The sequence below is a fragment of the Cupressus sempervirens genome, chromosome 6 (genome assembly GCF_028749045.1).
Source record: "Cupressus sempervirens isolate cs-2001-9-10 chromosome 6, ASM2874904v1, whole genome shotgun sequence".
Taxonomy (NCBI): Eukaryota; Viridiplantae; Streptophyta; class Pinopsida; order Cupressales; family Cupressaceae; genus Cupressus; species Cupressus sempervirens.
Window position 1 is genome coordinate 585,442,263 of NC_143123.1, and position 288,358 is coordinate 585,730,620.

Sequence of the window (288,358 nt, forward strand, 5' to 3'; positions counted from 1 at the left end):
CCTCTTTCTTGTACCAATACCTCACATGTTGTCCTTTGTAGCCTCAATATGGTGGATAATGTGGACTTCTACCAATGTTGTGGGTTTGTTTGTAGATTTTCTAGTTTTTGGCCTTCTCTTTTGGACCTTCATTATTAGGTGTCAAACTCTAGAAGACCTTTATTTTATGGTAGCACTGAGATTTTCCCTTGAAGAAAAGGGAATTTATTTGGCTTCTTTTCTTCCTTAATTACCAAGCTATGGTGTTGAGCAAGTTGTTGGTTTAGAAGATTAACTCATTTTTGTCAAAACTATATAGTCTCCTTTAAAAAATTTATTGAATTGTATGTGTTTTTGGGATTGAGTTTGTATATTTCATATTCTCCTTCATTTTTTAACGAAATCTCATTTTTGGGCTGCAAAAAAAACTCTATTGGTCATTTCTCGAAGGTGGGTAATACCATAACTAAATGTTATACCTTTACATGATCTTCAATGTATACATTAATAGATTTTACAACTTGGACAAACTCAGCACATCAAGTAATATAATAATACTTCACTGGTAAAAAAATAAATAGGTATTAAGTGAATAATGAAGTTGCTAAATATGTTGCAAGGGGACTCAAAAATCCACAAATTATGAACACAATCCCTAGTAGAAAAATGTTTACCACCCAACTATGTGGACCTTATGGTCCACTTGCAAGCTAGATAAGATAAGATAATGATATTAATGTCCCACAAGAGACCAACTAGGGTCTATGGGACTAAAAGATACAATAGTCCAAAAAAGAATAAAATAGCAAGAGCACAACAAAGGCATCCAAGGAAAAAACAAGAAAAAGGGGAAAGCAACAAGAAGAGAGAAGGATCAACTATCCTTTCTAGGCATAAAGAAATCTTGCACAGAAGGATAAGGCCTAGGATGAGCAAGGGTCAGGGCCCAACTTTGTCATTGTCTCTATGTAGCAGTGAGGATAGGGTGTCGTCGTCTGAGGAACTCAAGGCGAGGTCTGACCGATCTGGTGTTTTCGGAGATGGGTGCATGCGGTTGTTTCATGCCTATAGAAGTGGTGGTCATGGAAGGAAAAAAGTCAATGATGACCTAATCTGAGGTTAAGCTCTAAGGAAACAAGATCTGCAAAGTATGGTCACTGCGCTAGGAGGCCTCCCTAAGGTAGAGCACTACACATCACTAGTAAGAATAACTAAAAAAACCCGAGAGAGATTTGCAATCTTTGAATAGGTAGTGGAACCTGCCTCTGATCCAATAATAGATGCGGCACATGAAGATGAAGTAAGTCTCAGTCTCTGAGTCTAATATGATGCAAAGTCGATGCACACGTTCGTCTCTGGTTAGGTGGTGGTATGTCTGGCAATGAAGTTGATGAGATCCAACTCTAAAAGACCCCAAGGAGATGTGAAGGGTGTGGCTCCAACGTCGACTCAAGTACTTAAGAGGGATGAACAATAATACCATCATGGATCAGTAGAAAGTGCTAAGAGTAGAAGGCCATTTGAGGGCGTTAACCACCAAGAGGGCTGATCCAAGTCATGGAGATGTACTGCCTATAAATGTTGAGTTTGACATGTCCATTCAACTCTTGTCGAGAAGGGAGGAGATGAGCAAAAGATGATTGATGTCAATCATGATCAAGCTCAGTAAGATAGTGGCTTGAGTATACCAGGAATAAGCCTTAGTCGTCCCCGCCGAGTTGGCAATATCCACAGATGAACAGTAAGAAACGTACAAGTATCTATGTCGGCCATCGATCGAGTCTGTGAAGCCTTTGACGCAGTGAATAAACCAAATCAAGTCGAAAACGGTGCTAAGTTGAAAAGGGTGGGCCACAAACTTGGCTAAAACAATACTCTGTGAAGTGTAATGGTGGCAACAGATAATCTTGCAGAGAAGGGTCTTCACCCGCTCGATCGATACCCAATAAGAATCAAGAAGAGACAATCCCCAAACAACTGCACCATAAAGAACTTTGCATCTAACCAAAGAGTCCAAGAGAGATAACTTGGACACATTGTCCTAGAAGTGGTGTCGGAAGCATTGTTCCTCTAAAAGGCAAAGGGAGCCCATGCCCTTGGCCACTCTAGGAAGGTGCGTCGATCTCATGCTAAATTGGGGTCCAAAGAACTTGACCCCAAGATAAGTGTATGATGAGACAATCTCAATATATTGACCATGGAAGCTGAAGTGAAAATGCAAAGTCTTTAGACAATTGAAGACCATGACCCGAATTTTGCCCATATTCCCCACCAGTTGGCGTTGGTCGAAAAACGAGGCCAGAAGGGCCACATCATTTGCAAATAGGAGAGTGGAGATCAGAACTTGGTACAAGTAACGACAATCCTCAAGGAGCAAAGCCTCACGAAGGAAGGCTTTGAGTTCATCAATATAGATACTGAATAACATAGGGGAGAGTGGGCAACCCTACTTCACCTTAATGGTACTGCAAATCGGATCTAAAAATCCCTCTGGAGTCCTCACTCTGCCAACCACTATCTCATAGAGTCTCATAATCGATGTCACTAGAATATTTGAAGTACCAATATCTCTGAGTCTTTGAAAGAGAGCCTCCTGAGGTATTGATTCAAAAACCTTGCGAAATTTTACGAAACAACAATAGACTTTCGCAGTACAATGTCGGGCCTCCTCGATGATAGCCTGCAAGGTGAAGATGTGATCCATAGTCTAATAATCTGTATGGAACCCCACCTGGCCTCTAGCACAACACTATCGCCTATCAAGCTATCTGGTAAGAATAATGTTCAAAACTGTGGCATAAAGCTTGGCAACAGTGTGCCTAATCATGATAGTCATGTAGTTATTGGAGTTTGAAGCCAGCCTAGATTTGTGAATCGGGTAAATCATGTGCTTCAACCATGGAGGGAAATCATTACACACCACCCTATTGAAGAGCATTGGGAGAATAGGGCACAAAATCAAAATATATAGCTTAAAAAGCTATGCCTAGAAGCCATCCTTGTCGGCGCCTTTGCTACATCTCATGAGTCTAACAACCCCTCCAACTAAGGATGGAATGAAAAGATGGCAGTGAGTGGGGGAGGCAAGGTGAGTGGGTCATTGGCTTGGGATGTCATAGAGAGTGGAGACAAGGGAAACTAGGGAGTGCCAATTTAGAGTGGAAGGTAGGGGAGGATGGTGGGGGAACAAAGTGCACCAGAAGGATTTAGGGTCATGGGCGAGCATGTCACAAATGGATTTGCACTGTGAAGCTACAATCAATCTCTTCTTATGTCGGATAAGATCAAGATAAGAGGAGCCCAAGTGGGTGTGTGAGGTGGGATGGGTAACAAAGGATGCACGTAAGGAGCAATAGAAAAACTTACACTCATCGTCATACCAAAGATTCATTGGACAAGATTTACGACAAGCGTGGTCGAGGGGGGAGGAGGTACGGTGGGGTATGGAGAGGAGGGTAGACTCCCAGATGCCATCAGCAACAACATCAAATAAGGATGAGCCTTGGGAGGGATTAATGAAGCAGTCATTGAAGAGCAACCATCTGAGGTGGAGGGTGAAGACGTAGTCGTCCCCTTCTTAGAAATTAAAGGTGGTTCGAGGGCATGAGGATAAGGCAAAGGATGGAGTGATCAGCCGGGGGGTGGGAGATGGTGAAGTCAATGATGGAGGGGATAAGAGAAGTAGGCACCAGAACGTAGTCAACCACACTTGCACCACCACAATATGGCCAACAAGTGAAGGATTTTGAGCTTGGAAAGCAAGAGTGTTCGTTCATGATCAACAAGTTAGAGGACTCACAGAACAGGAGGAGATGGCGACCGTAACTAGTAAGAGGCCCAAGGTTGTCCGAAGAGTGGCGTTGAAAACCCACACTGGTTGGATTTGAGACCATAGTACATAGTGAATCAGAAACACGGTCATGCTGAGGGGTTTGATGATCTTCAGTCCAACCATTGAAGTCTCCCATGATGATGATGTCACCCAAACAAGAGAACTTCGAGATGCACTCGTGTAGATCTGAGAAGGGATTACCATCTAAGAAGATGAACTTAGGCCCAAAAAAACCAAAAGCGAAACATAGGCTCCAAAGTTGCAAGTATCAAAATCCAAGAAGAAAAATCTCATAATAACAATAGGGTTCAAAGAAAATAAGCAAAGGCAAAAAAAAAAAAGAATCACGGCATGCTTGCATACTCTAGGCATGGGTGAGGCATCTTTATCTTTTATTAATGTGAAACCCCAACACAAAAAAATTTAATAATGTTTTCCCTTTATTTCAAACTCATACATTGGGTTACCAAAAACTAGCCAAAATTCTTTAACTATGTTCCTAGCAATCCCTGCAAAAATATCACAAGGCCAAGAAAGGATCCATCAAATAAGAAATGGGAAAGATGTCCTAAAATTTCCTCTTCAATATGCAATACATGTAACAATGTTTAATGCGTAGTACAATTAACAATCAAATTATACGATAAAAAACACTTACAAAAGATCTAACCCATCATATAGAGAATTTAACCCAAGAAAATAAGCTCATAAAAATACAAGATGTTCAAGAAAGTATCGAATTCCAAAGGATAACATTATCTCAAGGATACATGAGACAAAAAGGATCCATAACACAAATGAATCCCTAAAAAAAGTAATTACAAAAATTTCAAAATAGCCTATTAAAACAAGTTTCTAGTAGACAACACCGAAAAAAGCATTAACCCCAAGCAAAGATCCCAACTATCATCAATATATCATCATACATTCAATTCAAAACTAATATGTCAACAATATGATAACTCGGAGAAAAAAAAATGTTGTCATAGCACAATCTAGTGATTCAAGACTAATATGTTGGACAAAATATTCCCAATTACTTTCTTCATTGTAAAATTCATACAAAAATTTACTAAAGATACGAGTTTTTCATTATATACTTTAATAGTTAAATTGATATCACTAAACTAAATAATGAATTGATTGTGGTTCTACTAATGCTATACATAATAATAAAGTTTACTTAACAGAATTAGTATCGGCACATGCTAAAATTACTCTACAAGCTAGCTAGTCCTAGGTAATGATCAGGTTTCGCAATAATATACCACCACTACATAGATTTTTTTTCTATCAACAGAAGGAACTGAAAATTCAGAACAGTCAACATGGTGCATCTATAGAAAATAACTCCATTAATCAAGTTCCACATTTAAAATATGGATGCAATGCTATGTTTTCTCTCCTCTTTCTGACGCCTGCCTGCAAAAATTGATGGTTTGGGAACCTCCTATTTCCCTTCAAACAATGCCCTCCTATTAAATTTGCAGCTCCAATCTTATTAACGACAAACTGTACCTTCACCTGCCAAAATCTGAAACGTTTTAAAGTGCCAAAACTCCTTCCAGGTGGCGCTTCTTAACATGGTTGTTTCCATTATCATTCACCGAGCATTTGATATTATTTCCAAAACTAATTATTTTCAAATAACTACGAACTTTTAAATTCTTTTCCAAATTGTCATATTCGATGTCATTTCAGATTAATAATAATATTTTTTTGAGAGTCCACTTGTAGTTTAGTGGTGAACTGAAGTGACATCCACAAAAAGATCTTAGTTCCACTCTCGCCCACTAATATTGTGAGTTGGCCCACTTTGCCTAAATAATAATAATAATAGACTCCTTAAACAAAATTAGAGTATGATTACTTTATCCATTATTTAATACCCTATCTACCAATGAGTCATTGCACAGCTCTCAGAAAATTTTCACACTTTTTAAAACATTTTTCCCCACTAATATCTATGTCCATAAATTTATGCTTTTTCCAGTTGTTTTTTTGGTTACAATAACAACTCTAATGTCCATGTTTATCTGCATACTTCTGAAGCTTGTTTTATGTGACATGCCAATGTCTAATCTCCAATTTCGCGTAGAGAACTTAAATCTACATTCACTTACTAGTAAACTGAAAGTAGTAAACCCATTCTTTCATAAGACTGCAGTATGTGTTACTAGCAAGATAGTATATTAATTTGTTCAAGTGTATTTTTAAAATAATTTTTTAAAACTAATTTATTTGAAATTTATAAGCATATTATCTTTGATGACAACTTATTCAAAACTTTTAAGCATGTCAACGCGTCCTTGGTCCATCGGTGAAGTCGAGTCTCACTGAGTGCGTGGCCCCAACAATGAAAAGGGATGAGGCCAGGATCATGCCCCAGGCGAATTTGGCAGAAGGGAACCTTGGTTGTAAAGGTACGGCCGTAAGGCTACAAATATTTCATCAAAGACCTCCACCAAAAAGATGGAAATCATAAAGGCCATGCAATTAGGGGATGGCAGGATCGTGATGAACCCATGAAATGGAAACCACCTAGCCTGAACGACAATGCTGGTTGCCACCTACGAACTCCTTTTTTAAAAAACTCAAAATTTTGTTCTCTGTTTCTTACTGTCAACCAACATCTTGAAGGGGTCCAAATCAGATTTTTTTGTCTTCTATGGACAAACTGCCCCAAGGTTCTCTTTGGCAACAATCTGCCAACTGCCCACCACTATTTGCGAACTGCAAGCTTCTAACAACTTCAGCCAACTCTCTGCTAAATATGATTTGCTTCTTTACGCACTAGCATCCCTTCACTAAATGCAATCAGATTGTTCATTTGGCTTGCACCACAAATTGATGCAACTCACCAAATGGCTATATATTGAAGAATTAGCTTTGTTTTTGGTCTGTTGAATATTTTGTTTTGCCCATGAGCACGTTGGATGTGGGACGAAATCCCCAAGAGATCTATGTAATATGTAAGAGATCCTATGACACGTGTGTATGAATTAATTCCTGAATTTGCAACTTCTATATAAAACTTTATTTTATTGATACTCTGAATCAGTGTAAGAACTATTGATTTTGAAAATGATCTATAGGCAATTTGGAGACACTTGTAGTGAAATTTTATTCTCCTAAATCCATAGTGTGCAATCAGATTATTTTTATTTCATATATAAAAATAAAGATTTATACACTTTAAGGTCTTTAAACTCCATACATGTCAAATCCTCTTGATGCTCCTCTATGCCTAAATCTACATCCATCTACTCTTGTTGCACATCCTAAAACCATGTCTCCTCCAATGTTACCCGAGGATGTGTCTCCCTCCCTGTCTCGGAAATGTCGTGGAGACTTGAGGACACCTAGGGGACTTTGACTTTGACTTTGACTTCTAGAATAAATTAGACTTTGACTCTCCAAGAGACGAAAAATTGGCATATGAATTTTGTTGATTCTAATATTTTCAGTGTAACAAACGAATTTTCCTAACCACTTTAAAACACCTAATTAACAAATAACTGATTCCATTTTACATGATAATGACTTCTATTAACTGAATCTAACTAGAAAGAAGTAACAATTTTCTTTTCTAATTGCAATTTATATTCAACTGTTTTAACCAAATAAATAAATGAATACATTGCAACATTTAAACTATAACTAACTGATAACATGTTCAGCTGAAAGTAAAGTAACAACTATCTTCTAAATCAACTAATATTTTCATTCAATTTATGCTTTTTAGAAATCTAAACTATCTATTTATTCTTCCATGGATCTAGAGGTAAAAGTGCACAACAGACATACAAAAATAATGAAGAAATCATTTTGTCATGTTGTTCAAGCCTCGGCATTGGTGAGAGGAGAAGCATTGATATAGGGTTAACCTTTAACCTCGGACCATACTTATCCCCACACATCTTAAATTAATGGAACGGCCCTCCCTAACTCGGGATCGGGCTTGGGATGTTCCTAAGTCTAGCCATCCGAGCTACCTGGTGGTTTGAGTGTCGCATCAGCTATTCCTAAATGACTAAAGCTTATAGGCAAGCAAAAAGATCTCATGATTGGCACATATGCCTATAACTACCTTAGCCAAGGATTTCAATTTGGGTTCGTAAACCTGATCTCCACCACTCGACAACAAATATCATTATCAAGACTTGCATGAGCTATTATCTTGTTTTTCATTACATAGTTATTATATCTGATTTCGTTCTTGATTTTTGCAAGTTATCTCCACCTCTTCACCATTCATGGCTTCCTTGCCAATGAATCCTAGGTGCTTGAAGTTTATAACCATTCTATTTAGAATTGCACCTCTTCACCTTCGTGGCTTGTTGCCGGTGAATTCCTCAGTGTTTGAGCTTTCTGATTTTTGATACACCTCTTCACCATTTCATGGCTTTCCACTTGTGAATTTCTCGGTGTTTATAATCTCATGACTATTAAAACATCATGTTTATGCAATACTGTTATCAGCATTTTTACAGTGATAACTCTATCCCAAAAGTTGTGACCAGTACACAATGGTAGAACTAATGATCTCAATCACCCTAGAATTGCAATAGACTATTGGCAGAGTAATATGGGTGCTTGAGCATTTGAGTTATGATGATAATTAGTGAGATCAGATTACACAATGGTACCCTTTTTACATTATTTGTTGATGTATGAATGGCTTCTCATCTAAATAACAAGACAATATTCGATTTCTTTACACACATGGCATATCATAAGCCAATTACAGTCGGTCTAGAATTCAGAGATGAAGATGTCAATAAAATGGAATACGAAATAAAAGATGACCTACGTTCGTGGCCAACTATATAATGATAAATGGACTTCACCCGTCCTCAGCCTGAACTCCTTTCGGCAATCACCACACCCGCAGTTTGGAAACTAGATTTGCAAACAACAAAATAATGGAGAAGTAATGGAATGATCAGAGTACTTAGCTATGCAAAATAGAATGGAAGTTTTGGCAAGAACAAATTCATACGGCTTGAAGAATCGTATCAGTCATGGAGAGGAAGAAGATGTGTCTTAGTTGGTTCACAACTTGCCTTAAAGGGCTAGCCGTGACTCTTTGGCTACTTTCGGTTTTCAAGAAACTCCATCGAATTCAAAACTCTTTTCGGATTGAAAGGTGGGGAAATGAGGAGGGAAAGAAATAAGAACTTGAAAGGTTATGAAATTATTTTATTAATATAATATGCTCTTATATACGTTCATGTGTGAATAAGGATGAGGTGACATCATCAGATTATATAATTATAATTTATTGGTGTCACTTTAATTTTATATGTGTGTGTGTGTGTGTGTGTTCATATTTAAGAGTTTATTAAAATGATAAAATAAGAAAATTCGATAATAAATCTCCAATGGTATAAATTATATTTAATTTAGATTATTTTATGTTTTTATTATATTGTTTTCCTAATAGCTCATGCGGTCCCATAATGTAACCTTTATAAGAATAACCTTTATACTTCAACAAGGGCGCCCAATTTAGAAAACTCAAAAAAAGCAACAAAGGCAACAAAAGCAAATAAATATCGAAGCATGTTTTTCTCAACAAATGGGCTTGTATATATAGCCTCCAGATTCCTTTTTGTTACCAAAATGTAACTTCACTTAAAAAGCTTCACCATACAACATTAATTAGAAGCTTCCCCTAGATTCTTTCACTTGACTTGGCTAAACTAATTAATAAATGACTCTTTCGAAAGATAACTCAACCTTCAACTTAAGTGAAATTATAAAGTTAAATTGTAACTTTATAATAAGCCATTTAATTATTTAATAATAATTTGGCCACCAAAAATATAATAACTCCCAAAATACACATCATTTAAATATGTCATCTAAAATAAGAGTCATACCAATTATTTCTCCATGTGACCAAATGCACTTTCCAAAAATAGAAAGGGTCCATCTCGATCAACAGCAACTTACAACAAATAGTAAGTACACAACACTAAGCCCAAACGAAGTCCAATCTAAGCCAGAAGAAAACCAACTTGTAGCATATTGAATTGTGGCAAAGATAAGACCCTCTCAAGCCAAGCCACTACCTCAGAAGACCTCTATCCACAATAATTAGCCTACGAGGTTCACAATAATAGACTAATCCCTGAAACTTTGATATTGACAAAAATGGAAACATTACATTCTATTATGTATAAGTACACGCTCTATCCATGTTTTCATATAAACATTTTAAATTTCTCTATATATTTTAATTTTCCCTATGTTATATAGTCATCCCCATTTGTCGTCCCTCCCCATCCCAAAAATTGCCAAAAAACTTTGTCGTCCCACAAACCTGTCCCCCTGTTCCTTGTCGTCCCCATCCTAGAGACGTGGGGGAACATAGGTCTCCTCCAACTCATCATCTCTAGGCTCCTCAAAGACCTTACGCCCGTGTGTCTTTGCCCACAATTCTTATACCTATGTCCAAGTGTTCAAGGCTCACAACAATCAAAGTGAAACCTCTTCTATCTCAACTCTTCCCTCAAATCACTAGATGTCCCACCAACTAGCTTAGACACCTCTCATGTTGGTCTAGTATATACTATATTATGGTTTATTGTCCATTGGGGCAGGCTCTGTGGTGAGAATCTCTACAAAAACTTGCAAGGAAGCCGAGAATCAAGCATAGATAACTCCATATTCCTTACATGCTTAATAGCATCCTGCAATATAGCGGATCAAAAGCTTTGACTTAGCCTTTGAGAAGCTCTAACAAACCCTCCATGAACCAAAAAGTCAATCTCTTCTCAATCACATGACTGATAATCACATAGTAACGAGAATCACCCAAAAATCGCCTGAATCGGCGATTCCGCGACCAGATTCATGCTGTGCGATTTTTTTTGCATCGTGTATCGATATCGCCAATTTCTGGGCCATGAATCACCTGAATCGCCGATTCAGGCGATTCATATAAAAATTGCCAAAATCGCCTTTTAAAATCGAGTATGAATTGCCCGCGGCATGTAAAAAGGAAAGTTGAAATTTTTTTAAAAATCACTTATTTTTTTCACTTTGTTTTTGACCTATTCTCTTTGTTATAACCCTAAAGGGCCTTCTATTTGTTAAGCATGAGTAGAAGAGAAGAAAAGTGAGAGAGAAGAAGAGAAAAGAAAAGCCATAGATTTCCAACCGGCAAGAAGGAAGAGCACCAAAGAGATCAACAGGCCATTTGGGGAGCCCATCAATTGCTTTGGGAGCATTAAGGAGCCAATATCAACACTCCTCAACTCATTTGCAAGAGGTAAGTGCTTTTTTTTTTTCTTGCATGTTAGTGTATTATGCATTTTTTGTTAAATTTTTAGTGTATTATGCATTTTTTGTTAAATGTCTATAGTTTTCAAGAATTTTAGTGTAAATCTTGAATGTTTTTTATTTTTACTAAGTTGCAAGCTAGGGTTTGTTGTTTTCTAATTTTTATTAGCTTCAAACTTTGATATTTTACATAATTTTTTTTATTGCAGCAGCCTTTGCTCTCATTTTTCGCAAATTCCAATGGGTAAAAAAGATGAATGCTGGAAATATAATGAAGAGTTTCCTGAAAGAACCAAATATCAAACAAAATGCATGTTTTGTAAAGAAAAAATAACTTCCGGGGGTATTTATAGATTGAAATTCCACATTGCTGCTATACCTGGACACGATATTACAGTTTGCACTCACCAAACTCCTGAGGCAAAATGCACTTGCTTAATGGCATTAGAAAAAACTGAAAAAGACAAAGCAAATAGGAAAATGCAAGTTGAAGGGCTAAGGGGTATTGGCTCCCATGTTCCCGCATCGGTAGCTACATCCACATCTGCATCTACATCAGCTTCCGCATCCGTAGGTTGTGTTGGAGAGGGTTCTTCTAGGCCTCCTTTTTATCCTTGTTCTTCTGCTCGTGCTAGTGCTAGTGCTAGTCGGTCAAATACTAAGACAGAGTCCCACACCAACCTATTGCAGCCTAGAGTGCGGAAAAACAGAATGGATAGTTACTTTGTGCCCCGCACTACTCCTAGTTCCCAACCCACGCTTGAGGGCATGGGTTTGAACAAGAAGATTCACGATGCTGCCAAAAAGGAGATATGCAAACTTTGGTACTTTTGCAACATTCCATTTATTGCAGCCAGGTAATTGATTCTTTTTTCTTTGTTTTCTTTAAAGTTAAAATTAAAAGTAAAAGTAAAACTTTAATTATATCTACTTGTTTTATAATTTGAGTCTTTGACATCTAAACTTTTATTTGTGACAGGGCTCCTTATTGGCAGAATATGATAGATGCGGTTGCTATTTGTGGTCCGCGGTTTAAAGCCCCAACTGAGGCTGAGTTGAGCGGATACCTCCTAGATGAGATGGTAGAGGACATGAGGGTTGACCTCGAGGAGAACCGAAAGGAATGGATTGCAAAGGGTTGCACCATCATGACTGATGGTTGGACCGATAGGAGGAATAGAACACTCCTCAATTTTCTTGTATCCTATGGAGGTGATTGATCATTCTACTTTCCTACATACATAATTGTAAATTTTGATTTGTTGAATGCTAATTCGTTAATGATCCATTTAATATTATAATTCATTGTTTTGTTACTTGTAGGATATACCATGTTCATAAAATCCATTGATGCTTCCGCACATGCGAAAAATGCCACATATTTATGTGAGGCTATTGAGGAAGTTATAGCAGAGGTGGGGGAACAAAATGTGATCCAGACGGTGACGGATAATGCAGCAAATTATGTTGCAACAGGTAAACTTTCAACTTTTCAAGTTTTGAAAATAAATTTATTTGAATTTTGAAATATGAGTTTCTAATTGACTTAAAATTGTTGTAGGTAAAATTTTGATGGAGAGGCACCCCACCATATTTTGGTCCCCTTGTGCGGCACATTGCATTGACCTCATGTTGGAGGAAATTGGCAAACTTGAGTTTGTCAAATTATGTGTGGAAAGGGCAAAAAACATATGCAAATTCATTTATAATCATGCATTTGTCCTTAGCACAATGAGGAAGTACACAAAAGGCAAGGAGTTAGCTCGCTCAAGTATCACGAGGTTTGCCTCGAATTTCATCACCTTGCAGTCCTTGTTGACATCAAGGGATGGATTGAGGAGCATGTTTGTTGGGCAAGAGTGGATTTGCTCTTCCTATGCTACGACCACTATAGGGTTAGATGTGGTGAATTGCATATTTGATGAGGATGGTTTTTGGAAACCCGCTAGAGAAATCCTTAAGATAAATTTATTGCAATTTAACATTTAGTATTTTGCTTTTACTTTAAGTTATATTATTTTATATTTAAGTTTTGACTCAAATTTTTTGTTTTACTTTATATGTAGGTCACTGAGCCCCTTGTAGCTTTGCTACGAACTACTGATGGGGAGAAGCCCTCTATGGGCTACATTTATGAGGGCATGGATAGGGCCAAGGAGGCCATTAGAGCCCAATATGCAGGAGTGCAGGAGAGCTATGGCCCTATTTGAGACATCATCGATAGGAGATGGCAGAATCAACTCCATCGACCCATCCACGCAGCAACTTACTATCTGAATCCGGCATTTCGTTTCCGTCCTCAGTTCAAGGCGGATGCGGAGGTTCTCACTGGCTTATACACAGTGATTCAGAGATTGAGTAGTGATGAAAATAGCGTTGTTGCGATTGTTGAGCTAGGCCAGTTCAACAATAAGGAGAAGCCACTTTTCTCTAGCAGGATGGCCATAAAATGCTCAGACAACACTACAGCCAGGTAAAAATTAAATAATATATTCAATGTTCATGAATCTAGATTCTAAACTTAAAGTTGATTATATAATGCATTAATTTTAGAGTTGTAATTTGTAAATGAGACTAATTGTTTTTGTTTTTTCCTTATTTCAAATAGATGGTGGCAAATGTTTGGGGCTACAACCCCAAACCTTCAAAAAATTGCCATCCGCATTCTGAGTCAGCCGAGCAGCGCTTCTAGATGTGAGCGCAGTTGGTCCATGTTCGAGCACATCCACTCAAAGAGGAGGAACAGGTTAACAGTGCAGAGGTTGAATGATCTTGTCTTTGTTCATTACAACCTTCGTCTTAGGATCAGACAGATTTTGGGCGCTAACTCCTCTCCGATCATTCTGGAGGAGATTGATCCAGAATCAGAGTGGATCACAGAGACCGTGGACCCAGTCTTCACTGAGGAAGACCGCGCGTGGGTTGACCAGGTGGATGTAGAGGCTAAGGCTGTGTCCAGGGCAGAGGAGGCAGCTAGAGCACGTTCAGGCATTGGTAGACGCACACGCGCATGCACAGACGCAGGCCCTAGCGACGTTATTCGTGAGCCCATTGCCCATGCAGGGGACATGGCTCGGTGGTCCTCTAGGACCTACCTTACACACCTTTCTCATAGGCAAACTGGATACTCAGAGGCTGAGGTTGAGGTTGCAACAGAGCTAGAGGATGATGATGAGGATGATGAGGCTTGAGCTGGAGCCTTGTTTTTATATTTTGTTTACACTGTATAGATATTGATAGTGATACTGAATCACTGATAGACATATGTTTCAAACTTTCATGGATCTTCATCTTAGATTTATACATACATTTATGATTTGATGTCTTATAGATCTTCATGATTTCATCTTACTGATTCTATGATTTGAATCATTATGATCATTTGATTTTTATTTACTTCAGCTAGCATACAATTTACATTTTAGTACATAATGATAACATAGTTACGTATGTGATGGATTTTATGTTTCATGTTTATGTATGTTAGATTCTATTTGATGATGTTATAGTGTTTTTAAGTTATATTCAATAAAGGGTGCATGAAATAAGTCTTAAATTGTTAAAATCTTTACATTTAAAGTGTTTTTTCAAATTTGCCGATTCATCGCCAATTCACCGGCGATTCACCCCCAATTCACTATTCGATTCAGCCGTGCCGATTCCGATACGATTCCGATTCACGTTACTTTGGATAATCATTAAAACTTTAAATATATCAATCAAGTGTCCCAACCTTTCTGAATTGAGCCAACTCACTAGAGTGTGCCTAAAGTTATTTACAATCAAATCTCTTAATCAATGTAGTGCAAAACAGGTCATAAGAAACTATTCCTCCATGCCCTTATGTCACCAATTTGTGATACCACATCCCACACAACTCCTTCGAGGTGGACAGGTTGCGTCTAATTTAGGGAAAGATATGCATTCAATTTCTATAAAGTATAAAGAAACCCTAGTTGTACCCTTGGATGATCCATCCAAAATTAGTAAGGCTAAACTTCCGAACATCTTTTGCAACCCACAATTTTCTTTCCTTGGTTTCATTGCTTTTGTTGGGCTTTGTGCATTTGGTGACCACATAGATGGTCGATTAAAAATCTATCCAAAAAGTTTGATACTTGGATAATATCTCAGCATCCTCATTATCCTCCATAAGTACTTGTGTAGGCTCATCCTCTTGTATGAAAGTAGGCATGAAAGGTCTTGATTTTGTTAAACCTAAAGGTTTTTTGGAAGAATGTTCCTCATTCTATGCAGCTTTTCTACTTTCTTCTTTCTTTGAATGTCCCAAAGCCCTTCTATATGTTGTGTTATAAGCCAAGTGACCCGAATAAAGGTTGTTATAATTCAATAGTCTTATCATGTCTAAAAAAATTTATTTTATTTCCTCTTCACTTGATGATGGTGGCTAATCTAAACCTGCCATTGTTTCTTTGAATTTTCGAGGCCTATCACCGCCTTTTCCATGCAAGAAATCAACCCAAACAGGCTGCCAAGTATGGCAGCTTTGATACCACTGTGATATCTCCAAATGGGTGCAAAAAGGAAACAACATGATTTGCGAATGAGATAGCAAAAAACCTCTGCAACTTATACATAACTTTCGAAAGGAACTTGCATCAGATTATTCTCTTTACACCTTAGATTTCATTACATATTTAGGACCATAAACTAAAATTTCTAAGTTTTATTATGGTTAGAAACAATTACAACGTAACCTAGAATTTCAGAAAAGTAGGTCTGATTTTCCCCTTTTTTTTTGGAGTTATAGAAAGGAAAATAGACACATATTGGCACAAGAATACCTCAAGTTTAAATATGAATTTTATCAAATCCTAATTGTCCTTCAAAAAGGTCCTAGGCTCCAAAGAAGACCAGCAAACAAACTCATTTAGCTACTCCCTTGCAAGTGTCCCAAAACGTGCTCAAAACTTGACTATGTACCATTGTATGTGTTCACTGATCTGAATCTTCAATGTTGATATCTTCCTCTAGTTGGCATCGAACCTGATAAATACTTGCAGCCTTAGAATTTGCAAAAGGTTTCACAAACTGGAATTACTCCACCAAAACACTCTTTTCATTAAGGAGAACCTGTGTGTCTCATTGAAACCAAGGATACTCGATGGTTTGAATCATCAAGTGAAGTTGCAGCAGCAATAAAAATAAACTTCTTTCGCATATAGTGCTCTAAATAAGCCCTAAAGGCTTTTTATAACAGCTTGTAAAAGATGAAGCAATCTCCAACCTTGATAGTCCACCTCTTTAAAAAACGCTACATAATTAAAAACCTAAAGTATGTAGTAATGAAGCTCCTTGAAGCAGGGGTCCCACCCTGGTTTTTGTCACATGTTTTTATTCACCTAAGTACATGAAAGAGAGGGCAACTTGAGTCCCTTGGCTAGACATCACTTGAAGTTGCCCAAAAATATGTACCTGACTTAAAATAGCTTAAGTTCTCTTAAGTTGCATCAAAAGACCTACACTTAACTTAAAATTAGAATATGAAACAAGCAAAGGAATTCATTTCTCACTCAATGATGTTCTACATCCTCTTCCTCTTGGGCAATACAAGGAAAGGACAACCAACTGCTATAAATTGTCTTGCTTTGAGTAAGAGGCATTACAACTTGAGTTGGAGCAATATTGAGATGTAATTCTCATATGCTTTGAAGATGTGTACCTAACCGTAGCAAAATGACTCATAACCGTTGGAAAACTGGCCAAACTCGCCAAAGCCAAAAACTCACCAAGGTCCAAAAAATAAATTTGAGGAAAAATCGGCCAGTTTTCAGCAAAAATTCAGTAGCTTAAAATATTGTTTGAGTTTATTAGAAATGCACTTTTTTGCAAAATTCAATGAGAAGATAGATCCAATGAGTCAAAAAATTCTATTGAGCTTCCACAAATGATGACTAAGCATCTAAGGTAAGCATTTGATCCATTTCATGAGCTTTTTTAGTGGTTTTTTTAGATCTTCATGAATTTTTCAAGTTTTGGAAGAATTTTTTCAAGAGTTTTTTATTTTTTATTTTTTAAGAAATGAAGGAACAAGTGTAGCCATCCTTTTTTAGTACTTTTGTATTGTATATTTTTACTTGTATGTTTCATGTTCATAGTTTTTTAAAACATTTCTATGTTAATTTTTTCTATTTTCTTATTAGATCCATGGTTTCTATTGTGCAAGAATGGCCACTACTGGTAGTCAAAGTTCAACAATAGGGCAAGCTGAATGAAGTGATAACTTCAATATTGATGTGGCATCTCCATTATGGAGACAAATCACAAGATCCTCACAGGTTTCCGGAGGTGGATCATCCATTTAGAAATGCAATGTATGTCATAGTAAACTATTCAACAGCTCATATTTTCGGGTCAAAGCTCATTTTATGGGCCCTACTAGTAAAGGAATACATTGTGCAAGGGAAGTAAAGATGAAAAAAGGTTGAGCGATGCACAATTACCTAGATTTATAAAAGAACAAGAGGTTGTCGATCATTTAATGAGCAAATCAAAAACAACTTTATACAAACCTTCATCTACAAAGAGCAAAGTGAATGTGCCCCCCAATCATGTTGCATCCTCCAAACATCCATTCTTGGAAAAGGGAGAGGAGGATTAAGTGGAAATTATTACGCACAAAAGAGGTCCGTTGGATCAATCATTCAAAATGGAGGCAAGAGAGATTGTTGATGAAGCAATTGCATGTTCTCTTTATGCCAATGGTCTTCCTTTCAATTTGGTAAGATCGCCATATTGGAAGGAAATGGTTGCAGCCATCCTTAGAGTGCCAACTGATTACATTAGCCTTGGGGTTGAAAAGGTGTGTATTACTCTTTTGCAAAAAGAAAAGATTTCTATAGACAAAGCTCTTCAACCAATTAAGACATCTTGGAAAACTTTTGGCATAACTATTGTCTCTGATGGATGGAAAGACACAAGAAACCGACCATTGATAAATATGATTGCAATGTCCCCCAAAGAGGCAATGTTTTTGAGGGCTATTGATTATGAATGACAAGTTAAGGATTCACAATTCATTTCTAGAGTTCTCATTGAGGCATTAGAGATGGTGGGTAGTGAGAATGTGGTCCAAGTGGTGACAGATAATGCCAAGAATTGTAGGGGTACATGTGCTTTGGTTGAGTCTTGATACAACCATATTTTTTAGACACCATGCACGATACACTCTCTCAACATAGTAATGCAACAAATTGGCACCCAAATAGATTGGGTGAAGCAAATATACCAAGAGGGAGAGGAGATACAAATGCTTGTAACAAAACAACCACATGTCACAATCTATATTTAGATCATTCTCCAACCAATTGGGCTCAAAGAAAGTTGAGGACTAGGTTTATTAAATTATTTACATACAACTTGTGTCTTTTGTCATGTAAGGAGGATGGATACAAGGAAGGGTCAACCATGCTTTGGGATGTAGCCCATAAATGTTCGAACTTGGATGCAACACTTCAGGATCTTATTGTGATGACGGATGATGATGTTGATAACATCAGAGCACGAGCATCTAGCACAATTGGAACCATGCTTAGTTCAAATGAACTTGCAAGTGTTGCAGTACGAGGAGATGATGAGAATGTGGATTTTTTTTAGAATCCTTATGATTCTAATTGACTGAATGTGATTTGTGAATCCTGAAGTCTTGACTCTTGATTGATCAACATTGAACCATGAACTATGTTTTGATTTTGTCATTCGAATTGCATTGGAATCTTGAACTTTGAGTATTTTACTAATTAGACATTACTGTTATTTCAATTTGATTATGATAATGATTCAATGAATAGTTTATTTTTGTATATTTCTTGTACTTCTTTGCATACATAAATTATGTTTTAAAACTTTACATGTGTGTGTGTGTGGACGCACCCAAACGCATCCAAAATCCCCCAAAAAAACCGTGCATCCATGCATCTACACCCCGCACCCACATCAGTATCAGAACCAGCATCGATAACTTAGGTTTTGGAATGTGGATTCTGTGGATTCGTCTAGATTTGTGGTCCGTAGATCCAGACAGCTCCATGGTCCAAAACAAGGATCCCACCCGAATTCAAATATGGCCTCTTGAGCACGAATCCAATAACTAACATAAACTTTCAAGGTGATACGTATCTTATTGACCTGATTATAAAATAATTATAATTATAATTAGTTCTTTGAATAGCCAAATTAGTCTTAGGTTCCATAAGCTCAATTCATGTGAACTCATTTTTTACCCTTTTCGGTAGGGTCTTCTAAATACTCATTATTTTGAATTTAAATATAAGATCGCATTGATTTAGTGCTTAAAACATTTATTTGAATTGTCCTAATTTTTCAACAAACTCACCATTTGTGCCCTTGGTAGCTAAATTACTTTCTTCTTTGTTTGCTTCTCTATATATGTGATTACTTGTCACTACTTTAAAATATCTTAGAAATTCTAGGGATCTCCCTAGCCGTGCATTTAGCTGCAAATTAAGGGTGGATCCTATTCTAATGACATTTACTGTAATTGTTAAATTGCCTTCTATTTTCGATATTTTAATTCTAGATATTTACATAATAGATATATTTTCAATATTTTGATTTCTTAGATCTTTATATAGAGCTGTCATTTCTTCTGTATTGTTTTTATTCCTATGAGCTTGGCTAATTTGGCCATTTCTGATCCATCCCAATGATAGACGATACATCCAATACTACATAAACCCGGCTTCCCCTTAATGCTCCATCAAAAAATAACTTAAACAAATCTTGCCTAGGTGGAGTCGGAGACCATTTTCTTGCGGATATCTTTTGTTTCCAGGTTGCATCTATTTATGATCTTTTCATCCCATCTTGATAATATTAATTCCTTTTGTTGAGGGATAATAGTCTGCTATTGGCAATTTCAAAAAATTGCAGTCTCTATTTTGCTTATTAGATTTTCTCATTCTATTTTTTTTTCCCTTGAAGATCCTTTTCCTAAATCATAATAGAGGGAGCTGTTATCCATAAGATTCCATAAAGGCAGTTCTTATACAATCTAGGCCAGCTAGTAAAGCGACTTAACATGTCATTGGGTAATGCAGTATTCCACCCTAGCTTCTACATAACCATTCAAAATTTATTTGTGAGCCAACAATTTAATACTAGATGATTTACTGATCATTACTATCAGTATACTTTTCCTGAGATCATTTTAAAGATCATGATAGTAGAAAGCACCGGCGTCGGAGGAAGACGCGAACAGTATCTAACAGACATCCCAAGGTAAGTCCAGGGGAATAATTAGGGCATTTCAAATGGTAATAGGAAGTGAAATTATTTTCTCAGACGGCCGATATAAAGTGAATACAGATGTCTTTGCCGTGTTTATTGCTTCGGCATTGCATGTACAGAGTGATAAGAATGTCATTGACGTCCTCTGCAAGCTCGTCTTTGAGGAAGGGATTTTGTAAGAATTTGATACTGTCATGAATAATATTGATAAATATTACAAATCCCTAAGCCTAGGAACTATAATATTGTAATCATTAAAGAGAGGTCAGTCCCAAGAATGCCTATATTGGTTATAGAAGACTACAGCCTTTTCAATTCATTAAAACGAGTAATTTACAGGCATGTATTTCTTACTAAAATTGATGAGAAATAGGAAAACCGAAGGGGGTAACTGGATGGAAAACTACATAAGTAAGATGGGCTGGACGTGAGTGACGATGAAGAATGGACATGAACGGAAAGGTTAATTATTTATTAAAAAAAGAACTAGCAGCTATTAAGCAAAGGCTATCATGTCCCACAAAAAGAATAAATCATTTAATGCAAGTGGGATCATCATTAAAAATAGATAGTTAATGTACCTTAAGATAACAAAATCTGAGAATAAAAGATAAACAAATTGTAATTAAGGGTTGAAGTGTTGTGACTCTTTCAAACGGACAAAATCATGTATAAAAGGGATGGATTCAATGGATTCGTTTGAAATAAGAATCCAAAAAGATCAAGGAAATAAGGAGGAGCGGATAATTTAAGAAATGATATGCACAGCAGATTCAATTACATAGATTGCTCTGGAATATTTGCATAATACTAGAATCCAGATTCATATGATAGTCATGCTTAATTTCACTTATATCAGTATATGCATATACATACGTAATACATGAAAGACTAATATAATTAACAACCTAGTCCTTAAGACTTCTGTTAATACCTTTGTAAGGATTACTCTGCCTCTCCTTACATAAACCTCTTATCATTAGCAGAAGACTTCATTAATTATATTGGTCTTTCATGTCTTAGGTAGTGAAATTAAGCATGACTGGTATAAATCTGAATTGTAGTATTATGCATATATAGCAACACACACACACACACACACACATATATATTAGTATACTCATGGCCTGTCCTTAATCACTCAATATAGTCCATTTAAAGGATAGGTCGGTTTTGTCAAGGAGGCAGAAAAAATCCCTTACAAACTAGATGAACCCCAGATGGGGTAAGCACGTGTATTTCCAATACCTTGAAGGAAAAGTCCGAAGATCAAAATGAATGTGTTCCTGGAACCTTCAGGGAGCCTGCTTGTAGATTGGTTTCCAAGCACCCTAAGCACAAGTAAGTCCCCAAGGTTGATGTTTAGAACATACGTAAAAATTAGGACTTAAGTATGCTAAACTGTCAAATGTATTATAACTCGTTTATTGTTTCTTAGATCAATCTGAATTTAATGCGTAGTGATGTAAGCTAGTCATTGGGAATTGGCAGCCCCACAGTAAGGAACATTACAAAGACTAAGTAATTTATCATTCCCAAGCACAATTGAAACCCTAGTTGAGAATTTTAGAATAACTCAAGTGAAGACCTAGTTGAGGACATTACACATGGTATCAAAACTTTGAATCTACCATTTTGCAGGGTAAAGATAAAATGATAAGTCAGAATTCTATCCCCTTAACTCTGCAATCCTATGATTAACCTTTCCCTATTTCTTTAAAGGAAGATATTCTAGGGAAAAAATAAGAACTCCAACCCTAAGTTTTTAAAAAAGCTTGGGAGCACTTCTGAGTTTACTGGTTCTATGATTTGGCTACTAAATTTAAAACATATTATAAACTTGTTTAAAGAAACCCGCATTAGTTGCTCGACGTAAATTACACAAATCAAAGCCAACATTATAGTATGGATGAGAGAGCCGAAAACAGTAGCTAACACTCTAATAATCTTCCTGTCCATATTAGACACCTGAAACGTTTATGCAATCTGAAGACTATTCGGATGCAATAACAGAAACTTGGTGGCATGGATCAAACTAGCAACAGGTATTAGACCATTGGGATAACAAGGCAGTACTTTATAACTTACAGTGATGCTCATTAGAGAGCTGCGATGTGAAAACAAAAGAAATAGTGATGAGCATGAGGGAATAACAAATTCATGAGAGAACATATTTTGATACAGGCAATTCTTAAGATTGGAAAACAAATTCATTGGTCTGCAACTAATCATTTCTCCTTTAGTTCTTCACATTCTGATGATGGATCACTGAGTGTGATTCAAAACGTTGATTCAAAAATATGGCACAAAATCGAATCCAGAATATGCATCTCTACTATGACTGATTGTGGAATATTCATGTTAATCAACGACAATAATTGATATATGAACAGTGGCATCCTTAAGAATACGCAACAGCAACAAACACACATGATGATTATATTGCAAAACATGATTATCATTAAATTATTAATTTTTCAATATAAACAATAAACAGTTTAAGTAAATGAGCTTCTATATAAGAGAAATTCAATTCTTGAAGGTGGTACAACTAATTAATTATTCCTTAGGTGGTGTGAGTTGTAATTGGATAAGAAGATATGTTAATACACTCATTTTCCCATATGTAAAAGAACTGCACTTATGTTTAAAAAAATAGTAATTAAGATTCCCAGCAAATGATAGTAATAGTATCTTTTGAAGAATGGCGAGTTTTAATGATGAAGAATTGCAAGTTAGTGCACTGTTTATTTAAAAAACACAGCTATTAAAAAGTAACAAGGATGGGAATGGAACAAATACATAAAGCAGTGATAAAGGATACGATAGTAATGGAAGGAGCAAATACTTAATGAAAAAAAGTTACAATTTGTAAAGAAAGAATTATCGATATTGTAATAACTATAATTTAAAATTAATAAATTAAAGGATATCTCTCTTAAATGAAGTATCCCCTCAAAATAATAGGACTCTTAGAGATCTGAAGATATAAATAGAGACTAAAGTGAGCAATAAAAAAAGGGTGCGAGGAATAAGAGAGTATGCAATTAATGGAAGATATATTCAGATCTACTATACTGGAGAAGAAATAAAGATGATAGCACATTTGTGAAAAGTTGCCTCCCTTGTTAAAGAGGTATGTTGAAGTATTACAAAACAAGATGAAGGAGAATATTGTAAGTGGTTCAATACGATAAAATATGCAGATTTGAGTAAAGGAGTCTAGCAGGTTTGTAAGAAGAGTATATACAGAAATATATAAAGAAGATTACTTTTATGAGAGATTTGATTTGTATAAAACCATGGAAGGCTTGGGCATACCAATCTGGTTGCTTGCAGATGCAGATGATAAAAAGGCAATTATTTTTCGGATTGATATTACCATTACCTGGTTTCAAACTATGCTATCAAGGATAAGAATAATAAAAGAAACATCACTTGGAGAAAAATCTTCAATTCCTAATCACCTCACAAGGAGGATTTAGGGATTATATTTCTGTAATGTTGATTTGAGATTCTGCATTGGAAAAATGATTTAGTTTAATCTAGGTTGTACAGGTACCTCCCCCCCCCCCCCCAACACCCAAAAACGTTCGAGCCAGTTCAGAGTTCACGTCTGGTTCGAACTTGGTTTGACCACGGTGCTGTTTTGCACTGTGGGTTTGACCGGGTTCGAATTGGGATCGAACTTGGGCAAATCAACTCCAAAACTTCGAACCCTCAATATATTGGGCTTCGCAGATAGCTAGAAAAGTGTTTTTAGGGAAAAAAATTAATTGTTTTTTGCTAAGTTGCCAGTTCGGGTTTGGTTCCAAGTTTGGGAACCGGTTCACGAGTTTGATAGAATTTTGGAAAGGGGTCTAGGTTGGTTTGGGTTTGTCAGTACAAAAACATGTAAAAATTATATATATATATATATATATATATATATATATTTATTTATGAAGCATGAGTTAAAACTAGAATGTAGCATAGTAGCCTAAACACATTTAAAGTTTAAACAACAAAAACTTTAAAACACCAACCACACTAAGAACCTAAACACACCCTAGAATTCATTGTTTTTATAAAATTCTAAAGATATCCATGCTTTATTTTGCCATCGAGTTCCCTTTGCCTATCCTTCTTCTTCGTCTTCATTGATCCCTATCTTGTTGCATCCGGTCCCATATATCATACAGTTATTGGAAACAATATATGTAAAATTATACCTTTACAACAATAGCATTTACACAACTGAGCAACAAGAAAATCCAAACAGTCTTGTGAATTGGACTAATAGTATCATGTAATGTCCCCTCTTTAGTTCGACATGGCATTGATCATGGATTTGCCTATTCCAAACTCTCGTAGGCAAATGGTGTGGAAAGAGAGTCAATTCTGCGGATCAGATAGTCATATCTTGCTCTTGAAGAAGTGTTAAGAGGTTATATTTTATCATTATGTGATATTGGGGCCCACATGTTATAATTTTAATTTGAGTTGCACTTTTTATTTTATAAAATTACTTTATTATAAAAAAGTGCATTATAATGAGAAATTATAAAGGATGTTTCTAGAAGTTCTAGCAACTTCTTAGAAAAGTGAATAAATAGAGGGCTGGGCCTCTCATTTGGACATGCTTGGATTGGAGAACTCTTCTACTTCTTCATTGTGAAGACATTTGTGGACTTTGGATCTGCAAATTATTCGATCTTTGGGAACGAATCACTCCCTTGGATTGGCGACTTTGAGGGTGTGAAATATCACCTGAATTGTTGCATAATTGGAGTTGGTATTCAGCCATCTCATTGGAGCTTATTGAGAATTCGTTGTTAGGGTTTGTTTTTTGGTTGGAATAAGGATTTCAGATTTGCCCTATCATTGGAGAAGCATTTGACAAGAGTTTGAAGACAAAATAAGTGCATTTTCAGAATTGGCAAAGCAGGGTTCGGAACCACATAATTGCTCATATCTCCTCAACCCCTTGGAGTTATTTTTTATGGTTTTACAGGGTTACTACCTAACCCTAGGCGCCCATTTTCCTTGCATTTGGGGGTCCCAAAACCCTAATATTATTTTATTTCAGCAGCCGTATAGGTACGGCCTGGTACGGCCCTGCTAGTTTGGGCAGCAGCAGCAAATTAAGGACAGTTTGGGGGTGCGGTTGGAGGTCTTCATCAACGATCTGCAGCAAAACGTGGTGTTCTTCCATAGTTCTTCAAACCAGGTTCTTGCATTCTGAAATATATGTCAATTTTTGGGTAAATTTGCTGTCATACAGTCATTGTAATAATCAGTCCAGAATTGGTAATAAAATAATTTCAGAATTTATTGCATTGTAATTGAAATATAGTTCAATGGCTTTATATATATTGTAATTCTGTGATTATATTCTGAAAGTATCAAATCTGAAATTACCATATTCTGAATATTGTTACTGTTACACGCCAAGTGTTTGACAAAATTCCTAAGTTCAGTTTGAGGGTTTCTGTGGCCTTTATAGTGAGGGTCATTACAGTGGTATCAGAGCTATAAGTCCTGCCATCCTGTGGAGGTCTTATAGGGAATTTGGAACAGCTGAATAGGAGGGAAAGTGTTTGACGAAATGTCAAAACACTAAAATCAGAGCATGCGACAAAGGCCTTATAATTTTCGCAATACCAAAGCAAGACAAGATAGGATTTCTGACCTGCAGAGCGAACAGTCTAGCTCATCTATCCAGGTGGACATAGAATCCAGTCATACAGACACAGGGGAGGTATTTTTTGATCAAGACTACGACTACAATATGGATAGAGGCGAGAATGCCGGTCCAGATCCGCAAGAGGAAAGATTTTTACAGTTATTAGACACCCTGGCACAGGGACAGCGATTAGCCGAACAAAGAGCACAAGAACAGAATCAGAGAATGGAGCTTATGATGCAGATGATGGCTCGACAAATGGGGTTGAACGCTAACATAGGTGGAGGAAATAATCAGAATGGTCACAATCAGAATGGGAATAATCAGGATGAGAGACATAATGGAGGCGAACAAATTGGGAACAATTTCGGTCATGCCCCCCAGCAAGCTCGGACAGTAAGTTCGAGGCCTATGATTCCTACGTTCCTTCCTAGAACTCTAGAGCAGCCGATACCAGAACCCCAGAACACTGACATACAAGATTAGCTGAGGAGAGATTGGGAAGCAGGAGGACCAAATTTTACAGCTGCAATCACCTTTAGAGAGTATATGGATGTGCGGATGAAGCATATGCCCCGTGGACAAGACAGGACTCAGAACTATGAGCTACGAAAGAAAGTAGGAAAACTACAGTTACCATATTATGATGGCTCGGGGAAGTCTACAGCAAGAGCTTGGGTTCAAAAGCTTGACACATACTTTCAATTGAATCCTATGTCTGAGGAAGAAGCTATTAAGTATGCAGCAATTCACCTGGATGGGTTAGCACACGAATGGTGGCATCATGGTATGATCACTATGGGTCATGCACACATTACCTCATATGTGGAGTTTACGGAGAGACTGATTGAACGTTTTGATAAGAAAGATCCAGAACTCCATTTCAAGGAATTAGCCCAACTTAAACAGTGGGGCTCATTGGAAACATACATTTCAGAGTTTCAGAAACTTGCAGTGTTAGTAACAGATGTATCTGAACGAAGGCTATTGGTTTTATTTATGGATGGGTTAGTTGATCCGTTGAGAGGGTGGATTAAAGCTCTCAACCCTCCCACTTTGCAGGAAGCCATTAAGAAAGCTCGTGACATGGATTCCTCTTCAGCTTCTAAAAATAAATTTCAGGCAAAGAGTTTCCCTTCAGGAAAAGATAAGGACAGGAAACCCTTTCATAGAGAGGCACAGCTACCTAAGGAAGAAAGTAAGAGGCTGGACAAGGAGACACTTAATGACTTGCGTAGGAAGAAGCTATGCTTCTATTGCAAAGGCCCGTATGAGTACGGCCATGACTGTCCTATGAGGCCAAAAGGGAAGGCCAACCGGGCAATGTGGGCTTATTACGAAGGCTCAGATTCAGATGGTTCAGAACATCATGATGAGGATCCTGATGAAGCAGAGGGAGAGCAGGAGATAGACAGTGCAGGGCAAAGGCAGGAAACAGAGCTACATTTACAGGAAGCACGACTGTCTAGTATCCAGAGAGAGGGATCTTTCAGACTTCGGGGAGTCTTGGCTGGACAGAAGGTTATTACATTGTTGGACACAGGTGCCACACATAATTTCATTGATGCACGATTTGTAGAGAAGCGTGGACTCATTACTGAGGATTTCGAAGGACTAAGAGTCAAGGTAGCTGATGGATACACTCTTCGTTGTGACAGGATGGTACGAGACTTACCTTTGCGCTTGAACAACTATGAGTTTAAGGCGGATTATCATGTGGTCAACATGGGTGACATGGACATAGTACTTGGGATGCAGTGGCTACATTCATTGAAGGTGGTTACCCTGAGATTAGAGGATATGGAGATACAATTCGAAATGAATGGTAGGATTCATGTGCTAAAGGCTATCCATAATGGAGACATCAGGACTATCTCATTTAGGCGGCTGGAGAGATTAACTAGGCATAATGATATAGAGTGGGCAGCAGTTTGTACTTTGATACCTACACAGGAGGAGCAACATAAGGCGGAATATCATCCTGATATTCAGAAGTTGAGGATTAAGTACGAAAAGGTATTCAGTGAGATTCCACCAGGCAGGCCACCGGACAGAGGTATTGAGCATATTATTGAACTGGAGGAAGGTGCTAAACCTATCATGATCACACCATATCGACATCCAAAGCGACTCAAGGATGAGATCGAAAGGACCATTGAGGAGTTGCTAGCTATGGGGCACATCCGACCTAGTAAGTCACCTTTTGCATCTTCTGTTGTTTTGGTAAAAAAGAAGGATGGAACACTTCGGATGTGTATTGATTACAGGGCATTAAATAAGAGAACCATTAAGAACAGGTATCCTATTCCTCGCATTGATGAGTTGATAGATGAATTGCATGGGGCCTGTTATTTCACGAAAATTGATTTGAGATCAGGATATCACCAGATCAGAGTCCGTGAACAGGATATTGAGAAAACTGCTTTCAGATGTCATTGTGGGCACTTTGAGTTTGTAGTCATGCCTTTCGGTCTGACCAATGCACCTGCCACTTTCTAGTCCACTATGAATAGAGTTTTCCACCATCAGTTGAGGAAATTCGTGCTGGTGTTTTTTGATGATATTTTGATCTATAGCCGATCATGGCAGGAGCATCTAGAGCATTTGGAGACGGTGTTGAGCATTCTACAGAAGGAGTCCTTGTATGCAAAGGAGTCCAAATGTGACTTAGGGATGACCGAGCTGTTATATTTAGGACACATCATTAGTGCAGAGGGAGTGCGGATGGATCCTGAAAAAATTCGCGCTATTGTTGATTGGCCTCCACCAGTGAACCTTACACAGTTGAGGGGGTTCCTTGGTTTATGTGGTTTTTATCGCAGGTTTGTCAGTGGCTACTCACGACATGCAGCTCCCATGACAGATTTACTGAAAAAAGGGGAATTTGTGTGGACTCAGAAGGCACAGGACTGTTTTATGAGATTTAAGGAGATAATGACTACGTGCCCAGTTCTAGCATTACCTGATTTCACGAAGCCATTTGAGCTTCAATGTGATGCATCTGGAGAGGGAGTAGGTGTTGTACTTATGCAGAATAAGCACCCCATAGCTTATGAGAGCAGGAAGCTCAGAGGCCCTGAGCGTTCATTCAGTATATATGATAAGGAGATGTTGGCCATCATGCATGCTTTGGCCAAATTCAGACAATATCTTGTGGGTAGCAAGTTTTGTATTAAAACTGATCATAACAGTCTGAGGCATTTCTTGGGACAGCAGGACCTGAATGATCGCCAACAAAAGTGGGTAAGTAAGTTGCAGGCATATGATTTTGACATCTCATATGTCAAGGGAACTCAGAATGTTGTTGCAGATGCTCTATCTCGAAGGCCACACCTCATTCTTATGGTTCAGATATCAGAGGATTGGCGACACTTGATTATAGCAGAGTATGCCAGGGATACATGGGCCTCCGATATATTAGAGGGAACAGTGATTGATACCAGATACACACTTGTGGATGATTTGATCATTTACAAGAAGAGGATTTACCTGGTCCCAGGATCGAAAGTTAAGCAACTGATTATGAGAGCACTTCACGACTCACCAACAGCAGGCCATCCCGGGTACTTCAAGACTTACAAGTCAATTCGAGAGCGGTTCACTTGGAAAGGGCTGAAAGCTGATGTTTTGCAGTATGTTCGAGAGTGTCTTGTTTGCCAGCAAAACAAACAAGAACACAGCTATCCGGCAGGGCTCCTACAGCCACTTCCGATTCCCGACAGGAAGTGGGAATGCATCTCCATGGACTTTATCACAGGTTTGCCCAAGGTACAAGGACGAGATTGTATTTATGTGGTGGTAGATAGATTAACGAAATATGCTCATTTCTTTCCTATCACCACTACACATTCAGCAGCTCAGGTGGCAGAGGTTTTCTTTCAGGAGGTTTTCAGATTGCACAGCTTGCCTCAGAACATTGTGAGTGATAGGGATAGCCGTTTCATGAGTCACTTTTGGCAGGAGGTATTCCGGTTATGTGGCACGGAGCTTACACCCAGCACTAGCTATCACCCACAAACTGATGGTCAGACAGAAATTGTGAACAAATGGGTGGAAGGGTATTTAAGGAATTATGTGGCAGCTCAGCAGCGAGCTTGGGTCAGATGGATATATCTCTGCGAGTATTGTTACAATACTACATATCATATGACTATACAGATGACACCCTTCATGGCACTTTACGGTTATGAAGCACCTAGTTTCTTGGATTTGTTGTTGAGCGACAGCCGGGTACCCAGTGCAGGTGAATTATTATAGGAGAGTAAGGATATAGTTGCTACCCTCAAAGACAATATTGCAAGAGCTCAGAACCAGCAGAAGCAGTATGCAGACCAGAAGAGAACTGAGCGTAGTTTTGAGGTAGATGATATGGTTTACCTCATGTTGCAGCCATACAGGCAATCTACTCTTAAGAAGAGTGGGGCAGAGAAACTTAAGCCACGCTATTATGGACCATTCAGGATTATCAGGTGAGTTGGTGAAGTGGCTTATGAGTTGGAGCTTCCCGCAGACAGCAGAGTGCACAATGTGTTTCATGTGTCACGCCTCAAGAAGGCGTTGGGTCAGAATGTGGTGCCTTCTGCAGTATTACCTCCTTTAGACGATGAGGGAAAATTGATTTTAGTACCAGAATCCATCCTGGAGAGCAGAGAAAAGCAGCTTCGTAGAAGGGTGATCAGAGAATACTTGGTTAAGTGGAAAAATTTACCTGTTGAGGATGCTACTTGGGAGGGGGAGGCTATTTTGCAGCACCCGGCGTTGAGATTGCTTGAGGCCAAGCAATTTCAGGAGGGGCGGACTGTAATGTCCCCTCTTTAGTTCGACATGGCATTAATCATGGATTTGCCTATTCCAGACTCTCGTAGGCAAATGGTGTGGATAGAGAGTCAATTCTGCGGATCAGATAGTCATATCTTGCTCTTGAAGAAGTGTTAAGAGGTTATATTTTATCATTATGTGATATTGGGGCCCACATGTTATAATTTTAATTTGAGTTGCACTTTTTATTTTATAAAATTACTTTATTATAAAAAAGTGCATTATAATGAGAAATTATAAAGGATGTTTCTAGAAGTTCTAGCAACTTCTTAGAAAAGTGAATAAATAGAGGGCTGGGCCTCTCATTTGGACATGCTTGGATTGGAGAACTCTTCTACTTCTTCATTGTGAAGACATTTGTGGACTTTGGATCTGCAAATTATTCGATCTTTGGGAACGAATCACTCCCTTGGATTGGCGACTTTGAGAGTGTGAAATATCACCTGAATTGTTGCATAATTGGAGTTGGTATTCAGCCATCTCATTGGAGCTTATTGAGAATTCATTGTTAGGGTTTGTTTTTTGGTTGGAATAAGGATTTCAGATTTGCCCTATCATTGGAGAAGCATTTGACAAGAGTTTGAAGACAGAATAAGTGCATTTTCAGAATTGGCAAAGCAGGGTTCGGAACCACATAATTGCTCATATCTCCTCAACCCCTTGGAGTTATTTTTTATGGTTTTACAGGGTTACTACCTAACCCTAGGCGCCCATTTTCCTTGCATTTGGGGGTCCCAAAACCCTAATATTATTTTATTTCAGCAGCCGTACAGGTACGGCCTGGTACGGCCCTGCTAGTTTGGGCAGCAGCAGCAAATTAAGGACAGTTTGGGGATGCGGTTGGAGGTCTTCATCAACGATCTGCAGCAAAACGTGGTGTTCTTCCATAGTTCTTCAAACCAGGTTCTTGCATTCTGAAATATATGTCAATTTTTGGGTAAATTTGCTGTCATACAGTCATTGTAATAATCAGTCCAGAATTGGTAATAAAATAATTTCAGAATTTATTGCATTGTAATTGAAATATAGTTCAATGGCTTTATATATATTGTAATTCTGTGATTATATTCTGAAAGTATCAAATCTGAAATTACCATATTCTGAATATTGTTACTGTTACACGCCAAGTGTTTGACAAAATTCCTAAGTTAAATTTGAGGGTTTCTGTGGCCTTTATAGTGAGGGTCATTACATATCATCAAAAGAATGATATATCGTGTAAATTAAAAATTAAAATAGAAAAAACAATTCTTAAAATTCAAAGCAGCATTAGGACCAGTTAAGTATAAATTTTTCTACTACAGTGATCCTATTTCCATAAGTTATTATAAAAATCAAATCTACACTTATTGCATTGCATATAATATTGAAGCAAGTTGTGTACTATGAAGTGTAAAATAGATAGTAACATGTGAAGAGATCTAAGGGTGCTCAGCGATAATTGAGAGTCTTGATATACAAACCTCATAAGTAAACCTTCATCACAATAATAATATAATCTCATAAAAATGATTCAACTTAGTTGTTGTTTCAAACTAGGTTCGAAAATTTCAAGGTGGTTTGCCCGGGTTCAAACCCAATTCGAACTAGATCGAACCAGGAGTGCAAAAATCGCAGCTTGGTTGAACCAAGTTCAAACCAGACCTGAACTTCGAACCAATTCAAACTTTCCTAGGGGGGAGGGGGCGGAGGTACCTGTGCAACTTAGGTTTCTTGGCATCCACAACCCTAAAATTTGTTATGAATTGCTTTTTGTGGCCTCTCATTGTCATTTTATGTTTCCAAACAGGTTATTTTGTCTTAAGGAAGAGCACATAAGTTTTTGAGCAAGCATTCAGTTGTGTAAGGAGTTTGAAGATTGATTTGTTGGTGTTCTTCAAGTGTTTGTACATCATTCATACACATTTGCAAGCTTGCAATGGCTGGAAAAGATAAAATCTTATTCCATTTGCTATTGTTTTTGTTCTAGTTTTTTCATTTTTCCATTTGTCTTTCAATAATTCTTTCTTTTTCTTTTTCTTTTTTTTCAAAATTTGTCATTTTCTTGCATATAAATTATCATGTATCTAATTTCTTGCCATAGGGAAAGGAATGGCATCTACCTCTTTATCAATAGGCAATACCACAAAGAATGGAACCCAACTCTAATTCTCCTCTATGGAAGTATGCAGACATTATAAAACCCCTTCCAGGAGGTGGTGCATTTTGTTAGATGTGTCAAGGTCATTTATGGGGTTAAACTAGAAGAGGAGTCACGAAATGCACTGGCAAAAAAAGTGCCCCTATACCAAATGAAATCGCGTTAAAATATATTGAAGAGCATGAGGCAGCAAAAGAGAGAGAAGAACGCAAGGCAACTCAGTAGCAATAAAAGTAAAAGTAAAAAAGCGAAGGGAATGCAGACCCCCCCAAGATGTTATAGTACAAGACCACCCCTTCTTTAGTACCGCAGCGAACACTAACATTGAATCTATCCCCCTTGTACACAAAAGAAAGGGGCCACTAGAAATTGCTTTTCAAAATAAGAGTCAAGAAATTGCTGACATTAAGGTAGGAAGATGCCTGTATACAAATGGGTTGTCTTTTAATCTTGTCCGCTCTCCATTTGGAAGGACACATTGAGGGGCTCACAGAGGGTATTGTGGCCCCATGTATGAGAAAGTGTGCACCACCTTCTTGGATCAAGAGGTCCAATGGATTGAAGATCAATTGAAGCCCATTAGGGACTCATGGGTTGAGGCAGGGGTGACAATTGTTTTAGATGGGTGGAAGGATTCTAGGAATCGTCCCTTGATCAATGTACTTGTCGTGTCCCCTAAAGGGACAATGCTTCTAAAAGAGGTGGATTGTGAGGGCAAAGTAAAAGATGGGTCATTTATTGCTGATATCCTAATTGAGGCCATTAAGCAAGTGGGTGCCAAAAAAGTTGTCCAAGTCGTAACGGACAACGCAAAGAATTGTAGACCAGCTAGTTTGTTGGTTGAATCACGATATCAACATATCTTTTGGACACCTTGAATAATCCATTCACTCAATCTTATGCTACAAAAGATTGGGAACCAAATTGAGTGGATCAAAACAATGTATGAAGAGGTTGAGGGCATCAAAATGTTTGTCACAAACCACCACATGACTCAATCTTTTTTCAAAAACCACTCAAAACTGGAGCTATTGAAGGTAAATGAACATGAACTCAAATTAGTAATTTAATTTTAAATATTTGACAATTTCTGACTTTTCATATTTTACTTGTGCAATGTATATACTTTTCTAAAATATGTATCTAATAGTTGTTTTTGCTCTAATTTATGTCACTAGTTGCTAAGACCCATTTTGCATCACACATAATCGTCTTAAGATGACTTATTCAATTGAAAGATGCACTTCAAGGTATGGTAATCAGCCACAATTGAGGTGTATGGAAGCAAAAGAACACTAAAAGGGCAAACAAAATAAAGGATAGGCTATTGGCTGAGTCATGGTCGGAACATGTGAAATATCTCCTTAAGATCACTGAGCCCATTATGAGCATACATAGATACACTGACATGGATAGGCCTTGACTTGGAGAGATCTATGATGACATAGACTCAAAGCTTGAGAAGATCAAGCAAGTTATAAATGACAAGGAGCAACATCCGCGAGAGACCTTTTTCAAACAAGTGCAAAAAATTATTTTTGATAGATGGAACAAAATGACCACTCCATTACATTTGCTTACCTATGCATTAACCTCCAAATACTATAGCTTGCAATATTGTAGTCTACCAGAAAGGTTGCCACCATATAGAGATATGGAAATGTCTAATGGGTACTAGAGAGCATTTAGAAGAATATTTCTTGATGATGATATCAGAGATGTAATAATGGATGAGTTCATAGAGTTTGTCAAGGCTAGAGATCTAAGTAACAATGCTCTAAGTCATTGGTTCAAGAAGGATGCTCATGGTTGGTGTTACCTCCATGGCCAAAAATTCCAAACATTGCAGCCTCTTGCAATCAAAGTTAAATCACAAGTAAGTTCTATATAAAATTAGCTCACTTTATCTTCAAAAGAATCATGACTAGAAAGTGATTTTAAATTTTTTATAAGATTGAATTAATTCAATTTTAATTGCTTACCCTATGTTGTCTTCATAGGTTGCTAGTTCTTCTACATTAGTAGGAAATTGGAGCAAATATTCTTTCATCCACTCGGTGAAGTGCAATAGGTTGCAATCAGAAAAAGAAAAGAACCTGGTATTTGTGCATAACTTGCGCCTTCTTTCGCACAAGAGTCAAGAATACAAAGAAGTGGGATGTAGGTGTAGAGATTGCAGACTTGGATGCTTCCGCTGCTTGGTTTACAATTGATGATTTTGATGACTTTGATGTCAAATGACTCAATACCATTGTTGCATCTGCTGCTGATCCCATTGGACTTAGCGCAAGTAATATTGGAAAAGAAAAAGATGAAGATTGAAGAACTTAGAACTGAGAATATTAATAGATTTTCATTCCATTAATTAAACAATGATACTTGAACTTGATATTTTAAATGTTTTGAATCTTTGATGTTGAAGCTGATTGAACTATGTTACCATATGATGTATGATCACTATGACTACAAGTTTAACTGTTTATAGTGTTTTAAAGTTTTTGTTGTTTAAATGTGTTTATGCTACTATGCTACATTCAAATTTTAACTCATGCTTCATAAACATGTGTGTGTGTGTGTGTGTGTGTAATAATTTTTACATTATTTTGTACTAATGAACCCAAACCCCTTTACAAAATTTTGACGAACTTGCGAACCAGTTCTCAAACTTCGAACTTGGAACTGACCCCAAACCGGCAACTTAGAGTTTAATACATTAATATTGGCATTGTTTAAGGATAAGTAGTTTTGGGGAGGGTGGAATATCATGCTTGAATAAAAATTAAAGATCATTTAATTTAAGGGAAATTTATTAAAATAAATAAGGAAAATACTTTAAGATAACATTCTCCTCAAATAAAAGATAATTAATTTGTAGCTAACAGTCAATAGTTGTGACTCTTACAAAAAGGGTAAAGTGATGACGAGGCATGACTGCACCTTTGCATGGGAAGGTAAAAAGGGACAAGGATCTCTTAGAAATGGAAATTCAAAAAGAATCAAATAATAAAAACAGAAGGAATCAGAAGTGCAGATCTGATTTAAAATAAGTAGTGCAGGTCTGATTGTGAAAGTTTGTGTCCCTTTCAAATTGTAGATATTACAGTCAAAGGTTGTGCCTCTTGGCAAAAGGTATTTATGATGAAAAGGTGGGACTTCTACCTCATGCTGAGAAATATAAAGAGAAGAAGGTTCATTAAGTAAGAGAGCAGAGAAAATTATATAAGAAATGGAATATGCAGCAAATTCAAATGCATACACTATGCTCTTAGAATAAATGCATACTACTAGAACTCATATTCATATGACAGTTATGTCTAATTTCACTTACATGCATGTACATTCATAATATATGAAAGACCAATAATAATTAATAGCCTGGTCCTTAGTCTTCCACTAATGCCTGTGTAAGGATATGAGGTTTGTGTAGGGCGAGGTAGATTAAATCCTCACAAGGTAAGTGAAACCCAGGGATATAGACTGGGTCCTAGGACCTAAAGCTTTGAAGGAACCTACTTAAAGATTGATTTCCACGCACCCTAGCACACTAATTCCACCATCCCCCATTTACATAGGGGAAGTGGTCTCATATATTTGTTGTCTCATCTATACCTGTTAATAATAGTAAAATATTAATCAATCTATGAATATGTATATATAGAATATGTATATATATATGAGGTATTAATATGCTCATAGCCTATCCTTAATCCCTCACCATAGTTCTTTAAGAGGATAGGTTGGTTTTTTCAAGGAAAAACAGAGTAATTCTTCACACGGTAGGTGAGTCCCACGATAGGATAAGGACTTGGACAAGTAAGTCCCATTAGGTTCATAGTGTTGATGTTTAGGAAAGAAGGAAGAAATTAGGTTGAAGTATGTTAACTATCAAATGCATTATGAATCCTTAGTTGTTTCTTAGTTTAATCTGGTCTAAATGCATAGTGCACTATGTTAATCATTGGGAATTGGCACTCCAAGTAGGGAAAGTTACAGATACTAAGTAAGTTGCCATATCCAAACCTTAGTTGATAATTTTAGTGTCAATTCAGAACAGTCCTAATAGGAAATATTACAAATGGTACCAGAACTTTGATCCTACCACCCTGCAAAATAAAGATAAAATGATAAAATGATAATCATCCCCTTAACTCTGCAATTTTATGTTTGTTTGATTTGAACAAGATGCAACTGGAAAAAACAAAAAAATTGATACAGCATTAATATTTTTCTCTTACTTTAAAGAAAGATATTTAAGGGAAGAAAATAAGAACTCCAACCCTGAGCTTTGAAAATGTTTGGGAACACTTCTAGTTTCTTGGTTATATGATTTGGCTGCTACAATATAATTTCTGAGGTAACTTTCAGATTTAACAAAACTTGTATATATTAAAATATCCACCAATTATATCACACTAAATGACTCTGGCAATTGCAATCAGCTCGCTTAAAATATTTAAGGTCTGCATTGAATACCTTGCTTGAAGAGCGACTAGATATGATGCGCTTGCCTGCCTTTTGCCGAGGACTCGCTCGGTTGATCTTTTGTGGTTTTTGAGTCCTGGTTCTCAATTAGTCAATTCAAAATCAGCCCCCTGTGCGCTTGGAAGCATTAGAGATGGCATTTTGATAAATTGTCCACAATGCTTTAGATTCAGGATGCCCTTGTATAATGTTGTTAACAAAAGTTGCCTCTGGCATCTGTACTACTGTCAAAAAAGAGGGGTAGAAGTCGCTGATCGATTTGATTCTCTCCCAAACCAGGAACCTGGGCCTCAAAGTCTTTTCCAAGTTGAGTGCTAATATTTTATGGCTCTTCGTTACATAATTTGCAGGGAGCTCGACTGTATTAACTAGAAAGTTCATTTTTTCCCTAACATTTTCCAAGGAAAAATTAAAAAGTAGGGGGCGAACTCGATATAGTTGAAAGGTTTCTTCAGCTGAGAGGCCGTAGAGTTTGAAATTCTCTATCTTGGCAACTAACGATTCTGTCTTTCTCATAGCCACTATAGCTATAATATATCTGCGCAGTTTGCAGTCTTTGTCAGGGTCAATTTTGTTGATGAGATCCACTTGTGCGGGCAACAGAGACGTTCGTGTGAGAACAAGAGGATCTACCTTTAACAAGCCTACGAGATCCGTCCCAGAAAAACCCCATCCTTCCCAGAAAGAAAGCGAGGGCTTCAGGGTATTCTCCAAGCTATAGCTGAGAAGTCTTCGTCCCATAATCAGGGATTTAATGAGCACATCCTGTGACCGGAATACATTCTTCAGAAACTCCATCTTGGGAAGAATGTTGTTCTCGAAGTTAGCGCTCAAAAAGCCTGGACTATCCGTGATAAGCTTCGCCAGATCTCGACCGACAAAACCGAAACCTTTCAACGCTTTGATCTTAGTTTCCAATATTGTTTCTGCGGATTCAACAAGCTGGGGGTGTTTTCTGACTATCTTGGAAACTTGGAATTCAGTGCAACCGTGCTTCTCCAACAAATGAATAACCTTCTCTACGTTTTCCAGCGTTCGAAGGTTCTGCAAGTGAGGTCGCCACTTGAAAATCCGAGCGATGTTGGCCTCAGACAGTTTAAGTTTGTTGGAGGCAAATTGTGAAAAGAGGGTCTGCGAATGAGATACAGTTGAGAAAACATTGCAAAAATGAAATGAGAGTGTAAAAGACAGCGTGCGGCATAAATTGGAGTTTACGGAAGTTGCTGCAACAACACATAGTTTGCGGCTCCACATGGTGTTCAACATGGAAGCTGCGGCACCAGCAAAATATCAAGTAAGGGTTTCTATGGACTAAATCTGTACAGTTCTCATTGTTTGTCCACTTTTTCACTTTTTATTAATTTAAATTGTCAGGAGCATACATGTGATGTTGTTGCCGAGTTATAAAATTGAAACAGTCACGGTTAATTTTTGAAACTTGCCTGGGTTTAAGCTTTAAATTGGCCTTTTTACTTCTGAATTTTTGTGAGTTTCTAAATCGTCATGTATCCAGCTCTTTCCCAGCACAGCACTTGAAATTTTTGAAATCCAGCCTCTGAGCTCCAACTTATCGTAGGTTAATGTTGAGACCCAAAATACATGTTTTCAAGTCTATCATTAACCATTAACCTCTCAAAAGGTTAAGGTTAATGATAACTTTCAAATCGCGCATTTTGGAGTAGGTTAATTAACTTCTCTAAAAATGTGTTTTTCTTAACCTCTCAAAAGGTTAATGATAACTTTCAAAACACGCATTTTGGAGTAGATTAATTAACCTCTCTAAAAACACGTATTCATTAACCTCTTTGACATAGTTATTAACCTCTTTGTTTAGCTAATTAAGGTTAAGCATTGGAAGTAAGATCATCTAAAAAGCAAGTGCCGAGATAGGAGGCATATTGAAAGTTACAGAAGAAACATACTAATGGATTTTGGAAATTTGTTTACCAATACTTGCTCAAGCCGATCCATCCATGGTTGAAGTTCAAGTTCAAACAGAGAACCATTTGTATGAGCACACACAATCTTTTCATGGAGATTAGAGTTCATCGAAATTAAGTTTGCAAAGTGGCTGAAACACTAAACAAGGACTCCAAGGAATTGGGTATGTTGTGGAAGGAAGTGCTTCACACAGTCAAAGTAGATTCACAGATTTATGTTAAACTTTGGCAGTATTGTATTCGACTTAAGTCGTTGGCTGATGGGAAGAATGTCCACACCAAGGTGATTCATTTTGGGTTTTGATCGGATGCTTTTGTGCAAAGCATTCTTCTACATATGTATGTTAAGTGCGCAAGCGTTTTGGATGCGCGCGATGTGTTTAAAAAATTGCTTGAACGAAACATGGTCATCTGGACTACCATGATTGCAGGGTATGTTCAGAACAGGTATTAGCAAGAAGGCTCGGGGATGAGGCAAGTGTTGCTCGTGAGAAGGCGAAAAATATGAGCTAAAGAATATTGCCTTCTGAAATCTGTAAATTCGAAAGACATTGAAGAGGCTAGAGCTTTCTGTGCAACAATTTTGTGGGCGATGTTGTAGAAGTTTGTGCAGTTCAAGCCTCATAGAGATAAGTAAAATGAAGAAGAAAAGCGTCAGTAGAAATAATTTGACGATTGCCCCCTGCATTCTTTTGTCTCTCTGTGATTTTCGAACCGACATCATACACGAACCAATGGCTCACAATTGCAAGAACAGTTGCACTGCAAGGATTATATCTTATGCTATGGAGAGAGCCGGGGATGATCGACATTTTTTTAATGAGATGCTGCATAAAAAGGGGAAAAAAAAAGGGATGTGGAGGTGCTACGATACGATCGGCAATTACAGTGTCTTACACAAGCTTTTACTCATTGTAATGCGAAGGCTAATGATGAAAGAGAGAAGGTATGTGGTGATGTTGTAAAGACTGTTGAAATGTGGGCGCTGAGGTAACAGAAGCTTTGCTAGCCAGATGTCATGATAAGCAAAGTATGGATGACTACTCTTCACAGGGCTTCAGAGAAAGGAAACACACGCAATTGTCAACTGCTTCTTGATCAGCATGCTTTACTGACAACTCAAGACGAAAATAAGATGACAACCCTCCACTACGCAATTGAAGAGACAGACGATAAAGTTATAGATGTGCTAATGGGAAGTCCACTGGTAACCGGATTACTTGATTTAAAAGACGGCAAATATTGAACGGCTTTAGATATAGTTGTTACCAAAAATGATTCTCTCAATAGCCAAGTTGTTATCAAAGGCAGAAGAGTCGGAAGCTTATCTTAGTAAGGATTGATAAGGAACAGCTCCTACGTTACTCTATACTTGTTGGTTCTGTTGATATCTCAATATGTCCAACTTGGTGATGATCATGAAGAACAGTTTGTATCAAGTAACACAACAAGTCAATGATTCGACCATCTGAAGTCATGTTCCAAGCTATAAATTTCAATTAGTGATCATTATCATTTGAGGTTAATTTTCTTGAGGTTAATTAACCTCCCCAAAATCATGTATTTTCGAGGTGGTTATTAACCACAAAGAGGTAGTTATTAACCTCTATGTCTATATAAGGACTCCTGTTGGCTTTGTAAAAGGACTTTTTTGGTTTTAAAAATAAGGGAACACTATGCTGAAATTTTGATCTAGCGATAAATTTTGGAAAGTATGTATATTTTTTATCTCTGAAATCGAAAACTCCCTATTATCTTCTTGGTGCAAGGAAATGAAATGAGATGTGCTTTGGATTTCTTATTCTAAAATCAAAATTGTTATCTGTTGTAGTAAACATTCTCATGGTATTGTGTGAGTGTTTATGAATAATGAATGTGTTTGGTAATACTAGTTGCTTTCAAGCGTAGTTCTTGATCACCTTTGTTATCGTTCTTGTTTACCTAAGAAGGTTGTGAGGGCGTGTGGTGCATTAGTCTTGAACGGCTTTCTCTTGATCTTTGATGTTTTAGATTCTTTATTTGAAAACCCTTCAAAAATTATATCATATATGAGGGAGTTGCCCCTCTAAACGCAGAGGAAGGTCACATACCAAGAGCCTATCCAACTGTTGTGAACGATTTGCCACACTCTATTGGGCAAATTCTACTGTGACAAATCTGTTTACCAACAAATGTGAATTTATTTTTAATTTTAACCAATCAAATCATAGAATTTTTATAGATGTTGGTATCTTTATAATGTTTCTAATTTCTATTTATTTTAAAAAATTATTATCTGTCCTTTTTATAACAATGAACACTCATTGACTCCAACAGCTTCTAATAATTACTTTGAAATAAAAGTCAAATATTTATCCTCAACTTTTGCCTTTTCTTATTAAATTTAGGAAGATTTTCCTATTAAATTTAGGAAAAAATCAAGCAATGGAAGGTTGTTGCAATTAAATGTATAAGGTATGAAAATTGTTCTCATATATTTAGATATAAATTCAATACAAATGTTTCATAACTATTTCTATATTTTAAAAGCAAGAACTCATTAATAATATGGATTCTAACTTTGTGCTTCTTAAAATCTTTTGTGGAAATTTTAGATAGCTGTCAAAAAGTAAGACCAATGATAGTACATTAAAGACCTCATATTTCTATAGTGAATTCTTTTATGAATAGGCACTCTTAAATTCCATTCTAGTGAATTTGACATCACATGAGTAGTTGTTTTTTAGAACAAGGGACGCATCATTTAATTATGGGGAGCCATCATTACAAATTAACTTTAAAGCCACAATTATTGGTACAATGTTATTATAAAGAAGAGCTCTAGTGAGCATAAGTCCCTACCTTAAGTGATAGTGGGAGACACAAATCAATAGAAGACAACTTGAAAAGTTTGCATATGTATTACATCAAGATTTTTTTACTTTCAAAATCTGAAAAATTTACTTAAAATCGTCCTTAAGATGTTTGAAAGGACCCATAAAAGAGATTAAATTAGTACTTTATTTTAATTAATGTTTCAATGAATTAATTTATGTTAACAATATGTATTGTTTTCAAAAATTTAAAATGATTTAATTTAATAATGAATATCAATAATTTTAATTGTAAATAAATAGAGTTTCTTCAACTTATATAATATTATTATAAAATATTTCACATTCTTAAGTAAATTTTAGAAACACTTACTAATTTTTTTTAATTACAAAATAAAAATTATATAATATATTAGTAATCATATTGAACAAAAAATTTCCATCTATGTATATAACACAATTTTCATTTGAGGCCAATGGTTGAAAATATATTACAAAATTTTACAAGCTTGAGGAGATTTAGGATTATTGTGGATTTGTTTTAACAAAATGGAGATCAACCGAAATAATTTTCATTGAACTACTCATGTCTTGTGTGACTGTCTTTTAAGAAGTAGATGATAAAAAATTCTTTCATAAAAAATTATTACAAAAATAATAAAATAATAAAATATAAAAGTTAATGTTTAGAATTTTTGAAAGAAACTAGAAAAGGAAATGAAAAAGAAATTGAATTTTTTTTTGTGACTACAAAAATTTCTTATTATGAGGAGAATTTTATATTTTGACATTGAATAATATTGAAAAAAAACTTAATAGAATAATAATAATATTATTATACTTTAAAATATTTTACTCTTATTATTAGATTATATTTTTAAATTGTAATATAACAAATAAAATAATATACTTGAAATTTTAAAGAATTTTAAAAAGACTTAAATTATTCATAAAGAATCTAGTTTAATAAAATGATAATAAATGTAAAGTCGTATGGATAAACAAATTGATTTTTTCGGAACCTGCACGCAGGGCACGAGCTATGCATCTTCAGCCAGGGGAAGCTACAGTCACCATGATACAAATGCTTATATGGCAGCTGACCTGTCTCTTCCCCAGTTGTAAATTCCTCCTTACAAACGACACACGTGGAGGACATCTCGCATTTCAAATGCTGCTCTATAATCTCCACCATCAACAAAACTTCTACGGCCTCTTTGGCCGGCGATGGAGTGCCGTAACAGTTTGGGTCATTCTCCGCCAAACGTTGCAGCAATGCCTCCATACCCTGCCCTATGAAATAGTCCCCTAGTCCCTGAAATCCTTGTATTAGCCCCCTGCATTATAACCAGGGGAACCCCATGGGACCGACCACCACAACGCTGTCGCCACCACCGCCATTTTCGTCCTACTCCACCTCCTCACTGAGATGCATCTCCACCACTGTAGAGCCCAAAGCGTGAATCAGCTGCATAATCATCGGCGGCTGCTCCATCACTAGCAATCTTGTTGCCCTTTCGTCTGAGCTCCCCTGCCATAGTGGCCTTAAGCCCCCTCCGCCTAAAAGGGCCAATAATCGGGTGTCTGTGTGACCACCCGGAGACTGCTGCTCGACCTGCCTATGTACTAGAGCCTCCAATTCTTCAACAAATCTGCCATTACAACGTGAGCATCACCGAGAATTGGCACAATTGTCTGGTTGCACTCCAGTACTGCGAACTCATCTTGGAGGTGTATATAAGCACTGAGCTTGGAAAGCCCCAGAGACAGTAGAAGCCTCTAGGGACTTTGGGAGCCGCGTCAAAATTTGTAGGCCAGAGAAACAGAGAAGTTGGGTGAAGGAGGAAGAGAGTTGTGTGAGGGTGAAGAAGAAGACGGTGGTGGAGGTGGAGGGGTCTGTGATTGTGGGAGTGGGTCCTTCAGGGTTGGCAACGGTTGCATGTCTGAAGGAGGAGGGCATTGTTAGTGTGATATTGGAGAAGGCGGAGTGTGTGTCTTCGCTGTGGCAGTGCAGGTCGTATGACCATTTGAAGCTCCAACTGTTGAAGCAGTTCTGCAAGCTACCATGGAAATTTGAGAGCTTTAGGAACAACAGGGAAGATTCTAGAGCTTCCTGTTGTAAAAAAAAAATTGAAATTTTTGAATTAAAAAATAAATAACCCCCCAACAAAATTAGATTTTGCCAATTAGAAAGTAGAAATTTTTGTCTAAAAAATATTTTAAAATAAACCTTCTCAAAACTTAGACTATAAATTATGTGTCCAAGTACTAATTCTCATCCAAGTTAAAAATTTTGAATTTTAATTGGAGTTTTGTAACTTTATTGCTAATGATGTTGCATGTTTATTGGGGCATATGTAACTTGATATTTTGTATTAATTTATTGAGAAGCTTTCTATAGTGGAAGCAAATTTGATTGTAGACGTTTAATCTTTTTCTAATACAATTGATAGTTGCTTGAAAGTTTTATACAATGAATAGGCAACTAATTATGTTTAGTAGAGAAATAATAATTGCTTATTAACTAATTTTTTTAAACATAGATTTATTTTTTCCAAATGATGTATGGTTTTGTGCATAGTTGTGAGACATAATCATCTTTACAATTTGATTAGGTGACTATTAGCAACGATGAAAATATTGTCATTACATATACAAGATATAGGCATTTCACATATTTTTATTAATTTCAAGGCCCACAACTTACTTTGTACCTAGATTATGAGTACAACACACACAAAAGCATATTAATTTGTTCATATGTTTCGCATTTGTTTGGAATGACAATTGTTCTACATTTTGATTTTATTTAAATGTCTCAAATTTGTCTTCTAATCACATTAGTGTCCATACATGAAAAGTCATACAACACTACAAACAATTGAAAGAGTGATCATTTCATTGATAACGGAATACGAATAGTTTTTGATGGGGACACAACCCAAGAATAGAATGGACACAACAGAAAAGGGAAAATTATATTAACTGAGAAAATAAGCTAGTACAAATAGTACAGAGAAAATAAACTTCAAAACATGCCCTAAGGCTTACAATAGCATAAATCTGGAGATAATTTCTCCTGTCAGTACCTCCTCTCAAACTCCACTCCGAACTGCCTTTTACCATGCCAGAAATCTCCTTAAATAGACCCCGGAGGGTTAAGGACTAGGAGTACATTCTAGAAAGTACTAGTAGGCATCCACCGACCAAATAGAAGGTTCCGGAAGCTGCGTTAGAAGTCGGCGCAAATCTAGAAGAATCTAGAAACGGTAACCGAACTTTCGGGAGGCATAACTTTTGAACCGTAGTTCCAATTGACGAACCGTTTACATTTTCGGAAAGCTCTCGAAGCGCTCTATAGCCCTATGGACGAGCTTTTCTCGTCCCCCATTTTTCGGCCCTTTTCGAGGTCATTTAATGCCCCTAACCTGACTTTGAAGCATTCTTAGGAGGTCTCCAAAATCCGAAAAACTGCAATAACTTTCAAACTGTGGGGCCTTTTGACCTGATTCTTTTTCTGGAATGCTCTAAATCACAATTACATTCATCTGGCCAATTCACACCTTCTAGTTTACCAAAATGATGGCCCAATTACATGCTCCTATTTTTTCAGGATTTTCAAACACACTGATAGTGGAACTGTGAGAGTTGGAACTTTTATTTGACCCAAATGGGTATCCAAAAATGAAAACACATGAAACAGAAACTAAGTCTAAGTACATTTTTTGGGTGACACAAGATTGCCCTTATACCTTTGGATGCTCCTGCATCAGACACCCAGGGTAGATTGAAAAGTGACCCTGTCACTTTATGAATGGTAGAGGAAATCCCAAATGGGAAACCTTAGCTACTGAAATCCAAGTTGAGTCCTCGATCGATCGTCCTTTCCATTTGACCAAATACTCTTCATAAGGCCTGTTTCTGGTACTCCTACCCACACGATGACCTAAAATGTCTTCTATCTCCTCCTTCTTAGAAGCAGGAATTGAACATGGCTCTAACACCAGCTCCTCATCTGCACCATCATCATGATACTCTGTTAAATCTGCAATGTTAAAAATGGGAGAAATGTGAATACCATCTGGCAGCTCCACCTCATATGCATTTTCTGAGTCATGTTTCTTCAGAATTTTGCAGGGGCCAAATTTCTTCATTTTCAACTTGTTGTAAGTACCGGCTGGAAATCTTTCTTTTCGTAAGTGCACCATGACTAAATCTCCTACTTGGAATTCCTTATGTCTTCTCCTTTGATCAACCCTAGCTTTATACTCTTGATTCATCTTGGTAATGTGTGCCTGAACCTCCTCGTGTAGATGCTTGATATGTTTAGCAAATTCCTTAGCTTCAGCACTTGTCCTCTCCCCTTGCTCTATCTTCCTCAATTCTGGTGCAGTCCTTAGGCTATTCCCATATACAATTTGAAATGGTGATTTTCCAGTACTCCTATTTATAGAGTTATTATAAGCAAACTCTGCCTGTGGTAGAATCAAATCCCATCCCTTGGGCTTATCCCCAACTAAACATCTCAGCAAATTGCCTAGACTTCTGTTTACCACTTATGTTTGGCCGTCAGTCTGTGGGTGATGTGTGGAACTGAATTTTAGGTCTATTCTCAACTTCTTCCACAATGTCCTCCAAAAATACCCCACAAATTTAGTATCCCTATCAGAAACTATACTCCTTGGAAGACCATGTAGTCTTACCACCTCTTTAAAAAACAAGTCTGCAATATGGACAACATCATGAGTTTTGTGGCATGGAATGAAATGTGCCATTTTGGAGAACCTATCAACCACCACAAATACTGAGTAATTACCCCTTTGTGTCCTTAGCAATCCAAGAACAAAATCCATACTTATGTCCTTCCATGGCCTTGATGGAACAGGCAATGGCTGATATAGGCCAGTATTGTGACTAAACCCCTTGGCAACTTGACAAACCTGGCAACTCTGTACAAACTTCTTCACATCCTGTGAAATTTGAGGCCAAAAATAATGTTCTCTAAGAATGGCAATGGTCTTATCTCGACCAAAATGTCCTGCCATCCCTCCACTGTGTTTCTCTTTAATCAGATTTTCCCTCATGGAACTCCTTGGAATGCACAATTGACTACCCTTGAACAACATGCCATCTTGAATCAAATAGTCTAACCACTTGGTTCTATCTACAGCAACAGGTTCTTTACAAGCTTTCCATACTTCAGCAAAATCAGGATCCTCGGGGTACAAATTCTTGAGTTCATCAAACCCAACTACTTCAACCTGCATTACTGTAAGCAACAATTGTCTCCTACTTAGTGCATTTGCAACCCTGTTAGATTTTCCACTTCTATGCTTCAACACAAATGTATAACTCTGCAAGAACTCTACCCATTTCATATGCCTCTGATTCAATTTACCTTGGCTATTTAGGTACTGTAATGCCTGATGATCAGTATACAAAACAAATTCCTTTGTCAGAGAGTATGTGTTTGCATGTCCATCATGTACTGCATGTCTATCAAACTGCCATGGTCTACCCAACAATAGATGGCAAACATCCATCGAAATAACATCACAAAGAACTTCATCATGGTAACTCCCAATTTTGAATTTTACTAAACATTGTTCACTTACCAGGACCTTATGATCATCTTTTACCCAAGCAATCCGATAGGGCTGGGGATGTTTCTCCCTCTTGAGCTTCAACTTAGAGACCATCTCTTCTAATACCAAGTTATCAGTGCTACCACCATCAATGATCACCTCACAACATTTATCCTCACACTTACATCTAGTACGGAACAAACTCCTCCGTTGTCCTGGTTCAATCTCACCGCTTAGTAGGACTCTTTCATTTACCAAGGTCTCTCCTCTTTCTGCATCCTCTGAATGTGATGATTGTGCATCCTCATCCACATGAGCAACCCTAGCTTGGCCCTCAGCTCTCCTATCTGTCCTTCCTTGTCGTTGAGGGCATTCAAAGGCACGATGATCTTCTTCATTGCAATGGAAATAGGTACCACGGAAGCCTCATCTTCCTTGTCCACGTCCTCTACCTCTTCCTCTTTGATTTCCAAGGTCTTGATCATGGGAGTGGTTGAAACCCTCATTCCTCTGGTTCCTGCTAGTACCCACATCTTCATTTTTCTTTTGGGTTTCATTGCGGCCTTCAGATGATCTACCGCTTCCCCTTCCTCCTTGACCACACCCTCTTTGTCTTCCTTCAAACCTTTAATTCAACTTCTCTTCAACTCGTAGGGCAAACTGGTATGCCTCTTCAATGCTGGTCATTCTTACCAGACTTAATTCCTCCTGGATGCTAGGTCGCAACCCACTGATATAACGAGCAACCTTCTCCTTATTTGCTTCTGCATGCCCCGCTCTAATCAAGAGTCGATAAAATTCTTCTGTATATTCTTGGACTGATCTTCTTGCTTGCTTTAACCCATGCATCTTCTTAAACAAATCAAGCTCGTAGTCCACAGGAATGAACTGCTTCTTCAATTTCTCCACCATGCGATCCCACCTTGTGATCTTCTCCTTTCCTCTTCTGTTTCTTTCCAATTGAACCTCTTGCCTCCAGATTTTGGCATGGCCTTTCAGTTTGGCCTTTGCAAACTTAACCCTATCTGGGTCCCTGATATCCTCATACTCAAAGTATTCTTCCAGTTCATTGATCCAATCGATCAACTCATCTAGTTTCAGATTTCTTGAAAATACACCCACTTTAATTGTGGGTCTTTTCCCAAACTTAGTAATGGCCCTAAAAAGCCTTTCCTCTGCATAATTTAGAACTTCCCCGCCAAATTCTCCTTCTGGTCCCATAACTTCTTCTTCATTTTCATCCTCACTGTCGTCACCAGCGGCAACATTTGCTCCTCTACAGAGCTCCTCTTGCAATGCTTGTACTTGCCTTTGGAGGGCTCCAACCTCCTCAGGATTAATAGCTCTGGCCCTTCCGCCACGCTCTCTTCGTGGAGGCATCTTCTAACTCAAACCCACAACCACACAGTCCTGGTGCAAACTACCTCACAGTCGGCGCTCTGTCTACACACTCAGGAAAACCAGCTCTGATACCACTTGATGGGGACACAACCCAAGAACAGAATGAGCACAATAGAAAAGGGGAAATTATATTAATTGAGAAAATAAGCTAGTACAAATAGTACAGAGAAAATAAACTTCAAAACATGCCCTAAGGCTTACAATAGCATAAATCTGGAGATAATTTCTCCTGTCAGTACCTCCTCTCAAACTCCACTCCGAATTGCCTTTTACCATGCCAGAAAGCTCCTTAAATAGACCTCAGAGGGTTAAGGACTAGGAGTACATTCTAGAAAGTGCTAGTAGGCATCCACCGACCAAATAGAAGGTTCCAAAAGCTGCGTTAGAAGTCGGCGCAAATTTAGAAGAATCCAGAAACGATAACCGAACTTTCGGGAGGCATACCTTTTGAACCGTAGCTTCGATTGACGAACCGTTTACATTTTCGAAAAGCTCTCGAAGCGCTCTATAGCCTTATGGACGAGCTTAGCTCGTCCCCCATTTTTTGGCCTTTTTTGAGGTCATTTAATGCCCCTAACCTGACTTTGAAGCATTCTTAGGAGGTCTCCAAAACTCGAAAAACTATAATAACTTTCAAACCGTGGGGCCTTTTGACCTGATTCTTTTTCTGGAATGCTCTAAATCACAATTACATTCATCTGGCCAATTCACACCTTCTAGTTTACCAAAATGATGGCCCAATTACATGCTCCTATTTTTTCGGGATTTTCTAACACACTAATAGTGGAACTGTGAGAGTTGGAACCTTTATTTGACCCAAATGGGTATCCAAAAATGAAAACACATGAAATAGAAACTAAGTCTAAGTACATTTTTTGGTTGACACAAGATTGCCCTTATACCTCTGGATGCTCCTGCATCAGTTTTTCTTTTGCCATAGACCTCTACAAATAAAGATATTGTGTTCCACAGAACAAATCAAACACATGTTACACTCATTAAGTGGGCACCACTGAGCTAGATTTCAAATAAATATTTCTTTCAAATTCAAACTCCCTCTTTGAATAAGACTTTACGAGTATATTTAACTGTAGTTTCAAGTGATCATAAGCTCACCTTTCAAGTTATTGATCTTTTATTCACCTTGCATTTTCTATACAAAAATCAAGCATATCTAGTCAACACCAAGATTTCATCTTCATAATTCTTATATCCTTTAATTGATATTTCACCCACAAGAATCGAGCAATTGGAAAGAAATATCCTTTGTTAGTCATGTTCTTGTTAGCATGAATGCTGATAGTATTCCTTTGGAGGAGTATCTTAAGCATTGCTAGAACACTTTGGGAGATTGTTAGCATGATTGACATGTTGCATTCATGACTATGTTTGTCATTGATGTCAACATAAAGGTAATTTTGTGAACATTGCCAGAGTAATGGATAGAGATAGGGGTTGTATGGACAGTGTTTTTATTATCTAGAGATCTATGTTTAAGGACATGTCCACACTGTGTCCTAGTAGCAAGATCAAGTGCGTGTAATCTAAATCGAAGATATATGAAAGTTATATGTTATTTATAGAGAACAATGCAAAGACAGGGTGCTTAGATAGTAGTTTTTGATGATCCTATTATATCTTTTAACAGAGGTACAGTCTGGAGATGCGCAGTTTTACAGTGATAAAGGAAAACCTGATGATGACATCAGTGAGTGTGCAAGTCTTTGATGAAAGGTGCTCACATTAAAACCATAAACTCATAACAAAAACAAAGAAACCACAACCAATGTGAGAACAAAATATGGACTTCTTATTTGCACCGCAGATGCGGAATTACATAATTCTCAAGTACAATATGCTAACCCACATGGGCACCTTCATTACAATAATATGCAAGACAAGCTATGAACTATCACCCAGAGCTGCCTTAGACAATGTTTGAGCCTTTCTTAAATAGGCAATTTTATGCCGTTCGAAAAGGTTGCAGACATTGAAACTTAATACCTAGCGCCGACAAACCCTAACAATACATATAGAGTCGGTAAAATACATCTTTGACAATTATTTTAGATATTTTGGGTAGCCCAACTTTGAAAGGTCATAACTCACGAACCATTGCTCTGATTAGTTATTATAACCACTCTTCAAAAATGTCAGCTCCTGATCTCCATGCTCAGAACTGCGCTAGCGCCCTTCCATTGAGTTTTTGGACCTCATCTGGGCAGTCTAAGGCCTCCAACAATGAGCTTGAAGATTTTTCTGCAAATGTTTCCACCAAAAATCTGCAATAACTTCTCTGATACTTATGCTTGAGCAATGAGATTTTATGGTAGGCTTACAACTCTAAAATGAACCATCTTGTAGAAAATGAGAACAGTCCGAGCTCATATGACAAACTTACTAAAAATAACAAGTTCCCATAAATAGTAACCATCATGTCTACTAGTCCTTATTAAAATAGAAAAGACTAAAATATAAATATTTTTGGAGTGATGCAAAATTGCTCTTACACCCAGGATGCTCATGCATTCAATAGTTTAAACTTTGACCAATAAAAATTTCACCACACATCCATCTCATGCATTCAATGTGTAAACTGAAATAACATGTAAAGCACATACATCTAAATCATGTAAACATATAAGCATTCACACACATACGACACTAAATATGATTACCTAGAAACCCTCCAATGAGAAGGTAAAACTGGGGTGGGGATGACACCCACAAATCTTCACTAGTGCAGTAATAAAGTGTATCTAATGAAGGTTACAATGTTTTGATCACGAGATATGATCTAACTTGTGAAAGGTCTGCACCGTTTAAGGCTTACAAAGACTATTAGGTCTCACCCTATTAAAAGATTTCAACACCCTATTAGAAGTTTTCCTTGCTAAAGGACCTTAACTCACAATTAAGTAAGTACCTTGTTAGAGGATTTCAATACAGCCTGTTAGAACTACTTTGTTAAGAGATTTGACTGATTCACCTACTAGAGTGATCGAGCAATGATCTTGTGGCTAGCACTTGATTACTTGATAACAGCTAAATTGATGTCTTCTTGATCAGATGTCTCTCTTTTATATGCTCTTCCCTTCCTCTATTCTCCTTCAACTAATTTCACAATGCAATTTCAAATCATAACTCCTTAGTCACCATGAATGCTCTACTTGTGCATGCAAACTTCTCTACACTCTCCTTTCCACTCTTGAGAGTTTAGGGTTTGTCCTCCTTAAGAAGACTTGGGTGACCTAGGGTTAGGTATGGATCAATTGCTGTGATTCATCCATTTTGTCACTTAAACCTTCCCTTTTTCTGATTGGTTGCATGTAATTTGCATTGGGAATCCAACATAAGATTTGTCCTTCTCTCCAAATATTGTAATTCAATCTTTAGTTAGGTCAAAAATGGTTTACATAGTTGTTTGTGCCATTACAAACAACTATAACAAAAATGTGTCACTCAGAATCTAAAGTCTCTGTTACTCGGCATATACTGGATTCTTCACTAAGACTCGGCATCTGAAGTCTCTGATGCTCAACATGCACTGCTTGCTCAGCTCCTCAATTACTCGGCATACATTGTCTACTCCGCACATGAGTGCCTCGGCACTCACTGTGGACTCAGCCTGCTCTAATATATAGATGTTGTGCTCAGCATGTACTACTTGTTCGGCATGAACTAAGTAAATGACTTAACTGTGCAGACACTCATGTGTCAAAACAAATTTGAGATCAACAAACATCATGTAATATCCTCCCCTGATTTGAACTTTGACTTGTAGAAATTTAACTTAAGGAATATTGTCAAACACTTTGTATGCAAACTCATAAAGCTGATTTCCTCAATAAATTGCTTTCCAATGAGTAGATTTACGAACAACTATGAAGTGACATTAAAATGCATAATACACATCATAACATTTTCACAAACACTTGGCACACATTCAACAGTATAGGAAAAATCTGGAAACTCTTTCAATCTGCTGATAAAAGGGTGATTTTTAAATGTAGATGTGCACTTACAACTGCCTTAAAGGCTGCAACAACTATTCAGACTTGTATTCAACAATTATTATGCAAAGTATCAAAAATTGACAGAAGAAACCTGGAATTAGTTGCTGTAGTATTTTGCAGATGTAGTCGGTAGCCCTCCAAACTTCTAATTAGCCGAAAAAACAAGTAAACTTGATACCAACATTGTTCATGCCGTACTGTAGCAAAATACTGTTCATGCCGACTGTAGCAAAATACTGTTCATGCAGCACTATAGCAATAACTAACTTCAGATCTGCACCTCAAACCCTTGTAAATTTCTTTATGCGAACGCCCCAAATGAAACCCAGTGTGTTTCCTGAAGTGAAAACACCATTGATCCTCCTGACTGTGTCTTCCAATAGCGAAGAGAATGTTAGCAAAGAGAGATTCTGTCCTCCAAGCCCGATAATCAGATATCCAACAACATAACATTAATCTTCATCCAAGCATACAAAAAAAAAGCTCTTCCATTTCTTTTATAGTGTTCTCACAAGAGCTCAATCCTTCGTTTTCTCAATGTGGGATAAAACATAACTCCCTTTATGTACCTTATGTCTCCAATGTGTTATAAAAATAAAGGGAACTCTTTTAATTTAAATATTTCCCACAAACTATAGTCTATGCATTAATAATGTTAAATATTTAAATTTAACTTTATAAAATGGCTTTATCAATGCATAACAAATCTTATCAATGATAAATAAGTTTTCCTGTCGATTTTAAACAATTACCATCGACATACCACTGTGAATGAATGTCCGGCCATGTGAAAGATGACTTACTATAAATAGTAAGTATGCCCAAAGTTGCCCCAGAACCCCTCAGAAAGACCTACAACTGAAACTGTCTAGGCCAAATGGCCTCTAAGCCCCTTTAATGTCCTAGTTAGCCTACGGGATTGTGGGGAAATAGGCTAACGACAACATCATGCTATGAATGCTAAAAAGGGGACATTACACATCAACTCATCTATTATCAACTTTGATAGATCTTTTGCCTCTCTAATGTCAATCACAAGCATATCAAATCTTTGAAGTGAACTCCTTCCACTATCCTCTGCTCTTCAATATATTCTCCATTGGTTTTCAATTGATTTATGAAATACATTCGTTGTCCTTCATGAGAAGAGACTCAAATTCTATCTGAAGCATTTGCAACTTCATAACACATACTTTATCATTCCCTTTGGAAGTAGTTTCAAGAATATCCCAAACTTCTTTGGAATAATTAGTTGTTGTTGTCCTCGTAAATAAAGTCTCGCTCAAGGTTGCTTCAATCAAACTTAACGCCTATGAGTCTTTTCTTCTTGACTTTGTCAACTGAGTCTTCTAATTATGTGTGACAACAGTAAACCGAATAGTGTCTTAGTGTTTGTGAAATCATTTTTCACAAGATCCCACAAATAATTTGCAGTCACAATAGTCTTCATTGTTTTCGGCCAAACATCATAGTTTTCTCCATTGAAGAACGGTGGTTGTTGCCAAACTTTTCCTTCACTTTGCAAAAAAACTTCAATACCCAACAAACACAAATGCCCAAACTCACTAAGATTATGGGCCAAATAATTCTAATACCATGTGTATATTTTGGGAGCACAATTACAATTTGAAAACTCATTGTTCTCTCCTAAAGTGGTTCGAGGGATATTTTCCTCAAAATTGAAGTATCTCAAAATCTCCAATAATCAGGATCAGGTTAAAGTTCTCAAAATTCTAGACCCAATGCAATTCGAATGGGCGAAAACAGAGTCTATATGCAAAAGTAATGGCCAATCAAAATTTGGTCAAACCAAGTACAAAGGTCGTCAAAAGGTGAAAAAATAATCATCTCAAAAGTTGTCAACAATAGATTTCAAATTGAAGATCTTGTCGAGAGCTTTCCAACGGCATTCATTTCATCAAAAATGGAGCTCGTATGCGAAAGATATGCCCAGTCGAAGTTCGAGATGATGAGGTGGAAAAAAAAAAATTTAAAGAAAAAAACAATTATTGTCAGCGGTGCTAGGGGTTGAACCCATGACCACCGGCCTCTAAAGTCCGGCTGTTGGCCGTTGCACCACCGACAGTATTTGTAACTCATACAACAAATTTAACACTTAAGCTTCCACCGCCGCCTAACCTTGGCTAAAGGCCACCAATGGGTTTGGAACCCCCGATCGGTGGGCCTTTACAAAAGGCATGCCACTGTTACACCAAAGTGATGGTTTGATATTTAAGGGTGAAAGTTAGTATTTAAGTTATACCAAATAGCCAATCACCCTATTAAATAAGGTTTTGTGGTTATTTTATTAATTGCTAAGCCCAATAATTGATAAGAGCCAAAAATGTTAAATGGAAAAAGGGGATATTGCGAAGATTAAGACTCTATTATTATTTTATTTTGTTTTAGTCTATTTTAGGCTAATTTTATGTATAAAAGGGGGGTAGGAGGCCATTTTTAAGGCATGGAAATTATTCTGAATAGCCAAATGATGAGAAGGAGACTGTGATTTTGGAGACGTGGTGATTATTCCTGCACAATGGAGAATATTGTTGCCTGTGCTTGAAAAAAAATATTTTAAATCACTTGTAATTAATTTCTTGGAGTTAATCAGATCAGTCCCCCTAATTGAATTGGACCCAGAGACGTAGTTCATACCGAATGAACTCCGAAATCAAATGTGTTGTGTCTCTATCTTTCGTTTCTCCTTCTATCATTTTATTATGTGTTGTTCTTTTATTGCAATTATGTTAATTTGGTTCATTAAATGTTTTAAATTAACTTTATGTAATTGCTTAGCATTCTCTGTAATAGTCCTAGATCCTAGAAATCAGATCAAATTTGGTATCAGAGTTTTTGTTGGACTAGTATTGTAGATTTGAATGTTAACAAGATCTAGGTTGAATCAAGGCGAAGGTGATCTTGAAGAATATAATCCTGAGATCGGAAAATGAAGAGCTAATCAACCATCATAGATGGAAGATAAAGGTGGTGGACAAAGGTTCAGAAGACCAAATTATCCATAAGACTTCAAAATTTGCAGACAATGGTAGAAGTGTTATAACAGGAAAGACGAGAGAAGATGCGAAGACATGCAGCTTGTGATGGCAAAGGGATAAAGTAAGGCGTTGATTGTGATCCTGATCGTGAGCCTCCAAAGGCACCTCCATCTCCTCCCTCTTCTCCTTTTTCTCCATCTTCTCCCTCTTCTCCTTCTTCTACGCATTCTAAATCTTCTGATATTTTTAAGGGTTAACATAAGCCTCGAATTAAGTTGGATGTAAAGTTTGACTTGCCAAAATATTCTGGGGAGTTAAATGCCGAGAAATTAGATGACTAGATTCAGCAAGTAGAAGTCTATTGTAGAATTCAAAACCTTGTAGATGATGTTGATAGAATTCAGTTAGCCACTCTTCGATTAGGTGGTTTAGCTCTAACTTGGTGGGAGAGTAGGACTTGGCATGAAACTTCACAACATGGTAAATTCAATCTATCTTGGTCAAAATTTGTTAGTGCTTTAAAGAAGCAATTCTACCCCCTAGGCCATATGCAATAGTTAATGATGAACTGGCAACATTTTAGGCAAGGGAAAGGTCAAATTGTCTAGGAGTACACCCATGAGTTTCATAAAAAGGCTATTTCACTAAATGTCCCATTGTATACCCAGGATGCTTTACTCAAGTATATAGTTGGTCTTCATTCTTACCTAAGGCATTCTATTCTCGTCTTGAATCCTTGTAATTTGGATGAAGTATGTGTCCAAGCAACACATTTAGAGTCAAGAGGTAAGGGTACTTTCATTGATAAGTCTGAGAAAAAGCCATCTAAGTCTGAGGAAAAGTCAAAAGGCAAAGGGAAGGGTAAAAAGACAGCTACAGTAAAGAAAGAGGGTGAGAAACCCACATGCTCACATTGTAAGAAAGAAGGGCATGATGATTCTAAGTGTTGGAAGTTGCATCTTGAAAAGAGGTCAAAGTGATTTGGTGGATATAAAATCAAACAAAAGACTGATGTTGTAGTTCAATAGGATCTTGGATCTGACTCCGGAGATGAAACACAGATTGTTGCCACTGAGATCAAAGGTAAAGGAGAATGTATTTCTCTTTCTTCAGCTACTAGTTCTTCTAGCATAAGTGCAAGTATGAGTAAAGATTCTTCTCCTAAGAATGATAAGAAAAGGAATGAATTATTTCACATTAAAGTTGTCATCAAGCAAAACAAGGTTGATACATTATTTGATACGGGTACTCAAGTTAATTTGATATCTAAGGAAGTTGTTAAGAAGCTTAATCTGACTACAACACCTCATCTGAAGCCATATCCTCTTGGATGGGTTAGCAATGATGTGCAATTACAGGTAACCAAGCAATGTAAGTTAAGATTTGTTGTCGCTGCAAACTTTGTAGATGAGGTAGAAGTTGATGTAGTCCCTCTAGATATTTGTGGTCTTGTACTTGGGAGTCCCTATTTGTATGATCAACAGGCTATCTTCTATAGGGGGAAAAAAAAGTATCATATGTTTAAAGATAAAACTGAATACATTGTACGGGCACGTAAGGTTAAGACTAATCTGACACTAGTTAATGCTGGTTAGATGAAAAGGTTAGTCAACTCTAGTAAGAATTTTGTTTTGATGATTGTAAAAGCCAAAGAAGATGAAACATCTGAGGCATTCAAGGGATGTGATCTGAAACATAAGGCTGAAATGGTCAAACTTGTTTCCACTTACCATGACTTGTTTCAGGAACCAAAGGGATTGCCTCCTAAAAGAGAGATACAGCATGAAATTCAGTTGCAGCCAAAAGTGCCACTTCCTAATACCGGTATGTACCGTTTATCAGTCTTGCAAAATGAAGAAATCAAGAAGCAAGTTCAGGAGCTCGTCGAGAAAGGAGTTATCCGTCCTAGTACTTCTCCTTGTGGTTCTCCTATTGTGTTGGTTCCAAAGAAAGACAAGACTTGGAGAATGTGCATTGACTACAAGGCTTTGAAAAAGATAACGGTAAAGAATAGGTACCCTCTTTCTAGAATTGATGATTTACTTGATCAGTTGAAACATGCAATTTATTTCACTAAGCTAGACTTATGTAGTGGATATCATCAAATAAGAATTGCAAAAAGTGATATTTGAAAAACTGCTTTTAAGACAAAACAAGGACTTTATGAGTGGTTGGTTATGCCATTTGGGCTTTGTAATGCACCAGCTATATTCATGAGAGTCATGAATGATGTCTTTCATCCTTTTATTGATTATTTTGTCATAGTCTATTTAGATGATATTCTTGTATTTACTAAGTCTTTGGATGATCATGCAATTCATGTAAAGAAAGTACTTGATGTATTGAGAAAAGAAAAACTCTATGTAAAGATGTCAAAATGCAAATTTGCAAAGACATCCTTAGTGTACAAAGGCTATGTCATAGGAAATGGTCAATTTAAGGTAGACCCTACGAAGGTCAAATGTATTGTAAAATGGCCTAAGTTGAGTATAGTTACAGAAGTCAGGACCTTTTTAGGTGCAGTTCAATATTGGAGGAAGTTCATTGCAAACTTCTCTTACTTTGCATCACCATTGCATACATTAACCAGTACGAAGGCAACTTTTCAGTGTGGAGGTCCGTAACAAAAGGCTTTTGACACCTTGAAGGAAAAGTTGAGCATTGCACCAATTCCAGCTTTACCAGATTTACATAACTCATTTGAGATCGTGACAGATGCAAATGGGTATGCCATGGGAGTTGTACTCATGCAAGGAGGTAAACCAATCTACTACCACTCTAAAACTTTTTCAGGGGCAGTAAGTAACTATCCTACTTATGATAAGGAACTTTATGCTTTAGTTCAGAGTGTTAAAAAAATGGAAACATTACTTAATGGGAAAAGAAACTATAATCCACACTGATCACCAGCCACTTCAGTATTTACAATCACAATCTAAGTTGCAACAAAGTAGGCACTTTAGGTGGACGGGTTTTCTACAATAGTTTCATCTGGTAATTAAGTATAAGAAGGGTTCTCATAACAAAGTAGCAGATATGCTCTCTAGACCTCCTATTCAGCATGCCTTGATAATCCTTCAAAATAGTTCTATGGTTCATGAAAGTTTTCAGGAACAATATACTAATGATGGGAACTTTAAGGATATCTATGTAGCTTTAATCCGGGGTAAACATGTGGAAGAGAAAGATTACTATGTGCATGATAACTTATTATACCACTTGGGAAAACTATGTATTCCTAAAGATGAGCAGACACATGTAATCCGTGAAGCACACACCTCTTTGATTGCAGGACATTTCTGGGTAAGTAAGACACTAGCTAAATCATAGAAGTATTGTTACTAGCCTCATATGCAGGAAACTGTCACCAAGTATATAAAAGGATGTGTAATGTGTGCAACCAGAAAACCAAGTAATAGGAAATTAGGTTTGTACACAACATTACCTATACCATCTCGTCCATGGGAAAGTGTGTCTATGGACTTTGTGGGAGGTTTACCTATGTCTAAGAAGGGTCATAATTATTTGTATGTCGTAGTTGACCAATTCAGCAAAATGTGTATTTTAATGCCTTGTAAAAAGCAAATCACTGCTGAATTGATAGCTCATTTGTACATTCAATTTGTATAGGTTCATTTTGGGTTACCTACTTCTATTGTATCAGATCAAGATTCTCGATTCTTAGGGGAATCTTGGTCATCTTTGTGGGGACTCATGGACACCAAGCTGAAGAAGAGTACAACCTTCCATTCGCAAATCGATGGACAGACAGATGTAGTGAATAGGATAGTTGTGCATCTGCTTAGAGGTTACTGCAGCAAACATCGTTAGTTGTGGGATGAAAGTCTTCACTATGTGCAACACGCCTACAACCATGCGACACACTCTTCTACAAAGAGGTCTCCTTTAGAGACTTGTTTTGGTTATTTGCCTAAGACACCAATGGATTTTGCTTTTGGAAAGGACGACATTATCGATGGACGCCATGATGCAGAAAGGGCTTTGAAATTGTTCCAAAAGGTACAGGCAATCCATCAGGCAGTAGAAGCACAGTTGGAGCAGAGCCAAGCAAAATACAAGGCTCGTCATGATAAGCATTGCATCGATCATCAATTCCAAGTTGGTGTTAGAGTTCGGTTACATATCAGTAAGCAAGGAATGCAAGGTGAAGGAAGGAAGCTCAAGCCTATCAGGTATGGTCCTTTTGAAATCTTGGAAAGGATTGGTACCAATTCCTTCTGCCTTAATCTTCCTCCATACATGCAAATTTATTCAGTTGTCAATGTTGAGAATTTGAAGTTGTATGAGCCTCAAATGATCTTGGATGAAGACATCAATGTCCAAGTTCCATCAGTTGATGATCTTTCACCAGAATATATGTCAGAATTGCTAGAAGATGTTATCTTAACTAGGAATGTCAGAACTTCACGAAGAGGACCAGTTGAATACCTCCGAGTGGGATTGAAGGCGATGCATCCAAGCAAGGCAAAATGGATGGAGATTAGTAAAGCGAGGGAAAAATACCCTCACCTACTTTTTGAGTAATCCAAACTTTCGGTGGTCTGAAAGCTTCACAGTGGGGAGGCTTGATCCGGGGGATATTTTCGTGAAAATTGAAGTATCTCAAAAACTCCAATAATCAGATTCAAGTTAAAGTTCTCAAAATTTTGGACCCAACGCAATTCGAACGGGTGAAAACAGAGTCTGTATGCAAAAGTTATGGCCAATCAAAGTTTGGTCAAACCAAGAATAGAGGTTGTCAAAAGGTGAAAAAATAATCATCTCAAAAGTGGTCAACAATGGATTTCAAATTGAAGATCTCATCGAGAGCTTTCTAGTGGCATTTGTTTCATGCAAAATGGAGCTCATATGCAAAAGATATGCCCGATCGAAGTTTGAGATGATGAGGTGGAAATAAAAAATAATTAAATAAATAAATAATTATTGTCAGCGGTGCCGGGGGCTAAACCCGCGACCATCGGCCTCTAAAGTCCGGTCGGTGGTTGTTGCACCACTAGCAATATTTGTAACTCATATAACAAATTTAACACTTAAACTTCCATCGCCGCCTAACCTTGGCTAAACGCCACCGGCGGGATTGGAACCCCAGACCCGTGGGCCTTTGCAAAAGGCATGCCACTGTTACACCAAAGTGATGGTTTGATATTTAAGGGTGAAAGTTAGTATTTAAGTTATACCAAACAACCAATCACCCTATTAAATAAGGTTTTGTGGTTATTTTATTAATTGGTAAGCTCAAAAATTGATAAGAGCCAAAAATGTTAAATGGAAAAAGGGGATATTGCGAAGATTAAGACTCTATTATTATATTTTTTTTGTTTTAGCCTATTTTAGGCTAATTTTATGTATAAAAGGGGGGTAGGAGACCATTTTTAAGGCATGGAAATCATTCTGAATAGCTAGATGATGAGAAGGAGATTGTGATTTTGGAGACGTGGTGATTATTCCTGCACATTGGAGAATATTGTTGCATGTGCTTGAAGAGAATTATTTCAAATCACTTGTAATTGATTTCTTGGAGTTAATCGGATCAATCCCCCTATTGTAGCTGGACCCAGAGACGTAGTCCATATCGAACAAACTCTGAAATCAAATGTGTTGTGTCTCTATCTCTCTTTTCTCTTTCTACCATTTTATTCTGTGTTGTTCTTTTATTGCAATTATGTTAATTGATTTATTAAATGTTTTAAATTACCTTTATGTAATTGCTTAGCATTCTCTGTAATAGTCCTAGATCCTAGAAATCAGATCATAAAGACAGAAATACATAAACCCAATAAAAGGGCAAAGTATGTACACACAGAGATTACAAACATTCATGTTCAACCATGCAATGGAAATAAACTTTAATGGAGACAACAATGCAATGGAGCTAAAGAAATGCAAGTTCTGTTCCTGCTTTATATTTAAATCTAAAACTAACTTCTACAGCTAGAAATCTAAAAACTACTACAAACTAACAACTTGACTTCTGTTTACAAAACAAATTTGCAGCACTTTGGGGTTGCATACAAAGTACTTAGCCTGGACTAACCACTGATCAACAGTGATATTCAATCAATCAGTTTATTGCTTCAAACTCTATGTTAAACAAAGGTACAACAATTCCCTATTTGTCATTGCAAATATAAAATACTAAACAACACAATTGTTGTTGTCTTTCTCATTCACCATTCTTTCAAAAATTAGAAACATTTCTCTTTATTTATAATTTATTGTTGCTGCTTAGAAACTTAATTACTAAGTAAAGTGAGCAGCTAGTAATGTTGACCTGCTAACAACTACTGAAAACTGTTGAAATCTACTAGAGAGTTGTTCTTGCTGCTACCAAATAAGGACAAAAGGAACTTGAGATGTTGGAAGCTCCTGGTAATTAATGAGAAACTCTGTGGCATCACTAAAGGCTCAAACAATCAGATTTAGAACACAAATTCCAACACATTTACCTAACTAGGACTGATAATCTAAGGTACCACATTCACCTCCGAAAACCAAACGTTGAGATGCAATTAGCTGCAAATTCAAAAACGGTTCGAATTTGTTCTGAATTCATTGTTTGACTGAGACATTTGCATTAAATTCCTCTAGCAAAACCCTATACAAATTTCCAGCACACTTGATCGACTTTCCTAACACCTATGCAACCCTAAAAAGAATTTGCAGTGAATTTGATGAATTTATTTTTTCCAAAATGATAACATGTGAAGACATTATAAATACAAGGCATTGGTAAGACATGACATGACAAGACATTTTTTATCATCCAAACACAACAAGCCATTCTTCTTTGATAGACTAATCATTAGAAACATTAGGGCATTCCTCTTCGACAGACCTGTCATTAGAAGTCAAAGGTATATTTTAGCAACCTCACACATATATCAAATGAAAGATCGTCACCTTACATGACATAAATCTCAACAACATCATCATGTAGTAACTCAGTTATATCCACTGTGAACTAAGTCAGAGGATGGATCCACCATAGCTGCTCCTAAAGGGTGGAACAAGGGTTTTCACCTCAAACTTCTCTCTCATACAAGAGAGTCCATTACAACGAATTTCACTTCAAACTTCTCCCTTATAGAGAAGAGATCATTAACAAGGGATCACAACTCAAAAATCTCCCTCTAAATAACGATCCTGGGAAGTCAAGTCCTGTAGTTACTCCCTTAGAGACTCTCTTTGCCCAAGGATGCCTATTAGACTCCTTGTGAATCTAATATCAATCCTCTGACTTTTTGGTGATAAGTCAGTATTTCCTCATGATGTACATAGGGGTAGGCCCATCAAAAATCATACAGTCATACATATGTGTATTTTCAAACTCCCTCTGAATATCAATCTTTGAGTTCCTACGTTGCCTTTGAAGAAGTGTCAGACTCCCTCTTAATGTGGAAGGATATTCATAATCTTCATCATCACGAATATTTGTTTCAAGAGCTTCACTTTATCCATTCTAATCATTAGGTGACTAATGAATTCTATATCAAAGCCTCTCTTGAAGTTACTGTCATAAAATTGAATATGCGCAATATTTGGTAGCATGTGTAAGGTACCAACCTTCTTTTTCTATTAGAACGTCCATATACATTAAAGAAAGGACCAAGGAAAATAACTCTTATAGTATGTATAAAACTATAATTAAGAGAGATACTACAATGAGTAGATAAATATAAAAGATAAGAATACTTATTTACACATGAGGGTCCATAGACAAAAAAATCTCCTTTCTAAAGATGGTTCGAGTGGGAACAAAGCATTGTTTATTTATTTATTTTGACAAAACTTTATATTTATAGTAATAATAATTGGTTCAAAAATCGATCTTGGAGAAAAACACCAGAAAAGAAAAACTCTAGTCCTTGCCTAATACAAAAAGGATGCAGAAGAAGAAAGACTACATCTAGAGAGACTATCTATCAACACTAATGATTCTTGACATTGTGAATCCTAAATCTAGAACATTGTGATTACAAACTAGTATAGATATCTTAAATTTAAATCTATCTAAAGAAATGCCGATAGATATCCACTACAAAATAATAATAATTTAATTTATTACATCTATAATTATTTATATTTCCTTTATCTACATTTATTTAGTTTTTTACTAACTTAAGCTTTTTATTTTAATTTATAAAAAAATGGATGATTTATATCTCCAAATATTATAATTTAAACAAATATTTTATGTAATATTTATTAAATTATTTTTAAAAGTATATTCTGATTATAATAAGATTTAAACTTTTGACATGTAGATGATTGTCAAATTTAACTTAGAAAAATAAAAGTTAACATTAACACGCTCACACCATCCCACTCCACTTATTCTACCACTGGAGATTGCCTATCGACATTAAAGAGCCCAAAATTCATATGAAGACAATTATTAATCCAATCATTATTTGGTGTCAAAGTAAACACCAAGAGCCAAGTTAAAAACTGATATAGAAGTTTTCATCATTGATCTTCATCCAAAATTCCAATTGAGACTATGATATTAGTAAAAATCCATCTGATGCAAGTGCAAGTCAAGACCTTGAACTACATACAATATCTCAAAAGAACAAGTGAGATCCATAAAAGTAAAACATTTGACATAGAGCATTGTTTATTATTAAGCCCCCTATAATGTAAAATTCCCAATCATTCCATTTTATAATCTCAGTGTACATTTGTACAGACATGATTATTGCTATCCCTTCCAATAACATCTCCCATTATTGACAAATTCAACCAAGGATGCATTCTAAATCAGTCCTTAGCTTGTATCCAAATATTCTCTTTCCTTTGAGGCTTTCTTAGAATTTTTCAATGAACTCTTTATTTTGTTTACTGCTACAATATTCCCAATCTGCTTGGAATGTTGGACAATTACTTCAATTCCTTGTGCTTTCTTCGATTTGCACTTGCAACAGTGTAATGTCCTCGTAGGAACTACAATCTGTTTTAATTTTCAGGTACTCAAGCAGTCACTCTACAACTGATTCTGTTGATCCATGGAGTCTGACATTTCCTCTCAATAAATGTTGTATTGATCATAACTAATGTTCCTCGAGTATGTTAGTCCCTGATCTTTTTGTTGAATGACATCTATCTTTTGGGACTCTAGACCATGTCTCCAATTATCCTTTAAGGTGTGTAGTGACAGGATCATTTTGAGTTTTCTAGGCTCTACGTCCTAAAGGAAATACGTTGTGCAATATGCACCTTTAATTTGTTTTGTGATGCCAATATATGCTATTTCGTAATGTCTTATCTTTGACCTGTTATGTCTTATTAGTTCACTTTCATGAAGCCGACTATATACTTCCACAGTCCACATAGATCACTTTGAATAGTGAGTTAGGGAATTTGTTTCAAGGATATTTAACATGACAGGAGATGTAAGAATGATATGGAAGCAACAACCATCATTTAAAGGACACAATTATGATACATGGAAAAAGAAGATGAAAACCATAATGGTAGCTAATGACTTGTGGGAGTTTGTGATAAAGGGGTTTAATGATGTTGCAGTCCCAGCCATGTACATTGTCCTCTAAAATCCACAAAAGACTCAGTTGAAAGAGTTAAGGAGAAAGGATGGAAAGGCATTAAGCCTAATTGGGGTAGCAATGACAGAGATAGTCTTTCCCAAAATTGATGCAGCAAATTATGCAAAGGAAGCATGGGATATTCTTGAGACAAATTTGAAGGGGACTGATATGGTTAGAGTAGTGAATCTACAAATAATTAGGATAACTTTGAGAACTTTTAGATGAGGGACAATGGACCTGTTGCAAACAAGGGACAACACGACACAAAATATTCTCTATGCTAGAGTTTGGTGGTCAATGTGGTGGAAGAACCCTAATGACTATGTAGTATGTCCATAGTTGAAAATATATGACAACACACTCCTAAATAAACTGATAAGATGAATTTCTAATGAATCCCATGTTATCCCAATAACATTTTGAAAATGGATTATTCATGATGTGAGGAATATTCAACTTCTATTCTTTGGTATTTGTTGTTTGTACTCTTGCCAAGTACCAAAGTCAATTTTCATATCTTCATAAACCTCTTCTACATAATAATTCAAGTAGAACTGTTGCAAACCTGCAATAAATGGATTAAGAAAAATAATTGGGACCTCATCATATATCAATTCATCAATTTGATTCACTATAGAATCCTTGCATCATTTTTTAAATGTCTTTATGCAGCAATATCTCCATGGTCGGAAACAAATTGATCACTATTTGAGCCTTCTCTATTCTTTTGGCTTCATCATGAGTCCTCTTCCTTTCTGAACCTATTAGCCTTTTGAGAGGCCATACCACTTTCTTAGTTAACATCAAAAGCAATCCCATGGTTCTATCAACAACCATCATTACATCCATCTCTTTCTTATCTTTACGACCCTTTTGATCTTAAGGCTCATCAAAAACTATGTTTTAGATCTCTTTCATATCTTCAAGAACCTTTTCTTCATAAGGTTCATCAATTATTATCTATCGTAAACCTTTTATATCAGGACCAATTTGTTCAATAACTGAGTTCTCTATTCCATCTTCACTACCTTCATATCCACAATGAATGGCTGCTCCAAATCACTATTTTCATTGTCCATGTTTCACTTCAATTCCTCTTTTAGTCTAACTTTTCTTCCCCTTTTTTAAGTTCCCTCATTAGAAATCTCTCTCTCTCTCTCTCTCTCTCTCTCTCTCTCTCTCTCTCTCTCTCTCTCTCTCTCTCTCTCTCTCTCTAAATTTGAATATGAAACCAATGCATCTAATAATATCCTTTTATCACAAGATCATCTCCTCTTGTGACCATTTTCTACTATCTAGGTTCTCTCCACTCAACCGAGTCTTTTGGCCACTCTACAAGTTCTCTCTTCAACCTATCACAACCCACACATATTCACAACTCACCTTTCCCCATACCTTTTGCTGAGCTTTGATACCAAAAATGACGCAGAGATACCAAAATTTCACAACATTCTTCCAAGATTTCACAAAATAAGTTGATTAATAAGCCTAATTAGGCCACATTAATGAAGTAAGTGCAAAAAAATGGATCAATAATGACCAATAAATTATTTGAACTGTTAGAGGACAATGAGTTTACTCTAAATCTTGAAATTCAAGTCTTAACACAAACATGCATGTGAGTTATAGCACTTTTTGTGACAGTAATTCCTTCTAGAAATAAGCAAATCTAGCCACTAAGGCACTCTATCATAAATAAAATTCAACCTGAACACAAAAATAAATTTTAAAACCTTCAAATATAATTTCCTGACTTTTTAAATTCAAAAGGCCATTGTATTTGGCTTGAGGTAAGAGGAGATAAACAAGTTTCTTTAGCAAACCCTTGGTTTCCAAACAAATTCTGATTTCCTATCAAATATTCTATCATTTCTCACACATACGAGCGTCTCAAGACTTCAAACCTAGTTCATTTGAAAGCTAGCTTGACCCTCTAAACATCCATGGTGGTTTTAGACATTTACTAATTTGTATACGTCCGTACAGAGGCTGAGAAAAATAGAAAAATGTGAAAAACAACACTCAAATTTCCAACCACTGTTCAATAAAATTCACTTTCTCCCACATACGAATGTGTTATAACCTCTAACTGGATTTTTTGGAAAGCTACTTTGAATATCATTCCAACCATATATGTTTCAGACCTTATGCATCCCGTACAAACATGTGAGAACCAGACAACAACAAATTTTCAATTAAAAGTAGGATTTTTCTTTATTTTTATAAGCAAACTTATTCAAAAATATTTTCCAGCTATTTATACCTTTCAATTATGATATGATTTGATAGAAAATAGCCTATATAAACATGACTCTTGGCTTTTAGAGAGCTTGTGTTGTTAAAAAGACTCTTAGACTTCTAAAATTGCTAGAATTTCCTAGTTGTAAAAGTGCAACTTTGTAATATGCAAGCAATATTAAACTACCATGCATTTCTATTACTGTGACCCCTCTAAAACATTTAGATGATCTTAATATTGAACTAAATGAACAAATTACATGCTTATAAGCCAGTTGAAAACTTAAACATGATGGTTTATAGATGTACCTATTCATGTAAGTGCCTTACACAATAAGTCGTTATTATAACTAAATGCAATTAAAAACCTAGATGACATGAACGCAACCTATCAAATATGAATGACATAATCTATTCTAATATATGTTGGACATGTACATGTGGAAATGGAATTTATTTATTTTAAAATTAAAAAAAAACTCTTCATGTAGGTGCCCCTACACCAGGTAGGTTTTCTATTGTAAATATTTCTATTTTTTCATTTTCCATTGACTTTCAAATGGTCTAAGAAAACTTGCTTATATGTGTTAAATTTTGAATCCGATTGGCATAGAATATAGAACAAATATCTTAAAAATAAAAAGAACAAATATTTTAAAAATATAAAGAATAGATAGAAACAAGGATTTATTCTAGGAAAACCCAACCACACCCAAAACATAAAAAGATTTTTTTTATCAAATAATAATAGTCTACAAAAAAAATGTACACCCTCTTAAGTTTGCACACACTAAAAACAATAACCAATTCTCTCTTTTCAATAAATGAATATGTAACAAGAAAACGTATGCACATGAAAACTTCTACATACAATATCAATAGTAAACAACACTCCCTCTATCTCCCACATATAAAAACTAATCAAAGAATAATGAACAATACTGATCAACAACAGTGAAGTCTACAACAACACTTCGTACGAATACAATCTCATAATAATTTTCTTCACTAGAAGAATGATAATCCCTTCACACACAAAACAACACCTTGCAAATTTGAATTATTGAAATTGAAAGTTACTGAACAACTTGTTTTAGAACTTCTAGATTTTAATAAGGTGTTTCAAGTAGATTGTGATGCTAGTGGAAACGATATTGGAGTTATTCTTAGCCAAGAAGGTAGAATTATTACTTATTTCAGTGGTCTATTAAATGATGTCAAAAAAAAAAATTTGATTTATGATTAGTAGTTTTGTGCTATAGTTCAGGCATTAAAGAAGTGGAGGCATTATCCTCTTCTTAAGAATGTGTTTTAGATTAAGGTAAAAGCAGGTTTTGAAGGGGCCCCGAAACCCATTACATCAAAGAGAAAGATAAACCATTAAGCACAACCAGGTTTTAAAAGGACCTGAAACCAGCCAAACAACTAAACCAGGTTTTGCAGGGACCTGAAACCACCAAATATGACCAATAAAAATAACCAAAAACTCTAGAATCTGAAAGGACAATCAGACTGGAGCAAAGCAGCCAGGAAGGCTATCCAAACCAGATACCAGAAAACCAAAGACAAGACCATAACACCAACCTAGAAGAACCAGTCAGCATAAGGTAACAAAAGATTATCCTTTTAAAATGAGGTTACCCTTACGCGACTGAAGTGTCATATCTAAAGGGGGAGCAGAAGGCTTAGCCTTCTTCCCTTTAACCACAATCCAATCGTCCTCAAACTTCGCTGCCTCGGTCACCCAATCCTCAGAGGACAAAGACCCGTGGAACCCAGGGGACGCAAAGGCCTCAACAAACACCCTATGAGAGACAGATGACAACTAACCCCTAGGAGGGTCAACCGAAACAGGGGAAGAGACCAAATCCTTAACCACCAACTTGGAAAGAACGCTGCCCACAACCACTGAATCCACAGGATGAGACGCCAAAGCAACCTCTGCAACCACCGGCTCGAAAGGAACACTAGCCTAAACCTCTGAAACTGTAGGAGCAACTGAGGATTGTTTCACCGTATAATGCTCAGAGGAGGCCCCAGTCCACCAAGGGGGAATGCTTGGGTTTGGATTTCCTAGCTACACAACGAGCAACAATGTGACCCGTCAAGTGTCATTTCCTGCAACGAAAAGGGATTCCCTCGAAATCCAACATTTGAGTCCAAGACCCCCTCGGGGAATCCAAACAGACCGCCTCAGGAAGACCTTTAGAAACATCCAAGTCAACAAGGAAGCGAGCACAGGTCGAGTGGAAAATATCCGAAGTGTCAGCATCCACATATAAGAACTCCCCAATAGCATTCCCAATAGATTCAAAAACTGAATCCTGCCAAAGATGAATCGAAAGATTAGGGAGCCGAACCCAGATAGGGTACTTATTAAAGGATTCCGAGAGGATCAAAATCCATATGCCATGGTTTAGCCATAAGTGGAAATCTGCCCTGCCAAGAGAAATTATTGAGACATAAAATAATCTTCCTGTCATTAGAATCTTGAAACTTAGCTATAAAAAAACCTTTAGCACACAGAAATATGTGAACATTATAATCAATCAGTGGCAACCAGTTCTTGGAGATCTAGTCATGTAGATCAACAAGGTAGGGCCAATAGCCACGGAAGCAAAAAATTGCAGCAAAAGAAGAAAGGTCATCTACCGTTTGGAAAATGTCTTCAACTAATCTGGATTCAAAGGGACCCTAATAGGCTTTAAAGCACTTACAGGCGAAACCAGAGAGGGGCCAAATGAGTTAACATGGGAGAAAGCACCATGAAGCCCAGCCTCAAAGGCAGCAACGTCAGTGAAAGTTCTTCCCCCGGAACCAAAAGAGCTTGAATCAGAAGCAGGAGAATGATGCAGGAGCATACAGAGTTATAAGGGCAATCTTGTGTCACCCAAAAAAAAATGTACTTAGACTTAGTTTCTGTTTCATGTCTTTACATTTTTGGATACCCATTTGGGTCAAATAAAGGTTCCAACTCTCACAGTTCAACTATCAGTGTGCTAAAAAATCTCGAAAAAATAGGAGCATGCAATTTGGCCATCATTTTGGTGACCTAGAAGGTGTGAATTGGCCAGATGAATGTAATTGTGATTTAGAGCATTCCAAAAAAAGAATCAGGTCAAAAGGCCCCACGATTTGAAAGTTATTGCAGTTTTTTGGGTTTTGGAGACCTCTTAAGAATGCTTCAAAGTCAGGTTAGGGGCATTAAATGACCTCAAAAAGGGCCAAAAAATGGGGGACGAGCTAAGCTCGTCCATAGGGCTATAGAGCACTTCGAGAGCTTTTCGAAAATGTAAACGGCTCGTCAATCAGAGCTACGGTTCAAAAGTTATGCCAACCGAAAGTTCGGGTACTATTTCTGGATTCTTCTAGATTTGCACCGACTTCTAACGTAGCTTCTAGAACCATCTATTTGGTCGATGGATGCCTACAAGCACTTTCTAGAATGTACTCCTAGTCCTTAACCCTCCGCAGTCTATTTAAAGAGATTTCTGGCATTGTAAAAGGCAGTCCAGAGTGGAGTTTGAGAGGAGGTACTGAAAGGAGAAATTATCTCCAGATTTATGCTATTGTAAGCCCTTAGGGCAAGTTTCGAAGCTTATTTTCCTGTACTGTTTGTATTAGCTTATTTTCTCAATTAATATAATTTTCCCATTTCTGTTGTGTCCATCTTGTCTTGGGTTGTGTCCCCATCAAGTGGTATCAGAGCTAGTTTTCCTGAGTGTGTAGACAGAGCACCGACTGTGAGGCAGTTTGCACCAGGACTGTGTGGTTGTGGGTTCGAGTTAGAAGATGCCTCCACGAAGAGAGCGTGGTGGAAGGGCCAGAGCTATTAATCCTGAGGAGGTTAGAGCCCTCCAAAGGCAGGTACAAGCATTGCAAGAGGAGCTTTGTAGAGGAGCAAATGTTGCCGCTGGTGACGACAGTGAGGATGAAAATGAAGAAGAAGTTATGGGACCAGAAGGGGAATTTGAAGGGGAAGTTCTGAATCATGCAGAGGAAAGGCTTTTTAGGGCCATTACTAAGTTTGGGAAAAGACCCACAATTGAAGTGCGTGTATTTTCAGGAAATCTGAAACCAAATGAGTTGATCGATTGGATCAATGAACTGGAAGAATACTTTGAGTATGAGGATATCAGGGACCCAGATAGGGTTAAGTTTGCAAAGGCCAAGCTGAAAGGCCATGCCAAAATCTGGTGGCAAGAGGTCCAATTGGAAAGAAATAGAAGAGGAAAGGAGAAGATCACAAGATGGGATCGCATGGAGGACAAACTGAAGAAGCAGTTCATTACTGTAGACTATGAGCTTGATTTATTTAAGAAGATGCATGGGTTAAAGCAAGCAGGAAGATCAGTCCAAGAATATACAGAGGAATTTTACCGGCTCTTGATTAGAGTGGGACATGCAGAAGCAAATAAGGAGAAAGTTTCTCGTTATATCAGTGGGTTGCGACCTAGCATCCAAGAGGAATTAAGTCTGGTAAGAATGACCAGCGTTGAAGAGGCATACCAGTTTGCCCTACGAGTTGAAGAGAAGCTGAATAAAAGGTTTGAACGAAGACAAAGAGGGCGCGGTCAAGGAGGAAGGGGAAGCGGTAGGTCATCTGGAGGCCGTAATGAAACCCAAAAGAAAAATGAAGATGAGGGTACTAGCAGGAACCAGAGGAATGAGGAATTCAATCGCTCCCGTGACCAAGACTTTGGAAATCAGAGAGGAAGAGGTAGAGGACGTGGACAAGGAAGAGGAGGCTTCCGTGGTACCTGTTTCCATTGCAATGAAGAAGGTCATCGTGCCTTTGAATGCCCTCAACGACAAGGAAGGACAGATAGGAGAGCTGAGGGCCAAGCTAGGGTTGCTCATGTGGATGAGGATGCACAATCATCACATTCAGAGGATGCAGAAAGAGGAGAGACCTTGGTAAATGAAAGAGTCCTACTAAGTGGTGAGATTGAACCAGGACAACGGAGGAGTTTGTTCCTTACCAGATGCAAGTGTGAGGATAAATGTTGTGACGTGATCATTGATGGTGGTAGCACTGATAACTTGGTATCAGAAGAGACGGTCTCTAAGCTGAAGCTCAAGAGGGAGAAACATCCCCAACCCTATCAGATTGCTTGGGTAAAAGATGATCATAAGGTCCTGGTAAGTGAAGAATGTTTAGTGAAATTCAAAATTGGGAGTTACCATGATGAAGTTCTTTGTGATGTTATTTCGATGGATGTTTGCCATCTATTGTTGGGTAGACCATGGCAGTTTGATAGACATGCAATACATTATGGACATGCAAACACATACTCTCTGACAAAGGATGGAGTTTGCCACAAATTGAAGCCCATGAAAAAGGAAGGTGAAAAGGTATGTAGCAGTGCTAGGATTTGTCTTGTTGATGAAAGGAAGTTTTTAGATGGCATGAAACATCAGCATATGTGCTATGCTTTGATTCCTAGGAAAGATAAAGAAGATAGTAGTGAAATGTCACTTGAAGTTTCAAATTTATGAGGGGAGTTTGGAGATATTATCTCTGATAATGTTCCAGATGGATTGCCACCAGTAAGGCAAATCAGTCATCAGATAGATTTGATTCCAGGAGCTAGTTTTTCGAACAAGGTTGCTCACAGGATGACTCCTACTGAAACAGAGGAGCTAAATAGACAGGTTCAAGAACTGTTGAGGAAGGGCTTGATTCGAGAGAGCCTGAGTCCATGTGCAGTACCTGTAGTACTCGCACCAAAGAAGGATGGAGAGTGGAGGATGTGTACAGATTCTCGAGCTATAAATAGGATCACCATCAAGTACCGATTTCCTTTGCCAAGGATGGATGATATTATCGACTGCTTGAGTGGAGCTCAGTACTTCACAAAGATAGATCTGAAGAGTGGTTATCACCAGATACGAATTCGAGAAGGAGATGAATGGAAAACAGCCTTCAAGACCAAGGAGGGTCTTTATGAGTGGTTAGTCATGCCCTTTGAACTGACGAACGCCCCAAGCACCTTCATGCAGCTCATGAATGAGGTACTTAAGAAGTTCTTGGGAAAATTTGTTATTGTCTATTTGGATGATATTTTAATTTTCAGCAAGACTTTGGAAGAACATTTATTGCATATTCGTAGTGTCCTTGAAAGGCTAAGGGAAGAGAAACTGTTAATTAATCTGAAGAAGTGTAACTTTGCAAAAAGGGAGTTAGTCTATTTGGGGTTAGTTATATCACCTGAAGGTCTCAAAATGGATCCGGAGAAGGTAAAAGCCATCCTGGAATGGCCTACTCCAAGGTCTGCTACTGAGGTAAGATCATTTCATGGTCTAGTTAGTTTTTACAGGAAGTTTATTAAGAATTTCAGTGGCTTATGTGCACCCCTAATTGATACAATAAGAGGGGATAGAAAAGAGTTCAAATGGATTGCAATAGCTGCAAGAAGTTTTGAATTGTTGAAGAAGAAGGTGACATAACAACCTGTGTTGGCACTTCCAGATTTTAGAAAAGTGTTCCAGGTGGATTGTGATGCTAGTAGCAGTGCTATTGGGGCTGTATTAAGCCAAGAAGGTAAGCCTATTGCATATTTTAGTGAAAAATTGAATGATGCAAAGAAGAAATATTTTGTTTATGATCAACAGTTCTATGCAATAGTTCAAGCCTTAAAGAAATAGAGGCATTATTTATTGCCAAAAGAATTTGTTTTGTTTACTGATCATCAAGCATTACAGTACCTAAATAGCCAAGGTAAATTGAATCAGAGGCATATGAAATGGGTAGAGTTCTTGCAGAGCTATACATTTGTGTTGAAGCATAGAAGTGGAAAATCTAATAGGGTTGCAGATGCACTAAATAGGAGACAATAGTTACTTACAGTAATGTAGGTTGAAGTAGTTGGGTTTGATGAACTCAAGAATTTGTACCCTGAGGATCCTGATTTTGCTGAAGCATGGAAAGCTTGTAAAGAACCTATTGTTGTAGATAGAACCAAGTGGTTAGACTATTTGATTCAAGATGGCATGTTGTTCAAAGGTAGTCAATTGTGCATTCCAAGGAGTTCCATGAGGGAAAATCTTATTAAGGAGAAACACAATGGAGGGATGATAGGACATTTTGGTCAAGATAAGACCATTTCCATTCTTAGAGAACATTATTTTTGGCCTCAAATTTCACAAGATGTGAAGAAGTTTGTACAGAGTTGCCAGGTTTGTCAAGTTGCCAAGGGGTTTAGTCACAATACTGGCCTATATCAGCCATTGCCTGTTCCATCAAGGCTATGGGAGGACATAAGTATGGATTTTGTTCTTGGATTTCCAAGGACACAAAGGGGTAATGACTCAATATTCGTGGTGGTTGATAGGTTCTCCAAAATGGCACATTTCATTCCATGCCACAAAACTCATGATGTTGTCCATATTGCAGACTTGTTTTTCAAAGAGGTGGTTAGACTACATGGTCTTCCAAGGAGTATAGTTTCTGACAGAGACACTAAATATGTGGGGTATTTCTGGAGGACATTATGGAAAAAGTTGAGAACAGACTTGAAATTCAGTTCCACGCATCACCCACAAATTGACGGCCAAACAGAAGTGGTAAATAGAAGTTTGGGCAATTTGCTGAGATGTTTAGTTGGGGATAAGCCCAAGGGATGGGATTTGATTCTACCACAGGCAGAGTTTGCTTATAATAACTCTGTAAATAGGAGTATTGGAAAATCACCATTCCAAATTGTATATGGGAATAGCCCAAGGACTACACCAGAGCTGAGGAAGATAGAAAATGGGGAGAGGACGAGTGCTGAAGCTGAGGAATTTGTTGAACATATCAAGCATCTACATGAGAAGGTTCAGGCACACATAACCAAGATGAATCAAGAGTATAGAGCTAGGGCTGATCAAAGGAGAAGACATAAGGAATTCCAAGTAGGAGATTTAGTCATGGTGCACTTACGAAAAGAAAGATTTCCAACCGATACTTACAACAAGCTGAAAATGAAGAAATTTGACCCCTGCAAAATTTTGAAGAAACATGACTCAGGAAATGTATATGAGGTGGAGCTGCCAGATGGTATTCATATTTCTCCCATTTTCAACATTGCAGATTTAACAAAGTATTATGATGATGGTGCAGATGAGGAGCTGGTGTTAGAGCCATGTCCAATTCATGCTTCTAAGAAGGAGGAGATAGAAGACATTCTAGATCATCGTGTGGGTAGGAGTACCAGAAATAGGCAGTATGAAGAGTATTTGGTCACTTTTCAATCTACCCTGGATGTCTGATGTAGGAGCATCCAAAGGTATAAGGGCAATCCTGTGTCACCCAAAAAAAAAATGTACTTAGACTTAGTTTCTGTTTCATGTCTTTACATTTTTGGATACCCATTTGGGTCAAATAAAGGTTCCAACTCTCACAGTTCAACTATCAGTGTGCTAAAAAATCACGAAAAAATAGGAGCATGCAATTTGGCCATCATTTTGGTGACCTAGAAGGTGTGAATTGGCCAGATGAATGTAATTGTGATTTAGAGTATTCCAAAAAATGAATCAGGTCAAAAGGCCCCACGGTTTGAAAGTTATTGCAGTTTTTCGAGTTTTGGAGACCTCTTAAGAATGCTTCAAAGTCAGGTTAGGGGCATTAAATGACCTCAAAAAAGGCCAAAAAATGGGGGACGAGCTAAGCTCGTTCATAGAGCTAAGCTTGTCCATAGAGCTATAGAGCGCTTCGAGAGCTTTTCGAAAATGTAAACGGTTCGTCAATCGGAGCTACAGTTCAAAAGTTATGCCTCCCGGAAGTTCGGGTACCATTTCTGGATTCTTCTAGATTTGCACCGACTTCTAACGCAGCTTCTAGAACCTTCTATTTGGTCGGTGGATGCCTACTAGCACTTTCTAGAATGTACTCCTAGTCCTTAACCCTCTAGGGTCTATTTAAGGAGATTTCTGGCATTGTAAAAGGCAGTTCGGAGTGGAGTTTGAGAGGAGGTACTGAAAGGAGAAATTATCTCCAGATTTATGCTATTGTAAGCCCTTAGGGCAGGTTTCAAAGTTTATTTTCCTGTACTGTTTGTATTAGCTTATTTTCTCAGTTAATATAATTTTCCCTTTTCTGTTGTGTCCATCTTGTCTTGGGTTGTGCCCCCATCAGAGAACCAGAAGCCGACAGAGGGGCAGACGGGACCCTTTATAATATACTAATCATCAAGCTTTATAATATTTGAATACTCGTGAAAATATGAACCAAAGGAATTTGAAATGGGTTGAGTTTTTGTAGAGTTATACCTTTTTTGTAGAGTTATATATTAGGTAATATGTAGCCTACATGCATTTCTCTTTCATCTTTTTAACTATCCTATCTTATGTTTTGGTTTTGTTTGTTCATTTTCCTTTCACATTTACCTTTAAATGATCTCACCACTAAGATAATGCCTCTACAATTCTGTGATTGCAAACTTCATTGTTTTTGGATCTTCAATTGACTTACAATCAAAATAATTCCCCATCTTCAATGACAGATTCAAATTTTTATTCTACTCAGAAAGACCAAATTGTGGTTAGTTACTAGCATTTATCATTGCCTTAAAAATCTCATCTTTAATTTACTTCTACCTTAATCTATAAGGTTGACTTTGTGAGTTATGTTTCACTTCTTCGTCACAATTATCTTAGACCTCCAACATTTCTAATACTCTATTTTGTGTCATTTTAATCACATTGAACCTATGTGTAATGACTCTCAACATCTAGATACCTATTGGATTTGTACCTCTTGGTATCCAATGTTCAAACATCGTCCTGTATGTGACATTCTCATGCAAGTTCCTACAGGTACAAGACTTATACTTCTATTCTTTACCCATATTTTTCCCTTAAGAACTGTAACCATACTCTCCCAAGATTGGTGTATGTTTGAGTCCAAGATTCCTATCAAGTTGGGCCTGATACAAGAACCAAGATGGATTACCTTTATATTTTGTATATTCTACATTCACTTTACTAAGGTCTTCAATCAACTCATGTCAAAATACATCTCCCTCCTTGATATCAAATGCATAATTTATTTTATTCTTTCTATATCATGTATGTATCGAAGAATCCATTATGAGTTTCTTGTATGTTGAATTTCCAAGGCTTTCGTTATAGGTAATGAAAAGTATATTTAGGCATCATATCACACCTAATCTCATATTCATAAATTTGATTTTAAAATAAATCTCACATTCCACTTGTATTGACTAAACTTCTTGGTTGACTCTACTCATTTTTTATATTGTCTTTTAGACAACAAGTTCTTCCCATTGAGTTATCGCATATTCCTCTAAACAGTATTATTTTCCTCTGTATTCTAGTATGTTTGTGTGAGAAGTACTTCACTTCACTTTGTTACAATGATAACCTTTTTAGAGATTTTCCCATGGGAATGACAAAAGGGCTTCATCTCCTCCCAACTTTAATGGCATCATGAAGCCTCGTAGACTCTAGCCATACCCTCGATCAAAGAACCAAACTAACCATATATTTAAGGTTTTAGAAAAAAATACTTTAGCAAAGACAAAATTTAATTTGATATTGTACTATTTGATGCAAATTCTCCATTTGTCCACACGCTCTTGCATCAAATCCACCAAGCACAAAAACATTTGTGACTTAAATAACTTCCCTATACTCCCTTCTAAGCATTTAGTGGGAACAAGTATAATATTTTTTGGAATCTTCCTTTTAATCCTTCTTTGTTCGATGCAATAATCACCACCATTGTCCAAGCTCCTCTAAAAAAAATATTGTCCATTTCCAATTTATCTATGCACACATTAAAATAATAAAATTTAGGTATATTCAACATTTTGATTTTATCCATATTCAACATTTCACACTTCACAATCTTATTTTCCTTTCACTATACCAATAAAATACAAATCACCAATATCTTCATTCCAATCAATTTTTACCTCTTTCCCCTTCTCAACTTTTAAATATTCTAACACTTTTCCTCCATCATGTGTATGAAAAAGAACTTCATCAATACTATTACAAAATCGAAACAATTTAAACATGGCCAACTTCTTTGGTATTATGAAAATCTATATTTTACTCCAGTGGCATTATTTGTAAATGTAAGGATCTCTAATAGAAATAAACTATTATATCATACTGTACAAAATCAGATTAACTTACTTCTATCTCAAACTAAAGGTGTTGACCAAGTGTTGCAGATCTTCTACTTTGAACATCAATGGGGATCGATATACTTTGTCTTTATTGACCTACAAAAATAACGATCACTAGGATTGCATATGTTGTGTATTGATATTAAAACCCAATGATTGCTTGACGACATTGATATATAAGAGTGGAGTGGAGTGTCCCGGTAGAGACATGACTCTGACTTTAACACTCTGAAATAGTGGCTTGTCAAATAATTAAAATCACCATGCTATGAACACTATCCTTACGTATATTATGATCTATAATTGTCCAAAAAAATATCTAGAATAATCATAATGCATTCGTTATCAATGACTTCGGGCATATCCAAAAAAAAAATTGTCATGATAACAGGCCTATCACTTGCAAGATCATCACCTTACAAAGATTACCCTCTAAATATATATGTCCATGAAAGATCATCACCTTTCATTACATATCTGATGCAACTAAATAACCATTGAAGCATAAACACATATAAATTGATATTTAAATTCAATATTCAACATTACAATTTAATCATACCAACTTTTCTTCTGAAGTATTCCAACTTCACTTTAGCAAAAGGCTTGGTAAAAACATTTGTTGTTTGCTCATTACTACTGATGTACTCCAATTTGATAACACCTCGATCCACCATATCTGTAATTTAATGATAAGGAATTTCAATATGCTTAGACGGGTTGTGAAAAATTGGATTAGTTAAAAGCTTGGTACAACTCTGATTCTCACAATCAATCAAAGTGGGCTTCAGATGCTTTTTAAACAAATCAACTAGTAACTTTTCTAACCATATAACTTCTCTGGCTCCAAAGGAAGAGTATATATATTTTGCTTCAGTAGAGCTTAATGCAACTGAGAATTGTTTTCCATTCAACGAAGAAATCATCCTAGATTCAAGATTGAAGCAACATCCAGAAGTACTTTTACGTTCACTAGAGCTGCCTGCCAAATCAGAATCTAAATATCCATGAAGATTGATTTCTACTTGATCATATCTGATTCCCATGCCAATCATGCCTCTTAGACATCCTAAGATATATTTAGCTGCCATTAGATGTATCTTCTTTGGTGCACACATGAACTGGCTTAAGGTGATAGCAACATAACATATATTAGGATGAATATTCACCAAATACATTAAGGATCCAATAATCTTCCTATAGTGAGTAGGATCCGTAGATTCAGATTTAATCATATCATCCTTCAGCTTATGTAGGATGAATTCCATAGTAGTAGTAATTTGTTTACAATCCACCATTCCAAATTTTGTAAAAATATCAATAGTATATTTTCCCTGATTTAGAAAAATGTAGTTCCCATTTTGCCAGACTTCTAGTCCTAGGAAGTAGTGGAGAAGACCTAAATCTTTCATGTCAAACTCTATCATTAGTTTTTGTTTGCACTTATTTATAAGATGTTCTTCGCCTATTATCAACAAATCATCAACATATAATACAAGAATATTCATATCATTACCATCTATCTTGAAGTATAAATTAGGATCAGCTTCATTCTTAGAATACCCTAATTTTGTTAGATAGTTGTTTATTCTTTCATATCATGCTCTGGTAACTGTGCTTTCTTTAACTTACACATGTGAGATTTTTTGTCATGAGTGAAGAATCGTAATGGTTGCTCAATATAAACTTCTTCAATTTCACCCTTTAAGAATGTTGTTTTAATATCCATTTGATGAACTTCCCATCCTTTCAATGTTGTGATTACCTAGATAGTCCTAATAGATGTGTATCTAGCAATTGAGGCAAATGTTTCTTCATAATCGATACCTACTTTCTTTGATAAACTGCGTGCTACAAATTTGGCTTTATATTTTTCAATACTGTCGTCAAGTGCATGGTAGATTTTGAAAAGCCACTTAGAAGAAACAATTGATTTATTTTTAGGTCTGGGTACAACATCCCATACATCCTTTTTTAGTATAAAATTATATTCTTCAATCACTTCTTCTTTCCAAGGTTTGCTTGATAAGGCTTCTTCAACATTTGAAGGTTTTTATTTTGATAAGTTCAATTAATAATGCCACATAACATGATCGATTTCTTGTTCTCTTACTTTCTCTGTTTACTTCATTAGGTTCAACATGATTCTTTTCTATTATTTTCCTAGCCCAAAGTGGCCTCTTTTTGTTAACATTTTCAATATCCTTAGGATTTGAAATAGTAGTTGAAGGAAGTTCAGTATCATTCTCCCTCTCATTTTCTACTAGGTGATCTTCATCAATTTCAGTGACAGGTTTTATATATGATTCATCACTGTTCTTAAAAAAATTGAAGGCAATATCTTCTTCAAATTTAACATCTCTACATATCTCAATTGTTCTTTGACCTAGAACATAGATCTTGTAGCCTTTGGTTATTTCATTGTCTCCAATGAGTATTCCCTTCCAAATAGTTCTAGTTTTATTGTTTTCTCTTTAAAATGTAAATATAAACAAGACACCCAAAAATTCTTAGGTGACATAGGTTTGGTTTGATACCCATAAATACTTCTTAAAAAGTGATGTTTTCTAATACTGAGTGTGGACATCTATTTTGAATGTAAACTACAGTGTTAAATACTTCGGCCCAGAAAGAACTATGAAGATTTTGGTCATGCATCATCACTCTAACTGATTCAAAAATTGATTTATTTTTACGCTCTGCAACTCCATTATGTTGAGGATTATATGGTACAAAATCTCCCTCTTAATCCCAACAGTAATGCAAAAACCTTTCAAAATTTTAGAGATGTATTCACCTCCATTGTGCTTATCTTAATATTTTAATTTTCTGTCCTCACTAGTTTTCAACTAGAGCTTTGAATTCCTTGAATGTTGATAATACTTCAATTGATTCCTTTTGTTTGAGGAAGTAGATCCAAATTCTTCTAAAATACTTATTAATAAAAGTTGCATAATAGAGGCACCCATTTAGGCAAGGTACAGACATAGGACCACATACGTCAGTGTCAATAAGTTCAAATACAAATTTTGATTTGTGAATACTTTTAGGAAAGGACTACTTAGAGTTTTTGCCTAGGGCACATCCTTTGCAAATGCCTAAGTGATCAATTTTGAGAGTAGGTAATCCTTTTACAATTTTCCCTATTCATGACAATGCACGAAAATGAAGGTGGCCTAGTCTCCTATGCAAAATTTTGGTAGAATTTGAAGTTTCGTGACTTAGGGCCAAATTTTTTTGATTACAAAGTTTATATAGACTTCTCTCTCTAAATCCAATAGATATAGATTTCTTGATATTACAATTCTTTGGCTAAGATAGAACTCTGTCCTCTTGAAAGGTGACTCTTAATCCTTGATTAGCAAGACTAGAGATAGAGACCAAATTCCTTTTTATAGCAGGTACATATAAAACATTTTTAAGTTGGAGAGTAATACCTGAATTTAGGTGAATTGAGCAAGACCCAATACCTTTGATCAAATGAGTAGAATTATCCCCAATGGCTACTTCTTCTGAAGAGTATTATGAGAAGCTTTCAAATTTGTCTCTTAAACATGTTATATGCTAGGATGCTCCAATGTCTATAATCCAAGTGTTTTTGTTTGAGTTTAAATCGCTTGAAAGAGCTAGATAAAATACAAAGTTTTATTTTTCTTCTTTCTCTTCTTTGACTTCTACTAGGGCTGCTTGAATTCTTTTCCGTTTAGGGTAGAAGTTGTGAGAGTGACCACTTTTGTGACATTTGAAGCATTTTACTTTAAACCAATATCGTTTCTTATATGGTTTGTTAAATTCCTTCTTATTATGTTTGAACTTTCCTTTCTTGTTTGAATTTGCATGAAGAGCTTGAATGTCTCCCTCTTGATTTATGCTTAATCCTCTTGAAACTAATCTTGATGCTTCTTGGGTGCACACATTTTTGAGAAACTCAAATTTAGGAAACTCAGGTTGGGAGCTTAGACCTCAAATAAAGGTTTCCCAAGATAGAGGAAGTCCTCTTAAAAGCTATCATGCTAAGTCCTTTGTCATCAACTTGATTTTCAACTGTTACAAGTTGATCTTTTAATTCAAAGATTCTTAGAAAGGACATAATTGACTCCCTATTATTCATCTTTATATATAGAAGATCTTGGTTTAAAGTTAGTAGTCTACTGGTATTAGTGATTTCAAAAGTATTCTTAATAGTAGAGAACATCTCAAATGCAATTTTAAGACTGGATATAGAAGTGAGAATATAATCCTTTACTGAGTCTATAGTAATTTTCATAGCCTTGTTGTTGTGTGTTTTCCACGTCATTTTAACTGGATCATTTCCAAGAATAGATTTGTTTGATTTTATGTACTCTTCTAATTCCATTTCTCTTAGTATTGTCATGACTCAAATTTTCCATGATGAAAAGCTTGATGCTCTCTCAAGTCTATCCTCTAATATTACCAAATTAACCATTTCAAATTTGAGGATAAAATTAAATTTTATAAATCTAAGATTTTAGATTTAATTCTAAATAATAAAATTTCCTATCAGGATGGCTCTGATACCATGTAAATGTAAGGCTCTCTGATAGAAATAAACTATTATATTAGATTGTACAAAATTAGATTAACTTACATGTACCTCAAACTGAAGGTGTTGATTGAGTGTTGCAGATCTTCTACTTTGAACAACAATCCAAATCGATATACTTTCTCTTCATCTATTTGCAGAAAGAACGATCACTGGGACTACATATGTGGTGTATTGATATTATATCCAAGTGATTGCTAGATGCCATTTATATATAAGAGTGGAGAGTCATGTCCCCGTAGAGACATGATTCTAAATGGCCAAAGCCCGCGTAGGGTCATGCATCTATGTGGGCATAACTAACCACTAGTTTGTATGAAAACAGATCAGACAATTACAAGGCCCCCGATAACAATAACCTTTGAAGGGACAAGAGTCTGATAAAGATGAATTCATTTTATAGCAATTATACATACATACATAAATACATACATACACATACATACATACATACATACATACATACATACATACATACATACATACATACATACATACATACATACATACATACATACATACATATATATATATATATATATATATATATATATATATATATATATATATATATATATATATATATATATATATATATATATATATATATATATATATATATATATATATATATATATATATACACACACACATCAACATTATTGAATATATTAGCATCCCCTAAAATGCACTTTCATCTTCCTTGTCTCACTTCATTTCATCAATTGTAGCAAGCCTTGGAATAACTTAGAAACGTTCCATGTTAGTACTGAACAATTTCACAAATGTTTATCCAAAAATAAATTAAAACTACAATGTCTTTATGGTCTTCCCTTCACTTCAACAAATTGTAAGTCTACTAATTTACTTCTTTCTATATCATGTATGCATTGAATTATTGATTATGTACATCTTTTTATCAATTTTCTTAGGTTCTCACTAGTGTAGATGAAATGCATATGTCAGAATCAGATCACACCTAATCTCATATCTGTAAATACCATTTTGAAAATTCATATACCAATTTGTTTTGAATAAATTTCTTTGATGAGCATGTTCTAATATCTACTTTATATAATTTAAATAAACCACTCCTCTATGAGAGTAATCTCCTCTTCCATTAAAGAACACTGCTTTCCTGCACCTATTATAGTGTTTGTGTGAGATATGCTTACTTTGTCTTCATTACTCTAATAACCTTCACCATTGTTGGAATCTTTTTGTGCATGTAAGAATCCTTCTCTTCCTTGAGATGTTTAAATTTCATTTTATATTTTACCCTTATCAATTTCTACATTCAATAAGATGTTTAATTTTCAAAACCCGTTTGTCTATACTTGTACCCTCTTATTTCCCTACTTCGAGTTTTTCGACATTTCTAACAAATGTGTTAGGTAATCTGTAGCCTATATGCAAAATTCATTGTTTTTCGATCTTCAATTGACTTACAGTCAAAATAATCTTCCAAGTTGACATTGTGCTTCTTCGTCACAATAATCATTGACCACCACCATTTCTATTACGCTACTGTGTCATTTTAATCACATTCAACCTATGTGTGATGACTCTCAACATCTAGGTAACCAATGGGTGTGTACCTCTTGGTGGCCCAAGTTCAAATATCACCCTCTATGTGTCATTCTCATGAAAGTTTCTGTAGTTACAAGTCTTTTACTTCTCTTCTTTACCCAGTTTTTTGCCTTAAGCATTGTAATCATACTCTCCCAATATTGGTGTATCTTTAAGTCTACACTTCCTATCAATTTGGGCATGATACAACCACCAAGATGGATTACCTTCATATATTGAATTTTTTGCGTTCACTTTACTTAGGTCTTCAATCGACTCATGTCGAAATACAACTCCATCTCTGATATCGCTTGCATAAATTATTGTATTCTTTCTATATCATGTATGTATCAAAGCATCCATTATGAGCTTCTTGTATGTTGAATTTCCAAGGCTTTTCTTATAGTAAATGAAAAGTATATTTAGGAAACATATCACACCTAATCACATATTCATAAATTAAATTTTAAAATATATTTCACATTCCACTTGTACTAACTAAACTTCTTGGTTGACTCCACTCATTTTTTCCTTCTATGTCATTTAGACAACAAGGTCTTTCCATTGAATTATCACATATTCCTCTAAAGAATACTATTTTCCTATGTATTCTAATATATTTGAGTGAGAAGTGCCTCCCTTCACTTTGTTACAGTGATAACCTTCACCATTATTGGAATATTGTCTTGCAAATCAGAATCTATCACTCTTGTTGGCTGTAATTTCATCTCTCCTCGAAACTTATCTATTTCCTTCAATGCCTATAAATAATTGCATTCATGTATCTTAACACTTTCTCACTATCGCGTTTTGTATGACATGCCAAATATTTAATTTTTATACCAAATTTTCAAATTTTAAAAAATGCATTAGATAATCCGTACACATTTTCTGTTCACATTTTTTTACCATATTCTCCCATTATATTGTTTTATCCTTGTATATACCTTTCATTTTAGTTTTTAAATGTTCTTAGCATTAATATATTTCTCTATTAAATTATCAAATTGCAAACTTCATTGTTTTTGTGTCATCGATTGACTTACAATCAGAATAATTATCCTCAACATCATATTCACAGTTTCACTATACTTGTATATTGAGTTTCATTGTACTTGCCTACAGTAAATGACAAGTATATGTAGCCACCACATCACACCTAATCTCATATTTGTAAATACCATTTCGAACTCTCACATTCCACATTGTTTTGAATAAATTTCTTGGTTGACCCAATTCTAGTTTCTCGTGCATCTTTTCCAAATGATGGTCTCTTACCTTGGACTAATCTATTCTTCCACTAAGGAACACTCCTCATGCCTTTTAGTTTGTTTGTTTGACATATGGTTACTTTCTCTTCCTTAATATGATAGCCTTCACCATTGACAGACACTTTTCTTGCACATGTGGATCTAACTCTACCTTGAGGTGTACTTTGTTATCTCCTTGAAACTTTCTATTCCTCCTTCAATGCATATTGATATGCCTATTCATATATCACCACACTCTCTCCTTACTTTCTTATGCATGTCATGCCAAGTGTTTAACAATTTTCTACCTTTACATCAAGTTTTCAAACTTTTATATAAAAAATGTGTCACGTAATCTACAGGCATGCATTTTTCATTCACATTTTAAACCATCCTTACCTGTGTTTTATTGTTGTCATTGCCTTTACCTTTCACATTAGTTTTTGAATGATCCTAGAGATAAGGTCCATGTCCTTTCAATTTTTGGACTACAATCTTAATTATTTTGGGGTCTTCAATTGACTTGCAGTCAAACAAATTCTACATACTGAACACCAGATTCAAATTTCCACTCGTCTTAGGAAGTTCAATTTGCGGTTTGTTCCATTGTTTTACTATTGCCTTCAAATTCTTATATTTACCTTTTTTTTCGTTAATCTTCCAAGTTTATTTTCCTTAACCAACATAGTCTCCTATAGTTAGATGGTAATATGTCCACAATTTAATTGTATAATGTTTTATCTATCAATATATAATTAAAAGAAAATTTGGACATCAAAAATTTCCACAATTCATTTAAACTCAATTGAAAATAAATGTGTTAGAAACTAAACTGAAAAAAAGGTCTTAAAATCTCAATAGAAACACTGTTTGAAATAAAAATTTCTCAAAATCAATTGAAACAAATGGAAAACTCAAGGTGGAACCAAAATATATTAAAGTTGAAAAATTATAAAACTCAATGAAATATCAGAGTCCACCAACTACATAGAAATTCAATCCAAAATCAAAGTTCAAAAATCTCTAATTAAAATGAATGGAAGATCAAACCATGCATCAACACAAGAGAGTAAACAAAAATACAATATTGTATCAAACTTCATTTTGAGTCAAAAAATCACCAAACTAAAATAAATCACAAGGGCCACATAAAGTCATGACTATCCGAAGACTCAATCTTTGAGATGCTTTTTTAAGAGATTTTTCCACAAAAGGGTTTGCTCTACCCCTAACTTTAATAGCATCATTAAGCCTCGTGGACTCTATCCATACCCCTGAGAAAAGAAATGGACTAACCATATATTTATGGTTTTAGAAAAAAATACTTTAGCAAAGACAAAATTTGATTCAATAGTTTACTATTTGATGCATATCATCCATGGACCATATGCTCTTGCATCGAATGCACCAAGCACAAAATAAATTGTGACTGACGTCACAAAATGGATGTGATTGATTTAATCGATTTTCCAATACGAAATCAACTCCAATACTTAAATAACTTCCCTCTACTCCCTTTTGAGAATTTGGTAGGAACAAATATACTCTTTGGTGGAATCTTCCTTTTAACCCTTCTTCCTTCTAGTAAACAATCAGCACCATTGTCCAACCTCCTATGTAAAAATATATTGTCCATTTCCAATTTATCCATGCACCAATTGAATTAATTAATTCTAGGTATATTGAAATTTTTTATTTTATCCATATTCAACATTTCACACTTTATAATCTTATTTTGCTTTCACTATACCAATAAAATACAAATAAACAATATCTTCATCCGAATCAATTTTTACCTATTTCCCCTTCTCAACATTTTCTTCTTGTAACACTTTTCTTGCATCATGTGTATGAAAGAACTTCATTGATATTATTATAAAACCCAAAAAAATTAAACATGGCCACTTTCTTTGGCATTAAGAAAATCTATATTTTGTTCTAGTTGCATTGTTGAATATATTTGCATCCTCTAAAATTCTCTTAGGCATGAATGCACTTTCATCTTCCTTATCTTGCTTCATTTTATCAACTATAGCAAGCCTTGGAATAACTTCTCATTCCTTAAAACTTTCACAAATGTCTGTCCAAAAACAAATAAAAATTGCAACGTCTTTATCTTCTTTCCTTCTCTTCAGATTTTTTAAAGTTTACTAATTTACTTCTCTCTATATCATGTATGCATTGAATCATCCATTATGAACATCTTTTATATCGATTTTCTATGGTTCAAACTAGTATAGATGAAAGGCATATGTCGGAATCACATCACGCCTAATCTCATATTTCTAAATACCATTTCGAAAATTCATGTGCCAATTTGTTTTGGTTAAATTTCTTTGATGAGCATGTTCTAATATCTCCTTTATCTCTTTCAAATGAACGAATCTTCCACCACATTAATCTCCTCTTCCATCAAAGAACATTGTTTTCCTCCACCTATTATAGTGGTTGTGTGAGATATGCTTACTTTATCCTCCTTAATCTAATAACTTTCAACTTTTTTGGAGTCTCGTCTTGCATGTGAGAATCTTTCTATTCCTTGGGATGTTTAATTATCAAAACATTTTGTCCTTATTGTCTTCTGCATGCAATGCGACATGTTTAATTTTCAAAACCCCTTTGTGTAACTTGGTTCCCAAAGCAACTACAATATATTCTGATTCACTATAGCTTTGTGCAACAGAGGATTGTTTTAATGTTTTCCAAGAGATCATAGCAGATCCTAGACTTAAATAATACCCAAATGTACTCTTCTGATCTGCCACACAGCCACCTCAATCAAAATCGGTGAATTCATATAAATCAAGATAAGACTTCTTGTATTTAAGGTCGTATCCAATAGTACCCTCCAGGTGTCTCAAATTATGCTTAGCAACAACGCGATGAATTTCACGAGGTTCACCCATGGACTGATTTCAAGCATTTACTGCGCAGTATATGTCAGGCTGATGTTAACTAGACACATAAGTGATGCAATAATCTGTCTATAGTGTGTAGGATTTGCAAATTTGCATTTGATGTAGATTCTTTTAATTTATGCAAGTTTGTCTCCATGGGAGTGGACATAGGTCTACAGTTCAACATTCCAAATCTTTTAAGTGTATCAACAGCGTATTTTCCTTGAGTCGGAAAGATACCATCAAGTTTCTGCCATACTTCCAGTCCTAGAAAATAGTGAAGAATTCCCAAGTCTTTAATTTCAAATTCATAAGTTAAATCACTTTTGTATTACGTAATGAGGTGATCTTCTCCTGTCAGTAATAGGTCATCAACATAAAGAATTAAAATTATCATATCACCATTCATATATTTAAAATAGAGATTCGGATCAGCGACAATTTTAGAGAAATTTATTCTCATTAGGTATTTGTCAATTCTTTCATACTAGGCTTGAGAAGCCTATTTGAGTCCATATAGAGCCTTCTTTAGTTTACATACATGAGTTTCTGCATTATGAACTATAAATCCTTTAAGTTGCTCCAAATAGACTTCTTCTTCTATTGTTATATTTAGAAATGTGGTCTTCTTATCCATTTGGTGAACCTTCCAACCTTTGGCAACTGCAATAGCTTGCATAGCTCAAACAAAGGTATAACGGGCTACAAGTGCAAAAGTTTCCTCGTAGTCAACACCTCCTTTTTGTGAGAATCCTCTAGCTAAAAAATGTGATTTATGTTGTTCTATGCTACCATCTGCAACATGTTTAATTTTGAACAACCATTTGGAAGAAACAACTGATTTTCCCTTAGGTCTAGGAACTATATCCCAAACATCATTTTTTAACATGGAGTGTTATTCTTTTGTCATTGCATCCTTCAAGGCTGCTTGTTTGAGGGCTTCATCAACATTTGTTGGTTTAGAATTAAGAATTTCACTCATCAATGCATTAGATGTTAGTTTGTGGGGTATTTTGCTTTTTTCTGAATGTTCCATCATGTGCTGCAAAATTTTCAACTTACTTGAAAGTTTTCTTAGTCCAAAGTGTTTGTTTCCTTTTGTTGGAATTTTGACCTTCACCGAGACAGTCGTAATGATTCTTTGATTCATGTGGACTTTCATAAGAAGTGTTGTCAGGATGTTGAAACTTACTTTCAAGATTAGAACATACATCTTTGTTTATGGTAGGATTGTGATTTTCTAGCTCATCATAATTCTTTGCTATTTTAAAAGCAATATCTTCCTCAAATATAACATCTCTACTAAGCTCTATTTCGCTTTGTCTAGGAATGAATATTCTATATGCTTTTGATGTTTCACTATATCCCACAAAGATTCCTTTTCTTCCAGAGGGTTCTAGTTTACTTCTTTTCTCTTTGGGTATTTTGAATTTGAAAAGTTTCCCTAGATGCTTCTACCCAGAAAGAGGAATCTAGATTTTGATCAAACATCATGGATTTTGTTGGCTATACAATAGTTTTGGTTTTCCTTTAAGCTACCCCATTTTGTTGAGGATTGTAGGGTACAATGAACTCCCTCTTAATCCCATAACTAATACAATATTCTTTGAACAATTCTGGAGTGTACTCTGTTCCATTGTCCAGAGATGCTTCAGGATACAGAGCAATAGGTTGTTCGTATTAGAGAGCATTTTGTTACTACTCAAGATAGGCAGAAGAAGTATGTTGATGCCCATAGGTTGGATCGTCACTTTTCTGTTGGTGAAAAGGTGCTTTTGTGAGTGCGTCTGAGGAAAAGCCCCATCCGTTATGGTAAAGGCTCTAAGTTGACGCCACCTTTTGTCGGACCATTTGAGATCCTCGAGAGGATTGGTCATGTTGCTTATTGACTAGCGTTGCCACCTAGCCTATCGTGCATCCATGATGTCTTCCATATTTCTATTTTAAGACAATATATTCCCAATGTGACCCATGTTCTTGATTGGGATGCTTTACAGATGGAGGATGGGCAGCTTACTTTAGAGCCCATTTCTATCCTTCAACATCAGAGGTTAACTTTGAGAGGTCGTGAAGTCAAGCGAGTAAAGGTCCAATAGGACCCGAGCGATGAGACCTAAGGGTTGGATGTTATACCTTGATTTCAGTATCATAGATGTTTCACTACTATGTTGTTTAGTTTATCATATTTGCATGTTGATTTCATTTTTGAGATGACAATAGGTATATTATGATATCTAGTTATCTGGTATTTTGGACATATCTCTGATTTTGTTATGTGATGGATTTTATGCTATGAATAGCTACTTCATTCTTGTTTCTTTATGTTTTGTGCGAACGTGAGTAATGTAAATGGATTATATTGGTATAATTGAATAAATGGTTAAATTAGTTATTTAAATGCATTTATTGCTTCGGTTATGTTATTATATGCAATTACACTTGATCGTGTGTCTTAATGTGCAAGATTTATGTCCCTAGAAACAATACATGGAGTTACTGTTTCAGCTATTCATTTTATCAGTGTTGTCCCTGTATGGTCGACATATCTTATTTAAATGTTTAATTAAAGCTTTTATTGATTTGTTAAATCTGGACTCATTTGGATTATGTGATTAGGCAAGTGAGCATGTTTGTGCATTTAGAGTTTCACATTGTCAAGAAACTTGTCAAGGAAATATTTGTGATGTTGGATTTTTCGGCTCTAAATTTTATTGAATTTAATTTCGAGTAGTTTTGCCATAGATGAATTCCTATTGCTAGGAATAACATATTTTCGTTTGGGTTGATTCAGAGTCTAGCTAGTGAAAAAGGAATTTAATTCCTCACTTCTCACTTTTGCAATTTGGAAATTCGAGAGTTTTTTGTGAAATCCTTTTCTTAAGGATTTGTTTTTTGGTCATTGTGAGAGGTACGGGCGTGGGATTGTCGCAAGGACGTGTAGAAGTTGATGAATGCCAAATTCATAGCTCACCAAGATCACCTGCATGCAAATAACTTGCTAAAGAGAAACCAAAGAAGGAAAGGAAGAGCTTGGAGAAACTCAACAAAGTGAGAGAAATTATATTGCAACAATAAAAAATGAAATTGCTATACAATGTGCTATGATATGCAAAAACACTAAGAAAGCCTATTTATAAAGGCCTCTAGGAAGCTTGCAGAACAATCTAGAAAGTGCTAGGAGATAAGGTTGACAACTAAGTATACGTCCACAGAATGTGGATTATCCTCCACGAAGATGAGAAGATATGTATGACTAGGTCGTAACAAACTCCCGTGTTGTCAATAACTTCTAGTTATCAAACTAATAACTAAATGCATTTATCCTAAGTAAACTTAAGTAAAAGCATAAATAATTATTATTTATTCTAACACCCCCCCCTTAAGTGCATCTTAGAGGAATGCATTTAAGCTTACAAAAGCTAAGATGAAATGTAGAATGGGTCCCAACAACTAGGCCATGTTAGGTACCCATGTACAAATGCAAAGAAATGCAATGCAATCTCTGTACACCGAAGACAAAGGAGAAAACCCAGTGGGAAAAACCCCTCTCCAAAAAGAGAGTTGAAAACCTAGTGAAGGATTGAAGAAGCCTCCAAAGAGAGGAATGTCCCAGAAAAATAGAAACAAAGAGAAGATCATGAAGAGCATCACTCAAGCATGAAGAAGCCGCAAACTCTATCAAAAAGAAACTACTGATCTAAAGAACCTCCAAGGAAATAGAGGGTTGCAAACACAGTGTCTATATGGTAGATGATCCATCTCACCGAAATACATAAGTAGCCAGCCACTATAATCGTGTAGTATATAGGATCAAATACTGAATACATAGCTCACTCCATCGAACCATCGAACCAAGGAAGCATTAGAAACAACATAAGAAACCCTCCTTACTGCAGACAGGGTGAGGTGACAAGCAACTGAGAAAGTGGGCCAAAAGTCCTCTACAGAAAGAACCAAGAACATTGAGAGAGAGGAAAAGGTGCAAACGCCTATAAAGGCATGTGTCACCAACACATCAAGGGGCTAATGTCGTGGAAGGGACACTCACTTGACAAAGGAAGAAGGCACAAAATGGCATACAACTAACCCCCCCATGGTACCTTATAATATAGTGTGAGTACAACTGACACAACAACGTTCAGGATCTTGAAATAAAAGAGTGGCACTTTATCTCAATGCATTTGCATAAATATGCTTACAAATGATATCAACAATAATCAAAAAGGGAAAAAAGTTGATACAACAGATATTACAGCTCAAAAGAATGACCTCATGCCATGAAAATTATCCTCGTTCTTGGAACACCCAAGATATCCACCATAAAGCAAAAACACCAAAAACATGATAGAAAGAGCATGGGGCAGAATTTAAAAGAAATGACAGCATTTCTGAAAAGGTGACAGAACCAACTTTTAAAAAATATAACGTTTTCAAAAACCAGAGATGGAACACACAATATATGCTCGACAGAGTGAAAAACAGAACATCCAACTCTGACTGCCAAAATAGGCAATGAAACTACATCAAAACCAAAAAATACTTGCACCAATGTCTCCCTCTTGGAACTAGCTTTCCGACGCTTCTTTCAAATCAGAAAATAATGCAGGGGACTCCCCTTAATACCATAAACTCATGAAGAAACAACAACAAATGCAAGAACAAAATATGGACTTCTTATTATTGCCGCAAATGTGGAATTACAGAATTCTCAATTACAATATGCTAACCCAAATGGGCGCCTTCATTACAGTGATCTGCAAGACAGTGTTGTGAAGTGTCGCCTAGAGCTCTCTTGGACAATGTTCGGGTCTTTCTTAAATAGGCAGTTTTATGCTGCCCAGGAAGGTTCTAGATGCTCAAATTTAATACCTAGGGTCGAAAAACCCTAACTATACAAATAGAGTCGGCCAAAAGCATCTTCGACAATTTATTTTAGAAATTTCAGTAGCCCAACTTCCAAAGGTCATAATTCACGAACCGTTGCTTTGATTGGCTATTATATCCACTTTTTAAAAATGCCAACTCCTAATCTACAGGCTCGTAGCTGCACTGGCGCCCTTCCATCAAGTTTTCGAACGTCATTCGAACACTCTAAGGCCTCCAACGGTGAGCCTAAAGATTTTTTTCACAAATTCTTCCATCGATTATCTGCAATAACTTCTATGATACTTAAGCCGAAGTAATGAGATTTTTATGGTAGGCTTGTATCTCTAAAATGAACCTTCCTGTAGAAAATGAGAATATTTCAAGCTTGTATGACAAACATACTAAAAATAGCAAGTTCCCATAAATAGTAACCACCCTATCTATTAGTCCTTATTAAAATAGAAAAGACTGAAAATAAAAATATTTTTGGGTGATACAAGATTGCCCTTACACCCAAGATGCTCATGCATCAGAAAAAGACCTCTGTATGCTCAAATTATGGCCAAAAAATTGTAAGTCAAAAGAGGACCTAGAGAGCTTGTAGGAAGGCTGATGTAGTGTTGACGTCAGCATTTCCCTCGATTAAATTTGAAGGCCAAGGGGTTGTCGCGACAAAAAAAGACTGCCACATGCCATCCACGTGGCAGTATGAAGCAAGTGACATGGCGGCCACGTGACAGGTACCAACGTGGCACGTGTAGGAGATTCCATGTGTGCGTAGCTGATAGCGGAGGCAGGAGGGTCACAAGGGTGGTTGTTGGTTGGTTGCAGAGCAGCAACCATGCTGCAGTTGCGTCGTGGTTGTGTTGCTAGCAGCAGCAATGCCACCCAAGTTGTGTGATGTCCTCGCGATGGCTGTGCTACGGTGGTGCGACAGTGGCACTACGATATTTGTTTTTTTGTAATGGGCACCCCTGAATGTCCCAAAAACTAAGCCAAATTGCTGAAAGGAATTATGTCAAACAGTTTGCATTCAACCTCTTATTTATCTGTTTAATGTGTTAAACCCCTTATAACTCCAGAAATCAAATGTTTATTTGTTTATTGTGTTTTGTGCATGGAATTTGTATCATACAACATAAACAAGAAAGAAACTACTATAATATGCAAAGTGAAAATGAACTGCTGCCAACAAAATGTTATTTTCAGAAATCATAAAAACCAAATACATCGCAGATTTATCAACTCACTAATTACTTCAGCATTATTGACATAATACTCCAACCCATGCTTTCGAACTTGGTGCTATAGTACTTTGTCCTTCAATGAGTCCACTACCTTGGTAATATCCTTCCCTCAAAGCGGCATAAGCGTCGGACAAGTAATGAAGAAGATATGAGCAAAATACCAAATGTGCCTGTAGCCGGAAATGCAACTAAACTGCCTGATAATGAAGCCGATAACAAAAAATTCCAAAGGCCAAACCCCAAGGGAATGATGTCTAGAATGTTACAAGAGAGGATAAATGTCCTCAAATGCCAAGAATGGAGCTGCAACTCACACACCAATTTCTTCTCATATTCAACCTGTCTAATGAAGCCACAAATGCTTCCTTTTATTCTATTTCCAAGGGTTCGCTCAACTCATATGGGCAATGTGGGATAAAAGATGTGTAATATATAAAACATATATTAAAATACCCCTTAGGTCTCCCTTGGGTACACATCACCATAAAATAAATATTAAAGTAACACTTTAATATTTTACAATTAAATTAGACGTTACTTTAATAAAACTTCAGGCATTAAAATGTATTAGCAATTGGACTCCGAATAATGCGAGTGATAGCTCATCGGAAAGCTCTCACCGAGGAGTATCGAATGAAATCACCAAAATTGACCTGCACTGTGTCCTGCCGACTTACTAAAAATAGTAAGTATGCCTGAAACTGAGTAAATCAACTTCGTTTTGGCCCAAACTAGAAATGACTAGGCCAAAACACTCAGGATCCCATTAAACCCTTCGTTAGCCCTCGGGACCATGTAAAACAAGGCTAACGCACACACACTTGGTCAACTGCTAAAATGGGGACATTACATTTTTCAATTTATTTTTTCAAAAAACTCGTTAGTACGACCTTTCAAGAGGGAAAAATTTTTTTGCCAGAAGCTATGGTCACCAAAGATAGAAAGTTTTATATGGATCCTAACTATAACAAGCCTTCTGAGCACAATGGCAGCATCTATTTGAGCCCAAAGTGCCCTTAAAAAATGCTCTTTCTCCCAATTGAAGAAAAAATCACAAACATACTAGGGCTTGTGTCTCCAAATCGCGGCTTCAAAAATCCTTTGAAATAGGAAACAACAGGGGACTTCTGATACCATGTAGAAGTTGATGAAAACCAACTTCATAGCTCAACAAGATCACCTGCACGCAAATAACTTGCTGAAGAGAAACCAAAGAACGAAAGGAAGAGCTTGGAGAAACCCAACAAACTGAGAAATTTTATTACAACAATGAAAAATGAAATTTTTGTACAATGTGATATGATATGCAAATACAAGAGGAGAGTTTGTTTATAAAGGCCTCTACGAAGCTTGTAGAACAAGCTAGAAAGTGCTAGGAGATAATGTTGACAACTAAGCATGAGCCCACAAAAGGTGGATTATCCTCCACGTAAATAAGAAGATAAGTATGACTAGGTATGAACAAACTCTTGTGTTGTCAACAACTCCTAGATATGAAACTAATAACTAAATGCATTTGACCTAAGTAAACTTAAGTAAAAGCATAAATAATAATTATTTACTCTAACTGAACGGACTTTTTGGATCCATCTCGGGGAGACCTTGCTTTGCCATCATTTTCGGCCATATCTGTGGGTTATTTATTTTACCTGGTTGTTTTCTGTTTTAGCTCTTTTGGCTGTTAGGTAGGGCTCTCCCGTTTTCATGTTTCAACTACGTTTCCGGTTGTTGTTTGTTTGGAGGTTGAGAACTAGTGTTCCCCTCCATTTCTCTTTGTTAGTTTGATGCAGGAGCATCCAGAGGTATAAGGGCAATCCTGTGTCAACTAAAAAAATGTACTTAGACTTAGTTTCTGTTTCATGTGTTTTCATTTTTGGACACCCATTTGGGTCAAATAAAGGTTCCAACTCTCACAGTTCAACTATCAGTGTGTTAGAAAATCTCAAAAAAATAGGAGCATGCAATTTGGCCATCATTTTGGTGACCTAGAAGGTGTGAATTGGCTAGATGAATGTAATTGTGATTTAGAGCATTCCAGAAAAAGAATTAGGTCAAAAGGCCCCACGGTTTGAAAGTTATTGCAGTTTTTCGAGTTTTGGAGACCTCCTAAGAATGCTTCAAAGTCAGGTTAGGGGCATTAAATGACCTTGAAAATGGCCGAAAAATGGGGAACGAGCTATGCTCGTCCATAAGGCTATAGAGCGCTTCGAGAGCTTTCTGAAAATGTAAACGGTTCGTCAATTGGAGCTACGGTTCAAAAGTTATGCCCCTCGAAAGTTCGGTTACCGTTTCTGGATTATTCTAGACTTGCACCGACTTCTAACGCAGCTTCTGGAACCTTCTATTTGGTTGGCGGATGCCTACTAGCACTTTCTAGAATGTACTCCTAGTCCTTAACCCTCCGGGGTCTATTTAAGGAGATTTCTGGCATTATAAAAGGCAGTTCGGAGTGGAGTTTGAGAGGAGGTACTGACAGGAGAAATTATCTCTAGATTTATGCTATTGTAAGCCCTTAGGGCATGTTTTGAAGTTTATTTTCTCTGTACTATTTGTACTAGCTTATATTCTCAGTTAATATAATTTCTCCTTTTCAGTTGTGTCCATTCTGTTCTTGGGTTGTGTCCCCATCAAGTGGTATCAGAGCTGGTTTTCCTGAGTGTGTAGACAAAGCGCCGACTGTGAGGCAATTTGCACCAGGACTAAGTGGTTGTGGGTTTGAGTTAAGAAGATGCCTCCACGAAGAGAGCGTGGCGGAATGGCTAGAGCTATTAATCCTGAGGAGGTTAGAGCCCTCCAAACGAAGGTAAAAGCATTGCAGGAGGAGCTTCGTAGAGGAACAATTGTGGCCGCAGGTGATGAAAGTGAAGATGATAACGAAGAAGACGAAATTGAACCAGAAGGGGAATTTGACGGGGAAGTTCTGAATCATGCAGAGGAAAGCCTTTTTAGGGCCATTACTAGGTTTGGAAAAAGACCCACAATTGAAGTGGGTGTATTTTCAGGAAATCTGAAACCAGATGAGTTGATCGATTGGATCAATGAACTGGAAGAATACTTTGAGTATGAGGATATCAGGGACCTAAATAGGGTTAAGTTTGCAAAGGCCAAACTGAAAGGCCATGCCAAAATCTGGTGGCAAGAGGTTCAATTGGAAAGAAACAGAAGAGGAAAGGAGAAGATCACAAGATGGGATCGCATGGTGGACAAATTGAAGAAGCAGTTCATTCCTGTGGACTACGAGCTTGATTTGTTTAAGAAGATGCATGGGTTAAAGCAAGCAGGAAGGTGATTCCAAGAATATACAGAGGAATTTTACCAACTCTTGATTAGAGCGGGGCATGCAGAAGCAAATAAGGAGAAGGTTGCTCGTTATATCAGTGGGTTGCGACCTAGCATCTAGGAGGAATTAAGTCTAGTAAGAATGACCAGCGTTGAAGAGGCATACCAGTTTTCCCTACGAGTTGAAGAGAAGCTGAATAAAAGGTTTGAAGGAAGACAAAGAGGGCGCGGTCAAGGAGGAAGGGGAAGCGATAGATCATTTGGAGGCCGCAATGAAACCCAAAAGAAAAATGAAGATGTGGGTACTACCAGGAACTAGAGGAATGAGGGTTTCAACCGCTCCCATGATCAAGACTTTGGAAATCAAAGAGGAAGAGGTAGAGGACGTGGACAAGGAAGAGGAGGCTTCCGTGGTACCTGTTTCCAATGCAATGAAGAAGGTCATCGTGCCTTTGAATGCCCTCAACAACAAGGAAGGACAGATAGGAGAGCTGAGGGCCAAGCTAGGGTTGCTCATGTGGATGAGGATGCACAATCATCACATTCAGAGGATGCAGAAAGAGGAGAGACCTTGGTAAATGAAAGAGTCCTACTAAGTGGTGAGATTGAACCAGGACAATGGAGGAGTTTGTTCCGTACCAGATGCAAGTGTGAGGATAAATGTTGTGATGTGATCATTGATGGTGGTAGCACTGATAACTTGGTATCAGAAGAGATGGTCTCTAAGCTGAAGCTCAAGAGGGAGAAACATCCCCAGCCCTATCGGATTTCTTGGGTAAAAGATGATCATAAGGTCTTGGTAAGTGAACAATGTTTAGTGAAATTCAAAATTGGGAGTTACCATGATGAAGTTCTCCGTGATATTATTTCGATGGATGTTTGTCATCTATTGTTGGGTAGACCATGGCAGTTTGATAGACATGCAGTACATGATGCACATGCAAACACATACTCTCTGACAAAGGATGGAGTTCGCCACAAATTGAAGCCCATGAAAAAAGAAGCTGAAAAGGTATGTAGCAGTGCTAGGATTTGTCTTGTTGATGAAAGGAATTTTTTAGATGGCATGAAACATCAGCATATGTGCTATGCTTTGATTCCTAGGAAAGATAAAGAAGGTAGTAGTGAAATACCACTTGAAGTTTCAGATTTAGTAGGGGAGTTTGGAGATATTATCTCTGATAATGTTCCAGATGGATTGCCACCAGTAAGGCAAATCAGTCATCAGATAGATATGATTCCAGGAGCTAGTTTGCCTAACAAGGCTGCTCACGGGATGACTCCTACTGAAATAGAGGAGCTAAATAGACAGGTTCAGGAGCTGTTGAGGAAGGGCTTGATTCGAGAGAGCCTGAGTCCATGTGCAGTACCTACAGTACTTGCACCAAAGATGGATGGAGAGTGGAGGATGTGTACAGATTCTCGAGCTATAAATAGGATAACCATCAAGTACCGATTTCCTTTGCCAACGATGGATGATCTTATGGATTGCTTGAGTGGAGCTCAGTACTTCACAAAGATAGATCTGAAGAGTAGTTATCACCAGATACGGATTCGAGAAGGAGACGAGTGGAAAACAACGTTCGAGACCAAGGAGGGTCTTTATGAGTGGTTAGTCATGCCCTTTGAACTGACGAACGCCCCAAGCACGTTCATGCGGCTCATGAATGAGGTACTTAAGAAGTTCTTGGAAAATTTTGTTATTGTCTATTTGGATGATATTTTAATTTTCAGCAAGACTTTGGAAGAACATTTACTGCATATTCGTAGTCTCCTTGAAAGGCTAAGGGAAGAGAAACTGTTAATTAATATGAAAAAGTGTATCTTTGCAAAAAGGGAGTTAGTCTATTTGGGGTTTGTTATATCACCTGAAGGTCTCAAAATGGATCCAGAGAAGGTAAAAGCCATCTTGGAATGGCCTACTCCAAGGTCTGCTACTGAGGTAAGATCATTTCATGGTCTAGTTAGTTTTCACTGGAAGTTTATTAAGAATTTCAGTGGCATATGTGCACCCCTAACTGATACAATAAAAGGGGATAGAAAAGAGTTCAAATGGACTGCAGCAGCTGCAAGAAGTTTTGAATTGCTGAAAAAGAAGGTAACAGACCAGCCTGTGTCGGCACTTCCAGATTTTAGAAAGGTTTTTCAGGTAGATTGTGATGCCAGTGGCAGCACTATTGGGGCTGTCTTAAGCCAAGAAGGTAAGCCTATTGCATATTTTAGTGAAAAATTGAATGATGCAAAAAAGAAGTATTCTGTTTATGATCAAGAGTTCTATGCAATAGTTCAGGCCTTAAAGAAATGGAGGCATTATTTATTGCCAAAGGAATTTGTTTTGTATACTGATCATCAGGCATTACAGTACCTAAATAGCCAAGGTAAATTGAATTAGAGGCATATGAAGTGGGTAGAGTTCTTGCAGAGTTATCCATTTGTGTTGAAGCATAGAAGTGGAAAATCTAACAGGATTGCAGATGCACTAAGTAGGAGACAGTTGTTGCTTATAGTAATGCAGGTTGAAGTAGTTGGGTTTGATGAACTCAAGAATTTGTACCATGAGGATCCTGATTTTGCTGAAGCATGGAAAGCTTGTAAAGAACCTGTTGCTGTAGATAGAACCAAGTGGTTAGACTATTTGATTCAGGATGGCATGTTGTTCAAAGGTAGTCAATTGTGCATTCCAAGAAGTTCCATGAGGGAAAATCTGATTAAGGAGAAACATAGTGGAGGGATGGCAGGACATTTTGGTCGAGATAAGACCATTGCCATTCTTAGAGAACATTATTTTTGGCCTCAAATTTCACAGGATGTGAAGAAGTTTGTACAGAGTTGCCAGGTTTGTCAAGTTTCCAAGGGGTTTAGTCACAATACTGGCCTATATCAGCCATTGCCTGTTCCGTCAAGGCCATGGGAGGACATAAGTATGGATTTTGTTCTTGGATTGCGAAGGACACAAAGGGGTAATGACTCAGTATTTGTGGTGGTTGATAGGTTCTCCAAAATGGCACATTTCATTCCATGCCACAAAACTCATGATGTTGTCCATATTGCAGACTTGTTTTTCAAAGAGGTGGTAAGACTACATGGTCTTCCAAGGAGTATAGTTTATGACATTGTGGGGTATTTCTGGAAGACATTGTGGAAAAAGTTGAGAACGGACTTGAAATTAAGTTCCACGCATCACCCACAAACTGACCGCCAAACAGAAGTGGTAAACAGAAGTCTGGGCAATTTGCTGAGATGTTTAGTTGGGGATAAGCCCAAGGGATGGGATTTGATTCTACCACAAACATATTTTCTTACAATAACTCTATAAATAGGAGTACTGGAAAATCACCATTCCAAATTGTATATGGGAATAGCCCAAGGATTGCACCAGAATTGAGGAAGATAGAACAAGGGGAGAGGACAAGTGTTGAAGCTGAGGAATTTGCTGAACATATCAAGCATCTACATGAGGAGGTTCAAGCACACATTACCAAGATGAATCAAGAGTATAAAGCTAGGGCTGATCAAAGGAGAAGACATAAAGAATTCAAAGTAGGGGATCTAGTCATGGTGCACTTACGAAAAGAAAGATTTCCAGCCGGTACTTACAACAAGCTGAAAATGAAGAAATTTGTCCCCTGCAAAATTTTGAAGAAACATGACTCAAGAAATGCATATGAAGTGGATCTGCCAGATGGTATTCACATTTCTCCCATTTTCAACATTGCAGATTTAACAGAGTATCATGATGATGGTGCAGATGAGGAGCTGGTGTTAGAGCCATGTCCAATTCCTGCTTCTAAGAAGGAGGAGATAAAAGACATTCTAGATCATCATGTGGGTAGGAGTACCAGAAACAGGCAGTATGAAGAGTATTTGGTCAAATGGAAAGGACGAATGATCGAGGACTCAACTTGGATTTCAGCAGCTAAGGTTTCCCATTTGGGATTTCCTCTACCATTCATAAAGTGACAGGGTCACTTTTCAATCTACCCTGATTGTTTAATGCAGGAGCATCCAGAGGTATAAGGGCAATCTTGTGTCACCCAAAAAAATGTACTTAGACTTAGTTTCTATTTCATGTGTTTTCATTTTTGGACACCCATTTGGGTCAAATAAAGGTTCCAACTCTCACAGTTCAACTATCAGTGTGCTAGAAAATCCCGAAAAAATAGGAGCATGCAATTTGGCCATCATTTTGGTGACCTAGAAGGTGTGAATTGGCTAGACGAATGTAATTGTGATTTAGAGCATTCCAGAAAAAGAATCAGGTCAAAAGGCCCCACGGTTTGAAAGTTATTGCAGTTTTTCAAGTTTTGGAGACCTCCTAAGAATGCTTCAAAGTCAGGTTAGGGGCGTTAAATGACCTCGAAAAGGGCCGAAAAATGGGGGACGAGTTAAGCTCATCCATAGGGCTGTAGAGCGCTTTGAGAGCTTTTCAAAAATGTAAACGGTTCGTCAATCGGAGCTACGGTTCAAAAGTTATGCCCCCCAGAAGTTCGGTTACTGTTTCTGAATTCTTCTAGATTTGTACCGACTTCTAACACAGCTTCTGGAACCTTCTGTTTGGTTGGTGGATGCCTACTAGCACTTTCTAGAATGCACTCCTAGTCCTTAACACTCCGGGGTCTATTTAAGGAGATTTCTGGCATTATAAAAGGCAGTTCAGAGTGGAGTTTGAGAGGAGGTATTGAAAGGAGAAATTATCTCCAGATTTATGCTATTGTAAGCCCTTAGGGCATGTTTTGAAGTTTATTTTCTCTGTACTGTTTATACTAGCTTATTCTCTCAGTTAATATAATTTCCCCTTTTCGGTTGTGTCCATTCTGTTCTTGGGTTGTGTCCCCATCATAGTTCTACTTAGTTGATCGGGTATAAAAGTTTTCCCAATTTTTGGAATGAGTTTTGCATTTTGCACTATTATGCTATTTGTTTTTGCATACGGTGTCTGAAACAAAATTTTATTGGATTTTTGAGGCTTTTGTGCCCAAAGACCAAATGCGTATTAATTTCAAAGTTTTCTAGTTTTGGGGTTTTTACCTTATTTTGTGTGCCACCCAGCTCTCTAGGCATGATGTCGGTCGTGGACCTGGATCATCCGTTTGGATGTTAATCAAACCATTATTGCACTTGTATGTTCCTTTAGGATGCATGTCGCATCTGTCCTCCCAAGCTTGTTTTTAGTTGAGTGATATGTTGCTTGTGTTCTCATCCAGCCCTTGTGTTATGATCTTCATGATGGTGTTGCACCAAACACGAGCACATACACATGCATTTGGCATGGGTAGGGTAGAGTAGCATATGGAGGGGCTTCTATCTTGTAGACCAATGACTACTCGCATGGGTTGACAAAAGAAGTTTTAAGTAAGTGATAACTAAGTAAAAATATTGGGTAGTAATCAAACTAAGATAATAAAAAGATTCTGGATGTGCTTCATCCGTTAGGAAGTGTGAGTTTCCAATACTAGCTTGGGCTTTCTGATGCCAAGCGACTCTCCATGATGTCAACGCCTACATAGTAGCCCAACGAATGTATGACTAGGACCTGTAGTTAAGCATTGTCTTTGTTCTTGGTTTCAGTCATCATTACTATCTGGCGTGAGTGTTAGCCATGGACATTTGGTTTGTTGTGTGTTTGTGGTCAGATCATTATCTCCATCAACACAGCGGAAGTGGACCTATGAGTTCCACGTGGTTGGGAGACGTAGCTACCTATACCACTATTGGGGACTGGTGTCCAAAGAGGATCCATTATCCGAGTGCGAACATTGTTGGATGATTTCACCTAGTACTTTGAGATTCGAAGTATGCTTCCTTGTGATTTATGCTTTCATTAGAATGCTTGTGTGTCATGTTTACATGATGTTAGTATTGACGCATTCCTTATTATGATATTTAGCATATGATGTTATGATGTTATCTACTTAGTTGGAGTATATATTAATTTTGGTTTAGCATTTTAGATTTCCTGTTCTTATGATGTTATTACGCTTTGGTAGTGATGTCCTTTTAAGACAGCTCCGACTATCTAGTTTGCAATTTGGAATGTTACGCGTGAGGAATTGGGAGGAATCGCTCAGTTTGTTTGGTTTTTTCATTCCATTGTGATGTTGTTTTTGTTCACCATGATGTTACTTTTAGTATGTTCTTTTATTGTTTTGTTTTAGATGGTTGTCGTTGTTTCTGTCTTACAGTTTACTGTTCAAGTGTCCATGCCTCGATTTGTGGATTCGGTACTCCCCGGTGTGGAAGAACTTCATTTCTTATCTTTTTAACATTATGTTTTCTAGATTGTTGATTTAGAACCTCGCACAAAATTTCACTTTCTCGCACGAAAATGTAAAAGTTCACATCGTGTGTTGGGTTTTTCTAACACAGCTCTTAGCATTTCCTCGCGTGAAACCCCACAAGAGTTTTAGGTGTTTTGGCTAATGTGCCAAGTACTTCCTCGAGCCATTTAATACATTTCCTCGTGGGAAAGACAGTTTCTCGCATGGCATCCTATACTTCCTCATGCAAGATTTTTGTCTACTGTGGTCCTCATGCAAAAAACAGGGGGCATCTCCACTAGTTTTAGGGGATTTTTTTTGGTGTTTTAAGTACCCTTTGGGTTTGCTTAATTTTTTATGCTTTGACAAATCTTAGATTCTTCAATTTGATGTCATCTTTGGTTTTCGTTCTCTATTTGTGTTGGTTAATTTGGTAGTGGCTTTTGGAGATTCGTTGATTTCCAGAATTGTAGTTAAGTCTTTTGTTGCGATTCTCGTATGTTGAGTGTTGTGTACATCCATACTCGTTTTACATAAAATTATCTTGGCTTGTATTGAATCTTTGTTCCAAGGATCTCTAGGCACGACATTAAAAAATTGTTCTTCCACTAAGGAACACTCCTCCTACCTTTCAGTTTGTTTGTGTGAGATGTGGTTACTTTCTCTTCCTTAATTTGATAGCCTTCACCATTGACAAAGAATTTTCTTGCACGTGTGGATCTATCTCTACCTTGAGACATACTTTATTATCTACTTGAAACTTTTTCTTCCTCCTCAATGCATATTGACACGCCCATTCATATATCTTCACACTCTTTCCTTACTTTCTTATGCATGTCATGCCAACTAGTTAGTGGTTTTCTACCTTTGCTTCAAGTTTTGCAACTTTATAACAAATATTGTGTCATGTAATATGCAGCCATGCATTTTTCATTCCCATTTTAAACCATCTTTACATATGTTTTACTGTTCTTATTGCCTTTAGTTATCATGTTAGATTTCGAATGATCCTAGAGATAAGATTTGTGTCCTTTAAATTTTTGGATTGCAAACCATATTGTTTTGTGGTCTTCAATTGACTTGCAGTCGTACTAATTCTACATCCTACACATCGGATTCAAATTCCACTACTCTTAGCAAGTTCAATTTGTAGTTTGTTCTATTGTTTTACTATTGCCTTGAAATTCTTATCTTTACTTTCCTAAATCTTCCAACTTGATTTTGAGGATCACTTATTCTTTGCAATCGACCCCAATGTCTCTACAATGTTTATCACAAAAATATACAATCAAATCAACATAGTCTCCTATAGTTAGATGATAATATGTCCATAGTTTAATTGTATAATGTTTTATCTATCAATATATAATGAAAAGAAGACTGGAAATCAAAATTTACCACAATTCATTTCAACTCAATAGAAAATTTAAGGTTCACCAACTCAATTGAAAATAAATTTGTTTGAAACTTAGCTCAAAAAATAATTTGTCACTTAGCTCACAAAATGGATGTGAGTCATTTAATCAATTTTCCAATTCGAAATCAACTTCCAAAAAACTCCAATACTTCAATAGTTCCCTCTGCTCCTTTTTGAGCACTTGGTGGGAACAACTATACTCTTTTGTGGAATCTTCATTTTAATCCTTCTTCTTTCTAATAAATAATCACCACCATTGTCTAACATTCTCTATAAAAGTATATTGTCCATTTCCAATTTATTTATGCACACATTGAATTAGTTAATTGTAGGTATATTGAATATTTTGATTTTATCCATATTCAACATTTCATAGTTTATACTCTTATTTTCCTTTCACCGTACCAATAAAATACAAATCAACAATATCTTCATTCCAATCGATTTTTACATCCTCTAAATATATTTGCATCCTCTAAAACGCTCTTAAGCATGAATGCACTTTCATCTACCTTATCTCGCTTCATTTAATCAACTGTAGCTAGCCTTGGAATAATTTAGAAGTGTTCCATGTCATTCCTGAACAATTTCACAAGTGTTTGTCCAAAAATAAATCAAAATTGCAATGACTTTATCTTCTTCCCTTCTCTTCAACAAATTTTAAGTCTACTAATTTAAGTCTTTCTATATCATGTATGCATTGAATTATCCATTATGAACATCTTTTCTAGCAATTTTCTATGGTTCTCACTAGTGTAGATGAAATGCATAATGTCGGAATCACATCACGCCTAATCTCATATTTGTAAATACAATTTCAAAAATTCATACCAATTTGCTTTGAATAGATTTCTTTGATGAGAATGTTTTACTATCTCCTTTATCTCTTTCAAATGAAAGACTCTTCCACAAGATTAATCTCCTCTTCCATTAAAGAACAATACTTTCCTTCACCTATTATAGTGCCTGTATGAGATATGCTCACTTTATCATCCTTACTCTAATAACCTTCACTATTGTTGGAATCTTGTCTTGCATGCAAGAATCTTTCTCTTCCTCGAGATGTTTAATTTTCAAAACATTTTGTCCTTATTGTCTTCAATTCTGTAGTTGCATGCTTCATTGTTTTTAGATCTTCAATAGTCTTACAATCACAATAATTTTCCATCCTATATGTCAGATTCAAATTGCAAGCGTCATTGTTTTTGTGTCATCAATTGACTTACAATCAAAATATTCATCTTCTACATTATATTCACATTTTCACTATAATTGTATATTGATTTTCATTGTATTTGTCTATAGCAGATGACAACTATATGTAGGGCCATGACATCACCCGTAATCTCATATTTGTAAATACCATTTCGAACTCTCCCATTCCACAATGTTTTGAATAAACTTCTCGGTTAAGCCGATTCTTGTTTCTCTTACATGTTTTCCAAACGATAGGCTCTTCCCTTGGACTAAGTTGTTCTTCCACTAAGGAATACATCTCATGCCTTTTAGTTTGTTTGTGTGAGATGTGGTTACTTTCTCTTCCTTAATCTGATAGCCTTCACCACTGATAGCCTTCACCAAGTGTTTAACAATTTTCTACCTTTTTAAGCAAGCACGAATTTTTAATGTCTCATGTAATTTGCAAGCAAGGTTCGCTTGCCTCGTCTTCCCTTGGAATTTTGGCGTGAAGACATCCTTCGAAAAATTGCTGCTTTGTTGGGGAAGCTAGCTGCGATCGCACATCAAACCCTCGATAAAAAGGTTATTTCTTTTGCTAGAATTTGTGTTGAAATTAATTTGAATAACCCATTACCAGATTCTTTGGAAATTTGTCTGGGGGATTCTTCTTGGGTGCAGTAGTTAGATTATGAATCCCTCCCTTTCCGTTGCCGGATTTGTCATGAGTATGGTCATTTACTGCGGCAGTGCCCCCGTAACTCGAGTTTCAAAGGAGTGGATCGATCTACAGCTGGAAATGTCGGTGGTTTGGCAGATACTACAGGGAAAGGACAATCTGAAATGGTTAATACTACCAAGGGCATGAATCCACAAGATGCTACAGGTATGGGTAAGGCTCCAATGCAGGATAAGGATGGATTTACCCCTGTTCGTCCTCGAGCTAAGGGACGTGGTCAAAAGAGGCCTTTGAAAGAAAGATTATCTGATTCAGGTTTTAACCGTTTTGAGGTGCTGGATAGTATGGTTCTAGAGGAGGGTATTCCTCCTCCTATCTCTTCTGATCCAGCTTGCCCAGATGAGAGATTTGTTCCTAATGATGCTTGTGGGGCATCTCAAGTTGTAGTATATCAGAATTGTGAGGTTCCTGTAGCTCCTGTGACAGCGGCTCTGGTGACTCCTGCAGTGTTGGAAGATGATGATGTTGTTTTGGCTGACTTGGTTAAGGATGTGCTACCATCAGGTAAGGGCAAGGGATCCCCTCTCCCCTTGGGGTTGATGCCTCGACCCTTTAAGCGGGCTTCTTCTTCTCCCCCTCTAAGGAGTGGGCGCAAAACAAACCAAGAGAAGATTAAACTCACAGGGGATATATTGATTGAGTCTGGTTCAGTGAAACCTTTGGATTCTCATTTTCCCAAATCTACCCAATGATGATTATTCTCTCATGGAATGTAAGGGGGTTGAATAGCATCCCTAGACAAAAGGCTATTCATAACTTGGTGGTTGATCATAGTCCTGATGTTTTTTGTATCCAAGAGACTAAGCTCTTTGTGGAGTCTATGGTCCAACATGCCTCTAGTATTTGGTCTCGTGGCCAATGCCAGTGTGTTGGGGCAATAGGCAGTGCTGGTGGTTTAGCTATATTTTGGGATCCTCAAAAAATTTCTCCTCTTGGCTGGATGTCTTCTCGCTCAGCTCTCTCTATGGTAGCTTCTGCTCTAGACTCAGGAGAGGTAATCATGGTTACTAATGTGTATGCACCTATTGATCTTGTGGGAAAGGAGGAACTTTGGGAACATATTCAATATGTTAGAAATTGTCATCCTTATCATCCTTGGGTGTTAGCAGGGGACTTCAATTCAGTTTTAAGTCTGGAAGAGAAGCATGGTGGTTTGGCTAGATTGGGGCCTTCTTCTGCTCTTCTTCGGCAACACATATCTCTTTTGCATCTCTCTGATGTTAAGCCTTCTAATGGCCTCTATACCTGGAATAATCGCAGGACTGGTGTTGCTGCTATCTCAGAACGCCTGGATAGATTTCTTGTTTCTTGCTTCTGGCTTAGTGGCACCCTTACTATCTCTTCAGAAATCCTTGATTGGAGGGGTTCAGATCATTGTCCAATCAAATTTTCTGCTATAGGGGCTTATGTTCTGAAGCATCCTCCTTTTAAGTTCCAGTTGATGTGGCTTCGTGACTCCTCTCTTCATGATTTTGTTTTTTGTTGGTGGAAAGATGGTGCCCCTGCATATGGTACTGCAATGTTCTCATTTTCTAAGAGGCTTCAATATGTTAAAAGGCAGCTCAAGATATGGAATAGGGAATGCTTTGGGAATCTTCACTTTATGAAGAGGCTTGCTCAAGAAAATCTTGATGTCATCACAAGGAAGATTAGAGATCGAGGTTTCTCGGAGGATCTTGGCCAGGCTGAATCCCTTGCTTCTAGAGCTCTAGAAGAATGGGAACTTTGAGAGGAAATTTTTTGGAAGCAAAAGGCTCGAGTTGATTGGCTCCAGGAAGGTGATCGAAACACTGCCTTTTTCCATAAAACAGTGCAATCTCACCGGAATCAGAGCACTATCTCTTCTTTGGTTAATTCTCAAGGTATCCAACTGAATCCCTTGCCAGCTTTGTTCCAGGAGGCTATTTCGTACTTCTCTACCCTCTTCTCTGAGGACTCTCCTCCTGCTGATAATGAAGAAAATATTATTTTGTCCTGTATTCCTTCCCTTATCACTCAGGAAATGAATGATTATCTCATGCGTCCTATCTCTTTGGAAGAGCTGGAGGCAGTGGTCTTTGGCATGCCTAAGGGGAAGGCTCCTGGTCCTGATGGTTTTCCAGTTGAATTCTTTTAGGAATTTTGGGACATCATTAATCATGATTTGTTGGAGGTGGTTAAAGAATCCTATGCTAACAAGCAGATGCTTCGAGCTTTGAACTCTACATTCTTGACTCTTGTTCCTAAGAGAGAGGGTGCTAATCAATTGGAGTTTTTTAGACCAATTGCCTTATGTAATGTGGTCTACAAAGTTATTACTAAGCTGATTGCTGAGAGACTGAAAAGGTGGCTTCCCATTATTATCTCAGAAGAACAAGGTGGTTTTGTTGCTGGAAGACAAATTTTGGATGGGGTGGTTATTGCTACTGAGGCTATTCACTCTATGGCTACTTCAAGGGAGAGAGCCATGTTTGTTAAGCTGGATATGGCTAAGGCCTACGATAGAGTAAAATGGAGCTTCCTAAGGAGTATTCTTCTTTCTTTTGGATTTAGCTCTGACTGGGTGAGTTGGATTATGAGTTGCGTTACTTCTGCCTCTTTTTCTATTCTTATTAATGGTCAACCTTCACAACTATTTGGTGCTTCTAGAGGCCTCCGCCAAGGTGACCCTCTCTCCCCATATCTATTCATCATCATGGCTGAAGGCTTGGGCAGATTCATTAAGCATCAGGTGTCCCAGAATTCTATTCAAGGCTGGCGGTGGGGTAATGGCTTACCTTCTCTTTCCCATCTTCAATTTGTTGATGATTCTGCTCTTGCCAGTCTTGTTAGGATCAAGGAAGCTGAAGCCTTTCGACATGCTTTGGACGTTTATTTGGCAGCTTCAGGCCAGAAAGTTAATGAGCACAAATCTTTCATTTACTTTTTTAACACTCCTGATTCTATTCAGCACAGGATTGTTGGTATCCTACGGTTTCATATAGGTTCACTTCCTTTGACTTATCTTGGCATTCCTATTGCTATTTCCAGGCAGCCACGTCTCTTCTGGCAAAATTTGATTACCAAGCTTCAGGATAAGGTAAATCATTGGACTCATAGATGGCTTTCTACTGCTGCCCGGGTTACTCTTCTCCAAGCTGTTATCCAAGCTCTTCCTACTTATAGAAGCATGGTTCATGTTGCACCTATTTACTTTCTCAAGGAGTTTGATGCTCTTTCTCGACAATTCCTTTGGAGTGGTAATTTGCGTAGTACTAAATGGAGCTTGGTTAATTGGGCAACTGTTTGTAGGCCTAAAAAGGAGGGTGGTCTTGGTTTTCGTTTTGCTCTATTGAGTAGACAAGCTTTGGCTGCTAAACTTTATTGGCAATGGTGCTCTGGACAGCATCAACTTTGGGCTCGTATTATCACTCATAAATATTTTCATGGTGCTGATCCTTGCTCTGTTTCTGCACTTCCTCTTGAAGGTCGTGGCTCAATGGTTTGGCATACTTTGAAGACAGGTGCGATGTTGGTGAAGAGGGGTCTGTTCTGGATATGTAAAGGAGGTTCTCAGGCTTTGTTTTGGTCTGATGCTTGGGATGGATTCCCTTCCATTTTATCCATATACCCTCATCTTCAGCCTCTTTGTGACTCTTTTCTGGCCACTGGATGGGATAAAGTGGCTCATTACAAGATTCCTTATCAATTGGGACCTGTTGTTGGTTATAGATGGAAGCATTCCTCTAATTGGCCTCCTGGAGGTACAGACATGGATCGTCAGGAGCTTTCTCAAATTCTGGCCTCTAGAGAGTGTTCCTCTTTGCTTGGTCCAGATGTATTGGCTTGGGGCGGTACCTTGTCTGGTAAATATCATGTCTCTGCTGGGTATCAGGAGATAACTAGACAATTATTTGGGGATGCTGAGGTCCCTTGGTGGATGCAAGTCTGGAATAAAGTTTCTTGGTCCAAGTGCAATTTTTTCATCTGGCTAGTGGCTCACAACCGTTGTCTTACCTGGGATAATTTTTGTAAACGTGGATTTTAGGGCCCCTCTTATTGTTTTTTGTGTGGTAATGGAGAGGAGTCTGTCTCCCATCTGTTCTTCCATTGCTCCTATTCTACTCGGATATGGCACCTTTGGTGGAGCGCTTGGGGTTGCTCTTGTCGGCATGTGTCCTCTTTGCCTGAGTTCTGGGCTCGCTTGGGTAGTGCTCCCTCCAAGTCTTCTTCTCTCCATGCTGCTTGGATTGCTGGCCCATCTTTCATGCTTTGGCATATCTGGTTGGAGAGGAATCGTCGCATATTCCAAGATGTTCGGCTTGGTGTTTTGCATCTTTGGTGGAAAATATCACATTCTCTCCAAGAAACTATTCTTGTGAAGTGTGAGCTTGATGGGGGTATGGATCCGGTTGATCTTGCTATCTGTAATCGCCTCAATTTTCATCTGCAGGATGGGGTTGCGGCTCATAGGTTTCCTTCTATGTCCAGGCAGCTTCACCATCAGAGGAAGGGTCGGGTTAACCGGGATGGGCACTGGACTCCTCCTCCCTATGGAGTTCTGAAAATTAACACTGATGGTTCTTCTCGTGGGAATCCTGGTCCGACTGGTATCGGCGGAGTGGCTTGTTGTAGTTCTGGGAATGTTAAATTTTTCTTCTCAATTCCTAAGGGTGATTATACTAACAATCTCATGGAAGCTCAGGCTATTTTATATGCTGTGGAACAATGTTGCTTGTGGGGATGGAGTAAGATTATTTGTGAGTCTGATTCCCAGGTGGTGGTGAACATGCTTTCTTCGCAAGAGCTTGAGGATGTTAGTTGGCAGCTAGCCACTGTTGTTAAGCAGATTCTTTTCTTCTCTTCCTCTTTTCAATTCATTAGGTTCAAGTATATTCCGCGAGAATGGAATAGACCTGCTGATTGTTTAGCCAAATGGGCTTCTAGTCATGATCCGGGTTGGAATATTAGGGATAGGGGGCAACTGTCCTTTGAGATGGTGCAAGAATTTGATGATCTTGTTGCTCAGGATCGAGCTCCTTGTTGAGCTCTCCTTGTTGTATTCCTTTCTGTCTTAATAAATTTTTACCCCTCTTTTTGCAAATGAATTTTTCATTCAAATTTTTAACCATCCCTTCATGTGTTTTATTGTTATAATTTCCTTTACCTTTAGTGTTAGATTTTGATTGATCTCAAAGATAAGATCCATGTCCTTCAAATTTTGAGATCGCAAACTTGATATTTCTTGGCTCTTCAATTGACTTGCAGTCGAAATAATTCTACATCCGCAACATCATATTCAAATTCCACTACTATTAGTAAGTTCAATTTGCAGTTTGTTCCATTGTGTTACTATTGCCTTGAAATTTTTTTCTTTTCTTTATTTTTCGTAATCTTCCAAGTTGATTTTGAGGTTCACTTATTCTTTACAACCGTACCCAATGTCTCAACAATGTGTATCACACGAATATACAATCAAATCAACATAGTCTCCCATAGTTAGATGGTAATATGTCCACAGTTTAATTGTATAATGTTTTAATTATCAGTATATAATTAAAAGAAAATTGGAAATCAAAATTTACCAAAATTCATTTAAACTAAATAGAAAATTTAAGGTTCAACAACTTAATTTCAAAAATAAATGTGTTTGAAACTAAATCAAAAAAATATAAGTCTTAAAATTGCAATAGAAACACTATTTGAAATCTAAATTTCTAAAAATCAATTGAAATAAATGGAAGACTCAAGTTGAAACCAAACTATATCGAAGTTGAAAATTTACAAAACTCGATGAAATGTCAAAGTCCGCTAGCTACATAGAAAGATAAAAGGAAAATCAATGTTCACAAATTTCTGATTAAAATGAATGTAACATCAAACCTTGCATCAACACAAAAGAGAGTAAATGAAAATACAATCTTGTAGTAAACTCCACTTTGAGTCCAAAAATCACCAAACTCAAATAAATCACAAGGGCCACATAATATCCTTCACCATTGACAGAGACTTTTCTTGCACGTGTCTATCTATCTCTACTTTGAGATGTACTTTGTTATTTACTTCAAATGTTCTCTTCCTCCTTCAATGCATATTGACATGGCCATTCATACATCTTCCCACTCTCTCCTTACTTTCTTATTTCCTTTGAATTTTTGGATTGCAAACTTGATTGTTTTGAGGTCTTCAATTGACTTGCAATTGAACTAATTCTACATCCTTAACATCAAATTCAAATTCCACTACTCTTAGCAAGTTCAATTTATGGCTTGTTCCATTGTTTTACTATTGCCTTGAAATTCTTATCATTCTTTACTTTCCTTAATCTTCCAACCTGATTTTGAGGATCACTTATTCTTTACAATCGTCCCCAATGTCTCCACAATGTGTATAACACAAATATACAATCAAATCAACACGGTCTCCTATAGTTAGATGGTAAAATGTCCACAATTTAATTGTATAATGTTTTATCTATCAATATATAATTAAAATAAAATTGGAAATCAAAATTTACCACAATTCATTTAAACTCGAAAAAAAAAATTAGGTTCACCAGCTTAATTTTTTTAAAAATGTGTTTGAAACTAAACAGAAAATAGAAATCTTAAAATCTCAATAGACACACTGTTTGAAATCAACATTTCTCACAATCAATTGAATTAAATAAAAATACTAAGGTGGAACCAAACTATATGGAAGTTGAAAAATTACAAAACAAGCGATGCAATCTCAAAGTCTACCAACTACATGGAAAGTTGAACAAAATTAAAATTTCACAAATCTTCAATTAAAATGAATGGAAGATTGAACCTTACATTAAAACAAAAGAGAGTAAATGAAAATACAATCTCGTGTCAAACTTCATTTTAAGTCAAAAAGTGGCTGAAATAAATGACAAGGGCCACATAAACTCATGATTACCCCAAGACTCAATCTTTGAGATAAGTTTTTTAGAGATTTTCCCATGGAAAAGAATGATAAAAGGTCTTGCTCTCCTCCCAACCTTAAGGACATCATGACGCCTCGTGGAACTAGCCATAACCCCGAGCAAAGAAATGGACAAACCATATATTTATGGTTTTACAAAAAAAATACATTGGCAAAGTGAAAATTTGATTTGATAGTATACTATTTGATGCAAATCATCCATATGCTCTTGCATCGAATGCACCAAGCACAAAATAAATTGTGACATAGCTCACCAAATGGATGTGAGTCATTAAATCAATTTTCCAATTCAAAATCAACTTTCAAAAAACTCCAAAACTTAAAATAACTTCTCTCTACTCCCTTCTTAGCACTTGGTGGAAACAACTATACTACTTTGTCGACCCTTTCTTTTAATCCTTCTTCCTTCTAGTGAATTATCACCACCGTTTTCCGAACTCCTCTATAAAAGTATATTGTCCATTTCCAATTTATTTATACACACATTGAATTAGTTAATTTTAGGTATATTGAATATTTTGATTTTATCCATATACAACATTTCACACTTCATACTCTTATTTTCCTTTCAGTATACCGATACGTTACATATCAACAATATCTTCATTCCAATCAATTTTTACCTCTTTCCCCTTCTCAAATTTTTCTTCTTCTAACACTTTTCCTTCATCATGTATATGAAAGAACTTCATCAATATTATTATAAAACCGAAAAAAATTAAGGATGGCCACTTTCCTTGGCATTATGAAAATTTATATATTGCTCCAATTGCATTCTTGAATATATTTGCATCCTATAAAATGCTCTTCGGCATGAATGCACTTTTATCTTCCTTATCTTGCTTCATCTCATCAACTATAGCAAGCCTTGGAATAACTTAGAAGCTTTCCTTGTCATTCTTGAACAATTTCACAAATGTCTGTCCAAAAATCTTAAAAAATTGCAATGACTTTATCTTCTTCCCTTCTCTTCAACAAATTTCAAGTCTAATAATTTACGTCTTTCTATATAATGTATGCATTGAATTATTCATTATGAACATCTTTTCTATCGATTTTCTATGGTTCTCATTAGTCTAGATGAAATGCATATGTCAAAATCACATCATGCCTAATTTCATATTTGTAAATACCATTTCGAAAATTCATGCCAATTTGTTTTGAATAGATTTATTTGATGAGCATGTTCTAATATCTCCTTTGTCTCTTTCAAATGAAGGAATCTTACACCAGATTAATCTCCTCTTCCATTAAAAAACAATAATTTTGTCCACCTATTATAGTGTTTTTGTGAGATATGCTCACTTTATCTTCCTTACTCTAATAACCTTCACTATTGTTGGAGTATCGTCTTGCATGTGAGTATCTTTCTCTTCCTTGAGATGTTTAATTTTCAAAACATTTTGTCCTTGTTGTCTTCCAAATGCAATGCGAGATTTTTAATCTTCAAAACCCCTTTGTGTACACTTGTAGGCTCTTATTTCACTACTTCAATTTTTTTGACATTTCTAACAAATGTTTTAGGTAATATGTAGCATCGTCCATACATCTTACATTCATTGCATCCTCTAAAATGCTCTTAGGCATGAATGCAATTTCATCTTCCTTATTTTGCTTCATTTCATCAACTGTAGCAAGCCCTGGAATAACTTAGAAGTGTTCCATGTCATTCCTAAACACTTTCAAAAATGTCTTTCCAAAAATAAATAAAAATTGCAATGTCTTGATCTTCTTCCCTTCACTTCAACAAATTTTAAGTCTACTAATTTACTTCTTTCTATATCATGTATGCATTGAATTATCCATTATGAACATATTTTCTATCGATTTTCTATGGTTCTCACTAGTCTAGATGAAATGCATATTGTAGAATCACACCACACCTAATCTCATATTTGTATATAACATTTCGAAAATTCATATGCCAATTTTTTTTGAATAAAGTTCTTTGATGAGCATGTTATAATATCTCCTTTATCTCTTTCAAATGAATGACTCTTCCACCAAAGTAATCTCCTCTTCAATTTTAGAACACTACTTTCCTACACCTATTATACTGTTTGTGTGAGATATGCTTACTTTATCTTCATTGCTCTAATAGCTTCACCATTGTTGGAGTCTTGTCTTGCATGTGAGAATCTTTCTCTTCCTTGAGATGTTTAATTTTCAAAACATTTTTTCCTTATCGTCTTCTGCATGCAATGCAAGATATTTAATTTTCAAAACCCCTTTGTGTACACTTGTAGGCCCTTATTTCCCTACTTCAAGCTTTTCAACATTTCTAACAAATGTGTTAGGTAATATGTAGCCCACATGCATTTCTCTTTCACCTTTTTTGCCATCCTATCTTATCTTTTGGTTTTTTCTATTCATTTGCCATTCATATTTACTTCTGAATGATTTCACCACTAAGATAAATGCCTCTTAAATTTTGTGATTGCAGACTTCATTGTTTTTGGATCTTCAATTAACTTGAAGTCAAAACAATTCTCCATCCTCGACCGCCACCATTTCTACTACTCTACTTTGTGTCATTTTTATCACATCGAACCTACATGTGATGACTCTCAATATCTAGGTAACTATTGGGTTTGTACCTCTTGGTGGAACATGTTCAAACATTGTCCTCTATGTGTCATTCTCATGCAAGTTCCTACAGTTACAAGTCTTTTACTTCTCTTCTTTACCCATATTTTTGCCATAAGCATGGTAATCATACTCTCCCAATATTGGTGTATCTTTCAGTCTACGCTTCCTATTAATTTGGGCATGATACAACCACCAAGATGGATTACCTTGACATTTTGAATTTTCTATGTTACAATTTACATAGGTATTCAATCAACTCGTGTCGAAATACATCTCTATCTTCGATATCGGTTGCATATATTATTGTATTCTTTCTATATCATATATGTATTGAAGCATCCATTATGAGCTTCTTGTATGTTGAATTTCCAAGGCTTTCCTTATAGTAAATGAAAAGTATTACAAGGTATCCTATCAAACCTAATCTCATATTCATAAATTCAATTTTAAAATAAATCTCACATTTCACTTGTACTGTCTAAACTTTGTGGTTGACTCCAGTCATTTTTTTGCTCTATGACTTTCAAACAACAAGTTCTTCCCATTGAGTTGTCACATATTCCTCTAAACATTACTATTTTGCTCTATCTTCTAGTATTTTTGTGTGAGAAGTGCTTCCCTTCACTTTGTTATAGTGATATCCTCCACCATTGTTGGAATATTGTCTTGCATGTCAAAATCTACCTCTTCCTTGCGTTGTAATTTGATTTCTCCTTGAAACTTTAGCGTCTTCCTTCAATGCCTATAAGTAATCCCATTCCTATATCTTGACACTTTCTCCCTATTGTGTTTTGTATGCCACACCTAGTGTTTAATTTTTAAACCTTCTTTGTGTATGCTTGTACGCTCTACCTTGATTACTTCTTTTTTTACAACTTTCGTAAAAAATGTATTAGGTAATTCGTAAGCACATTTTTTGTTCACAATTTTTCCCATCTTCTCCCATTATTTGCTTTTATCCTTGTCTATACATTTGATTTTAGTTTTTGAATCATCTTAGCATTAAGATCTTTGTCTATTAAATTATCAAATTGTAAACTTCATTATTTTTGTGTCATCGATTGAGTTACAATTGAAATAATCATCCTCAATATCATATTCACATTTTCACTATACTTGTACATCAAGTTTAATTGTATTTATTGATTACGCTGAGAGGCGTTCTCTACAGCCACATCACGGCAGTTACAATGTCAATAAAAAAGAAAATGCCGACTGTGGGCTGTGGAGTAAGACAGTAAGACCGCCTGTTAGCGGCAGTTACTACCGCCCCTGACATGCATGTCAGTGGCGCTGCCGCTAAAAGCATGTCAGGGGTGGCAGTAACTGCCGCTGACAGGCAATCTTACTGCCACATAAAACAACGCCCCATGGGGTGGCGGGGGTGATGGCCTGTCACCCCATTTTATTTATTTTTTTAATATTTTTTTTCAACGAAACAGATAACGTGGCGGGTTAATGTATTTTTTTTTTAATATTTTTTTTTGAAAAAAACATATAACGACATGTAGACACACTGTTTTTTTTAAATTTCGTTGTGCAATATTGTCTTATTGGCGTTCTTTAGTAATTAATTTGAATTTTGTAGAGGACTGGAGGAGTGGAGATGTGGAATTTGAAGAGTTCCTTTAGTGGAAATTGAATAGTTTCTTCGTGGGAGATAAAGAGTTTTTTCTCTGATTATAAAACACTCATATCCTCTCATTTTTGCTCTTCATTCGTAGAAGAACAGATTTGCAGAAGACAGGGTTTGAGTAAAGCTTTCATTGCTCTTGAGAGGTAGAGCAAACTTTTTTGGGAAGAAGAAAGGGAGATACATCATTTAGAAAAGCATTTTACATTTGAAGATCAACAAGGAGATCCAAAAAGAAAAGTAAGCTTTTTGTTAAAAATTTTTTCCCTATTAAGTTTTATTTTGCATTTTGATTATTATCTCCATTTAGAATAGTAGTTACACTATTTACATTTAGTTGTAATTTATTTGTTATATGCCATTTCTTAATTTTTACATTGTTCTATACAAAATTACATTTGCATGTTTCATGCATTATTGTTTTTCATATTTTTCAATGTATTTTTTAGATTAATCTTGTATTTATTTTCCATAGTATTTCATATGGATGGCAATGCTGCCATATCAATATATTTTATTTTAAAAAAAAGTGATTTATAAATTTAATGATTACTATTTTCATTTACAAAAGTAGTTTGATTTATAATAGTTTTTTATTAAGATTAGTATATTAATATTCTGAATTAGATTACTATTTTTCTTTAAATAGTTTTGTACTTTACATTTAGATTATAATTAATCATAACATATTAATATTTGAAAAGTGGATGGCAATGCTGCCATTTTTCAAATATTTTATTAAAATGCCAGTTTATTTATTTTTAAATATAAAAACTTAATTTTATAACTTTAATTTTGTTACTTGAAAATTAGAGTAGCAATATATTTTATTTTAATTTATGCTTATTTTTTTCATGCAATTTTTAAATAATAAATATTAACTTTTAGGCATCAATCTTTAAAGAATGGAAGGCAATGCCGCCATTTTTTAAATATTATAATAGTAAGCAATTTATTATAATGTTAACTATATCTCAACATATTTCTAATGTTTTCATTAAGAGTAGTATATTGATTTAGAGTATCATTCTGAATTAGATTACTATTTCAATTATAACAGTTTTGTAATTTACATTTAGATTAAAATTAATCTTTACATATTAACATTTGAAAAGTGGATGGCAATGCCGCCATTTTCCAAATATTTTATTAAAATACCAATTTATTTATTTTTAAATAAGAAAAACGAGACTTATACTTTTAATTTTGTTGCATAACCATATATTTATTTTAATTTATGTTTCTTTTTTATATGCAATTTTAAAAGAATAAATATTAAATTTTAGGCATTAATCTTTATATTGACACATTAGAATGTAAATACTTCATAGAATAGCAAATATTACTTTGTTTATATTTATGTAACCATGCATTTTATTATGAACATTTTACAAATATTTAATTTTGTATTGATGATTGATTTATATGTTTATAAGGAAATAATGAAATACTCATTTTTTTATTGTGTTAATGCTAAAGGTTTTTTTATTCTGTTAATGTTGAAGGTATAAATAAAACATGAACTTTAATAACGGGATGAAAGTTGAAGTTTGTTCTCATGACGATGGCTTGCAGGGAGCATGGTTCCCTGGCACTATTATTGGACATGTTCCCTGGCACTATTATTGGACATGTGGCCAATGCTCCCAGGCCTAAGTTTTTCGTTCAATATGATAATTTTATAACCAATGAGTTCACACAAGAACCTCTCATAGAGGAGATTTTTGCACAGGATATTAGACCTAGACCTCCAATTATTTCTCTTCCACAATACATCCCATTGGATTTGGCAGTAGATGTCATTGAGAATGATTCTTGGTGGTCAGGCATTGTTGTTGATAAATTTATGTCTCCCCTTAGCCAAAGACAATTTTACGAGGTTTACTTTCCACATACTCAAACTCTCCAGCCCTATTCTCCAGCACAGTTACGTCAATCTCAAGATTGGGTTAATGGAAGGTGGATACTGACACAATGGTATTGAATATGTTATAGGGTTTTTTATGTAGAGCTCAACATATTTTTTGGGTATTAGTCTATTGTATTCGAAAATGAGAATTCACTATCTCATAAAGTGGATTGCCTATTATTTTTGGTGTTGGCATTTTCTATTGCAAAGTTTGACATCATGTATACATTTCTTTTGCAATAAAGGTCTTTTAGACCATTTTTTTTAAACATGATGTATCCAAGGTTTTCATAAATAAAATAATTTATTCACATGATGTATCTAATGTTTTCATAAGTAACAAATCATTATATATCTTAATGTTTGTATATTTCTTTAATAAACTGCACTTTCATAATCTTTTAATGTATTCTCTTATTTATTGTTCATGATTCCTTCCTTTCTTCTTAATTAATATGTTTTTCAACAATCTTTAAATCTTTAAATTGTTTGTCTCCATTCATGGATACTTTGATTTTAATCATTTTAAATGTTAATTTTCTTCATTCATGCAAACATTATACATAAATTTAACTACTAATATAGTAATCTTCATTGTTATAATTTATATGATTTATATGACAATTATTTAGTGTCATGAAAAATATATCTTAAATCACTGATATTATTTTTATACTAGGTATGGTGAGACCTATGGTTAAATTTTGAATTAGAGGAGGCAAGAAGAGAATACCAAAGGCAATATCAAAGAGAATATCGCAAAGAATATCGTAGACATCAACAACAACAACAAACAAAAAATGAAAGAGAACAACAAAGAATAACATTAAATCAAAGAAACGAGCAAAGTTATGGTAGAAGAAGGTCTGAAGTGTCAGTTGCACAACTAGAGAATGATGAAAGAGAGCACATAAATGTACAAAGAAACAATCGTCAGCATACTTCTGAGAGGGTCCTTCGAGATGTACAAACATTTGAAGTACAACATGTTGAAGTGCAACCAAGTGACATACATGAACGTCATACAGAAGCAAACAATCAACTAAATGTTGAGTATGAAGGGTCTCCATCTGTAGAATGTGTCCCAGAAACACCACAACATGGAAGTCAAATCCATGTGAATCATGAATTAGAAGGTGAGAGAGAAAACATGCCCAACCCAAATGGTATGCTTCAATCTAAATTTAGAAGATTCCAAATGCAGTTTAGATATCAGATAGATAGTTTGAAAACACCAAAAATGTGTTATGTTTGTCAGGAGTCATATGCAGGAATGAAAGTATATCGCACCAGTGAGGGTCCAATATGTAATAGGTGTCGTCAAGAGATGGGAATTCATAGGTTTTCATCTTCAAATAATATGGATCCGGGATGTCAACCACTAGAGCTTGCAAATTTAACTCAGGTTGAAGAGATGTTGATTGCACGTGTAAATCCTATATTGCAAGTTGCACATGCAACTGGCGGTCAGTATAAGTATAAAGGACATACCATTAGTTTTACCCAGCACATTGAACAGTTATCAAAAGTCTTGCCACACACAATTGATCATTTACCAATCATTATTGTTCGAAGAAGGGATCAACGTGGTACACGATATAACTTTACTGTGAATAGGGATCGTGTGTAAAGAGCATTAAAATACAAAGTTGAAAACGATAAATTTTATGCAGATGTTAGGATAGATGAAAGCGCTCTTAATGACCTTCCTACAAATACAGATGAGAATATTTTTCATAGATTAAAGACAATGCACACGGAGTTTGATTCTGATGCAAATGAAGTTGTATTCCTAGATCCTCTCATGGAGATAGACGAAGGTAATATAATTGAGCACACAAACTCTATGGCTTCAAGGCCACCTAATGCTCAAAGGGAAATGGAATTAATTCATGCTTGGGTTAATAATCCTGATGCAGTTTCGTCTGCTTTAATTGAGTGGCCATCTATAGGTGCATCACCTATCAATGAGTATGTCACAGCTGGGTTGTTGGATATGGCTTTCCCAACATTATTTCCAGATGGAAGTTGTGATTGGTTAGAGCCTAGAATGAGACGAGTATACTTGCATGAATTTGTAAAGCATTTGATCAAATACAGGGATCACCGCTTTGGAAAACATCCACGGTTTACGTATTTTGTGCAAAACATGGTAATGAGACATCATGCACAAAGTTCAGCATCTATTTTTGCAAAAAGGAGCTTTCATGAAATGCCAATAACTATTAATGAATTACGTGAACATATGGAGAATATTCCATGTAATAATCTTGCAGATAGGCTAATGCGGTTCGGAACAACTCTAAGAGGAACAAGGTCATATTGGGCAAAAAATAAAGCAGAATTAACTGACTTGCTTGACCAAATTGGGACACCTACAATTTTCTTCACATTAAGTGCAGCTGATACGCAATGGCCTGATTTGCATGCACTAATGCCTGGTACACCACCTACTGATCCACGAGAGGCTCAAAAATGGAGAAGGCAGAATATCATCGACTATCCACATATAGTCACTTATTACATGCACTTAAGGAATACAATGTTCAGGAAAGAAATACTTCAAAAAGGTATGAAAGTAAAGGACTTCTGGTGTAGATATGAGTGGCAACATCGTGGTTCACCTCATGTTCATGGCTTCTTATGGCTCGAAGGGGCACCAAATATGGACACTATTAATTGGTCAAATGAGGATGAACGAAAAACTGCAGAGAGATATTTTGACTCCATTATTCATGCATGGAATCCTAGACATGATCCACATCAAAGAAATATACAAGTAAGTTTCATATTATAAATCAGTTAAATATTAATATATGTTTCTCACCTCAATCCAATAGAATAATATATAAATTTTCATTTTTAGGTCTTCCAGAATTTTGGTTAGCATCCATGCCTCAAGAATACAACACAACTTGCTGAGATGGATATAGATCAAGATTATGAACAGATACTCAATTGTGTTGAAAGACACACGGTCTGTAAGGAGGGATCATGCCTTCTTAAAAAAAGAGGACACGTGGTTTGCAGGTTAATCAATTTAAAAAAAAATTTATATCTAAATTATTTATTTCACCTTTTTCAACAAGTTGGATTGACAAGATATGTATTCACCAATGTTTTAGGTATAATGCTCCTTGGCAATTGAATTTGGAGGGATCAAAATTAAATACCGATGCAGATTCAGGTGAGAAAAAATTTGAACCAGCAAGAAATGATGATAGAGTTAATACACACAATCGGTACATACTACAATTGTGGAGGGCGAATGTTGATTGGCAACCTGTCCTTTCAAGACATGCAGTTATCAAATATATTGCAAAGTATGCAGCAAAATCAGAGAGAAGCTCTATAACATATCAACAAATGTTGATGCGAATTTCAAATCTTGAAAATCCTGATGATTTAGCATCACGGGCATATAGAAAGCTTCTAACAGAGACAGTTATAGAAAGAGATATTGGAGCTCAAGAAACATGCCATATGTTATTAGAACTTCCATTGGTGGAGTGTAGTAGAAAGTTTGTCAATCTAAATGTCTCACGTGAAGTTTTCAAACCCGTGGTAATCAATAATGACAGAAATGAGGAAGAACTCACAAAATCTTTTGTTGATGGTTATAAAACAAGACCTCTTTGTATGGAAGGTATTAGTTTGATTGATGCATCAAGGTCTTGGTTATATAATCCTAAAAGAAGAGGAGATAATAAATGGGGGCCAAGAAACAAAGCAACTATTGTTAGAGTTTTTCCTAGGTATTTTTCTATTCCTCCACGAGATTCTGATAAGTGGGTAGACTTTTGTTTGTCTGAGTTGTTACTATACAAACCTTTTCATAATGTCGAGAGAGACATTGGTCATGATAATGATACTATAGTAGCAAATTGGTCCTCACTCAATTATAATCCTTGGCATGTCCAAAGGCAAGAACATGCACAAAATAATGAACCTTCAAGTGATTCAGAGACAGAAGATAAGGGAGCCATTCAAGAAAATACTACAGAACATGAGTGGGAAATAATATCTGGGTTACATCGTGGTCAACATATGCCAGTTTCTGAAATTGACATGTTGGGAAGAAGAGATATTGACAGAAATACAAATTGGTGTAGTGCATATCAAAGTGAAGAGGAGATAATCTCAGCAATAAATTTCATACCTGAAATGAAAAAGCATGGATGTCTTATGTATGATGATATTCCAGAGTGTATCAATTTTACAACTCTTAGTGACAATCAACAAAAGGCAGTTGACATTATTCTGAAACACTACCATAGCAATCAAGTGGGAAATCCTTTATTTATGATAATTCAAGGAACAGTAGGAACAGAAAAGTCTCATCTAATTGGCGCCATCAATCAATCTTTTCAGATGGCATTGATGGCAAATCCTTCTCCTCTTCTATTGCTTCCACCAACTGGAGTTGAAGCTTTCAATATAGGAGCATCTACGATTCATTCAAAGTTGCGGATTCCAATTACAGATTTTTCCCAACTACAAGGGACAAGACTTACAAGCTTTCAACAAGAGATGAAAAATATCAAATATATATTGATTGATGAAATGAGCTTCATTGGCCAAAACATGCTGGAAAATATATATAGTCGACTTAGAGAAGCCTTCCCGCATAAAGCACACATAAGCTTTGGAGGTATCCCTTTCCATACATCACATGGTGTTATTAATGTCTTCTGATTCTTATTAAGATTAGCCATATAGAATGTATACCTTTTGATTTCACTTTATGTGCATAACTAAAAATTTTGCAACTATCTTTCAGGTGTATCTATTATTTTAGTTGGTGATTTGGGGCAATTACCTCCTATTAATCATAGACCAGCACATGATAGCAATAGGCGGGCAAAGTTATTATGGCAGGAATTCAAGATAGTGGTTACACTAGATAAAGTATTTAGGCAAGATGGAGAAAATATCCAACAACAAAGATTTCGTCAGCTTCTCACAAATGTCAGAGATGCAAATCCACAAATAGATGACTGGAACTTGCTTATGACACGAACACCTATAAGGTTAGATGTTGTAAGCAATGATGATTTTGATAAGGCAGTGCATTTATTCTCTACAAATGACAATGTTCATAACCATAACATGAGGATGTTGTATTCTTTAAGACGTCCAGTTGCACGTAGCCTTGCAACCAAGTCAAGCAATGGTAATCGAAATGAAGAATTATCAAGCGAAGAACTTGATATTGAATTATTGATTAGTAACAATGCAAGAGTAATGTTGACTACAAATCTATGGATAGAAGCTGGTCTTGTGAATGGATCATTGGGATATATCAGAAATATTGTCTACAAACCAGGAACTGCTCCACCTGAGCCACCAGCATATGTTACAGTTCAATTTGATAATTACTTTGGAGTACCATTTGATGATCACCATCCAAACATAATACCAATAGCACCATTGCAGAGGGCTAGGACCTTCCAACTACCACTAAGGTTGGCATGGGCGATTTGACTATTCACAAATCTCAAGGGCTCACTCTTTCAAAAGCCACAATTGACATAGGTCCAAGAGAAAGAGTAGGATTGACATTTGTGGCCATATCTCGTGTTAAGTCACTGGAAGGTTTGAGGATAATGCCACCTTTTACATATGACCGCTATGAGAAAATGAAAAGTGGGAAACAACTTTCAAATAGAAAAGCAGAAGAATGTAGACTGAGAAATCTTGAAAATCATTGATGCTTTCAGACATATTATTTAATAATAAAGATTTATTTGTTCTACTACATTATGTGATCATCATCGTCAACTATTATGTTGTTATTCTTATTATGCACATTGATACTCCATATTCCACAGTTAATGAAAACTATAATTGGATATGCTCAATCTGACATGAAAACCTTATTATTTGTACATTTTAATGGTTGCAAGTTCCATTAGGCTGATATTTCATTTTACTAATTCTCTAATTTGTAAATTTAACTATGATCATCACTTGGGTCCTCAAATTAAGGTTATAATATTAATTCTAATCATAAAGACATTGTCCAATTGAAATAAATCATAATGTTTTTGCTTCATGACTTTCAACCAATACATTGCTACTCGATATTTCAAATCTATGTTTGTCTATTCTTCAGTATCCATGAATGGTCATAATATTACCATGTTTCAATACTCAAAGTTTCATTACAAATTTTAATACAATTTGGTTTTTATATTCATTTTCTCCATAATTGATTGTACTAAGTGACCTATTCTATTTTTTCAAAACCATTATTCATTTAAAATTTATATACCTCTCATTAAGTATACTTTTGTTCTTCTTTTTTTATTCGTGATGATGCTATCTAAATTGTTTTCCATCATTTTTTCAGGCATGGAAGCCTCTAATAGACAATCAAGCATTGTCGACATTAGCCCAACTTCTTCTGTACAGTCAAATCATTTTTTTGAGACAGAGTTTCAGAAGTGTGCACACATAATTAAACTGTGTTGTACAACTATGGTAGAAGCACTTCAGAATGCAGCTTTATCTATTGATCATGTACAAGAGATAGAGATAATGGAGATGGAAGATGTTGCCAAATATGTACGCAACACATCTGCAAAAGTAGATGCGTTTCCATCCATGATGAAAGAGGTCTATGATGATCATATTACAAACAAAGGTCGTAATACAATTTTAATATCTGAAGAATATGTGATGTACTTACATCATTATGGAGAGCTATACACATGGTCCATATGATGATTTCACATTTTTCAAATCTTCACTTATTACTTTATCCAGATAATTGTACTAGGATATATTGTTCTCCTTCCATATATGTATCGAAATAATAAATAAACGATTTAACTTTTTATCTCAAATTCTTCTCAACTATACTTCCAAATATTTGAAATGCTTTTTGTTGACCTTTGTTTTTGTATTATTAAAGCTTTTACATGAGATATATCATTAATATGTTGATCATTAAATTATGTATAAAATTGATGTGTTATTTCTAACTATTAACCCACTCTAAAGCATAATATTCATTTTATACTCATTTTAAGTGTAATCATTACCTCAATAATGTTTAGTACTCCTTCATTGTACACTATTCATGCTAAGCATAATTAACATTAATTAATTGTATATTTATAAATGTAACTAATAAAGTTATAAAACTACATAAGGAACATTTTAATCCTTATATTGTTCTATTATGCTAATAGGCATGTGTAAGGAGAACGAGCTACCCTCCTAAATGTAATTCTAAACATAACAATAATCGTAACTTTGACCGTGGTCCTACTTCTCCCATAACTCTAATCCTAAACAAATTTCTAATGCTTTGTCTACCCCTAACTCAAACTATAACCCTAACTCAGATTCTAACTATAAACCTAATCCTAACCCTAACCCCTACCCTAACCTTTTATGTACCCTTATCTCTAACCCTAATTGTAATGCTAAACTTAACCTTGACCCTATCTCTAACCCCAATCCTAACCCTAACCTTAACCCTAACTCTAATCCTAACACTAACACTGACCCTACCCCTACCCCTAACTCTAACTCTAAATATAACTCTACCATAATTATAATATAACCCTAACCCTAACCCTAACATTAATGCTGACTGAAACCCTAACCCTAACCCTAACCTTAACTCTAAACTTAACCTTGACTCAAACTCGTACCTTAACCTTAACCCCGATGTAACTCTATACATATCCCTAACTCAATATGTAAAACTAACACTAATCATAACCCTAATAATCCTTTCTCTACCCCTTTCTCTAACTCCAACCATAATCATAACCATAACCAAAACCCTACCGTACCCCAAACTCTAACCGCAAATCTCACTCTACCATAATTGTACTTTAATATTAGCCCTAGCCCTAACCCTAAATCTATCCTTAAAGTTGACTCAAAACTCTAACGTTAACCCTAACTCTAACATTAACCCTAATCATAATATTTAATCTTTTTGAAACTCTAACCCTAACCCTAACCCTGATTGTAACCCTCCCCCTACCTCTAATTGTAGCCCTAAATCTAACTCTACCATAATTGGACTTTAACTCTAACCCTAGCAATTATTTTAACCCTAATCATAATATTAAATGTCTTTGTAACTCCAACCCTAACCCTAACCCTAACTATAAGCCTACCTCTACCTCTAATTGTGGTCCTAAATCTAACTCTACCAAAATTGGACTTTAACTCTACCCCTAAAAATTATTTTAACCCTAAAGCTAACTCTAACCCTAACCCCTTCTATACGCCTATCTCCAACCCTGACCCTAACTCTAATTCTAACCCTAACACTAACACTGACCCTAATCCTTAACCCAATCATACCCCTAACTATAAATCTAACTCTACCATAATTAGACTCTAATCCTAACCGTATCCCTTCGTTTAATCTTCACTAAAACCCTAACTCTAACCTTAACCCTGACTCAAAACTCTAACTCTAACCTTAACCCTAACTCAAAACTCTAACTTTAACCTTAACCCTTACTTTAATCTTGACAAAAATCCTAACCCTAACTCTAACCTTAACCCTAATTCAAAACTCTAATTCTAAACCTAACCCTAACTCTAACCCTAACAGTAGTCATAATCCTAAAATAACCCTAACCACAACTCTAACTCTATTTGTAACTCTAATCCTGACCCTAACTCTGGCTCTAATTGTAACCCTAACCCTAATTCTAATTAAAATCCTAACCCTAACCCTAACCCTAATTTAAATCTTAATGCTAACCCTAACCTTTACTTTAGTCTTGATTAAAACCTTAACCCTAACTCTAACCTTAACCCTGATTCAAAACTCTAATTCTAAACCTAACCCTAACTCTAACCCTAAAAATAGTCATAATCCTAAAATAGCCCTTGCCCTAGCCCTAACCATAACTCTAACTCTAATTGTAACTCTAATCCTGACCCTAACTCTAGCTCTAATTGTAACCCTAACCCTAATTTAAATCTTAATGCTAACCCTAACCCTATTTCTAACCCTAACCATAACCATAACTCTACTCTTAAATATAACAATTTACCTAATAATATGCTTAAAATAAGATTGAATCAAAGTGATGCAAATAAACAATATATATAGAATTTTTTTTTAAAAATGTTGAAGAATGATTTTATACTAAGTTTATATGACTACAATTTTATAGTAAGTTTATACAACTAAATTTAAAAAGAAAAAAATAAATCAATACTAACCATATCAAAAAAAGAAAAATTAAAAAATAATTTATCTGTTGCGCCACGACTGCTACTAGCTTATATATATATATATATATATATATATATATATATATATATATATATATATATATATATATATATATATATATATATATATATATATATATAACGCCGAGAGTAATCGTTCTCGAGGCGCCTATTTTTTTTCATAAATCCCAATTATAAAATAACCTTGGGATTAAATAAAAATAGTTGCCTCGAGAACGATTACTCTCGGCGTAATATATATATATATATATATATATATATATATATATATATATATATATATATATAAGCTAGTAGTAAATGACAATTATATGTAGCCATCACATCACACCTGATCTCATATTGGTAAATACCATTTCAAAATCTCACAATCCACATTCTTTTGAATAAACTTCTTGGTGGCGCCAATTCTACTTTCTCCTTCATGTTTTCCAAATGACGGGCTCTTCCCTAGGACTAAATTATAGATCCACTAAGGAAAACTCCTCGTGCCTTTTAGTTTTTTTTGTGTGAGATGTGGTTACTTTCTCTTCCTTAATATGATAGCCTTCACAATTGACACAGACTTTTCTTGCACATGTAGCTCTATCTCTACCTTCAGATGTACTTTGTTATCTCCTTGAAACTTTCTCTTCCTCCCTTAATACATATTGACATGCCCATTCATATATCTTCACAACTCTCTCCTTACTTTCTTATGCATGGCATGCCATGTGTTGAACGGTTTTCTACCTTTTCTTCAAGTTTTACAACATTTATATAAAAAATGGGTCACGTAATGTGCAAGCATGCATTTTTCATTCCCATTTTAAACCATCCTTTCCTATGTTTTATTATTGTCATTGCCTTTACCTTTCATGTTACTTTTGGAATGATCCCAGAGATAAGATCCACCTCCTTTAAATTGTTTGATTGCAAACTTGATTGTTTTGGGGTCTTCAATTGACTTGCAATTGAACAAATTCTACATCCTCAACATCGGATTCAAATTCCACTACTCTTAGAAAGTTCAATTTGTAGTTTGTTCCATTGTTTTACTATCGCCTTGAAATTCTTCTCCTTTATTTATTTTCCTTAATCTTCCTAGTTGATTTTGTGGATCAGTTATTGTTTACAAAAGTACCCAATGTCTCTATAATGTGTATCACATGAATATACAATCAAATCAACAGTCTCCTATAATTAGATGGTAATATGTCCATAGTTTAATTGTATGATGTTTTATCTATGAATATATAATGAAAAGAAAATTGGAAATCAAAATTTACCACAATTCATTTAAACTCAATAGAAAATTCAAGGTTCACCAACTCAATTGAAAATAAATGTGTTTGAAACTAAACCAAAAATAGAAATCTTAAATTCTCAATAGAAACATTGTTTGAAATCAATATTTATAAAAATCAATTGAAATAAATAGAAAAATCAAGGTGGAACCAAACTATATGGTAGTTGAAAATCTACAAAACTCGATAAACTCTCAAAGTCCACCAACTACATAGAAAGTCAAATGAAAATCAAATTTCAAAAATCTCTGATTAAAATGAATGGAAGATCAAACCTTGCATCACCACAAAAGAGAGTAAATGAAAAATACAATTTGGTATCAAACTCCAATTTGAGTCAAAAAATCACCAAACTCAAATAAAATCACAATGGCCACATAAAGTCATGACTACCCCAAAACTCAATCTTTGAGATACGTTTTTCAGAGATTTTCCCATGGAAAAGAATGACAAAAGGGCCTGCTCTCCTCCCATCCTTAATGGCATCATGAAGCCTCGAGGACTCTAGCCATATCCCCAAGCAAAGAAATGGACTAACCATATATTTATAGTTTTACAAAAAAATACTTTGGCAAAGACAAAAATAGATTTGATAGTATACTATTTGATGCAAATCATCCATATGCTCTTGCATCGAATGCACCAAGCACAAAATAAATTGTGACTTAGCTCACAAAATGGATGTAAGTCATTTAATCAATTTTCCAATTCGAAATCAACTTCAAAAAAACTCCAATCCTTAAATAACTTCCCTATACTCCATTTTGAGGACTTGGTGGGAACAATTATACTCTTTTGTAGAATCTTCCTTTTAATAATTCTTCCTTCTAGTAAATAGTCACCACCATTGTCCAACCTCCTATATAAAAGTATATTCTTCATTTCCAATTTATTTATGCAAACATTGAATTAGTTAATTGTATGTATATTGAATTATTTGATTTTGTCTATATTCAACATTTGACACTTTATACTCTTATTTCCCTTTCATTATACCAATAAAATACAAATCAACAATATCTTCATTGCAATCAATTTTTACCTCTTTCCCCTTCTCAACTTTTTCTTCTTCTAACACTTTTCCTTCATCATGTGTATGAAAGAACTTCATTGATATTATCATAAAACCGAAAAAAAATAAACATGGCCACTTTCTTTGGCATTACGAAAATCTATATTTTCCTCCAGTTGCATTGTTGAATATATTTGCATCATCTAATATGCTCTTTGTTATCTCGCTTCATTTCATCAACTATAACAAGCCTTGGAATAACTTAGAAGTGTTCCTTGTCATTTCTGAACAATTTCACAAATGTCTATCCAAAATAAATAAAAATTGCAATGCCTTAATCTTCTTCCCTTCTCTTCAACAAATTTTAAGTCTACTAATTTACTTCTTTTTATATCATGTATGGATTGAATTATCCATTATGAACATCTTTTCTATCGATTTTTATGGCTCTCACTAGTGTAGATGAAATGCATATGTTGGAATCACATCACACCTAATCTTATATTTTTAAATACGATTTCAAAAATTCATGCCAATTTGTTTTGAATAGATTTCTATGCTGAGCATGTTCTAATATCTCCTTTATCTCTTACAAATGAACGACTCTTCCACTAGATTAATCTCCTCTTCCATTAAAGAACAATACTTTCCTCCAACTATTATAGTTTTTTTGTGAGATATGCTCACTTTATCTTCCTTACTCTAATAACCTTCACCATCGTTGGAGTCTCGTCTTGCATGTGAGAATCTTTCTCTTCCTTGAGATGTTTAATTTTCAAAACATTTTGTCCTTATTGTCTTCCACATCCAGTGTGAGATGTTCAATTTTCAAAACCCCTTTGTGTACACTTGTAAGCTCTTATTTCTCTACAACAAGTTTTTTGACATTTCTAACAAACGTGTTATGTAATATGTAGCCTAATTGCTTTTCTCTTTCATCTTTTTAACCATCCTATCTTATGTTTTGTTTGTTCATTTACCTTTCATATTTTCTTTTTAATGATCTTGCCACTAAGATAAATGCCACTTCACTTCTGTGATTGCATACTTCATTGTTTTTCGATCTTCAATAGACTTACAATCAAAATAATTTTCCATCCTTGATGTTCGATTCAAATTGCAAACTTCATTGCTTTTGTGTGATCAATTGACTTACAATCGAAATAATCATCCTCAAGATCATATTCACATTTTCAGTATACTTGTATATCAAGTTTCATTATATTTGTCTATAGTAAATAACAAATATATGTAACCAGTCGCCACTTGTAGGTGAGTTAGTCTGTGCCTTGAGGTTTACTTCCTTGAGGTCACAGATTCAACTCCCCTTCATAGTGGAGAATGGTTGTAGGCTAGTTTCCCTTACAGGACTTTCGTGCCAAGTACTTGCTTTGTTGGCCTGGGGTATAGGATTGGACTTTTCCCCCAAAGTTTAGTCCAGATTTACCTGAGGCTAGGGGTTTTTCCATAGTAAAATTTGATGTTGTTGAAGATATGAGGGCTATTTTGTGTAGTCTCTTCAGCTGAGAGGACCGTCTCCCTTTGTTGGCCAAACCCTGGCATAAGCTTTTTGACCGTACTTTTGTTTTTCTCATATGCCTCTTTGGGTCAGGCTCACGAGTCACCCTCTTCACTTGTGGCTGGATTTGGTTCTTGAAGTTGTGGGAGATGCCATTGGTGTCTTCCAAAGGGTGGATATATAAATCTTTGGATATATCTTAATACTACTTACGCTAGCATTCTTGTGGTGGTTGATATTTCAAAAGGCCTCCCTAAGAAAATCAAACTTGAGGTCCCTAATGGATCTTGGATTCAGACTCCAAACTATGAAGGTATTCCTTTCCGCTATAGGGTTTGCTCTGGAATTAGACATGTGGTTGTGCACTGCTCTGCGGAGCTGAGGAAATCAAAGAAAAGACCACCTTGGTGGGCTAGGTTTTGGATCAGCATTATTTGTCCTTAAAGACCCTGTTACTTTGGTTTCCCCTGCACCTGTGGTTGCTTTGGGTGCTTGTGTTTCTTCCCTATCTGACCAAGTTTTTGGTCCGTTGTTGAATATGGATGTAGTGGTTTCCCCTCCCTCTGTGGGTAGGAATCCTGTGGGTAATCTTTCTAGTATGGTATTGCTTGTTTCTCAGATGGGCTTGATGTCGATGCTTTGGTTTGGCAAAAGGAGACTTTAGGTTGGCAGACGAAGGTTGGACAAAGGTTGAAGAAAAAAAAACAAATGATCCCAACAGTTCTGTGATCGAAATCTTCAATCTCACTCTTTTGGGACTCAAGGGTCCTAAATGGTTTTATGAAGTTGTATTTCGGTGGCAAAAGTGCACTATGTTACCTATGAGGCCACTGTGGTCACTTTTTTTGGTTGGTGCCCTGTTTCTCCTCTCGTCTATTGTATTTTTTGTTTCAGCTCCATTGAAATGTTTTTGATGTGTAAAGGGTTCCAAACACCCTTCAAAACCTATTTTACTTAATCAAAAACAAATATATGTAGCCATCACATCACACCTGATCTAATATTTGTAAATACCATTTCAAACTCTCAAATTCCACATTGTTTTGAATAAACTTCTTGGTTGAGCCAATTCTAGTTTCTCCTACATGTTTGTTGAACAATAGGCTCTTCCCTTGGACTAAATTGTTCTTCCACTAAGGAACACTCCTCATGCCTTTTAGTTTCTTTGTGTGTGGTGTGGTTACTTTCTCTTACTTAATCTGATAGCCTTCACCACTGACAGAGACTTTTACTGCATGTGTGGATCTTTCTCTTGCTTGAGATGTACTTTTTTATCTCCTTGAAATTTCTCTTCCTCCTTAAATGTATATTGATATGTCCAGTCATATATCTTCACACACTCTCCTTACTTTCTTATGCATGTCATGCCAAGTGTTTAATGGTTTTCTACCTTTGCATTAAGTTTTGCAACTTTTATAAAAAAGTGTATAACGTAATTTGCAAGCATGAAGACTTCATTTACATTTTATTCATCCTTTCATGTGTTTTATTGTTGTAATTGCATGTACCTTTCAAGTTAGTTTTCGACTGATTGCAGAGATAAGATCCATGTCCTTAAAATTTTTGGATTGCAGACTTGATTGTTTTGGGGTCTTCAATTGACTTGCAGTCAAGCTAATTCTACATCCTCAACATCGAATTCAAATTTCTACTACTCTTAGGAAGTTCAATTTGCGGTTTGTTCCGTTATTTTTCGATTGCCTTGAAATTCTTATCTTTTCTTTATTTTCATTAATCTTCCAAGTTGATTTTGAGGATCAACTATTCTTTACAATCATCCCCAATGTCTCTACAATGTGTATCACATGAATATACAATCAGATCAACATAGTCTCCTATAATTAGATGGTACTATGTGCACAGTTTAATTGTATAATGTATTAACTACAAAATAAAAGAAAATTGGAAATCAAAACTTACCACAATTCATTTCAACTCAACAGAAAATTTCAGGTTCACCAACTCAATTTCAAAAATAAATGTGTTTGAAACTAAACCAAAAATACAAGTCTTAAAATTTCGATAGAAACTGTTTGAAATCAAAATTTATCAAAAACAATTGAAATAAATGGAAAACTCAAGGTGGAACAAAACTATGTTTAAGTTGAAAAATTAAAAAACTCAATGAAATCTCAGGGTCCACCAACTACATAGAAAGTCAAACAAAAATCAATGTTTACAAATCTTTGATTAAAATTAATGGAAGATAAAACCTTGAGTCAACACAAAAGAGAGTAAATGAAAATAAAATCTTGTATCAAATTCCATTTATGTCAAAAAATCACCAAACTCAAATAAATCACAAGGGCCACATAAAATCACGACTACACCAAGACTCGATCTTCAATATACTTTTTTTTATAGATTTTCCCATGGAAAAGAATGACGAAAGGGCTTGCTCTCCTCCCAACCTTAATGCAATCATGAAGCCTCATGGACTCTAGCCATACCCCCGAGCAAAGAAATGGACTAACCATATATTTATAGTTTTGCAAAAAAATACTTTGGCAAAGACAAAATTTGATTTGATAGTTTACTATTTGAAGCAAATCATCCATACACTCTTGCATCAAATGCCCCAAGCATAAACTAAATTGTGACTTGGCTCACGAAATGGATGTGAGTCATTTAATCAATTTTCCAATTCGAAATCAACTTCCAAAAAATTCCATTACTTAATTAACTTCTCTCTACTCCCTTTTGAGCTGTTGGTGGGAATAATTGTACTCTTTTGTGGAATCTTCCTAGTAAACCTTCTTCCTTCCAATAAATAATCACCACCATTGTCCAACCCCCTCTATAAAAATATAATGTCCATTTCCAATTGATCCATGCACACATTGAATTAATTAATTTTAGGTATTTTGAATATTTTGATTTTATCCATATTCAACATTTCACACCTTATACTCTTATTTTCCTTTCACTATACCAATAAAATACAAATCAACAATATCTTCATTCCAATCAATTTTTACCTCTTTCCCCTTCTCAACTTTTTGTTCTTCTAACACTTTTCCTCCATCATGTGTATGAAAGAACTTCATCGAAATTATTATAAAACCCAAAAAAAAATTAAACATAGCCACTTTCTTTAGCATTATGAAAATCTATATTAAGCTATAGTTGCATTGTTTAATATATTTGTTAGAAATAGATAATACTGCAAGGGGGTGTGAGGGGGTTGAATTAGTATTTTCAATCTTTTTGCCCACAAATGAATATTATTAATTACTTTGCCAAATGCATAAGAAAATAAACCAACAATGTTAAACAGTTTAAACAACCATACATAGAGAAAGCTCATAACACCATATTTTGTTAACTAGGGAAACCCTAGCCAAGGGAAAACCTCGGTGGGGATGAAACCCACAAGATGATTCACTACGTAAAGGCTCTGGTTAAGGCTATTGACCCTGTTAGGAGTCTATGAAGAATGTATAGTGTCTCGAGTCCTTGTTAGGAGACTAGGCCTTATTAGAAGCCTCAACCCTGTTAGCAGTGTAGATCATACACAAATGTCTGCAAGAAGAACCCACTGCCCTAACATGCAACTAACAATTCAGTTCTTCAAGAGAATAGATATACATACAATACTGGATCACTTGTTGTACTTCGCAATTCCTTTGATTGTCAGTTCTTCATACAAGAGGTAACTGCACATATATTAATTCGCATCATATCTCGCATCTCATAACATTGCTTTGCATCACATAGTATCTCATCATATTCACACTTAACTTCGCAATTGAAGTTCTTTACTTATATCAAACATATTAATAAATTCTTCCTTAGTCGGCTCACATATCATCCTTAAAGTTGGCTCATCAAGATTTAGTAATCAAAACAATTCTGCAAGTCATACATGTCAATTTGTCGGCATGCTCTGTTCTGCACTATGAGATAACTGCATCAGTATTTCCTTCATAACTTGAACTCAGTTACTCAGACAGACATGCGCACAAGTATGCATCATCAGGATGACATCATGCATCTAGGATTAATTGCGAAAGAAAATATTCCAAGGGAATATTTGGCTAACAACAAATCTCGTCATGCTGTTGTAACACTGTCCAATACTTAGACAATTTTTCTTCACAAATGATCATAACTAAACTACAAAACATATGTTGCCATAAATGACAACCATATATTTCACCTTAACTGATTGATTTTTACTTCTTTCTCCTTCTCAACTTTTCCTTCTTCTACCACTATTCCTCCATCATGTGTATGAAAGAACTTCATCGAAATTCTTATAAAACCTAAAAAAAAATTAAACATGGCCACTTTCTTTGGCATTATGAAAATCTATATTAAGCTCCACTTGCATTGTTTAATATATTTGCATCCTCTAAAATGCTTCGAGGCATGAATGCACTTTCATCTTCCTTATCTTGCCTTATTTCATCAACTATACCAAGCCTTGAAATAACCTAGAAGTGTTCCTTGTCATTCTTGAACACTTTCATAAATGTTAGTCCAAAACTAAATAAAAATTGCACTGTCTTTATCTTCTTCCCTTCTCTTCAACAAATTTTAACTCTACTAATTTACTTCTTTCTATATCATGTATGCATTGAATTATCTATCATGAACATCTTTTCTATCGATTTTCTATGGTACTCACTAGTGTAGATGAGATGCATATGTCAGAATCACATCACGCCTAATCTCATATTTGTAAATACCATTTCGACAATTCATATGCCAATTTATTTTGAATAAATTTTTTTAATGAGTATGTTATAATATCTTCTTTATCTCTTTCAAATCAACGACTCTTCCACAAGATTAATATCCTCTTCCATTAAAGAACGCTACTTTCCTCCACTTATTATTGTGTTTGTGTGAGATATGCTAACTTTATCTTCCTTACTCAAATCGCCATCACCATTGTTGGAGTCAAGTCTAGCATGTGAGAATCTTTCTCTTCCTTGAGATGTTTAATTTTCAAAACATTTTGTCCTTATCATTGTTGGAGTTGAGGAAAGCCAACTCCGAAGACGCCAAGATCACCTGCATGCGAACCTGTCAAAGAGAAGCCATAGAAGGGGAGGAGCATGGAGCACGGGTAAAACCCTAAACGGACATGAGAGACACCATGAATGCAAACACAAGAAGAAATGTATTTACAATAATGTGATGTTGTTATTGTTCAAATACAATGAGAGAGAGCCCGAATATAAAGAGCTCATGGAAGCTTGTAGAACAAGCTGGAAGATAAGTGTGACAACTAGAAGGGAACAAACTCCCGTGTTGTCACCAACTAACCACTACATGCATTAAATATGAAATATTAAATAAATGCATGACCTAAGTAAGCTTAAGCAATAGAATAAATAATTAAATATTAATTATTTACTCTAACACCCCCCCTTAAGTGCAACTTAGGGAAATGCCTTAAGCTCACAAAACAAAGATGAATGCATAATGGGTCCCGGCAACGAGGCCATGTTAGGTACCCATGTACAATGCTAGAAAAAGCAACCTCTGTAAGCGAGGAAAGAGAGAAAACCACATGGGAAAAACCCTCCCCCAAAAAGAGGTAAGAACCCAGTGAAGAGCTGAAGAAGTCTCCAACTAGGGAAATTGTCCCCTAAAATAGGAACAAGGAATGATCATGAAGAAGCAGCATCACTGAAGCATGAAGAAGTCGCAAATCTGCCAAACTGCTGATCTGAAGAAACCTCCATGGAAGAAGAAGGCACGAACTAAGCATGTCTATATGGTAGATGATCCATCTCACCGAAATGCATAGGTAGCCAGCCACTGCAATCGCCTTGTATGTAGGATCAACCACTGAATACATAGTTCACACTATCGAACCATCGAACCATGGATGCATTAGAACACAGCATAACCCCCCCTTAATGCAGACGGGGTGTGATGACAGGCAACTGAGGCGGTGAGCCAAAATCTTTTGCAAACGAACCAAGAACGAGGAGAGAGGAAAAGAGGTACAGACACTGATAAAGACACGGTCTAACTGACTTTGCATGGGCTAATGTCGTGGAAGGGACACTCACTTGACAAAGGGAGAATGCCTAAAACAGCAAACAATAATCCCCCCCATGGTGCTTTATGAAAAAGTGCAAGTACACCTGACTCAAAACAACGTTCATGACTCCCGAAATGCAAAAGTGACACTTTATCTCAGTGCGAAATAGAAAAGTGCTTCAAAAAGATAGCTACAATGATCATAACTAAAAAAGAGCTGAACCAAGAGAGAGTACAGCCGAAAAGAAAGCAAACCATGCCAGGAAAACGATCCTCAAGCCTAAAACACTCAAAATATTCACCATAGAGCAAAAACGCCAAAGCTATGATAGAAAGAGTAGAGGCCAAAAAAGAAGAAAAAGGACTACATTTCTGAAAAGAACACAGAACTAGCTTTCCAAAAATATAAAGTTTTCCAAAAACAGGCATGGGACGCAAAAGATATGCATGCCGGAGTCAAAAACAAGACTTCGGACTTCAACAGAAAAAACAGGCAATAAAAATGCATCAAAACCTAAAAATACCTACACCAAAATCTCCGTCTCGGAACCAGCTTTCCGGCGCTTCTTTCGGATCGGAAAAATACCTCCGTATGCAAGAGTTATGGCCAAAAAACCAAAGGTAGGTCCAAAAGCAATCGGGAGAGGTGCATGCAAGGGCTGATGCAGCGCTGACATCAGCAAGTCATGTGGTTAAATTTGACGGTTTGGTGGCCGTCGCAGCAAAAAAGAGTGCCACGTGGCAGTGCTGATGTGGTAGGGGTGATGTGGCGGGTCCACGTGGCCGTGTCACCCCCGCAGTGGCCTACTCGGCTGACGAGCTGCAGAGTTGGCGCTGACTGGAGGCGGAGCTGTCGGGCGGCGGAACCGGGAGGCGGTGGCCGCAGACGGCAGAGCAACCGGCGGAGGTGGCGGATGCAGGATGAGCCGCCGGCGGAGGGCGGCGGCCGAGCCGCGGTGGAGCGTGGGCAGCGCTGCCTGCTACGGCCGCTGTGGGCGGCGCGCGGGTGGCGCGGTGGCGGCCCCGCGGTGGCGCGGCGGCGGTGTGCCCGAAAACCGTTTTTAAAAAAAAATTTACGCTCTGCGTCCGTACGATCCGTACGGCAGCGACCCTGGAAGCCTCAAAAATTCGCCAAAAATGCCCTGTCTCCAAAAACGACAAGTTTTATATGAATCCTAACTGCAAACGGCCTTCCAGATCCAATGGTGATGTCCGTTCGGTCCCAAAGTGCTCCGAAAAATCGCTGATCCCCTGATTTGAAGAAAAATTGCACAAACAAACTAGGGTTTGTGACTTCAAATCATAGCTTCAAAATTTCTTCAACGAAGCTGCAGCAGGAAGGCTCTGATACCATGTTGGAGTTGAGGAAAACCAACTCCGAAGACGCCAAGATCACCTGCATGCGAACCTGTCAAAGAGAAGCCATAGAAGGGGAGGAGCATGGAGCACGGGCAAAACCCTAAACGGACATGAGAGACACCATGAATGCAAACACAAGAAGAAATGTATTTACAATAATGTGATGTTGTTATTGTTCAAATACAATGAGAGAGAGCCCGAATATAAAGAGCTCATGGAAGCTTGTAGAACAAGCTGGAAGATAAGTGTGACAACTAGAAGGGAACAAACTCCCGTGTTGTCACCAACTAACCACTACATGCATTAAATATGAAATATTAAATAAATGCATGACCTAAGTAAGCTTAAGCAATAGAATAAATAATTAAATATTAATTATTTACTCTAACAATCATCTTCCAAATACAATGCGAGATTTTTAATTTTCAAAACCTCATTATGTACACTTGTAGGCCCTTATTTCCCTACTTCAAGTTTTTCGACATTTCTAACAAATGTGCTAGGTAATATGTAGCCTACATGCATTTTCCTTTCATCTTTTTAACCATCCTATCTTATGTTTTCTTTTTGTCTATTCATTTGCCTTTCATATTTACTTTTGAATGATCCCACCACTAAGATAAACGCCTCTTCAATTTTGTGATTGCATAATTCATTCATTTTGGATCTTCAATTGACTTATAGTCAAAATAAATCTCCATCCTCAACGACAGATTCTAATTTTTATTTTACTCAGGAAGATCAAATTGTGGTTAGTTGCTACCTTTTATCATTGGCTTAAAAATATTCTCTTTGCTTTACTTTTACTTTCATCTACCAAGTTGATTGTGTGTCACTTCTTCGTCACAATAATGATCAACCTCCACCATTTTTACTACTCTGCTTTGTGTCATTTTTATCAAATTGAACCTACATGTGATGACTCTCAACATCTACGTAACTATTGGGTTTGTACCTCTCGGTGGCCCAAGTTCAAACATCCTCCTCTTTGTGTCATTCTCATGCAAGTTTCTGCAATTACAAGTCGTTTAGTATTCTTCTTTACCCATATTTTTTCCTTAATCATTGTAATCATACTCTCCCAATATTATTGTATCTTTTAGTCTACCCTCCTATCAATTTGGGCATATGATACGACAACCAAGATGGATTATCTTAATATTTTGAATTTTCTGCGTTCATTTTACTTAAGTCTTCAATCGACTCATGTCGAAATACATCTCCATCTTTGATATTGGTTGCATAAACTATTGTATTCTTTCTATATCATGTATGTATTGAAGCATCCATTATGAGCTTCTTGTATGTTGAATTTCCAAGGCTTTCCTTATAGTAAATTAAAAGTATATTTAGGCATCATATCACACCTAATCTCATATTCATAAATTCAATTTTTGAAATAAATCTCACATTATACTTGTACTGACTAATCTTCTTGGTTGACTTCACTGATTTTTTCGTTCTATGGCTGTCAAAGAAGTTCTTCCCATTGAGTTATCACATATTCCTCTAAAGAATACTACTTTTCTCTATCTTCTAGTATGTTTGTGTGATAAGTGCTTACGTTCACTTTGTTACGGTGATAAACTTCACCATTGCTGGAATATTGTCTTTCATGTCAAAATCTATCTCTCCCTTCAGCTGTAATTTGATTTCTCCACAAAACTTTATCTTCTTCTTTCAATGCCTATAAATAACCGTATTCATGTATCTTGACACTTTCTCCCTATCGCATTTTGTACACCATGCCAAATGTTTTATTTTTAAACTTCTTTGTGTATGCTTGTCTCTACCTATATCATGCATGCATTGAATTATCCATTATGAACATATTTTCTATCGATTTTTTATGGTTCTCACTAGTGTAGATGAGATGCATATGTCAAAATCACATCACACCTAATCTCATATTTGTAAATACCATTTCAAAAATTCATAGACAATTTTATTTTGAATAAATTTTGTTTGATGAGCATGTTCTAGTATCTCCTTTATCTCTTTCAAATGAATGACTCTTTCACCAGATTAATATTCTCTTCCATTAAAGAACACTACTTTCTTCCACCTATTATAGTGTTTGTATGAGGTATGCTTACTTTATCTTGCTTAGTCTGATAACCTTCACCACTGTTGGAGTCTTGTCTACCATGAGAGAATCTTTCTCTTCCTTGAGATGTTTAATTTTCAAAACATTTTGTCTTTATCATCTTCCAAATGCAATGCGAGATTTTTAATTTTCAAAACCCCTTTGTGTACACTTGTAGGCTCTTATTTCCCTACTTCATGTTTTTCGACATTTCTAAATAGCCTACATGCATTTCTCTTTCATCATTTTAACCATCCTGTCATATGTTTTGGTTTTGTCTGTTCATTTGCCTTTCATATTTACTTTTGAATTATCTCACCACTAAGATAGATGCTTCTTCTATTTTATGACTACATACTTCATTCATTTTGGATCTTCAATTGACTTACAGTCAAAATAAATCTCCATCCTTGACATCATATTCTAATTTTTATTTTACTCAGTAAGATCAAATTGTGGTTAGTTGCTACCTTTTATCATTGGCTTAAAAATCATCTCTTTGCTTTACTTTTACTTTCATCTACCAAGTTCACTATGTGTCACTTCTTTGTCACAATAATCATCGACCTCCACCATTTTTACTACTCTACTTTGTCATTTTTATCAAATTGAACCTATGTGTGATGACTCTCAACATCTAGGTAACTATTGGTTTATACCTCTTGGTGGCCCAAGTTCAAACATTGTCCTCTTTGTGCCATTCTCATGCAAGTTTCTGCAATAACAAGTTGTTTATTATCCTTCTTTACCCATATTTTTGCCTTAAGCACTGTAATCATACTCTCCCAATATTGGTGTATCTTTGAGTCTATGCTTCCTATCAATTTGGACATGATACAACCACCAAGATGGATTACTTTTATTTTTTTATTTTATTCTGTTCACTTTATTTAGGTCTTGAATCGACTCATGTCAAAATACATCTCCATGTCTATTATCGGTTGCATTTATTATTGTATTTTTTCTATACCATGTATGTATTGAAGCATCCATTATGAGCTTCTTTTATGTTGAATTGCCAAGGCTTTACTTATAGCAAATGAAAAGTATATTTAGGCATCATATCACACCTAATCTAATATTCATAATTTCAATTTTAAAATAAATCTCATATTCCACTTGTATTGACTAAACTTCTTGGTTGACTCTACTCATTTTTTTCCTTCTATGTCTTTTAGACAACAAGTTCTTCTCATTGAGTTTTCACTTATTCATCTAAAGAATATTATTTTCCTCTATCTTCTAGTATGTCTGTGCAAGAAGTGGTTCCCTTCACTTTATTAGAGTGATAACCTTCACCATTGTTGGAATATTGTCTTGCACTTCAGAATCTATGTCTCCCTTGGGCTGTAATTTGATTTCTACTCGAAACTTTATCTTTATCCTTCAATGCCTTTAAATAATTTCATTCATTTATCTTGACACTTTTTGCCTATCGTGTTTTGGATGACATGCAAAATGTTTAATTTTTAAACCTTCTTTGGGTGTGCTTGAACACTCTTCCTTGATTACTTGTTTTGCAACTTTTGTAAAATATGTATTAGGTAATCCATACACACATTTTTTGTTCACAATTTTTAACATCTTCCCTCATTATTTGGTTGTATCCTTGTCTGTACCTTTCATTTTAGTTTTTGAACGATCTTAGCATTAAGATCTTTGTCTATAAATTCTCAAATTGCAAACATCATTGTTTTTGTGTCATGAATTGACTTACAATCAAAATAATCATCCTTGACATCATATTCACATTTTCACTATACTTGTATATCGAGTTTCATTGTATTTGTGTATAGTAAATGACAAGTATATGTAGCCATCACATCACACCTAATCTCATATTTGTAAATACCATTTCAAACTCTCACATTCCATGTTGTTTTGAATAAACTTGTTGGTTGAGCTGATTCTAGTTTCTCCTACATGTTTTCCAAACTATAGGCTCTTCCCTTGGACTAAATTGTTCTTCCACTAAGGGACACTCCTGATGCATTTTAGTTCATTTGTGTGAGATGATGTTACTTTCTCTTCCTTAATCTAATAGCCTTCACCATTGACATAAGACTTTTCTTGCTCGTGTTGATCTATCTCTACCTTGAGATGTTTTCTATTATCTCCTTGAAACTTTCTCTTCCTCCTTCAATGCATATTGACATTTCCATCCATATATCTTCACACACTCTCCTTACTTTCTTATGTATGTCATGCCAAGTGTTTAACGATTTTCTACCTTTGCTTCAAGTTCTGCAACTTCAATAAAAAAAATGTGTCACGTAATCTACAAGCATGCATTTTTATTCACATTTTTAACCATCCTTTCCTGTGTTTTACTGTTGTCATTGCCTTTCCCTTTCATGTTAGTTTTTGAATGACCCTAGAGATAAGATCCATGTCCTATAAATTTTTGAATTGCAAACTGGATTATTTTGGGGTCTTCAATTGACTTGCAGTCAAACTAGTTCTACATCCTCAACGTCGGATTCAAATTTCCACTACTCTTGTTCCATTGTTTTACTATTGCCTTGAAATTCTTTTTTTTTCTTTAGTTTCTTTAATCTTCCAAGTTGATTTTGAGGATCACTTATTCTTTACAATCGTCCCCAATGTCTCAACAATGTATATCACACAAATATACAATCAAATCAACGTAGTCTCTGATAGTTAGATCGTTATATGTCCAAAGTTTTATTGTATAATGTTTTATTTATCAATATATAATTAAAAGATAATTGGCAATCAAGATTTACCACAATTCATTCAAACTATATAGAAAAAAAATTGTTCACCAATTCAATTGAAAATAAATGTGTTTGAAAGTTAACAGAAACTAGAAGTCTTAAAATCTTGATAGAAACACTGTTTGAAATCAAAATATCTCAAAATGAATTAAAATAAATGGAAAACTCAAGGTGGAACCAAACTCATTCTAATTGTCATTCATGAGAACTCCCTCTATTAGAGTGTACTCCCTTTGACTTCAATCTCTTCCTCTAACTTTAGTTTCTCCCTCTGTTAGCAAACTCTCCAAGATTATTTTTCATCGAACTCTTCTTCTTTGAAATCTTCAAATATTCAAAAAAAAATCTATGATATAGAAACCTCTCCCTCTTTAGAAGTTTTTTTTGATATGACAATAAACTCTCCCTCTTTGACATCTTATGCCAAAGATAATATCCAATGAATATCAATGTACCCGATGTATTGATTCATATGCAATCTGCCCTTTTATTACTTCATCAACTTGACTTATTTTTAACATGCTCTGGTTGATGCACCACTAAATGTTGTTTAGTGAGCTTCACATAAGGGAATAACCCCTAGCTTACCTCTTAAAAACAAAATTGCATTCTTAGGTATTGGCTTTGTGAATATGTCTACAATTTGTTCTTTAGTATTCACATATTCCAATGTCACCTCTTTGTCTTGAACTAATTTTCATAAAATGATATTTTATTGCAATATTCTTGGTCTTGGTATGCATCACAAGATTCTTTGATATATTGATTGCACTGGCGTTATCAGAGAAGATAACCACTGGATCCTTGATTTCTACCTTCGTACCTGCCAATAGTTGTTTGAACCAAACAATATTGGAACAATTGACTGCTACTACAACGTACTTTGCCTCTGCTATAGACTGAGAGATGCAAATGCTTCTTACTTGTCCAAGACACTAGTCTTTTACCAATAAAGAATGCTCCACTACTGGTGCTCTTCCTATCATCAACACTTCTTGCCCAATCTACATCAGTGAAGGCTTTCAAATCTAAATTGCATCCTTTCTTGTACCATAATCTATACTCTTCAGTACCCTTCAAATACCTCATGATTCTCTTTATCGCCATCATATGATTTTCTTTAGGATTAGCTAAGAATCTTGCCACCATACCAACTACAAGAGCAATATCAGGCCTAGTATGTACTACATACTAAAGTTTTCTAATCACAGATCTATATGTGGGCTGATCTACCTCCTTGGAATCATCATTTTTGAAAAGCTTATGTCCAGTAGACATAGGTGTTCCAACTGATCTTGAATCCTCCATTCCAAACTTCTTCAATATCTCCTTGATATACTTAGATTGAGTAATGCAGATACCATCTTTCTTCTGTTGAATCTGCAAGCCAATTAAGAATTTCATTTCTCCAAACATTTACATTTCAAATTCCTTACTCATTTCGTCTGAAAAAGATTTGCACAAATCATCATTTCCAATAAACAATGTATCATCACAAAGATTTCTGCCAACACAATCTTCTTGTTTGATCCTTCTTTGATTTATAGGTTATTGTTATCATTTGTCCTTTGAAAACCAATATTCATCAAATAATTATGAAGTCTCTTCAATTAGCTAGAACCAACAAACAAATTCATTAAACTCAATATGCAAAAACAAGAAAATCCTTTGTTAGCCGACCCAGCTCGGTAGATACTAACACTAAAATGATTTTCCTATGTTAACCAAGTGAACTCGGTTAACATTGCAACTTCGTAAACTTCCTTTGGTAACCAAGTGAACTCGGTTAACACTGCAACTTCGTAAACTTCCTTTGGTAACCGAGTGAGCTCGGTTAACACTGGTTCCATCCAACTTTTCCTTTGTTAACCGAATGAGCTCGATTAACACTGAACTTATGCTAACTTCTCTTTGGTGCTCGAGTAAACTCGATAGACACTATCTTCTAAACTTGGCAAACATTGGAATGCTCGACAAACACAGGAAACTATCTTCATCGCCCGAGTGAGCTCGACAAACGTTGACTAATAAAGATATGACATTTTGTGTAACATCAAAGACAATATACAATTGATCAATTATTTTCAACATATTGAAGTTGAAAAGTTACAAAACTCGATGAAATCTCAGAGTCTACTAACTACATAGAAACCCAAACGAAAATCAAAGTTCACAAAACTCTGATTAAAATAAAAGGAAGATCAAACCTTGCATCAACATAAAAGAGAGTAAATGAAAGCACAGTCTTGTATCAAACTCCATTTTGAGTCAAAAAGTCACCAAACTCAAATAAATCACAAGGGCCACATAAAGTCATGACTACCCCAAGACTCAATCTTTGAGATAATTTTTTTAGAGATTTTCCCATGAAGAAGAATGACAAATAGGCTTGCTCTCCTCCCAACCTTAATGGCATTATGAAGCCTCGTGGAGTTTAGCCATACCTTATAAACATCAACATATATATCATAAGATATCCATCATAATAGAAGAAGTAAGTTATTGTAAGATCATCGCTTTTCAATAACTTCTACAAATACAAGTGACATTATTTGGAAGTCGTCACTCCCTCATGATGTACATAGGGGTTAGGCCCATTAAAATTATAGTCACTCTCAAAGACTTTTGAATTTCCTCTGAATATCAATCATCTCAACTCCTAATTCAAGATTGTCTTAGAAGAAGTATCAGATTCCCTCTTCCTATAATAACAAGATCAAGGCACATAATTCTTATAGTATGTATTGAAAATACAAACAAATAAATGTGATTTTAAATTTACATCTATATTACAATAGTTTGGCATTCTGAGGCTCTATGTCAAAAATTGTAACTATGCTAAGTTTACCTTACAGCATTTTACATTTATTTCACAGTTTGATGAAGATGATAAGACAAATAGAGAGCTCCCTCTTAATCCAATGTTATGGACATTTTGAAGTTCTTTTAGAATAGAAATCTCCCTAAATCTATATTTGGATGGTTGAATTTAGCAAAGGATGCTTGATGTTTCAATCTATTAGGGCATTGAGATGCTAAATGACCATAGTTGTCACATTTAAAGCATTGTATTTTAGAGTAATCTATATGTTTCATTTTCCCTTTCAATTTAGGTTTCTTCCTTTTATCAACTTGGGTTGTAACAGATTGAACATCGCATCTAGTATAAGTATAATCTTGAGACATTAATATGCCCTCCTCTTGCAAGCAGTCAGCCTTTAGTTGAGGAAGTTTATGAAGCTTGGAACGAGCGTATACTCCTTGTGTAAAAGGTTTCCATGATGGTGGCAATCCCTTTAGAGCAATCATGGCTAATTTTTTCTCATCATAGATGTGACTAATCATAGAAAGTTGGTTCCATAGCTTTGTTATCCTCATGAAATATGAAGTGATGGATTCTCCTTTATTCACCTTAATGTTGGAGAGATTGTCTTTCAGAAATAGAATTCTAGTAGTATTGTTTATCTCAAACATTTCTTGAAGTGGTTTAAACATTTCATGTGTTGTCTAATTCAAAAATAATAGGAAGTAGAGGATCCTTAACACCATATATGATCAATTTCCTGGCTTTCGTGTTATCCTTCTCCCATTTATTCAATTCATCACTTCCCTTTGGTGGTTGCTCTAATTTTTCAAGAAGTTTCTTTTGGTCATTCTCTCTCAGGGCTAATTCATTGATAATTTCTGCCCAACGTAATTTAGGTCACCATTGACTCTATCCTCTACCTTCATACCGCTTACCATATTGATAGATAAGGATTTACAATATTTGAGTGCACTAAATATATTTGATAATAATTGTCTCATAATCTAGGCTACGATACCATGTTAAGTTTTACTAGATTTATCTCGCAATTTAGATAGTACATATATCTCCTTTATATGTTGTTATATGAATATGACATCTCTGTTATTTTAATATCGCTTGAGCAGAGCATATATATGTTTGGAGTGAAAATTAATATGAGTAGAGGGATCATTATACGATGTTTGTTGTAAACTTTAATAATCATTCAAGTTTAAAAATGCTCTCCTAATTTCTTAGATTCTCTATTAGTTTTTTCATACAAATTCTTGTTCAAAATGTTAATTTCAAATCAACGAGATGTTTTTGGAGGAATTCATTTTAATAATTTTGGTAAGGTTATAGTATCATTTTAGTATTGCTTTGGAGGATGTGAGATCTCATTTCCTATTTTATTGGTTGTGTAACCATTTTACCTTGTATTTTAACCAAAACTATTCCAGATAATTTTGAATTTGTTTCACAACTACAATTCAAAGTTGTTCTAACAATGCATTCAATAAGTTTTGTGCTCTAAATTTAAAATCAAAAAATAAAATGTATATTCAGTGTAGAGGAGTTTCAACATTAAAGAATGAAATAGGAAAACAAATTCAATTGAAAACTATAACTTAAAGAAAAAAGAAAAAACTTTTTTTCAATTTGTTGTGTAGAACAAATTATTACTTTAGTTAATATGTTTATTAAGAATTAAACAAATATAAAAGATCAAGAAATCGCAAAATATTTAAAAGAAAATATTCATTTAGAAGTTGATTAAAAAACATCAAATTGTTTGAAGATTAAAATTTGAGTAAAAGCTTGACCTAGATTTAAAAAGATTAACTTACATGTTTTAAAAAGGCTATACACAACTGAAATTTGTCATTCATCCTTCATGCATTGTTCAGCTAAGTTACATAACTCTGTCCAAAATGAGAAACATTAATGCATTATAGATTCCACCAAAATAGGAAGTTCATTAAAGTTTTAAAAGAATTAAAAATCAACATTTCATTCATAGAAAATAAAATATAATAGAGAAAAATGTAGAAGATATTTATTCAAGGAAACCAAGAATTAATATTTTACTTAAGCTAAAAAAATTATGCATTTCCTGACTATTGTGAATTTCTCACTTTTTATTTTACAAGTTCAAAGCCTTTAATTTATTTTAATATAAAAAATGACACTTGTTCATGTGAGAGATTGACAAAATGGTACATTTAGAGACTTTATACAATATTATTTTATACAATATTATTTAAAAGTGCAAATCCTTCTAGAAGTAATTTACGATAATAGAAGACAATAAGACTTAATGGAAGACAAGAAGATTCACTTATAGGAACATCTACCCAAATTAAATTTATATTAAGTTATTTATAATTAACTATTTGTTCAAAGAAAGTGACAAAGAATCAAATACAATCCACGAAACTAAGTACTCTACTCCCCAAATAAGTACACTAAAAATGCAATGAAGCATATCTAAGTAATAAGATGGCACCTCACACTCCAAAAAGGAAAGACAAAACAAGAGGAATATTTCCCCACTAAGGAGAGCCAACAACTTAGAATGTTTTGGTGTAGACCTGTGTTACTATTGACTTCTAAAGCGTTGTGGAAAAATACAATTTCACAATAATTAACACAACCTATAGTCCTAACCTGTTATTTATTTATTTATTTATTTTCATATAAATGTTACATCTTAAGTGTTAAAAGTTTTGTAGCCAAATTCAACATTGTTAAGGATAGAGTTCTATAAAAGTTGAGATCAAATAGCTTTCCTAGAGTTCTTGTTAATCTATCCTCCACATCCTTACCAATTTTTAGAGGAAAATATATAATCAAAGAAAATTTATTTAATTTCATATTTTCAGCTATGGACTACACATTCTAAGACCATTGAATTGATTTTTCTTAATTTTGGCTAAGCATTATGAAAATATAGATAGCTAATTTATCTTTTCTTACAAGCATTTTTCATTCTAACAGGCTTACAACAAAAAGAAGTGGCTAAATTTTCTTTAACAAATGAGGCATTGGAATTTATTTTAAATAGCTAAGATATGGTGCAACAAATCACAAATGAATGTTGGCAAGGGGTCAGCATCCCTCACAGGATTTGCGACATGGCTTAACCATTTCTTGTGATTCTATAAGACTATTGGTTGTATCAAGCATTAGCAAGTCGATCTTTTGGTGCAATGGAAACTTTGGCCTTTCTAACTATTGGTATCACAGCTTGGTCACAAGTTTGAATCATGCAAGCCACGACGAGTGATGCTGGGAGGGGGATTGTTGGCAGTGGACAGGTCAAGGCACTGGAGTCACGAGAAATTGTTAGTTTTTAATGTGCAATTTTTGCGTGGGAATATAAGGGCAAATTCTAGAGATTTTAAAACAATAGAAAGGACAAATTAAATAAAATTGACAATATGACTTTCTTGTTGGGAGGAGTTTCTGGTTAGAAACAATTTTTTAATTTGTTTGTAGTAGATTTAAGATAGAATCCAAATACAAGAGGAGACGGGACACCAAAAAAATATCAAGTTGTTTTGTAGAATTAGAGTGCAAGTTCTAGTAATGATGACCAATTCAAATTTAATTCTTCATTTCTTAAAACATCAAGATGAACTTGAGGGGTAAAAGAAAAAAGATATAAAAAGATAATTGTAACACCCTAGCTCAAGAGTAATTTGATAAAAATATGCCAATATTAGAAGGGGTGTGACAGACAAAGGAGTGTGCATGTTTAGAAAGGGGAAACTTGGAATAAAATTCCGGAATGCATTGATTCCAAATTAGACTTTAAAAAAAGGTGTAGAAATGAAGGGCACGTAACAATGGAGGAGTTTGTGAAAGGAGAGAAAGAGAGATTAGGAAGTGTGTGGAGGAGAGGTCACACACAAGGAATAGAGGACATAAATAGAAGTGTATGAAAATTGAACAAAGAAGTGAGCCATGATGTTAGAAAAGTGAGAAGGATTATAAGAACACAAGAACAAGGAAAAGTTTATATTGTAAATGATAAGGGAGAAGGATTGTAGATTTTTTTATTTTTTTTAAAGAACAAAGTGTTATGGAAGAAAGCAAATTGAATAAGAGGATCAGTGTGGAGGAAAAGGGAGCTTGCAATAAGTGAAGAGGTCATCTTTGTAATGTTAAACATATTTTGAACATTTACACATTCTAATAACAAATTTGTGTAATCTATTGTTGGATGGAGATTGAATAAGAGAATCTATGTGCAAGAAAAAGACATTGCAATGAGTCTAGAGTCTTGTCTAGCTTTGGCCATTACATGTACGTTGACATTTATACAACCTAATTACAATTTTGTGCAATCCATTGTTGGTTTGAAATGGAAGGTTGCATGTTATTTTCATTTAGAATTTGAGTAAGTTGTGTTGGTTCTCAAAACTGCAGATTGGAAATCCAAGAGCCTGCCACTTCTCCGATAGGATTCCACAATCAATCTTGATTCCCCTACACTTCAAGCTTTGCTACACCTAGGCAGGTAGACCTTCTCCTTGGACCTGATCACATGATTTAGAGCTTTTCTAAAGCGAATTTAAGCTTTCGAGAGTTCTTTGGTTGACAAAGTCCTCGAACTCGATTAAAATGAAACTGAATGCCGAATGTTTGAACTGAATGTTTTATATAAGGTTTTTTAACAATTCGTTCGATGTCTAAAAGAAGGAAGTTATAGATATTTTGACTTCAAATATAAATGCAATACTTCAATGATAAAAAGATCGGTGCTTTAACTTATTTGGGCAACAGAGTCAACTACAATGAAGATCATAATGTTCTATACACAAAATATAAATAGTTTAATGATCAAGGTGTGTCGGATCAAATATATATACACAATTCTAAACTAGTCCAAATTGCACTTTAACTCCTAAGGTCAGGGAAGTAATTTGAATGCAAATTAGGAAACAATTTGCCGAATGTTTGAACTGAATGTTTTATATAAGATTTTTTAACAATTGGTTTGATGTTTGTAAGAAGGAAGTTATAGATTTTTTGACTTCAAATATAAATCCAATACTTCAATGATAAAAAGACCAGTGCTTTAACTTGTTTGGGCAATAGAGTCAACTATAATTAAGATTATAATATTCTATACACAAACTATAAACAATTTAATGATCAAGACGTGACAGATGAAATATATATACGCAATTCTAAACTAGCCCAAATTGTGCTTTAACTCCTAAGGTCAAGGAGACACTCTTGAAGCAAATTTGGAAACAATTAAATATTTCACAATATCTATGATGATAGAGTTTAAAATGTCATTGATGACCTCATCCACTTATCTAACATAAAATGCTTACATAATTAAAAAAAAGATTATAAAGGACAAATCAACTGCAATTTAATTCTCCATGCCTCAAATACAAACAAAAAACGTTTTATTTGTCATTACAATATAATAAATAAAATGTTTATTCCAAAGTCATATTTTGATCTTTATTCCTCCTTCCAAATAAATATAAAATTATTTTAAATTATTTTCCTTGAGAATGATGTGTTTTTAAAATATGTTAATAGATTTGAATCTTATTATAAATCTCTCCAAAAGGTGATACCCTTCCTTTAGCATGAAGGATCATATCTTTTTAAAATTGAATTAATTGCCTTTTGAGAAAATTGTTATCACACAGAACTTTATTGCAATTTTATATTACGCCTTGGCTTGGAAAGACGTCGCAAATCCTCTCTTTATTCAACCAGAATTATTTTCCGTTATACGGCACCAGCAGCAGAAATGGCGGATGAAGGAATTCAATACCTCTTTATGCGATTGAAACTTTTCTGCCCGTCATGGTGTCTGCGATCTTCAACTGGGTTGTTTTCTTCATTGACATTGGAAACGGGACTTTTACCGATTTACCCCTGTTTTGACATTTTTCATCACCTGTAAAATTCACACTGGAATGTATTTGGACACACATTACAGATATTTCTCTTTCGTGTATGCATGACTTAGAAAACAGGACATCCTTTCAATATCCTCGTTCAAGTGATGGCACACTGTTGGCATGCTAATATGTCTAATAACAGCATCGTGCACAAAAGATTTTGTAATATTTGTTGAAGGATGATACAACATTCTTTAAACCACGAATTTAGATGATATCTGGACAATCGTGACTGTTTTTTCCATATAATCGGAATAAGCTGTTTCAGACATATGTAGAACCTTTGTTTTGACCTTTCGAGGTGTCTTACGCGGAAAGCAGGTGTGTCTTCAATGCAATAATATCTTTCCATAAGGCTAGTTAGATTATTCATGTCAATATCCTCCATTGCATGCCATAAGTCTTGGAAATTGTATTATCTCCTTAGGTGCAGATTCAGGTGTTGGTGCCTCAGAGTTTTCCCTCGTTGTATATACACGTCCTCCTTTCTTGACTTTGCCTTGGACCATGACATGGCACTTATTTTGATATGGCAAAAGCCACGCCTTTAATCTGGGCATATTGATTCATTCGCTACCAACAGCCAAAGGCATATATTTTTACATATTCTTTTCTCAAGTTGTATCCCATTAGAAATAGCAGGAACCTGTATATTCCTCGATCAACCCGGATTAATTACATCTGTGTTAGTTGTGTAATGTTTGTGTTAAATTGAAATGCTAACATTCACTGCCTTTGCTAATTATGGTGTCCTCATTCAGACTATAGGTATCACTGTATTTGATCTAATTCACTATCCTAGTCCTCAAACTCAACAACAACATCAATATCATAGTCAGGAACCTTCCCAGCAGCTATTGCCACACCTGTCCATGCTTTTCCAGCATCCTCTTAATGAGTAATGAGCTTACTAATAGAAACAGGCTGTGCAACATGCTGAGATGACAAAGAATTGAGAAGTTTCCCAATCTCCTTCTTATCAAGGTTCTTAATCCGGTCATTCTTTAGAACAGCCAACACTTCATTAGCAGCAACTCTCAACATGTCCAGTGATTGATCACTGATCTGCTGTCGTATAGTACTGGGAAGTTCCTCATAAGCACTTCTAGCCTCCCTAGTCTTAGGCCTGTAAATACCATTATCAGCAATAAACAAAACAATCTCTTCTTGGATTTGCCTTACAGGAACACATAATATCCATTTATTATGAAGGATGTTGGGTCATAATGAAGCATCTTTATATCCTTGGCATTTGCTCAAATGGAGGCCCTAAAATTAGGGCTCCATCAAATTGTTTGTCTGGGCTTGTCCCCAGGCCTCTCTGTGTCATGAACCCAACAAACACTAAATCACATGTGACTAAAGTCTATTCTCCTAATCATTTAGGAGAGATGTTCATCACTTTTTTCTTTAACTCAAATTGCAAATCAACAACTAGTTGAAGCATGCGGCATCTTGAATAGTGTTGTACCTGTAGAAGCTCTTCCTTTCACTTGTGGAAACTCATCATTTAAAATGATTTTCATATGATTATGTGTTGTATTTTATATGAAGAGGATTTATAAATTGAATACTTATAAGATGTTTGGTGACGGTATTATGGTACCATTACTATAAAGGGCAAATCAAATCATAAATCTCCGTGATAAATTTGTTTCCGGTTTGCAATTGTTATTATTGGGAAATGAATAAAAAGATTTGCAAGCAATTGTACAAAATAATTGAATATATCAAATAGCAAGGCTCTTAAGCTTCACCAAGATTTGTTAAAACATGGACCAAAGGAAAAACACACAAAGTAGCTCAGCTGAATGCAAGCTATTAACATCCAATTTATAAGAAATTAGCCATATAGTTAGCTATAATATTTATGCTAGGTAATTGAGATAAAGCTGGCCTTGATGGTGAGGATGACGAAAGTTATTGCTTCGTCAGATGGGCATGCTGTGAGAAGCCTTGTTTTTTGTTTGTGCTGACAGGTAAATTAATTTATTATTCCAACATCCCCTCATAAATTAATTATTCCGGTTAGTTGTTTTCCTATATCCCCGTACTATAGAAGGGATGGGTCCTTAATTTTAGGTCCCCATTAACAACACTTATTCAAGTTCTCCTTGACTAGGCTTTAGTTTGCTGCTTCATTTTTCTCACTTTCCCTCATCACAATCATCTTGGGATTTTCCTAATCAATAGACTTTCCAAAAGGTTTCTAGTCGACCACAAAATACACAATGGTTTCTAGTTGACCATAAACTTTGCACTAGAGTGTTTTTGGCAAACTACAAACTCTGAATATAGGTCATTTTGGCTGATCACAAACCTCTCAAAAATGGTTTTACATTACCACAAACCTCAAATGATGGGGATACTAACTTATAATTTACGGACTTTCTCACCATGACTTCAAGTGATTCCTTTTTTATGTTCAAAGATTTTTGAGTCCATATAAAAAAGTGATCCATATACCAAGATACATGGGTATATGGTTCATTGACATGTTAAAATTCTCTTGAAAATATCACATTGGTCCTTCACACATTGAGATTAAATCGTCTTATGTTCCCCCCTTAATCAAATATTCAAATTCTTTGTTTCACCATCAAGATTAGATTTCTCCACAACTTGATGCCACGTCCTCTCAAAGAACAAGAGGATATGAACTACATGACCATCGCACTAATCCATGTAGACTTGACTCAATAAGGCTTGCAAAACACATAGGGACTTTAAACTTGCCGAAGTTCTACATCGTGGACCTAAAAACTCTCAGGGTATGAGTACAACCAATCATGCACCCCCAAAAGAACAGGTACAATACATACTTCGATTTTGCCTTTTAACAAAGGTGAATTGTGCTTAATTACAAGCATTAAAATACAATTCCATTATTTGAACTCATTTATATCTCAACACTATGCATATTTTGTCATCTCCAATCCAAACAATTAGCGATTTTTTATTACTAAACTGAGATTCTTTCTCAACCTAATTACTTGAAACAACTAAGTCATCCCACAACCTGCCTTATCTTCTTTGACAACTAATTTAGTGATCTCCTTCATTGTTGACAACATCTCTCCTGCTGTGCTGTTGACTCCTATGACCTCTATTTGTCCTTAGGCTCAATGACTTCACTTTGCACGACGACTTAATAGCATTTAAACAAACAAAAAAAAACTCTAATATGTTTCACAGGAATCTTCCAGTTCCGCTGATGATGACAAATAGCAACAATCTTCTTCTCCTCTAAACCCTCTTTCTTTCTGTGCTACAGAAAACATCTCTTCTGCCTTAATATGCTTGGTGCTTTCTTCAAACAAATTGCTTACTTTGATTGTGATTTTCCACGTCCTCTAATTCTCCTTGGCAGTTGCATTGCAAACTTCTACAACCAGCTTTGACATCTGTAGCTTTTCTTCAAGCGATCTACATCTCAGCTTAATCAGGAACCTCCTACAATTGTTCTGATCTTTTTCTACTTCGACTTGCCCTTGATCTTTGTTTACCATACAAGGTAGACAGTTTATTAATACATTCAGACAGTAGACAAGAACATGTAACACAGAAGTATTCCTTTTATTATTCACATGTATGCAGAAGATACTACAATATTTGATATGATTGATTACAATGATTACAAAATCCATCCCGGAGGTGTACATATACCTTCCCGAAGGGGTGACTCAACCGTCACACGCCCGTTCGGATACAATTCTACCCATCGGCTACAATATAGATTTTACCGACAACAATCTTCTGCAAACTTCTTTAACGCTTACACAGACCCCCTGAATATTTTTGCTATAGCAGTGCATAAGCAAATCAAAAAAACTATTTTTTTATAGTTATAGCTCTTACAAACAAGCTTCAATGATCCTCTTTTGACTAACAGCTTGGGATTTTCGAGTACCAACAATCTTCATAGACTCTCAGCCGACTGATTCAAACCCATGCTAGATTCCTTTGCAATTTTCAATACCTTCTTAGAACAATGAATAATTTCCTAAGCACAACAAAATGTGATGACATATAGTGCTAGTGACAGATCTCTTTTGCACAGCTATTACTTAGCTATTATCTCCTCCTTTCAGTAAGGAAACTCAAAATTCAGCGATAATTGAAGCTCTGGATCTTTGTCTGCAGCCAGAGCAGTTTCAGACCAGAGCCAAAATTCTTTAGGTCTTTTTTCCACTCCCAAGGGTCTTTAGTAAACTACACTGCCAATTCTTTCCCTTTAAAAAGAAACACAAATGACAGAGTAACAAAGAGAAACAAACTAGAGCAGCAGCATAAGAGAAACAAGAGAAAAAATACAGAGAAGAAATCCGAAAACTGGATCACTCTCCACTCTTTATTCTTAAGCTCTGGTACCATGTTAAAAACATGGATCAAAGGAGAAACTCAAAAAGGAGTGCTGCTGAATACAGGCTCTTATCATTCAATAAATAATAAATGACAGAAATAGAGTTAACTATGATATTTATGCTGGGCACTTGAGATGAGGGTGGCCTTAATGGTGTGAATGACAGAAGTTATTGCTTGGTCAGCTGGGCACAGTGTAGGGGCCCTGTTGTTTGTGTATGCTGACAGGACTAATTTATCATTCCAATAAAATTCCCTTGCATTCTCAAGCTAATGGACTTTTAATCAGTCTCAATCACACAAACGAAGTATGCTGTTTACTCAAAATGTGAATTCATAAAATGGATCATGTAAAACAACTTTAACAAAATAAGATGCTGCACTTTAAACAATACAAAGAAAAAAATTAGCATCCCAAAAAAATCAAATTAAGGAGTATTCACCTTCAATGAAGATGAAGCAATTTTAAAACAGTATTAGTTGGCTATCCAGAAAGTGAACGAAAATATGACAAAGATATCAAATACTAAGCAATATATGTATATGAAAGAGTCTATATTCTTATATCAACTGTTACTAATGCATTTTATGGTAAAATCCAGTCCAAAGATCCTATCAAAAGATAAAGTGATAATTATGGTAATTAAACTCATATAAACAAAAGCCACTATATTACATATATATTCCAATAAGTTACAATCAATTGAAAATCATGGATTTGGCCAAATTTTGCACAAATCATATCATGGTATATTTATCAATTCGACTGAAATGGATAATTGAAGTAAACTCGTATGGATCATGAGTAATTGCAATTTTAACTAATTAATTTTAACATATATCCAAAATCCTAGTTCATAGTTCCTCTCAATCTTGTCAATTTGTTGCTTCATTCAATTTGGTACAAATAGGTAAATTGTCCTTGACACCAAAAAGTGAACGTGATCTTCTATTGTGTGAATTCTTGGTGGTGATAGTCTTCTATTAGGGTAAAAATAAGTCTTGAAGGGACCTGAAAACCTTTTTACAAAAGATTCTTACAAATAATCAGATATAACCATCAAACACCAAAGATTAAACTAAAACAAAAAAGGCTGCAACAGATAATCACAGAGAAAGTGGCAGCCAAAGACCGGCAAAAATTTCAAAAGACAACAGAAAAAACCAGAAAATGGAGAAGAGGAGTACCAACTAAGCCAGGTTCTTGAGGGTCTCTGCTACCTTAGCTTCCAGTTGACTCATGTTCAGAGCCACTTTCTTAAGATTCTGCAGGTCAAGAAAGGAATACTAGGCTTTCTTCTTAAGATCACCCTGGTCCTTTTGTTGGGCCTTTGTCATTGTCAATATCCAGGTCCACAACCACCTTCTCCTGCCACACCTTGTTAAAGTTTTGCACCATGATCGTCATTGCTTCAACAGTGCTATTAATGATCCTATGGCTGTGAGACACGATTGTCTCGAGGGAACCATAGATATTCTTGGCATCCTCTTCAACATTAGTAATCCTAGCCCCATAATTTTCCTTCTACTTCTCAATGGCCTCTAAGGTTCTCTTGAGGCAATCACGAACTGAGATATTTTCAGCCTCTATCCACTGTTCAACACCATCTTGTTGGCAAGGAGCAGAAGGGACCTCCCCAAAGTTCTTACCCTGCATTGAGAACTCCATCACTTCCAACTTATTACTCATACCTCTTGTTATCTACCAAAAATGCACCCTGTTAAGTTTGCAGAAGACTTAACCCTTTGGAGAAACATGGAAACACTCCAAGGTTGTGGGTAAACCATGGTTGGAATGAATCTCCGGATTCTAGGCCGGCTTCCTATCTGGTAAATCACTTTATACTGCCTAAAATTGATTTTTTTTATGAAGGGAAAGGGAAGAAGGGTAACAGTAAACAAAAATCTAAAACCTAAGGGTGATGCACCAGAATATAAAGGTGAGAAATGATACTGTTAAGGCACAATAAAACCTTACTAAAGACCAGTTTGACATAAGCACAATATTGTTATCAGAATACCCAAATATAGCATGAGAAGGATTGACTTCGAATCAATTACTAACAGGGATAAGAACATTCACAATTAGCAACCAATATGAAAATTTAAATCACAACTCACAAACTATATGGGTAGCAAATACCCTTTTGCAGATGCTAAAAATTATGACATTAACTTCGAGGATTCGAGAATGAATCACAAAAGAACTAACATCAAAGTCAGAAAAGAACTCAATAATGGCTTCCAAACTGTTCTTTATTCCAGCTTCAAAGGTAACAACATAATAACACTTCCCGGAACTGGGTTACAAGCAATCTGCAAGTGACCACCATGAAGGACTTCCAAAAATCACTCCAAAATCTGTCTCTGCATAAAACTAGAACCCCCAAAAAATGAGCCTTCAACTCATACTTATGCCCACTTCCCCCAACTGCATTTAGAAAGAAATAAATGCTGGGTCGGATTCAGCCCTTGAGGCCAACTTGAGTCTTTGAAAAGACTTCAAAAAGGTGGACAAAATAGCCCAGAAGGTATGACTTGGCAATATCATCAACTACCCCTAATAACTGCAGTCACATCTCCTGGCAGGCCTCCAAAAGTCTCAAGAATGCAACAACTTCTCCAGCCTCCAAGTCCCATCAACTCCTGACTCTAGCTTTAGTCATAATGATTTGCTAAAATATCTGCAAAAGGGTATTTGCTACCCATATAGTTTGTGAGTTGTGATTTAAATTTTCATATTGGTTGATAATTGTGAATGTTCTTATCCCTGTTAGTAATTGATTCGAAGTCAATCCTTCTCATGTTGTATTTGGGTATTCTGATAACAATATTGTGCTTATGTCAAACTAGTCTTTAGTAAGGTTTTATTGTGCCTTAACAGTATCATTTCTCACCTTTATATTCTGGTGCATCACCCTTAGGTTTTAGATTTTTGTTTACTGTTACCCTTCTTCCCTTTCCCTTCATAAAAAGAATCAATTTTAGGCAATATAAAGTGATTTACCAAATAGGAAGCCGGTCTAGAATCCGAAGATTCATTCCAACCATGGTTTACCCACAACCTTGGAATGTTTCCATGTTTCTCCAAAGGGTTAAGTTTTCTGCAAACTTAACAGGGTGCATTTTTGGTAGATAACAGTTTTTGGCATGCCCGGTGGGACCTGTGACTGGTTTTCCAGTCATCTTTTGCAATATTTTTGCTGTTGTTAGTGTGTACAGCAGTGTTTTCAGCCTAACAGAGGTTTCAAAATTACACACTTGGCGACTTTGAGCTTTGGAAAAGTAGAACCAGTGTATTACAGCATATGAGAAGAGTGCAAACGAGAAGTAGCTCTTCAGATTTTGAATATTTGCAGTTATCTCCACCTAGAAGAAGAGGTAGGGTAGCTGAAAAGCCTAAAAAGACAGTGGTTTACACAAGAAGAGCTAAGTCTACTCCTGCTGCAGTTAGAGTGTGTCCTGCTGTTCCGGTTTTCACTACACCAAGAGGCCATTTTTCACAGGTTCCCATGGCATTACAAAGGAACCAGCCCTTCGTCTCATTTAATCAGGGCAGCCCTTTGAATCTAGCTCAACACGATGTCATTCCTGTGGCCGCATTGAAAAGCTTACCATATTTCACAGGAGAGGATCAAACCACCCCAATGGAGCATATAAAAAATGTGGCTAATCTTTGTGCCCCGCACCATGTTACAGAAGATAATGTCGCGGTTAGGTTGTTGGCTACATCATTCAAAGGAAAAGCATTACAGTGGTTTAGAAGGCTACCGGTGGGTTCTATTGCTGACTCAAATCAACTTGGCATTGAATTTTGCAAGTTTTTTGAGGACAAATCTGACCACCTATCCTTGGTAGAGCAACTATCAACTATCAAAAGGGCCCCTCATGAACAAGTAACAGATTTTAATTTCCATTTCCAAAGGACATGGGAAAGAATTCCACAAACGGTAAGACCCTCAGCTGAACATGCCTTTTTATATTATTTAAGGGCTTTTAATAGTGATATAGCAGTCATGATACAATCTATGCAAGCTGTTACACTTCCAGATGCTTATGACGTAGCTGTGAGGGCAAAAAACAGCCTTATACAGGCTGGAAAAATTGCCCCAAGGCCACCCATGCCAATTTTTCCAATAGCACCTGTAGTTCAATCAATGATACCTTTGCAAGCAACCCCCTTGGCTGTTATTCCAGCAGCGCCAGCATTGCTAGCACCCAGTACGCAACCCAATTTGCAAAGCAATGCCATTCCAGCTCAATCTGCGGATTTACAAGAGATTAAAGGTCTTTTGCAGACTTTTGGTAATGAAATTGTGAGTATAAAAAAGCAGCAAAGTCAAGGATATAGGCCTTACCAGCCCTCTTATCAATCCCAATATCAGCAAAATCAGGGCAATAGACTGCCTTATCAGCCAAACAACCAAGGCCAAAGACCAAATCTTAATATGAGACCTTATCAACCTTATAACCCCAATGCTGCTAGCACCTCAAATGAGCTGGTTCCTACTCAAAACAACCTAGTTCACGATTATGAATGGTGTTTTCCGTGTAACCAACAGCATAATCAAAGCACTTGCACAAATGGGGTCATAAATCAGGCCTTGATGGTTCAAAATATTCCAAATTTACAAGACGATGGTTCTAATGAGGCCACTTTGCAGCAGCATGAAGGCAGACCACCAGAGACAGCTCTGATGAATTGGCAGGATGATGATTTTTGTAGCATGAATCAAGTTGTTCTCTCTGTTGCAGACAATATTAGAAGCAAAAAGAGAGCAATAGAGGGTGGTCAGCAAGCTGCAAACTCGTCTAATGTTGAGAGTATGCAGATTTTTCCCAAGGGTTCAACCCTAGCTAGTAACAAGCATCCTACAATTCCGATACAACCAGCTAGTGTTAACATTGACGTTGCTGCTACAAAAGCCCAAACTAAGGTTGGTATGACTTCTTTTAATATTTTGGATCATATGAAGAAGGCAAATGTATCTATGTCCATGTGGGATTTTTTGGGGGTTCTAGGTCAAAAGGTCCTTCTACAATCGGCTTTATCAGGTTTAAGTCTTTCTAGTAAATCTGAAAGTGAAGAATTTAAATTTGTAATGACTAATGCTGTTACCCAGAATGAGCAGCAACCCCTAGCAGTCAAACCCCCACCCTTTTACGTATCTCTGATTATAGGAGAGCACTTAGTCCACAACTGCATGATTGATTTAGGGGCAAGTAGCTCGGTGATGCCCAAACAGATTGCCGACAAGTTGGGTATCAAGTATGAGCCGCTTGAAAAAGGGGTAGTACAGCTGGATGGGACTGCTGTTAATACCATAAGGGTCATTAAGAATCTCAATTTAACCTTGGAAGCTTGCCCAAATTTTTCTATCCCACAAGATATTTTTGTCATAGAGCTACCACCTTATTTTGCTATATGTTTATCAAGGGATTTTACTGCCAAAATTGGAGGTTATTTGTCATCCGATTGGTCTCACATGCTGTTTAGAACCAGGTATGGCACCAAAGTCACTATAAGATCAGAACCTATAGCCAAAGCTCATATTGAGCCTTATTCTCCAAGCCCCATAAATGCCAACTTGCTCGTGAGTGAGCAAGAGGAACGACCTGAGGTTCGAGAGGGTAACACTCAAACCGAAGAGATACCAGATATTCTTCTTGATGAGTGGGCCTTCCGAAATCAAGTTGAAAGTCCATGTGAAAATCTAGGACATGTAGGTTTGGGCACGTATTTAATACAAGAGGGCGATTCCTTCATTCCCAATCTGGAGAAAAGTGCAGAAAAGCAAATTGGACAGCAAGATAACGAAGTTTGGGAGCTGTTTTTTGATGGCGCAAGGAACAAGATTGGGGCTGGTGGAGGTTGCATGCTGATCTCCCCAAGAAACGAGAGGTATTTCTCAGCTTTTTGTTTCTGTTTCAGTTGTTCAAATAATACGGCCGAGTATGAGGCCTTGATCCATGGATTAGAATGGGCAAGAAGGATTGGTGTCAGCTGTTTGAAGGTCTACAGGGACAGCGAGCTGATCGTTAATCAAGTGAGAAACCAAAATGTTACCAAGAACGAGCTACTTAAATCTTACAAACACAGAGTGTGGGCTCTTCTTGAGGGTTTTGATGCCTTCAATCTCATTTCCATACCCAAAGATCAGAATAAGCATGCTGATAGATTGGCTGCCATTGGTGCTGAATTTGATATTCCAAAAGAAATTAGCAACGAAAGAACCAGCCAACACATCAAGGTCATTACCAGACCTGTTGTACCTGATAACAATACACATTGGCAGGTCTTTGAAAGCGACCAGCAAAAAGAATCAATTTTAGGCAGTATAAAGTGATTTACCAGATAGGAAGCCGGCCTAGAATCCAGAGATTCATTCCAAACATGGTTTACCCACAACCTTGGAATGTTTCCATGTTTCTCCAAAGGGTTAAGTTTTCTGCAAACTTAACAGGGTGCATTTTTGGTAAATAACACCTCTCTATTTAACCTGCAATTCTTTCAGCTCGTGAAAAAAACCATTTGATCATACTAAAAGAGTCTAAGGCAATATCTCAGGTCATCCCGAGAACATCAAAAACTTGCTCACACTCCACACTAAAGAGATCAGGATTAAGGTTCTCCAAGGAGATCCTTTCTACAACTAGGGGAAGGGGTGGGAAATTGATGACCAGGGCTAGCACAAGGATGCACAACTATTTCAAAACTCTTCTAAGACTCTGGAGAGGGGTCAGTGGGGGAAGGCCTGATGCAGCGAGAATCCGGAGGTACCCCTATTGGAGGTAATCCGAATCTCAATACACAAACACACAATAGAAAATGAACAAGAGGAACGAAATTCAGATCCAGAGAAATAACTTTTCATATATTCCAATCAAGAAATTTACATCCAACATGCCCCGCTGTACGGCCTTCCGAGTTACAACCATTACAAAGAAGAATACATCTTTCAAAGGATAACATATCTCCAAACTCAAATGCGAACTTCTATCTCCAAGCTATTCCATGCTAAGATTCCTCAACTAAATTACTTTTTCATGACTCCAAAAAAATGATGCCTAAGACTCTACCCAAGACCCCCTTAAATACTTGCATGGCCACAAGTCGGCCTGTTACAAATTACCAATTAAATAAACTCTTACATTAAATGCATAACCAAGCCATAAGTCGGCTCACAACAAATATTAAATACCTATCACAAACTTAAATGCAAAGGTTGGCTCCAACTAGAACCGAACACAGACAACTCGATCAATGAAGGACTAGGACACGACCGACCATCAAAAGAATCACCAGCTTACTCGGCATACAAAGAACTCGGTCACCAAAGAGACTCAATTCATTCTGAACTCGATCAGAACTAGAACTCAATCGAGACTGGAACTCGGTCGACATTGGAATTGTAACTCAATTGACAAAGGAACTCAGCATCATCTGCGGCTCGGTCAAAACTAGCAACTCGAGAAACACATGAGCTCGGTGAACACTAGAATAATGTGACTCGATAGATACATTAACGTGGTGAAGTCTTCCACTTGGCCAACACATCCACTTAGTAGCTACTGCAACTTGGTAGGTACCGTTACTCAGCAACCACTGATTGACAAGAGTAGGAAGGTTAAGAAACCAAGGATGCCCATGCATCAAGACCGACACCCATATCCTCAATAACAACAATAGCATTGGAGGATACAACATTTTTCATCTTATCCTTCCCTTTAGTAAAACAGCATGCTTAGGTTTAACCTCCCTCTCAAGTTTTTTAGAGGGAGTAAATGCTTCTTCCAAACAGTCCTCTACCTTCCACGTAAGACTCCCATTGCTGATGATAGCTTTGTTGGCATAGTCATCAACAACCATGTTGGCCTCTCTATAAGCATGGGAAAATGAAACTATTATCTCCTTGGACCTATTAATATAATTTTTCTATAGTTCATAAGGGCTCTTACGCTTACCCTTAATACATTGGATTATACTCTTTGAATACCCCTCCAGCCACACATATTTGAAATTATGTTGTTGGGCCAAATTAAGACCCTAGAAGATACATATGGCTTCGGCCACATAATTGGTCTATTGCCCAAGGGTAGTGCCACAACCGAAATTAACTTGCGTTTTCATCCCTAATCACTCCCTTACACCTTGAAGGCCCAAGATTACTCTTGGTTGCCCCATCAAAGTTAATTTTAACCCATCCTATAGTAGTACAAGACAAGCACAATTCTTCCAACTTTTCATCTTATATAAAGAAGTTATGATATCCAACTGGACTTTCCATGCCTCCACAATCTTGTAGCCATAATCCTTACAATAATCTCCCCCTTATCTCCCACATGAATATTCAAAATATTAAGATTTTCCTTTATAGCTGTAAAAAAATCCTAAAGATAATCTCAGGCACAAGAGACTTATCTCTTAAAATATGGTTGTTGTGTTCTATCCATATCCCAAGGTCACAGACAGGAAAATATATGCACCCCACTAAACAAAGAAGTCAATAACTGCTTTAGAAATCATCCAAGAGAGGTTCCATAGTTGCTAAACTTGACTTCAACTATCTAACAAAAAAGGGCAATGAAGGAAGAGATGATTAAATGATTTTGCATCAGCAAGGCAAAGATAATTCTTAGTGGTGATAGTTGACTCTAGAAAAAAAAAAATTATGTTTTTCCTTAAAAAATGTTGAACATTTCTTGAACAATTTTGCATTATGTCTAACATTAGAGTTTATTGCTATAGAAATTTCCTCACTAAAATTGGTGGTTGTGTTCAATACAAGATACAAATGCTTTACTAGATCGAGTATCTTAAAAGGTTGTCCCCCAATAGTACTACACTAAAAAAAAGCACAATATGATGTTCAAGAACCACTCACTACCTCTTATTTATAAGTCATTTAATAGTATTCGTTTCTTAATTCCAACAAAACTTGCCTAGATAACAAATAATAAACTCAAGAACTAAAATGGCTAAAATGTAAAACTGTGTAATTCATAGTCTATGACCATATGTTACAAATTACTCAGTAAAATAGAGAGCCTGGATGGCATAGTCATTTAACAATAGAAATAGTACATGGCATATTTAAAATTCCCTCTTGAGTCATGCATATTGGGTAGAATCTCTTCTTACAACGCTTTAACTTTTGAATCATGTTGTTATTCCTACCTCAGTATCACTCTCAAGTGTGCCTCTAGATTTTTGTGATAAGAAGATTATGTGGGTATCCAGAATTCCCATGGTAATTTCATCACCTTGGATAATGTTTCCACAACAATATCTAAGTTTGTGTGTGCCTACTTCAATGTTAGGCATAGAGCTTTACAAGATCCCCCTGACCTTTGTCCTTTTGGAGTTCAAGCTTGCTAACTAGTCTCAATCTATCAAGTACAAGAGTGCAATCGAGCCCTCTAAGTTTTGCTCTTCTCCAGAGCATGTCTCTAGTTCTTTCCCTATGGGGTTGAAAAGCTTGACCCCCTCACTCTCTTGCAAAGGGTATGTCCTTAGGGGCAGTGTCTTCTTTTGTCCATCTTGTTCATGTGGTCCCTTTGGTGGCAACTTCCCATTCCCACCCCCTCATCTCTATAAGCTATGCTCCTCATCTCTTCTCTACTCTTGCCTCTCCCCTTTCCTTTATTTTTCTTTGTAATGTCCCCACTTTAGCAGTTGTCCAGTTGTGTGACCGTTAGCCTTTTCTTTTCTTTTCTTTTATTTATCCCGCATTGCTTGTGTGAAGTGGTCGATCCTATGAAATAGGAATAAAAGGAGAGCTTGTGGCTATTGTTAGGCAAGGTTGGATATGAGAAAAAAATGGATGTGTGAGTTACAAATTTGTTCTTGGCATTAGAGGACATCTATCCTCTCTTGTGACATTCTAGACATCATTCCCTTGGGGTTTGGCCTTTGGAATTCATTGCTCTCAACTTCATTAACAGGCAGCTCAGGCGCATTTCCAGCTACAAGCAAATTGGGTGCAATTAGTGAGCTGAAGAGTTTGTTATGTATTTGATTTTATGATACTGGAGTAATTAGTGAGTTTGCTATGTATTTAATTTTATTAGTTTGAAAACTAATATTATTTCAGCAATAGTTCAATCTTCAGTTTGCATAAATTCCTTCTTGTTCATGTTATGTGGTTTCAAAGCCTATTCAAAATCATTAAAATATTTATCAGCGGTTGGTTCAGTTATTGGGCATTTCCAGGGTGCCCATTACAGTGGTATTAGAGCTAAAAGTCCTGACACCCTGTGGAGGTCTTACAGGAAATTTGGAACAACCAAATAGAAGGAAAAGTGTTTGACAAAATGTCAAAACACTAAAAGCAAAAATTGAAAAGGCTAAGCATTTATGTTTGAGCATGCGACAATAGCTTTATAATTTTGGAAATACCAGAGCAAGACAAAGTGGGAGTTTAGACTTGCAGAGCGAACAATCTAGTTCATCCGTGCAGAGGGACATACAATCCAATCATATAGACACAGAAGAGATATTCTTTAAACAAGACAGTAGTATGGGTAACCAAGATGACAGGAATACACAATTAGGCGAAGGCAGGAATACCAATTCAGATCAGGAGGATGTAATGTTTAGATGGTTACTAGGAGCATTAGAAGAGGGGCAGCATATGCAATAGGAGCAGAATAGGCGAATGGATATGATCTTGCAGCTTATGGCTAGACAGATGGGCATCAATATTAATCCAGGTGATGCCAACAGTGGAAACAATAACGATGGGGGAAACAATAACAATAGGGGCAATGATAATAATGGAAGCCGAGGCAACAATAGCGATCTTGAGAATAACATTAATAATAATGGTGGACATGGCAACAATGGGAATGAGGCTGATAACTTTAGACATGTTGCACGCCCAGCTCGAACAGCGAGCTCAAGACCTCTTCTACCCACCTTCCCACCCAAAGATCCAGTTCAACCAGTTAATGAACCGCAGATTATCAAGTTACAGGATCAGTTCAAGCGGGACTGGGAGGCTAGTGAATTGGAGTTTCAGGCGGACATTTCCCTCAAAGATTATATGGACTTGAGTATGAGACACATGCCCAGATCAAGAGGGAGAAATCAAAACTTTGAGCTGAGAAAGAAAGTTGGGAAACTTTCTTTACCTTATTATGATGCTTCAGGGAAGATGAGCACACAAGCTTGGGTGCAAAAGGTAGACACATACTTGCAGCTGAATCCTATGTCTGAGGAGGAGGCTATAAAGTATGCAGCTATTCATTTGGATGGACCGGCACGAGTGGTGGCACCATGGCATGGTAACCTTGGGGCATAATCAAATCACATCTTACGAGGAGTTCACTGAGAAGCTCATAGAGAGATTTGATACCAAGGATCCCGAGTTACAATTTAAGGAGTTGGCACAACTCAAGCAATGGGGATCAGTTGAGACGTATATCAATAAATTTCAGAGGTTAGCTGTGTTGGTCGGAAACATTTCAGAGAGGAGGTTACTAGTGTTGTTTATGGATGGACTCTTAGATCCCTTTCGAGGTTGGGTCAAGGGGCATGACCCAGCTACATTATAGGAGGCTACTAAGAAGGCTCGTGACTTAGCACCTTCTTCTTTTAGGAGCAAATTTTAGAATAGAGATTCACATATGAAGAAGGACAAGGAGAAGGACAAAAACTCTTTTCACAAGGATGCTCAGCTAAAAAGGGATAATAAGTTGAATAATGACACCCTGAATGCGTTGAGGAGGAAGAAGCTATGTTTTCATTGCAGAGAGCCTTGAAACTTATCTCATAAGTGTCCTTTCAAGGCTAAGGCAAATCAAATGGAGTATTTCTCAGCAAAGGAGTCACAGTAAGAGAGGGAAGATCAACACTCTGATTCAAACGAAGATAGCACTACAGAGGAGAGCAGCATTCCTGAGGATGAGAAGTCATTGGCACGATTAACGGGGGCTCAGAAGGCAATCACATTTAAGGTTAGGGTACCATCCAGGGGCAGAAAGTGATCTCACTCATTGACACTGGGGCTACACATAATTTCATAGATGCACAATTGGTGGCCAAGAGAGGTTTACAAACCCAGGAGCACATTAGAGTCATGGTAGCTAATGGTGACAAATTATTATGCACTTGGAAGACATCTAATCTTCACATCATGTTTAGAGATGGCGCTGAGTTGGAGGATGAGTTCTATGTAGTAGACATGGGAGACTATGATGTCATCCTCGGCATGACATGGATGGCCTCGCTAGTCGAGTTCACACTCAACCTAGCAAAATTGGAGATGAGGTTTCAGCATGAGAGGTGAACTGTTGTACTTAGAGGACTTTCAGATAGGAGTTGAAGAGTAGTCTCCCTGAGGAGAATGCAAAGACCTTTTCGACGTAATGACATAGAGTGGGCAGCAAAATGTCACACTATGCTAGCTTCACAGGAGCCACAGGTGAAGAGTCATCCACCAAATATCTAGGAGATATTTGACAAGCACACTAAGGTATTTGGCAAGATTATGCATGGTGTTCCTCTTGACAGGGGAACAAAGCATGTTATTCAGCTCGAGGAGGTAGCCAAACCAGTTATAATTACTCCTATTGTCATCCTAAGAAACACAAGGATGAGATAGAGAAGGCAATTAAGGAGTTGTTGGAGATGGGGCATATTAGACCTAGTAAAAGCCCCTTTGCTTCAGCAATAGTGTTGGTAAAGAAAAAGGATGGGACTATGCGCATGTGCATCGATTACAGGGCATTAAATAAAACCATTAAGAATAGATATCTCATCCCACAGATAGATGAGCTGATTGATGAGTTGCATGGTGCATTTTTTTTATGAAGATTGATTTACGGTCAGGGTATCATTAGATTAGCATGAGGGAGGAAGATATTGAGAAGACAGCTTTTCGGTGTCACTATGGCCACTTAGAGTTTTTGGTTATGCCATTTGAGCTAACCAATGCCCCTGCTACGTTCCAGAGTTGCATGAATCAGGTATCCAAGGGGCAACTTAGGAGATCTGTCCCGATTTTCTTTGATGACATTTTGGTCTTCAGTGAGACTTGAGAGGAGCATTTACAACATCTTGAGATGGTGTTATCCATTTTGGAGAAAGAGTCACTATATGCCAAGGAATCTAAGTTCGAGTTTGGGTTGAATGAGTTACCATACCTTGGGCATATCATCAACACAGATGGAGTTTGGGTAGATCCCAAAAAGATTAGAGCTACTATTGAGTGGCCTACTCCTACGAACCTTACACAACTTAAAGGATTCTTTGGTCTTTGCGGGTCTTATAGGAGATTTGTTAAGGGATTTTCACAAGTCGTTGCACCCTTGACAGACCTTACCAGGAAAGGGGCCTTCGCATGGACAAGGGCAGCTCAGAGAAGCTTTGATCATTTCAAGAAGGTGATGTCATCAATCATGTCTAGTACTAGCTCTACCAGACTTCACGAAGCCATTTGAGCTTCATTGTGATGCATCAGGAGATGGGATTGGGGCAGTCTTGATGCAGGAGAAGCATCCTATTGTTTTTGAGAGTAGGAAGCTTCGTGGAGTGGAGAGGAGCTATTCCATCTATGATTAGGAGATGCTGGCTATTATGCATGCATTGACCAAGTTTCGGCCCTACCAAGTTGAGGGGAAATTTGTTATCAAGACTGATCACAACAGCATCAAATACTTCATGAGCCGGCGTGATTTGAATGATGGACAACAGAAGTGGATTACGAATTTGCATGCCTATGACTTTGACATTGAGTTTGTCAAAGGTAAGAAGAATGTGGTGGTAGATGCTTTATCCAAGAGACCTCATATTTGTGCTCTAGCTGAGATTACAGGAGATTAGAGAAATAAGATTACAGCAGAGTATGCGAGGGACACTTGGGCTTCTGGAGTGATTGCAAGCACCATACAGGATGATCGTTACGTGGTGATGGACGGATTGATCAAGTTTCAGGGTAGGATATATTTGATTCCTTCATCACAATTTAGGAAGGTAATACTGAAGGCATTCCACGATGCACCTACAACTGGACATCCAGGGGTCTTTAAGACCTATAGGAAGATTCATGAGCGATTCGCATGGAAAGGGCTCGAGGATGATGTTCAGAAGCATGTCAAGGAGTGTGCAGTTTTTTAGCGAAATAAGGGAGAGCACACATATCCTGCAAGGTTGTTACAGCCCTTACCCATTCTCGATAGGAAATGGGAAAGTATTTCTATGGACTTCATCACCGGGTTACCACAAGTATAGGGGAGAGATTGCATCTATGTGATAGTTGACCGGTTGACGAAGTTTGCTCACTTCTTTGCTATTCCATCCACTTACACAGTAGCACAAGTGGCCGATCTTTTCTTCAGAGAGATATTCAAGTTACATGGGCTACCTAGTTTCATTGTCAGTGATCAGGATAGTAAACTTATGAGTCTTTTTGGCAGAATTGTTTGGATTGTGTGAAACAGAGCTTACACCTAGCACTAGTTATCATCCACGACAGATGGGCAAATGGAAATTGTGAATAAATGGGTGGAAGGATATCTAAGGAACTATGTGACTACACAACAAAGAGCTTGGGTCAAATGGCTACATATAGAAGAATATTGTTATAACACCACTTATCATATGTCCATCAAGATGACTCCATTCATGGCACTGTATGGTTATGAAGTACCTAGCTTCATGGATCTGATCTTGAGGGATAGTACAGTGCCCAAAGCCAAAGACTTCTTGCAGGATAGTCAAGATATTTTGAGGGTGCTCAAGGAGAATATACAGCAAGCCCAAAATCAGCAAAAATTGTATGCTGACCAGCACTAGATAGAGAGCAACTTTGAGGTTGGGGATATGTTTTACTTGAGGCTACAACCATACAAACATTCATCACTAAAGAAGAGCGGAGTAGAAAAGTTGAAACCTAGGTTTTATGGTCCCTACAAAGTGATTCGCAAGGTGGGCGAGGTTGCCTACGAGATTGAGCTTCCAGAGGGCAGTTGGGTGCATAATGTGTTTCAAGTGTCGAGGCTTAAGAAAGCCATCGGTTAGAGAGTTGTGCCTTCTACAAATTTGCCACAATTAGATATATTGATTCCTGAAGCTATTTTGGATACGAGGGAAAGGACTCTACAGAATAGGGTGATTAAAGAATATTTAGTCAGATGTAGAGACCTGCCAGAGGAAGATGCTACTTGGGAGAGTGGGTAGGTGTTACTCAAGGACAAGCAATTTCAAGGAGGGCGGACTATAGTATCCCCACATTAGCAATTGTCCAATTGTGTAACCGTTAGCTTTTTCTTTTATTTTATCTTATTTTATTTATCCCACATTGCTTGTGTCAAGTGGTCGACCGTATGAAGTAGGAATAAAAGGAGAGCTTGTGGCTATTGTTAGGCAAGGTTGGATATGAGAAGAAAATGGATGTGTGAGTTACAAATCTGTTCTTGGCATTAGAGGACGTCTATCCTCTCTTGTGACATTCTAGACGTTATTCCCTTGGGGTTTGGCCTTTGGAATTCATTGCTATCAACTTGATTAACAGGTAGCTTGGGTGCATTTCCAGCTACAAGCAGATTGGGTGTAATTAGTGAGTTGAAGAGTTTGTTATGTATGTGATTTTATGGTGCTGGAGTAATTAGTGAGTTTGCTATGTACTTAATTTCATTAGTTTGAAAACTAATATTATTTCGGCAGTAGTTCAATCTTCAATTTGCATAGATTCCTTCTTGTTCATGTTATGTGGTTTCAAAGTCTATGCAAAAGCATTAAAATCTTTATCAGCAGTTGGTTCAGTTATTGGACATTTCCAGGGCGCCCATTACATTCTTCGTGTCACACCATAGATGGTGCCTGCTTATTTAGTGATTCAATTGGTCCTTCACCTAGAATCAACTCAACCTTGCTTCCCCAATGTGTTTCATTGTCATCTCTGCTTCCTTAGGATTGTATCCTCCCTAAGGTGATCCGCCCTCCCTCCTCAATTCCTACTCTTGTTCCTCTTGCAAGCACTATTTCTATGGTCTTCCCCTCTCTTTGTTTCTAGGGCCTCCTCCCCTCTTTATCTCCACCTCCCCAAGTTTCCTCCAGGGCTAGTGACTATTATGCTAATGTTGGTGTTATCTCAATGTCAGATAGGAAATCCAATAGGGAGGATTGGCATTATGATAAGGTTGGTGTTATCTCCATGCGAGATAGGAAATCCAATAGGGAGGATAGGAGAATTCTTTTGCTAGAGATGTTGATAATGGGAGCCAAAGTACACTTAAGAAAGAAGGCTTTGAAATATCCAAATAAAGATAATTATCTCATAGAGCATAATAGAAATGAGTAGTCATTACAAGTAGAATATCATCAAGAATATTATATGATATAATAAGCTTAATATTATGCTCATGCAAGAGATTGGAAGAAGCATTAAAGCCTCTAAAAAGAGAATCAGTTTCTTTGGTTGGATTATTCAATGCAGCTTTAGTTAGAACATCAAACCAAAGAGTGTTGGTCATTTCATGTTGAAGTGGGTGTAGCAAAGAGACATTAAGAGCATGTATGAGAGTTAGAAGATCCCTTCTCCCACTGCTAATTATTGAAGTCAAGAGGATGGTCACTTTCCATTTGTATTGGGAGGTCTAGAAGGAATGTAATGGCCATTTCTTTAGGAATAAATATGCCATGGGCATATTGTTGTGGACTTAATAGCTAACGTCATCAAGAGAATATCAAAAATCCTAACTTAAGATCCTTAAAGAAACTTGTCTATGTTGGAGATCCAAATTGCAAGAAACTAGGATATCTCAGATTTACTGAAATGTGTGGACAACCTTAAAGACGCCATTGAGGCTAGAACTCCCTAATCCCTCTACTATCAACTAACTTAAAACCCAATTTTGATGGCTCCTCAAACAGACCAAGGAAGAACGACCCTAAAAGGAAACAACTATTGTTTACCTACATCATCAACCTTGGGTTACAAATGTCAAACTTTGTTGAGGTGGTGAAAAATTTCTATGGAATACGCATGACCAAGAATAAAGGCTTAAACAATGTCATCATTAAAGGCGATTCACTCAATGAGATCAACATGTTAATTATAAGACAAAAGCTTAGTTGGCCCATCCATGACATGATAGCTACATATTGTAAAAGTATTGTCTCTTTCCATATTCAGATGCCTAAGCATGTGTTTATGGAAGGTAACTAATTGGTGGATCTTCTTGTTTATCTAGCAACTTAGAGTAATATCATTGAATGTGACAAGCACAAGCTCATACTTGACTGGGTGAATTAGTGTAAGACGATATTTTTAACTTTTTTCAATTAACTACAATAATATCAATTATACAACATCAACAATTAAATAATAAAAGCACAATAACAGAAGACTTACATGGAAACCCTTTATAATGAAAACCACAACAACCAATTTGCTTATATAAATAGTTTTCTTACAAATTGTGTAGGCAGCAACCTACTAGAGACACCAATGCTTGCTTATATTTGTAAGCAGCAATGCACTAGTGACACTAATCAAGAATCACCAACTTAGTGAGAGACAATAATCTCTTCTATGGAGAGGCACCAAACTCTAACAACAAAGTCGTGCTGTGGTATTGCTATTAGGATTTAACTGTGTAGTTTTTGAGTCAAACTAATTGACTCACATTTCATGTATAGGTTCACATGAATCCATCTCTCATGGTAATAAATGGAACACTTAGCATCACCTAGATCGAATGAGTGCTAAGTGTTCCATTTATTGTCATGAGAGATGGATTCATGTGAATCACTATTCATGAAACAAGAGTCAATGAGTTTGACTCAAAAACTACACAGTCAAATCCTGATAGAAATATCACAATTTGACTTGCTGTGGAAAAATATCTCCTTATCAGCAAAGTCCTAATCTTTTGAAAATAAAACTCCTTTACATCTGTGCTAAATCTACCATAAATCATCTTCAAGATCTGCTATAAATCTTCCTTGAAGATCTGCTCCAAATCAGCTAGAAGATCTGCTCTAATTCTTCTATAAATTACCTTCAATTCTGTAAAGAAGTCTCGTTTTAATTGCTTCAGATCTGCTGCTCAAAATATTTTTTTCTCTTCAATACTATTTGTTCTTCAAAGATGTAACTTGTCTTCAACAAATACTGCTTATATCTTCTGAAAGATTCAACTTACCAAAGAAGGCAAAATTTTATTTATATGCAACCATTCATAAATGCAAGACAACAATTCTAACGATTTCCCCCTTTGTCATTGATGGTGACCTCTCTTGGTCTATGAATTTAAAATGCTTCCCCTGTCTCTCCTTCTATGCCTTTGACATCATTAGAAAAGGTATCCTCGGAACTATAAGATGATGCGATGATGAGGTCCCCTTTAATAATGTATCTCCTCAATCAGAAGATGAGAGGATATCACCCCCAATTTCTGTCTGAAGTACTCAAAAGTCTTGTTTGGGTGAGGTTTTGTGAAGATGTCTCTTGTATGTTCCTGCATAGTAACATACTCTAACTTCACCTGTTGGTCTTCCAGTTGCTCCCTTACAAAATGATATTTCATTGGAATGTGTTTAGTTCCGGATTGCACCAAAAGATTCTTCAATATATTGACCATACCCTATGTTACCACAAAATATGGATATTTGATGGTCATGTTCTATCATGATATCCCTCAAAATGTGCTTCATACAAAGCATGTGACTGCAAAAGGCAGTCATGGCTATATACTTGCCTCTATTGTGGGTAAATCCATAGAGGTTTGTTTCTTATTTTTTCATTTTTTCTGCACTTATTATACTTCTACTTTGTGTAGTGCCTGCCCCTAGTTCGCATTTCTGTTATCATTGTCAATTTGCTTTAGGTTGATTTTATGCATTGATTAGTTTTAGAGATACTAGATTTGTAATATTATGATATTATTTCATGACCTTGATTACAAATGTATCAGTTATTATTGCTTAGTTGATTTCATTCATGTGTTGTTAATGATATTTTGATGATCCTGGTTAGTAAATGTGGTTTCTTTCATAAAAATGTTAACAGGATGTCTTTAATGATGATTATGTTGTATTGATAGAGATGCATTATTATATGTATGCATTTGATGTTAGACTTGTGATTTTTACGATACTTACCCCATACTTGCATGTGTATGGTGCGCGTGTTTGTTTTATCTTTCTGTCTGACGTGTTTGGTGTGGTTAAGGGAGGGAGTCGTAGTCACCTGCTAGTCGAGATCTACACGATGAACCACTCCCCACCATTGTCTGTTTAGTTTAGATATATTATATACATGTACATGCTCGTCTTTTATGCAGGATGCAAGTATCGGGCATCGACATCCCTGAATTGCCAGGATGAGCGTGCCCTATTACAAATACTCAAATGGTGAGAATGGGAAGATAATGATCAGGTCCAATCCTAGCCATAGCCTATAATACTTGTCCTGCAAGGAGGACTCGTAACAAACTATCTACCCTTTTTAAAACCCGTGAGTATTTTGTGCGTATGTTGTTTTGTGAGTCTTTGATGAATTTTTTATTAATTAAGTCTAATTCAAAGATTAAATCAATGATTTAATTTAATGAAAAATTATTATAATATTTTGAATATTTAATTATATTTAATTAATTGAGAAATTAATTAAATATAAAGAATTGAATTGAAGATAAAAGTTTTAAGAATAAATTTAGAACGAGATAATATTTATTTAATTTAATAATAATATATTTAGAGTTCATTTTTAAATAAAATGCTAAATATTATTGTTATTTAAGTTAATAAATATTTATCAAATTAAAATGTTCAAAAATAAATTAAGAAGTTGAAAGATATTAAATTATGAAAATGATTTAAGTTTGCATGAATGAGTTTTAAATATAAGAGATTAATTTAAAAGATAAAATATGTGAACTTGATTAAGATATTTTATTATAGTGCGCATGAGATTAAAGTTAATAAATTAATTTAAAGTAAAGTAAAGTGGAAAGTAAATAAAGTAATTTAATAATTCACTTAAAGTGCATGAAGGAATAATAAAAGAATATTTTAATTTAAAAAAAAGAAATTAATTGTGCATGAACGAATTAATTAAATAAAATAATTATAATTTTTGAGATTGTGGAGACAGAAACCCTAAAAGGTAATTAGATTCTATATTAGAGGGTTTCGGGTCATTATTGCACACACAGGTTTCAGGGAACACACTTTTGGAAGGGGAACAAAGAAATCTTTGGAAGCTTTGAAGGGTTTGGATTAGCAAGGGTTTCACCAGATTGTTTAGCATCAGTACGAGGTAGGGTTTGAAATTCTGTGAATGCATATTCAATTAGAAAATATTTGTTTGCTCTGTGGTTGACTGGGTGGTTGGAATTATGTCTGTCATCTTGTTTGTTTCTTGACTGATTGAAAATTCATCTCATTATTCTATAGAAGAAAAGCTAAAAAGAAAATGAAATTGGTTCTCTAGATTAAAGAACTTATCGTATTTAATTCAGGTGTGTCTTGAAATTAAAATATATATATATATATAAAGAAAAAAAAAGAAAAAGAAAAAATTTGATTAGTTGCTCGAATTTTTCCTATCAGATTAACATTGAAAATAATTTTTTTTTTTAAAATTTAAATTAAATTAAATTAAAAATAAATGATAAATATATTTATAAAGAAAGTTTGCTTTATAAATTTTATATTTTTATAAATTTTATTAAAATAGAACTATTAAACAAAATGTGTTTTTTTTTATATATATAAAATTAATAAATAAAAATTATTTTTAAAAAAATGGAATTGAGAAGTGGGGGCCACGACCTCCCCCAACTCCCCCCTGGCGTACAACCGCCGGCAGACCCTTTATTAAGGCTTCCACTTGCAAATAGAAGCAAGCGTTTTTTTTAATATATATTGATTGTTAAATTTAAAATTTTCATTTAAGATTTTTATTAAGTTTTAAAATTAAATTAAATTAATAATTTTAATCATTTATAATTTATATTATTAATTATTAATAATTTTATATTATTACTTATTAAATCTATTATTAAAATAATAATTATATAAATTAGTAATAATTGAAATATGGTTAAGTAAAATTAATAATTGACTTAATTAAATTTGGATTTAATTAAGAATTATTAATAGCGAGAGTTATTTAACGAATGTGTTAACTTATCCATTGTTGTTAATAATCATGATTAGATTAAAATTAGTAAGTGTTACTTTTATAACTTAAAAAAATAAAAAAATAAATGGGTATACTCAGACTATCCTTTCAGAAAAATGAACATAACTTTATATATATTTGAGTTGAATAATCGATTGGGTTATTATGAACTGAGAATCTCCTACACTTGAAACATACATTGAACACAAAACTGAAACTTTACTTTTTACCTTATTGTGTATTATTGTAAATCAAACGCAAACTATGAAACTATACTGTTTTGCTTATACTGTCTATGCTTTTGGAGTTTGGTGTTGATTAGATGTTGACTAGTCTAGGACGTACACTAGAGGTTTTATGGAATTTCTTTGATACTATTTTGTGGTTGGAAGTCATGATGTGCTTTGTGATTCAAAATTGAGATTATGTTTATGAGGTTTACTTCGTGGAGCATTTATGTGTACTTGGATGGGAGAACCATCTTATTTTCAAGTTGCCTGTTAAGGAACCGAGTTTGATCTTTATGGGTGTTGTGATATGGGACACAACTGTGGATTTATGTGATTAGGAGAGGTGGTCTAGGTACGTGATTTGGGAGTGGCTCGCATAGGGGTCCGGGACCCAACGTGGTCAGTACCAGGGTAACCTAATGCAAGTTATGTAATAAGTGATAATCTAGTAATTAAAATTTATGGGGGGAAACGCACTAAAAAGATAAGTTAGAGATATTTGATCCACCCATGCCTGGAGTGCTTGTATAGACTAAGGATAGGAATGGGATGAGTGCCTCGTCTTCTTGAGAGGGCTTTCTGGTTTCCATATGTGTGATGTTGAGGCTCCGGGGTTCAGAGTAACCAGTCCAGGGTAACTCAACGCTTGAGGGTCCGGGGTCTATTAAGAGATCAGTCCAGGGTAACTCAAGCAGCCATGTCATGACACTCTCTAGTATGTAGCCTGAGTCTCCTCTGTAGATTATGTGTACCTCTGGTGGTGTACTTATTGTTGGATGTGGTGTACTTATTGTTGGATGTGGTGTATCTATTGTCGGATGTGTTTATTATGGTTATTTACTTTCATTGATGATGATTGGTGATTCATGGATGTTGTACTTTTGACATGTGGCTTTTGACTTGAGATGATTATCTTTCGTTGACTTTATCTTATGATCTTGGTATTTGGTTTATACTTGGTTCGTGTATGATGTTTGGTTATGTGGTGTCGGTATTGGATTGAGTGTTTTTACTTTTGGATTATTTTATCTTCTTGAGTAGTATGTGTTACCTTTGAGGTAGTTTTGGCTATTAGGGGTACCTTTCCTAGGAATGTTTTATATTTGATAGCCGTATGTGGATCGTTCATTATCTTCCTTGCACGGTGGGAGTGGAAGCCTGACTAGGTAACCACGTGGTCGGGAGGTAGTGCCTTCTTACCATTTGGGTTCCCCCTTCACATTGCCAGCTGTTGGATGATCGTTGCAGGAGATGTACCTTTATCATTCTAATTTCTTATCTCAGAGACTTCTTTTTAGATGATGCATATATGCTATCATGTATTCTGATGTATTGTATCTATTTTCACATACCCTGCGACATGTGCAGTGGATGTTATTTAGTGGACGTACATTCATTGTATTAGTATACTTATGTATTTGCTTATGCGATTATGTATTTGTTATTTCTTTATGTTCATGAGACATTGTACTTGGAACTTAAACTAATTAATTTAAAATTATTAAATGTGACTCAACGTAAAGGAACTCTTGAGGAATTGAAACTGTATCTATATTTGCACATGTGTATTTGATGTGTATGTTCATATTGCTTCCGCATTAATGTTATCTTGATGTTGTTTAAACTTTTAAAAAAAAAATAGTTCAGTAAACTTTGTCACATATTAGGTTTATTTCTCTTGGGTTCCCGAGCGGAGCGTTACACTTTGATCCCTCAAAGTGTGCTTCATACAAAACACATGACTACAATAGGCAGTCATGGCTATATACCTGCCTCTGTTGTGGGTTAATCCATAGAGGTTTGTTTCTCATTCTATCATATTTTCTGCACTTCCTTCTACTTCTACTTTGATCCTACAGCCTTTATGCTCTAAACGAGGCATGTGAAAAGAAAGACTTTCTACAACAAATAATTGACAAAATCAAGGTTATGTGGACTGTACTTGTTAATTTTTGAGAGAAGCTCAGAGAAGAAGAATAAAATAAATAGCAACTAAAAATACACAAATGCGCAACAGGAAAGTGCTCTCTTTTAATAACAGCAAACACAAAAAAGACTGCTATGTTCTTGAGACCCCCAGATTAAAATTCTATATGAAACTATTTTTATTGCAGCTTATTTTAAAACAATATAAATCTACAGCTTTTAGTCTAACAGCCTTCATTGATTTCTTCATGCATGAAACATAATTTTAAACTGACAGATTAATTCCCTAAGGGCCTAAATAGACTCACTAAACTCCAGCAATACGTACGATCAGATTACAACAGATTAACTCTCTTAAACAAAACTCTAGAAAAGCTGTGCATGCAGAGTATGCTATATTGGAAATAGCAAGCAATAACTGATGTGAATTATGCATCTAGATTGACATGCTTATTCCTCAATGGATAGATTACATTAGATAAACTCTCCTAAACGGAAGTCTAGAAAAGCTATGCATGTAGAGTATGCTATATTGAAAATAGCAAGCAATAACTCATGTGAATTATGCATGTGCATGCTTATTCCTCAATGCATACAACTGAGAGTAACAGATACCTAAGCCACAATATTATGGATCTACTAAGAACAACTAAATAAAGCATCAAAGACAAATTCTATGAAATATGCATGCTGATTCCTGGAGGCCTAACTGAAACTTAGCATCAGTTATCTTCTATAGGAAAATTTTACAATATTAGCCTCTAATGTTTTATACACCATCTTTTAATTTTGTAACATTACTCTGATTTGATCTCTCTCTCTCTACTAAGAACAACTAAATAGAGCATCAAAGAAAAATTCTATGAAATATACATGCTGATCCCTGGAGGCGTAACTCAAACTTAGCATCAGTTATCTTGTACAGGAATATTTTACAATATTAGCCTCTGGTGTTTTACACATCATCTTTTAATTTTGCAACATTACTCTCTCTCTCTCTCTCTCTCTCTCTCTCTCTCTCTCTCTCTCTCTCTCGGTCTCTCGGTGGAGCAAAGTCCCCTTCTATATACCCAAAGATGTGTCACTTATAGATGCACAAATGTTTCATAACCATACAATACAAGACTCCACTATGTGATTCCCAATACAAACTCTGCTTAGACTAGATCAGATTCAAAGTCTAAGACACCTCCTTGAGGTCTAACAAGACACAAACTTAAGCCAAAGGTCTCAGGGATGAAATAGGGCTTCTTTCAACCTTAGATGCAGTTTCCCAATGTTTTCATACACAATTCCCACAATATTTGCTTAAGAAAACCACTTACACACCTAAAACTCCAAATAGGGCTACAAGGAGAAACTAAGGATTTGTGAAGGCAACCTTCTTGGAACTCCACCACAGAAAATCTTAAACACCTTCAAACACTCCAATCCTTTATTCAACAACCCCTACCAAGTTAGGACTCTTGACCAATCTCCCAACTCAAGTTGTTTGCAAAACTCTCCTAGGCCTAATAAGGCTAATTAGGACTCTTTTCCAAAGCAAGTATAAGAAATTCAATACAACTTCCAACCAAAGCTATTGGGATGCTTCAGGGACATGCCAAAACATCTAAGTCCAGTGTAGCATATTCTACATTTTCACATGTAACCTGATTATCATGGAAGCTCTAATTTGTATAATATCCATGAATGTTACCAGCAAATCTTTATTAGGTGTTTGCATTCTTCCCAACATATTAGCCTTCTCTACATTATGTTTATACATAATGCAGAGAAGAAAGAGTATCCCAAGCTTTTATCGTGTAAAATTTTGTTGATGCTTTGACTTGAATAAGGCTTCCCAGATCATTCCCCCCCCCCCCCCGTATTTTCCCTGTCATCATCAAGCAAAGTCAAATCTCTGGCTCTATGTATATGTGCATTCAACAATCCTGCATTTTCTTGGTGTCATCCATATTCTCTAGTTCTATATATTTTCTTGCGCCATTCTCCATTTCTTTCTCAACAGTCTACGAATGCATATCCTTAGGCAACTGCAAGGAAAGATTATTACAGAATGGAAATATTTATCTCGTCCCTAAAGCCACATCAGGGTTTTGAAAAAAAGGAACAAAGAAGAGCAGAAGTCAAAGATTCAAACTTTTTGTGCACAATTTTAGGTGTTTGAATATTTATATGTGCACATAGGATTTCTGTACAGTATTTTGTGTATAGATGTATCAAGGTCACCTTTCCTACAATAACAGATGTGATTTAAATCACAGATTTGTCCTGCATAGCGCTTAGAATGATTGAATGCATGATTGCTTGTAGATGTAATTCCCACTCCACAGATCAAGGGTGTTCAAGATTGCTCTTCCTTTGAGTCATTTCGACATACTTACTATTTATAATAAGTGTCTATTTTGGGTAAGCCAGAGATTCTATCTTTAGCAGGGCACCTACATAGTTTGCTTGTACTATGGAGTTGTGACATTGACAAAGCTTCCAATTTGGGACTTACTATTCATGAAAAGTCAAATTATGATCAAAGCTATTGTTGACAAGGGTACTCAAACTTATGGTATGCACATTGAATGAGTCATTTGTTAGTTGGCTCAGTTTGAGGGACTTACTATTGATAGTAATTCAATTATACCAATGTTGCTAGTTTTGGCGGTGCACCTAAGCTTGGTGTTAGCAGCCTTCATCAGTTGGCCTAGTTCAAAGACTTTCTATTTATAGCAAGTCAGTGGATGTTAAAGAGGGACCCTTACCATGTTTAGCAAGACGGTTGCATGCACAATAGATACAATGGTTAACTCTCACACACAAACGGAAACAAGAAATAATGACTATTTTTGAAGTTATTAATAAAAGTCATTTAGCAAAGTGCATCACAATAATATAATATAACTTTATGGTTTAAATGCACTTTATTTAAATGGGGGATAATAAGTGTTTAACAAAGTATACTTTACATTGTGCACCAAAATGAGGGGTATAATTGAACTGCAACAAAAGCAAACGGTATCAAAAACAAACTAATTTTTTTAAGTTGTGAGAAATATATTTGTGAAGATAGAACCCGATTTCTCTTAAATAATTGTAAAAAGTCAAGGCAATAGAAGATGAATTCATTCATGACTCGTGCATTTGTATATTTTTGTGTGGAGAAGAAATTGAAACAAAGGTTTCAGATTTTGAGCTTGAAGAAGCATAAAAAATTTCAAGTTATTTCAGCATAGTGAATTGGTGAAACACCCAATGAATTGTGCAATTAGAATGACTTCAACCAAGAGTAATCATTGAGCTTTCTTCAATGAGATGGCGTGGAATTACTTCAAATTTCTTTCTTCAATGAGATGGTGTGGAATTACTTTGGATTTGTGCTGTTTATCAGCAGCAGCAGACTGTTGATAACGTGGCTCATAGTGGCTGCCACTAGCATTTCAAATTAGCAACCGTACTTAAATTATACCAGCTGCAGGTTATTTGTCATTTCCATGAGGGTTTCAGGAAGTGATGTGAGCAATAAAGGGAGTTTGTTTGATTTGGGGTCTCTAATATCTCCAGTTGTGTGCATTGGAAGGGATTGTTATTTGTATGGAGACAATTCTATGAATTTTAAAGCAATAACAAAGCCCAAGCTTATTTATATTATTTGCTTGATAGTTCAAAGTCTCCATGAATTGAAAATTGACTTGTGGTAAATAGTTTGGGAAATGAAAGGATGTATGCCAAGTGTTTGTGAAAATGTCCATTGGTTGTAGATGCACATTTGGCATGTAGATATCATATGTATGCATTCAAAAAGACAGAAAGGATTGCATTTACATTTTAGTTCTTTGCCCAGGTATCTTAGTAATCATTTGAGAGCATTTAAACTTCATTTGAAACCATTCCAAGCAAGCAAAAACAATCTGCAAATAAAAGACAGCTGATAGAGCTTGCATGCAAAGTGTTTAACAAAATGTCAAACATCTGAAAAGTAAAGAATTTCGGTGGTTGTCATAGTTAGAACAAATTGGGATTCTTACAGTCGAAGAAACTAAAATGAAAACATTAACATCTTTTAAGAAAATTCTTGTCAGAATTCTTAAAACGTGCCTATTTGTCAGGCTTGAAAACAGGGGTGGGAATCCGTGAACCGAGGAATCACCATCAGAAAGGCATGTTGGCAGATTTGGTGATGGGTATAACATTTTCATACCCAACATAGGCAGTGTATTCCACAACGGTCCCAAGCCTACCGCCCCAGCGAGTCAATTGATGGCAATAATTTTCTTTTTAGTGCCTTCACTTTCACTATTTATTATATTTGCATTTATTAAATAGAGCAAGCATTTAACTTTTGCATTTATTGAAACTTTTCCAAGCTATCGGTCGTACAACCTATCCCAATTGGTAACTTCCAGGTGGGGGGTGGAAGCAAAGTCTAGTATGTAAGACAAGTTCGATCCAAACATTCCAAGGACTTTTTCTCAACAAACAGAAAAAGAATCTGTATAAGACATCACAGTCTCCTAGTGGGAAGTTCTCTGCATAAATAGCCTATGGGCTAATCATCAACATGATATTATAAGTGGCATCATAATCTACCATTCTTGCAATGAAGTAGCATCAGTTATCATCATTCTAAGTGTCCTTAGAATCTTTTGGAAAGAAGTCCCTTGCAATTGGTTTTGTTGGCTAATAGTCCCTATTTCCTAAATATTGACATAAGGTGGCATTAGAAGTGGTATCACAGCTAATGGGCCTAACAGCCAACCGGAAAACATTTCAGAAGAGAAGAAGATGAGGACAATTATAGGGTTGGTATAAACTCAATAATATAATAGGAACACTCAAGAGACATTGGATCAATTATTGAGTAGGTTAAAACAAATAAACAATAGTTGCAACAAGGCTTTATAGAGATCAATCCATCAACATTCCAACTCTGACTACATGTGCACCTTCAACAAGCTCCACATCAATTATAATATTCTCATATGAAGAACACTAGGAAAGCAATGAACCCACAATTGATGTACAAGATCAATTTCGACAAGATTGGATTCAGGTAGGCTTGCAAAATGATATGCCTCTAAGAGATTATGTGGATTTGAGAATGAAGTACTTACCTAAAGGTCATAAAAATCACCACATTGACACAAGGAAAAAGAGTGAAAAGCATGAACACTTAAATGAATAGAGATGAAGGATTGAAATCCAAGAATTGCTTCAAGAATTTCACACATACAATCCTTAGAACAAATGTCATTAGAAGCAGCAATCGAAGAACAAGTAAAGGGTTTGGCAACTGCCAAGTATAAAGCATTAGAAAAAGTAAATACAATAAAAAATAATCAAGCATTCCAAGAAGCAAAAGTATGAGGGAAGGATATAGTTTTTGACACCTCTAAAGGGATAAAAATAGTCAATTCCTTGTGTGACTATTCTATTACAAATAAAGGGATACATGGATCATAGGGATTGTGAGATTATTCTTGCACCATCACAAGGATCATGCATTGTAGAATTGCTTAATGCTAAGGATGTCACCCAACATCCCCTTTTACCTCTTGAAAAGAACATGGTCGTCCCTAACACACCAATGATCAAAGATAAGAAGAGTAACTTCTCCCATAGCAATAAATCAGAAGTTACATCATGTGTCCAATGTGATCTATTTGAAGAAGCTAAACAAAGAGATTGGACCTTGAAAAGTAAGAAACTGAAAATCATAGACAAGGGCAGGTCAATAGTTAGATACCATGAGACCCTAGACCCTTACAAGCAAAAGTTAATAGGATTATTTTAGAGAACTAGAAACAAAAGAAGAAATTGGGAATCAAAAGACAGGTGCGAAAGAAAATAATGAAAATTTGGATATTGATAAAATAAAGGCTACAATTCAACTTGTGAATAATCCTTTGTTTGAGTTTGAAGCTCATAAGACATGATAATCAACCTATTGAACTAGATAACAGATCTACTCTAGAACCATGTAATGACATTGACAATAAAGCTTTGGGATCCAGGTGCATTTTTCATCAATAAAGCTTTGGTTCATATTCAAAGCTGCAAGACAATTCCTAGTAGCTTTATCAAATTAGTCACTCTCTAGACAAATTGTATGAGAAAACAATTCACAACAAATACATGAGTGGGATTCACTCTTTCACATAAAAATTAAATACCAAATGTTAAGAGGGTGTTCCTACGACTATGCACATACTTCGTATGATGTTATATGATGATCATCATTACTCTTGTTTAAAGCTCTCAAATTGTGGCCAAATGGAGTTTAAACCATTTGATAATGGGAGCCCATTGATTGTGAGAAGTTCTCCGAGTACGATATAGATTTTCGCTTCCACAAAGAACAATGATTCCTGCAGCTAATCTAATAACTTTAAAATGATGGCAATAGGTTGGAGCATTTGGGATTCTTCCCTTGACTTATTTGGGAATGATTCGGAATCAAGGTTTCAAGTGGAGCTCAAAAGTTGAATACTAGATGATTTATGATGTATACAATAAAGGGCTTGCGATCATCAAAGGACATCCTTCAATAGAATTCATGCAAGAGTGGCTAATACATCCATGGATTATCATTAAAAGATCATTCTTATGGATATATGAGCGAACTACATTTTGAGTAGATGGTATCACAAACCATGGAATTTGAGAATTACCTTGGTAATCAATCATAGCAAATAGATTGTTAAATAGTATGATGAAGATCAATACACCTTGTAGTTCAATATGACAATGTGAAGCAAAGGATGTCCTATGACACTAGTCTCCTACATATTTATTTGGGATTCTGGCGTCAACTTGGCAACTTAAGAATGCTTATGAGCAAGCTCTTTTCAAGGAGGGGGAACTACAATGTTCCCATTTTAAAAAAAAATCATTTATCTAAATATCTTCATATAAATTAAGGTTAATTATTGGGGGAATGTCGATCATTCCTAGTATTGATGAAGCATGACACCAATGGCACCTCCGTACATAAAACCAAATGCTCAAGTATGTCATAGAACTACCTGTCCCTTCATGTAATGAAGGTTTTGAGTTTAGCTAAGTAACAAGACATTCCTGCAAAGGCAAATGATTTAGCAGACTATAAGGGTAATCAGGTCCATTGACAGTTTTCCATAATTTCTGATCAAGGAAAATCAAAAGACTGCATTAAACAATTCTATATATCTTCATTATCTTAGGAGCACTGAGTTACATTATGCAAACAGTCATCATCATTTTATCAATATCATGCAGATATATAGCTGATACCCATCAATCATAGACAAAGGATCAGCATCTCAAATTACACAGAGGCAACATGATGGCCTCCAAGTACTATTATCTATTTGAAAGAAGCAGCTCACATTGGAATAAATGATAATGCTCAGCAACATAAGATGCTATATTAAAACAGAAATACTATCCCTTAAGAGCCAAGAATGGTGAGCAGCTTACTGGTCAAGAACAACAATTATACTTATCAATGCAAAGGCAGTGATCAGACATAAAAGAACCATTTACACAAATTAATTATTCGTCATGGACTAGTGTGATTTGAAAGTAGCAATTTGTCATGCAGAGAATCGATCAGAATACATAACCAATAATATGAGACGATGCGATTAAGGAAAGGGCATTGTTTATGAAAAGAGGCGGTTAAGATATGTCTCCTAAACATTCAAAGGATGCAACCATTCGGTCTTGTAAGATATATAATGGGAATCAATCCCAGACTCCCAGTCTGAAAACACATCATTGATTACTTCTTATTTCTTATGCATTCTTATCAGATTGTTCAAGTGAGCATTAGTCTTTGGTGAATCAGGTTGCATATAATTAAGGTAGGAAATCAGGAAGAGCACCACTATTGCCTATTTCTAAAGATCAGATCAGACATAAAAATATTACTGCAATAAGTGATATTCAAGGAAATTGCATACACTTAAGGGTCAAGATCAGAAACAGTAATAACACCACTATCTGCAATATTGAATATACTTGCAAATTTAAAGAGACAGATCAGAATTAGTAATACATCGCTGTAAGTGATATTGAGTATTTTTGCATACTCAGAGTCAGAGATATATAAGGAGCAGCAAGACACCACATCGATATAAGCAATAGAAGCAGATTGAAGCATATTTCTCCATGCTGTATCAAAGATAGCTATCAATGACATTAATTGCACATTTCATATTGTTTACCAGAAGTGCAAATCAGATAAATAGATTACAGATGGAAGTGCTTGATTGATATTCTACACATAACTCGCCGACAAGAATCTTAATTATTACAACAGTATTATGATTGATTTACTTGTTGATTCTCACCAAAGGTGAAGGAAGTAGCACATGTCTTAGATTTGATGTTAAGTGCTATTATATCATGTATAATAGAGGTTAAAAATATCACAGAAATTGGATTATAAACATATTGAAACCTGATGAAGCCCAATTTGGAAGAAAATTTCCAAAGTTTGAGGATTCCCCTCCTCATAACATGTAATGTCCCCATCATAAAATAAATGTATTTAAATTAAACCTTGTTAATGGGCCGATTGATTTAATATATCTCGGACCCATTTTAATATTTGTTTCCATAGTTTGTATCACCATCGGCTATCTTTGTACACCCTCGGAAAGTTTCCCGACGGGTATTTAAGCACGGCTTGTAGATAGTCTTTAGGTATACTTTTGGATTATTTTCTATGTACTGCAAATTCCTGTTGGAGTTCTCTGTTGTTTTCCATTTCGAAAGTGAAAGGCCTTCCCTATTTGGTTTGTCCGGTTTCAGTGGGATTCAACCCTCACCCTATTCCGTCACCTGTAACACTACGCTCGGATCTAGCAAATCGGAGCACCATCTTTGGCAAATCTTATTGTAAGGTTATGTGCTCTAATCTTCATTGTTGATTCTATCTTATGAATTTGGGTCTCTGCGTGATTATATGTCTGAGCACTTCTTTTCTAACCATACCACATACACTTCTTCCGACACTTAACTCATCTTTCATGCAACTACATTGCCCTCTGTATGGCCCACTCCCCAACTCCTTTGTTTCACCATACGGCCATTTGGCCTTCATCTTCCTGCCACCCTACAGACATTTGCCTTCACCTTCTGCCACTGTACGGCCAACATTGGTTACCACACTACCATACCGTACGGCCAAGTACATCCTTGTACGGCCCTATATTCCTGACACCATATAGCCATCTTGGCCATCATATGGCTGTGACCCACAACCTAAATACAGATTGCAAATTTCCCCACCGTACGGACATCTCATGCTCCACCACACATCTCCCTCATTTTCCATACACCTCTTCTCACGTCCGTACCACCTTCCAGTTGTTTGTACAGCCCCTCAGGTAAAGCAATTACAGGGACATAGAACATGGGAACATTACAGTGGTATCAGAGCTTTTCATCCTACCTGCTTGTGGAAGTGAATGCAAGTTTATACTTGAAGGAGAAGGCGAAATAACCCTATTGATAGAATGGCAGATCATTAGGATCCTACAACAGAAATCATGAATCTTTTAAGAGGGCTAAACAAAAACCAAATGCAAATCAACGAAACCCAAAGGCTTATGCAGGAAACTCTACAAAAATTGGCTGAGGGAAAGACAACAAGAGAACAAAATGGGCATAGCGACAATTTTGTTTCGAGAAGAACAAACTTTCAACCCTCTCACTCTCGAACCTCAATACCCATCTTCCTTCCAAGAACAGAAGCACCACGCCAGGGAAGAGAGCCCACTTTTGAGGAAATGCAAGAGAAACTTCGGGAAGATTGGCGAAACGCGAATATAGAAGGTGATATATCTTATAGAGACTATGTTGATGTGAGAATGAGATATTTTGGCAGGGGAAATTGAGGTTATTTTAATGATGATCTTAGGAGAAAGATTGGAAAGGTAAACTTGTCACCATTTGATGGATTTGGAGTCATTACCGCACAATCGTGGGTTCTAAAGGTAGATACCTATTTCCAACTCAATCCAATGCCGGAAGAGGAAGCAATCAAGTTCGTGGCACTTTATCTGGAAGGAGTGGCGCATGAGTGATGGCATCATGGATTGGTCACTCTCGGTCATGACCAAGTGACCTCTTATGTTGAGTTCAATGAGAGACTCATTGACCGTTTCGATGGGAAGGATCCTGAGCTAAACTTCAAAGATCTAGCTCAGCTAAAGCAAACAGGCACGGTAGACAACTACATCACTGAGTTCCAAAGGCTATCAATACTAGTTAGTCACAAACATCTCTGGAAGACGCCGAATTGTGTTATTCATGGATGGGCTGAGAGAGCCTTTGAGAGGTTGGATCAAAGGGTTCAATCCGTGTGCACTCAACGAAGCTATTAAGAAGGTGCGTAACATGGCTGCATCTTCCTCCAAAACTCACCCAATTACACCAACACCATCCCCATAAGAAGACAAGGGCAAGGAGACAGTTCAGAAGAAACCTTAGATTGAGGAAGATTCTCGACAAGAACTCCGAAGGAAAAAGCTCTGTTTCGTATGCAAAGAACCATGGGAACCTGGTCATCACTGCCTTGGGAAGGGTAAGATTCATTACATTGGGGTGATGCCTAATGATGACGAAGGACAAATGCTTGCAGAAAATGATGAAAAAAGTGCCCAACAGGAGAGAATAAATGCCCTGGTACAAAAAGGGGGTTCCATTGCTACCCTCACTACATCGACTAGAAGTGCTATTTTTAGGGTTCGTGGCATACTTCATGGAAAATGAGTCCCAATCATGATTGATAGTGGCACCACACTCAATTTCATCAATTTATCTTTGGCCACTAGTAAAGGCCTGCGTGAAGCTGAGCATGAAGGATTTGAGGTCAAGGTTGTAGGAGGAACCTTGTTACCTTGCACTCATGTGATCCCATGGCGGCTACAAATTTCCATGGGACACTATACCATGGCAGATGATTTCTTTGTCATAGATTTGGTTGATACTGATATCATTTTGCGCATCCAGTGGTTGGAAACTCTTGACCAGTACACCCAAAGTTTCAAAAGGATGGACTTTTCATTCGAGACTGATGGCAAGAAGGTGCTACTAAGAGGAATGTCAAATAAGGGATCGAGGGAGGTCACAATCAAGAAGATGGAGGCAATTTTTAAACAAGATTTGGTCCCAAACGCTACAAGTAAAAACAAGATAGCCAAAACCTCACCACATTCCTTGGATAATTGGCGGGCCCATCTATTGGTCAAGTATTCCAAGAACACTTTTGCATGCAAGTTGATGGATGGCAATGCATGCGATGAAAGGGAGAAAGTTATTGATGACATCATTTACTTTGGCGAGAAGATCTACTTAGTACCTGACTCAGAACTAAGGAGATGATTATGAAAGGTTTCCTAGAACCGGATTTGCATTTGCTTGAGGACAAGCAAATTTTGGGACGGGAGGATTGTAATGTCCCCATCATAAAATGTGTTTAACTAAACCTTGTTAATGGGCCGATTGATTTAATATATCTCGGACCCATTTTAATTTTTGTTTCCGTAGTTTGTGTCACCATCAGCTATCTTTGTACACCCTCAAAAAGTTTCCCGACAGGTATTTAAGCACGACTTGTAGGTAGTCTTTAGGTATGCTTTTGGATTATTTTCTATGTACTGCGAATTCCTGTTGAAGTTTTCTGTTGTTTGTCATTTCGGAAGTGAAAGACCTTCCCTATTTGGTTTGTCCGGTTTCAGTGGGATTCAACCCTCACCCTATTCCTTCGCCTGTAACACTTCGCTTGGATCTAGCGAATTGGAGCACCATCTTTGGCAAATCTTATTGTAAGGTTATGTGTTGTAATCATCATTGTTGATTCGATCTTATGAATTTGGGTCTCTATGTAATTATATGTCTGAGCGCTTCTTTTCTAATCGTACCCCATACACTTCTTCCAACACTTAATTCATCTTCCGTGTGACTACATTGCCCTCTGTACGGCCCACTCCCCAACTCCTTTATTTCACCGTATGGCCATTTGGCCCTCATCTTCCTATCATTGTATGGACATTTGGCCTTCACCTTCTGCCACCGTACAGCCAACATTGGTTACCACACTGTCATACCGTACAACCAAGTACATCATTTTACAGCCCTATCTTCCTCACACCGTACGGCCATCTTGGCCACCGTTCGATTGTGATCCCCAACCTACATACGGCCTGCAGATTTTCCCACCGTACGACCATCATCTAGTTTGCCCAGCCACCACCCTATGGCATCCAGACTTTCGTACGAACATCTCCTGCTCCACCGTACATTGCATACCATACATCTCCTTCATTTTGGCAACTATACACCCTCTTCTCACGTTCATACCACCTTCCAGTTGTCCATACAGCCACTCAAGTAATGCAATCACAGGGACATAAAACACAGGAACATTACATAACACCATCATAGATACCTTATAGTTACACATACAAGAGTACACCCAAACACCTATGCAACAATACTAATTCTCTCTAACCTTCACAATCACACTCGAACCTCCTTAAGACAATGTGATTGAAGCAATCAAGTAATAAGCCAATTACAATAGAAAAAAAAAAACCATGTAATGTTTAACGCCATCTTGTTTTTGTTTTACAAAGGTTTAGCGCCTTTCAGAGTTCTTCATAGAAACCTTATAGTTACACATACAAGAGCACACCCAAACACCTATTCAACGATACTACTTCTCTCTAACCTTCACAATCAAACTCAAACCTCCTTAAGACAATGTGATTGAAACAATTATGTATAATAAGCCGATTACAATAGAGAAAAAACACCACATAATGTTCCTTGGGGGTAAAACAACCCATGAATTAGAAGAGAACTTTGTATGTAAGCCCAAAAAAGCTTTCACAATACTTAAACTCAAATGCTACTATTCATTTGTTGTCTATCGGTTGTTGCCTTATTTGGGAAAGTTTTACAGCGAATAATTCTTTCCTAATAGTGCAAACAGATCAATGACACTTTAGGCTACAAAGGAAAGACTACAAATTTCTCAGCTTGGACTGATAACCTCATTATTACTATTTTTTCACGATTTTGAAAGTTTCACGAGTCTTCAAATCACTCAATTGACTTTCAGCTCTCACTACTTTAATCAGAGTTCTCTACAATTCCATTTCCGATATTTGCCACAATACTTGAGCTTGCTCATTTACGGAAGTCTTATAATTAGAAATCTTCTAGTGTACGTTGAATTGCAGTGTTAATCACTTTTACTAATTGACCTAAACCATTTCAGAATGAAAAGTATGTCATGCTCCTCATTGTACATCAAATGTTTTCACATGGTCTAAAGAACCCCAAGTTTCAGTACATAAATGAGAACACCTAAATACTGATCCAACGGCAGATTTTATACCTGTAGTGTACCTTTTTGAGATATTCCTGATTTTTGCTGAACAACAATTCCAACTTATGATGAGAGCTGAAATATATTTATAAATATACTTTTATCAAAAATGAGGCTTTGAATAATTTAGAGGACAGAACAAAACTTGATTTTCTGCTATAATCCTCTTTTAGATTGTCTTGGTGAAGATCAAAAAGTTATGATAATATTCAAATTGTTACATAACAGCATCATTATATTTCATGTCAATTAATCATTGCATCACTTAATATTCATTAACATTATTAATATTTTAATCATAGCATACTCCTCATAAACCACATCTTGAATTCCTTTGAAAAATTCTTACAAATGGCAATAACAGGGCTGGCCGTCCTTGAATTATCAAGAGTATGGAAGGTGGACCACTCTTCTACCTCACTGTCTACCTTGGAGGCTGGTCATCCTCCTTGATCAAGCCCGAGAGCATGGAAGGGAGTCTGTCCATTCCATCTCCTGTTCCATTTGATAAGAGCATGAAAAGTGGGTTGTCCTTTCACCTCTCAAGAACTTGGAAGGTTGGCAATCATTCCTATTTGCAAAACACTTCCACAAATTCAAAATTGATTTCTCAAGGAATTTGCTAGACAATTGCTGATTTATAATTATTGACGGAGCGAGATTCAATCCCTTGAATACTATTTGAATGTTAGTATGAATGATCGTTAAATGAATTTCTGAAGTTATATGTGTTGCTGAGTATTATCTACTCTTGATTTAAGGTATGATTTGCTCATCTCTTGTAGATGATTCTCTATTGATTTATGATCTTTAAAGTTGAGAGAGACACGCATATATAACAATGCTGCCTCATTAAGGAGTCACCCCTCTTTTTCTTTTAATAATTGGCCACTAATAATAATTTTAAAATCACAGCCAGCACCTCACTAGTTATTATAATCTTTCTAATCTCGGTTGGTCACCTTTGAATCACTATTGATTTCAATGCCTGGACTTATTCATAAGGTCAGCCTCTTTGAATTGCTATTTCGTATTACTATTGCCTAGGCTTATTATAGATAAAGGCTATGTTTTTTTTCTACTAATGGCCCCATACCCTAGTTTGGCAGGGGTATGACATTATTGGGAAAGTAGTTCAGCCTAATCTCATGGTCTATAGAAAGGCCAAACCATCTTATATGATTTGTGTTAATGTAAATCCACCCCATACAACTTTGTTATTATCCAGATCAATGTTATACCTAACAAAGCCTTGGTGATTCACGAAATACTATGCCAACAATTCGAATATCACACAAAAACCTGGGATGCTTGAATGTACTGTGCTAGCTCGACAATGGACCAAATTCGCAACATCATTGAGTGCATCTTGGTCTAACTTAATAAAGCTTAGGTCTGCACACTGTGTAAAACAAATATGCATACTTTCCCTATCTTCATCTTTAGTGGGGGTAAACCCCTTTTGACTTGGCTCAACTATCACTGACACAAGGTGAGACTCACTCATGCAAGAGTAATCATTTAATCTCCATAAAAAATCCTCTAGCTCCGTTGCATTATATATGTGCATATGTGAGCAATTAGAAAGAGTGAAAGAAACAAAGGTAAAGAATAATAAACAACCCTTTATATCTTTCAAGAGAATGACAAGGTTAATAACTTAATATACACACTTATAAAATTGATGATACAATTTATATAGTTCTCTACATTTCTCTCATAATATGATTCTATTTCTGAATTCCTCTTTAACACTTTTCTTTTACACATACCACAATTGAGTTTTAACAACTTTAAATATTGAACCCCAAAAATTTCCCAACATCTAGATGGCATTCTAACTTAATAAAGGAATTCCTTACATATCATGTGGAATTAGTAGTTTTAAGATCTCAAATTTGCACTTCTAGCAGCTTATAAGAGAAGACCATTCAAAAAGTGAGTTTTCATGATGAGTTTTTTTAACTTAGATAATGGGTTGAACAGCTTAAGGCAAGATCTGTGAAATAGTTTGAATGACAGTTCAAATGTTCCAAAGATGATGGTGAATGCCAAATAGAATATACTTAGCTTTGTAAGCTGCAATTTTTTTTTAAACAAAATAAAAGACAAAATGACAATAACAATTAGCTGCCAATTGTGATGGCCCCCACCAAAAAAATCAGGAGTCAAGACAATTAAGAAAATGAGTTCAGTTTAAACCAAATGTATGAAGATATGCAAGGTACATAGTTTGCTAGAGCAAGTTTTCTTATATTTTGTAGCTACTCCAACCCATTAAATGTCACAGTGTGTTGAATTGGTGGTCCTGGTAATCATTGTCGATGTCTTTTAATGATCACCATAGAGTGGATTATAATCAATTCGAATATACACAAGCCAGTAACATTTCAGACTAAGACAAATCATAGATAAGATAGTACCGGATTTTTCCTCTTGCAATTCATATTTGGCAACTAATCTGAAAGAAAAAGAAAGCATTTTAATATTTTATGTTCTACAGTGTGAAATAAAATTGATAATTATACAATATTATGCTTTTTAAAATAATTTCCTGCAGTATTTAGTAATTCACCTTAGTGGAGATAACATCCTTCCTGGAATTTCTATCATTTCATCGTTGATTTCATTCCAGACCCTGCAGCATGTCTTCTTGATGCACCTCTGAACTCTTCTCCTATTTGGAAGAGTATCTCTGAAACATTAAAAACTTTCTTCTGGTAAACTTAAATTTACAGAAATAAATAAGTAGCATGTTTGCAAATATTAATATAATACATATATAGATAAATAATAAATACATATAATGACCCTTACAACATTTAATGAACTAATTTCTCAGATACGTTTCGCTGAATTATTGAAACAAAATTTATAAAGCAGTCTCAAATCAATTTTACAAAGGCAAAGGGACTTAAAATTCTACCACCAATTTCAAAAAAATTGCCTTCGTGTTGTATATCTTTTTTCATGTGTAGGCAGGTAAGTTAGGTTCAATAAACCTAAACGCTGTTGGTCATTCAAATTTTTCAGATAAGGGTGATCCTTTTTTAAAAAACAAGTTGTCATCAACAAAACCCATGAATTGACTCTCGGGGGTGATATAAATCCTAAATGTTCTAAAGTTCCTGCACCACCAACAAATTAGCTTTCCATGATTTTGAGGAATTACCTCAAATTGAAATGTTTTTTTTTTCTTAATTGCCGGAGAACCTCTAAAGACAAGGCATATATTGTATTTATTTTAATCCTCTAAAGTCCATGGGCTCACACGAGGGAGTTTCAACAATGTCTACACAGATTTATCGAGACTCTGATGCATCAAACGAGTATGAAAATAAAAAACAATTACACAAATATCTAAAAAACATTGTAAATAGTCATAATGTTTGTAACAAAATGAGACATGACCAATATTTGGAAGTCGGAAAAATCATAAAATACCCAAAGGGAAATAGAAAAAATCAAATTTTTTTCCAAAGAATCCCGTGAATAACTTTCTTTAACTATAGATTATGGTATAGGACACCAAATCCAAAACATACAAGCTAGTAAGGCTGAAAAAGATAAATTCGAATCAAATCAGCTCTATTTTTAATAAATAAATGCACTAAACAGCACCTGAAGATTAAACCCTATCTCATCGATAGTCATTACAAACATGGCCACAACTATGGTTCTTAAGAGTCCTAACAGCTCTCAAAATAGAAATGGTCAACAAAAAGGTTTAAATCAGTACACAGCCATACCAAAATTCAGAGTTAAGGGATTTTGCTCTGCAAGCAACACAGATTGATAGAAATCCCAAAATGCTCCCCAAAGAATGACCAACCCTTTTCAACAATGCTTCCAAAATATTAAAGAAATTGAGCTTAAGTACATAAGCTCACCAGGATTGCCTCAGAGCTTGGCCGTGTAGAGCCTCCTGTGTCCGTAACATGCAGGTTTGGCATATTGAAATGTCTCCGCCTGCTGTTTAAATGTTTTCTTTACGACGTTGTAAATGCAAAATAGAGATGTCGAGAGATCATTTGCACATCTCATTTGAAGAATTGAAACCGCGACGTCCTATTACGCTTTAACATACAAAACAAACATCCAAGGAATGTTATAGATAAAACTCTTAAATAACCTCAACAATATTCGAGATCGCAACACAGGACGAAGAATAAATTTATAAAATCAGTCAAAAAATCATAAAATACTCAAAGCTAAACAGAAAAGTTAAAGAATCGAGATATATTTCCGAAGCGTCCCATGGATAAGAAACTTTCATTAAATATAAATTATGGTGAAGGACAATAATGCAAAACATAAAAGCTAATCAAGGATGAAAAAAGATAAATTCAAATCAGTCCTATTTATATAATGTAGTCAACAGCAACTGAAGATTTAAACCGTATTTCATTGACAGTCGTAACAAATTTTGACAGAATTCAAATGTCGACCTCATGCTAAAATTTCAGATACAAAACAAATATCCTTGAAGTAATAGAATAACCTCAATAGAAACTGAGATCCGAACAGAGGACGTAGAAAAGCTTTATATTGTAGACAGAGAATTGAACCCACGACCAACGGAAAAGAAGCATTAGACCAATTCGAAAACCTTTTTTGGTCTCGAGAGAAATGACAGGACGTTTAAGCTGATTTTCGGTAATGAAGCGCGAATTTCTATAACATAATTTAAAGCTGTAGGCGGCGCAAAACGCATAAAGCAAATTTCAGCATATGATTTTATGCCACGTAGCTAAAAGTTCCTTTTGTCTAGCCGCCATGTGCATATGTACGGCTTTTCGCTATTAGGCGCTTTTCCCAAGATATTTGCAAATAAAGGATCAAATTTTTTGTCACACTTTCTAGACGAACGGTAGCGATGTACTCATCGGTCCTCGGAACCAATCCGCGACTTACATGTGGTGGCATTGGAATTTGTTTTAGAAGTAAAAGCCCTCTACTTTTAGTAAGTGATAAAGTGCACTATAAGAAAGTAGTGGTGTTTGTGATATTTAATAAAATAAAAATAAAATTTGTTGTCTGTCGCCTTACACTATCATTATTACGACTTTTTATAGTTTGTTACTATGACTAGCACTTGCACTCGAAGGAGCAAGGGGTACGCTAATAGTTACAAAAGGTGAAAGGCTATTGAAAATTAATTATTAAATTCAAGATATTTAAACTTGTATTGTTAAATTAATATAGGAAATGTAGAAGATGAATATAAAAATTTAAGATAAAAATCACAATATTTGGAAATTATCCATTGATTCTATGAGTTACTTTATAATTAATTTTAAGTCTAAAGAGTCTCGTTTAGAGTGCCTTCCTATTTGGATGATGGAGCTTGCCTATTGCCACAATGAGGAAACCTTTACTTGTTATCATGATTTTTTTTCCTACTTCATCAAACTTTGTATGTTCGTAATTTTTTTAAAAATAAATTAAAAATCAAAATAAATCATAATACACTTTTTTTTTCCTTTATTTGTATTAATTAACCTTTTGGCTGAATGGTTGTCCTGCATTAACATTGCATAAAATTTACATCTTCCAATTTGACATTCTATTAGTTCCATCAACTAGGTTCTTTGAGAAGTTTTTGCTCAGTTTCGTGAAAGGATAAAAGGATGTTCCAATCTATCATTAAAAATCACCAAGTTTCAATAGGTTACAATTAACAAATATATAATTCAAGTTGTGTAGACAAAGCACGCCACAAATAGTTTCTTCACCAAAAATTAGTTTCATTTTACATAAACATAATAGATGCCCATAATGTAATATATATGAGATACAATAGAGTTGACATTGGATACATACAAATACATAAATCAGTAAATTGAAGCACATAGCCACAACGGGTTGTTGGACTAACCACCAATGTTCCCCTTCGGGATTCGTGGCATGGCTTAATCGCCTCTTGTGTCCTATAAGTATAGTGGTTGTATCGGGCATTGATAGGTCGATCTTCCTTGAGTCGGTCTTGTGGCTTTCCTAATTAATTATAATATGACCTCATTAAGATATTACATCTTTTTACAGTTACAAGTCACTGTCGGCTCACAATCTTCACATCGTCGACATTCCCCTTCAGAATTCGTGACATGGCTTAACTGCCTCCTATGTTCTATAAGTCTAGTGATTGTATCGAGCATTGGCAGGTCAATCTTTTGGTGCAACGACAATCCTAGCTACTTAATAGGGGTGTCTTCTCACCATACCTATAAAACAACAACATTATATGTTAGGGAAAGATAATATTAAAATTCATAAATATAGCCAATTGAAAAAATCGAGGAAGTAAACACACATAGAGCTATATATATTAAGGGAAAGTATGATATTTTGTACCTCTCCTTTCTATAGTGAGAGTTGTTGCAAGTGAAACTCTTCCTTTTTTCTGATAATGGTATATGGATTGTTTTTCATTCTTAAATATCAGTCAAATGAGAATGGTGGCTCTATACAAAAGTTGTCTAGTCATTTAACTGTTGATATAGTTGTAAAAGTCAAACCTTGACGTCTTGTTGTACAAATATCAATTGTTGTTTTCTAGAAGCGTCAATCCTTGGGATTTATGTATGGTGAGTGCCCATGACATTGATAGTGGTATTTGTCTATGATTTCCCAAGGTTATAGATGTTATAGGTAAACATTTTAGGCCATCTTTGTCCCGAGGTGGGCCATTGTAATTATCAAATTGGAAAACCACATATAGAGGTAGTTTTAGGGGTTTATAACCCAATGTATACACAATATCTACCACCTCCCACAATGATCCATTTAAAAGGCATGTTTGAATCCAAAGGTTTGTTGTTAGCATTGTTCATCGGCTTTTACATAGCAAGACTTCTTTTCGAAGTCGATCAACATCGCTATCAAGGTTTGGTTGTAGGCATGTTTCTACTACAATACTAAGTGTAATAGGAAGATTGAGTAATTTAAGCATTTTTTAGTTGTGTAGCCCAACTAAATTGTTTGTAGAGTAAAGGTGCCCTGTCTGGTCCAATTCATCTAATGTCCTTATTGTGGCGCAAGGATCCACACAAACAACTATGCCAATAACATCAACAAGGCAATTGTTGCCCATGTGCATAATCTCATCGAGAGGGGTGAAAGAAAATTGATGTTTTGGAATTGATAGGTCAACATCTGAGAGAGAAATCCTTGAATTGTCTTCGAATCAAATTTCAAGCTAGCTATTAAGTTTATTATAGAGCCTATTCATTGTCTTGACAATGTCACCTACTATTGTATATATAGATCCTACTTTGATATGCATGCAATGAAGATCTACAATTTCTTTGAAGCAAGTGATACGTACCTCGATTTTCTCACAATGTATAATATCAAAGGAGAAGATGTTTCCTTCTCCACTTTGATTTTTGAATTGGTGAATTTCCTTCTTCACTGTAACACGGCCCCTTTTAGGCCACCTTATTTGATGTAGATTGAAGTTTCTAAATTGAGTAATTGTAGGGTTGGTTTCTTTATTCTTTATAGATGTTGATATCCCAAGCATCACTCTTCTAGAAGGGTGTTGTGAAACATCATTTTTTTGAAGCACATTTGTTAATGGAGAACCTAAGTCTGTTGCATGTAATTCTTGGCCTTGTTCCTTGCATACATAGATGGGTTCACCAATAATATCATGATGCAAGCACTTGTGATGTCTATTTCAGAAACAACATCCACTTGCAAGAGTATATTGAGTTCAAGTATTATATATCGGAACATATCCTAAAATTTGGATTAAAATTTGATCCTTTTTTTAGAAGTACACATTATTGGATAAGTTTATAGAATAACCTATCTATATTCGCAAATAGTAGGGTAACGACACCCTTTAAGCAACACTATGGAACCCTTTACTATTTCTCCCAAGTCCATGTAATCATTATATTCATTTGGAATCATTGCTTTTTGTTTTGAAAATCCATTAGAGAGGTCCATTCTGTATTAAGGTGTCATTATGTGGTTGGACCCCCAACTCAACAATGTCTACAACTTGGAGGGTGGTTGTAATTGTAGGTTCCGTCATTGATCATTCTAATTGTAGATTCAATCAAAGGAGTCATTTGAAGTGAAGGGGGGTAATTTACATATATAAATGAGTCATCACACGCACTAAAGTTTTCTTCTTGCAAATGTATTATATTACTTTGTGTCATAGAAAATAAATACTATACATCATCATATGTTTCTTATTGTGTTCATCTATACACACTACATTTATGTCTTTATATCTCATTAAGAATGCCAAAGCTTTTTCTTGGTGCATCAATGAATTTATAGAGCTAGACAACAAGAAACAAAAATGTTGTGTGAGGAATACTTGATTGTGTGTTTGTTCTCAAGGATTTCACAATGTTTATGTTTGTTTGAAAGGCACTTGTACATGAAACAAAACATATGACAATCACAACTTATTACAACCAAAGGAGATCAATCACAAGCTTCAATTTCAACTCCTCCTTTCTAAATATAGAATGAGGAATCTTGGCAAAACTTTATCATCTTACAAGGCCTTGCACACTCTTCCTCGATTTTGAAATTATTATTACATTATTATTATAAAATATAAATGAATACTACCAACATTGTAGGACTTCAAATCATAGATTATAGCATTGAGGAAAACCTTATCCATGGTAAATCCTAACCCCAATCTTATGTAATTATGATTTCAAGGCGAAGTTATAGGAAAAATACAAAAGGGGACATTAAAAAGTTATGAAAACTAACTATAACATTACAAGTTAAATATAACATTATTATTCTAATTGAAAAGTGTGAAACATTTACTTCAATAAACATTAATGTCTAGAAACTTTAATTTCCTTAAATGAGAGAATACATTATTCTTTCTTAAAAGACTTTTGAAAACAATATGCTTATTCGTATTTACCTTAAAGATAATTTATAAATACTATAAAAAAATATCCATTGTACAATAAAAATAATAAATATTAATTAATTTTAAAATAAATAAGCATTGAATTTTAATTTCAATTTAAATACTTCAAAAATATGTCTCTTTTATATGTGTGTGTGAGAGACATATTTTTGAAGTATTTAAATAGAAAGTAAAATATAAATTGTCCTTACATAAAATCAAGCTACATATATACACCAAGATTATTCCTATAAGATTATTAAAAACATTTTTTCATATTTAATATATATGATTAATTAAATTGATAAAAATATTAAATAGAACATAATTTATATTAAAATATTCATAGATTAAATAAATTTTTTAACAATTAGTATTTCTTACAGGTAAAATGAAAAAAAACCATTAAAAAAAAGGGATAAATTCGTGTTTAACATTGACTGGACTCCATCAACTATTCTTCTAATTACACTAGCCAGCTCTGTTCGAAGCATTCACATGTGTATCCAAGCTTAAAATATGAGTTCAACATAGTCGGTATTCTAAAACAAGAGTGATGCCTACCTGTGCTCACATTGCCTCACACGAAAGATGGGGTATTATTAACCCAATTACAAGTTGGTTCAAATTCACCATTCACAACATGCATATTATATCTAATAAAAATTTTAGTTTGTTATTTCGAATGGACTATCCAGAATGTGCCAGAAATGTAAGATTGTTCATTAGGGAAGAAATCTTGTCAACGAATTTGGGATTAGAAAGCATGAGCATCTGACAGAGACCAAAACACACATGAACCTAAAAATGATTCACTAAAATCATGAGAGGAGGTCAATTGTCATTCCCCTCACACCCCCTCTCCCGCCTCCTTCTACTCGAGCCGCTCAGTGGCCTTAAAAATGACTGTCATTGTCTTTCCCAAGGTGCCTACTCATGCATACAACCACTCTGTGGCATATACAGAGAAATATGCAGCCATTTAACTCAAGCTCAAATAATGAGGAGGTGATTTTATTAAATAATTCATGGACATCTAGTATACTTGGTTCTAATGAGTCTATGCAAACTGTGGTAATGATTTGTTTGGGAAGCATCATGTGGAAAATGATAATGAGAATCTAAAATATGATAACAAAGCAACATGGAAAAACAATTGGCAAAAAGAAACAAGAGAGATCCATAATAGATATGAATTGCCAATGAAAATTATTAGAAGGCTAGAGAGTAATCAATTGCCTTCATACGAAATCACTGGTGATGATAGTGTGCATATCCATGCCAAAATTAGGCAAAGCTTACAAAAAAATACCCTGTAAAAGAAGTTAAACCAAATGTATCTTTACAACCTATTTATAACAAACTCAAAGAAAATCTAATAATATTGGATTTGTATTTTTATTATAAAAAAATTAATTTGAGATTTGATTGCATGGATATATGGAAATCTAATTTGATTTGATAGCATAAAGGAAATCTGATTTAATGTAGAAAATATTTGATATGCTATTTAGAGATTTGTTAATGAATGGTAAGTGGTTTTGGGGTTTTGGGGTCGGACAGGTTTGACCTAAATGCCCACCCATAATAGCCTATTGGCTAATAATGAGAGAAGTCTAGGAGTAACTCTCAATTAGGGATAGTTTAAATATTAATATTTTGACAAAAAAATTGTTATTAATATTTATATTTATAGTTCTTTTATTTATATTCCATATTTTTATCAATAGTATATATATTTCTATTATTTATTTATTTGTTCCTTTCTCATTTGTTTTATAATCTGATTTTGTATGTACATGTACATTTGCATGCACATGGAGGGGCCGCACACACACACACACATACAATGAGGAGGGTCTTTCTTGATATGCAAATGTGTTTCCTTATTTTCATTTTTTTAACTTCTTTATATATATATATATATATATTTCAAAAACATTCCTACTAAAATCAATTTTGAGATAAAAGAAAATATGTTAGTTAAAAATAATAGCATTTCAAACAATTAATTTTCTCAAAGTTAAAAGGAGACCTTTTGTGGATGATCATTCTATAGTGCTTAAAAGAAGGGGTGTAAGCGCCAAAGTTCATGTGTATAATCTAGTGGGTTTTGGGTAAGATTTGAGTAAAACCTTCATGATGTACTTAACAATATACTTATGGAAAGGGACTAAAGACCATCTTGACTGCCATAGAACAAGTGTTCCTAATGTTCAATTAGGTATAGTAGCACAAGAGGAATAGAAAATTGTGTTCTAATACAACATTTTATAACATTTTATGAAGCCAAATAGAATGAAAGTTGCATGGAACCATTTCAAATCTATAGAAAGTACATATATAACATTGTCTGTGTGAGGGAGATAAATCAAAATAAGAGCACAACTGGGCAATCGTAGTTATAGCACTTTGGAGTAGTGTTAAGTAAGGGAGTATTTTTATGAAGGGTGATTTCATTATGTTTTGGTCAAGTTGCCAAGAATAGATCATAATTTCGCAATATTAGCAAGTATCTCTATGTAAATAATTGTTAGTGGTTGAAGACTATCATTTAAAAACACTTAAATAATTAGAAATTGTTGTAATGTATCCACATATTTTGCATTGAATAATTATAAATTGTTTAGGAACGTTTGTTTATTCATAATTACTTTAGGAAATAGAAAATAAAATGAAAGTTACAAGCAATATGATAAATGCAACATTAATGCAAGATATCCATATAGCTCTTTGTGAATGGAAACTTGTTTAGGTGGGATTGCTCGTGTGGATTGACATGCAAATTTAATGTAACCAACCACAACTACTTTTGAGCATAGAACATATTCTTTTAATCGTGATGATTGATCATGTAATATGGTCCATGGTGTTTTTTAAATAATTGAACACAATGCAATAAAGAAAAAGAATAGTTTGAAAATTTTATGAACATAGAAGCAAGTCATATTTTAAAGATGAAATATAGGAAGACCTTTCATATCTAAAGGCTTTGTGCAAGAAACTAATCTTAGGTGAAGTGGTTGATTAATTCCTGGAAGAGTGAAGGGAAAGATGGTAGAGAATAATTATTCACTCTCATAGTTGACCATTTTCTTCTGCAACATATGTTACTAATTAATTACTTAGGATAACCACATTGATATGTCCAGTATATGTACTTGTTCTCACTGACCATATTTTATAGCTTGTTGATTGATTATGTGTGAATTACATGTATTGATTAACCCTAAAAGCCAGTGAATAAAATATTTAAAATAGATTATTTAAAGAAAAAAACATTATCACTAAAGCATTATAATTCAATAAAGAAAGCTTTAAAATATAGCAAATGTTGCACATAGGCTTGGTATCTAGGAAAGTTCAATTAGAATCATTATAGCACAAATAGATTTAATGTTGTGGTTATTAAGAAAGTTTTTCTCCTTAAAGGAAAAAATGGCAAGCCACTATATAAGTATATTATAATAATAAAATTGGTTCAAGATGTCCTTAGCCAAAGAACCATTGAAGAAAACCCTAATTCATCACCCAGATACAATGCATATTGCTTACTTGGCAGTCAACCCCCAAGGTATTGCCTATCATTTGATGATTAGGTTACATTTTGAATAAATTTCTTCCTTGGTGTGACACCCACAAGTCAAATGGTTGAAATATGTGTTAACAAGCATAAAACTATCTTATAATCCTTAGCACTAATATTGGTGAGACCACAACTAAGCCCTTTGAGTTTAACATAAAAGCCTTCATACCAATTTACGACCAAACCTCACTTGTCCTTGAAAACTTTGATTATTCTTGGAGGAGCTAAGAAACATGACAATTTGAATATATCTCTAATTTATCAGCAACCATGAGATTTTTAAATGTAATCAATCTCAAAATAGGTAAGATTGTTAAGAAATTATAGAAGAACATTGGTTTAATTTTATAACATTATAAAGATATAATAAAATAGCATAGATAGTTTATCTATATTATTTTTATTTTGGAAAAAATAACACCAATCTGCTACATGAGGATAAATTTCAACTTCCCAGAAATAATAATTTTAACCATATATTTTTTGATATCCACTAGTTCTAAAGCTAGTTTTTAGTATTTTTTAAAGAATTTGATTTGGTTACTTGTGAAATTAAATATATTGTGCCATGAAATTAAATACTATGCCACATTGTTTCAAGATCTTAAAGGCTTGTTAATCTACTTCATAATAGAAAAATAGATTCTTTGGTGGAATGTTTCTATGTGTAGACCTTGAGCATCCCATGTACTGTATATGTAATACGTAGAGTTATAATGTAATTTATGTTGGACTCAACACGTAAAAAAACAAAGAAGTCATGTAGTGCCTCTCCTATTTTATTTCTGTAAGTCATCTTGATGAATGCAACCCTGTTGATCTTTCATTGTGAAGAGATTGTGATTGGGACCATGAGTGGTCTACACCCTTGAGGTGATTGGATTTATGTTATTGTATCAATTGCTTTGGTTATGCTTATGGTTGAGTTATGAGATTATGATATGTTAGATGGTTCACTAAGGTTTGTGCTAGTGGTTATCAGAATCGATGTGGTATCATGATGTTGTTCTGTGATTACCTTGAGATGTGTGTAGAGATTGCATTGTATATTTTTACCTGACTACACTGGACTAGGTTCCTATACCAGTGGTTAGTCATGTATATGACTGTGTTTGCTTATGTGTTTTAAGTGCCTTTTTGTGTTGTTTAAACCACCAAATTATTAAATTCTTAAGTAATTAGAAGTGAATTGTCCATGTTAGATTACTATGTTGTTTAGTTGATCATATCTGCGTGATGATGCTTTTTTGAGATGATAGTATGTTTTGAGATGACATATGTTTATCCAGTATTTGGACATATCCTCTGATTTCATTTATGTGTTGGATTTAATGCTATGGTTATTTACTTCATTCTTGCTTTGTGATGCTTTATGCAAAACTTAGTTATGTAAATAGATTATTCTAGTATAATTAAATAAATGGTTAAATTAGGTTATTTAATGCATTTATTGCCTCGGCTATGTTATTATATATAATTGCACTTGATCGTGGTGTTTAGTGTGCAGGATTTATATCCTTGGTAGTGGCATATGGAGTTAGTGATTCAACTATTCATATTTACCAATGTCGTCCTTATATGGTCAATGTATCTTATTTAAATGTTTAAATTAAACCTTCTAGTGAGTTGATAAATTCGGACTCATTTGCATTATGTGATTAGACCCGTGAGCATGTTTGTGCATTTAGAGATTCGCATTTGTCGCGAAAGTAATTAACGAATTCTATGATTTTGGTTTAAGGATTTTTAGGCTTTATTTTAATTAATTTTAATTTTTGATAGCTTTGTCTTAGTTGAACTCCAATTAACTGGATGACCTAGTTATTTTCCCTAATTGATTATTCACTCAAAAAGTGAATAAGTATCCAAAAAGGAATTTTATTCCTCACTTCTCACTTTTTAATTAGAAAGTTTGAGAGTAAAACCCAAAATCCTCTTCATGAGGAATTATTGTGATGTTTGTTATGGGACCTACGAGACTAGCATCATCACAAGATTGGTCTCATTGGATCCATCTTGGGGAGACCTTGGATTGTTGTGATTTTTGGCTACTTTTGCAAAAAAAATATTTTATGGTTCAGATTCTCATTTTGCTCCTTTTGGTTGCAAGGTAGGGCTCTCCCATTTTATTGTTTTGGCTTCATTTATGCTTCTATTTTTGGTAGTCATTTATTAGGAGGCTGAGAACTCGTGTTCCCCTCCATTTTCATATGCTAGCTCTACTCGATTCGGCAGGTATGAGCATTTCCCTATTTTCTGGGATGGGGGTTTGGGGTTTTGCACTATTATGCTGGTTGTTTTTGAACATAGACTCCAAACCCATATTTTATTTGATATTCATGGATTTTGTGCCCTAAGACCAAATGGGCTTTAATTTCAAAGTTTTTTAGTTTTGAGGTTTTTCACCTCAATTTATGTTGCCCAATTTTCTCAGGTTTTGTGGCATGATGTTGGTTGTGGACTTGGATTATCCGTAGAATGTTAGTCAAACCATTGTTGCATTTTTATGTTGTATTGGGATGTGTGTTGTATCCTATATTTGGTTGAGTGATTTTATACTTGGTGTTATTGTTTCTTTTGGACTCTTGTTATTATTTTGTGGACACTAGGATTTGTGTAGAATCCATACTCCCAGATTGAGGTCAATTGAGTGAGTTCATAATATTTGATTTTGTTGCACCATTGGGATTAGTGTAGAATCAATACCCCCAGATTGATGCCAGTTGAGTGATTTCATGAAGTAGGGTTTTATTGTTTATTGGGATTCATGTGGAATTAATCCTCCCAAGTTGTTATTCGATTGAGTGTTATATTTTTCTTGTATTCTCATCCAGTCCTTGTCATATGATCTTTGTGATGGTGGTGCACCACACACGAGCATGTGTGTGCATTTTTTGGGTGACTTGCGAGGCTCGATCTGTTGTGGTATTTCTAGGAGTTATAATAATTTGGGGTTGGGTTGGGATTATGCATGCCTACAGGCATTCATCATTAGATGAGCATGGGTAGGGTAGGGTAGCATATGGAGGGGGCTTCTATCTTGCATCTTGGTGATCATTGTGCCCAAAGGGTTGGTAAAGGAAGTCGATATCAAGTGATAACTAAATAAAACACTAGGTGATAATAAAACTTAAGATGATAAAATGGGTGAGCACCCAATTAAGTTTGAGGAAACAGTGAGAGAGCCTTCTATTGAGGAGTTGAACCGCATGATTGGAGCTTGGGATTTTCGATGCCAAGTGAGTTCATGATGTCAGCCCCTACATAGTAACCAATTGAGTGTCTAACCAGGACCTATAGTACTTGCATTGTCTCATGTTCTTGGTTTCAATCATCTTTACTGTATTGTGTGAGTGTTAGCCATGGGTGTTTTTTTTATTGTTTATTTTTAGTTGGATCATTATCTCCATTAACATGGTAGGAGTGAACCTACAGGTTTCACATGGTTGGGAGGCATAACTACCTATACCATTGCTAGGGACTGGTGTACAGAGACAATTTATTTTCAGTTGAGACAAATGCTTGATGTTCACTTAGTATATCCGAGATTTTGGAGTGTGCTTCATTGTGATTTATGTTTTTATTGGAATGCTTGGATATCATGTTTAGATGATGTTAGTTTATTTGATGCATTTCCTTATTATGATGTTCAACATATGATTAGATGATGTGATTTACTTAGTTGGAATATCTATTGCTTTACTGGATTAGCACATTAGATTTCCTTGTTCTTATGATGTTATTACACTTTACTAGTAATGGCCTCATAAGATAGCTCTGGCTATCTGGTTGGTAGTTTGGGATGTTGCACATAGGGGATGGCTAGGATCTTCAAGCTCTCATGATGCTATTATGGTTGGGAGGAATCGCGCACAAGTTTTAGTTGTGCCAGTGCTTTATTGTTTATGTTTTCCTTTATATGATGTTTGGTTTATGAACCATGTATGTACATTGTGATGTTGCTTTCCACATGTTCCTTCATATGTTGTTATGGATTAGATGGATAGTTGTATTCTACTTCCTGTTGCATGGTGTTTTCTATTTCATGTGCTCCAATGTGCAAGCCTTGAATTATAGTGGATCTAGTACTCCCTGGTGTGGAGGTTCTATCTCTTTTCCCTTTTGATTATTCGTTAGGTTGTTTCTTTTCAATCTTTGGCGACAATGGTTTAGCATTGGGTGATAGTGGAAGAGTATCACATGCCTTAAGGAGAAAGATTCTATGATATTGGAAAGTATCGCAACCAGTAGTGCAAACTATCGTACGATACTGGTAAAGTATCACATGGCCATACTTGGAAGTATTGTCTAGCCATATTGAGAAGTATCGCCTAGCTATAGTGAAAAGTATCGCCTGGCTATAGTAAGAAATGTTGCATGGCTGCATTAAAGTGTTGACTAGTTTTCTTGCAAAAACCTACTTGGACAAATAGCAGGTATCTCTAGACTTTTCGGTTGGGAGTTGTTTGGTGTTTTGGGTACCCTTTTCGGTGTTTTGGGTACCCTTCATAGTTTAGCAGATGTTTCTATGGGGTTTAAAATATATCTTTTAAGTATAAATTGACTTATACTTAAGATATATTTTAATAAATGTGACGATTCATTTGAGATAGGTTCTAGACCTCTCCGAGATAAGATAAAGATTCTAGGAAATTTCAAGGCTACATAAATTCAAACAACCAATTTTTAGGGCTTCAAGATTTTAGGCTTAGCCAAATTTCAGGAGTCAACATCTATCTTTCAGCATGGTGTCTAGTGGATGAGTGGATGACACTTTGAGCCCTTGTCTTCTACATGACTGTTGTTGGTCTTAGCTTGTGATTCTTGATCATGGTATTCTTTGTAGATATGGACTTGTATGTCTAAGCATGTTAGGAGCCTTTACTTGGGGTTTCAAAGAGAACATCCCCTTGGTATATTCTCATGATTCATATGGTTTTGGTTTGTGCGTTGTAGTTTTGAGCTTGGAGATCTTTGGAAGTAGTTGTAAGACTTTCATTGGTGTAGATGAACTTGTGAGTCTTGTCATTTTCCCTCTTCTCATCACCTTGTCTTGTTGTTTCACTATTGAACTTGGTTGATTTATGTTGTTGTTAAGTAACTTATCTTAAGGAAAAAAAAATATTCAATGCATGTTTTATCCCTGTGTTCCAAGGATCTCCGACTAGGGCATTAGATCTAGTATCAGAGCCCATGTTCAAACATTGGGATCTCTATATATATGTTGCCCATATGGTTGATGTTGCATTGTGTGAGTGTGAGTTCTTCTTAGATCCTTGTTGCTTACATATCTACCTGGGATGGACTTGCATGTCCAGTAGATGTGTCTAGAGCAGTGTAAGGAGAAGGAAGTGAGTCTTTCCTTGTTTTGTAGATGGAATAGATGTGCCTTTGGATGGTTGGTTTTTTGTGTGACCCTATTGGATAGAACCATTAATTGGTGTCCATGTGTTGTTTTTAGTGCCTCTTTTTGTTCCTCGTTGTGGAGTAAGGTACATTGTTGTCCCTATTTTCTCCTAATTGTAAGTAAATAAATGAATCTTATTTATGATTCAGTGTTATGTCAATATGGTAAGGAAATGTTTCCTTTCATTGAGAAATGAGTGTTATTGTGAATCATTGAAAAGAAGTAGGTTTGCATTAGATCCTATGGGTTAATGACTTCAATCCCCAAACTGATTTCTTCATTAGCTTATGGAAATTGTAATAAAATTGATGGTTATCTAAATGCAATATTGCATGGAGAATAAGTAAGGAAATTATTGTAGTCTGCATATGTATGAGGTTATTGATGGTATACTACTTGATCTATGTGAGTGTGTTCTCTAACGTTGCTAGGATGATGTATTCCTTAGCATTGTGTGGTGATTTATCCCTCTTGTGCAACTATTCTTAGTCATCACATGTAATGTGATTTGATTGATGCCTTATCTTATTTGGCTGGAGGTACTCTCCTCATGGTGTTGGGCTAGGATTGGTTTTTAGTATTTTCCTTCTTGGAATAGTCATCAAATTTCTCTATCGCTCTCTTTGTGACAGTTGTCACATTTGACTTATTGTTGAAATGTGCACTTTTGAGATTTGTTGTTGGGTTGAAAATTCCCCCATTTGGGCCTTTTGATTTTGTTTCTTGATGACTATTCTACATGTTTTTACTACTGCCCAATTGAGTGTTGTGACTTTATCACTTTCATCTCAAACCTCTAGTAGTGTGTACATGGGATAATATCTTAGAGAACATACTAGTGTGGTTGTTGTGAGGCCTCACTTGAACCATCACAACATACATGACATAATTGCAGTATGACACTTATAATTCTATGTTTTGATACATCTTTGAGACTATATGGTTATGTCACTTTAATAGCTACATTTTGATGATCCGCACTTATGTCTGCATATTAGGACCTAATTGATATATTTAGTGATTTCATTTCATGTTCTAAACTATTTCATTTTGATTTAATGGAAACTAAATTGTAGAAATACTTGAAATGTCAAAGTTTAAGGTTCAAGTGAAAATTAGCACCAAAGGATAGATTTAGATATGCAAACAAACCCAACTCACATGCCTTGTAACTTAATAGTCATGAATTCATTATTTCATCACTATGATAGAAAATAGATTATGTGGTTGTTTAGAATGTTAATTTGATCATGTCACATAAGAATCGATGTTCATATACATGGATTGGTATTTAAATGTTTTGAATGTTTTATAAGAAAATGATTGGAAAAGGGAAAATTAATTGGAAATGATGAAATATGCAAGCCTAACGTTGAATGTGAAAGTGATTTATTGCACTTATTTAAATATTTCTTACATGATTTTCTTGGACTACTAATGTTTGAGTTTAGTGTACATTAATTTGACCATGGGATTTAATGGGGACCAAGGCTCAAACCCATGTGAAACATGACATGGCCGAGGTTGGACCTGTGGAAGGATTCAAACCTCTTTGCAATGTGTTTTATTTTGTAATGTGAATGGTATGTGGGTGATAGTTGAATGCATGTATTATTGGAGAAAGGTCATTTTAAATGTAATATATTGTGTTTGTGTCACTTGACACTTGTTTTGTCCATGAGGAAATGACTTGGCATTTAGGGTTTTGGGAAAAAACCTAACCTAAACATAACCCCAGCATAGTATCCAAGTTAATCTTACATTGAAAAGTGTTAGGATAAGTCCCTATCCATTAAATTTCGAATTCCAACTTTCCATTAACTTTTTGGGATCAAAAAGTGGTCCGAGGGGGTTACCATGGTGAAAAATAAGTGCCCACATGATAGTAGTATGGGTTGGGGATCTAAATCTAACCTTAGTAGACCTAGATGACCTTGGGAACCCTCCAAATAAGTCACTTTCAAAGCAATTCAAAAATTTGAGTATCACGGGACTCTTTCCACTCAATGAATTGGTCAAGCCTACATCTTTAGAAGGAGACAAGGGTGTAAGAAAAGGAAGCTTATGTTATGACCATTTTTAGATAATGGGGATTTTGGGATCCTTTTTAGAGGATTGGGGATGAAATTAGGGGGTTGTCTACCCACTCTCTAACTTTAGAGACACTTAGGGTTTGGAAGCTTGGAGGGAGCTCTTCTACAACTTTTTATTTTATTTTTACAAAGGGATTCAAGGTTGGTGTTCTTGCCATGTAGTCAGTTTTCTTCCATTTTGAAGTTGAATCTTGGTATTGCATTCATGAGTATGTAGGTAGGGAGAATGCCATTGTAAGAAGTAGTATGTGATATCATCTTACATCTTGTTGTGTTGTATTATGTTGTGATGAGCATGAAGTTTGGGTTTTTCATTACTTCTTGTTTTTTTCTTGAGTTTCCATGAATTTGTGCATGAGTGTTGTTATGGGTATGAGGTCTTCACTCACCCTTTAGGAAGGGAAGAGAAGTCCAGGGTGAAGGGGTTAGTTGGGCTTGAAAATGTATTGAGAACCTTGGAGTATGGGCTCCATTGTATGCCATAATCTTTCATATCTTGTTGGGGGTGATAAGGGGAGTATGATGTATAAATGAAGTTTATGGAGTATGGGCTCCAAGATAGTTACAGCTGATGGTAGTATGTTTGGAGGATGATTATGAAAGCCTCGAAAAGGCATGAAATTGATGTTTGGTGAAAAGCCCTGAAAGGGCTTGAATTCTGTTTATTGCAGGTATTGGTTGATATGGAAAATCTCCATTTGGAAAGCACACCTTCACCCTATGTTTATGGTTCCATTGGTGAAACATCATGAACATCCTTGGGATGAAATGGTTCAAGTTTGAAATGTAATGAATATGCATTTGTAAAATTGTATGTGAAACCAAGTTTGAGCCTTGTTCCCCTAGCGTGGAGGTGGCCTCTTTGGAGGCCTATGGTTGGGTGGAATGCACCCATGGTCCTTATTGTTTTGTTGTAATGTATTTGCAGATTTTGAGCTCATGGGAGTAATGGAAACAGGCTTGGAATGGTCATCTTGTAGACATGCTCGAAGGAGGAAACTTATTTTTGTGTATTGTGCATGTTGCGGAGAATCTCTCTCCATCTTTTTCATATTTTTGCAAGGAATGGTTTGCATAGTAGCAAGGAAGGGATGTATTAGATCATAATTAATTTGAAAGGATGGACTCTTTCTCTATGTTGTAGAATATTACATTGTAAAGATGAAACCTTAAATTTTATCATTTGTGTATTGTATTGCAAAAGTGGAGTCTTCATTTTAGGTCCAATTTTGTGAGAGATGCATCCATGAAAGAAATGAGAAATTTGGATATTGTACTATGTAATTGTATTAGAAAATTCAAGGTCATGTATTTAGTTGCAATGAAATGGAAAGGTTAACAATCTTAATCGTCATAAATGGAATGTAAAAGAAACCCATTTTATAATATATAGCATTGGTTGATGTAATGAATTTGCATTGTTTGCATCCTATTCATTTTGGAATCATGAATGAATACATTTCCAAAATATTGTCCATTTAAAGAAATCTAATGATGCCTTATTTCAATAAGAAATATCTTTTCAAGTTCCATTACTAATAGAATAGATTTACCTATTAGTTTCATATTTGATCGGGGTTTTAAAGAAAATCCATGTGCTAAGTAGTTATTCTAGTGATTTATAATAGATCCATTACATTTGGTTTTACATTGAAGTATCAAAATAACATCAAACTAATTTCAAGCCAAGATTTAGAACAACTTAGTTGCATAGAGAAAATAATTCAAATAATACTAGAACAAAAAAATAACCTAAGGGAAAATACATGGTCCAATTCTATGAGAAGACTTGTTGTAGGTATACATTTCCTCTCTAGAAAATGTATGGGGAAAGAAGATAAATCTTTCCCAAAAATACAGAGCAATAAATTATTAAATGGAATATACACTAGAATCTAGTACTTTAAATATTAATAGAATAACATATATCCTAAGGGGGAAGACCTTTAACACAAATAATACATATTCTATAAGTATTGCAAATAGAGACTCATATGAGTCACATGACTTTTATGTTACCATCGTATCAATCAAAGAAAAAAATATAATGATGATTGATAAGGTTATGTCAGTCAAGCACTAGACCTTGTAGTATTCGAGGAAACCCTTCTCCTATAGAAGTAAAGATAAAATTTTATATATATATATATATATATAACAACTTCAAAATGTGCATGAAGTCCTAGGTCCAGGTGCGTTCCCCAAAGAAGGGAAGAAGATTATGCCTTTAAACTTTTAAAAAGTGGCTTTCCACCACCAAATTTGCAAGACCCTACCATACTTTAAGTCACCTACCCCTTGAAGACATGATTGAGTACATAGGAAAGCGCAGAATAAGGTTTTGCAAAGCGCAGAATAAGGTTTTGCTCTGATCAATGTCAGACCTCTCCATTTCTTGGACACCTCCACCTTGGGAGGAAGGGAACATGTTAACATAGGGAATGCAGATGTCTAGGGGAATGGGAAAAGACATGTGGAATGGGGTTAGGTAAGTTTAAGGTAGCTTTAATGTGTAGGGCTATTAAATCATGGAGTTTGGCGCCTGGTTAAGGCTAAAGCATTTTCTTATTTAAGAGTTAGTTAGTAGTTAAAGGAGTATGGGGTAGATTAATAGTTAGTAATAATGTAGTTAGTAAATAAATAATTATGGGTTAGATTAGTAAGCATAAAGTAGTAAAAGTTATGAGACATAATGTAAGCTTAGGGTTTCTAGATATAAATATTAATTGATGTTAAAAGAATTGAGAAAAGAATAAGAATAAAATAATTTAATATTAAATGAGATCAGAAATATATTCTTATGTAGTTATTTTTTGCATACCTATATGCATGTATATTTTGTATTATTAGTACATAGAGTAATTATGTCAAATTAGTATAGCTTATGAAGCTACCTCATCAAGCACATGTAACTTAAATTTTAGGTAATGTAAAAGAAATCATTATAATAATAATTAATTAATTAATTAAATTAAACAAATTAAAGTAAATATATATATAACTAATGACTTAGCTAATGACCCACTTGAGAGGGTATAGATGAGGAGAAGGTGTAATTTAGGAAATGTAAGGTTAACAATATGAAACCTTCTAGCATGAAAGCGGTGAAGTAGCCGGTAGAGGTATTGTGTAGTTAGTATAATATCGAGGTATTAGTAAATATACTTGTTAGTGAGAATGAAAAGTTAATAATTAGTAAAAACATAAGTATGGACAATACCTAGTAAGTATTCAGGGTTACTAGTAAGCTTTGATGGTAGTTCATTTAGAGAATAAAGTTAGAAAACAAGTAGTAAAGTGTTGAAGGTTTAAATGAAGTTAGATGGAAATGATTTGGAAATGGTATGATCCCTAGTCAAGATATAAACTTAATGTGTCAACCTTCGTAGAATCTAGGTATTAATCAACACTAAAATGTTGACAATCAATAATTAGGTATAAGAGGAAATTAAAATGATAATAATAATAATAATAATAATAAAGTAGTAAGTATATGAATACATGGTCAATAGTCGAATTAATGGTATAGGAGAAGTTAAGAACTTAATGATCTTTATTTTTTATAATCTGAATTAAATGTTAATTAACACTTAAAAGTGTTATTTAATAATAAGATTTTAGAAGTAGTTGAGTTAAAATGAATAGTACATATGTATGTTTGCATGGTCAAGTAATGGTATAGGGTTAAGTTAATAAATTAGGAGTTAGTGAAATGACCATGTGCAAGATAATCATCAAATTTGTTATACCTAAATAAAAGGAGATAATAAAAGAAAAAAATGAAATAATAGAATATAATGAAATGGGATTGGTAAATTGTAACACATCATAGAATTTGGAAGATACATAAAGGATATACGACCTAAGATACCTAGTTGGAAGCACCTAGTTGGTTGAGAGTGTAAAAGGATATGATGCAATATTTTCTTTGAAATAGTCCTACTATGATAATTTAGGAGCCAAATGGGATATGAAATGTAATGAGAAATAGTCTTTTACCTGGGGCAGTCATAAACATACTTCGCAAAAGCAACTATGAAACCATTATAACACATCGATGCAAAAATTGTGTTTCATAATTACATATGTAATGTCTCACCTCAAGGATAGGATGTGAGTCCAAGATGATAACATCACCTAGCTATTATGGTTAATTAATGTTAGGAAATAAATTGGCACCCCGTGGCAACTTGAAGTGCATTATATCAAATGAAAAACAAATTCCTTTCCACCAATTAACTTTATCGTCTCCAAACTTGACGGTCAAATTAGTATCTCCTAATATCCCCAAGGAAACATAAATGGTGTCCAGTCACTCCACAAATTGACAGAACGGTCGTAGCAAGTATAATTCTTTACACATTATCTTTAGTTTTTCCTTTCAAATTTTTTTATGGTTGTGTTTTGCCTGGTAAAATTAGGGCATAATAGTTGTGATAGAGGTAAAGTTGTTAGTATAATTCGATGGTTTAAATGATGATTTAAACATAATGTTATGGACTTGTATGTATAAGCATACTAGGAGCCTTTACTTGGGGTTTGAAAGAGAATATCCCCTTGGTATATTCTCATGATTCATGTGGTTTTGGTTTGTGCATTGTAGTTGTGAGCTTGGAGATCTTTGGAAGTAGTTGCAAGACTTTTGTTGGTGTAGGTGAACATGTGAGTCTTTCCATGTTCCCTCTTCTCATGAACTTGTCCTGGTGTTTCACTATTGCACTTGGTTAATTTATGTTCTTGTTACTAACTTATCTTAAGAAAAATAAATTATTCAATGCATGTTTTGTCCTTGTGATCAAAGCATCTCCAGGGGGCATTACAAGTCACCTTGACAGAAATCTCTATATCTTCTATCATTATATCTATGACTTGTTCAGCTTCATTCATAAGCTAGCAATGAGATATCATTTTGAAAATTTACCTCAATGTTCATAGATTGATTCATGGTATTGAGTCATTTAGTTTGAGAAATCTATGAAATACAAGCATTTTATGAAAAATATCATAGATATTAGAGGCCATATTTTGTAATAGTACTAAAGACCATGTGTCTTACTTAGGCTTCCACATCTTGCACTCTTGTAAACAAGGCATGAGATCTTCCATACAAGTGCACTCATCTTCTCTAGTTCCAATTCCTAGCCCATGATAACTATTAGTGTTCAAGGAGATGCATTCAAAATAGATCCCAACAATTGTATTATCAGTTTAAACTATGATTAGAATGGTGCAAAAATGTAGAGGAATGATCACACGTATTGGAATGTGTGTAAGAATCTTATAGGAAGAGGCTTACAAAAGGGGTGAGTTGAGAAGATTATTCTTGCTTTGTTTTGTGCTTGTCATCTACGTGGTTCATATATTTCATTGTCAATTAAGAAGATCCATTTTTGAAGAATTTATTTCTTGTCTTAAGAATTTTTCTAAGGAATAAATTCCATCCAATTCAAGTTGTATAGAACTAAGATAATTTGAGTATTTCTTGTTTTTATTTTTAGGACACTTCACATTGACATGCCAGATCTCGAGCACATATTTTCTTATGCATATTCATCTTCAGCTTCTAGTGGTTCATGAGATAAGGCACACCATTGAACATCAATTGGGTCAAAATCAAAGAAAGTGCTTTGGGTAGTTGATTTGACAATTTTATGTATTTGTAAACTAGTAATCATTACTTAATTAGGAAGATCATGTAGCTACAAAATATTTTCAAGATGCAAAGTTTTTACCATTTACCATTTGCATTATTTTTGTGGCTAGATAGAGGTTGATTTAAGAAGGGCTAACAATAGTGAAATAATGCTCACAAAGGTGTTGATATGAGATTTTTTTGAAGTGAAGAATCTAAAATGGAACAATCACTGGTTTCTCATTTGATGTCAAACTAGCTATTTGTTGGTAAGACAATTGCTTAGTTGATTTGGGTACACTATCTTTTGTTTGATTGATGAAGAGGATTTGATCAAATGAGATAACAAGAGCACCTAGAGGAAAGGTTGAGTTATGATATGAGAAAGGAGTACAAAGATTAGTTAAGATAGTGATGATATATTGTATTATTTATCTACATAAGGTTACAAAGGTTGGATACACTAATTAAGTATAGAAGAACAAGTAAGACGAATTGGGTTTTCCAAGCTTGAATGAGTGCACAGTAGGTCCCGAGAAAAGTTAGTGCAAGCAGAGCATAAAATTAGTTGAATCCAAGCAAAGTGAAGATTCAGTGTATGTCGAGTGAAAATGGTGTAAGTTGAGTAAAGTTTAGTTGATTTTGAGCATCGCTAAACTTTAGTGTTCACCAAGTAAACTAGTGGAAAATGAGTGGAAGAATAGTATGGAAGTCGAGTGACAACATATTGATGTTGAGTGTTAGTATTCATGTTAAATCGTAGATTTGATGAATATGAGCTGGCTATTTTGTTTTCTTGAATTCTGTGAAGCATGAGAAAGATAACTATGATGAGCTAGTGGCACATAATTCAAAGTAAATAATTTTGTGGTGAATTCAAAGAGGATTAAAGAAGAAGTTTCTAGAGGAACCAAATGGAAAAGTGGGTAGATCCATTGTATCCTACCTAATCCTACCTAACCCTAAAATGGAAAATTGTGGTTAAATGACAAAAGATCTTAAATCTCTATTTAAAGAGAGAGTTAGTCAAAAGCAAAGGTTGTCATGTGTGAGAACTTAATGAAGACAAGGAGTCTAAGGTAGTGCTTAATTTAGTGGCCAAACAGAAGAGATTGCAAATGACATGCAAAGCAAGAAGGCTTAAGAGTATGCATGCTTGAAGGGTGAACAAGCTATTAGAGCTTAAGTGTGTGAAAGCCAAGAAGAATGGAGGACTAAAACAGAGAATTGTAATTTGCAAGTGAGTTTTAATTTGTTATTAGATCAAGCGTTACTATTACTTTCTAATCATTGTATTGAAGTCTAGGGTAAATCCTTTGGATTAAGGTTGACCTAATAGTCATTCGTAAATCCTTTAACTAGGTGACATTCTGAGTGAATGATCTAAAGTCCTCTGACAAGGCTCACTCCTAATAGGATGATTGAAATCCTCTAACTAGGTCACATTTAATAGTGTGTATTGTAACCTTTAACAAGCTTGGCCTTTCATAGGGCATCACTTCAAAAGAGTGAGAATTAGTAGCATGTTACTGGTGGTTTTTCCCAAATTGGGGTTCCATGTAAAACACTTGTGTCAAATGTGTTATTGAATCTATTATGTTTCATGTTTACATTTCTACAAAGTTGTTTTGACCCAAGACAATAACCTACAAAGTTTAAGTGTTGTATGATCTAATGGATGCATGCATAATAAGGTTTAATAGATATGGGTTCACTAAGCTATGAAAAGTTTTATTTGTTCATCTAGAACTTGGATAACTAATTCACCCACCAACACTAAGCATGTTGATCTTGTTGAAGCCCTAACTCTTGATGACCTGAAAAAGAAGAAAGAAGATAATAAGGCAATGTTGGAGACTACCTCTACCCTAAGTTATTATGAGTTCGATGACATCAAGGATTGTGATTTTGCAAAGAAGATGTGGGATACTTTGCACATTATTTATAGAGGAGACACAAATGTTTTAATAGCCAAATCTAAAAGTCTTAGAGGTAAGTTCGATGATATGAGGATGCAAGAAGGTGAGAACATTGCTCAATATTGTTCTATAATAAAAGATGTTGTTAATGCTATAAGAGGAGCTAATGGTATTATTTATGATGATATTTTCTTGAGTAAAGTATTGAGAACACTGTTTCCCATCGATGCTATTAGTTTCTCTGCCATACAAGAACTGAGATATATACCAAGTTCAAACTTGACTTTGGAAAGTTTGGTAGGTAGGCTCACTACCTTTGAGCTCTCTAATTTTGATAACTTCAAATCTGACAATGTTGAATCTACTTTCAAATCTAAGTTGCCATTTAAGGAACCTAAGGAGAAGAAGAAAAAGGTCAAATATGTTTCTAGTGATAGTGACATAGATGAGGAGGATGTAGAACAAGTTGAAGCACTACTAGCAAGGATATTTCATAGAGGCAAAGGAAAATTGAAAGGTAAGTTACCTATCATGTGTTTTAATTGCAATGAGTTTGGTCATATTGTTGCTTGATTTCCAGAGAAGAAGAACAATAGAAATGGAGACAAACATAGAAGAAAAAGAGATGAGGACAACAAAGATTATAAAGAAAAAGGCAAGAAGTCTTGCTATATTGTAGAGAAGGAAATCAGAGATGGATATGATGATCATGATGATGAAGTGGTGTATGTTGCAATGAAGGATGAATCTAATGAGGATGAGGCAACTGCATTGGTGTCTTATGTGAATAGGAGTGTTAGATGGATCATTGATATTGGGTGTTCACATAACATTACTGGAGATAAAATTAGGTTCATTACCCTGAATTATTATGATGGAAATAGTGTAAGGTTTGGTAATGATGCACCCTATCTGATAAAAGGTAAAGGATCTGTCAAACTCTTAGAAAAGATTATGTGTGACAATGCTTACTATGTTGAAGGACTTAATTATAATTTGTTGAGTATATCACAACTGAGTATTTTAGGTTGTAAGGTTGAGTTTGAGAACAAGATAGCTAAGATCTATGATATTGATGGGAAACAAATTGGGAAAGGTGGTCAAACTAGAGGTAATCTATTTTATCTTGATATGAATGATGCTACTTGTTGTAGAATTTGATGATGTGTGGTTATGGTACAAGAGGTTATGTCATGTTAATTTTGATAACTTGGCTAGTATCAATAACTTAAAAAGAGTGAGAGGTTTGCCTAAATTGAAGAACCTAACAATATAATTTGTAAACAATGTCAGTTAGGCAAGATGACAAAATCTAGTTTTAATAATAAGACTCACATCTCTAAAAGAATTTTGGAGATTGTTGATACTAACTTGTGTAGACCAATTAATGTGCAAAGCTACAAAGGTGACAAGTACATTATCCTATTTGTTGATGATTATTCTAGAATGATCATAGTTATATTTTTGAAAAAAAAATCTATTTCTTTTCAAATGTTTAAGTGGTGCTTAGCAAGAGTTGAGAAGGAGACAACAAAAAACTTGATATGTTTGAGATCTAATAGGGGTGGAGAATTTACATCAAATGAGTTTGAGATGTTCTATAATGAAAGAGGAATCAAAAGATAGACATCTGCACCTAGGACCCCTCCACAAAATGGAATTGTTAAAAGGAAGAATAGACCTATAGTAGACTATACTAGGACACTCATTATGAAGAAAAAATGTTTCTTTGAAATATTGGAGAGAGGTTGTAAGTACAATTGTCTATACCTTGAACCGTGTGCAAGTCAAGAAAGGTACTCATTCAACACCTTTTGAATTATGGTATGGATACTAACCCAATGTAAAATATTTTAAGGTATTTGGAAGCAAGTGCTACATTCTTAAAGATTTTAGGAATGGTAAATTAGATGCTAAAAGTGAAGAAGGTATATTTCTTGGCTATTCCACAAGAAGTAAAGATTATAAGTGTTTAAATACTAGCACTAACTAAATTGTGGAAAGTGCAAATGTGAAGTTTGATGAAGATACAGAGGTACATGAGGTTGAACCTATGAAGGAACTAGAGGAATATAAATCTTTTGTATACTTTTATGAAGGTATGTCTATTGATGAAGATGTTGTGAATCAACTTGCAAATCAACATCAAGTTTTAGTGATTGTTGAGTTACATACAATGAATGTCGAGTTGTATTCAGGAATTGAGTTGTAGTCAGGTGCCAAGTTGCAGAATGAAGCTAAAACATATTCTAATTTTGAGATTATTATACATGAAAAAAATGTCGAATTACTAGGTAGAGAGGTACATAGTGATTCACAAGTTGATAGACCTAATGAGGAAAGTAGATTAGAACCAAGATTGTCAAAGTATGTCAAAAGACATCACCCTACTGAACAAATTATTGGAGATAAAGATGCTAAACCAATGGACTAGAGTAAAGCCATAAAAGAAGATATTGAACAGATTGAGAAGAACAAGACATGGACTCTAGTTCCTAGACTAGAGGACAAGAATGTGATTGGAACCAAGTGGGTGTATAGAAACAAGTTAGATGAAAATGGTGATGTCATAAGGAATAAGGCAAGATTAGTTTGCAAGGGGTATGCACAAGAAGAAGGGATAGACTATGGAGCAATATTTTCTCCTATTGCAAGATTGGAAGGAGTAAGAACTCTGATTGCTTACTCTACATACAAAGGTTTCAAAGTTTATCAAATGGATGTGAAGTCAACATTTCAGAATGACATATTAGAAGAAGAGGTTTATATAGAACATCTAGAAGGATTTGTTGATCCTAACAACAAGAACATATTATGTAAACTACACAAAGATTTATATTATTTAAAGTAAGCCCCAAGAGCATGGTATGAAAGGCTTCACAATTATCTTGTGAAGATTGGATTTGAGAAGACTGATGATAACAACAATCTGTACTTGAAGAGAGAAGGAGGTAAAGGTATTTTACTATTTGAATTTTTTGTTGATGATATCATATTTGGAGGTCAAGATGGATTATGTTTCTTTGATCATAGTATTATTGTTTAAGCACCTAGTATTTAAATTATTTATGACATTAGCTTAGCCAACTTGTTTTAAAGTAGAAATTAATTCACTGCCCCCATCTCAATATTGATTTGGGACAACAATTGGTATAAGAGAAAAGACCCTAGGATAAATGAGCTATAAATCTTAAGAGGAGATCTAATGGAGGCATTTAGACTTTATAAGAAACTAAATATTTATCTCACTACCATTGAGGATTTGAAGGACAAGCTAAGGGCTTCCTTGAATAAGAGAAACATATTTGTGCAAAGACTCGGTAAAATTCAAGAGCTTGTTAAACAACTTGAGGACCAAAGTGGATCACATGAATGCAAAGAATCTACAACAAATATCATGGATGAAAATGAGAAGATAACCAAAGGTACTATGATGTTGAAGAAGAAATAAGAAGATGAAGTAATGAGAATGAGTGTAGCACTTGATGAGAAAGGTACTGCCATTCAGACCAAACATGAAGTTGAGGAAGCTCTAAGAATAATACAAGAGGCTAATATTATGACTAAGGAATCTATAAGAGAAAAAGATGAACAAATAGCACAAATATAAGGACACTACCATATAAGATAGGAAAACAATGTCTTACTTGAGTATGAAAACAATAATAAGGACCAAATTGCATTATGGACTATAGAGAATAGACAATTAGGAGAATAAGTACACAAATTAAGTAATGAGTGTAAAATTACAAATGAAAGGAATAAAAACCTAAAGAAGTTCAATAAAAGCACTAAAAAGATAGATGAAAAACCCAGAGCCTAGAGGAGAAACAAGAGTACCATCGATCTAGGATATACAGGCGATAACAAGATTGAAAAAGGTGAGTCACCTAGAACAAAAGAATTGGCTTACAACAAGAAAGGAAGATCTTCACTAAAAGATATGATACCAAAAAAACCCACCCACTATAATTGCGGTAAAGTAGGACACACTTCAAATGTATGTTGACACAAACAAGTATCTCCTAGTATCCAATATACATTTAATGGATCATGCTATCATAATTATCACTAGTATGGTCACACAACATAAGAGTACAAGTCTCATTTCAATGAGAAAAGGATTTATGGTCACTTTTACTATTGTACCAAGTACAAATACAAAGATGAGGATTGTAGATTAAAGGCACAATCAAACCATCGATCTCCAAAATTAGCAAGTCCCATTAGAAAGGGTAGGTTTTGAAAAAAAATATGCTCAATCTGTGGAAACCATGGAGATCTTTCAACGTATTCCAAGATGAAGACCAAGAAATAATGTTGGACCTTGGAGAGGTACATGAATGATGTGTTACACCTGTTCCAAGGTTGGAAATCTTGTAAGAGATTGTAGGGAAAGAAACAAGTCAAATAATCAATTCCCTAACAAAAAAGGGAGAGTAAGATTTAATGAGAAAAGAGATTGTTAGGAAGGACTTCAAAAAAGTTTGGACCAAAAAGAAAGATAAAGTGGAGGTATCCAAGCCTACAAAGACTATGAGCTCACTAGTCAGTGGTGAGACCTCTGAGTCAAATTAAGCACCATAGCTTAAGGGGTTATATGTATAAGGCTAATCATACACTTATCCCCATATCTAAACCAATAATTAACTTATTGTAATATTCAATTTTACTAAGTGTTAGTTACACGAACGAGTATTTTGTACATGTAGTAATACAGGAGGACGGTGAGAATATGATGATTGGCTAATGGGTCATGAATATTAATTACTTAGGTTAAGTGATATGTAAATGATTTGTTTACCATTTTAACCCTAATGTTACTATTTTTCTCTATAAATAGACTAACAAAGATTGATTTACCACTTTACAACTTCAAAATCTCTTGAGCTTTCTAAATTATGAACCATAGCTTTCAATGTACAAGCATTGTGTGAATTTTGTGTCGATTTGAGTAAGAAAAGAAAGGTAGCTTGAGAAGTGCATTGATAAGCATATTTTATTTAGTTAAAGGTTATCAGTTATTAATCAAATCCAAATGTTTGAAGAAATTAACAAAGTAATGTTGTTCATTGGGAAGTTGATTGAACATCCAGTATATGAGATCCTTCCATTGAAGGTAGATGGGAAAGATGTAATGGGTTTTTTATCGTAACTGTGAGGTACATTCTTCTTACTAAGAATGTAATTACATTTGTAAAGGTATAAATTGAGGAATTGGGTGACAAGACCATTCAAAAGGAATACATGAAACTGTGTGAGAATGGGGTCGTAAAGAAATAACATTAACACTTGGAGAAGACAACCTTACATTATGTCAAGGACATACCTGACTTCTTCCATGAGGATTGGATGAGGTTTGTGCTAAGAAGAGTGCATGAATAATACATGTGTTTAGATGAACCCTACAAGATCATAAACGTTGTGATTCACATTGATATTGGGTTTAATTCCATAAGAGAGGAATTGAGCACCAGAGCCATCTCAATAAAGTGGGTTGCAGAGATGACTGAATGTCACCATGATGGATGAGCTTGCACAACCACATACACCATAAATAATGAAATGAGATATGTTAAAATGGTGGTAGCATATAAAACCTATTATTCAAGTATAAACAATAATGTATCAAGCGCAGCAATGTATGGAGCATATTAGATGATCCATGACCATTGTCTAGGTTACCTAAGTGGGTGGCTTCACAGATAAATAACAGAGAAAATTTATAAGATAAATAAGGATTAAAAAAAAAATGTATTTATATATGGAGCCATTCTTGTGTCTATTTTCTTTTATTTTTGAAAGGAAGTATTTTCTTTTATTTTAGAAAGGACTTCCCTAAGTATAGACCATTTATCTGGTTGAATGAGAAACCCATCTCAACCCAAATCACCATGTCCTATAGGAAATTAGAACAAAAAAGAAATATAACCCTATGGGGTTATTTCTAAAAATTTCAAGATCAAATGCACAAAAGGGAAAGGATTTCGTCCACTGTAGTTGAAAAATACCAAAAGGATTTGTGTTCCCTTTCGAGTATAGACAAGTGCATAGTGTAAATGGTTCAACCTCAAACCCATTGTATAACATAGTTCCAATATGAAATCATTGAAGAAACAAAAAGGCCACATATTGAAAGACTACTTTCTATTCCCAAAGATCCTAAGTTTTCAATATTAGGAACTAGCATGGAGATCAATGCCCAACAATAGAAATAACAATAGGCAAAAATTGCAAAATAGGTTGGAGAAATAGATGTTAAATAAAGTCCTCAACTAGAGGTGGAAGCTAAGGTAGAACTTGTGCCTGGCCAAGAATTCACTCTTGAGTTGGAAGAAATAGGAAAGGCTACTGGTTAGAAGGAGTCTAGCTCACTATCAAGCTTGCAAAGGTTTAAACATATAAGAGGAAGAGGAACGAGAAACAAAAAAATGATGAAAAGAATTATTCACTAGAAGCAAAAGAAAAAGGGTCCTTTGAGATAGAGACTGACATTGAAGTGACAAAGGTTGAAAAGAGAGATAAGAAGAAACCACCTTTACTTTCAATTGATGATATACTTGCTCACATTATACATAATGGTAACTACAACACATTGAAAAATAGATTTTTTAAGTCTAATGATGTAAATAAGAACAAAGTTGTTAGTGTTGTACTAGTTAATATGAGAATGTTTAGTAAAAGGTCAGCTTAGATAAGGTCCAATTCCTAAGGAATTGGTAGATAGTGTGGTTAAGAATTGGAATGCAAGGATCATCAAATGTAAGCAAATATTTGATCCCACCCTTGTAGACACCTAAATCTGATCACATAAATTAATAATCAAATTTAGTCATCTTCTAAAGCATATTTTAATTAAATATTTAACTACTTAACTATTTTAGCACTATCCCTTGATTAATTAATTTTATTAATTAATTTTAGCCTAATTAATAAATTAACAGACAACCAATAGTCTAATTTATTAATAAAATCTTTTTTCCTCTATTAAATTAAATAAATGCAAAACCCAATTACTTTAATCTCCAGAAGTCCCTCTCTATTTAATTAATTTAATTAATTAAATCCCTCCACCCACAAACTCATTCTCTAAACCAAGAGTTACCCAAACTCAACTCATGCACCAAATATTCCTCTTTCAATTAAATAATGTATTTATTTAATTAAATTTCATGCACCAAATATTCCTCCTTCAATCAAATAATTCATTTATTTATTCAAATCTCATGCACCAATAATTCCCCTTTTAATTAAATAATTCATTTATTTAATTAAGCTCATCCACCAACCTTTTCTCTAACAAATCCATCCACCTCCCACATCCTCTAGTTAACTAAGCCACCTCACCCACAATCTCTGTCCAGTTCACTTGCATAGATTAAGGCATAATTTATTCCCTCTAACTTAGGTCCAAGTCCACTCTCATGCCACATCTCCCTCACCCATCTCTAAACACACAAGTACGTCTCCTCCACCTATCTCAATTAACTAAAGCCTATCTCACACCTCACTCAGTTAACTATCCATAAGGAATTCTTATCTCCTTCTCACCCAATTGCCTATAAATTGAACCTCTTTCCTCTCACAAATCATCCACCTTCTGAGTAGAATTATTATACCATTTTGAGAGCTAATTACTTTCAAAGTGCTATTTGGCATTACTCAAATTTCCATGCATCTATTGAATTCGTCCAGTGAGGCCACACTTGAGCATATATCTCCATCCATTTGGACACATTTACTCATTGATACAAGCTTGGAGTGCTCTCCTTTGGTTTGCATCCTCTTATTTTCTTTTATCGTCTAATCTATATGTTGGTATGTGATTAGTGTGTGAATATTTTTCAATTGCTTAATGTTCTTTTCACTCTAATTTTCCCTTTCTTAAATGAGATATGAATATGACATTCAAGAAAGGATGACTCTTACAAAACCATAAAAACAAGAAATTTCAATTGTGGAATATGTAGCTCTAATAACAATAGAAGAAGCAAAATAGGTGTAGGAGAATGTAGTAAAGAGTTGGAACATAGTAGCTAAAAAACTAGAAGAGTTCAACATGAAGAAAGAGGAAGAATAATTAAAGGCATAACTCCCTCAATATATAGAAGTAAAAGGAAAAGGTATCATGCTAGAAGAGAAGAAAAAGAAGAAACAAAAAGGAGGATTAGGACTAGAAAAAGATGAAATGAAGAAGAATGTGTAAAAGATATACCTAAGATAATAATGAGCTTTAATCAACTTACATCACCAAATACTGAAGCCTGACCAAGTCATATAAAGGAACAAACTCCTTAGAAAGAGAAGTCACCAGTGAATGCCAAATAACCAAAGAAAATAGAAAAGGAGAAACCTGATGAAGAGCCCAAGTTAAAATCATGAGAAAAATATGCCGCACTAGTTAAGGAGAAATCACCAAAGAAGACTAGAATGGAGAAATGACTAGAAAGGACAAAAGAGGCATAATTTTCCCAAGAAAATTGAACAAGAAAAGGTACCTAAAGAGAAAAAGGAAGAAGATATACCAATAAGTGTTTCCACACCTTCCATAGAGGACAATCTAAAGAAGGTGCACACACTAGTGAGCCAAGCCACAAAGGAGAAAAAAAATTATCTTGAGCTAGAAGACACATATGTAAAAGAAGAAATTCTAGTAAGAGAGGTTACATAGGAGAAGGCACAAACTCTTGAGAAAGAGAATGCACTAGAAAAAGAAGGAACTCCATAAATGGAATAGGTACCAAAAATAAAAGAAACCTTGGTGCAAGAGAACCTAGAAGAGCTATTAAATACTTGAAGACAACAAAGGTTATGAATGGATTTGTTAAATCAATAAAGTTCAACTATGATTTCTTAAATTCTATTATGGCATTTGATTGTAACAAAACAATTATAAGGTCAAAATATCATTACGGTCTTGAAGGAGCCATTGGACCGATATATGAGATGTAATGGGTCTATAGTTAATAAGGGGTTAGTAAGTTTTTAAAAATAAATAAATAATGTAATTGTATCAATTTTTGGACTTTATTAATAGTTTTTAGTCCATTTGTATCCATTTTGTCAAGGTTTTAAATTTGGAAATTGAAAATGTAACGGTTAGTTGGTTTTAGGAGGGAAACTTATATTTTGAGTTGTTTAAGAGTTTAATCCCATCAAAACCAATGGGAATCAGTTTGGGAAGTTTGTAAATTAGTTTTAAAATCCTTGGCACATCATTTTGTGGCATGAGATGGTATTGTACAGAATTGTACTAACTACTATAGTAATTTCAATAAAAAGGCTTAGTGTCTTGCAATTTCCTTGAGATTTTTGATTGATTCTTGCATAGTTTTGGATATTCAATCCTTTTTTATGAAGTATAAACTTGTTACTACATTATTTATGATCTGATAAAGTATTTTTGAGGGTTTGAACAATATGATTTTTTACTTTATTGCTGACTGGTGCAAAACAGGGCTCTTAATTTTATTGATTTGAGGGTCTTTGGAGAATGGGGATCCATACAATGAAGTTTTAGTTATTGTTTCTCATGTTATAGATTTTATGTAACATATATTTGATGTTACTAACACTTTAACTTGTAGGACAAGTGGTTTGGAGGGTGTACACCGTGAGGTTGAAGGAAAAAAGTGCATGGAAATAGAGGCTAGGGTATAACAAAAAGAGATCTACCTTAAGGAGGTGGTTATTTTATGCCAAAAAGAGTTATGAAATTTCCTAGATATATTTTTGGATCATTTATTTGGTCTTGGAAGTTTTGGGACGTTGGATTACTAAGAGGCCCTATATTTAAGCCTATTCTGGTGAGGGTTTTATACTTTTCATTTGAAATGAAATGATGGGTTCAAATGGGTCATTAAATCCTTTTAATTTGACCATATTAAAACTCTACTAAAATTGGGAGACTTTGGTAACAAATTTTTGTATAGGTTTCTTTGTAAAAGTGGCCTAATTTGGCCTAAATTTAGTGAAATAAAAAAATTTGCATGCATTTGGTCTAAAACAACTATATCTGAGTTTTACATATGTTGTATAAATTATAAAAGGGTATTGTAATATGTAATTTTTTTTGGAAATGTTTGGAGAAAATGGCAATAAATAGTTCCAGGTTGTCTTAATTTGAGCAAAACTAGGCCTAATAGGAGTAACTTGGAGTTTGGAATAAAATACATTGTTTGTGAGTCCAATATCTATTGGAACACTTCACTTAAGTCATTTAAAAGTGATATAATATAGTTGGGACATTGGATAAGTCATTGTTTGGTTTTTAACTATTTGAAGTCATTTAGGTGTCATTAGGCCTATTGGGTAATTTTTCTCTTATAAATCCATATAAGTTTGGTTTCCCATAATAATTATCTACATCAAAATCCCTAAAGAAAATAGCTTCATGAGAAAAAGACAACTCTACAAAAGGAGAAGACCCCTGGCAAACAAACATCGCTAGTGAGGTAGGATACACCAGAGAAAGGAAAGACTTGATAACTAGAGTGGGAAGGTTGAAAAGAGGATGTTAAATCCTCAAGATATAGAAAAATTTCCAATTCCAAAGTGTTAGAAAGCATGTCTAGAGTAAAATGAAGTGTGAGAAGAATTGAGTCAACCAAGTGGAAGTTAAGGTTGGAAGAGGAGATAAGAAAGAAGAAAATGTGGAAGGATTAACATGTGACACCTCCCACATCCTCATCATCCAACTCAGAAGATGAAGGAGATTTATTTGAACAAGATGCAAAACATGGTATTTAGAAGAACTCTATCAAGGATGAGATTGATAAAATAAAGGAGAATTTTTGGAAAATGAATTATAAAGAACTAAATAAATTCATCAAAATTTTCAGACATTTTGCAATGCTCAATCAAGAAAGCAAAATGAAGTAATGGTAAAAAAACATTAGTTAAAGCTTGATATTTGATTATTGAGTTAGCATAGAAAATCACATATGATCTGTGCATTGATATGATTAAACAACTTATATAGATAGTTGACAACATTGAAGGACATGTTGAAGACAATAAATATTCCAAAGAAGAAGGTTGAAGAAAAGAGTGTAGAGAATATCATGAATCTTATTGAGCTTAGGTAAGTTACTCTATCACAAGTCAACGATGAAATGAGTAAGGCTTTAAAATCCATTACCCATGTACTACAAAAGGTCTATGACTTGAGTACCTTTACAGTTGACCTTGAGAAAAAATGTGGATGAGCTTAAGAGGAGCTTCAAAAAATCATCAAGACTTTTGATCCACTCACAAGTTCAACATTAGCATATACACCAAAGGCTTAAGAAACAATTCACTTGGTTCATAAGATAAGGACGGCAAAAGAGAAACAATCTTTTAAGCTCTAGAAGTTTATTGTTTCCTATTACCCTAGGTAGTTATCATTTAAGAGAATATAAATGATACAGACATAATGATCACCAAGTCACTAGTCAACACCCTAAATGGTATAGAAGAACACATAGAAGACATTTGCAGTGAGATACTTTCTCTCACTACTCTCAAGGAGTCATGGAAGGTGCAACTTGAGAGTGTTCACACTCTATATAAAGAGGTGTTTGTTAGGTTATATAATGCAACATTTTACCCTTTGTCATTATTGACAAAAGGGAGAGAAGACATAAAATAAAAGGAGAAAAGAGATGATAGAGAAAGAGAGAGGGGTTAGAAGAAAGCAAGGCTAAAAGGGGGAGAATTTAAAAAAGAGAGAGAAGGATTAAGGCTAAAGGTAAGGAAAATGGCAAAAGAGGGAATTGCCAAGCCCAACATGGGAAGATGAAAAAAGAAGTTCATAATATAGAAAGATCCATAGAAGACACTTAGGAGGAGTCTTAATATTTTTTGACTAATTCCACATTGGAATAAAGACTTCCACCAGTAAAGTCTAAGAGATGTGGAAAAAAACTAAGACAAAAAGTTTTGTCAAAGGAGGCCAAGGATGGTCAAAGGTTTTTCCATTAATGCCAAAAGGGGGAGATTTTTGGACCTATTAGTCAAATTGGTAAAATTACTAGAGAAAGGTGATGAATAATACTTTTCATCACACACTTAGTGTTGTCATTGAATGGAAATTGGTAGCAAATAGAGACATATGTCTTGAAGTTAGAAAAACCACGGATAGAGTCTTATATTGGTCTAGAAAAGTAAGAAGCTATGATGATCACAAGCACAAAGGTGAAACAAAAATTTATAGGCAAGAAGCAAGGATGATGAGTCACCATTGATGTGACATGATAGAAGGATAGAAAGGAAGTATGATATGAAAAACTTCCTCGATAGAGTGTTCATAGATAAAAAGGTTAGAAGCTGCCTCATAGGATTCTAGGTAGACTAGTAGCCCTACCAATGTAAGTACCTACTCATAGGTAGCCACAGGTGTTATGTGACTTTCCCGTATTTGTTGTTCAAATTTTGAATCCATCACATTGAGTGAGATTTTTGAATATGGTTTTGGTGCCCAAATATTGAATAGTGTAAATAGGTTTTTTTATACTTGATCATTATTGTTAATGTTATTAATATATGAGTGAGTAAGAAATGCAGTGTAGTTGCAAAGAAAAGAGCCAACATAAAATATGTTATCTAAGATAGTAAGGAACGTGAAATAGTAATAGGTGAGGCTAGAGTGTTCATAGGGAAAGCCAAGGTAGAGGAAGGAGATTAGAGGATCTTCAAGGTTTGAAAAATATATCTACAAGGAAAGTTTTACCATTCTTTAGATAAATCACTTATTTTTCTTTCTTACCACTACAACTATTTGTAACACTTACACTACTACATTTGGCCATGATTTTTTACTTTAATTTATGATGTCGAGGAAATATTTTGTGAAACTGGTGTTTTTTTATAATTTCCTCTGACGTCATCAAAATTTTGACCACTTATTTTGAGACTATTAGAATATTAATGATCATGGGCAATACAAAAAAAGAGAGACAAAACACCAAACCATTTTCACAGTCTACTGCGCACACACAAAAGACACAAATCTGGCATGATAAAGTTTGAGCATGAAATTCTAGTGTGAGTTACTCAATGTTACACATTCATGACATATATTGACACTACATGGGTAAGGACATGTACATCTTCAAGTTTATGTGATTTGAAAATGAAATTTCTTGAATCTTGATTAATGTGATTTAAAAATGAAATTGTTTGAAACACAATTTATATGATTTGAAAATTAAATTATCTATCTTGAAACTAGATTTTATTTGAAAATAAATTTCTTGAAATTGCACAAAATTTGTCCAAAACACCATAAATTATTCCCTAAGAACACTAAAACCCTTGTTGAGTTTGAGCAACACAATTGTTGGCACCAATATTTTTGAGATAGCTTCTTAGCTATCAACACTAAGTTGTAGAAAAAACACAATTCCCTGGTCTAACTGTACAATATGCCCATTCCCATGGAATTTATATACTCATTTAGTATATATGCTAACCCTAATGAAGGTTTTTATAATTCTAGTTTGTGGGGTTTTGATTTGTAAATCTAGGTGGGATTTGATGAAAAATAGTTCTCATTTTTCCAACATGGGCAAAAATATACACACACTCTTCTGATACCAAGCAAGCCTATCTATGGTGATGCTTTTCTTATACATGTTCACACCACATTAAGGGAATCCATTTCATACTAGTAATAGGGTTCATCTATATTGATAGTTGATCTCTGCATCTCCATACATCCCATATCGTCCCATTTTTTCACCTGTAGTCCTTTACACTTGTATAAGAAGTCAAAAAATAATCCACATATCAAAATTTGTTAAGGCTAAGTGGGCATCTCTCAATTTGAGCTTAGTTGGGTTGCCTTAGCCTATATAGTGGAGGACTATTGAAATAATCCATTTGTTTCCTTGAATTCTTATGAGCAGATTGGGAAGAGAATTCAACAATGGAGTGTATTAATTTTGGTTAGAGTCATGATAGGGGTGATGCACAACAACATTCTAGATTTAGGTTACATCCCATTGATGAAGATCTTACCACACATTGTCTCATGAGAAAGTTTTTGGACAATAGTTTCACAAAAAGGGCCATTATTGAAGTGGAAATTAACAGGTGTGAACCTTGGGACCTCCCTATTATGTTCAATTCCCTCATTCTCTATTATGTGTATAATCCCATACACCCATTTAATCTCAAATGATGATATGTACAATATACTGAATATTGAGTATTTTTATTGAGTACTACAACCCCTTCCATTTTATACCTTCACAATTTCTTTCTACTTACACACACATTTCATTTCATATGATCATCTAAAAATTATGTCAATCTTAACTCTCAACTATGTCCTCTCATTTGATTATCTCAAAACTTGTCTATGAAAGATCACAACCACACATCTTTGTGCACAAATTATGCCTAGGCCCTAGATAATCTCACATATCCATTTCTCTCATGGTATCATATATATTGTGTATGCAATACCTCCCACCCTTGTTCAATACACAATTTGTGACAATATATTCTCACACATCAATTTCTTATCGCCTCATCATCTATATTGTCTGTATATACTATAACCCTTGTTGGAAGCACATATTGTTCTTGCATAATCTCATGTAAATATTTTTTTCTCATATTATCATATAAATTGTATGTATGTACTTATATTATATACTATAGTATAACCCTTGTTTGATGCAAAAATTGTGGGCATAATCTTAACCTACCCATTTCATTTCATATTGTCATATATATTGTTTGTATATAGCATACTTCAACTCTTGTTTAATTTAATATGAATTTTTTATTCTATCAGAACCTCCCCCTCCCCCTCCGTTAATGATAATAATATATACACATACTCTTCCGACACCAAGAAATCCTGTCTATGATGATTATTTCCTTACACATGTACACACAAGGATGAGGGAATCCATTTCATATTGTTAATAGGATTCATATGTATTCATCTTTGATTTGTGCCTCTCCATACATCCCATATTCCTATCCCATTTTCCCATCTCTCCTAACACCCATATAAGAATTCAACTCAATAGTCATGATAAGGATGATGCACATCTTTCTCCTAGATTTAGGTTGTATCCCACTGATGAAGAGCTCAGTACAAATTATCTCATGAGAAAGGTTTTAGACATCAATTTCATAAGAAGGACCATTGATGAATTGGACCTCAAAAAGTGATGGCCTTGGGACCTCCATGTTATGTTTAATTCCCTCCTTTATTGTTCACCATGTGTATAATCTGACACGCACCCATTTGATCCTAAATGAGGATATGTGCATATTGAATACTAAGTGTCTGTACTGAGTACTACAAAATGATCCATTTCATAACTTCATATGTGCATAATATCTTTCTAGTTTACTACTACTCATACACCCATTTCATTTAATATGATCATTTGAAAATTGTGTCAATCTAAGCTCTTAACTATTCCTCTCATTTGATCATCTTATAACTGCCAAATGATGATTATTGTAGAGGAGTAGTTCCAAATGTCTACTTAATAATATCTAACTTATGTCTACTTAATACTTTCAAATGTCTACTTCCCATGTCTACTTACTAACCTCTAACTTCATGTATGCATACTTGTTTTGCCAATATTTTTTGAGCTATATTTGATGATTTATATAAATGCATATTCATTGATGATCTAAATAAATTTGTATTTAGTGATATGTCTGACATAAGAGACATAACATCAATTATTTTATTTTTCTCTCAACAATGCCTTCTATATAGTACAAATGAATTTTGATTATAAAAAAATATATTTATTTAATACTATATAGAGATAGTTTATTTAATACAATTATAAATAGTAATATTTTTTCTACAACATTTTATTATTAAGTTTTTAAAGTAATATTTTTATAGTTGATCTTTTTCTCAGGGCCACATGGATCAAAAATCACATTGCATAGATAAGGGATATTGATACTCTGACTCTTATTCCTAGCAGGTAAACCACATTGTAATTGTTCAAATTAGATAGAAAAAAAATGTTATTTTATTATGTTCTTTTCTTGAGTTTACTAGAATAAGTTTTATAGTTTTAATAATATTGTTGTCACTAATGGATGCTTATGGAAAAGGAAAGGAACCTCTACTGGTCCTCAAGGAGTGCAAGTAATCATTTTCTATTAATTTTTGTATGTAATTGAATGTTAAAGAGTGAATGTTAATGAATGTTAGCTTGTTTGGTGCTACTTATATTATTGATTGCTAATGAATGCTATTGAGTGTTATGTGTTTATGGGATAGTGTTAATGAAGGTTAATGCTCATATTATTTTTTGTACTTCATGGTATAATGAATGAATGTTATATTTTATTAATGGGATGAAAGAATGAATGAATGCTAGATGTTAATGGAGAATTTAGAGTAAGGCTATTGGGGGGAGGGGGAGGGGTAGTTGAGCTTCCACATTCACATGGTTGGCCTTGTTAAATAGAGAATTGTAAACTATTCTTGAAACAAAAAAAACTTTGATAATATACTACATCTAACCTTTCTACATCATGCCAACGTCATTATCTTGTCAACATCATGTCAACCCCCACCCAACATCATGTCAGCATCATCTTGCCTTCCAAGATTATTTTTCAACGTCACTATATACATCATGTCAACATCTTGATATTTCTCCCATATACCAACTTTTCAAGATCTCATATTTGTTGCAAATTAGAGTTGATTCGACTCTTCAAACATGCATGGTGGTTCCAACCTTGTTGTAATTTGTACATCTCCATATTAATCTTGTGATAAAAAAAAATGCACATGAAAACAAAGTTCTTGGGCTTGGTATTCCTCAACATACAACTGATCCAAAAAACTTCTAAACTGAACTCATTCGATCATTTTTTGCATAAATACATGTGTCTCATGGATTTTCATGATCTTTTAAAGCTAAAAGAGTCCTAGTCTTCTTTTGTTTCCAAAGTTCCATAGTTGCAAAAGTGAAACTTTTGCAATATGCTAACATGATTGAACTAATATGCATTCCTATTTATGTGACCCTTCTAAGAAATTTAGATGACCCTAATTAAGAACTAATTGATCGAATTACATACCCATAGGCTAATTTGGAAACTTGACCATTATGGATTATGGTTGTGCCAAGTTATGCCATTGCCTAACAAAATACGCCTTTATTACAACTTAAAGAAATAAAATGACTTGAAAACATGAAATGACCTATTCTAACATACACGATGGAGTTATTTACATATGGAGGTGAAATGCAAATAAAATTTCTTTATGCAAGTTCCCCTGCACCATAGACCCTGATAAAATTGATCTCAAGCCCACTTGAGATGAGATTCTTATGTCTTCCATTGTCATCTACACATCATCCACATCTGAATAGCCTCTAATTTTGATTAGGTACTACTTATACTCCTTCCATCTGGTCTTCTTCACAAATTTGGTGTCAAGTGTCTCCTCTAGTTTTTGAGATTCCTTCAATGGTAGGTCCTTGATAGTCCTTTTATATGGAACCTTATCAGTTTAAGGTATGTTTCTCTTCTCATTATGCATATGTTATATCTCTTTATTATGCATTTCATACTTTCTTGGTTTATCATTAAATGAAAATTCTCTTTTGTATGGATGACTATCATAAAGTAGAATTTTTTTTTGGCTTCAACTTTTGTACTATCCTAATCAATCATTTGTTTGGGTCCATTGTTTGTGCACCTAGAATCAAAGGTATGTAACTTTATCACTTGTAACTATAATTTTCAAACACTACAAATAAGCAGTTTCCACACTAGTTTCTTCTAATTTTTTAATTCTCTTATACTACAAAATGAGAGAGAAAAAGATAAGGATCACTATGCTTGTAATGAGTGTTTCTTGCAAGGATTTTTCATCTATCCTTTAAAATAGAATTTCAAGTCGTCGTTCTTGATTATCTGCACAGGGCTCCATCAAGAATATATGATGAAGAAAATAAAAAATAGGTTATTCATCCCTAAGTCTTATAATTTGATCTTCAAATATTCAGCCAATGATATTGTAATTTTTAAAATCAACTTACATATTCATCCATAAATCTTATGGAATGTTGTTTTTCTTATCTAATTAACTTACATATGTTGCTTTATTTGAAATAGTGCTTGAAATGAAATAGAAGCATAGCATGAGATAGTAACTTAGAAACTTAAATGGAAATAAACTATTTCAAGAAAAGTACCTTAATATTAATTTTTATGTTGAAAACCCATTGTGGGAGAAAACTTCCATGAGTAAATTTAGTAAGTATAGTTCAAACTATACAATGCCTTGTTACAGGAAAAGTAGGTTTAAAAGTCTAGCGGTGAGAAAATCTAATAAAGTAAAATATGAATGCTTCTTTAAGGACCCAAGCTCAATCTTTTACTGTGAACTGATTTGGATTCTACATTCCAAAAATATCATAACACTTCTTAGGGGAAGTTTTTTTTTTTTATGTATTACTGTGGCACAATTATAGTAACTTTGACAAGCACTATATTTGAAGCCCAAGAAAAATACTTGTTTCAAAGGTTCTTTGCAACTTTTGGAAACTGATTGGTTCTTGCATTAAATCTATCTTAGAAAATTGTTTACATACCTCATTGTAGTTTATAATACAATGTACATGTTATTATGTCTCATGGAAGTATCCACCTACCCTTGTCAAAATCATAATAGCAACATCTTTTTGGTATAACTGGAACATCATTAACATGGACATCATTTTCTATGATGAAAATGTTAATAAATCCATAATTTTTTTTTTCATATTTCTTATTATTCTATATTCTTTGAACTTGCAAATCATGTCAGTGCTCTTTGTTCAAAGTCCAACAACCTTTGGGTAGTATAATTGTATCAGGCAAAAGATTTGCCAATTAATGATTTCCATGTTGGTAGTGGTATAATATTCTCCTATCACAAAACACTTTTTAAAAATTTAACTTAAAAATTGTACAAATATTCTAAAATAATGTACAAATAGTTATATGAGGAGTGTTGACTGTACAGATGACAAATATTCAACATAAGGTCCCATTATTGGAATGAGAATCATCTTAAAGACATTATTCAAGAGATTGATGAAACTATGTCAATCTCTTACATAAATGTCTTTAAGTTTATTTTTGTTCCAATTTTGGGACTTTAAGCTTGATATATGCTGCTTTTATAATGAATAGTCCTCATCTAATCATTTGCATGTTATTTTAGAACATTTCTGCAATTTTTAAGTCAAACATTAAAAAATGGTTTATGGATGGAGAATACTATATCACTACCAAAATCAAAGTCATTAACTAGAAAAAATTTTACCTTACACAATTATATTATAAACACATCGTCAAATTTACGATGTCATACTAATTATTTTTAACATAATATATGATGAGCATTTCATATAGCCAATGACATCCTCATCGATAAATTGAACTGCTTATCATCAGACTACCAAAGGCTACATGCCATACCTCCAATGACAAAAATGCTAGTCAATTTTTTATCATAGCTTTCATTTCCCCATATCCTACTAACAACATTTAGTGTTAGTATTGATAGCCCTCATTTTCACTATGCTAAAATTTTGAATATTTATTGTGAAAATGCTCTGAACTATATTGCATTGTTAGGGTTTTTGTATCTCATTTACTTTTAGTTTTCAAAGGAGCCCTAACCTGGTTATTTTTCCCTAGCTCAATATTTTAAATCTTGCCCTAGGGGAATGATTTGGTATCCTAAGGTAATGTTTTTACCTTGTCATTAAAAGAATTTGCTAAATCTGCAACCTTCTACCCTTACCCTAGGTTTTATTCTAAGCGAAATATTGTTTGCTATTCAAGTTTGTAGGCCATAAGTTTGTGTCTCTCGATCCTAAGATACATTTTATGTTTGAAGCATCACTAGGGTTCAAATTGAGATTTTCAATCTTGCAACTTCCTTTATATCATATCATCTTATGTGTTGGTTGGAACAGTTTAAAGTGAAAGTCATGATGCTACGACAAGCTGGTGATTGGGTGATCGTAAGAAAAGAAGTAAGGATTCTTGACCATATGACGAGGTATATGTCAAAGCATCAGGGTGAACCCACAATAGTGGGTTACACTTTTTTGGAGGAAGAAATTCCTCCAAAATCGCGAAAGTCAGATTTTTTGCCGAAAAACTTTCGATAGAATGTAATCATCTAGTTTCGATAGAAACTATAAAAGTTTCTATCGAAACTACTTTTGATGGTAGTTTCGATCGAAACTAACCACGCAAATTTTTTTTATCCTAAATAGTTTCGATAGAAACTATTTTTTAGTTTCTATAGAAACTATTTAGTAAAATAGATGTATAAAGTTCAAAGGTTAAATAGGGTCTTGATGTTATGAAAAATAATGTGTCATGGAATTATGAAAGCACAAGTGAAGACCAAAAACTATATGAAAATAAGGTGATCATATGATTGCAATGGCACAAAGGTGTAGATGGTTAAGTGACCCCCGCCCACATGACAGAAAGAGGATCGAGGCATCATAGAGCATTTCAAAAGGGTTTGTGAAGATACAAAATGCTTATGATCATGGGATCACAGGAGTAATTTTTAGGGTGTCCAATAGCATGTTAAAGACATGATTGTAAGATCGTAAGCTAATGATGACAAAGCATATTGGGGCTAGATGTAGTTGCATGAAGTTTTGAGACACATGGCATGTTATGTTCTTGGATGCTATGGCAAGCTATAGATCATAAGATATTAAAGAAGAGTTTAAATACTTGCAAAGCTATGAAGTAATGTCATATCCTGAGATCATAGAGGTGAAAAGGAAAGATTCTGATGCTATGAGATTAGTTTCTAACTGTGTTCGTAAGTTTATAAAGAATATAATTCCAAGGCACAATGTTACGATATCTTTGTAACCATAACATCATAGAAATTTAGAATATAACTACCAAAGTTACGAGACCTAACATCAAACCGTGCTCGTAGGATCGTAAGATAGCTAAAGCAAGGATAAGATGTTGTGACAAGTTTTACAAGTTGTTTCATGAGATCATAAGAGGCTTAAGGTAAAGTTATGAAGGCATGATAAATGTTGTGTCATAAAATTTTGGAAGTTTTTTTCTAGGCTTACGATGGTAAGATAAGGGGTTTAGTTTTGAATAGTCATGAGATCGTAGAGCCAATTTCTCTCTCTTAAGATGATACAAAGGGTTTTTTCTTCAGGGTGTCATAAGATCTCAAAGCCCTAACCTGACATAAAAAGGCGCATTTTGCCTTTCTTCTGAGCTGGAATAACGACAAGAAACCTTGGCCAATAAAAATTGAGTAAAGTACAAAGATTTCCTAGCTGGACAATTATATGTATGCTCCATTTGAGGTGACAGACATCATTGAATTTAAGACTCAAGCATGAAAATTATTAATGCACATAATGGGTTGATAAAGGTATGCTCAACATAGAACAATCCACAATCCAGTACTCAATTACCATTTGCAAAATTAGAGTTTTTAGAGAAATCAAAGAGCTTCCAGTGTCAGCAGATTCCTATCTTTAGAGTTATTTGTAGAAGTTTGCTAGTACTTATAGTCTATTTTACAAGATGTCTAATAAGGAGGTAGAAGAGATACAAGCATAAAAAATGGAAACCACAGAAACTTTAACCTCAAAAGGAGGAAAAACTAGACAAAAGAAACCAAATAGGTTTGTGGAAGAGTGGATAAAGTTATTTCTAGGATCCTCTAATGCCATTTCTACAAATGGTCATGCATTCATGGACCCATATGCCCTATGGAGAGATGCTACATGTCCTAGAATCTCTGGCTATGAGCTTTTTAGATATTTCTAGAACAACAGAGAGAAGAAGACCCATGTTTGCAATCCATGGAAAAAGAACTTGGCAAAGTCAATCTTTCCAAAAGTTTTTGTGGATGTTGATTTGGTAAAGGCCTTGATCAAATCTTATAACCCAACTACCAAATCATTCCATATGAGAGATGAGACTATTCTATGTACACTGGACAATGCTTCTTTCATTGAAGCATTCAGATTGGATGGTGTCATGAGTGAACTAGTTGACCTAATTGACCTACAAGGAAATTTTTAAAGGAACACTAAGGCATATAATTGGAAGTCAATGCTACAACATATTCCCATGGACTTGAAGCAAGTGGGAGACTCTCCAAAGAAAGTGGAAAATAAAATGCCACTAGATAAATTTAAGAATTATTTTGTGAAAACTGTATATGGTGTCCACAAGGTAATTAGAAAGGATGGAATAGACATGGTGTATGGGGTAGAATTCATCATAGCCAAAGATGTGCAAGGATCCTACCATGGAGGAAAATATGATTATGTTGAGTATATTCTGGCAAAGATGAAGGAAAACATTGGACTAGCCCATAATGGAAAAATGGAGAAATTCAATTTTCACCACTACTCACTGTTGATACACCTGATCCTATACAAGAATGTCGGGTATATAAGCCCAAAATTTATTGATCATACAACTGATGCCAATGGAGAAATGCTAGTCCAATTGTGGACATAGGTATGGGACAATTCTTATCATTATTCTGATTCTATCTCATTTTTCAATAACTTTAGTACTATTATAATGAAGATGCTAGACCTAGGTTACTTAAAAGCACCTAAGGTATTGAAAAGTTTATTGAGACTAGCCCTAATCCTAGAAAGAAAAAGATTAGACCACAATTGGGGGGATATTTTCATGTTTCCAACCTTTTCTTTGATGAGGGTTTATGGTTGTCCCCAACCCCCACATATTTTGCCAAAATTTATTCCCCCTAGACTAGCCATCATTGAATTCATGTGGTAGTTATTCATGGTTAATAGGGAGTATCTAGGGCCTAAGGTACATAAGGGTATTTTCCTATGTAGGTGTTTTAAAGTAGGGGATTTTTCAATTAGAAAAAAATCCCATGATCAAATCCTTTCTTTTCTTCATCATTACAACTTGTCTATTAACCCATATAGAATGTATGATCGTGATAACTAGATGAGGAATACCCTAAAATAAATAAGGAATTATGTGTTTCCTAGCACTACAGAATTTCCTCACGAGGACCTCATTCCCAATATTGTTGCTGAGGGAGAGGCAACTGACAAACTATCAAAGTTTGATGATGTGTTGAGGGTGGAGAGAGAGAGCTGAAGAGAATTGACCCAAACTTCAAGGATTTTACTTTGATGTCCCCTATCCTTACAAGATTAGAAAGATGGTGGTTGACCATGTGCAAATCATGGGACAGATGCCAAAGGAGCCACTTGGAGATGAAGAAATGGTGAATCCTAATAGCCTCGAATCTGATGTAACCTTGGAATTAGAAGAGGATGAGCCCCATGAGGCTTCATGGGTTACAAAAGGAAACAAGAGACAAAAGGTTGTCCACATCCTAGAAAAGTTTAAACAAAGAACACTGAATATTATACCTGGTAAAAGTCAGTACTTTGCTGACTTAAATCAAAGCTATGTACAAGATAGGGTGATTGCAATTGAGAATACACTCACTAACCTAGAACTAGCTGCAATAAGGTTGGATGATAGGATCATACAAGCCCAAAAATTTATAGAATATGATGATTCATCAAATCAACAGAGTTCAAGAGCTTCTTGTATAAAGTAAAATAGAGTGAATTGATGCTAAAGATGAAACTAGGAGAATCAGATGAGAAAAAGCAAGAACTTAACTAAAAAATTGCATGCCTATGACCCTAAGAGTGAAGTAATGACTCTGGAGGAGGCAAGAGATATGGTATAAAGGAGTGGGATATTGTTAGTGCTTGGGTGGGATTTGGAAAAAGCATTCATGCTTGACCAAATTTGGAGACAAGAAAATGCCATTTCTTATGAGGTATATGGTGCTGGAGGACTACAATTAGGATTTGGTTTTAATATAAACACCAAGTCTCTGGTAGTATAGAGCATGGCTCCTTCAACAAAAAAATCCCAAATTAATGGATGTGTAGAGCATTGATCAGGGCAACATTATAGTGTGGACACTTCAAAGTTCCCGAAGTACATAAATCTCTACAGTTGTTAAGCATTTCTCATTAATGAATGAAGCCAAAGTAGAGGAGATAGAGACAAGGCTATCCAAATCCTTTCATGATTATATTGGTGTTAGGAAGTTCTATGAAGAGGAATTAAGAAAGAGCCATGTTTAAAAAGAAAGGATTAAGAAGCTTGAAGCTAAGGTTCGGGGTTTGGAAGCTAATGTTGCATCTCTCATAGAAAAACTAGGAAATGCAGAGCAAGTGGCTACTACATAATAGAGAAGAGAACAAGACAACCAAGAGCACCCATCTAAGGTCACAACAGAGACCACAACATAGACAAATGAGCTAGAGGCAAAGGATACAATAGAGCCTAGAAGGACGAGCATTGATGCTCCACCAATGTAGCAAGATAGTGAGGTAAGGAAATATGTCCTTAGGTGTATGGTTGGTCATAGGGTTGAGATTCTGAAGAGCACATCACAATAGGCCCATACATTGTATGTTTCTTTACAAAGTGCTGAGCAATTTTGCAATGAAGCACTCTCATGACTATCACCCACATTTAATATTTGGGGACTATATTCTCAATTCTTAGAAAGGCTTATTATGTTGATGACTAAAAAGCTAGATTTTCCCAAGAATATTATTACAGTGAAGGAGGGCCTAGAAATGGTAAAGGACTTAATTGTCTTCTTCACTAGTAAGTTACAAATAATACAAGGAAAAATGAAAGTACTATCTCAAGGAATTGAGCCTTGCATACCACCAATTTTGGATAATAACCACAAGTTGAGAGAATGACATGAATGGTTTGATGCATTCAGTGCAATATTGACTCAAGAGACCACAGTGACAATTTTTGAAGATAACAATGATGTCCCTTTCAGTAATTTAATTGACTCTTTGTTTAGAGCAGAAACAGATTTAAATAAATTCTTGGTGGAGTCTAAAGCCATAATAGATCCCAGATGGACTAAAGCCACAAAAGACCTAGAAGATGTTAAAACCATAGAGTGGCCCACCAAGCAAGAGATCTATATTTGGGAAGTGGTGAGAGAAATAAAGGCTTTACTAGTAGGAAGCAACAGAGAAATAATTAATATTAAAAGGAGCAAGAGATTTAGATAATATCCGATATCTTGAACAGAGTATAAAAGAAGCAAATATCTCATAAATACATGTATTAAAATTTGAAAATTTTGATGAAGATAATGCAGAAGATAACAAGGAACCAAAGTTAGATGCTCCAACAATAAATAGTCACCAGCTAACATTTTTAACTACTTCCATACTTTTGGATCAAGCACAGGGGAATGTCTTGATTATAAAATTTTGTGGATGTCTTGCCTACTTTTCTTCCATTGAGGTGTTGACATATGTCCCCCTCCCATCTAAATCTTGTTGCAATCCTTCATAAGGATATCCAAGATGTGGAGTAGAGGTCAGAAGTTTGTATAATTTTTAGCTTTATCTTATTTTATAGTTTGTCTAGTTTTGTGATTGTATGAATGTATTCAAGCTTGTAAATTTGAAGTAATAGTGAATATGAATAATCAAGTTGCGAAGTTTTAAGTTATACTATGAGTCTATATCAAGTGTTGTATGTATTTTCAAATAAAATTAGTACAAAAGGAAATTTTGCATATCTGTGTATTTGTGTTTTGTCTCCTTCCTTGCGTATCTATGATCTTGAGATTGAAATGAGAAATGGTCTTTCAGTTTAATATAATTCAAATAAATTGTATATCTCTTATTGATTGATTTTGGTTCAAAGAATTAAGTAATTTCTTTTAGTAAGTGGTAGGGTTTTGGGTATATAATGGGGATATGTTAAGAATGACATTCAGAGTTCACTATTGACTAATTTAATTATAATTCAATTAAATAGGTCTAAGATTGCTAGTTTTGACTCCATATAACAATGGATAAGGCACTGATCAATTAATTCTAGTTGCAAGTTGATGATTTATATAGTTGCAAAAGAGAATCTTAGCTCTAGACCAACTTCAATAGAGTACAAAGTACTCCCTACTCTTTAGGCTTTGTAGGGCCAAGGTGGGTGGACCTTAGGGATATGAAGGTGATTGATGATTTGGATTTTCTCTTTAGACACTTTCTTATATATACCTTTTCCTTCAAACCTATCCCTTATAGAAGATATTGTTTACAATTTCTTCTTGTTTTACCCTTGTTTGTGCCACCATTCTTATTAAGTAAAAGGGATTAGGAGAATATACACAAAGAATTATAATACTCACTAACTAGGATGAAGGGAGTCTATTCAACAACAAGGAAGCGTTTGATTATTAAAAAAATTACATTCATAAAATTTTCCCCATTTTCATTTCTATATTACTTAATTTTACAGTGGAAATAAGGTGAATTTTAATTTTGGAGGAACAAGATACATTGTTCCCAATATGGAAAAAGATAACATTGCTCTAGTTAATTCCACTTAGCTTCTGGTCTTAGAATCTGTGACCTCAAATCCTTCAAGGCCTCAAGTTCCCTACAAACATGGAGATCATCACCCTCACCATCCCCATAATTGAGAAGCAACCATTGTTTGTGATTATATAAGATGTTTTTTATGCAAACATACTAAAAAAGAATAAGATATCTACCCTTTCATTGGACCTTTTTCAGTGAGGACTTGAAAGGAAAAACTTGTAGAATTTTAGTTAATATGTCAAAAACTATGGGGAAGGACTTATATACCAAAAAGAGAGCACACTTCTATAAACCATTTTACTTGAGAATACCCATGATGGAGAGCATCTCAATAGGAAACTTATAGCTTCCTATCTATGATGTAAAAGAGATATGAGATTGTGGATCTCAAATAAACCTAGCTATGCAACCCTTACAAGGTGCACCATAGAATGGAAGATTTAAAGAGTACGACAAGAATACCAATATCCAATAATCAATGATGGATGTAATAAAAATGTAAGCTATTCTAAATTATATTTGAAAGCTAACAAAGAGAATTACAATATCCTCTAAGGTAAACTATGTGAACTAGGCCAAAGTATAAAGGAAACTAAGCTAAAGAGTATGCTATGATGCAAGTAGAATAAAGAATAGCTAAGAATTCAAGAATGCTCCAATTGCTCCAAAATCTATAAGAAAACTTGCAACATAATATTAATATAAACTAGAGTGATATGAGAGAATGAGGAGAGAGAGCCTCCTTTTAAAGAGAAATAGATGGTAGAGAATAAGAGGCCAAATCAAGGGCAGAGAATAAACCTTGAGTGATCCATGTGTACAAGAATCTCACCTACAAAATATCAATGGTAATGTTTAAGAGGTAAAAGATGTGTGGAAGAAAATAAAGCCTTAGGGAATTCTTCTCTATGATTGTAAGGGTGAATGTGATTAGTTGAACTCCTAGGGATAAGAGCTACTTGCTAGATCTAATATTTAAATTCAATTCCTTACATTCCTTTTTTTTTTGTGAGTCTTCTAGAATAGATGTGTAGGTATACTAAATATATGTGCAGTCCCAGACCTGGCCAATTATCTTCTTATTGTTAATCACTTTGTACAAAAGTGTGGTTGTATTGAATAGATCCATAGGTATAATGAATGAAAGAATGTAAATACTTAATAAATGCATAAGAATATGAAAAAAAAGTGTGGGAGTAGAAGATAGATGCACAACTATAGTGAAACTTAGCCATTTTGACCTCTAGAGCTTGTTTTTAGCATTAGGATATAACATAAAAGCAACATTTAAGTATAAGTTCTTGAAGTTAGATGTTATGTTATACGTCTTGGACCTTTTGAGGTAGGTTTCAGCCTCATAAGAATTAAAATTAATATTTTAGATTTTGAGGTTTTAATAAATTTCAAACTTAGCCAAATTTTAGGAATTGACAATTCAACTCTTCCTTTTATGTTTTATGACATTGTTTCTACATTTGAGGTATTTTAATTTCTAGAGATGTTAAATTCACTCTTAAAAAGTGTTTGACAAGTTTTTCTTGTAATTTATTACTTATGTGGTGAATTAGGGTTTAGTAGATTGCCCTAAACCAGTTTTCCCTTTCAACTGATTTATTTGGATCTTGAATTGAATTTGTTTTTTTCACCAGAGGCTTATGGATTTTATGGCTTGTCAAAAGAGAAAATTTCCTACATTATTATGATTTTAAGATATTGCTTCATGTGAATATGCTCTAATGTATGAGATAGGGTTTGGGGACTAGGGGTATATGACCCTAGGTTGTTTTCCCCTAAAAATCTTTATAATCTTTGTACTTTTTTGATTATTTTGATGAGTAGGGTAAATATCCTAGGTGCGTGGCTCACCATAAGTGTTGGGGCCCAAAAGTGGTTTCCAGGAGATCCTATGTTTAGAGACTTGATCCCTACACAAGTTAGCTCTAATTAGTTCAGTTTTGGCTTTTCATACTAAATAAGATAAAGATGGATGTATTGTTTGAGTACTTTAAGTAGGGACACTCTACGCATCTTATTGGTCCCTAGCTTAGGAGGTTGATACCAACACTACTAGGTCATACCTATCTAATTGGAGTACTTAGTGAGAAGGAATTTTGTGTGGTATGAGGGTCTTTAGCTCAGAAAATGAATTCCAACACTATAGAAAGGTACAATGACACTCACCTAGATGCAATTGAACCCCTCACTCTTTGTTTTCCTTTGGTTGTCCATTTTCTTTGTGATTACATTTTGTGCATTATGCTTTTGTGTGGCCTTATGTTACCTTTGTACTTTGATAAGCCTTAGACTAGCTTAGAACGTATGTGGATCATGGTCTTATCTCTTATCTTAGGGGATTGGACCATTTATATCTCCATGTAGTTGGGTGGTAAAATATTTTTGAGGTACTGATCAAATTTTCATAGATGGCTTTGTATGGATCCTTGTTGAGCAATTGTTGAAGACTCATTCATGAAGGCTATTTGTTGCATTTCCCTGGAAGTAATCTATGTAATATTGTAATGTAATATCTTGAAGTAAGTACAAGTCACATGCATACGTATCATGAAATAAAAATATATGTAAAGGAGGTAAATCTCTAGGAGGAATAAAGGGACATGTGAACATATTGTATTATTTCAAAAGATGAATCAAGTTATGATGATGTGATGGCATCATATATTCCTTTTTATTTAAATGGTGATAATGATAGTATGTATAATGAAATAAAGAACCATTTACTCTTCATAGTTTTATTAGTAAATTGTTTGGTTAACATGTGTAGTTAATAGGTTAAATCTATCTCATGTATCTTTATTGCACAACAAGTAAATGCATTTGTTTTATAAGGCTATGATCTTAGCTTCTGATTTGGAAATGGTAAAAGTAATTGAAGTTGTATAATTATTTCTTGGGTTTACGAAAAAATAGTTATGAAATGACTATCTAAGCTAACTATTGAATTTGGAAACTAAACAATGTTGTTTATGGGTGACATTAGGCCTCTTACACCTATGATCAAAGTGAAATCATCAAGAAAACTTTATTCAATTTTTTTTTATCCCCTGAACTTATTAACATTTTAGACTTATCCTTTCAGGTTCCTTAGCAGGGAAGTACACCCCATCCACAAACTAATTAAGCCTCTAGTGAAAGAACACAAAAAGTGTACACTTGGATTTAGCTCCATCTAATGTCACTCAAATCTATCATTTGAGTTGTAAAGATGAATATCAAATTGCAGATATTGTCCTAGGGCTTTTTATTGTATAAATTTGGGGTTGTTATTGATTGATGTAAACTCCCCAAGTAAGGATTGGGGGTGTTAGAAAGTTAATCTCCCTTTGGATGTATTATATAAAGGCATATTCCAAGAGTCCCTACAACTTGTTTGTCCCCTTGTGTAATTTGAGGATATATCATATTTTGAAATTCCTTTAATAAGGAAATTAGTTTATCCTCCTTAAGAGGATGTTGAAACTTTTCACACACAAATTATGAATGGTGGAATTCATAGACTTTGGAGTTACACATGCAAATCATATTCTAATATCTATTTAATATATTCCCCTCTCTCATTCTTTAACACAACACAAATCACAAAGGATGTTATTATAAAATACTCTCTCTCTCTCTCTCCCCCCCCCACCTTCCCTCTCTCTAAGGCCTTGCCTTATTCATAACGTCATAAGGGGTTTTTTTCTTTCTCTTAAAATTTTGGCATCTCCTTGTTGTCTTGTTTGGTGCAAGGTCTAAGTTTATTATTTTTGTATTGTAAAATTTTTTCATCATCCAAATCACTTTGATTTTTTATTTCATTGCTCCATTTTTTACCATTTCAATGGAGAAGCTAGGGTAAATAGGTTAATAATCACTTCCACAGAGGTGAAAGTAGTATAGGTATTTGGTTTTCTAGACTACTAAAGAACTATATCCATGAGAGCATGATGAAAATTTGGCTAGAGTTACATTCACAAGCCTTAGTGATTGCCCTCTTAAGATTGATAGGAGAGGATCAAGGATACCATCATTACTAATTCCCCATGAGAAAATAGTTATAAGGTATTTAACTTGTGAAAGATATTTATCATATTTATACTTTTTTAATTTTAAGCTATTCATTAATGTTAGGCATGGTCATCTTATGAACATTCCAAATTTCTCATATAATATTCTTTGTGTGAGTGCTAAAGAAACTAGAAATGGCAAACATAACTCTATCACTTGCAATAGTATAATTAAACTCCTAGTTAAAGTTCCATTACAAGAAGTGTTCCCTATGAGTTGGGAAAAAAAAATCCAAATAGAAGGGTATAATTGTAAAATGTAGGGCCCTCGAGAAGGGAAATTATAGAAAGCAAGGATTACTTTAGTGGCAAATCTTCGCCTTTTGGTGATCCTTTCTGACGGGTAAATTGTCATTTGGCGAATATTTATCATATTTGGGTCCAACCGCATCGTCGGATATTTATCATATTTGGGTCCAATGCCCAGGGTGGTCGCGCATTAGTTATCACATGTTTGGTTAAAAATATCGGTGCAATTGCCATTGCAATATATAGTCTGGATACATTTATTTTAAACATATCGCCAGCCTTTGCATGTTGTTTCTTATTGGCTGACGTTATTTCACCATTACTACAACTATATAAATTTTCCCTTGGGTTGGGTGTCGCCAACCATTTTACCGATGTGTGTCGATCACCCGCCCCATTTAGCCAACTATTTCTTACTATGGGCTTGCATAGGAAGGTGTATTTCACCTGCATTTGACATTCCCGCTTGTTAATCCTACCTAATTTGCCAACCTAGATTGGCCTATAAGAAATTATTATTCTACACAATTCGCTATTTTCTGGTCTAGAGATTGGCATTTCTTATTGCTGCTAAACTTTTAGAGTGCTAAGTGCATTGGCCATTGACTCGTGAACCCTAGTTTTTGTAAAAGGCAAGTGATTTTTAAATTATTTTGTAAGTGGTACTGGTTATTTTTTTAGTTTCATTGTCCAGTGTCCGCTGGTGACTGGACATCTCACATGCTAAGATAGCCTATAGGTATTAAGTTTGTGAATTATATTGGGTAGTACCGTAGACTGTAGTACTCTAGCAGTAGTACCCTTTTTTTGAGAATGAATCATATTATTGTTATTATATGTAGTCTAAGTAGTTAAGTCTTTTTTTCAACAACTAAGTTGATATTTTTTTGCAGCCTTTATCGATTTTCCATTTCAAACAAGAGGGGCAGGATCCTTGAAATACAAGAGAGGCCACCATTACCAAAACACAAAACCATAGCAGCATATTTTGGTGGTGGAAATGTTGGAAACCTACAAGATTGACAAGTTAGATCTCCAGTGGTTACTAAAAAAGGAGATTCATCACAAGTTGGATCCTCAGATAGTAATGAAGTTCAAGTTGGTGAACCTGATATCTCAGTTGAGGACGAACTTGAACAAGATCTGGAGGAACTTCCCCTGAGTAGGAAGTCACAAACTGAGATTATAGAGTTGGAGCTAGTCTCGGACCTGTCGGTTGAGAAAAATAAAATTGATTCCATAAATCAGGTTCATGCACAAAAGGGGAAAAGAAAATTGGAATCAAAGAAAGATCGATCTTGCTGGGATCTATCCAAAAGGAATTTTCAATAAGAATGGGTGGAAAAGTACTAGTTCATTGAACCAATTCCCAATGCAAATGATGGTGAGCCTCCTGCAGAATGCAGATGTAAGATTTGCACAGAGATAACAAAGAATGAGAAGAGGCTGCAGCTTAAAATTAATACCATAGAAAAGCATGTTGGTAAAGTTTACAAGAAGGAAATTATAGATGGAGTCAAAAAATCTGTGCTAACTTGGAAAACAAAGGAGAACTGTCTGCATATCAAGAATGCTAACGTATACGAGTTACACCAGCAAATACGAGAGAAGCATTCTGTAGTAAAATGTTCCATTGAAGATTTCATTGGGAAAGCAACAGAAGTGCAAACTATGGGAAAAGTATTTCAATTAGGTGTGGTCTTTTATATATTGAGTAGAGGATTCCCTATGATGGACTACCCTTCAATGACTGCATTATTGCATTTTTTGAAAACTTGAAACTATCCTAATAGTCACTGGTCAGTAAACAATGGGTGGGAATGGGCTAAATGTCTTGCATAGGTTGAAATAGAAGATATGAAGGAATCTATAAAGAACTCAAATTTCATTGCATTGTCTCTAGATGAGGTTACAAAAATTGATAATACTTCTTGGGTGTGCATGCATGTTTATACTATAAACAATCTTTGTCGTCAACAATTTTTACTATCTGTTGCTAAATTGAATCATAGTGCGACAATTGAAAACTTATATGAATTATTAAAGACTACTCTAATTGAATCTAGAGGTTTGGATAGCATGGAGATTGCCAAAAAGTTGGTGTGTGTTGGAGCAGATGGTGCTTTGGTTATGCAAGGTCATAAAAGCGGTCTTTGCAAAAAGATTGATGAAGGGCCTACTCTGATACCACTAATGAAGGTATGCTCTGATACCACTGACGAAGGTACGCTCTGATACCACTGATAAAGGGCCACACCACCCTTACCAACTCATGAAAAAGAATGCAACAAGATCTCTCAGGATCCAATCCAAACCCAAGCTAGCCCAGATCCGCACTCTGGTAGAAACCTTCGAGATCTCAACTTGTGCTCGCAAGCCACCAAGCAACCTCATTGTTTCTAAACCGCAGTCACTATCTCTTTTCACAAACTTAATCCAAGATCTAAGTGTAAACTGCCTCACATTCGACGCTCTGTCTACACACTCACAACTCCATCACAATCCTACTGTAAACTGCTTCACATTCGGCACTCTGTCCATAGACTCAGGAAAACTCACTCTTCACTTCCTCCTTCTCTTTCACACCTTGAAGCCTTCCAAGCTTTCCAAATTTCACACATTCAAGCTTTTCCTTCCAAAGATTTCACCTCTCAAGCTTCTTCTCACGCTTCTACACCTCAAGCTTCTCTTTGAGCTTCTACTCCTTGAGCTTCCCCTTGAGCTTCTCCTTCTCAAGCTTCTCCTTGAGCTTGATTAGAAATGCTCATATGCCTTGCTTAAATAGGCACTTACCACCCCATGCATGACTTATCCACAACCTTCTAGAATTCCTCCACAACCTTCTACAACTTCCATAACCTTCTACAATATCCACAACTTTCTACAATATTCATAACTTTCTAGAATTCTACCCACACACCTCGATAAATGGAATGACAACCATTTATTTTTTTATTTTTTTCTATTATGCCACCTATGCACCTCGAAAATAGAAATTTCTCCTTTTCCTTTCTTTTCTCCTTTTTCTCCTTTTTAAAATTTAAAAAAAAAAAAATTATTTCTCCTCTAATTTTTGTCACTTTCTCTCTCCACAATTTTTTTTTTCCCATGCAAGATGCTCCTGCATCAGACTCCCCTGGTAGATAGAAAAGTGTGTCCCACACTTTGACGCCAAAAAGAAAGATCTGCAACCATCTTCATCTTCACCAAAGGTTTCCACCTCAACAGGGACAACAAAACAACCATACAAATCTTCCACATCTGCATCACTCTATCAAACACCAGAATCTCAACCATCCAATTAGCGTGCTCACTCCCAGAAACAAATTGAACATAATTCTTCATCGACAAACCCTCATTCACATCAGCAACTAGTGAATTCACACCCATAGCAACAAACCCCACATCAACAACAACAAACTCCATATCAGCACCAACATGTAGATCACCATCAATACATGCCAAACTCTCAACACCACCAACCTGATTGCTCACAACAAGATGCTCTGCAATACATAACTCACCTCCAACAACCAGATCATCCATGACCAAGTGCTCTGCAACATTCAAGTCACCACCAACATCAACTAGATCATCCATGACCAAATGCTCTACAGTCTCCATGTCAGACTCAACCAATTGATCATGAAAACCAACCTCTGTCCCAACATCAACAACATTAGGAATATCTTTAGCAACAACCTCTAGTTGCTCTGTAGGTTCTGCATCAGACTCCACAAACTGATCAGCAAAACCATCCTCTTCCACCTTGACCTTCTTAGCTTGATCAGCCAATCTAGCATCTAACCAGGCAAACATCTTAGAGAAATTCCTCTCCACTATATCATGAATTTTTGCAATCATCTTAGGGTCCAATCCTCTTGGAGCCATCTCCCAAGATCTTTGTAAACCCTCTGCAACAAATCCTTCCCACGCTCCTTGTGACAACCAAATTGTTTGCAAGTCAGATCGCAACCTGCCACCTCTCATGAACAATTAGGAACCACATCACAAGTCTAGGACAATGGATTTGCAATCCACCAGCTCTGATAAACTTTGCCCAACCAAGGTCCTGGTACAAACTACCTCAGCTTTGGTGATCTGTTTACACGTTCAAGAACTCCCACTCTAATAAACTTCACCCAACCAAGGTCCTGGTACAAACTGCCTCACTCTTCAGCGATCTGCTTGTACACTCAAGAACTCCTGCTCTGATACCACTTGATGAAGGGCCTACTCTGATACCACTAATGAAGGTATGCTCTGATACCACTGACAAAGGTACGCTCTGATACCACTGACAAAGGGCCACACCACCCTTACCAACTCATGACAAAGAATGCAACAAGATCTTTCAAGATCCAATCCAAACCCAAGCTAGCCCAGATCCGCACTCTGGTAGAAACCTCTGATATCTCAACTTGTGCTCGCAAGCCACCAAGAAACCTCCTTGTTTCTAAATTGAAGTCACTAGCTCTTTTCACAAACTTAATCCAAGATCTAAGTGTAAACTGCCTCACATTCGACACTCTGTCTACACACTCACAACTCCATCACAATCCTGCTGTAAACTGCTTCACATTCGGCGCTCTGTCCACAGACTCAGGAAAACTCACTCTTCACTTCCTCCTTCTCTTTCACACCTTGAAGCCTTCCAAGCTTTCCAACTTTCACACATTCAAGCTTTTCCTTCCAAAGCTTTCACCTCTCAAGCTTCTTCTCATGCTTCTACACCTCAAGCTTCTCTTTGAGCTTCTACTCCTTGAGCTTCCCCTTGAGCTTCTCCTTCTCAAGCTTCTCCTTGAGCTTGATTAGAAATGCTCATATGCCTTGCTTAAATAGGCACTTACCACCCCATGCATGACTTATCCACAACCTTCTAGAATTCCTCCACAACCTTCTACAACTTCCATAACCTTCTACAATATCCACAACTTTCTACAATATTCATAACTTTCTAGAATTCTACCCACACACCTCGATAAATGGAATGACAACCATTTATTTTTTTATTTTTTTCTATTATGCCACCTATGCACCTCGAAAATAGAAATTTCTCCTTTTCCTTTCTTTTCTCCTTTTTCTCCTTTTTAAAAATTTTTTTTTTAAAAATTATTTCTCCTCTAATTTTTGTCACTTTCTCTCTCCACAATTTTTTATTTTTTTTTCCAATTTTTTTTCCCATGCAAGATGCTCCTGCATCGAAGATCAAGAATGATTTGGCACCCTACACTATTCCCATTCATTGCATGGCCCATCAAATGAATCTAGATTTTGGAATTGTTAGCGATTTTGGTTGTGTAAGTAAAGTGGAATCTCTAATCAAAGATATTTACCAATACTTCTGTCGAACTCCAAAACGAGTCCGAGAATTTCAACACTTTGTTGTAGGACTTACTAATGGGAGGAAGTTTCTTAAAGACAATGATACCAGATGGATCTCTTTGGATGGACCAATGCATCAAGTAATGTCTGAATACCTGTCATTTCTCGAACTAATCCACTCTATGCGAGATAGATTCCCTCGACTATATTCAAGCCTAACTAATGTTAAGCTACTCTTAACTTTAGTAGCTATTCTCCCCATGCTATAGGACATGAGAAATATTATAAAAAAGGTTCAACAAAGAGCTATGTACATTGTAGAATATAATAAGTTGTGTAAAATGACATGTAGTAGCTTGGATACTCTGTACCAATTATTACCATTAGATGAAACAAAGTTTGCAAAGTGGTTAGAAATCTTAGATTTGAACAATCCTAGGAACTTTTTACATATTGGTGCAAATGATGAGGTATATGCCAGGGTACGTGGAGTTGACATACCAATGTAGTACTATGCCCATGTCAGCCCCAAATCTAACCCCAATGAAGCAGGAAGCGAAGTTGAATCAAAACCAGAGAAGGTACTTTCACGTGTTACAAGTGAAGCCTTCAAGAAGATCAAAGACTTTGTGCTTGAGTCTGTCAAGCGAGTTTGCTACAATCTGTAGTCAGAAATCAGATTCAGATTCCCTCTAGAGGAATTGCTAGAAGCAATGTTAATTATTTTTTCACAATATTGGTCTCTAAACAGTCCAACTAATTTTTGAAGAAGGATGACGACTCCGATTCAGCATTTTTGCACACCTAAAGTAATCAATGGAGTCACCATAAATGAAATTTTAGATGAAACTCAACTAAGAGATCAATCATACTCTTTTGCAAACATAATGAGGGAACAATATGCTGTTATGGAGAACCCAAATGAAGAGGGAGCGGTAAAAAAGCTTTGAAAAAACCTTGGTGAGAGCAATCAATTGAGAGAGGCAATACCAGAATATTTCAAGCTTACCAATTTATGTTTGACAATGATAGTGGGTTCAGTGGAGGATGAGAGAGTTTTCAGTACTTTGGGCTTCCTTAAGTCAAAGGTTAGAAACAAATTAGAAAAAAATTTGGATAATTGTCTGAGGCTCTATAATTCTAGGTATTAGGTAGAAAGTTTCCCTTATGACAAGGTTGTCAGCATTTGAAGAAAGTGATGTCAAAGAAGAGGGATTGCCAACATTTCAAACACAAGTGGGAGTGGTAGTGGCAGTGGTTCATATCTTGATATTGAAAGTCAAAGAAATGAAGATGATGTTGAATTTGGCATGCATAGTGAGTCTGATGCTGATAGTGAATCTAAAGAAAACACAACAAACAATAAAATGTTATATGCAATAAATGAGGAGGATTCTGATGATAGTGATGCTGAGCCAGTCTAGGCAGAATGACAACTATAGCAACTTCTCAACCTTCTGCGTGAGTCAAGTAGTAGGCTAGTAGCTCTGATCTAAGACTCTACCTACTAATTAATTATGTAGCATGTTTGTAGAAGTTAATTTATATCCTTCATTCACTATCCCTTTATAGATACTTAATTTTTTTAATTTATTTTTTAACATGTTGATGTTACAAACTTAGTACTTACATGTGAAGATTTTCATTGATTGTATTTTTTTAACATGTTGAGATTTTCATTGATTCTAGTTTCTTTAAAAAATTGTAACATAATGCATTTAACAGAATAAGCTCCATTTAAAAAAAATTGTATTATAACTTATAATTACAAATCAGCCTGTAACATAATACATTTAACGACTGTCAGTTACAAACAAGTATAACCATTTGCAAATGACTCAATGTCAAATTGCAATGACCGTGAATTCCCTTTTTCAGATACAAGGGAGCAACAATAGTTGTAGGTCAGTTTGTAATTGTATATATGATCAAATATGTTGGCTCTTGATTCCTAATATGCCATAGTATACCAGTGCCTAGCTGCCCAACTATCCTAGTATGCTGGCTCTTGATTCCTGTAGCAATTAACATTAAACAAAGTTGAAATTAAATCCAAAATTTGAAATTAAAGAGCAACAAGTAACAAAATGATTATAGTTCTATTAATTACTAAGTTGTTACAATGTTACTACTTAGTGCTATCAGCTATGACTGCCACTGATAGCAACAGTAACAGTTTAAGAAGATGACCTAGCTTCACTGAATTTCTTTAGGGCGCTCCATTCTACATCATTTTGAAGCCCCATTTTTTTGAGGTTGTAGCTAATTAGTTGTAGTCTCGTTAAAAAAAAATACTTCTGAGAGATAGAATCATATGATAGGAAGAATCTATCTATAACATCACTCATTGTTGATAGTGGTTTGATGCAACTTGCAATTCCCTCCGAAGTGAATTCCTCAGGCAATTTCCCTAATTCAGAATTCATCCTGCCCTGCAACTTTTTCATGTAATTTTTGTTTCCAATGAATGTGCCTTCTGAGTTAGCTAGATTTGGTAATCCAACATTTAGCAAGTTCACTATGGTGTTATTCATCTTCATCAACTCTTTGAAAGTAGAATTGAGCGATTCACCAATTCGCGTTACTTCTTCACAATGTTGAGAGACATTAATGGCACATTACATAGGCATCCAAGCAGTTGTTTATTTCATGGTTTGCCAAATCCTTGTCACTGGATCTCTTTAGTTTATTGAGAACTTGGTCAAAAATATCTTTTAAGGAACTGGTGAAGATTTGTCTTTTAGCTTGAAAATCAATTTTTACATTTTCAAAGACAACTCTGAGATTGCTATTTAAATCAAGCCATTCAACCAAACCATCACCGATTGTCATTATTTTGTCCCAAATTTCTTGTTTGATAATCTTAACCATGTTTATTATAGTATCCTTCACATGATGGTCTTTGAAAGAGGTCATTCTATTTTCTGCCATTACATTCTCCACCTTTTTCTTCATTTTAGACATCTCTTTTTCACTCTTTTTCTGTATTTCCTCTAGTTTTCTTTGCCAATTAGTTGCTCTCTTCCTCTCATCTTTCAATTTCTTCTTCAAATCTTGGATTTTATTTGCAGTAGTTACCTCTTTTTTCTTCTTTTCCTCGAGTTTCCTTTTCAAATCATGGATTGTCTTTGAAGTGGACTTCTCCTTTTTCTTCGCACTGTCCAATTCCTTCTTCAAATCATGGAGACTTTGAGTAGACTCCTCTTTCTTCGCGTTCTCCAATTCCTTTCTCAAATTGAGGTTTTGCTTTGTAATTGACTCCTCTTTTTTCTTTGCATTCTCTAATTCCCTCCTCAATTTGTGGATTGTGTTAGTGCTTGCAGTAACACTAGACTCCATTTTCTTTGCATTCTCCAATTCCTCCTTCAAATCGCTGATAGTTTTTGCAGTTGACAACTCTTTTTGTTTCACATTCTCCAATTTCTTATTCAAATTGTGGATTGTGTCTGCACTAGACTCCTCTTTTTTCTTTTCATTCCCCAATTCCTTTTGCAAATTAAAAATTGTACTTGCCCTAGACTCTGCTTTTTTCTTTTCCTTCTTCTATTCATCCTTCCAAATTTTGTTTTCCTTGGTAGTGGATTCCAACTTAGTTTTCAATTGATTGATGACCTATGCACTACTCTCTATAGACTTGAACAACTATGCAGTAGATGCTTATTCATTCTGAAGTCTTTTTTGGCACTCATCCAATTCTTTAGTCAAATGTTGCACTTGTTCATTCATCTTTTTTTGCTAGACAATTGCCTCTGTAGGAGAAGATTTCTTTATCTTGTTTTGCAATTCTTTGAACCTATTATCTGCTACTTTCTCCTTTGCCTTCAAGTTATCAAGGTTTGCCTGTAACTTTTCTATTTTCTTTGTAAGCCTTTTGTTTTCCCTCTCTGCTTTCAGAAGTGTAGAGTAGACCATTTTGTTGCTCTCTTTTGATCTATTGATTTTGTCAATATTTTTCATTTTTGACAAATCCATTTGAAGACTGGTAACTTGTATATTGTTATGATTTATTACATTTTGTGTTGGATTATTATCTCTACCTAGGGGCATAACAGCCATGAAGTTCATCATTTCATTGTTTGAATCATATTTTGAAAATATTCTGTTAGTAGATCCCTAACATTTGGCAATTGCATCACTTTTCAAAGTCTTCATAATTTGCCTATTTCTTTCACTTATCTATTCAAACTTTGATGCAAACTCATTCAAACTAAAATCTGGGTTTTCTGACATAATTGAGTGTTTGAAATGTGAATCATCAACTGTATCATTGAAGGCTGATGCTCCTCCATCTCCAGCTAAACTTACTCCACCTACAATTGTATTGTGAGGATTGCCAACATACTGAAGATGGTCCATTTCAAATCCTGGCATTTTAGGACTATTTTTAGGGTTTTGTAGAGAAGCTACTAGTGCATACATTGCTGAGGCAACCACTGACATTTCTTGTGGTGTAATTGTCATAAGTTTTTTCTTTTTTGCACAAAGTTCATCCATGCTAGTGCTAGTGGGATCAACTACAACTAGATTTGAAGATTTAACAAATAATGTGTTGGGATGACCTTCAGAAGTAGAAGTATAATGTTTTTTTCCCTTTTTAGATGAATCATCTTCAATTTTAGAGCTTCCAATGATTGGTTTACTTCCTCTTTTGGGTGGGTCTAGTACTGGAACTGGATTCCAAATCTCATCACCACTTGCACCAATGGGCCCTATACTTGCATAACCCATTTTTTGTATCATAGTTGCTCCTTTACCATAAGTTTGTTTAGTAGAATCACTCATTCAAAATTTAATAATATCTCTGCCCCTGGTTGACCCAGAATCCTCAATACCTTGAATGTCAACATTAGACTAGAGGTCCTTCTGTCTTTGAATATCACTGTCACTACAACTGCCAAGTTGATATAGTACAGTTGGATGCTCTTTATCCCAATAAGTGTTGAAAAGGTCATCCTCATCAATTTTCTCAAAATCTACTAATGTCTTTGGTTCACCCAAATTTTGCCTCATTTTCCAAAACTTAGTTATCTTGGTTTGACACCACATTTCATATATGCATGCCTCTTTAATTGCTTTCAACATAAACTTCTTAGAAGGTTCAGATGCTTTCTTGTAGAAATTTAAGTATGTAAGAGGCCCTGATTTGTGTGACTCTGATATGTAAAATGTTGTAATTTGGGATGACAGTTGTTGCATTGAAATATTATTCTCTGCTACATGTTTCTCCATCTCTTTCTTAACCTCATCCCACGAATCCTTGTTTTTAAACTTTTCTATCAATGGCATCTCCTGGTGTTTATATTTGCTTGCAGAGTTCCCATTGGCAATAAGTCTTGTTTTTATTATGTTTAGTGGATCATAATTCTAGTGACTAACAAAATGAAAGCCAAAAAAAGTTACCAATTCATTTGCCACTTTGAAAGCCTTTCTCTCAAATGTGAGGCCTCCAATTGCGAAAGGCAAGGAAGGAAATATCATTTTCTTTTGTTGTCCACTAAAAAGTTCATCTGTGCTCTCCATTTGCCTTACATATTCTAATGCAAAAACCCTTTCTGTAACATGCATTGGAAGTTTGCATGGTTCAACTGTTGAACTTTAAAACCTTCAGACAGTGTACTCTTCCATGAAGAACCAGTTAGCCAATTGAATTTGACTTCCCAGTTGAATGCAATCTTTACAAGACATAGGCAATCTAGGCATTGTAATGCCTGTAATTTTTTGGTAAATAGGTGCCAAAAAGAAGTCCACAAAATGGTTGTAGTTTTTATTTTTAGGAGTCATCCTCATCTTATGTGTCCACTCATATACTGGACTTGGTGTCTCTGATTTCTTCTGAGTTTTCTCATCAAACTTATAGACCTCAATATCAAGCTTGTTGTTCTTTGTCTCAAATATTGGGCGATGCTTTGCTAAAAGAAGGTAGCACAAGTAACTTGTGAACGTAAATGTCTTCATCTTGCTTGTAGTTTTACTTTGTTTAATCATTAGTAATTGTTGTTGCATAGATTCAACAATGTACCGAACAAAATTATATCTTACCACTACATTGTCAACTGACTGACCTCGACAATGGATGTTATAAATCATTTCAAGAACACTGGCCCCCAATTCCTTGTTATTGTCCAATCCTAGGGAAAATGATAACAAAGAAATAATATTCTAAACCCATGACACAAAAATATCATACTGATAAGGAGGTTTATGGTCTTTGTCCAGTGTAACACTAGTAGTGGACTTTGAGGGTATTAAACCCTTAATATATGAATCTTGAGAACTTCTTTCTAGCTTGTCATAAGCCTAAGCTAGTTTATCCAAGTCAATGTGCTCCTTAGAGCTTTTTGTTCTAAACCCTAACTCTAGGTCTAACAGAGTGAAAAATTCACTCTCAATTATTGATAAAATTTTCTCCTGAGTGTTTTGGTTTACAATTGCCTTTCTATTTTATCATAATTTTGAGCACATAGCATTGCAATTTAAGGACAAGGGAATACTCTAGGTACAATGAGGTTTGCTAATCCAGTAACTAGAGCAGCTAGTTTATTTATATATGCACCAATACTGCTGTTATATTTGTAATAAATTCTCCCCTTCTATGGATCTTTCCACTTACTAAACAATGAATGTCTAATTGCCATGATTCCAGAATCTCCATGGATAACAGGATAAAAAATATCATGACATTCATTGGTGAAACTTGGGTTTGTAACACTTGTCTGAGTTCTATAATGGTGTTCTTTTCCTTTATGGGTGCACTCGTTTGGGAGGTTTTTGACTTTTTATGCCCATGCTTGGCTGCTACTGGTTATTAGACTTTAGGCCCTATTCAAAATAATTATAAAGTGTAAACCTAAGACAATTAAAATCAAGATTTCTATTGCTGCAAATTGTAATGGATTTTTTTTGAAAAAAATTAAGTACCTGGAATTGAGATTGGATAATTGGTGTTGTTGTCTGGTACCCAAGTTTCACACTTTTAGTCTTCAGAAATCAGAACACAAAATGGAATTCTGCTAGTCTTTGTGTAGTGCCTGCCCCTAGTTCGCATTTTGTTATTGTTGTTGAACTCTTTTAGAGCTAGTTTTATGTTGTTGGTTAGTAGCATTCTTTTGAGATTATCAGATATTGTGCTATGGATTCAGTTTATTATGTGATGAGAATCACTTAGACTTTATATTTCATGTATGTATGATGATTATTTTTAGTGTTTGCAATTATTGATGATGATTATTACATTGCTTTCAGTTATTAATGATGATTAGTTAGATGGTTTATTATCATATGTATTTTATTATGGATACTTACCCCATACTTGCATGTGTATGGTGTGTGTGTTTGCTTTGCGTGTTTGCTTTTGTATGGCGTGTCTGATGTGGTTAAGGAAGGGAGTCGTAGTCACCTGCTAGTCGGGATCTACACGATGCACCACTTCCTGCCATTGCCTGTTTAGTTTAGTATATATTGTGCTTGTACATGCATGGTTTTTATGCAAGTTGCAGGTACTGGGTATCGACTTCCCTGAATTGCCAGGATGAGCGTACCCTATCACATTATCTCAATGATAAGAGAGGGGAGATAAATTCTCAAGTCCAAATCCCAACCCTTTTAAGCCATTTGTTCTAATTGGAAAATTAGGACAAGTATATGAGTTGAGTACCCTCCGAATACGTTGGATAACGTAATTCGTGATATTAACCCTTGGTTTGATTTTGTATGTGTTTTGGCTATGATGGATTTTCATATTTCTACCTTATGAGTCTTTGATATATTTTCTATTAATTAAGCCTAATTAAAATATTTAATTAATGGTTTAATTTAATGGAAAATTAATATGATATTTTAATATTTATTTTATTTAATTAATTGGAAAATTAATTAAATAAAATAATTAAATTTGAAGATAAAAGTTAAAAGTTTAAATTTGGAATGTGACAACATTTATTTTAATAATAATATATTTGGAGTTCATTTTTAAATAAATGACTAAATAATATTATTATTAAAGCTAATAAATATTTTAGCAATTAAGTCTTGGAAAATGAAATTTAAAAGTGGAAGATATATTTAAATTAATAAAAGATTCTAGATTTCATGTGATTAAAATATAAATATATTAAGATTGAAAAGTGGAATTATTAAAGTTTGTACATGAGACTTAATAAATAAATTAATTAAATTGGAAAGAGTAAATTAAATATTATATTAATTAATGTATATTATTTTTAATATTTTCTCACATAGGAGTTGGCAAATTCTCGAAAGTTGTCATGTAGACAACATAGGAGTTTGCACTCTAAGAATGCACAAGTTGTCTACATTTAGAAGTTAGCATTTTATTTGAGCACATGGTGTCTACAACCTTAAGACTTATCTAGAAGGTTGGAGAATACCCATGCTTGGTTGTCATGCTTATCTTCTAGCTATCTCTAGAGACACTCTAGATGCATCTTAGAGGCCTTTAAATAGAGGCTCTCCTAGTGTGTTTGGAGAAGCAAAAAATGAAAGTTTAAATGGGAGCTTAATGCAAGCCACAAGCTACAAACTAATAGTCTTCTTCATGCTCATATATTTTCTATATGTTTCTATGCTCCTTCTAGCACATCTAGTCACTTGGAGGATTCAATTGGCTTGGATCTTGAAGGAATCATGGATGATGGAGAAGAAAGAGATTTTCTATGGACTTCTGAGGCATGGCGGATTAGCATCAGTGTCCAGGTGCACTCGTGATATTCACATATTCTCTTTGCACCATTTCTCTTCCTGTCTTCGTCATGTTTATTATAAGTGTCTGATTATATTTCATAAATGAATTTGCAAATTGAAATCAGAATCTAAATATGTATTTATTTGGTTGCAAAGAAATCAATAGAAAATATTAGAAAACCCTAGATCCAATTAAAGAGACATTAGATCTAAACGGGTTTGGGTTCGAATTAGAATTAAATTGAGAAAGGTGATTTCAAATCTATAGTTAAACCTATTGGATAGATTAATGGATGTATTAGAAAAACAATGATAAAAAATAATAATAAATAAATTCTTGTTTAAAAAGGTCTTTAAATCTAAGTATATATTCTCTTTTGTAAATCTGCGTTTATAAATATATATTTTAATACAGTGATAAATGATAGCAAATTTTGTATATATATATCTATCTATATATATATACATATATATATATATATGTATATATATATATATATATATATACATACATATATATATATATACATATATATATATATATACATATACATATACATACATATACATACATATACGTATATACATATATATATACATATATACATATATACATATATGTATATATTTGTGTATATTAAAGTGAGAAACTTAGTAAATCCAAAATCGCATTTAAAATGCAAATCACGAGACATTATTAAAAAATGTTATTTGAACCGTTTTATGGATGAAATCTGTATATATTATTGGGAGGGCGGATTACCCCCCCGTACCCATTTCCTCAGTGGCGGAGTACTTGCGCAGGTTGCAGAGTACCCGCGAGTACGCAGGGTACCTGCGACCCGCGGGCCACACGGCTCATATGTTTGGTGCAACGATTTAATCGCTTAGCCTCCCATGTGTATTTCTTTCCCCTTTTAATATGATTCGATGGCATTGTTAAAGATTTTATACGTATGGGTTTATATAATGATTGGTTATAATGATATTTCGAATTTGAAATAATCATTTGAAACGTTGTCATATTGAAAGTTATATATATATATATATATATATATATATATATATATATATATATATATATATATAAAAGTGTTAAATATATTGAATATATGATTTAATTTTTATATAAATATATATATATTATTCTATTGATATCTAATGTTATAGATCTAATCTAAACGAATTTTAGGGGGAATTATATTTGTTAATATCGAATTCACAATGAGTCTTTTTGAAACACAATAGGGATCCTTTCAAATATGGAATATACTTTTAGGAACATCTCAATATATTGATTTAATGAGGTTAATTTAATATAACTTGTCATTAGTTCTTAACAAGTTAATATTAAACTATTAATTCAAATGTTAACGAAAGTTGATCTTAGAATCAACGAGGTTTTTCTTAAGCAACGCTAGTTACTGTAAACTATTGCGATTGAAAGAAAAAAAAGATATTGAATTATTAATTTGAGTATTGAGGAATTAGAGAATGGAGTCTAATGGTTGACTTTTAATGTTAATTTTATGTATATTAGAAACTATTTAATATATATTAAATAATTATGAGATGGTAGTATATAAAGATGTTTAATGGTGATTATTATGGTAATGTAGATTAAGAGATTTTAAATGATATTGGATTTAATTGACAAAGGTCAAAATCATTGTTATAATATTTAATAACCTAGTCATGATCTAAATTTTTTAATACGTTATGTATTAGTTATTGATATACCTTAAAGGTTAGTTGAATATTAACTAATGAAGATTGTGGAAGGATCCCTAGAACGAGTAATAATGGTTTTGATGAGCTTATTATTTATTAATGTTTGTTGGGACTAGCAAATTATTAATAAATAATAGTTTAATAATCTAAATGATTATTGAGAATGTGGATTATTTAAGGAAACATTAGTATTCATATAGGAATGACGAATGTAGTCATACAGGATTATTATTAGGATTCCCAATATAGCTTGTAATTAAATGTTATCAAGATATTATTATTGAATTATTAATAGGATCATTTGAGTATTGAATTATAATTGACTTTTAACTTACAAAATTATAGTTAGTTATTAGTCAATTGATATTAAATGGAACGTTGCCTTGGATATGTAATTATTAATTAAATTAATTAGAATTAATTAGATTTAATTAATAATCAAGTTATGTGATAGTGTTGCTAATATCTATTCCTCTAGCAAATTTGTGAAGCATTTACATTGAAGTTGATAAGTCTTATTCTAATGATTTGAACTATGACTTTAGATATTATATGGTTGTCAACGATGATAACGATTAGACTCAACTTTAGTAATACTTAATTAAGTTTTCTAATTGAGAACTATTAGATTTTTGAAAAGTCATGGATTGTGCACTTATGAGAATTGATTGATTTAATTGATTATTTTAATAGAGTTATAATCTTCTTATTCGAAGATTGATAATTGGTTCTTTTATAAATGAATAATGATCATTTGATTATCTCGAAAGTTGAAGTAACATTAAAGAAGAGTTAATTGATTAAAATGTGGATCATGGTTAAATATAAAGGACAATTTAATTAAAGGTCAATGATGATTAGTTTAATGAGTAAATAATTATCCTTAAGTTATTCTTAGGATAATGCTATCGGGGAACAAATGGGTTGACTTGTAGGTCAAATGATGAAACTTAGACACTTGATGTATACTTGCAAACAGAGAAGTGAAACCCCTACACATTGTTCAACTGTGAGATTTTAGCAAAACCAAAACATGTGTTTGCATCGTGTATTTTATATGCTTCTTGTTTTGGGTTTTGGGTTAACTAGTGTTGACCAGTCCTAGGTTGTTACCAGAGGCTCAGGGGTTATGAGATGTGTTGGAATGTTGATCTTTTTTGGTCTCGATCTTTATAAGCCCAACCATGGTTATGTGATCATATGCTCTATGAAATGTTTGTATTTGTTCATCAGTCTTCATGTGTGAAGCTGAGATGTATGTGTATGAGACACTTGAGCTAACCATATTTTTGAGTCATCGATCAGTTATCCTTGGATTGTTTTCTAGTTGCCATGATGGGACTATGATGTTGATTTATCTCTTGATAATGTCATGTTGTGACATGTTTGACTCAACCATTTTGGAGTCTTCGATCAGTATGATTTTGAGATATTCTTGGTTGCTTGTTAAGAACCAATGGATGTGATGATATATTTTGGTTATTGAGAACCAATGGATACTTATGATTATCAGTGATGCCTTCAGTTACCAATAGAGAACTGTTGTGGTCATGATTTTCTATGGATATTGCTCATGGATATTTGATGCTTTTATACATATTTGATGATTTTATCATGGAGATTTTGATGATTCTTATCTTGGTGATTTGATGATTCTTATTATGGATATTTGATGCTTTTATCATGGATATTTGATGATTCTTTTTATGGATTATCTTTTGGATTATCTTTATAGTCACTTGTACAGGACTGTGGTGATTTATGATTCCATGAGCATTAGGGTAGGTAATCTACTTGTAGTGTCAAGAAGTGGCTTGCAATGGGGGCCGGGGCCCTAAGTGGCTGCCAGGGTAACTCATTGTAAGTTTGGTTAATAAGTGATAACATTTACACACTAAATGCGGATTAAATGAACCTAAAAAGATAATTGTTTTGGATGTTCTCGCCCATGCCTTGAGCGCTTGTACAGGCTAGGATGGGAGTAGTGAGACGCATGGTTGTGACCTTGCATTCCATAGTATGCCTCGTCAGTATGAGAGGATACTAGTGGCTGCATGAGATCTGTATGGACCCGTGGAGTTTAGCTAACTGCTAGGGTAACTTGTACAAGATAAATGCGATGACACTTTCCCGCTTGCATAGTAGGTTCCTACATGTCATTGTGTGCCTCTGGGAATTAGATGTCGATTTTGTGTGTGTTGGAACCTTTGAGTTAGTATACTTTTAGGATTCCTGGACTATAGAGATTTATGCTTTGTGGTTTTGATATCCTGTTTGGGACTTGAGATTATCTCCTCAGCAGGGTGGGAGTGGACCATTTAGGTACCACGCGGTCGGGTGGTAGTGTTTTATCACTCTTATCATTTGAGATTCGTTTGAGACACCGTGGCTGGAGCATTCTTGGTTGGTATTTATCTTCATCATGTTCTTGGATCATTATGATAGATGATATACCTTATGATAGATGTATTTACTGGTATGTTCCTTATATTGATGGTTTGCATATGTTAGATGATGATATCTTATGCTTTACTGTTCATGTTAGTAGGATGTTTTTAGGAGTGACATTCCTACTATGTTATAGCCGATGATCTCTTCGGTGCTTTGGAATGTTACGCACGGAGGGATGGCTAAGATCCATGATGGTCTAATGATGCTATTTACGGTTGGGAGGAACCATGCACTTAGTTAGTTATGTTTGTGATATATGGTTATCTTTTATGATGGATGTTTATATCTTTATGATGATGATGTATCATGTATGGTTATGGTTTTATTATGTTATTGCATCATGGATTAATATTGGATGATGATGTACTTTAATTACATGGAAGTTTATTCTTTTAAGCTTTTCATACCTTGTAACATGTATAGTGGATGATTGAGCAATCTAAAATGTACACTTGTATATGGTTTAAGGACATTAGATGTAACCTTGTTATTTCATTGTTAAGGATGTAATGTTAGATGAATAAGTTATGATTAGAAGTAATTCAACGTTAAGGGATCTTTAAAGAATGTAATCTTTTATGTTATGTTATTTTCAGTTGGATGTTACTATTGCTTCCGCTAGTGTTGTGTATAGTTTTAATTTCATGTTTAAAAAAAAAATTGTTTGGCAAACTTAGTGAAATTCTTTGGATCCCTTGGCGGGGCATTACACTTTGAAAATTTAAAATTTGAAAACCTGATGGCTATCGTATCAGACTCTTGTCTTACAGTTCTAGAACTCTCAACTTCATACTCTAAAAAGGTAATACTTGAAGTTTAATAGTTAAAATGAAAGTTATAAGTAATTAATGGTTTTAACTTTTATGTACAATGTACATCTAACCGTAATAAATTGTCAAGACCCAATATCAAATAATGTAGTGATGTACATAAGTTACACGTGTCACGATTCCAGATGAATCTTGGCAGATGGGAAAGCATTCTCCAAATCGACCCAAAATTCATCTCAGGTCGTCGATCTATAGACTGTCAAATGGTTATTAAATTTATTATTATAATATTATTATATTATTTAATATTATTTATATAATATTAAGTAATATTACATAAATAATATTAAATAATAATATAATAATAATAATAATAATAACCATCTCAATTTGATAGATCGACGGCTCGGGATGAATTTCGGGCCAATCAAGGACACGTGCCACGATTTCGAATGAATCTGGGCAGATGGGAAAAGATTCCCCAAATCGGCCCGAAATTCATCCCGGGCCGTCGATGACTCAATGGTCATTATTATTATTATTATTATATTTTATAAATATTATATGGTTATAATTATATTATATTATATGGTTGTAATTATATTATATTATATTATAGTATAAATAATTATATCATATGTTCTATTATTTTTAATTAAATTATTAAATTATTATTGTTGTTAAATATTTTTATTTTTTTTAAATGTAAGTGCATTGGTTTATATTTTATATTTTAATAATACATTTTTTTATAAATTATAATATTTTTTTTGGCATTCAATTAAAAATAATATTACTTATATTATGTAATCATTTAAGATTTATTATTATTATAAAAATAATATTATTTTTATTTATAATTATTTATTATATAATAGAACATATAATGTAATTATTTATACTATAATATAATATAATATAATTATAGCCATATGATATAATCATAACCATATAATAAAATATAAATATAACCATGTAATATAATATAATATAATATAATATAATATAATATAATAATAATAGTAAATTTAATAAAATATATAATGACCATTTCAATCTGATAGATTGATGGCCCGGGATGAATTCGAGCCGATTTGGGAAATCTTTTCCCATTTTCCCAGATTCATCCGAAAATATCTATTTGCCTACCTCCAAGGTCGAGAAGAGACACGAAGAAGCAGGAGGTAATATCTGTGGACACACGGTACCTCTTATCATTTCTCAAGAATTCATGGCCGAGTACCATGCATATAGTATGGCGAATAAAAGGACTTCGGCCATCTACCTTGCAAACTATGGCAAGGACATCATCCAGAATTTTGCCTAGAAAGGGCTTTTGCAGAGCCATATTAGTGCAGTTTAGGCGAATTGGCATATCCATGACTACGATTCAAGAAACTGAAAACTCTGCAAAGTGTAACTACAAACCAAATTCAGATTCAAGAAATTAGAATATGAGAAATGATATTGAAAGAGGAATTAAAGAGCCTATTTAATGGCAGACTGCAGTTGCATCTAATTCTTTGGCATTTGTGATCTTCCATATCTTATTTTCTACAATGGGGACCATAGTTTGTAATTTGATATTGAAAGAGGAATTAAAGAGCCTATTTAATGGCAGACTGCAGTTGCATCTAATTCTTTGACATTTGTGATCTTCCATATCTTATTTTCTACAATGGGGACCATAGCTTTGGGTTTAACTGTGGAGGAAACTCCATAGTTAAGCGCGCTCAGGCTGGAGTAGTACTGGGATGGGTGACCTCCCGGGAAGTCCCGGTGCTTCACCCCTGTGAGCATCACCTAGATCCAATGAGTGCTAAGTGTTCCATTTATTCTCATGAGAGATGGATTCATGTTGAATCACTACTCATGAAACATGGGTCATCGAGTTTGACTCAAAAATCACACAGTTAAATCCTGATATTCACATCACAATTTGACTAGCTGTGGAAATCATCTCCTACTTATCAATTGATGAGCTTAAGGGGCTTTCTAATGAATGGTTCATAAGGCACAACACTTGGTGAAGGTTTTGCAAATGGGGTTGCAAGCTTTGGGTTTAACTGTGGAGGAAACTCCGTAGTTAAGCGCGCTCAGGCTGGAGTAGTACTGGGATGGGTGACCTCCCGGGAAGTCCCAGTGCTTCACCCCTGTGAGCATCACCTAGATCCAATGAGTGCTAAGTGTTCCATTTATTCTCATGACAGATGGATTCATGTTGAATCACTACTCATGAAACATGGGTCATCGAGTTTGACTCAAAAATCACACAGTTAAATCCTGATATTCACATCACAATTCTATATAGTATTTCATATTTGTGATCTTCCATATCTTATCCCATTGCATCTAATAGTATTTCTTCCTTTATTCTTTTGGAAGTAAGAAACACACATTGACAACAGAATATGTTAAAAACCCTTTAAGGGAGTGTTATGATATAAAGGATGAGGAACCTAATGAAACATATTTTGAGGAGATGTACCTAAAAGAGTTTAGATAGGAAAATTTTGTCATCTGTCCATAGGATGAAAATCAAGAAACAATGAGACCACCTACAACTAAAGAAGAAAATCAAGGGTTAGAAAACCTAGTTGTTGTAGTTGAAATGATAAAAGCCCTAAGGAAGCCTAATTCACCACAATAGATGGATCATAATCAATAAAATCTATAGGTAGATAATTTAGAAGAATTTTGTGTCTCGGGTACAAAAGTCTAAGTCTATGACAATAATTCACCCTCTTACTTAACATTCCATGTAGTTTATTTAGATTTCTTCAAGAAAATGCAATATAAAAAAAGTAAATGGGAATTAGAAAGAGGATAAATGAAAAAAAGATTGACTAAAAGAAACAAGAGACTCAATATGTATAGCACAAACTTGAAATAATAACAATCTAATTAATGGAATATAGACCTCCACCGATGGTTTATTCCCCATGTCTAAGAGAATAACACATCTTGTTTAAACTAATGAGATTCATTAGAGACCTTCATCCTAGTATTAAAAGTGATAAAAAAAATTGTGATCTTTACCAAGTCCCATCTCTCTTAATGGGAGATATTATGAGATTGACTTGAGATGAAATTAGATTTAGTGAGTAATTAAGGAATGAAAAAGAAAAAGGAAAATCATTGTGCCCCTCAATCCAGAGTATAAGGATCTTTCAAATCTTTACCATGTCTAGCTCTATATTTATATGGGTTATCACAAAATGATGTTTCCCCTTCGGGAAAATATCTATAGGGAGTTTGAAAGTATGCCTTAACATAAAGGATACAAAGAGTGGAATCATTATGAATATATAGCTGGGAAAGGTTAACTTTGGCATTGAAGAAAATAGAACCCCATAGTGTGATTAGTTTTAGAGTTACAATATAGAGATCTCCTAGGTACATGAAGTTGGGTAGATGAGTAGACAAGCAAGGAAGGAATCAATGTCACCTTGAAATCTCAACCACCTATCTTAATGTGGTCATTATATAGTTTCGTAGATATATAACTTGATGAGGATGCATGAAATGCAAAATAAAATAGACTAGAGTGAAATAAAGGATTCTACTAGAGTCTTGGTAGCCCAAGTAGTGGAAAAATTATCACTAGAGATTTTAGAATCAATGCTAAAATTAAGAAATAAATAGTATTGGAGGAGATAGAACTAGTTTTAGTACGGGAGAAGATAGTTTGATAATTTATCCATGTTAATGATAATATTTTCTATGTCTTTTCTAGTATTTGTCATATTTTGGTCCTCTGATTGGGCATATGCACCGAGTTGCGGTGCCAAAAAGATGACAAGTTTTTTTTTTTTTTTTTCTAATTTTCAATAGCGCGTACGCGTTATTCTGATGCCAAAAAAGGTATATGATGGGCTGCAGACTTGCAGCCCATCATTTTCATCTTGTTTTTTGGCTCTCCAATAGCGCGTATGTGGGTTTGACATCAAAATTTCACCACCATTTGCCAAAATGCCTCATCACTGACGAAATCCAAGACAACGAGCACACCCACGACGATGAGGTAAGTGATATAAACTTAACTTTGCATTGTTTAATATGTTTTCCATATTATTTTATTGGTTTTTGATATTGTTTTGTAGGGTTTTTACAAATTTCATTTAGATTTGTTTATTTATTTAGATTTCAATTGATTTTTTATCAGGAAATGTCCATAATCAACCGAAAAATCCACAAAACCCTCAAGAACCTCAAAATCAAAACCCTCCTCAAGAAGAACAACAAATTCCACAACCCAAACCAATTGCAAGACCTCCGCCAAGCACATAAGAAAATATAATAAATGAAATAGAGAGAGGCAAAACTGAATTAGAAAGACTCATTGCTCGGTTCAAAGAATTCAGACAAACCAATCCAATGAGGGCTCAATTGGCATCATCCCTCAAATCCATTAACACTCAAATAGCCTCAGTTAGTGGTCAGTAAGATATTTGGCGGTCTAAGAGGGATGAACAAAAAAGATTTTATGCAAATAAGTTGTCATATGAAGATGTTAAAAAAAAAAGAAATACCAAAAGGTAGTATATGTGCATTATTTAGAAAACCTGGTGAGCAAAATACTGTTAGAGAGGGTACTAAACAATTCCCCATCCATTGGTGCATATGTGATGCTATTAGAAATAATTTTTGGGATAGATGGTGGATGGTTTTTGATGCCCCTCCTTGCAACAATCACAAGGTCCCCATGTATTTTTTGAAGAAATTATATTGTGAGTTTGTCCTTGGGGAGATCCCCAATTATTTTGATATGTTAGAATCCTAGGGTAGAGGTGGGGGGTCATCATTTGAGAGGCCAGGAGCATGTCGTGACCCTAATGTAGTTAGGGCACCTGTGGTCCATCCACAACACGAGCATGTGATTATTCCTTCAGTTGTGAAGGAACATGTAGAGGCCAGCACTCTAGGGACCATTAATGCTTTGACGCAAACCCTCATCCATTCCACGAGCCCATTAGTTGAGGGGGAGCCTTCTATGTGTCGTGGTCACATGTGCACTTCATGCGGATCCCTATGCAGATTTGGCACTCATGCCAGAGATGGTGCGGATGATGGGCTTGTCACTGATCAGTTCCTGAATGAGACATTTGGCATTGACACACAGGTAAATTACTAATTTGATCACATTTCATATGTATAGTGAATGATTAATTAATTAGCATTTATTGACATTGTTCAAAATTTAGGGTCAAATTGTTGCTGGGCCTAGCAGCGATCCTATAGGCCCATTTTTTGTCCCTTCGACGAGTCCTGAGGTATGTATCAATTTAATCATTTTAATTAATACATATATTTATTATGTTATCATATTAAGGATTGCCAAAAAAAATTATGCATGTGCATCAGTTCTCCATAGGACCCTCAACCTTTACCACAGACGCAGAGCAGAGACATCATACGAGCTTCACACAGGTACAATTGTTTCATGTTAATTTAATTCATTTGATTATATTTATTCCATGTTTCATGTTAGATATAACGTGTATTGTATGACATGCAGCTCATGATGTCAGACACACCTCCTCATCTGCGATAGTCTGTTGATAGTGGAGTGGTCGTAGCTGTGGCTAGCTCACAGCTACTGACAGAGGTATGAAAGAATTTTCTTCATTTTAGCTGTTATTTATAATAGTTAATCTCAAAATTTCTAATGTTATTTATAAGTGATTATATTTATTGAATTTTTGTAGGGTCTTGTCATGCCTGATCATCCACGAGCATTTGAAGTGGACTTACAGAGTGACTATATATTGGCAGTAAGAAAATAATTGATTTTGTGTGTACATATATTTGATTTCAACGTATAATAAATATTGATTCATATCTACTTTCTTTGTATCAGTTGGACCTGGAGAAGAGCCTCTACAAGAGGTGAAGTGAGCATGTCAGGAGGGCCCCGTCATCTCCACTGTCTCCCTCCACATGACGGCAGAGGACGTCGAGAGACTTGTTTCCTTCCCCTCGTGGGAAGGAAAAGATGTAGTTGAGATATTCGATATATATATATATATATATATATATATATATATATATATAGAGAGAGAGAGAGAGAGAGAGAGAGAGAGAGAGAGAGAGAGAGAGAGAGAGAGAGAGAGAGACTTGTTTCCTTCCCCATGTATATATATAGGCATTAGAGAGACATATTCAATACACATTTGATGTACATATGATATTCTATATTTGATGTATGACATTTATTTGATGTGTGACATTATTGGTTAATATATGATATGTTTGTTCATATACGACATTATAGGTTATCATAATATATTATGTGTTTGTTAATGTATATGACATTATCAGTTATCATTTTATATTATATGTTTGTTCATTTATGATGTTAAATTAGATATGTTTGTGTATGACATTAAATTAGATATGTGCATGTATGAAATTCAATTCAATTGCTAGAGAGTTGCCATTATGTCTACCAACTAGTAGATGTTCTTTTTTGCTTTATTAGTATTTCTCAAAAACTACAAAGAAGTTGTTTCTAGTGAATAGTTGTAAACAATTGTGATCATCGACTTCATGTACTCATGGCTTTGACTGCGAACACTTGTAACTTTGGCTATAAGAATCCATGGCTTTGGCTATGTGCACTAGTGGCTTTGGCTATGAGCATTTATGGCTTTGGTTGTAGGCACAATATAGCCTTGGTTGTAGGTTGTCTTTCTTGCTGCATGTCGAAGTTACCTTCAAGAATATCATTAGTCTAAGATCATTACAATTAAAATACTATGACATAATACCTTGGAAATAATAGTCTTTAACCCATTACTTTATTTGTTAAAACATCATGTAGTATCTACTGTAGTGCTTGTACTCAAATATGTTTTCAAAAATACTTAGTATGGAAAAGAAATGTCCATGGAAAGATTGTGAAATAGGATATTAAAGAACTAAATGTGGACAATCATTAATACCCATCAATAAGAACACAGACATCTTTCTCAACCAAGCCATATGACATTAGCTTAATTTATAAATTTCCTTTGCAAATAACTAGAAGATGCTATGAATCTTAATACAGAGTTAATCATGAACTCATTATTCCATCCAAGAAGCATATATCACCCTAAGCCAATTAACTAATAGGATAAAAATTAATTCAATGGCAACAAAATTTTGAGTATAAAAAGCATCTTAGGGATTCTTACAAGAATTAACATGATGTTCACAAGAGCATTACAAGTTCTTGTAATGCTATTTCACATATTGTAATCATATTCAGTTTTGAATGGCCATTTGTGTTACAAGCATAAATGTTCTTTAAGGTCTTTTAATTCTAGACATGAATTTTATTCTGAAGCTTTTTTATGACAACCCACTCAATGCATATATTGTTGTTCCACATTATGCTGATTTGACTTTCATTGGTTGATTTGGGTCTAGACATGACATTATTCACTACCTTTTATATAAATTGTTTTTTTGTAGTGAGGTTCTAGCCTGAATGAATGTATTAATCATCAAAGTTGTGAACCTTGGTCGAGATCCTTACAATATATTTTCAAATTGGACCTCAAATAGTTTTCTCAATCACCCCCTGTACACAGATACTAAAATTGTAGTTAATTACAAAATTAATACTGAATTAACACAAGTTAAATTGAGAAGTATTATGTACCTCAATAGGCTAGATTATTATTGACTGGGAAGCTTTATCTTAGAGCAGTTGGTTTCCTAAATCTTTAGCGCAATGACACTCTTATGTAATGTGGAATTAGGTCTGCTAGCTAAGGAATGTTCTTTAAAAGGCAGAGGAAACTCAAGACTCACATGTTTCCAATCAATATAAATGTTTAAATCACTTCTCTAATTTTTTCTATTTATGATCTTCTTAAAAATTAACTTTCTAAATGCATTGATGGGGAAATAAAGATCTTCTAGGAACTAAAGGCTAATCATGTTTAATACTTACAATTCTTTGTTTTTATCTAATAATTTAAAAAAGGTTGTACAAGTGTTTTCAAAGAGCAACACTTGTCACTAACATCATAAGAAGGAATATCCAAGGAGACTTACCACTGATCCCCCACCACCAAATTCAAGAGAAAACAAAAATCCACTACTAAAGAGATAGTAACAATGATCGTCCCTAGTCTCTCCCTTATCACAAAATGATTACCATCAAAATTTGCATTTCCAATTGTGTCATGTGCGTTGAAGCAATAGTAACATTTTCACTCTCTTACCTAATGTCTCCCATTTTTGAAACTCCTGGGGAAGGGCAAGGCCATCTTCTCAGTACTTCAAAATACAATGAGTTCCATTTTTTCCCATATTGATAATCGTTGACTTAAAGTATAGTCGAAGTATTGACAACCCATAGGAACTCAACCTTTGAACATCCCATCTGTAAATGACCTCATAAAGAAAGTTCAATAAACCCACATGAAATAGTGAAACAAAAGTTGCATAATTGTGAAGATGATCAGACTGCAAGTGATCAATGTCTCAAATCTATATTCAGTTCTTTTACTATGCATATAAATGGTTTGTTATATAAAAGACTTATATCCACCAGATAAATAATCATTTTATTACTATGCTATCCTTATCCTTGGCTGATCTCTGGTAGACCATTTCTTAACCATCCTCCTTCGATCTGTAGGTCACTGTATTAATCTGGTTCATCTTGTCTCTACTCGAATTAATAAGAATTGGCAATCTTAAGGATTGCCAAAAGAGGAACGGGTCCAAGTGGAAGATAGGATTTAGAAGTGAGTTTAATTAAAACATAATAAATAGTGTATTACAAAAAGGAGAATGGTAAGTTCTTCGCAATCTACTCCCTTATACATTCTATCAATGTTCCACATTGAACCTAATAGAGAACATCCCAACACATAACTAGCAACATAGAACATACCTCCTAGCCACCTCAAGAACATAAAATTTCAAAAATGAAATTGCACAAGTTTAAATTCAAAGCCTCAAAGGTCAAGAGCACAACAAATAAAAATAAATAAATAAATACGAACAAAAGCCACATTTGATGGAATCACAAAAAATATGGTGGCTAAATAGTTACAAGCTGATTCAAGCTAATCCTTCATCACCATTAAGGTTGAAAATAACATACCCAATTGAAAACCAATTTACATATACAAAGTGACTAACATTACTCACAAAGAGGGAGTAGAAGCTACACACTACCTTGCGTCCAAGGTGCGCTAAAGAACATAACCAAACTCTTGGAGATCATATAATCCTAAGTTTACATAATCTAGTAGTAACACATTTCATTAACTTATGAAACATTTACCAAGTTCCATGATTTGTCTTTCCAAAAATGACATGCTAGATACGCTTTCCAACAATATAATTAAGATCCTTCCATCACACATTGCAAGTTTCAGCATCACCCGAGATGGCATTGTAGAATGAAAAAAAAATGTGATCTCCAAAAAGTGAGAGAGGTTATTGTAGATCTCTACAACACGGTCCTGTAGGAATTGGAATCTCATCCATATCTCACACGAGCTTCGAGATATGCCCCATCAAAGATTGCAGCCCTGTGGCATTTAGTGACCCTTAGGGACATTCTGGTTTAGCGTGCCCGAAAATGTTCGAGCACTGAAGGGGACAAGATGAGGTTGGGGATAGGGTTTACTCGGCCACCTAGAGCTAATGGATTAGATAGTTTGATCCCATGACGAAAGATGAGAGAGATTTGGCAGTTGGCAACTTTGTACTGGCCAACATTGCAAGTTTTAGTATCACCCGAGATGGTGTCGTAAAATGAAAACAGTGTGTGATCTCAAAAAAGTAAGAGACGTTATTGTAGGTCTCTACAACATGGTTTTGTAGGAGCTAGAATCGCATCCATACTTTGCATGAGCTCCAAGATACACCCCCTCAAAGATTGCAGCCCTATGGCATTTAGTGACCCTTAGGGACATTCTGATTCAGCGTGCCTAAGAACGTTTGAGCACTGAAGGGGACAAGATGAGGTTGGAGATAGTGTTTACCCAGCCACCTAGAGCTAATGGAGTAGATAGTTTGATCCCATGACAAAAGATGAGAGAGATTTGGCAGTTGGCAACTTTGTACTGGCCAACAGTACAAGTTTCAGCATCACCCGAGATGGCATTGTAGAATGAAAAAAGAATGTGATCTCCAAAAAGTGAGAGAGGTTATTGTAGGTCTCTACAACATGGTCTTGTAGGAATTGGAATCTCATCCATATCTCACACGAAATTTGAGATATGCCCCATCAAAGATTGCAGCCCTATGGCATTTAGTGACCCTTAGGGACATTCTGGTTCAGTGTGCCTGAGAATGCTCAAGCACTGAAGGGGACAAGATGAGGTTGGGGATAGGATTTACCTGGCCACTCAGAGCTAATGGAGCAGACAATTTGATCCCATGACAAAAGATGAGAGAGATTTGACATTTGGTAACTTTGTACTGGCCAACAATGCAAGTTTCAACATCACTCGAGATGGTGTCGTAAAATGAAAACAATGTGTGATCTCCAAAAAGTGAGAGAGGTTATTGTAGGTCTCCACAACATGGTTTTTTAGGAGCTAGAATCACATCCATACTTTGCACGAGCTCCAAGATATATCTCGTCAAACATTGCAACCCTATGACATTTAGTGACTGTTAGGGACATTTCAGTTTGGCGTGTCGAATAATGTTCAAGCATTGAAGGGGATAGGATGAGGTTGGGGATAGGGTTTACCCAGCCACCCAGAGCTAATGGAGCAGACAGTTTGATCCCACGATGAAAGATGAGAGAGATTTGGCAGTTGGCAACTTTGTACTAGCCAACACTGCAAGTTTCAGCATCACCCGAGATGGCATTGTAGAATGAAAATAGAATGTGATCTCCAAAAAGTTAGAGAGGTTATTGTAGGTCTCTACAACATGGTCCTATAGGAGTTTGAATCTCATCCATATCTCACATGAGCTCTAAGATATGCCCTGTCAAAGATTGCAGCCTTGTGGCATTTAGTGACCCTTAAGGACATTCTGGTTCAATGTGCCTGAGAACGTTCGAGCATTGAATGGGACAAGATGAGGTTGGGGATAGGATTTACCCAGCCACACAGAGCTAATGGAGCAGATAGTTTGATCCCACGATGAAAGATGAGAGAGATTTGGCAGTTGGCAACTTTGTATTGGCCGACACTGCAAGTTTCAACATCACCCGAGATGGTGTTGTAAAATGAAAACAGTGTGTGATATCCAAAAAGTGAGAGAGGTTATTGTAGGTCTTCGCAACACGGTTTTGTAGGAGCTAGAATCGCATTCATACTTTGCACAAGCTCCAAGATATGCCCTGTCAAAGATTGTAGCCCTATGGCATTTAGTGACCCTTAGGGACATTCCGGTTCGGCGTGTTGGATAACATTCAAGCATTGAAGGGGATAGGACGAGGTTGGGGATAGGGTTTACTCGGCCACCCGAAGCTAATGGATCAGACAGTTTGATCCCACGATGAAAGATGAGGGAGATTTGGCAGTCAACAACTTTGTACTGGCCAACACTGCAAGTTTCAGCATCACCTGAGATGGCATTGTAGAATGAAAATGGAATGTGATCTCCAAAAAGAAAGATAGGTTATTGTAGGTCTCTGAAACATGGTCCTGTAGGAATTGGAATCTCATCCATGTCTTGCACGAGCTCCGAGATATGCCCCATCAAAGATTACAGCCCTGTGGCATTTAGTGACTCTTAGGGACATTCTGGTTCAGCGTGCCTAAGAACGTTCAAGCACTGAAAGGGACAAGATGAGGTTGGGGATAGGGTTTACCTGACCACTTGGAGCTAATGGAGTAGACAGTTTGATCCTACGACAAAAGATGAGAGAGATTTGGCAGTTGACAACTTTGTACTGGCCAACACTGCAAGTTTTAGCATCACCCGAGATGGTGTCGTTAAATGAAAACAGTGTGTGATATCCAAAAAGTGAGAGAGGTTATTGTAGGTCTCCACAACATGGTTCTGTAGGAGCTGGAATCACATCCATACTTTGCACGAGCTCCAAGATGCACCCCGTCAAATATTGCAGCCCTATGGCATTTAGTGACCCTTAAGGACATTCCGGTTCAGCATTCCTAAGAACGTTTGAGCACTGAAGGGGACAAGATGAGGTTGGGGATAGGGTTTACCCAGCCACTCGGAGCTAATGGAGTAGACAGTTTGATCCCACGATGAAAGATGAGAGAGATTTGGCAGTTGGCAACTTTGTATTGGCCAACACTGCAAGTTTCAGGATCACCCGAGATGGCGTTGTACAATGAAAATGGAATGTGATATTCAAAAAGTGAGAGCGGTTATTGTAGGTCTCTATAACACGGTCCTGTAAGAATTGGAATCTCATCCATATCTTGCACAAGCTCTGAGATATGCCTCGTCAAAGATTGCAGCCCTATGGCATTTAGTGACTCTTAGGGACATTCTGGTTCAGCGTGCCTAAGAACGTTCGAGCACTGAAGGGGACAGGACGAGGTTGGGGATAGGGTTTACACAGCCACTCGGAGCTAATGGAGCAGACAGTTTGATCCCATGATGAAAGATGAAAGAGATTTGGCAGTTGGCAACTTTGTACTGGCCAACATTGCAAGTTTCAACATCACTCGAGATGGCATTGTAGAATGAAAATGAAATGCAATCTCTAAAAAGAGAGTGAGGTTATTGTAGATCTCTGCAACACGGTCCTATAGGAACTGGAACCTCATCCATATCTTGGACGAGCTCTGAGATATGCCCCGTCAAAGATATTTGAATTCACAGTGTTTAATGAGAATATAGTTGAGGCTTGCTTTACTTTTCTATGTTAAGTTTGGCTTTCAATTTTGGAGGAATGAATCAACCTTGATGATAGAGGTAAATGCTGAATAATATTTATTTAATCACATTGTTTGAAAAAACTTTAATGACCTTTAAATACAATTGAAAGAAATGGAATTGATCTCCCTTACTCATGTAGATGAATAAAATTGGAATTTTAAAAAGAGAGGGACATCCACCATAAAACCATGCAATCATGCACTTCTTGATGGGAGTATCATAAGTTCATTGTTAGATGGCTATGCCAAATGAGGAAGAATTAAAAGGAAAATATGTTGATTGATTGAATATAAAACCAAACATGTGGAATATTTAAAAATATATCATGGGGCTATTAATAAAATCAAACTAATAGAATCAAACTCTACAAACATGGGTATTCAAACTATGAACAAAAAAAACATCATTATTGAGGTTTTAGCATGTTGGACAAGATAGGGTCTTATTGAAGCTAACAAGAAGCATCATCATATATAGTGTTTTATAGGCATAAAATTAAAGTGGCATAAAACCATTCACATGCAGAAACATCTAGAACATGTGATAAAATCATACGTTCAAACCATTCATGTAGCCATAGTCACAAATTTCAACAAAGAATTCAACCAATATAAAGGTGCTAAACTTTGTAAGCTATGGATAACTATTGATCTTTAAATAAAAAAAAATTTGTATGGGTCTAAGGTAATATGCATTATGAAATTTCTTGATTTTCCAAAATATTATATCTTAAAATTCACAATCATCAAATCTTAGCATCCAATCAACTAATCCAGTAATACAAGCATCAAACCAATGTGATAAAAAAAAATCAAAGTTGATTCCATAAGGTCTAACAATATCATATAATTCATTTATCAATAATTTGAAACATCATAAGCATATGTCTAATAATGTCATACATGAAATATATGTAAAAATTGACATACATAGAAAAAATTATACAAAACATATGCCCAATAATGCCATATAGGTGTAAAATGTACATCATTAGATATATACTCTTTCCAACTAGGGGAACAAAATAAATCCCTAATTGTCTTTAATTGCCAACAAGTGGGAGATGGTGTATATAATGAGGTCTTCCTAACATGCTCACTAGTCCATTAGTCTAGAATCTTCTGTAACTCGACATGTTACAATCAAAATTATATGTGAATAAATAACTATTTTATATTATAAAAAAAAATATATTTACACATAAAACTTGATATTTTCTTACAGCTAGCTAATAATTCCTCTGTGTATATACCTCAAGGATACACTGATGGTCAAGAGTAATAAGACCCTACAAAAACCATCAAAGTTATCACTCGATTGTGCCTATGAACTTTATATTGAATTTTAGTACTAATGAAATTTTAATGTAAACTCTTTCATACCTTAGTCATTGGCTTAGAACTAGTGAGTGCAATAAGGACTCGTTGATCAATACAATGATGAAGATGTAAAGGAATCTCTGATGTCAATAGCTGAAAATGATAATACACGAGACTCAAATGCAGTTATGAAGAATACACATTTTCTTTTGTCTCCATATCAAATAAAATATTTTGGTACCTCTGTGAATGTAGTATGACATCCTTCATTTTATAGTGTTGATCCCAAAGCTACAACACTTATTATTTATTACACATGTATGCAAATCTATTAAGCATCAAATTCAACACCTTTGTGTGCAAAATAATGTACTATATGTTAGAGTAATAAATTCATTTTCTTGTTAATTAAATTATATTGATATAATTACTAAGTTACTTATTATATTGATATAGTTTACTTATAATTCCTTT

At 35.3% G+C, this 288,358-nt stretch overlaps 1 protein-coding gene, 1 long non-coding RNA gene and 1 pseudogene across 7 annotated transcripts; all 3 read right to left on the reverse strand.

Annotated features, from left to right (window-relative positions):
* Positions 1 to 37,578: 37,578 nt before the first annotated feature.
* LOC149553604 (transcription termination factor MTERF15, mitochondrial-like) lies at positions 37,579 to 38,730 on the reverse strand. The gene has a single exon (XM_089790347.1). It carries the CDS (start codon positions 38,728 to 38,730, stop codon positions 37,579 to 37,581), a length of 1,152 nt encoding a protein of 383 aa, XP_089646473.1.
* A 4,442-nt stretch (positions 38,731 to 43,172) lies between these two features.
* On the reverse strand, positions 43,173 to 151,419 carry LOC149553605 (uncharacterized; annotated as a pseudogene). The gene is made up of 2 exons (XR_016353132.1): positions 151,349 to 151,419; positions 43,173 to 44,289 (listed from the first exon to the last, which is right to left on the reverse strand). The product of XR_016353132.1 is annotated as an uncharacterized LOC149553605 (transcript).
* A 47,225-nt stretch (positions 151,420 to 198,644) lies between these two features.
* On the reverse strand, positions 198,645 to 201,137 carry LOC149553606 (uncharacterized). Of its 5 annotated transcripts, none has more exons than XR_016353135.1 (4): positions 200,969 to 201,137; positions 200,358 to 200,535; positions 199,043 to 199,144; positions 198,645 to 198,928 (listed from the first exon to the last, which is right to left on the reverse strand). It is a non-coding gene; the product is annotated as an uncharacterized LOC149553606 (long non-coding RNA). The 5 variants fall into 5 exon arrangements; XR_016353133.1 differs by having other exon boundaries at positions 200,358 to 200,543; XR_016353136.1 differs by having other exon boundaries at positions 199,043 to 199,162; positions 200,358 to 200,543; positions 200,969 to 201,135.
* Positions 201,138 to 288,358: the final 87,221 nt, after the last annotated feature.

Coding starts and splice junctions, on each gene's coding strand:
- LOC149553604 (XM_089790347.1), bottom strand. CDS start 38,730: ATGTGGAGCCGCAAACTATGTGTTGTTGCAGCAACTTCCGTAAACTCC.